The following is a 288,358-nucleotide window of genomic DNA, read 5'->3' as shown; positions in this document are numbered from 1 at the left end:
GGAACCTCTGTGCTGTGATACAAGGAGGGACCAGAGGGGCGTAACTAAGTGCCTACACGGACCGACCCTGGCCACATGGCGGGTGCCTACATGGACCGACCCTGGCCACATGGCGGCTTAGTCGACTCAGTGAACCAAGGAGGGACCGGGAAGGTGAACCAGGTGCCACTCTGGAACCGACCTTGTGTGAGAGCAGACGACTCCCACGGGACTTATGGCTGAAGCCGACAGGCACAGCAGATGAGCACGGCTGGTAGACAGGCAGGTGATGCGGGTAGACAAGCAGGTGGGCACGGCAGATAGACAGGCAGGCGGGCACGGCTAGTAGACAGGCAGGCGGGCACAGCTGGTAGACAGGCTGGCGGGCACGGCTGATAGACAGGCGGGCATGGCTGATAGACGGGCGGGCACGGCTGATAGACAGGCTGGCGGGCACTGGAACCTGAGGGCTGGAAAGAGTGTTAGCACACAAACAACAACTTTGCACAGGCACCTCCATTATGGAGGCGGTGCCTTAAGTAGACACAGTCCTCTGGCCATTGGCCGGGGACTTTTTAGGATGGCGCGCGCGTTCCCTTTAAGAGGAAGGGAGAGCGCACGTGCCCTAAGTACAGAGATCGGGGATCTACGCGTGGTGCGCTCACCTTGGACAGATGCTGCGATGAGGCTGGGGGGAGGAGCGGGGAACGCCGGACCGGAGCCACGGTGGTGAGTAGATCGGCGTCTCTCTCGGGCAGGAGGCAGAGATGCCGATGCTACAGTACCCCCCCCTTTACGCCCCCTCCTCTTCAAGCCCACAAGAAACTTTTTAAGAAGAAGAGGAGCATGTATTTTCTCCCTGGGCTCCCATGACCTCTCCTGAGGACCAAACCCCTTCCAATCTACAAGAAAAAAGGTTTTTCCTCTTACCCTCTTGGTAGCCAGAATGTTCTCTGCCTCAAAAACGTCCTCAGCGCTGACTGGAACTGGAGCGGTACCCGGATCATCAAAGAAAGGATTGAGAACCACAGGCTTGAGGAGTGATACATGGAAGAAGTTGGGGATCCATAATGAGGCAGGAAGTTTCAACTTGTACGCCACCAGATTAATTTGGCTCAGAATCTCGAACGGAACAATGAATCGAGGACCCAACTTGTAAGAAGGCATCTTGAGGCGAATATACTTAGAGGAAAGCCAGACCTTGTCTCCCGGACGGAAAAGAGGTGGATTCAGACGTCTCTTATCAGGGTGTCTCTTCATCCGCTCAGAAGACTGTAGAAGTGCAGATCTAGTGTCTTCCCGAATCACCGAAAAGTCACTGACAAGAGACTCTGCGGCAGGATTGTCCACTGAAGAAGAGACGGGAAACGGAATTCGGGGGTGTTGACCATAAACCACAAAAAACGGAGACTTACCAGAGGACTCACTCACATGGTTGTTATAAGAAAACTCGGTCCAAGGCAGAAGTTCTACCCAATCGCTATGGTGAACGTTGACAAAGTGCCGAAGAAAACTGGTGAGGATCTGATTAATACGTTCCACCTGACCATTGGACTTAGGATGATAGGCCGAAGAAAAGTCCAAAGTGACATCCAGCAGCTTGCACATGGCTCTCCAGAAGCGTGAAGTGAACTGAACTCCTCTGTCCGAGACAATGTGGAGGGGTAAGCCGTGGAGACAAAAGATGTGACGGATGAATTCCTTAGCCAGCACAGGTGCGGACGGAAGACCAGGCAAAGGAATGAAGTGAGCCATCTTGGAGAAGCGGTCAGCGACCACACATATGACGGTAGAACCGGCAGATACCGGAAGATCAGTGATGAAGTCCATAGCAATGTGTTGCCAAGGAGCAGAAGGCACGGGGAGAGGAAGAAGACGACCAGCTGGGAGGTGCCTAGGTATCTTGTTACGGGCACAGGAGGAACAATCCGCGACAAAATCTGCAACATCCTTGCGCAGGGTGGGCCACCAATAATGTCGGGCAGTAAGCAGAAGCGTCTTCCTCTGGCCGGCATGACCAGCCAGTTTGGACGAATGACCCCAGAGTAAGACCCTCTTCCGATCCTGAGCCGCCACAAAGGTCTTACCAGGAGGAAGATGAGACAGGTCAAACGGAGCAACAGTCATTATTCTGGAGGGGTCAATGATGTGTAGAGGCTCCTCCTCTTGGTCGGTAGACAGGAAAGAGCGGGATAGAGTGTCAGCTTTAATATTCTTGTCTGCTGGGCGGTAATGGAGAGTAAAGCTGAAACGAGCAAAGAACAGAGGCCTTCTGGCCTGACGCGGATTTAGCCTTTGGGCGGTCTGCAAGTAAGCGAGGTTTTTATGGTCAGTGTAGATGACCACCGAATTCAGGGTCCCTTCAAGCAAGTAGCACCACTCCTCCAGCACTAATTTGATGGCCAGCAGTTCTCGATCTACTATGGAGTAATTGCGCTCAGACGGAGAAAAGAGTTTGGAGAAGAAGCCACAGGTCACCATTCGCGCGGACGAGGATTTCTGGGTGAGCACTGCTCCGGCCCCGGCGGAAGAGGCATCAACCTCCAAGAAGAACTGCTTATTGCAATCTGGACGATGTAGCCCTGGAGCGGAGGAGAAGGCTTGCTTAAGAGAGACAAAGGCACTTTCCGCCTCGGAAGTCCATTCCCTGGGATTTGCCCCTTTACGACTGAGAGCAGAGATGGGAGCAGTCCGGGAGGAGAAATGAGGAATGAAGAGGCGGTAATAGTTAGCAAATCCCAGAAACCGCTGAATAGCCTTCAACCCCTCAGGTCGGGGCCACTTTAAGACGGCAGACACCTTCTCGGGATCCATTCGCAGTCCAGTCTCAGAGATGATATACCCCAAAAATGGTAGGGAGGTCTGCTCAAAGATGCATTTCTCGTACTTAGCATACAGGTGATTCTTCTGGAGCCTCAGCAGTACCTGACGAACATCCCTCCGATGAGAGGGCAGATCAGGAGAGAACACCAAGATATCGTCCAGGTACACCACCATGCAGGAATACAGGAGATCTCGGAAGATGTCGTTCATTAACTCATGGAAGACGGCTGGAGTATTACAGAGACCGAAGGGCATCACGCGGTACTCATAGTGACCATCCCAAGTGTTGAATGCCGTCTTCCACTCGTCTCTCTGGCGAATCCGGACCAGATTGTACACCCCACGCAAATCGAGCTTAGTGAAGATCTTTGCGCCTTTTAGGCGGTCAAACAGCTCAGAGATGAGAGGCAGTGGGTACTTATTTTTGATGGTAATCTGGTTTAGGCCCCTATAGTTGATACATGGACAAAGAGAGCCGTGGAAAATCCTGCTCCAGCCGGAGAGGTGGATTTCTGGATAAATCCCCTAGCAAGATTATCTTCTATGTACTCAGACATAGCACAGTTCTCTGCCAGTGACAAGGGGTAGATTCGCTCACGAGGAGGTAAAGCACCAGGTATTAGGTCGATGGGGCAATCATACGGCCTATGAGGTGGTAGTGTCTCTGCCTCCTTTTTATCAAAGACGTCCGCATATGACCAGTAGGGTGCAGGCAGGCCAGGTAGGTTAGTAGACGGAGGTCGAGCAGGACAAAAAGGAACCAGACAGGACTTATGACATTCCTGACCCCAGCGGAGCACCTCACCCGAGCTCCAATTCAGGATGGGCTCGTGTCTCTGTAACCAAGGCAGGCCAAGCAAGAGGGGATGAGAGAGACCGGACAGCACGTAGAAGGAGATCTTCTCTGAATGTAGCATTCCCACCTGAAGAGTTACAGGCTCAGTGACAAACAAGATGGTCTCAGAGAGAAGCTTTCCATCCACGGAGGAAACAGCTAAAGGATCAGCCAGACATATGGTAGGAATCTGATATCTATCCACAACGGCCTGTTGAATGAGGTTCCCAGTGGTTCCGGAATCCAGATAGGCAGTCTCGAAGAAGCGGGTCTTGTCACTGGTGACCGAAACGGACAGAGTCAAGGGCGGAGAGGAAGAACTTTTGCCTAGGACGACCTCTCCGAGCAGTCCTAGACACTGGAGTTTCCCGGTCTCACCGGACAGGAACGGATTAGATGCTCTATATTGCCAAAGTAGAAGCAACTCCCCTCGGCGCGGCGGGCCTCCTGGCGAGACTTGACCATCTTAACTTGGTCTATAGACTCCGGAGAAGAAACTGGAGGGGATGTTGGTTTCGAGACTGGCCTTTGGAAGGTTGGTGCGAGTCATAGGGATCTTCTCTCACGGGTCGCCTCCTTAGAACGCTCCTGAAAACGGATGTCGATCCGTGTAGCTAATGACAGCAGGTCGTCCAGAGAGGGAGGTATGTCACGACCGGCTAGCTCATCCTTGATCCGTCCGGAAAGGCCCTCCCAAAAGGTGGACACCACAGCCTCGTTGTTCCAGGCAAGTTCAAATGCGAGGGTGCGGAAACGCACGGCATACTGACCCACAGAGAGACTCCCTTCGCGGAGTCGGAGAAGAGAGGAGGCAGTCGAAGATTTTCATCCGGGCTCATCGAACACCATCCGGAAAGCCGCGAGGAAAGCCTGGAGGTTGGACACCAGAGGATCCCCTCTTTCCCACAGATGGTTAAGCCACGCAAACGCCTCTCCGGTGAGGTGATACATGATGAATACCACCTTAGCCCGGTCGGAGGCGAACTGGTGCGCCAGGAGCTCAAAGTGCAGCGTGCACTGATTAATGAAGCCCCAACATAGGGCAAGATCACCACCAAAACCTGGAGGAGCAGATAGCCGGGGTCCTAAGCCGGGTGCCACAGCTCCACTGGGTTGAGGTGTCGCTGGAGCGAGTGCCGCTTGGTTAGAGACAGACAGTCGGGGTGGACAGCGCGTCCAGTTGACTGCAGATAGGACAGGATAGTATTCTGTTGGGATCTCTGGCAAGAGACCTCTTGGTACAGGCCTGAGAGCGAAGGAGCCTGGGAGCCACCGGATTCCATGACATGTGCAAACTTTTACGTATCCAAGTGGTGGAACCTCTGTGCTGTGATACAAGGAGGGACCAGAGGGGCGTAACTAAGTGCCTACCCGGACCGACCCTAGCCACACGGCGGATTAGTCGACTCCGTGAACCAAGGAGGGACCGGGAAGGTGAACCAGGTGCCACTCTGGGACTGAACTTGTTTGAGAGCAGGCGACTCCCATGGGACTTATGGCCGAAGCCGACAGGCACAGCAGATGAGCACGGCTGGTAGACAGGCAGGTGATGCGGGTAGACAAGTAGGCAGGCCCGGCTGGTAGACAGGCAGGCGGGCACGGCTGATAGACAGGCAGGCGGGCATGGCTGATAGACAGGCAGGTGGGCACGGCTGATAGACAGGCAGGTGGGCATGGCTGATAGACAGGCAGGCGGGGACGGCTGATAGAGAGGCTGGCGGGCAAGGCTGATAGACCGGCTGGCGGGCACTGGAACCTGAGGGCTGGAGAGAGTGTTAGCACACAAACAACAACTTTGCACAGGCACCTCCATTATGGAGGAGGTGTCTTAAGTAGGGGCAGTCCTCTGGCCATTGGCCGGGGACTTTTTAGGATGGCGCGCGCGTCCCCTTTAAAAGGAAGGGAGAGCGTGCGCGTGTGCCCTAAGTACAGAGACTGGGTATCTACGCGAGGTGCGCACACCCCGGACAGATGACACTGCATGAGGCTGGGGGGAGGAGCGGGGAACGCCGGACCAGAGTCGTGGTGGCAAGTAGATCGGCGTCTCTGTCGGGCAGGAGGCAGAGACGCCGACGGTACATGCTCACCCCTCCAGTCCAAATTCTCCATGTGCTCACCCAACCCACCACTCCCAATTCTCCATGTGCTCACCCCCTTCCACACCCAATGCATCATGTGCTCTCCCTTAAGACCATTTAATTAATTCTATTTAAAAAAATAAAGTTTTCATACTTACCTCTCATACGATCCCTGCAGCTGTACTGGCGCTCTCTGCAGGTGCGTACGTGATTAGTCATGGCATATGCGCCTTCACCAGCGCATCACTGAAGTGGAGGAGGGACTCCCTTGGAGTTGCTGCACGGCCGTTCAGTCTTGAAGGCTGTGAGCGCTCCTAGGGTCCCTGCGCCAAGGAGAGGTATGCCGCCGAGTTCTCCTGACTTCTGGTCAGGAGAAGTATGAGGGAGCTGCCAGAGCTGTGCAGCTGCGAAGCTCTGGTAAGGCATTCAGCGACGAGGTGTGCGCAACCGAAGGCGGTGCCCTGGCGCTCGGCAGTTTGTTACAGCATGAGACCATAAGCAGAAGCAGAAGAGGGGGGGCCCCAACTGGCCCGGGCCCCCCCTCTGTACTGCTGCTCACAGGGCCCCATACAGCAGTAAGAGCAGTAATGCCCTGATGGCAGCCCTGCTTAGGGGCTGTGCAAATGTGATATGGTACCCGCTGTCTATTTCAGCCAAATTTGTGTTCCAAAATTTAAATGGTGCTCCGTCTCTTCCGAGCCCTCAACAAGGAAAGAAAAGAATATATGCAGACCACTGTGATCACCTCACAACAAATTTTATTGATAAATATCACATCAAACAGGAAAAAAAAAGCAACAAAAGGAGTACTAAAAACATGTAACCCCTTAAGGACCGAGCCAATTATGTCCTTAATGACCAAGCCAAATTTTACAATTCTGACCAGTGTCACTTTATGAGGTAATTACTCTGGAACGCTTCAACGGATCCCACTGATTCTGAGATTGTTTTTTCGTTATATATTGTACTTCATGATAGTGGTAACATTTCTTCGATGTGCCCTTAAATCAGAGAGATAAGTCAACAAAATAGTTATTAAATAACATTTCTTACATGTCTACTTTACATCAGCTCAATTTTTGCAACAAAATTTTTTTGTGTTAGGAAGTTATAAGGGTTAAAATTTGACCAGCAATTTCTCATTTTTTCAATGAAATTTACAAAACTATTTTTTTAGGTACCACATTTGAAGTGACTTTGAGGAGTCTAAATGACAGAAAATACCCAAAAGTGACACCATTCTAAAAACTGCCCCCCTTAAGGTGCTCAAAACCACATTCAAGAAGCTTGCCGAAACGCGTGTCGGCGTGGACGCTGCCCGGGTTTGGGAACAATCTATTATATTGATTGTAAGTATCCGACACCATTGATATATGCCAACTATGTGATCCAATGATTAAGGAATATTCCTTGTGCACATTGTTGCACTGATCTCCACTTTATCACATATGATCATTTGACTGCTTTTCTGTGGCAATTGGTCACCGCATGGTTTCTCCTCCCCCTCCTCTCCATTACATGAGTGAGAGATATACAATTTTGCAATTTTGCACATGTGTGGAGAGATTAAGGGTGATATATTATACATTATAAATTTTGTAAATTTTTTGGGGGAGAGAGGGAGATATTATATGCATTTGCACTTTATATTATATACTACCTTCTGTGTATTTATTTCTTGAGTGTCGGTTACTTATAGTTATTTATATCTACATTTGTGGTTTATTCATTAGATTTATTCTCTTTTTTGATTCTGTATATAACCGGGACATGCTCCCCTGTTTTTAGATGGTTTTAACTTATCATGTATTTGGTCTGCTATCCATCTGTTGTCACCTGTAACTAATAAATACGTATATATATTTTTTCACCATATTGGATATTTGGGACTATATGGTCGGTTCTTTTTTCTTTTTTCTCATCGTATGTTCTTTCCCGACTGTCCCCTTGGCTTACAATGGTCCGTTATTCTGGTTGGTGTAGTAATATTTTACATATATACTACTAATTTATGAAATTTCCTCTATCCATATTTAGTTATATCACCTCCGGAAATATACTCCCTTCGGTATCCTTGTTTTGTGTTATTAATTTTTATCTAACTACGGGGGGGACAAAGGGGAGTTTGATTTATTATTTTTTTAATTTGATTACTGTGATAGGGTTTATCACAGTGATCAAAAGGAACCAATAGGGAAAATTCCCGGTTGTTGCTGGGTACCGGCTGGCAGATCTCGGCGGGTGCACTGCGCATGTGTAGCACCCCGAGGACTCGGCTGCTACAGGAGTATTGCACCTCAAACCAGAGGTGTGGTATTCCACTCCCGGGTAAGGATGGAGTGTGGGACAGAGCTCAGATAGCTGCATGCACTACACTCACCCCATTTCCGGGGGACAGAACAACGGTACTCCCACCAGATAGATGTGCAGGTACGACAGCGTCTGTCCCTGGCTGGAGTGGGGGGGGGGGAGGAACATCCCAGTAGTGTAGGAGCAGACAGGGGAGGGACTCTGGGCATAGGTAGGAGCCCATTGGGTGCTAGTCACCTGGGCTCGGGTGTCAGAGGGAGTATATAAGGTGGGCACCATCTTAAAGGGGTCTGTTCAGAGAGGAGCTCAGCCAGAGAGGGCTGAGGGGGAGCTGTGGCTCCGTCTGGGCCCAGCTCCAGAGCCAGGCCTGAAGCAGAGAGAGGAAGAAAAAGGAACACAAGGAAAGGCCCAGAGACGCAAGCAGAGGGAACCCTGAGATCCCACGAGTGAACTAAAACGGGTGAGGGGTTGGCAGAGAAGGGTACCGGATCCCAAGCTGGTGGAGGCAAATCATCCTTAGCCAGGAACCGGAGGTCGTGGTCAAGCTTTGGCACGACCCCTCGCCACATCCACCAGGAAGGCACGCCACATAGGGTCAGGAAAACCGGAGAGAGGTTTTGCCCCATAAGGCCCGAGGAAGCCGGACATAGGTGGGTCCCTGGTGAGGACGGCCAGTAGGAAGGAAGAGAGGGGAGCTCAGGACCACGCTCTGGAACTGCCTGGGAGTTGGCCGAGTCCCGCACCTGGTGGACGCAGCACGGCTCGGGTGGTCACTCTTGGCCGAAGTGACCGGAGCAACACCTGTGAGTAAAAGCCTTGAAACTGCACCACACGTCTCTGAGCTTCCTTGCTGCACCATCACTACCACTATCATCCACATCTGCTGCCCTGAGGCCATACCCCTCCCGTTGGGGGTTATACCATCCACGCTGCACATCCGTACCACCGGCCTCAGCGGACTGTCCTGCAGCGGCGGCTTCATAGCCGCATTCAACGGGTGGCGTAGTCGAACACCGTACCATCTTCTGCTAAACTCTGCCGCTCAGTTTGACTCCCTGGGCACGGACCGGGTCGCCGCCACGAGACTACTACCCCCATCTGATCCGGCTCCGGGTAAGCCCCCGTGCGCGCGATACTGCACGACACAGCAGGCCCAGGGGCGCGTCAACTTTGGCGTAGTCGGCAGGATTACGTGCCCGCAACCGACGGGTACTGCGTGCCTGAAGAAAAGTTCACATTTACCGTAAAAAGGAGTCTCCCGCCAATTCCGGAGGGTCCCCGCCATCGGACGCCATCTCGGATCGTTTCCCGCCGTTTGCCCGCCATCTGCAGCCTTTTCCCGCCATCCACGGAGTTTCCCGCCATGGGGAGACGGTTCCCGCCATCTGAGACGATTTCCCGCCCTGGCAGAGCGGGCTCCATTGTGGGCGTGCCGGAGGGTGGCGGGAGGCCGCCTCCCATCGTGGGCCAGGTCCAGGAATGGCGCCAAAAGCGGAAACCGCCCCCACCAGCAGAGACTGCAATGATAGAAGTGTCCATCAGCGTGAGAGGGCTGCCCCTGGAACTGACAATCACTAAGTTGCCACGGGACCACCCTCAATGGGGGCGGATACAGAACAAAACAGAGAAGATGGGTGCGGCCTGGAGGAGTCTGGACAGATCGCACCCGGAGATGGAGGAAGAGTCAATCAGCACCGACCCTGTGGTCCGGAACCTGTTGCAGGCTGCCACCCCAGAAGGCCTGGTGGAGATCCTGGCACAGCTCCCCAGAAATTGGGAGCGTGCACAGACCGCGCTGGAGGCCTTGGCCCGAAAGATGGCCCGAGTGCAGCAAGAAGCACTGGCCGAGTGGAGGAGAGAGATGGTCCAGCAGGCTGGAACCCGCCAGCAGAGGATGCCACCCGCAACGTGGAGCGTGTCTGCCCCTGAGGATGGTGCAGGAGGAACGGAGGCCGGAGACGACGCCGCGGAGGGAGCCGCAGAGATGGAAGCAGGTAATGGGGACGTCATCACCCCGAGCCCCGTAGCCGTAAGCCTGCCCCAGCTCCCCGTCGCAGAGCCCGAAGTTCTACTCACCGCGCCCGTTGCCGCACCGCCGCTGCTTCCAACTAGGCCTCAAGCGGCAGGAGCCGCGGTCGCGCCCTCTGTTACGCCACGCCCCTTGACCCTGAGCGCGGCAAAAGAGGAAGTGCCCTCGGCCTGGTCGCAGGGCCGAGTACCCCAGGGCGCCGCCGTCTCCACAGTACCCTTCACGTTCAGAGTGCCACCGGCCTGGTCGCAAGGCCTGGTGAATCCGGGCGCCGCTGCCCCCACCGCGCCCTCAACCTCCACAGTGCTGCCCCTGGGCGAAGATCTGTTTGCGCAGCATACTAGCCCGGACGGGCTGCCTTTCGTTTGGCCACCGGAGTACGTCAACCCCCGACTCCGGAAGGAATGGCCCCTGTGTGAGCCTCTGATCCCGGCTCCGGCACCCGCCAAAATTGTTCCGCTCCCGCTGGAGGAGGCCCAATTTGTATGGGACCCCACCGGCGAAGACCTCATGGGGTTCACCCAAGAGACCCGGGCGGCCGCAGCCCAACGTGAGGAGTGTTGCCGACAACAACTGGAAGTCTTTCAGAGGGAACGGCGAGAGAGGCGGGTCCGCGAGGAGCGGCTGCAGGTCCAAAGCGCGGAGCAGAAAAGCCGGACCCGACGAAACCGCCGTGCGGCCCACGGTCCCCGCGCCACCGGGACTGTAATAAAGTTTCAAATGGAGCACGGCTGGGGCTTTATCCAGGATCACAGAACCCCCGGCGATGTCTTTGTTACCCGCAGGGATGTTGAGAGCCACCTGCCGGAGGGACACCGAGGACGTGACCTCTACCCGGGTGATGAGGTCACCTTCACCCGGCACCAGTGTGCCAAAGGACCATACGCCCTTCACGTGCACCGGTTGACGGAGGAGGAGTTGCAGTATGAGGAAGATCAAGAGGACCCGGACGGGTCTGAAGACTACCCTCAGGAGGAGACAAGGAGAGGACATCGCTACTAAAGGGGAGTAGCATAAGCAAAGTACTGTAGATAAGTTACCCGTATGGGTATTTGACATGTTGCTAAATGGAGTGTGGTCCCCGTTGGGACTAGTGTGGAGTTATTAAAGGGATTGTTACCTGTGTGCCCCTAATCCCTAACCAGGCTGAGGACTGTGAGCAGCCATTCCCCTATCCCCACTGGCCGAGGACTGAGAGCGGCCATACCCTGTAAATAGTTGCGCTTCCTAAAGCGCCCCCCTTCTGGTTTTATAAAGAACTGTTTTTCTCTTGTGACTGTTGCACTTACCTGGTCACAAGTTGCACGGTGGCCAGGGATCACGGACGTATTAGTCAAGAATGTTTTATATGAAAAGGTTTTATATTATGAAAAAAAGAGTTGATATATTTTACATGTAAGTGCACTTTAAAAAAAAAAATTTTTGTATGTTTTGTTTTATTCTTTTACAGCCCGAGGACGTGCTGTGATTTACCAGGGGGGAATGTAGCACCCCGAGGACTCGGCTGCTACAGGAGTATTGCACCTCAAACCAGAGGTGTGGTATTCCACTCCCGGGTAAGGATGGAGTGTGGGACAGAGCTCAGATAGCTGCATGCACTACACTCACCCCATTTCCGGGGGACAGAACAACGGTACTCCCACCAGATAGATGTGCAGGTATGACAGCGTCTGTCCCTGGCTGGAGTGGGGGGGGGGAGGAACATCCCAGTAGTGTAGGAGCAGACAGGGGAGGGACTCTGGGCATAGGTAGGAGCCCATTGGGTGCTAGTCACCTGGGCTCGGGTGTCAGAGGGAGTATATAAGGTGGGCACCATCTTAGAGGGGTCTGTTCAGAGAGGAGCTCAGCCAGAGAGGGCTGAGGGGGAGCTGTGGCTCCGTCTGGGCCCAGCTCCAGAGCCAGGCCTGAAGCAGAGAGAGGAAGAAAAAGGAACACAAGGAAAGGCCCAGAGACGCAAGCAGAGGGAACCCTGAGATCCCACGAGTGAACTAAAACGGGTGAGGGGTTGGCAGAGAAGGGTACCAGATCCCAAGCTGGTGGAGGCAAATCATCCTTAGCCAGGAACCGGAGGTCGTGGTCAAGCTTTGGCACGACCCCTCGCCACATCCACCAGGAAGGCACGCCACATAGGGTCAGGAAAACCGGAGAGAGGTTTTGCCCCATAAGGCCCGAGGAAGCCGGACATAGGTGGGTCCCTGGTGAGGACGGCCAGTAGGAAGGAAGAGAGGGAAGCTCAGGACCACGCTCTGGAACTGCCTGGGAGTTGGCCGAGTCCCGCACCTGGTGGACGCAGCACGGCTCGGGTGGTCACTCTTGGCCGAAGTGACCGGAGCAACACCTGTGAGTAAAAGCCTTGAAACTGCACCACACGTCTCTGAGCTTCCTTGCTGCACCATCACTACCACTATCATCCACATCTGCTGCCCTGAGGCCATACCCCTCCCGTTGGGGGTTATACCATCCACGCTGCACATCCGTACCACCGGCCTCAGCGGACTGTCCTGCAGCGGCGGCTTCATAGCCGCATTCAACGGGTGGTGTAGTCGAACACCGTACCATCTTCTGCTAAACTCTGCCGCTCAGTTTGACTCCCTGGGCACGGACCGGGTCGCCGCCACGAGACTACTACCCCCATCTGATCCGGCTCCGGCTAAGCCCCCGTGCGCGCGATGCTGCACGACACAGCAGGCCCAGGGGCGCGTCACATGCACCCACCATTTTTTTCTGCAACAAGATGCCGGAGGGCCAGGGGACAATCCGGGGGAGATCAGGAGACGACGGAGGTACCAGGAGGGCTCGGGGGGCTTCATTTCTCTCTCCTCTGACATGTATATCATGTCAGAGGAGAGAGAAATTATTGTAACCGCGGGCACACTTTTTTTTTGTGATCGCCGTTATTCGGTGAATAATGGGGATCACGTGACAGGGGACCATAAATACCGGCCCTGATCATATTCTCCAGGGTCTCAGCTACCCCCAATAGCTGAGACCCCGGATAATTTCCGACTCTGGGGGGCACTACAGCCTTATTCCTCAGAGACGCATGTTCACGGCACTGAGGAATAAGTATCCTTAACTGCCACCATGAAAATGCGTTACGGCGGTCGTTAAGGGGTTAAAAAGCACATAATTAGCTAAATGTACAAAAACAAACACCTGGTCTGAATAGAGGCCAGGTGAAACTAGCCAGTGGTTCTTGATCCAAGATGAGAACTAATACATGATTGGTCAGTTTTATATACTATTACAAGATGTGCCACATGCACCTAGTAAAGTGTTTTGTGCATCCAAAAATACTATATAGTTATCAGCAAAAAGGCATAACAAAAACAATGCTATCAAACAGACAATATGGTCAAACAATATCTGTAACTGCCAAAACAATATACAGGTTTTTGATAAGATTTGTACAATTGAAAGGCACTTAAAATTTGTAATTCATATATTGCAAGAGAAAGAGTAATTCATGCAAAGCATATTGGCATTAGTACATGATTAATCAAATCAATAAACTGCTACACAATGTGTCATGTGCACCAAATAAAGTGCTTTGTGCAACCAAAAATGACATATGCATACAGTAAATGCGCTGTCAAAAGGTCAACCTTAACATATAGTAAAAAGTATAATGGGGCAGTATCTGATGTTACCAGTTAGTCATGCAGGATTGCGCAAGATCTAAACAAATATATAATGCACATAGTTATATCTAGTGCAGGAACAACAATAATATATATATATATATATATATATATATATATATATATATATATATATATATATATATATATAGCATATTCCCCATTAAATCTTTCCACTATAACCAAATAGATTCAAGAGGGATATTATACAAGGACCCCATAAGTGTTACCACTGGCATAGAACTGCGGCTTCATCAGGGGCAGATGTAGCCCAGCCGTGTGTCCAAACAGAGGTTTCGGACCACATGTGGGGTTTCAGCGCGCTCAGAAAGAACTAGGTAATAAATTGTGGGGTCCATTTTCTTGTGCTATTCCTTGTAAAAATGAAACAATTGGGGCTAAAGCAACATTTTTTTTCCATTCAACTTTGCATTAATTCCTCTGTATCACCTGAAGGGTTAAAAAATGTCCTGACAGCAGTTTTGAAGTATTTGAGGGGTGCAGTTTTTAAAATGGTATCACTTTTGGGGAGTTTCCAATATATCGGTCCCGCAAAGTCCATGTAAATCTGAATAAGCAGTGACCCAGGCAAGTTCAGTGCAATGAAAATAAAAAGTCTTTATTTGCTAAAAACACAAATGAAACACTGACCTTTAACGTCCGGGTCGCAGCCAGTAACTTCCCTTTCCAGTTCAGTACCATGAGCGCCTGCACTACCGTAGGAATCTCGAGTGTGACATCGGCTTTACCCTGGTTTCCGGCACCTGCACTACTGTAGGAGTCTCGAGTGCGGTGTCGGCTTTAGGGTTCATACCCATATGTGAGAAAAAAAAACGTTACGATATCTGGACCGAAAAAACGGACGAGTGCCATGCGAGTGTCATATGATTTTCTCACCTAGCTTCCGTATGACATCCGTATGCAATGCGATTTTAACATGGGCTTTTACATAGGGGAATTGTCTATGTCATTTACACATAGTTTTCTATGGCAATATTCTTCACTACATATATAAATATGTGTATATATATATATATATATATAAATATATATATATATATGTATATATACAGATTGATAGATACATACACAAATTCAAATTTATATATACATATATATAAATATGTGAGTGAGATATATCTTGAGATATATATTCTGTGTTTTGCATGTATTGCTTACTGTACATGTCATTTATTGTTAAATGAAAGAATTTATTTAAAAAAATGGCGTGGAGTCTGCCGAAATTTTATTCTCTAGCGGAGGTTAAGCAGACAGCTGGGGCTAGATGTTTGCAGCCATGGAAGGGGGTAATACCCATGTAGCTTCCCAGGCTACTAATATATAGATATATAATAGATTGACGTGGGGTTCCCATATTTTAACAGCTAGCAAAGGCTAGACAGACAGCTGGGGGCTGATATTAATAGCTTAAGAAGGGGCCATGAATATTGCCCCCCCCCCCAGACTACAAACACCAGCCCTCAGCTGCCCCAGAAATGGCACATCCATAGGATGCGCCAATTCTGGCACTTAGCCTCTGCTCTGCCCATTGCCCTGTGGTGGTGGCAAGTGGGGTTATAGGGCAACCTCATCCTCACCTTTCCGACGTGAAAAACTTAATCCATGTGTCCTGTGACGGGTCCAGCTCTGCTACATCTAGATGGCAGGCTGTATAGTAGCTTGATGTGACTATCCAGCCTGCCATCCTGCAGAGACACTAAGTAGCCCATGCTTGCCCTCCTCAGTGACTTGTTGTGACGGCATCAAGTTGAGCGGAGTTCATGTCATATGAGCTCAGTTCACCTCATTGACATCAGCGCGAGCGTGGAAAAATTATGTCAGTGCATGCGCGGTGAGAATTTTCAACCCCATCCCTATGACCCCACTTGCCACCACCACAGGGCAATGAGCAGAGCGGAGACGAAGTGCCAGAATTGACACATCCTATGGATGTGCCATTTCTGGGGCGGCTGAGGGCTGATGTTTGTAGTCTGGGAGGGGCCAATATTCATTAACCCTTCCTAGGCTATTAATATCAGCCCCCAGCTGTCAGCATAGCCTTTGCTATCTGTTAAAATAGGGAGGACCCCACGTTAATTTTTTTGGGATCCCCCATTTTAATAGCCAGTAAAGGCTAAGTATAAAGCTGAGAGCTGATATTAGTAGCATGGGAAGCTCCATGAGTATTACCCCCTTCCCAGGCTTCAAACATCTGTCCCAGCTGTCTGCTTAACCTCTGCTAGAGAATAAAATTACAGGAGACCTCATGCCATTTTTTTTTAATTCTTTAATTTAACCTCTTTGCAACCCTGGGATTTTCCGTTTTTGCATTTGCGTTTTTTGCTCCCCTTGTTCCCAGAGCCATAGCGTTTTTATTTTTTGATCAGTATGGCCATGTGAGGGCTTATTTTTTGCAGGACGAGTTGTACTTTTGAACAACATCACTGGTTTTACCATATCGTGTACGGGAAAACAGGAAAAAAATTCCAAGTGCGGTGAAATTGCAAAAAAAAGTGCAATACCACAGATGTTTTTTTTTTATTTTTTTTACCACGTTCACTGAATGCTAAAACTGACCTGCCATTATTATTCTCCAGGTCATTATGAGTTCGTAGACACCAAACATGTATGGGTTCTTTTTTATTTAAGTGGTGCAAAAAAATTCCAAAGTTTGCTTAAAAAAAAATTAAAATGGCGTCATTTTCCAAGACCCGTAGCGTCTCCATTTTTCGGGATCTGGGGCCGGGTGAGGGCTTATTTTTTGCGCGCCGAGCTGAAGTTTTTATTGGTACCATTTTAGGGTAGATCTGATGTTTTAATAGCCTGTTATTGCATTTTATTGCAATGTTGTGGCGACCAAAAAATGTAATTCTGGCGTTTAGAATTTTTTTCTCGTTACGCCGTTTACCAATTGGATTAATTATTTTTTTATATTGATAGATCGGGCGATTCTGAACGCGGCAATGCCAAATATGTGTATGTAGGTTTTTTTTATTATTATTTTATTTTGAATGGGGCGAAAGGGGGGTGATTTAAACTTTTATATTTTTTTAAATTTTTCAATATTTTTAAAAACATTTTTTTTACATTTTTTGCTTGCTTCAATAGTCTCCATAGGAGACTAGAAGCAGCAATTGCCTGCTCGCCTCTGCTACATAGAGGTGATGAGCAGATCACCTCTTTGTAGCAGAAATGCTCCTGTGCTATGAGTGCCGACCACTAGGTGGCGCTCATAGCAATCTTTTCATGACAACCACTGGGGTCTGCTGGAGACCCAGGGTTGTCATGCCCACGCATCAGTGACCCGCGATCACGTGACGGGGTCACCGATGGGCGGGGTAAGTAACGCGCTTCCGACGCGGCGATGTTAAATGCTGCTGTCAGAGATTGACAGCGGCATTTAACATATTAACAGCCGCGGGTGGATCGCAATTCCACCCGCGGCTGTTGTGGGCACATGTCAGCTGTAATAATCAGTTCCGTATGTCTCCAGACACATCCTGGGGGACACTTAACGACCCTCGTATATGACTCCCATCACTGCCTCACAATCCCTAAAAAAACAGGTTTTGTAAATTTCTTGAAAAACTAAACTTTTAACCCTTCAAACATCCTAACAAAATAAAATGATGTTTGAAAAATGATGCAGATGTAAAGTAGACATATGGGAAATTGTATTTCCTAATTATTTTGTACAGCATGACTAACTGGTTTAAGTATATAAAGATTAAAAGTTTGAAAATTGCAAATTTTTCAAACTTTTTGCCAAAATTCCGATATTTTTACAAATAAACGCAAGTCATATTGACCTAAATTTGTCACTAACATAAAGTACAATATGTCACGAAAAAACAATCTCAGAATCACTGGGATACGTTGAAGCGTTCCAGAGTTATAACCACTGGTCAGATTTCAAAAATTGGCCTAGTCATTATGGTTAAAATATGCTCGGTCACTAAGGGCTTAAGTAAGAAGGAGTAACTCTATTATCCATTCCTGTGCATACCGCTACATTCCTAAGATAAGCTTTTGGTGAGTTTTTGATGTTGCTGATCCTCTGCACCTATTAGGTAAATTAGGCCACTTGCATTTTTTCATTGTGTTTTTGAATGTGTTCTTTTACATATGTTTATATTGCACTTTTGACGCTGCGTTTGGCTTTGACAAAACGTTATTGATATAGTCATGTGCGGATTACATGCGTTTTTTTATTCATTTCCCCAGCCGAAACTCACTAAAAAGTCACTAAACTGACTAAAAAGTCATTTTTTAACTGCGGATTTTCCATCTCTAATGTTTAGGAAAAATCTGTTCATAAAACTCAGTGTACCTGCAAGAGAAATTGACATTTTTTGGATTTGAAATGCCCACCGCAGGTCAGTTTATGCTGAGTAAAATAGAAAGCACAGTAGGTAACAGATTTCTATAAATTCCATCCACTTTGCTGGAACTTTAAGGCCACGTTCACACGTTCAGTATTTGGTCAGTATTTTACCTCAGTATCTGTAAGCCAAAACCAGGAGTGGGTGATAAATACAGAAGTGGTGACGTGTTTCTATTATACTTTTCCTCTGATTGTTCCACTCCTGGTTTTGGCTTACAAATATTGAGGTAAAATACTGACCAAATACTGAATGTGTGAACGTGGCCTTTAGATGTATTTCTTTCCCTATGGCCTCAGTCACACGTCAGTATTCTGCATTAGTGTTCATATGCCAAAATCAGAAGTGGAACTTACAGAGAAAAACTATCATTGACAGATTGACTCCTGTTCTGAGTTTTGGAGACATTCCTGGTTTTAGCATACAAATATTGATCAAAAATACTGATGTGTGAATTAAGTCTAAGGCCACGGCCCCACTATCAGTATTTGGTCAGTGTTTGGTCAGTATTTTTTCTCAGGAGAGGGAGCCAAAACCAGGAGTGGGTGATAAATGCAGAATTGGTGACTTGTTTCTATTATACCTTTTCTCTGATTGTTCTGTGGCGCCCCCGCGGGTTCAGTCGCCACAGGGGTACTGCACCTCAGATAGAGGTGTGGTATCTCCTCTTCCAGGTAAGGATGGAGCATCACGCAGGACCCCACTTCACACTCAACACTACACCACTCCTGTCCTGTAGGGGGCCAAAATGCACCAGGGTGCTGCCCCGGTCCGGGATAGAGGAGATGGGGGGAACCAAAGATAGGGGGAACCAAGTAGTGGGTGAGGGTGGAGGAAACACTTACAGGAAACACTTATAGAATCACATATAATATTTGGTCATCTTAAGTTCTAGGTCCTTTGATTGTGGTCTTATGTCAGGGTCCAGCAAGAGTCTGTAGCTGGCTGAAGATTCACGGTCCTCCCTCTCTGGCCTTGAGACGAGGAGCGGGTCAGAGTTAACAGGTGTCTCTGCCCGGTCAGGGTCCCGTTCTAAGAAGGCCTTGGAGGGGAGCGGAGGAGATAGGCTCCACAGGCGAAAGGATCCCAGGAGGATATGGATGGAGCGGAGTCGCCACCTGTATTCTTCACTCTGGCCTAGCCAGAGGGACTCCTGCCGCAAGAGGGGTGACCGGCCCCCGATATCTGACTGTGTACTTCACGTCACTGTTGGAAATGGCCGGCGGCTTAGTGGATCCCAGGGAGGAACACAAGCGGGAGGAGATAAGATGGAGAGGAACACACCAACGGGGTCTTGACAGGTGCCCCTGATCTACCTGGGAAGTGCTGAACCCCCTTCCTGGTGGCCGCAGTACGCCGTGTGTAGCAGAGAGAAGCTTTGCGGCTGAAAGTGCATCTAAAGTGAGTAAAGACCTGGATGACTTCATGTACCGCCTCCGCTTGTTTATTCCTGCGCGGCACTGCACCCACCATACCTCCACACAGTTCATCAAACACTGCCCTGAGGCCTACTCCACCTGTGCGGAGTAGTACCAACCAAGCTGCCAGAACATCAGCCTCAGAAGACTGTTGCAGCGCTGGTGGCCTTCACCAGAAACCACAGGTGGCGTAGTCGAACATTAACCACTCATCCAAAAAGCCCATTTTTCTTTTTCTTCTTTTATTTTTACTGTGACAGCCCTGGGCACGGAACGGGTCAAGGCCACGACTGTATCCCCACAACATCTGCAAGGCCCGGCTCCGAGTATCCCCCATTTGCTCAGGGAGGGTGTCACAAAACTGGCGTAGTTGGCAGGATGAGTGCCCATAGCAACGGATGAAGTTAATCCCCATTGCCACAGGGTACTGTGCGCCTTTCGCAAAAGACTGTCTTTACACACTCAATGTGGCGCCCACCCAAGAAGAACGGACGCCATTATGTGCAAAAACAACTGCAACCTAAGACCTCCCATCGTGGGCCTGGCTCACCAATGGCGCCAAAAGTGCCGACCACCCCCTCCAGCAGAGACTGTCCGCATAGTAGTGTCCGTCAAGACGGATGGGATGTCCCAAGGAGTGCCCGTCAGCCAGCCGCCCTGGAGTCGCCCCAAAAGGAGGAGGAGAAGAAGACAGCACCCTGCAGCAGAGATGGACTCAGCCAAGGAGATGCCCTCCGTCGCTGGCCCACCAGCTGCCACCTCCCTCACAATGGAGGGAATCCACCTGACCGCAGAGGAGGCCGAGTTCCTCCGCGGTGAAAAGCAGGATCTGACCCGGAGAGTCGAAGAGGCCCAACGACTGGCCGCTGCTGATTGGAGGGAAGAGGTGCTGTGGAATATCGAGGCCTGCCGCTGGAGCTCGTCGCGCCTGACTACTGAGGCCTCAGCCCAGGCGGAGGAAGCCCAGGAGGCCCTGTGCAGCCCAAGAGCAGGTGAGGTTGAAACCCCTATCCCGGGTGCGGGACGCACCGAAGCCCTCCTAAATCTCCTGCCGTCACCCCTGTCCCCGAGCGCCATCGTTTGGGAGCAACTCCTGGCTCCGGAGGCCGAGGCCCAAGCCACCGCCTCTCCCGGAGGCCTGCTATGCCTCCCGACTCCCGATCCAGAAAACCCTGCACTCTCCTGGGCGTACACCTGCCCCAACCTGGACTGGTCCGCACCAATAGAGGGCCCACAACGACCCCTGCTATTGCCGCTGCCCGCACCTCCGGTCGCCTGCCCGGCGGCAGAAGAGTTTGCCTGGGACAACCAGGGGGGCGACCTGATGGGCTTCCCCCGGGAGACCCAGTCCAAAGTGCAGAGGCGGGAGGAGTTCTGCCGTAGGGAGCAAATGCAGCTCGAGAAGGAGCGGCGAGAGAGGAGGATCCGCTGTGAGCGCCTGGAGGTGCGCGCCAAGGCTACTAAATCACAGGCCCGTCAGGCGGAGGCCACCCGTCCAAGCCCCCGGGAAGAAGGCCTTATCGTGTGCTTCAACCAGGAGGCAGGATGGGGCTTCATCCGTAGCCCACAGTTCAACCGGGACGTCTTCGTCAACCGGCGGGACGTCGAGCCGCGGCTGGAGCAGGGCCACCCTGGCCGGAACCTCTACCCGGGTGATCTAGTGTCCTACACCCGCCACCACGGGGAGCGTGGGTGGTATGCCCTGGATGTCTACAGGGTATTTAAAGAAGACATCCACGCACCTAGCCACAGAGGACCGGTCCGGCTACGTCGGCAAGCATGAGTCATTTCCCCGTTGGGGATACCATTGCTGATGCAGCCCCGGAGGCTGAACCTCCCTGTTGTTGAACTTTCATTTGTTTTTCTTTATGGTTACCTACAAACATTTGTCGCTACGGACACTGAGCAGTTGACAGACTAACTTTGTACATAGTTTGCACCTATTTAGGTGCCCCCTATTGGTTTTATGCAAAACCACCTCTACCTCTGACCTCAGAAGCAAAACCTGTCTGGTCGTGGCTCTACTGGAGGTCCAACTCGGGATCTCCATGCCCTGCAGCCACCCCAGGGCCTACATTGAGGGTTTTGTACAGGTCCCTCATGCTGCTGAACTAGCACTTTTCTACAGTATTTTTCTACATGCATAATGTCTCTTTAATGTTTCATATATTTATACCATATATCCTGTAACAATAAAGTATCTGAGCCTCCCATAAAGGGAAGATTGTTTATTGTTTCTTGTTTACAAAAGCATTTAAAAATTTTGAATGTCTGTACCAATACTTTGCTCTATTGCAGCCCGCGGACGTGCTGTTTTTCACCAGGGGTCAATGTGGTGCCCCTGAGGGTTCAGTCGCCACAGGGGTACTGCACCTCAGATAGAGGTGTGGTATCTCCTCTTCCAGGTAAGGATGGAGCATCACGCAGGACCCCACTTCACCACTCAACACTACACCACTCCTGTCCTGTAGGGGGCCTAAATGCACCAGGGTGCTGCCCCGGTCTGGGATAGAGGAGATGGGGGGAACCAAAGATAGGGCGAACCAAGTAGTGGGTGAGGGTGGAGGAAACACTTACAGGAAACACTTATAGAATCATATATAATATTTGGCCATCTTAAGTTCTAGGTCCTTTGATTGTGGTCTTCTTTCAGGGTCCAGCAAGAGTCTGTAGCTGGCTGAAGATTCACGGCCCATTTTTCTTTTTCTTCTTTTATTTTTACTGTGACGACTGTATCCCCACAACATCTGCAAGGCCCGGCTCCGAGTATCCCCCATTTGCTCAGGGAGGGCGTCACAGTTCATCACCTGGTTTTGGCTCCAACTCTTGAGAAAAAATACTGATAGTGGGGCCGTGGCCTAACACTGTATGAGAGAGCACACTCTCTGAATGGGATGCTGCTGAAATTATGGTGTAAGTTGGATATATAGGGACTTTACAGCAATATCTATTTGTTAGAGCTTTTATGATTCCCTGCCATTTGTTCCACCCTGCTACATAAACTGCTGGGACTTTTCTCTATCCAGCAAAAATATTAGAGGACTTTCTAGTCTTATAACATGCTTATAAAATATAAAATATTAAGCCTGTCTTTTACCATAGACCAGGGACGTTACGATAAGAACTATGTGTTTTTTCTTATTTTCTGTTATTTAAAACCTGGGTGCGTCCTGTAGTCAGAAGTATCTTACTGTCTACAAATCCAGTAACTTACAGACTTACATTTATTAGAAGAAAATTCAATACATGCTATATGTACACACATATACTGTACACACATATGTACATGCACTCAATACATGGAAATACACAACTTGGTAAGAATAGCTGTCCAGGGTCATGATCTCTGGACCCCTAATATTGTGCAGTCTTAAACAGGGTAGCACGGTGTAGCACGTGTTTGCCTGGGTTTCCTCACACACTCCAAAGACATACTGATAGGGAATTTAGATTGTGAGCACAAATGGGGACAGTGAACATGATGTCTGCTAAGTGCTGTGGAATTTGATAGCACTATATAAGCAAGCATAATAATTTAGACACTATAATTGGTGCTGCCACTTATGCCCCTATAGTCAAAAAATACCCTAACCTTATGAACCTTTTTTTTTTAGCAAGCTTCTAATCCACTGGTGATGTCTTCTGGCATATTTTCATGACATTCCTCCACATATGTACTTGGACTCCAATGGTGATACACTGCGGTAGGCCATAATATTTGTATGTACCCAAGTGATACTGTGGGTCTCATAATAGCCGGCTTTAGCTATGAGCGACCTGTGCAGTCACACAGGGCACAAGCCACCAGACTATTGTGAGTGGCACTAAACTGGAGAGTAAACATGTCCAATCCTGTTCTCTTTAATATTCAGTGAAGAGATAGCTTAGTTTCTGTATGCTGTCTCCTCAATGAATGAGTAGAATGCCACCGGGCTGCCTAGTGCAGGGGACAAGCAGAGTACTTAGCCTGCAGAGTGACACCTACTTACGGTGTCACATGACTTCATCCTCATTCTATCGTCTCTGTACGCCACTTCTCCCCTGCACTCTACTGGTCTAGACTGGTGCTGCTCCTGTGAGGAATGATGTCACAAGGAGGGCCAGAGTCTCCTACATTACATTGCAGAGCTCAAACCATGAGGCAGAAACAGAGCAGTTATATATAGGTTTGAGGAACGATGTACATCAGGATGGTCTTTTCATAGGGGCTGAGAAGTGATGTACTGCAGGATGGGGTTGAGAGGAGTGATGTGCTTTGGACAGGGGGATGTGTACAGGGGTTTGACAGGAGTGATATTTTGCAGGATGAGCTGTGAATATGGGACTGAGAGGAGAAATGTGCTACAAAATTGCAAAAATTATGGAATCAACGGGCTCGGAGAATGTTCATTCAGTTGTTTAATGTTGTTGAAAAAAAGCAGATCACAGACATGGCACGAAACTAAAGTCATTTCAAATGGCAACTTTAGGGCTTTAAGAAACACTAAAAGAAATCAAGATTAAAAATGTGGTACTCAGTAAGGGTATTTTTTTCAGACCAAGCAGAGGGAAAAAATTATGGACTCACTCAATTCTGAGAAATAAATTATGGAATCACACTGTAAATTTTCATTTCCAAAACTAACACCTGCATCAAATTAGATCTGCTCGTTAGTCTGCATCTAAAAAGGAGTGATCACACCTTGGAGAGCTGTTGCACCAAGTGGACTGACATGAATCATGGCTTCAACAGGAGAGATGTCAATTGAAACAAAGGAGAGGATTATCAAACTCTTAAAAGAAGGTAAATCATTACGGAATGTTGCAAAAGATGTTGGTTGTTCACAGTCAGCTGTGTCTAAAATCTGGACCAAATACAAACAACATTAGAAGGTTGTTAAAGGCAATCATACTGGTAGACCAATGAAGACATCAAAGCATCAAGACCGGAAACTTAAAGCAATATGTCTCCAAGACAGGAAATGCATAACAAAACAAATGAGGAACGAATGGGAGGAAACTGGAGTCAATGTCTGTGACCGAACTGTAAGAAACCGCCTAAAGGAAAAGGGATTTACATACAGAAAAGCTAAACCTAAGCCATCATTAACACCTAAACAGAAAACAACAAGGTTGCAATGGGCTAAGGAAAAGCAATCGTGGAACGTGGATGACTGGATGAAAGTCATATTCAGTGATGAATCGCGAATCTGCATTGGGCAAGGTGATGATGCTGGAACTTTTGTTTGGTGCCGTTCCAATGAGATTTATAAAGATGACTGCATGAAGAGAACATGCAAATTTCCACAGTCATTGATGATATGGGGCTGCATGTCAGGTAATGGCATTGGGGAGATGGCTGTCATTACATCTTCAATACATGCGCAAGTTTACATTGATATTTTGGACAGTTTTCTTATCCCATCAATTGAAAGGATGTTTGGAGATGATGACATCATTTTTCAAGATGATAATGCATCCTGCTATAGAGCAAAAACTGAAAACATTTTTTGAAAGAAGACACATAAGGTCAATGTCATGGCCTGCAAATAGTCCGGATCTCAATCCAATTGAAAATCTTTGGTGGAAGTTGAAGAAAATGGTCCATGACAAGGCTCCAACCTGCAAAGCTGATCTGGCCACAGCAATCAGAGAAAGTTGGAGCCAGATTGATGAAGAGTACTGTTTGTCACTCATTATGTCCCTGCCTCAGAGACTGCAAGCTGTTATTAAAGCCAGAGCTGGTGCAACAAAATACTAGTGATGTATTGGAGTGTTCTTTTGTGTGTTTGATTTTCATGATTCCATAATTTTTTCCTCAGAATTGAGTGATTCCATAATTTTTTCCCTCTGCTTGGTCTGAAAAAATTACCCTTACTGAGTACCACATTTTTATCTTGATTTCTTTTAGTGTTTCTTAAAGCCCTGAAGTTGCCATTTGAAATGACTTTAGTTTTGTGCCATGTCTGTGATCTGCTTTTTTTCAACAACATTAAACAACTGAATGAACATTCTCCGAGCGCGGTGATTCCATAATTTTTGCCAGGGGTTGAAGTAACAGTTTGGTCGTCTCCTGTTGAGCTTGCTGCTGCTGCTGGATCTGTTGCTGCTGTAGCTCCCGGTGTTGCTGTAATTGTTGCAGGCGCTGCTGATGTTGCTGCTGCTGGCTCTGGACTAAATGCTTAATAAGCTCCTCCATGTTGCCGGACATCTCTGGCTGGCTGATGGCCTTCACCCAGGATATCCACTGTTCTCTATGGCAGGTTCACGTGTTCCTGGAATCTTGCCAGCACTCTCACACCAACTGTGGTAAAGCGACTTGCTCGGCTCTCCAGGGGCAGACACAGGACACACGTTCGGGTAAACTTCCTGCGGGTTTATTGTGTGGCATAAACTCCGTCCCATAAAAATAAACAGTCCCTCTCAGGGTTAACAGGAAAACAAAAGATAAAATATAACAAAGTCCTTTAGCCAGGGAGACTTTGTGACTGAGCATTTATGCTTGGTCAGCCACACCCTGAGTGGAGGTAGTGTGAATGGCTTCCCACCCTCTTTGCCATTCACAAAAAAACACACCCTTTAAGTGAGTTAACCCCCAGCATGTAACATGCTGGCAGAAATTTAGTAAGTTTCAGTTCAAACAGGCTAGCAACCTGAGTGACACATACCTCCCCTCGTACAGTACAGACCAAAAGTTTGGACACACCTTCTCATTTAAAGATTTTTCTGTATTTTCATAACTATGAAAATTGTACATTCACACTGAAGGCATCAAAACTATGAATTAACACATGTGGAATTATATACTTAACAAAAAAAGTGTGAAACAACTGAAAATATGTCTTATATTCTAGGTTCTTCAAAGTAGCCACCTTTTGCTTTGATGACTGCTTTGCACACTCTTGGCATTCTCTTGATGAGCTTCAAGAGGTAGTCACCGGAAATGGTTTTCACTTTACAAGTGTGCCCTGTCAGGTTTAATAAGTGGGATTTCTTGCCTTATAAATGGGGTTGGGAACATCAGTTGTGTTGTGCAGGAGTCTGGTGGATACACAGCTGATAGTCCTACTGAATAGACTGTTAGAATTTGTATTATGGCAAGAAAAAGCAGCTAAGTAAAGAAAAACAAGTGGCCATCATTATTTTAAGAAATGAAGGTCAGTCAGTACGAAAAATTGGAAAAACTTTGAAAGTGTCCCCAAGCGCAGTTGCAAAAACCATCAAGCGCTACAAAGAAACTTGCTCACATGAGGACCGCCCCAGAAAGGAAGACCAAGAGTCACCTCTGCTTTTGAGGATAAGTTTATCCGAGTCACCAGCCTCAGAAATCGCAGGTTAACAGCAGCTCAGGTCAATGCCACACCGAGTTCTAGCAGCAGACACATCTCTTCAACAACTGTTAAGAGGAGACTTTGTGCAGCAGGCCTTCATGGTAAAATAGCTGCTGGGAAACCACTGCTAAGGACAGGCAACAAGCAGAAGAGACTTGTTTCGGCTAAAGAAAACAAGGAATGGACATTAGACCAGTGGAAATCTGTGCTTTGGTCTGATGAGTCCAAATTTGAGATCTTTGGTTCCAACCACCGTGTCTTTGTGCAACCCAGAAAAGGTGAACGGATGGACTCTACATGCCTGGTTCCCACCGTGAAGCATGGAGGAGGAGGTGTGATAGTGTGGGGGTGCTTTGCTGGTGACACTGTTGGGGATTTATTCAAAATTGAAGGCATACTGAACCAGCATGGCTACCACAGCATCTTGCAGCGGCATGCTATTCCATCCTGTTTGCATTTAGTTGGATCATCATTTATTTTTCAACAGGACAATGACCCCAAACACACCTCCAGGCTGTGTAAGGGCTATTTGACCAAGAAGGAGAGTGATGGGGTGCTACGCCAGATGACCTGGCCTCCACAGTCACCAGACCTGAACCCAGTCGAGATGGTTTGGGGTGAGCTGAACCGCAGAGTGAAGGCAAAAGGGCCAACAAGTGCTAAGCATCTCTGGGAACTCCTTCAAGATTGTTGGAAGACCATTTTTGACTTTCATTTGTTCATTTTCATAAATTTTTAATTTATTATTACTTATGTCAGATTCAAGTTATTTCTGTGACCATTGTGAGTTTTTCTTTCATTAAACGAGGGGTACCAACAATTTTGACCATGTGTACATGAGAGGAATGATGTACTGCAAGATGCGATGCGGCTGTGTACAGATGAGAGGTGTGCTGTAATGCAGGATGCGGCTGTGTATAGATGAGAGGTGTGCTGTAATACAAGATGCAGCTGTATATAGATGAGAGGTGTGCTGTAATGCAAGATGCGGCTGTGTATAGATGAGAGGTGTGCTGTAATGCAAGATGCGGCTGTGTATAGATGAGAGGTGTGCTGTAATGCAAGATACGGCTGTATGTAGATGAGAGGTGTGCTGTAATGCAAAATGCAGCTGTGTATAGATGAGAGGTGTGCTGTAATGCAGGATGCGACCGTGTATAGATGAGAGATGTGTTGTAATGCAAGATTCGGCTGTGTATAGATGAGAGGTGTGGTGTAATGCAAGATGCAGCTGTATATAGATGAGAGGTGTGCTGTAATGCAAGATGCGGCTGTGTATAGATGAGAGGTGTGCTGTAATGCAAGATGCGGCTGTGTATAGATGAGAGGTGTGCTGTAATGCAAGATGTGGCTGTGTATAAATGAGAGGTATGCTGTAATGCAAGATGCGGCTGTGTATAGATGAGAAGTGTGCTGTAATGCAAAATGCGGCTGTGTATAGATGAGAGGTGTGCTGTAATGCAAGATGCGGCTATGTATAGATGAGAGGTTTGCTGTAATGCAAGATGCGGCTGTGTATAGATGAGAGGTGTGCAGTAATGCAAGATGCGGCTGTATATAGATTTGGCTATCTTAGGAAGAAATCTGTTTGTGCAGGTAAGTATTACTGTGCAGAATTATTAGGCAACTTAATAAAAACCAAATATAATCCCATCTCACTTGTTTATTTTCACCAGGTAAACCAATATAAGTGCACAAAATTTAGAAATAAACATAAACATTTCTGACATGCAAAAACAAAAACCAAATAAATTAGTGATCAATATAGCCACCTTTATTTATGATGACACTCAACAGCCTTCCATTCATAGATTCTGTCAGTTGCTTGATCTGTTTTCGATCAACATTGCGTGCAGCAGCCACCACAGCCTCCTAGGCACTGTTCCGAGAGGTGTACTGTTTTCCCTCCCTGTAGATCTCACATTTTATGATGGACCACAGGTTCTCTATGGGGTTCAAATCAGGGGAACTAGGGGGCCATGTCATTATTTTTTCTTCTTTTAGACCTTTACTGGCCAGCCATGCTGTGGAGTAGTTGGATGCATGTGATGGAGCATTGTCCTACATGAAAATCATGTTTTTCTTGAATGATACCGACTTCTTCCTGTACCACTGCTTGAAGAAGTTGTCTTCCAGAAAATGGCAGTAAGTCTGGGAGTTGAGCTTCACTCCATCCTCAACCCGGAAAGGTCCCACAAGTTCATCTTTGATGATACCAGCCCATACCAGTACCCCACCTCCACCTTGCTGACGTCTGAGTCGGAGTGGAGCTCTCTGCCCTTTACTGATCCAGCCTCTGGCCCATCCATCTGGCCCATCCAGAGTCACTCTCATTTCATCAGTCCATAAAACCTTTGAAAAATCAGTCTTAAGATTTTTCTTGGCCCATTCTTGACTTCTTATCTTATGTTTCTTGTTCAAACGTGGTCGTTTTTCAGCCTTCCTTACCTTGGCCATGTCCCTGAGTATCGCACACCTTGTACTTTTTGATACTCCAGTAACGTTGCAGCTCTGAAATATGGCAAAACTGGTGGCGAATGGCATCTTGGCAGCTTCACGCTCGATTTTCCTCAATTCATAGGCAGTTATTTTGCGCCTTTTTTGGCCAACACGCTTCTTGCGACCCTGTTGGCTATTTGCCATGAAACGCTTGATTGTTCGGTGATCACGCTTCAAAAGTTTCGAAATTTCAAGATTGCTGCATCCCTCTGCAAGACATCTCACAATTTTGGACTTTTCAGAGCCCGTTAAACTTCTCTTCTGACCCATTTTGCCAAAGGAAAGGAAGTTGCCTAATAATTAAGCACACCTTATATAGGGTGTTGATGTCATTAGTCAACACCCCTCCTCATTACAGAGATGCACATCACCAGATTTACTTAATTGGTAGTTGGCTCTCAAGCCTATGCAGCTTGGAGTAGGACAACATGTATAAAAAGTATCATCTGATCAAAATACTCATTTGCCTAATAATTGTGCACACAGTGTAGATGAGAGGTGTGCTGTAATGCAAGATGCGGCTGTATATAGATGAGAGGTGTGCTGTAATGCAAGATGCGGCTGTGTATAAATGAGAGGTGTGCTGTAATGCAAGATGTGGCTGTATATAGATGAGAGGTGTGCTGTAATGCAAGATGCGGCTGTGTATAGATGAGGTGTGCTGTAATGCAAGATGCGGCTGTGTATAAATGAGAGGTGTGCTGTAATGCAAGATGTGGCTGTATATAGATGAGAGGTGTGCTGTAATACAAGATACGGCTGTCTATAGATGAGAGGTGTTCTGTAATACAAGATACGGCTGTCTATAGATGAGAGGTGTGCTGTAATGCAAGATGCGGCTGTGTATAGATGAGAGGTGTGCTGTAATGCAAGATGCGGCTGTGTATAGATGAGGTGTGCTGTAATGCAAGATGCGGCTGTGTATAGATGAGAGATGTGTTGTAATGCAAGATTCGGCTGTGTATATGACGCGCCCCTGGGCCTGTGCTGAGTAGCGTTGCGCACGCGGGGGCCTACCCGGAGCCGGATCTGAGAGGGGTAGTAGTTTCGTGGCGGTGACCCGGTCCGTGCCCAGGGAGTCAAACTGAGCGGCAGTATTTAGCAGTAGATGTTAGAATGTTCGACTACGCCACCCGTTGAATGCGGTCATGAGACCGCCGCTGCAGGGCAGACCGCTGAGGCCGGTGATACGGTTGTGCAGCGGGGATGGTATAACCCCCAACGGGAGGGGTATGGCCTCAGGGCAGTGGACGTGGATGATGAAACACTCAGAGACGGTGCGGTGTAGTTCAGGGTCTTTACTGGTGGCAAAGGTAGACCCTCCCGGAGTACTGGCTAGCGATCGGGGCCTGGTCAGTCCGTGAGCAGATGGAATCTCCCCTGGCCAGGTGGAGTTGTAGGCCTCCCCAACTAATCGTACTCTTCTGGCTACCTTGCTAGAGGCTGATAAAAGTAGCCCACGTCCCTGAGTGTACCGTGTGGTGCTCACCCGTATGGCTGGTGACTCGGGTCCTTCTGGTAGCTTCCGCTCCACGACGGCGGTGCTGGTCCCTTGCATGTGACCGTGCCTTCGGGTTTCTTGGCCAGAGGACCTGAAATCCCCTGCCGGGCGGTTTCTGCTGCTGGGTAAGGATTAGTCCCCACAGCCTCGGACTCCGGGTCCGGTAAGAACTCTTCAATCAGGGCGAGCTCTACAGCTTCCAGCCCCTGATTCCTTTTAGCACTGCTCCCACTGAGCTCCTGATCTTTCTTTCCTATAGCCGCTCCTCTCCAGACTAGACTATGTCTACATCTGGGACTCCTCTTCTTCCTCTTCTCCTCTAACCCTGCCTCAGCCCTAGTTTTATATAGGGGAAGTTCTTCCCCTCCCAGGACTGGGCAGGAGGTGTGGCATGCATAGGATTCCTGACCAGGAGACCTCCCACCTGCTCTCAGACGTAATATTGCTATTACTGTGGAAACCAGACCCCTGGGGTGCCACATTCCCCCCTAGTAAAATTTAGTATTCCGGGACTAAACATATTTTTGTAAACATAACAAGTATAAACAGAAACAGCATAATAAAGAAAAACACATTAGGATGGTCACGGCGTGTCCGCAACCGGGTGCAGTTTTTGAAGAAAACAAGGGTGTCCATTTCACCAAGGAACAGGGAGCCGTAACCAGGTAGGGGTCTGTCCTGCCCCGAGTCCTTAACAGTCTTTTAGTCCATTCCTGGGTTACGCTCCAAACATATGTACAAAGGATTCCGGATAATCCCTAAACGACACCTATAAAATAACTAAAAATACACAATTATTTACAGGCAACAATAAACAGGTAAATACAAATAAAGCAGTCTAAACACTTAGATCCTCCAACGTACGGGCAACTGGCCTCTAGTGGCTCTAGTGGACATACGGAGCTGACTGACTGGTCCTGAGCTACGGGGTGTAGGAGCTGTCAAAGATAAACTGGGCAGCTGTCTACGGGCTCTTTGGCTCACTAGGGGTACGGCAGGCTCACTATAAGCAGAGGGTTGATCCTCCTGGTCTGCTTGTGTGGGGTCTTCTGCCTCCTGGATCGGCTGCTCTTCCAGCTCTACCTGTTTCTCCATAGGCACTTGGGATGCTGGTTGGAGGAAGGTGAGGACGGGTACCACAACAGCGCCATTTACTTGAGTCCAAGACCGAGGGAAGTCTCCGAGTACAGTACTAACCATCTCCTCCCTTTCCTCTGCGGGTCGAGGGTCTTCTTGTTCTTCTTCAGGGTCCCGTAGCTGTTCGGGACACTTCTTCAGGTGATCTCGGGATACAATGGCTGTGGTTTCTCCTCCGTCCTTACTGATTGTGCAGACTTTCGGGTTCTCATGGCTTGAGGGTAGTACGGTGTACGGGTCCTTCTCCCACTGGTCGTCCAACTTGTGGAGCCGTCTCTTCCTCTTCAAGACCTGCTCTCCAGGTACCAGGGGAACAGCGGGAGCATATTGGTTGTAAGTCTTCTCCTGTCTCTCTCTAGCTTGACAGAGACTTCGCTCCACGCTCTCCTGTACTTTCCGGTACTGCTGCTGCCTTTCTGTGTCCCAGTCTGCTTCTGGTGAAGTGTCCTCGGGTGTCAGGACTCCCATCTCCAGATCAACAGGGAGCTTACCAGGTCTTGCTCTCATTAGGTAAGCCGGGGTACAGTTGGTAGAACCTACCGGGATGTGGTTGTATAGGTCCACCAGATCAGGCAGTTTCTCAGGCCACAGATTGCGTTCTTCCAGGGGCAATGTTTTCAGAAGGTCTATCACCACCTGGTTCATTTTCTCACAGAGTCCATTGGTTTGCGGATGATAGGGTGTTGTTCTTATCTTCCGGCAGCCATACAGAGTGCAGAACTCCTGGAAGACTTCCGCTTCAAAGGCAGGTCCTTGGTCCGTCAGCACCTGCTCTGGGTATCCGTGTGGACGGCAGAAGTGCTGCTGGAAGGCTCTAGCTGCTGTTTGAGCCGTTAAGTCCTTGACCGGGACCACCACCAGGAACCGGGAGTAATGATCTACGATTGTGAGGGCGTAGACATACCCAGATCTGCTTGGAGCCAGTTTCACATGGTCCAGGGCTACCAGTTCCAGTGGCTGTCGGGTGATGATGGGCTGCAAGGGAGTCTTCTGGCTGGCACGGTCCTTCCTTCTTAGGTGGCACGGTCCACAGTCTCTGCACCACCTCTCGATGGTTCCCCTCATGCCTACCCAGTGGAACCGCCCACGCAGCAGGAACTCCAGCTTCTTCCACCCGAAGTGCCCAGCTCCGTCGTGGTATGCCTCCAGTACCATAGCCGCGTCTCTTCTTGGCACCACTACTTGCCAGATCAGTTCATGCGTCCGGGAGTTAACCATTCTGCGGCACAACTTCCCCTTGTAAAGGAACAGTCGACTCTTCTCAATCCACAGTTGCTTGGCCTCCTCCGGAGCGTCTGGGTCAAGGCGGGCATCTGGCTGAGTCAGCATCTCCTTCACCAGTCGGACGGCGGGGTCACTGTCTTGCGTTTCCGCCCAGTTGTAATGAGGTAAGGGATTGAACGTAGCGGATTGCTTACTCCTTACACGGTGGGAATACTGGATAGTCCCATGACGGTGGAACGCGGGGAGTTCAACTTCTTCCAATTCCTCTGGATCTTCCCCTACGTCCGGTAGGTTTGGCCTTCTGGACAGGGCATCCGCGTTGGTATTGGAGCGTCCTGCCCGGTATTTGATCGTGAACTCATAGTTGGACAGGCGGGCCATCCATCTCTGCTCCAGGGCACCGAGGACTTCTTCCCCTCCCAGGACTGGGCAGGAGGTGTGGCATGCATAGGATTCCTGACCAGGAGACCTCCTAAATGCTCTCAGACGTAATATTGCTATTACTGTGGAAACCAGACCCCTGGGGTGCCACATATAGATGAGAGGTGTGCTGTAATGCAGGATGCGGCTGTGTATAGATGAGAGGTGTGCTGTAATGCAAGATGTGGCTGTGTATAGATGAGAGGTGTGCTGTAATGCAAGATGCAGCTGTCTATGGATGAGTGGTGTGCTGTAATGCAAGATGCGGCTGTATATAGATGAGAGGTGCGCTGTAATGCAAGATGCGGCTGTGTATAGATGAGAGGAGTGCTGTAATGCAAGATGAGGCTGTGTATAGATGAGAGGTGTGCTGTAATGCAAGATGAGGCTGTGTATAGATGAGAGGTGAGCTGTAATGCAAGATGCGGCTGTGTATAGATGAGAGGAGTGCTGTAATGCAAGATGAGGCTGTGTATATGTGACACCCCAGGGGTCTGGTTGTCACAGTGATAGAGATATTACGTCTGAGAGCAGGTGGGAGGTCCTTTGGTCAGGGATCCTGTGCATGCCACACCTCCTGCCCAGCCTTGGGAGGGGAAGAACTTCCCCTGTATAAAACCCGGGGCTGAGGCAGGGTGAGTGAGTCCAGGAAGAGTAGAGACAAGAGCAGCATAGGAAGCAGCAGAGTCACAAGGAGTCAGGGGCTGGCAGCTAAAGAGCTCGCCCTGACTAAGAAGATTCTTTACCGGACCCGGAGTCCGAGGCTGTGGGGACTAACTTCTACCCAGCAGCAGAATCCGTCAGGCAGGGGATTTCAGGTCCCCTGGCCCAGAAGCCCGAAGGCCCGGTCACACGCGTGGGACCAGCACCGCCATCGTGGAGCGGAAGCCATTAGAAGGCCCCGAGTCACCGGCCATACGGGTGAGCACCACACGGTACACTCAGGGACGTGGGCTACTTACATCAGCTTCTAGCAAGGTAGCCAGAAGAGTACAGTCAGCTTGGGAGGCCTACAACTACGCCTGGCCAGGGGAGATCCCATCTGCTCAAGGACTGACCAGGCCCCGTTCGCTAGCAAGTACTCCGGGAGGGTCTATCGTTGTTACCAGTAAAGACCCTGAACGCTACCATACCGTCTCTGAGTGGTTCCTGCTACCCCCATCATCCACGTCGGCTGCCCTGAGGCCATACCCCTCCCGTTGGGGGTTATACTATCACGCTGCACCATCCTTCCACCGGCCTCAGCGGTCTGCCCTGCAGCAGCAGCCCCCCTGGCTGCATTCAACGGGTGGCGTAGTCATCAACCATTTTCTACCGCTAACAGACTGCCGTCCAGTTTGACTCCCTGGGCACGGACCGGGTCACCGCCACGAGACTACAACCCTAAACAGATCCGGCTCCGGGTAAGCTCCCGCGTGCGCAACGCAGCGCGACACAGGCCCAGGGGCGCGTCAACTTTGGCGTAGTCGGCAGGATCACGTGCCCGCAACCACCGGGTACTGCGTGCCTGAAAAGCAAAGACTGTTCAAACTTACCAGTGGTGAAGATTCCCGCCGTCGGTGAAGATTCCCGCCATCCGGCGCCATCTTCAGCCTTCTTCCCGCCATCGGTGAAGTTTCCCGCCATCCGGCGCCATCTTCAGCCTTCTTCCCGCCATCCGTGGAGTTTTCCCGCCATTGGACGCCATCTTGAGGACGCCGCGCGGGAAGAAGAGGGGCGTGGACTCCGAAAGCGCGCGAGAACTGAAGCCCCGCCTCACGTCTGGACGTTGCGTAAGGTCCTGGAAGGAGCCCAGCAGACGCCGACGTCACAGGAGCGCGACGGAAGGTCCTCAACCCTGACGATCCACTGCGGAGCCGCGGCCTACGGAACAGGATCATCGCAAGGTAGGCCACGGTCCACTAGGGGGGAGGAAGATGTCGGATACGGAGGAGAGCTCCACTGCCTCAACCCCCGCCAGCGCTACCGCTGTTGCAGTTATGCCCTTCACCATGCCCTATATCCCGGGAGCAGCTTGGCTACCCCAGTACTCAGGGGAGTCACATACCCTGCATGACTTTAGAGAAAAGCTGGATAGCCTCTTCCAGGTGTACCCCCTCACAGAAGAGCAAAAAGTGAGCATCCTGGTGGCCCAACTAACTGGGGCAGCCAAAAGGGAAGTAAAATCCTGGCCACCTGGGAGGAAGACTGTCGCAGGGATACTAACCCGGCTGAAGGACACCTTTGATACCCGCACCTCAGCCGAGATTAAACTTAGATTCTACGGGTGCAAGCAGCGAGCGCATGAGAGTATAAGGGACTATGCACTCAACCTACAAGAGGCCCTGAGGGCCATTAAGCAGACCGACCCTAATGGAGTGGGAAACGAGGACAGGCTGTTGACCGAACAATTTATAGAGGGTTTATATTGCAATGCCCACCGCACCCAGTTGCGGGCAATGGCCTTACAGGACCCTCATCTAGAATTTGCACAGTTCAAGGACAGAGCCATCCGGGTGCTCCGAGAACCGGCACCAGGTGGCGTTGTGACCCACAGACGCCCCACTACCACTTACTACCAGGAGGCGGCGCCCTTGTCAGCAGGGCCTGTGGGAGCTGATGCGCAGGCTTTGGACAATGACCCGGCTCCAGACCTACACCATCAGGTCCAAGAGCTAGCTAAAAGCGTTGCTGCGCTAACCCGAACTGTGCAGTCTTTACAGGTTTCCACTCCAGGGAAGATCCAGCTGGCATCCGGACCGGAGGACATCCCGTGGCGTCGACCAAGGAGGACCCCACCGGCCAGAGGAAGACCCAGTGACCGATACAGCGAGGACGGACGACCCATCTGCCGCCGCTGCAATCAACCCGGACATATGGAAAGGTACTGTTCTTTAAACGGGCACAACCTGGGGTAGAGGGCCAACCCCCAGGAAAAAGATCACCAGGCCCATCGAACTGGCGCGACAGATATGTGGGAGGACGTCCAGTCTTGCCTGTGGTACTGGATGGCATTCCCATGAGTGCCCTACTGGACACCGGGTCACAGGTCACCACCATCCCGTACGTGCTCTTCAAGCAGTACTGGAATGACTCGGATATTACCCGCTACCCTGACGACGACTTGAGTATCATCGCCAGCAATGGTCAGCCCGTGCCACAGATCGGATTTAAAGAGGTGACCATCAAAATTGGTAGAGTCGAACTGGCCGCACAGGGACTGATCATTGTAGATATTGACAAACATGAGAGTCACCCAAAAATAACTCTAGGAACTAATGTAATTGAAAATTGTCTTGCAGAGGTGATTTTCCTTTTACAGCAGGTTGCCAAGAATGCCAGCTCCGGCGAGCAGCGGGTGCTCCAGAAAGAGATCCGGGCACTGATGCAACGGCAACAAGTGGAACTCTCCGGCGGTGAGATTGGTAGCGTAAGAATGTGTGACCCTTTTCCTATTGCCATGCCCCCAAAAAGTGAAATGATGATTTGGTGCCGGGCAGCTATTGGTCTGAGAGGTAGAGATTACCAGGCAATGGTAGAACCAGTTTACTCAGACAGTAGGCCCACCATTTTGACAGCACGGGGGGTGGTCAATGTACGCCATGGGAGGGTGCCCGTTCGCATAATAAATATCGGGGAGAGGGAAGTGTACCTGCCCCGGTATGCCACGCTAGCCAAATTATATACCACTAATCAAAATTCTATACAATCTGTGGAACCCTTGCCTCCATCTCACCCGGAGGAAGGTAACGGCTCTAAGAAAGACATGGAGGACTGGTGTCAGCAACTACATCTGGGTACTGACTCCACTCCCTCACACCAGAAACAAGGAGTCTATCGGGTGGTTCAAGAGTATGAGAGAGTGTTTAGTAAACACCCGTTAGACTTCGGGCGAGTCAAGGGGGTAGAACACCGCATCCCCACGGGAGATCATCCTCCCATAAAAGAGAGGTATCGACCCGTACCCCCTGCACATTACCAACACGCCAAGGGGATGCTTAGAGACATGAAGGAGGCTGGGGTAATCCGGGATAGCTGTAGCCCCTGGGCAGCCCCACTAGTTTTAGTCAAAAAGAAAGACAACACCATGAGGATGTGTGTAGATTACCGGAAAATCAACCGTATCACACACAAGGATGCGTACCCCTTACCAAGGATAGAGGAGTCATTGGCTGCTTTAAGATCTGCTAACTTCTTCTCTACCTTGGATCTCACTAGCGGGTACTGGCAGGTTCCTGTAGCAGAGGCGGACCGGGAGAAGACCGCATTCACCACCCCGATGGGACTTAGCGAGTTCACCTGCATGCCGTTCGGACTCTGCAACGCCCCAGGAACCTTCCAACGATTAATGGAGTGCTGTCTGGGCCACAGAAACTTCGAGACGGTCCTGTTGTACCTGGACGATGTCATCGTATACTCCAAAACTTATGAGGACCACCTGAAACACCTGGCGGAGGTGTTCGAAGCTCTGGCGAGTTACGGCCTAAAGGTGAAACCCTCCAAGTGTCACCTCCTGAAACCAAAGGTGCAATACCTGGGACACGTGGTGAGCGCTGACGGAGTGGCTCCCGACCCCGATAAGATCACCGCAATTAAGGGATGGCCAAGCCCCTCCAGCGTAAAAGAAGTGCGGCAGTTCCTAGGGTTGGTAGGCTACTACCGAAGGTTTATTCCCGGTTTCACCAAAAAGGCAGCACCTATGCAGGACCTCCTGATAGGCCAGTCCCGGAAGGCCAAGAACCAGAAGCCGCCCTTCAAATGGGAAAAGCTAGAAGAAGAGTCCTTCCGCCAGCTGAAGATGGCCCTCACGGGGGATGAAATCTTGGCGTACCCGGACTATAGCCAGCCCTTCATCCTCTACACCGACGCCAGTAACATCGGGCTAGGAGCTGTACTGTCCCAGATTCAGCAGGGGAGAGAACGAGTAATCTCCTATGCCAGCCGAAAACTGCGACCCACCGAAAGGAACCCCGAAAATTACAGCTCATTTAAGCTAGAGTTCCTGGCCGTGGTATGGGCAGTCACCGAGCGCTTTAGGCATTACCTCGCTTCTTCCCGGTTCACCGTATACACGGATAACAACCCGTTGACACACCTGGACACGGCAAGACTCGGTGCCCTGGAGCAGAGGTGGATGGCCCGTCTGTCCAACTACGAGTTCACAATTAAATACCGGGCAGGGCGCTCCAATACCAACGCGGACGCCCTGTCCAGGATGCCCAACCTGCCGGACGGAGGAGAAGATCCGGAGGGACTGGAAGAAGTTGAACTCCCTGCGTTCCACCGTCATGGGACTATCCAGTATTCCCACCGGGTAAGGAGTAAGCAGGCTGCTACGTTGAACCCCTTACCTCACTACAACTGGGCGGAAACGCAAGACAGCGACCCTGCCGTCCGACTGGTGAAGGAGATGCTGACTCGCCCGGAGGCTAGCCTGGAATCAGACGCTCCAGAGGAAGCCAAACAACTATGGGCAGAGAAGAGTCGACTGTTCCTTTACAAGGGGAAGTTGTGCCGCAGAATGGTTAACTCCAGGACGCATGAACTACTCTGGCAAGTAGTGGTGCCACGAAGAGACGCAGCCATGGTGATGGAGGCATACCACGACGGAGCTGGACACTTCGGGTGGAAAAAGCTGGAGTTCCTGCTGCGCGAGCGGTTCCACTGGGTAGGCATGAGGGGAACCATCGAGAAGTGGTGCAGAGACTGTGGCCCGTGCAATCTGAGAAGGAAGGACCGGGCCAGCCAGAAGACTCCCCTGCAGTCCATCGTCACCCGGCAACCGTTGGAACTGGTAGCCTTGGATCATGTAAAACTGACCCCCAGCAGAAGTGGCTACGTCTACGCGTTAACCATCGTGGATCATTACTCCCGGTTTCTGGTTGTCGTCCCCGTCAAGGACTTAACGGCTCGAACAGCAGCTAGAGCCTTCCAGCAGCACTTTTGCCGTCCACACGGGTACCCGGACCAAGTGCTGACGGACCAGGGACCTGCCTTTGAAGTGGAGGTCTTCCAGGAATTCTGCAATCTGTATGGCTGCCGGAAGATAAGGACGACACCCTACCATCCGCAAACTAATGGACTTTGTGAGAAAATGAACCAGGTGGTAATGGATCTTCTAAAAACGTTGCCCCTGGAAGAACGCAGTCTGTGGCCTGAGAAGTTGCCCGATCTGGTGGACCTATACAACCACATCCCGGTAGGTTCCACCAACTGTACCCCGGCTTACCTAATGAGGGCAAGACCTGGTAAGTTACCTGTTGACCTGGAAATGGGAGTCCTGACGCCCGAGGACACTTCACCAGAAACAGACTGGGACACAGAGAGGCAGCAGCAGTACCGGAAAGTACAGGAGAGCGTGGAGCGAAGTCTCTGTCAGGCTAGGGAAAGACAAGAGAAGACTTACAACCAGTATGCTCCCGCTGTTCCCCTGGTACCCGGAGAGCAGGTCTTGAAGAGGAAGAGACGGCTCCACAAGTTGGACGACCAGTGGGAGAAGGACCCGTACACCGTACTGCCCTCAAGCCACGAGAACCCGAAGGTCTGTACCATCAGTAAAGACGGAGGGGAAACCACAGCCATTGTATCCCGGGACCACCTGAAGAAGTGCCCCAAACAACTGAGGAACCCTGAGGAGGAACAGGAAGACCATCGACCCGTGGAAGAAAGGGAAGATATGGTTAGTACCGTGCTCGGGGACTTCCCTCGGTCTTGGACTCAAGTCAATGGTGCAGTTGTGGTACCCGTACTCACCTTCCTCCAACCATCATCCCAAGAACCTACGGAGCAACGGGTAGAGCTGGAAGAGCAGCCGGTCCAGGAGGCAGAAGACTCCACCCAAGCGGAACAGGAGAATCCACCCTCTGCTTATAGTGAGCCTGCCGTACCCCTAGTGAGACAAAGAGCCGGTAGACAGCTGCCCAGTTTACCCTTGACAGCTCCTACACCCTGTAGTTCAGGGCCAGACAGTCAGCTCCGTAGGTCCACTAGGGCCACTAGAGGCCAGTTACCCGCACGTTGGAGGATCTAAATGTTTAAGTTGTTTTACAATGTTTACCTGTTTATTGTTGCTTGTGTGTAATTTTGTGTTTCTAGTTGTTTTTAGGAGTCTTCGGTGGATTTACCGGGAATCCTTTGTATATAGTTGGAGCGTAACCCAGGATGGACTAGAGACTGTTAAGGACTTGGGGTAGGACAGACCCCTACCTGGTTACGTCTCCCTGTGTTGGTGAAATGGACACCTTTGCTTTTCTTCAAAGACTGCACCCGGTTGCGGACATCCGTGACCATCTTATTGTGTTTCCTTATTGTATTTTATTGTTCTTTGATATACCTTGTTATATTTTTCTAAAAAGTGTTTAGTCCCGGAGTACTAAATTTCACTAGGGGGGAGTGTGACACCCCAGGGGTCTGGTTGTCACAGTGATAGAGATATTACGTCTGAGAGCAGGTGGGAGGTCCTTTGGTCAGGGATCCTGTGCATGCCACACCTCCTGCCCAGCCTTGGGAGGGGAAGAACTTCCCCTGTATAAAACCCGGGGCTGAGGCAGGGTGAGTGAGTCCAGGAAGAGTAGAGACAAGAGCAGCATAGGAAGCAGCAGAGTCACAAGGAGTCAGGGGCTGGCAGCTAAAGAGCTCGCCCTGACTAAGAAGATTCTTTACCGGACCCGGAGTCCGAGGCTGTGGGGACTAACTTCTACCCAGCAGCAGAATCCGTCAGGCAGGGGATTTCAGGTCCCCTGGCCCAGAAGCCCGAAGGCCCGGTCACACGCGTGGGACCAGCACCGCCATCGTGGAGCGGAAGCCATTAGAAGGCCCCGAGTCACCGGCCATACGGGTGAGCACCACACGGTACACTCAGGGACGTGGGCTACTTACATCAGCTTCTAGCAAGGTAGCCAGAAGAGTACAGTCAGCTTGGGAGGCCTACAACTACGCCTGGCCAGGGGAGATCCCATCTGCTCAAGGACTGACCAGGCCCCGTTCGCTAGCAAGTACTCCGGGAGGGTCTATCGTTGTTACCAGTAAAGACCCTGAACGCTACCATACCGTCTCTGAGTGGTTCCTGCTACCCCCATCATCCACGTCGGCTGCCCTGAGGCCATACCCCTCCCGTTGGGGGTTATACTATCACGCTGCACCATCCTTCCACCGGCCTCAGCGGTCTGCCCTGCAGCAGCAGCCCCCCTGGCTGCATTCAACGGGTGGCGTAGTCATCAACCATTTTCTACCGCTAACAGACTGCCGTCCAGTTTGACTCCCTGGGCACGGACCGGGTCACCGCCACGAGACTACAACCCTAAACAGATCCGGCTCCGGGTAAGCTCCCGCGTGCGCAACGCAGCGCGACACAGGCCCAGGGGCGCGTCATATAGATGAGAGGTGTGCTGTAATGCAAGATGCGGCTGTGTATAGATGAGAGGTGTGCTGTAATGCAAGATGCGGCTGTCTATGGATGAGTGGTGTGCTGTAATGCAAGATGCGGCTGTATATAGATGAGAGGTGTGCTGTAATGCAAGATGCATCTGTGTATAGATGAGAGGAGTGCTGTAATGCAAGATGTGGCTGTGTATAGATGAGAGGTGTGCTGTAATGCAAGATGCGGCTGTGTATAGATGAGAGGAGTGCTGTAATGCAAGATGCGGCTGTATATAGATGAGAGGTGTGCTGTAATGCAAGATGCGGCTGTGTATAGATGAGAGGTGTGCTGTAATGCAAGATGCGGCTGTGTATAGATGAGAGGAGTGCTGTAATGCAAGATGCGGCTGTATGTAGATGAGAGGTGTGCTGTAATGCAAGATGCGGCTGTGTATAGATGAGAGGTGTGCTGTAATGCAAGATGCGGCTGTATGTAGATGAGAGGTGTGCTGTAATGCAAGATGCGGCTGTATATAGATGAGCGGAGTGCTGTAATGCACGATGCGGCTGTGCATCGATGAGAGGTGTGCTGTAATGCAAGATGCGGCTATATATACATGAGAGGAGTGCTGTAATGCAAGATGCAGCTGTGTATAGATGAGAGGTGTGCTGTAATACAAGATGCGACTGTGTATAGATGAGAGGAGTGCTATAATGCAAGATGCGGCTATATATAGATGAGAGGAGTGCTGTAATACAAGATGCGGCTGTGTATGGATGAGAGGTGTGCTCTAATGCAAGATGCGGCTGTGTATAGATGAGAGGTGTGCTGTAATACAAGATGCGGCTGTATATAGATGAGAGGTGTGCTGTAATGCAAGATGCGGCTGTGTATAGATGAGAGGTGTGCTGTAATGCAAGATGCGGCTGTGTATAGATGAGAGGTGTGCTGTAATGCAAGATGCGTCTGTATATAGATGAGAGGTGTGCTCTAATGCAAGATGCGGCTGTGTATAGATGAGAGGTGTGCTGTAATGCAAGATGCGGCTGTGTATAGATGAGAGGAGTGCTGTAATGCAAGATGAGGCTGTGTATAGATGAGAGGTGTGCTGTAATGCAAGATGCGGCTATATATAGATGAGAGGAGTGCTGTAATGCAAGATGCAGCTGTGTATAGATGAGAGGTGTGCTGTAATACAAGATGCGGCTGTATATAGAAGAGAGAAGCGCTGTAATGCAAGATACGGCTGTGTATAGATGAGAGGAGTGCTATAATGCAAGATGCGGCTATATATAGATGAGAGGAGTGCTGTAATACAAGATGCAGCTGTGTATGGATGAGAGGAGTGCTGTAATGCAATATGCGGCTGTGTATAGATGAGAGGTGTGCTCTAATGCAAGATGCGGCTGTGTATAGATGAGAGGTGTGCTGTAATACAAGATGCAGCTGTATATAGATGAGAGGTGTGCTGTAATGCAAGATGCGGCTGTGTATAGATGAGAGGTGTGCTGTAATGCAAGATGCGGCTGTGTATAGATGAGAGGTGTGCTGTAATGCAAGATGCGGCTGTGTATAGATGAGAGGTGTGCTGTAATGCAAGATGCGGCTGCGTATATGGCCCCTGGGCCTGTGTCGCGCTGCGTTGCGCATTCGGGAGCTTACCCGGAGCCGGATCTCTTGAGGGTTGTAGTCTCGTGGCGGTGATCCGGTCCGTGCCCAGGGAGTCAGACTAAGTGGCGCTGTATTAGCGGTAGATGTTGGACGACTACGCCACCCGTTGAGTACAGCTAAGGAGCTGCTGCTGCAGGGCAGACCGCTGAGGCCGGTGGTAGGATTGTGCAGCGTGATAGTATAACCCCCAACGGGAGGAGGGGTATGGCCTCAGGGCAGCCGACGTGGATGATGGGGGGTAGCAGGAACCACTCAGAGACGGTACGGTGTAGTTCAGGGTCTTTACTGGTGACAACGATAGACCCTCCCGGAGTACTGGCTAGCGATTGGGGCCTGGTCAGTCCTTGAGCAGATGGGATCTCCCCTGGCCAGGCGGAGTTGTAGGCCTCCCAAACTAACGATACTCTTCTGGCTAGAAGCGGGTATAAGTAGCCCACGTCCCTGAGTGTACCGTGTGGTGCTCACCCGTATGGCCGGTGACTCGGGGCCTTCTAGTAGCTTCCGCTCCACGACGGCGGTGCTGGTCCCACGCGTGTGACCGTGCCTTCGGGTTTCTGGGCCAGAGGACCTGCAATCCCCTGCCGGTCGGTTTCTGCTGCTGGATAGGAGTTAGTCCCCACAGCCTCGGACTCCGGATCCAGAGATAACTTCTCAGTCAGGGCGAGCTCTGCAGCTGCCAGCCCCTGACTCCTTGTAGTACTGCTCCCACAGAGCTCCTGATGTTCTTTCCTAGATCTGCTTCTCTTCTCTGTCTCTACTTCTTCTCTACTCACTAACCCTGCCTCAGCCCTAGGTTTATATAGGGGAAGTTCTTCCCCTCCCAGGACTGGGCAGGAGGTGTGGCATGCACAGGATCCCTGACCAAGAGACCTCCCACCTGCTCTCAGACATAACATTGCCGTTACTGTGGAAATCAGACCCCTGGGGTGCCACATTCCCCCCTAGTGAAATTTAGTACTCCGGGACTAAACATATTTTTAGAAAAACATAACAAGGTATAAACAATAATAATACAATAAGAAAAACACATAAAGATGGTTACGGCGTGTCCGCAACCGGGTGCAGTCTTTGAAGAAAAGCAAGGTGTCCATTTCACCAAAACAGGGAGACGTAACCAGGTAGGGGTCTGTCCTGCCCCGAGTCCTTAACAGTCTTTAGTCCATTCCTAGGTTACGCTCCAACCATGTACAAGGATTCCCGGTAAATCCACCAAGGACTCCTATAAATAACTAGAAACACATAATTATACACAAGCAACAAGAAAAACAGGTAACCACAAATAAAACAATTTATACACTTCAAATCCTCCAACGTGCGGGTAACTGGCCTCTAGTGGCCCTAGTGGACCTACGGAGCTGACTGTCTAGCCCTGAACTACAGGGTGTAGGAGCTGTCAAGGGTAAACTGGGCAGCTGTCTACCGGCTCTTTGGCTCACTAGGGGTACGGCAGGCTCACTATAAGCAGAGGGTTGATCCTCCTGTTCTGCTTGTGTGGAGTCTTCTGCCTCCTGGACCGGCTGCTCTTCCAGCTCTACCTGTTGCTCCGTAGGCACTTGGGATGCTGGTTGGAGGAACCTGAGGACGGGTACCACAACTGCACCATTGACTTGAGTCCAGGACCGAGGGAAGTCTCCGAGCACAGTACTAACCATATCTTCCCTTTCCTCTACGGGTCGATGGTCTTCCTGTTCCTCTTCAGGGTTCCGTAGCTGTTCAGGACACTTCTTCAGGTGATCCCGGGATACAATGGCTATGGTCTCCCCTCCGTCTTTACTGATGGTACAGACTTTCGGGTTTTCGTGGCTTGAGGGCAGTACGGTGTACGGGTCCTTCTCCCACTGGTCGTCCAACTTGTGGAGCCGTCTTTTCCTCTTCAAGACCTGCTCTCCGGGTACCAGGGGAACAGCGGGAGCATACTGGTTGTAAGTTTTCTCTTGTCTTTCCCTAGCCTGACAGAGACTTCGCTCCACGCTCTCCTGTACTTTCCGGTACTGCTGCTGCCTCTCTGTGTCCCAGTCTGCTTCTGGTGAAGTGTCCTCGGGTGTCAGGACTCCCATTTCCAGGTCAACAGGTAACTTACCATGTCTCGCCCTCATTAGGTAAGCCGGGGTACAGTTGGTGGAACCTACCGGGATGTGGTTGTATAGGTCCACTAGATTGGGCAGCTTCTCAGGCCACAGACTACGTTCTTCCAGGGGCAACGTTTTCAGGAGATCCATTACCACCTGGTTCATTTTCTCACAAAGTCCATTAGTTTGCGGATGATAGGGTGTCCTTATCTTCCGGCAGCCATACAGAGTGCAGAATTCTTGGAAGACCTCCGCTTCAAAGGCAGGTCCCTGATCCGTCAACACTTGGTCCGGGTACCCGTGTGGACGGCAGAAATGCTGCTGGAAGGCTCTAGCTGCTGTTCGAGCTGTTAAGTCCTTGACGGGGACGACAACCAAGAACCGGGAGTAATGATCCACAATGGTTAACGCGTAGACGTAGCCACTTCTGCTTGGGGTCAGTTTTACATGATCCAAGGCTACCAGTTCCAACGGCTGCCGGGTGACGATGGACTGCAGGGGAGTCTTCTGGCTGGCACGGTCCTTCCTTCTTAGGTTGCATGGGCCACAGTCTCTGCACCACCTCTCGATGGTTCCCCTCATGCCTACCCAGTGGAACCGCCCACGCAGCAGGAACTCCAGCTTCTTCCATCCGAAGTGTCCAGCCCCGTCGTGGTATGCTTCCATCACCATGGCTGCGTCTCTCCGTGGCACCACTACTTGCCAGATTAGTTCATGCGTCCGGGAGTTAACCATTCTGCGGCACAACTTCCCCTTGTAAAGGAACAGTCGACTCTTCTCAGCCCACAGTTGCTTGGCTTCCTCCGGAGCGTCTGGGTCAAGGCGAGCCTCTGGCCGAGTCAGCATCTCCTTCACCAGCCGGACGGCAGGGTCACTGTCTTGCGTTTCCTCCCAGTTGTAGTGAGGCAAGGGGTTAAACGTAGCGGCTTGCTTACTCCTTACCCGATGGGAATACTGGATAGTCCCATGACGGTGGAACGCGGGGAGTTCGACTTCTTCCAGTCCCTCTGGATCTTCTCCTACGTCCGGTAGGTTTGGCATCCTGGACAGGGCGTCCGCGTTGGTATTGGAGCGTCCTGCCCGGTATTTGATTGTGAACTCGCAGTTGGACAGACGGGCCATCCATCTCTGCTCTAGGGCACCGAGTCTTGCCGTGTCCAGGTGTGTCAACGGGTTGTTATCCGTGTACACGGTGAACCGGGAGGAAGCGAGGTAGTGCTTAAAGCGTTCGGTGACTGCCCACACCACTGCCAGGAACTCTAGCTTAAATGAGCTGTAATTCTCAGGGTTTCTCTCGGTGGGTCGCAGTTTTCGGCTGGCGTAAGCGATTACTCGTTCTTTCCCCTGCTGGATCTGGGACAGCACTGCTCCTAGCCCGATGTTACTTGCGTCGGTGTAGAGGATAAAGGGCTGGCTGTAATCAGGGTACGCCAGGATTTCATCCCCCGTGAGGGCCATCTTCAGCTGGCGGAAGGACTCTTCTTCTAACTTCTCCCATCTGAAGGGTGGCTTCTGGTTCTTGGCCTTCCGGGACTGGCCTATCAAGAGGTCCTGCATAGGAGCTGCCTTTTTGGTGAAACCGGGGATGAATCTGCGGTAATAGCCTACCAACCCGAGGAACTGCCGCACTTCCTTTACACTGGAGGGACTTGGCCATTCCTTAATCGCGGTGATCTTATCAGGGTCGGGAGCCACTCCATCAGCGCTCACCACGTGTCCCAGGTACTGCACCTTTGGTTTCAGGAGGTGACACTTGGAGGGTTTCACCTTTAGGCTGTAGCTTGCCAGAGCTTCGAACACTTCCGCCAGGTGTTTCAGGTGGTCCTCATATGTCTTGGAATATACGATGACATCGTCCAGGTACAGCAGGACTGTCTCGAAGTTTCTGTGACCCAGACAGCACTCCATTAATCGTTGGAAGGTTCCTGGTGCGTTGCAGAGTCCGAACGGCATGCAGGTAAACTCGCTAAGTCCCATCGGGGTGGTGAATGCGGTCTTCTCCCGGTCCGCCTCTGCTACAGGAACCTGCCAGTACCCACTAGTGAAATCCAAGGTAGAGAAGAAGTTAGCAGATCTTAAAGCAGCCAAAGACTCCTCTATCCTTGGTAAGGGGTACGCATCCTTGTGTGTGATACGGTTGATTTTCCGGTAATCTACACACATCCTCATGGTGTTGTCTTTCTTTTTGACTAAGACTAGTGGAGCTGCCCAGGGGCTACAGCTATCCCTGATCACTCCAGCCTCCTTCATGTCTCTAAGCATCCCCTTGGCGTGTTGGTAGTGTGCAGGGGGTACGGGTCGATACCTCTCTTTTATGGGAGGATGGTCTCCCGTGGGGATGTGGTGTTCTACCCCCTTGACTCGCCCGAAGTCTAACGGGTGTTTACTAAACACTCTCTCGTACTCTTGAACCACCCGATAGACTCTCTGTTTCTGGTGTGAGGGAGTGGAGTCAGTACCCAAATGTAGTTGCTGACACCAGTCCTCCATTGTTTTCTGAGAGCCGTTACCTTCCTCCGGGGAAGATGGAGGCAAGGGTTCTACGGACTGTATGGAATCTTGATTGATGGTATACAATTTGGCTAGCGTGGCATACCGGGGCAGGTACACTTCCCGATATTTATTATGCGAATGGGCACCCTCCCATGGCGTACATTGACCACCCCCCGTGCTGTCAAAATGGTGGGCCTACTGTCTGAGTAAACTGGTTCTACCATTGCCTGGTAATCTCTACCTCTCAGACCAATAGCTGCCCGGCACCAAATCATCATTTCACTTTTCGGGGGCATGGCAATAGGGAAAGGGTCACACATTCGCACGCTACCAATCTCACCACCGGAGAGTTCTAGCTGTTGCCGTCGCATCAGTGCCCGGATCTCTTTCTGGAGCACTCGCTGCTGGCCGGAGCTGGCGTTCTTGGCAACCTGCTGTAAAAGGAAAATCACCTCTGCAAGACAATTTTCAATTACATTAGTTCCTAGAGTTATCTTTGGGTGACTCTCGTGTTTGTCAATGTCTACAATGATCAGTCCCTGTGCTGCCAGTTCGACTCTACCGATTTTAATGGTCACCTCTTTAAATCCAATCTGTGGCACGGGCTGACCATTGCTGGCGATGATACTCAAGTCGTCGTCAGGGTAGCGGGTGATATCCGAGTCATTCCAGTACTGCTTGAAGAGCACGTACGGGATGGTGGTGACCTGTGACCCGGTGTCCAGTAGGGCACTCATAGGAATGCCATCCAGTACCACGGGTAAGACTGGACGTCCTCCCACATATTTGTCGCGCCAGTTCGATGGGCCTGGTGATCTTTTTCCTGGGGGTTGGCCCTCTACCCCAGGTTGTGCCAGTTTAAAGGACAGTACCTTGCCATATGTCCGGGTTGATTGCAACGGCGGCAGATGGGTCGTCCGTCCTCGTTGTATCGGTCGCTGGGTCTTTCTCTGGCCGGTGGGGTCCTCCTTGGTCGACGCCACGGGATGTCCTCCGGTCCGGATGCCAGCTGGATCTTCCCTGGAGTGGAAACCTGTAAAGACTGCACAGTTCGGGTTAGCGCAGCAACGCTTTTAGCTAGCTCTTGGACCTGATGGTGCAGGTCTGGAGCCGGGTCATTGTTCAAAGCCTGCGCATCAGCCCCCACATGCCCTGCCGACAAGGGCGCCGCCTCCTGGTGGTAAGTGGCAGTGGGGCGTCTGGGGGTCACAACGCCACCTGGTGCCGGTTCCCGAAGCACCCGGATGGCTCTGTCCTTGAACTGTGCAAATCCCAGATGAGGGTCCTGTAAGGCCATTGCCCGCAACTGGGTTCGGTGGGCATTGCAATATAAACCCTCTATAAATTGTTCAGTCAACAGCCTGTCCTCGTCTCCCACGCCGTCAGGGTCGGTCTGCTTAATGGCTCTCAGGGCCTCTTGTAGGTTCAGGGCATAGTCCCTTATACTCTCATGTGCCCGCTGTTTGCACCCGTAGAATCTAAGCTTGATCTCGGCTGAGGTGCGGGTATCAAAGGTGTCCCTCAGCCGGGTTAGTATCCCTGCGACAGTCCTCCCCCCAGGTGGCCAGGACTTTACCTCCCTTTGGGCTGCCCCGGTTAATTGGGCCACCAGGATGCTCACTTTTTGCTCCTCTGTGAGGGGGTACACCTGGAAGAGGCTATCCAGCTTTTCTCTAAAGTCATGCAGGGTATGTGACTCCCCTGAGTACTGGGGTAGCCAGGCTGCCCCCGGGATATAGGGCATGGTGAAAGGCATGACCGCAACAGCGGTGGCGCTGGCGGGGGTTGAAGCGGTGAAGCTCTCCTCCGTATCCGACATCCTTCTCCCCCCTAGTGGACCGTGGCCTACCTTGCGATGATCCTCTTCCGTAGGCCGCGGCTCCGCAGTGGATTGTCAGGGTTGAGGACCTTCCGTCGCGCTCCTGTGACGTCGGCGTCTGCTGGGCTCCTTCCAGGACCTTACGCAACGTCCGGACGTGAGGCGGGGCTTCAGTTCTCGCGCACTTTCGGAGTCCACGCCCCTCTTCTTCCCGCGCGGCGTCTTCAAGATGGCGTCCAACGGCGGGAAAACTCCACGGAAGGCGGGAAGAAGGCTGAAAATGGCGCCGGATGGCGGGAATCTTCACCGATGGCGGGAAGAAGGCTGAAGATGGCGCCGGATGGCGGGAATCTTCACCGATGGTAAGTTTAAAAGTCTCTTTTTTTTTTTTTTTTCTCAGGCACGCAGTACCCGGTGGTTGCGGGCACGGAATCCTGCCGACTACGCCAAAAGTTGACGCGCCCCTGGGCCTGTGTCGCACTGCGTTGCGCACGCGGGAGCTTACCCGGAGCCGGATCTCTTGAGGGTTGTAGTCTCGTGGCGGTGATCCGGTCCGTGCCCAGGGAGTCAGACTAAGTGGCGCTGTATTAGCGGTAGATGTTGGACGACTACGCCACCCGTTGAGTACAGCTAAGGAGCTGTTGCTGCAGGGCAGACCGCTGAGGCCGGTGGTAGGATTGTGCAGCGTGATAGTATAACCCCCAACGGGAGGAGGGGTATGGCCTCAGGGCAGCCGACGTGGATGATGGGGGGTAGCAGGAACCACTCAGAGACGGTACGGTGCAGTTCAGGGTCTTTACTGGTGACAACAATAGACCCTCCCGGAGTACTGGCTAGCGATTGGGGCCTGGTCAGTCCTTGAGCAGATGGGATCTCCCCTGGCCAGGCGGAGTTGTAGGCCTCCCAAACTAACGATACTCTTCTGGCTACCTTGCTAGAAGCGGGTAAAAGTAGCCCACGTCCCTGAGTGTACCGTGTGGTGCTCACCCGTATGGCCGGTGACTCGGGGCCTTCTAGTAGCTTCCGCTCCACGACGGCGGTGCTGGTCCCACGCGTGTGACCGTGCCTTCGGGTTTCTGGGCCAGAGGACCTGCAATCCCCTGCCGGTCGGTTTCTGCTGCTGGATAGGAGTTAGTCCCCACAGCCTCGGACTCCGGATCCGGAGATAACTTCTCAGTCAGGGCGAGCTCTGCAGCTGCCAGCCCCTGACTCCTTGTAGTACTGCTCCCACAGAGCTCCTGATATTCTTTCCTAGATCTGCTTCTCTTCTCTGTCTCTATTTCTTCTCTACTCACTAACCCTGCCTCAGCCCTAGGTTTATATAGGGGAAGTTCTTCCCCTCCCAGGACTGGGCAGGAGGTGTGGCATGCACAGGATCCCTGACCAAGAGACCTCCCACCTGCTCTCAGACATAACATTGCCGTTACTGTGGAAACCAGACCCCTGGGGTGCCACATATAGATTAGAGGAGTGCTGTAATGCAAGATGAGGCTGTGTATAGATGAGAGGTGTGCTGTAATGCAAGATTAGGCTGTGTATAGATGAGAGGTGTGCTGTAATGCAAGATGCGGCTGTGTATAGATGAGAGGAGTGCTGTAATGCAAGATGTGGCTGTGTATAGATGAGAGGTGTGCTGTAATGCAAGATGCGGCTGTGTATAGATGAGAGGTGTGCTGTAATGCAAGATGTGGCTGTGTATAGATGAGAGGTGTGCTGTAATGCAAGATGCGGCTGTTTATAGATTAGAGGAGTGCTGTAATGCAAGATGTGGCTGTGTATAGATGAGAGGTGTGCTGTAATGCAAGATGCGGCTGTGTATAGATGAGAGGTGTGCTGTAATGCAAGATGTGGCTGTGTATAGATGAGAGGTGTGCTCTAATGCAAGATGCGACTGTCTATGGATGAGTGGTGTGCTGTAATGCAAGATGCGGCTGTATATAGATGAGAGGTGTGCTGTAATGCAAGATGCATCTGTGTATAGATGAGAGGAGTGCTGTAATGCAAGATGAGGCTGTGTATAGATGAGAGGTGTGCTGTAATGCAAGATGCGGCTGTGTATAGATGAGAGGTGTGGTGTAATGCAAGATGTGGCTGTGTATAGATGAGAGGTGTGCTGTAATGCAAGATTCGGCTGTCTATGGATGAGTGGTGTGCTGTAATGCAAGATGCGGCTGTGTATAGATGAGAGGTGTGCTGTAATGCAGGATGTGGCTGTGTATAGATGAGAGGTGTGCTGTAATGCAAGATGCGGCTGTGTATAGATGAGAGGAGTGCTGTAATGCAAGATGCGGCTGTGTATAGATGAGAGGTGTGCTGTAATGCAAGATGCGGCTGTGTATAGATGAGAGGTGTGCTGTAATGCAAGATGTGGCTGTGTATAGATGAGAGGTGTGCTGTAATGCAAGATGCGGCTGTGTATATGACGCGCCCCTGGGCCTGTGTCGCGCTGCGTTGCGCACGCGGGAGCTTACCCGGAGCCGGATCTCTTGAGGGTTGTAGTCTCGTGGCGGTGACCCGGTCCGTGCCCAGGGAGTCAAACTGAGCGGCGATGTAACAGCGGTAGATGTAGGACGACTACGCCACCCGTTGAATGCAGCTATGGAGCTGCCGCTGCAAGACAGTCCGCTGAGGCCGGTGGATGGATGGTGCAGCGTAGATGGTATAACCCCCAACGGGAGGGGTATGGCCTCAGGGCAGCAGATGTGGATGATGGGGGTAGCAGGAACCACTCAGAGACGGTGCGGTGTAATTCAGGGTCTTTACTGATAGACCCTCCCGGAGTACTTGCTAGTGAACGGGGCCTGGTCAGTCCTTGAGCAGATGGGATCTCCCCTGGCCAGGCGGAGTTGTAGGCCTCCCAAACTGACTGTACTCTTCTGGCTACCTTGCTAGAAGCGGATATAAGTAGCCCACGTCCCTGAGTGTACCGTGTGGTGCTCACCCGTATGGCCGGTGACTCGGGGCCTTCTAATGGCTTCCGCTCCACGATGGCGGTGCTGGTCCCACGCGTGTGACCGTGCCTTCGGGTTTCTGGGCCTGAGGACCTGAAATCCCCTGCCGGTCGGCTTCTGCTGCTGGGTAAGAGTTAGTCCCCACAGCCTCGGACGCCGGGTCCGGTAAGAAAGCTTCTCAGTCAGGGCGAGCTCTGCAGCTGCCAGCCCCTGACTTGTAGCAGTATTGCTCCCACTGAGCTTCTGCTGTTTCTTCCTGTGACTGTTTCTTGTCTCTACTCTCCTTGACTCCAGGCTCAGGCCCCTGGACAGGGCCTGCCTGTGGAGCAGAGCCCATAGAGCAGCTCTGCTCCCTGTCTTCTCCTCTCAGAACTCACTAACCCTGCCTCAGCCCCAGGTCTATATAGGGGAAGTCCTTCCCCTCCCAAGACTGGGCAGGAGGTGTGGCATGCACAGGATCCCTGACCAAAGGACCTCCCACCTGCTCTCAGACATAACATTACATTACTGTGGAAACCAGACCCCTGGGGTGCCACATATAGATGAGAGGAGTGCTGTAATGCAAGATGCAGCTGTATATAGATGAGAGGTGTGCTGTAATGCAAGATGCGGCTGTGTATAGATGAGAGGAGTGCTGTAATGCAAGATGCGGCTGTATGTAGATGAGAGGTGTGCTGTAATGCAAGATGCGGCTGTGTATAGATGAGAGGTGTGCTGTAATGCAAGATGCGGCTGTATGTAGATGAGAGGTGTCCTGTAATGCAAGATGCGGCTGTATATAGATGAGCGGAGTGCTGTAATGCACGATGCGGCTGTGCATCGATGAGAGGTGTGCTGTAATGCAAGATGCGGCTATATATAGATGAGAGGAGTGCTGTAATGCAAGATGCAGCTGTGTATAGATGAGAGGTGTGCTGTAATGCAAGATGCGGCTGTGTATAGATGAGAGGTGTGCTGTAATGCAAGATGCGGCTGTGTATAGATGAGAGGTGTGCTGTAATACAAGATGCGGCTGTATATAGAAGAGAGAAGTGCTGTAATGCAAGATACGGCTGTGTATAGATGAGAGGTGTGCTGTAATACAAGATGCGACTGTGTATAGATGAGAGGAGTGCTATAATGCAAGATGCGGCTATATATAAATGAGAGGAGTGCTGTAATACAAGATGCGGCTGTGTATGGATGAGAGGAGTGCTGTAATGCAATATGCGGCTGTGTATAGATGAGAGGTGTGCTCTAATGCAAGATGCGGCTGTGTATAGATGAGAGGTGTGCTGTAATACAAGATGCGACTGTGTATAGATGAGAGGAGTGCTGTAATGCAAGATGCGGCTATATATAGATGAGAGGAGTGCTGTAATACAAGATGCGGCTGTGTATGATGAGAGGTGTGCTCTAATGCAAGATGCGGCTGTGTATAGATGAGAGGTGTGCTGTAATACAAGATGCGGCTGTATATAGATGAGAGGTGTGCTGTAATGCAAGATGCGGCTGTGTATAGATGAGAGGTGTGCTGTAATGCAAGATGCGGCTGTGTATAGATGACAGGTGTGCTGTAATGCAAGATGCGGCTGTGTATAGATGAGAGGTGTGCTGTAATGCAAGATGCGGCTGTGTATAGATGAGAGGAGTGCTGTAATGCAAGATGAGGCTGTGTATAGATGAGAGGTGTGCTGTAATGCAAGATGCGGCTGTGTATAGATGAGAGGTGTGCTGTAATGCAAGATGCGGCTATATATAGATGAGAGGAGTGCTGTAATGCAAGATGCAGCTGTGTATAGATGAGAGGTGTGCTGTAATACAAGATGCGGCTGTATATAGAAGAGAGAAGCGCTGTAATGCAAGATACGGCTGTGTATAGATGAGAGGTGTGCTGTAATACAAGATGCGACTGTGTATAGATGAGAGGAGTGCTATAATGCAAGATGCGGCTATATATAGATGAGAGGAGTGCTGTAATACAAGATGCGGCTGTGTATGGATGAGAGGAGTGCTGTAATGCAATATGCGGCTGTGTATAGATGAGAGGTGTGGTCTAATGCAAGATGCGGCTGTGTATAGATGAGCGGTGTGCTGTAATACAAGATGTGGCTGTGTATAGATGAGAGGTGTGCTCTAATGCAAGATGCGGCTGTCTATGGATGAGTGGTGTGCTGTAATGCAAGATGCGGCTGTATATAGATGAGAGGTGTGCTGTAATGCAAGATGCATCTGTGTATAGATGAGAGGAGTGCTGTAATGCAAGATGAGGCTGTGTATAGATGAGAGGTGTGCTGTAATGCAAGATGCGGCTGTGTATAGATGAGAGGTGTGCTGTAATGCAAGATGTGGCTGTGTATAGATGAGAGGTGTGCTGTAATGCAAGATGCGGCTGTGTATAGATGAGAGGAGTGCTGTAATGCAAGATGCAGCTGTATATAGATGAGAGGTGTGCTGTAATGCAAGATGCGGCTGTGTATAGATGAGAGGTGTGCTGTAATGCAAGATGCGGCTGTGTATAGATGAGAGGAGTGCTGTAATGCAAGATGCGGCTGTATGTAGATGAGAGGTGTGCTGTAATGCAAGATGCGGCTGTGTATAGATGAGAGGTGTGCTGTAATGCAAGATGCGGCTGTATGTAGATGAGAGGTGTCCTGTAATGCAAGATGCGGCTGTATATAGATGAGCGGAGTGCTGTAATGCACGATGCGGCTGTGCATCGATGAGAGGTGTGCTGTAATGCAAGATGCAGCTATATATAGATGAGAGGAGTGCTGTAATGCAAGATGCAGCTGTGTATAGATGAGAGGTGTGCTGTAATGCAAGATGCGGCTGTATATAGATGAGAGGAGTGCTGTAATGCAAGATGCGGCTGTATATAGATGAGAGGTGTGCTGTAATGCAAGATGCAGCTGTGTATCTGTGGCACCCTGCTGTTCACAGGTACCACAGGACCCAAAAGGGTGCATGGATGGACTACTCCACAAGAGGCCCTCATTACAAACAAACACCTCCACCCTTCCACCTCACACCACCAGAGAGAGCCCATTAGGGATATATATATATGGAGGGTGGAGCCAGGCAGTTCAGTTGAGCAGTGAGTCTCAGTCTGAGAGGGAGTGTGCTGCCACTGAGAGCAGCGAAGACGCAGCACGTCTGCTGCTGTATTGAGGGCCCTGAGTGTGGCCAGGGGCAAAGAGGAGAGGAGAGAGGAGTTGAGGGGGCAGAGGAGCCTCATAGGCTCGCCCCAAGACAGAAACCGGACACCGGGTCCACGCCTACAGGGTCCTTTATACCCAGTAGGGATCACCGGCATACCAGGAGGACTACAAGTCCCTGGTCGACCTGAAGCTAAACCCTTGGCAGGACTAGGAACCCCGAAGGCCCCGGCGTCCAGGGATAGTGGTTGCCAGAAAAAGGTCCTACTACCAAGCGACAGGTGAAGGAACAGCACGACACAGAAGCTAGGCCCACTTGCAGGCTGGCCAGGAGCTTAGAGAGAGGGAGACATGGACCAGGAGGCCTTATACCCTCTCACTGGGGAGAAGTCCTGAAGTGCACCCTTCCTAGCGAGTACCCTGGACCGTACCTGACATCCGCACCAGTAAAGGTACTGAAGTGAATCCCCTGTCTCTGTCAGTTACTCCTGTTGCGCCATCTCTCCTGCACTGCAAGCCCCAGCATCACCACCATTTGCACCTACACTTTCCCGGGGGCCCGCTCCGCCTGTGGGGAGCAGAAACATCCCAGCTGCTATCCCATCACCCCCCCGGAGGTCTGCATCAGTGCCGGTAACCATTACCGGAAACCACAGGTGGCGTCACGAGACAAACTGTACACTAAAAACCCCTTTTTAAAGAGAGACCCAGAGTACGGGCCCGGGAGCTGACTGCCTTGACCTCCTAAACAAAGTAAAAGGCCCGGGTACCGAGTCCCCTATATTCCCCCTGGGTGACACATCTCTCTTTCCTGGCGTCACGAGCAGGATTTCGTGCCCATTGCCACCGGGTACTGTGTGCCGTAATAGAACTGTGTTTAAACTGTGGTGAACATCGCCGCCATTACCGCGCCGCCACGCGGGAAGAAGAGAGGCGTAACTGCGGGAAACGGAGAGGCGTGACTGCTGGAAGCGCGTGAAACTCAAGCCCCGCCTCGCGCTCTGACGCAGCACGAGGAAGCGTCAGGTCCTGGAAGGAGACCGTCGTGTGCGGAGCTGCGGCCTACCCGAAAAAGAAACAGGAGGTAGGCTACGGTTTACTAGGGGGGCGCAACCATGGCCGACGACCAGCAAAACGCCGGAGCACCGGTTAACGCTCCTGATGCTCAACTTGCGCCCGGCGCTGCTCAGGCTGGAGCGGCCGCCCCACCAGCAGGGGTCATGACTCCGTTGATACCCATGGCCCTGCCATATATCCCTGGAGCAAAATGGCTTCCTTAGTATGACGGCAAACTAGACACCCTGTCTGGATTCAAAAGGAAAATATGCGGTGTACTGGACATGTACTCAATGACTGGTAAACAGAGAGCCACTGTTGTGCTGGGACAATTGACTGGTGCCGCAGAGCGGGAAGTTGAAACCTGGCCAGCCGCAGACCAGGAATCAGTATCCATTATCTTCGGATGAGGTTCTATCACTGTACCCAGAAGCCTGAGGACAGTATCCGGGACTACGCCTGGCGCTTACAGGAAGCCCTGCGGGCCCTGAAACCGGTTAGTCCAGCCAGCATACATGGTCAGGACAAAATGCTGACAGAACAGTTCATCCGGGGGTTGAGGTCCCAGGAGGAGAGCAGAACCGTACGGTGGTGGGCCTTAGATCATCCAAATGCCACCTTTGACGCCCTGAAGGACATGGCTTTTAAGGGTCTGCAGCCCCTGGAACCATCAGATACTGCTATCCAGCGTTACCAGGGTGGAGCCATCCCACTGCTCCTTCATTAACGGCTGAAACAAAGATGCAAACAGTGCCCCCTAGTGAGCTGGACAGCCTGCGCTCTGAAGTGCGTCAGCTAAGTAAAACCCTGGCCACTGTCCTGAGCACCCTGCAGCTACAGACGGAGCCTGAGCCGGAAGGAAGGATCCTACTCGCCGACAGTCCTGAGGATGTCCCCTGGATGAGGAGAAGAAGGACAAAGCCACCCCGTAGGAGGACAACGCCACCCCGTGGGAGGAACAGGAGGTTCATAAAGGACTATATCAAAAAGGTAATGTGTCACCCTACCTGGATGCCACAAGTGTAATAAAGCTGTGTCTGAGAGCAAGGGGGAGGTTCTCTGGTCAGGGGAACATTAGCATGCAATGCCTCCTGTCTCAGGCCAGTAGGGGGAGCAGGCTGCCCCTATAAAAGCTGGTACTGGGGACAGGGTTAGAGAGAACTGGATTGCCTGTCTCAGCTTTGAGACGTGTCCCAGAGTGGAGCAGGGACAGAAAGTTGATTGCACCTAAGAGGAAGTGTGGCAGTAGGAGAGAGCCACCAGCCAGAGACAAGAGGCGAAGAGAGCCTGTCTTGGCAGAGAAAGACTTAGCTTTACCAGACTTTGGTGTCTGAGGCTGGAAGGATTCCACATCCCCCAGCAGAGAACCAGTCCGCAAGGGACTATACATTCCTTGGCCTAAGAAGCCTGGAGGCCCTGCCACAACCGAAGGGACCAGTGAAGCCGTACAAGGCTGGGAGCAGAAAGGAACCCACGTCGCAGACCATACAGGCGAGAAAGCACGGAAGCTCGGAAACGTGGGCTGTTACTCTATAAGGAGGGGATAGCCAGAAGGAGCGCAGAAAGCACGGTAGGCCTACACCCTCACCCTGACCAGGGCCAATTTCCCCGTTGCTCTCAGACATCCAGGTCCCCTCCTAGCTGGGACTGTTTATGGGTCAGTTTGCCTGTTTCAGTAAAGACCCTGGACTGCAACCTGTTGTCTGTGTGCTCCTTGCTCCTCCAGCACTATCATCACTGGGACTCTCACTACCATCACTCCCACCATCCACTATACTGCCCTGGGGCCGCACTCTTCCCGTGGGGAGTCACACTACCCTAGCTGCACACCTCATCAGCCCCAGCGGTCTGCAAGCAGCGGCGGTTCCTAATAACCGCAATCCACGGGTGGCGTAGTCGGACATAATCAATATAACGAACTACCATTGGCCTGACCACCCTGAGCCACGGAACCGGGTTGCCACTACTACTCCCATCGCTCCCTATTGCCCGGATCCGAGTGCCCCACGGCCCAGGGGGCGAGTCAGCTTTGGCGTAGTCGGCAGGATTTCGTGCCCGCAACCACCGGGTACTGCGTGCCTGAAAAAGACTTTTGTAACTTACCTGTGGCAAAGTTTCCCGCCGTCCGGAGTCGTTTCCCGCCATCCGGAGCCGATTCCCGCCATCAGACGCCATCTTGGACCTTTTCCCGCCGTCTTCTGCCGTCTTCCCGCCATCTGCAGCTGTTTCCCGCCATCGGACGCCATCTCCAGGACGCCGCGCGGGAAGAAGAGGGGCGTGGACGTCAAAACCGCGCGAGATCCGAAGCTCCGCCCCACGCACCGACGCTGCGCAAGGTCCTGGAAGGGAGAGAGAGCGACGCTGACGTCATCGGAGTGCGACGCCAGGTCCTCGTCCAGAGCAGCAGCGGAGCCGCGGCCTACAGAAGAGGATCGTCGGAAGGTAGGCCACACTTCACTAGGGGGGGAGGAAGATGTCGGACACAGAGGCGCCCACTACCACCAACGCAGTTGCAGCAGCGGTGATGCCCTTTTCCTTGCCCTACATCCCTGGAGCGGCCTGGCTGCCCAAATACTCAGGGGAGCCCCATGCCCTAACTGACTTCAAGGAAAGACTGTATAGTTTGTTCCAAGTTTACCCCCTGACAGAGGAACAGAAGGTCAGCATATTGACAGGGCAGTTAACTGGCGCAGCCCAAAGGGAGGTAAAATCATGGTCCACTGAGGAGAAAAGGACAGTGAAGGGTATTCTGGCCCGGCTGCGGGGTACCTTTGACACACGTACCTCCGCTGAAATTCAAATGAGGTTCTATGGATGTAAGCAGCGGGCACAGGACAGCATCAGAGACTATGCCCTAAATCTGCAGGAAGCCTTGAGGGCTATTCAACAAACTGACCCTGGCAGTGTGCAGGAAACCGATAAGCTGCTAACAGAACAATTCATAGAAGGTCTGCTGTCCAGTGCCCACAGGGCTCAGCTGCGCCTCATGTTCTTTCAGAACCCCGACCTGACCTTTGCCCAATTTAAGGACAGGGCCATAAGGGTGCTCCGTGAATCTGCAACCAGTGGCGCTATAAACCCCCGGCGCCCTGCTATCACCTACCACCAGGAGGCGGCGCCCTCCTCTATGGACTCCGTGGAGGCTGATGCACAGGCCCTGAACCAAGCCCCGTCGAAAGGCCTGCACCACCAAGTCCAGGAGCTAACCAGGAGCGTCGCGGCGTTGACCAGGACCGTCCAGGCGTTGCAAGTGGACCCGTCAAGACCCATCGAGCTGGCTTCAAGTCCGGAGGATGTCCCGTGGCGTCGACAGAGGAGGATCCCGTCGTTCCGAGGGAGGCCCACAGACCGCTACGCAGAGGATGGACAGCCCATTTGCCGTCGATGCAACCAGCCCGGACACATTTCCAGGTACTGTAATTTAAACGGGTCCAACCTGGGGCAGAGGGCCGACCCCCAGGCATAAGATCACCAGGCCCTTATAATTGGCGTGATAAGTATGTTGGGGGGCGCCCGGTTTTACCCGTGGTGCTGGACGGTATCCCCATGAGCGCCTTGCTGGATACTGGGTCGCAAGTAACCACAATCCCTTATGTACTTTTTAAGCAGTATTGGACTGATGCTGATATCACACGGTATCCAGACAGTACCTTGAGCATCATCGCCAGTAATGGCTTACCCGTGCCGCAGATGGGGTTCAAGGAGATGACCATTAAAATTGGTAAAGTTGAACTGCCGGCACAGGGAGTGATTATTGTGGACATTGACCGTCATGAAAGTCACCCTAAAATAACTGTGGGTACTAACATAATTGAAAATTGTCTTTCAGAAGTAATTGTAATTCTGCAACAGGTGGCGGTGAATGCTAGTTCCAGCCAACAGAGAGTCCTCAACAAGGAGATAAAAGCCCTGATGAGACGGCAGCAGGTAGAACTGTCTGGTGGTGAGATCGGTAGCGTAAGACTCAGTGATCCATTCCCCATTTCCATGCCTCCCAAAAGTGAAATGATGATCTGGTGTCGGACTGCAATCGGGTTGAGAGGTAGAGACTACCAAGCCATGGTAGAACCCGTGTACTCAGACAGCAGGCCCACCATTTTGACAGCCCGGGGGGTGGTTGATGTCCGTCATGGGAGGGTGCCCGTCCGCATCCTCAACATTGGGGAGAGGGAAGTACACTTACCCAGGTACGCTACACTCGCCAAACTGTTTGTCGTCGAACACCAAGCTATCAGGGCCGTGGAACCCTTGCCTCCATCTCCACAGGCGGAGGGTAATGGCTCCCAGAAACAAAAGGAGGACTGGTGCCAGAAACTCCACGTGGGTGCTGACTCCACTCCCCTGCACCAAAAACAAGGAGTCTACCGGGTGGTACAGGAGTACGAGAGAGTCTTTAGTAAGCACCCGCTAGACTTCGGCAGAGTAAAAGGGATAGAACACCACATCCCCACAGGGTGCCACCCACCAATAAAAGAGAGGCACAGACCTGTACCCCCTGCACATTATCAGAACGCCAAGGGTATGCTAAGGGAGATGAAAGAAGCTGGGGTCATTAGAGATAGCTGTAGCCCCTGGGCAGCCCCCTTGGTTCTGGTGAAAAAGAAAGACGGCACCATGAGAATGTGCGTGGACTATAGACAAATCAACCGTATCACCCACAAAGACGCATATCCGCTGCCTAGAATAGAAGAGTCTTTAGCCGCACTAAAATCTGCTAACTTCTTTTCTACTTTGGACCTTACTAGCGGGTACTGGCAGGTTCCTGTGGCAGAGGCTGACAAGGAGAAGACCGCCTTCGCCACCCCGATGGGACTGAGTGAGTTCAACTGTATGCCCTTCGGGCTCTGCAACGCACCAGGGACCTTCCAGAGGCTGATGGAATGCTGTCTAGGGCACCGAAACTTCGAGACGGTCCTTCTTTACCTGGACGACGTGATCGTCTATTCGAAGACCTACGAGGACCACCTAAAGCACCTGGCCGAGGTGTTCGAAGCCCTGGCAGGCTATGGCCTGAAGGTGAAACCATCGAAGTGTCACCTGCTGAAACCAAAGGTCCAGTACCTAGGGCACGTGGTAAGCGCGGAAGGAGTGGCCCCCGACCCTGACAAGGTCACGGCAATCAAGAGCTGGCCAAGCCCCTCGAACATCAAAGAGGTGAGACAGTTTCTCGGGTTGGTAGGCTACTACCGAAGGTTCATCCCCAGGTTCACTAAGATGGCAGCTCCTATGCAGGACCTCCTGATCGGACAGTCTAAGTCCCGAAGTCAAAAGCCACCCTTCAAGTGGGATAAACCGGAAGAGGAGTCCTTCCGCCAGCTAAAGATGGCCCTCACGGGGGATGAGATCCTGGCCTACCCTGATTACGGCCAGCCTTTCATTCTCCACACAGACGCCAGTAATGTGGGACTGGGAGCCGTACTGTCCCAAAACCAACAGGGCAGAGAACGGGTGATCGCATACGCCAGCCGGAAGCTGAGGCTTCCGAGAGGAACCCGGAGAATTACAGCTCCTTGAAGCTAGAATTCTTGGCGGTGGTGTGGGCCGTGACGGAACGCTTCAAGCATTACCTGGCCTCCGCAAAGCTCACCGTGTACACGGACAACAACCCGTTGACACACCTGGACAATGCAAGACTGGGTGCCCTGGAGCAGCGGTGGATGGCCCGTCTCTCCAACTATGACTTTGTGATCAAGTACCGGGCAGGCAAAACCAACGCCAACGCGGACGCCCTATCAAGAATGCCTCACTTACCTGAAGGTGACGAAGACCCAGAGGAGCTGGAGGAGGTAGAACTCCCTGCGTTTCACCGGTATGGAGCCGCTCAACACTCTCACCGCGTGAAGGAGGAGGATCTAACAACTGTGATGATGAATCCCCTACCTCACCACAGCTGGGCCGAAACCCAAGATAGTGACCCTGCTGTCCGCCTGGTGAAAGATCTGCTGACCCGGGAAGACGCCCGCCTAGATCCAGATGCCCCAGAGGAAGCCAAGCAGCTATGGAAGAGGAAGAGCAAGCTGTTCCTCTACGAAGGTAAGTTGTGCAGAAGGATTGTCAACCACCGGACGCACGAGCTGACCTGGCAAGTCATGGTCCCAAGGCGAGATGCAGCTATGGTCCTGGAAGCTTACCATGACAGAGCGGGACACTTCGGTTGGAAGAAACTGGAGTTCCTACTAAGAGGATGGTTCTTTTGGGTCGGCATGAGAGGAGCTGTGGAAAAATGGTGCAGAGACTGTGGCCCTTGTCACCTAAGGAGGAAGGACCGTACCAGCCAGAAGACACCCTTGAGGCCCATCGTCACCATGCAGCCTCTTGAGCTGGTAGCTCTGGACCACGTCAAATTGGCTCCAAGCTGGTCTGGATACATCTATGCCCTGACAATCGTGGACCACTATTCCCGTTTTCTAGTGGTGGTCCCGGTAAAGGACTTGACAGCCCAAACAGCGGCCAGAACCTTCCAGCAATACTTCTGCCGTCCACACGGGTATCCGGAACAGGTCCTGACAGACCAGGGTCCAGCGTTTGAAGCTGAAATCTTCCAGGAGTTCTGCAACCTCTATGGCTGTAAGAAGATTCGGACAACGCCTTACCACCCCCAAACCAACGGGATGTGTGAGAAGATGAACAATATAGTCATTGATCTCCTGAAGACGTTGCCCCTGGAGGAACGCAGCCTGTGGCCAGAAAAACTGCCGGACCTGGTAGACATGTACAACAATATCCCGGTGAACGCTACAAACTGCACCCCGGCTTACCTGATGCGAGCCAGACCGGGTAAGCTGCCCGTAGACCTGGAGATGGGAGTCCTAATACCTGAGGACACCTCCCCGGATGCGGACTGGGATACGGAAAGGCAACTGCAGTACAAGAAGGTACAGGAGAGTGTGGAGAAGAGCCTGGCCCAGGTGAGAGAGAAGCAAGAAAGACTCTTCAATCAACACGTATGGACTGCGTTCGGAGCCTAACCCAGGAATGAACTAAGACTGTGAAGGACTTGGGGTAGGACAGACCCCCACCTGGTTAAGGCTCCCGTTGTTTTGGTGATATGGACACCCGGTCACAGGCCACACTGTGACCTAAAGAACTCAATTTGTGCGCCGTCTGTCTATTAATGTTTTATTGTTATGCATATTGTCTTTGTTTACTGTTTAGTCCCGGAGTACTAAATTTCACTAGGGGGGAATGTGTCACCCTACCTGGATGCCACAAGTGTAATAAAGCTGTGTCTGAGAGCAAGGGCGAGGTTCTCTGGTCAGGGGAACATTAGCATGCAATGCCTCCTGTCTCAGGCCAGTAGGGGGAGCAGGCTGCCCCTATAAAAGCTGGTACTGGGGACAGGGTTAGAGAGAACTGGATTGCCTGTCTCAGCTTTGAGACGTGTCCCAGAGTGGAGCAGGGACAGAAAGTTGATTGCACCTAAGAGGAAGTGTGGCAGTAGGAGAGAGCCACCAGCCAGAGACAAGAGGCGAAGAGAGCCTGTCTTGGCAGAGAAAGACTTAGCTTTACCAGACTTTGGTGTCTGAGGCTGGAAGGATTCCACATCCCCCAGCAGAGAACCAGTCCGCAAGGGACTATACATTCCTTGGCCTTAGAAGCCTGGAGGCCCTGCCACAACCGAAGGGACCAGTGAAGCCGTACAAGGCTGGGAGCAGAAAGGAACCCACGTCGCAGGCCATACAGGCGAGAAAGCACAGAAGCTCGGAAACGTGGGCTGTTACTCTACAAGGAGGGGATAGCCAGAAGGAATGCAGAAAGCACGGTAGGCCTACACCCTCACCCTGACCAGGGCCAATTTCCCCGTTGCTCTCAGACATCCAGGTCCCCTCCTAGCTGGGACTGTTTATGGGTCAGTTTGCCTGTTTCAGTAAAGACCCTGGACTGCAACCTGTTGTCTGTGTGCTCCTTGCTCCTCCAGCACTATCATTACTGGGACTCTCACTACCATCACTCCCACCATCCACTATACTGCCCTGGGGCCGCACTCTTCCCGTGGGGAGTCACACTACCCTAGCTGCACACCTCATCAGCCCCAGCGGTCTGCAAGCAACGGCGGTTCCTAATAACCGCAATCCACGGGTGGCGTAGTCGGACATAATCAATATAACGAACTACCATTGGCCTGACCACCCTGAGCCACGGAACCGGGTTGCCACTACTACTCCCATCGCTCCCCATTGCCCGGATCCGAGTGCCCCACGACCCAGGGGGCGAGTCAGTAACACCTCTACAAGATCTCCTGGTAGGACAGTCCAAGAGAGGTAAAAGTCCCCCATTCCAGTGGGCAAAGAGCAGGCTGAATCCTTTGCAGCAATGAAGGAAGTCCTAACCGGTGAAGAAATCCTGGCTTACCCTGACTACAGCCAGCCTTTCCTGTTGTACACCGATGCCAGCAACGAGGGACTGGGAGCAGTGTTGTCCCAGAAGCAAAATGGCAGAGAAAAGGTAATTGCGTATGCCAGTAGGAAGCTTCGCCCTACTGAGAGGAACCCGGAGAATTACAGTTCCTTCAAGCTGGAGTTCCTGGCCTTGGTCTGGGCTATCACTGAAAGATTCAAGCTTTACCTAGCCTCAACTAAATTCACAGCCTTTACAGACAATAATCCCTTGACACACCTGGAGACAGCCAGGTTGGGAGCCATGGAACAGCGTTGGGTGGCCAGGCTGTCAATTATCAGTTCACAATCAAGTACCGGGCAGGTCATAAGAACACCAATGCCGATGCCCTGTCAAGGATGCCCCACCAGTCAGACACCGAGGATGAAGTGTATGACCTAGAAGAAGTTGAATTACCTGCCTTCCACAGAAGCGGAGTGGTCCACGAGCAACGCGCCTCCAGAAGCTGTTTATGGTAGGATGCCAAACCCCCTACCTCATCACAGCTGGAAGGAGACCCAGGACTGTGACCCAGTTGTCAGCCTCATCAAAAGACTGATAACCCAAGAAGGTTCTCACCTGGAGAAGGATGCTCCCCCACAAGCCAAAACCTGTGGAATGAGAGAAGCCGGCTGTTCATCTACAGAGAGAAGCTGTGCAGAAGGTATGTCAACCCCAAGACCCATGAAATGGTGTGGCAGATTGTTGTACCCAGGACAGATATCCAGATGGTGTTAGAGGCTTACCACGATCAAGCAGGTCACTTTGGCTGGAAGAAGCTGGAAACCCTGCTGAAGGACTGGTTCTATTGGGTTGGAATGCGGAGCTCCATAGAAAGGTGGTGCCGAAATTGTGGGCCCCGTAGCCTCAGAAGGAAAGACTACGACAGCCGGAAAGTACCCTTGCAGTCCATCAAAACAACCCAACCCCTGGAGATTGTCGCTCTGGATCATATCAAACTGTCACCCAGCAGATCAGGCTACTCCTATGCCCTGACCATGGTGGATCACTATTCCTGGTTCCTGTTGGTAGCCGCTGTCAAGGACCTGACAGCAGAAACTGCAGCAAGAATGTTCCAAGCCTACTTCTGCAGACCCCATTGATATCCAGAAAAGGTGCTCACCGATCAAGGCCCTGCTTTCGAAGCTGAGCTATTCAAGGAATTCTGCCACCTGTATGGGTGTAAGAAGATCCGAACTACGCCATATCATCCGCAAACCAACGGTATATGCGAGAAAATGAACAACATCGTTATAGACCTGTTGAAAACCCTACCTTTGGAAGAAATGAACCAGTGGCCAGAAAAGCTACCTGACCTAGTGGACCTGTATAACCACATACCCGTGAGTTCTACAAATTGTACCCCAGCGTACCTTATGAGAGCAAGACCTGGAAAATTGCCCATGGACCTGGAGCTCGGAGTGGTAGAACTTGCTGCAGATACGTCCACTGAAGATTGGGACACAAGTCGGCAAGAGCAGTACAGGAAGGTACAGGCCTGTGTTGAAGACAGTCTAAACAAGGTGAGGGAAAGACAGGAAGAGCAGTATAACAAACATGCACCAGCAGAACCCTTGGCACCTGGAGAGATAGTGCTAAAGCGGAAAAGAAGAGGTCACAAGCTCGATGACCAGTGGGAAAGAGAGCCCTACACTGTGCTAAACTCCAGATTTGACAACAGTAAAACCTGCCTGATTAGTAAGGATGGAGGTAAGACAACCGCAACAGTCTCAAGAGACCACTTGAAGGTGTGCCCAGGTCTACTGAAGACAACGGAGGAAGAAGTACCTCCTATAGCACCGGAAGAACCCAAGGAAGATGTGCTTCACACAGTTCTAGGAGATTTCCCTGCCGACTGGCCTCAACTTGATGGAGCAGTGATTATACCAGTAATACACTTCTATCAACCACAAGAAGAACCTGTGAGCGCCCTAGAGGAACCTGCTCAGGAACAGGAAGAGTCGCCACTCAGTGGAGGATTGCCCGTTGAAGCTGAGCCTGAAGGCCCAGTAATCAGTGCACTTGCCAGTCCCATAGAGAGATTGAGGCAGTTTTATAATCTACCAGCACGTACACCTGATTGGTTAGCAGAGAGTGCATGCACAGACACCAGTATCACCGCAGTGCTACGAAGGTACACACGCAGCACACACGGCCAAATCCCTGCCAGGTTTAGGGAATAAGCACAAAGTGCCTACATTATAAATAGTTACCCAGTTGGGTATTGCCTATTGTTTATTGTGTAAACTGAAAATAATATGTGTTCATTTAGTTACCTGTTAGGGTACAGAGACTTGTAGGCTGAGGACTGTGAGCAGCCAAAAACTGTTCTTGTAAATAGTTGCACTCATCAAAAGTGCCCCCTTATTTGACCACTGAACAAAAACCCGTTTGGCGTGGCCGAAGATGTGGTCCAACACCTGGATCACCTATGCCCTGTAGCCACGCTCAGGGCCTGCGTTGAGAGTTTTCAGGTGGGTTCCTCATGTTACTCATTTTGCACTTTCATCGGTGAAATGGACACCTGGTTACGGGACTTACTGTAACCTTATTATTGTTATTATAATTATTATTGTTATTGTTGTAACCTGTTACAAAATGCTTCAGTCCAGGAGTACTGAATTGTACTAGGGGGGAATGTGGCACCCTGCTGTTCACAGGTACCACAGGACCCAAAAGGGTGCATGGATGGACTTCTCCACAAGAGGCCCTCATTACAAACAAACACCTCCACCCTTCCACCTCACACCACCAGATGGAGCCCGTTAGGGATATATATATATATGGAGGGTGGAGCCAGGCAGTTCAGTTGAGCAGTGAGTCTCAGTCTGAGAGAGTGCATGCCAGTAGGGATCACCGGCATACCAGGAGGACTACAAGTCCCTGGTCGACCTGAAGCTAAACCCTTGACAGGACTAGGAACCACGAAGGCCCCGGTGTCCAGGGATAGTGGTTGCCAGAAAAAGGTCCTACTACCAAGCGACAGGTGAAGGAACAGCACGAAACAGAAGCTAGGCCCAGTTGCAGGCTGGCCAGGAGCTTAGAGAGAAGGAGACACGGACCAGGAGGCCTTATACCCGCTCACTGGGGAGAAGTCCTGAAGTGCACCCTTCCTACCGAGTACCCTGGACCGTACCTGACATCCGCACCAGTAAAGGTACTGAAGTGAATCCCCTGTCTCTGTCAGTTACTCCTGTTGCACCATCTCTCCTGCACTGAAAGCCCCAGCATCACCACCATTTGCACCTACACTGCCCCGGGGGACCGCTCCGCCTGTGGGAAGCAGAAACATCCCAGCTGCCATCCCATCACCCCCCACGGAGGTCTGCAGCACAGGTGGTGTCACGAGACAAACTGAACACTAAAAACCCCTTTTTAAAGAGAGACCCAGAGTACGGGCCCGGGAGCCGACTGCCGTGACCTCCTAAACAAGGTAAAAAGCCCGGGTACCGAGTCCCCTATATTCCCCCTGGGTGACACATATCAATGAGAGGTGTGCTGTAATACAAGATGCGACTGTGTATAGATGAGAGGTGTGCTGTAATGCAAGATGCGGCTGTGTATAGATGAGAGGTGTGCTGTAATGCAAGATGCGGCTGTGTATAGATGAGAGGTGTGCTGTAATGCAAGATGCGGCTGTGTATAGATGAGAGGTGTGCTGTAATGCAAGATGCGGCTGTGTATAGATGAGAGGTGTGCTGTAATGCAAGATGCGGCTGTGTATGGATGAGAGGTGTGCTCTAATGCAAGATGCGGCTGTGTATAGATGAGAGGTGTGCTGTTGTGCAAGACGCGGCTGTGTGTAGATGAGAGGAGTGCTGTAATGCAAGATGCGGCTGTATATAGATGAGAGGTGTGCTGTAATGCAAGATGCGGCTGTGTATAGATGAGAGGAGTGCTATAATGCAAGATGCGGCTATATATAGATGAGAGGACTGCTGTAATGCAAGATGTGACTGTATATAGATGAGAGGAGTGCTGTACTGCGGTTCCTATATAGTCCCTAGTCTGATAATGGCAGACAACTCCCAGCATCTCTTTACCTAGGGGTTGTCCAGAACTTAGATATTGATGTGTATCCTCATTCTTTGGATAGGTCATGAATATCAGATTGTATTTGATTCTGACACCTGTCACCCCTATGCTCACCTGTTAGATCCTGCGGCAACTGGATTTGCCACTCTATACACTGCGTAATGGCTTTTCTTATGTACAAATATGTCCGATTGTGTGTTTGGTATCCCCCCACATTTGTTTTACTCAGAATATTTGCACGGAGCACCATTCATCCTAAGGCTGGCCCCGGGTCTGACAATATGCTAAATATAATACTAATGCTGGTGTCAAAATTAGTCCAATTGGCTTTCTTTTTCGTCAGCTCCAATATATGTAATAACATTTGCTGTGGTGATGTCAAGGCCCACCAGGTGAAGTGGATCCTCTAAGCCCCAGGTCCAGGTTGGCACATGGACCTTGGGTGTTAAAGCAGCAAGCTGGAAGGCACATTGGCAACAAGGACTTGGCACACACAGGAATCTAGGAGCAGCAGGGCGGATGATGTGTAACCCAGCAGGAATGGAAGCAATTAAAACACAGTATGCACCGAAGGTGGCGCACATCAAACATAGAGGTCTAGAAACTCAATCCCAAGACACAGGTGTGTGTCAATGGGCCTTAAATATATCTAGGGAGATAATGTCATTGATCCACACCTGGTAACCTGCAAAACCTGACGTGGAGCACAACAGAGGGCAGTGGACTCAGGAGAAGGGAGCACAGCCCGCAATACTCGGGACAAGTGTGTAAAAGGTGACATTACTGGATGTCACCTACCTTACCAAAAGAGAGAATAAAACTCAATAAAAAAGATTTTTACAATGTGACAGCAATACAAAATACTGAGAACAAAATATTTATTTCTTTCATCCATAAAACTATAGTATACAGTTAATTTTGTCTAAATAAATTATCGAATTTGTCATTTACAAGCAATAAACTAGATCACAATATTTCAAAGACAGTATGTACACAACATAAGGCTTAGTTATAAACATCACATATTCTTCAATGTCTCTAGTAAACATATTGAAAACATCTGAACTGAAGCTGATCGTCTGGAAGTATGAGTGAGCAGAAACTGCATGAAATTTTACTGCAACCCAACAAGACAGATCTCAGCCTAGAGTTCAGAAGGAAGAAGAAAAAACTACTTCATTTGCTTTGCATTTATGATCTTTTGCATGGAGTTTTAGAAGGTCAACAGGTCATGTGTCATGCCATCCACAGCAGAAAACATGCAAAGAAAACACCATGTGAATTTTGGGTAATGATCACGCCAACGTCCAAGGTGATTTGCAGCGATGGAAGCAAAAACTTCAATGCTTTGTAAGAGTTCTTCACAGTTCTACGAGCAAAGTGCAACTAATTGTCCTTTCCCATTTTCCCCATTTCACCAGCAAAGAATGTCAGCTCAAGGCAGGAGACCTTGTGTCCTCACGTCTGTCGATAATGTCCTTTTCATATACAACACGCTCAGCAAACGGCGTATTACAGCAAGCTGCCTATCACAAGAAGGATTCCATGCTTCTTTTTACTGTAAATAAAAAAGCAGATTTTGAATATTCAATATGCAAGATAGAATTTACATACAATTAAAGTGTATACACTTTCTGTTAAAATAAGTTTTATAAATGGTTGACCTTCAGATGTTTTAATTTTTTTCAGGATTTAGTTCCATCTCAGCCTTGTATGGCTGAGACAGGAATATTAATGCCCAAGAACTGACCACAGGAGCCCCACTTCTATGGCCATTGTTTACATGCCGATATTTCCATCACAGCCATGAATAGATGAGATGGTCCTGGCAGCAGGGACCCTTATTGATCCTAAGAATGGGGCTTAGTGTTGTGAATAATCCTTTAAGAAACTATTAACCCCATGGTGAGTGATGCCCAATTCTATACAGCTCCAATTGGGAATAAAAACAGAATACCAGGTATAACAGTAAGTGGCAATTTTGGTACATACAAATATAATCATTTTTACAGTGCTTGCAATTGTGCTTGCAATTGTTCATGATTTACATGCACTTTTGCACACTAAATAATTTAAAGGAAATCTTTCAAGTGATTCATGTTGCCCAAATTGCGGGCAGCATGAATCGCAGCCTGACTGAACAATTGCGGCTAGGTATGTTATTTTCTGAAAAGCTTTTAAAGAAAAAAAATACTTTGAAGATACGGACCATAGCCAGAGAGCAGACTAGACTAGCACCGCTCCCATGGTTTGCTATTCCCAGTGCCGCTGCATGTGATTGACAGGTCTCTCCCTCACATATACATAGGGAGAGATGTCAATCACTTCTAGTAGCTCTGGGAGAAGCTAGCCAGGAGCAGAGCTGAACGAGTCTAACCTCTGACTATGGTCCCCAGCTGGATCTTCAAAGTTTATTGGGGGCAATTCATCAAAGCTTTTCCGACAGATTTCTGGCAGAAGAAAGCTTTGAAAAGTCACATTTTTTGCGCATTTGGATTCCATACTTGCCCCAGCTCTCCGACAAAGTGGATGAGGCGGGATGGGGCCTTGGCGACCCCCACTCGTCATGAGTTTGAAGGCGTTTCGTATGCCACAAATCTCACTCCATCAGGGACCAATATATACCAATATTTCTGACTAATTATGAATAATTCATATGATCATTTCTCTAAAAGGAAAGTGAACACCTCAGTAAATGGGAACGAGACTCTATTATTTTGGAGATTTGTGACTGACAAACACCCACAGAAAGCAATCGCTTATTAAATCTATGCGGTAAAAATTTTTCCAGGGCCACTGTGTAACTAGAGTACTAAATAGTTTCTACCATGATGGTTGCTAACCTACAGAAACAGGTAGAACGCCTTTATCAGATTTCAAATAACCTCGTGAGTATCATGCCTCGTGTCCGAACAAGAGACCTGTGTATTGTAGAGGAGCCTCAAATTGCATAAGTCATGCAGACAGCTAAAATAATTTGTTGTTTGTTAAATACTGACCTATCTATCTATCTATTACATATATAGCTGTCTATCTCATATCTATCTTATCTATTTCATATACAGTTATGCCCGAACATTTTGGCACCCATGAAATTGTCCCAGAAAATGAAGTATTTCTCCTAAAAATTTATTGCAATTACACATGTTTTGTTATACACATGTTTATTACCTTTGTGCGTATTGGTACAACACAAAAAAAAAACTGAAAAAAGGCAAATTGGACATTATTTCACACAAAACCCCAAAAATGGGCCGGACAAAATTGTTGGCACCTTTCCAAAATTATCGGTAAACAACTTTGTTTCAAGCATGTGATGTTCATTCAAACTCACCTGTGACAAGCAACAAGTGTAGGCAATATGAAAGTCACACCTGAAACCAGATAAAAAGGGGACTTGACTCAATTTATGCATTGTGGGTCTGTGTGTGCCACACTAAGCATGTAGAACAGAAAGAGAAGAAAACTGTCTGGGGACTTGAGAACCAAAATTGTTGAAAAATATAAACAATCTCAAGGTTACAAGTGCATCTTCAGAGATCTTGATGTTCTTTTGTCCATGGTGCGCAACATAATCAAGAAGTTTACAACTCATGGCACTGTAGCTAATATTCCTGTACGTGGACGCCAGAGAAAAATTGATGAAAAGTTGCAACGCTGGATAGTTCAGATGGTGGATATTCAGCCCCAATCAAGTTTCAAAGAAATTCAAGCTGTCCTGCAGACTCAGGGTGCATCAGTGTTAGCACAAACTATCCGCTGATATTTGAATGAAATGAAACGGTATAGCAGGAGACCCAGGAGGACCCAACTGCTGACACAAACATAAAAAAGCTAGACTGCAGTTTGGCAAAATGTACCAGAGTAAGTCAAAATCCTTCTGGGAAAGCGTCTTGTGGACAGATGAGACCAAGATAGAGCTTTTAGATAAAGCACATCATTCTACTGTTTACCAAAAATGGAATGAGGCCTACAAAGAAAAGAGCACAGTACCTTCAGTCAAATATAGTGGAGATTCAAAGATTTTTGGGGTTGCTTTGCTGTCTCTGGCACTGGGTGCCTTGACTGTGTGCAAGACATCATGAAATCTGAAGATTATCAAAGGATTTTGGGTTGCAATGTAGTGCCCAGTGTCAGAAAGCTGGGTTTGTATCCTAGGTCATGGGTCTTTCAGCAGGACAATGACCCCAAACATACTTCAAGAAGCACCCAGAATTGGATGGAAATAAAGTGCTGGAGAGTTCTGAAGTGGCCAGCAATGAGTCCAAATCTAAATCCCATTGAAGACCAGTGAAGAGATCTTAAAAGTGCTGTTGGTAGAAGGCACCCTTCAAATATTAGAGACCTGAAGCTGTTTTCAAAAGAAGAGTGGTCCAAAATTCCTGTTGAGAGGTGTAAGAAGCTTGTTGATGGTTATAGGAAGCGATTGATTGCAGTTATTTATTTCAAAGGGTGTGCAACCAAATATTAAGTTGAGGGTGCCAACAATTTTGCAAGGCCCATTTTCGGGCTTTTGTGAGAAATTCTGTCCAATTTGCCTTTTCTTCTCTGTTTTTTTTTGTGCTGTTCCAATACACACAAAGGAAATAAACAAGTATACAACAAAACATGTATTGCAATAATATTCAGGGAGAAATGCTTCATTTTCTGGAACAATTTCAAGGGTGCCAACACTTTTGGCCATGACTAACTATCTATCTATCTATCTATCTATCTATCTATCTAAAATATATCCATCTAAAATACATATATCCATGTAATCTGTTGTTGTCGCTTATACAGAAATGGTGTTCTTTGAAGCAGTGATATAAAGGAAAGCAGGTGAACATGCAGTTAAGCACATCAGAGAATAACAGGCACATTACATCAGGAGATCAGGTTACAACTGGTGACGGGGCAGGCATAGCATTAATCTCAAGCATAAATGAATACATCAGAACAGGAAAACATCACACAACCAGAGAGAACAATTAGTACAAGAAAGAAACAATAAGTACACCCTGTCAAGAAGGACAACTAAGAGCTTTGCCATTGTTAGACTTCAAATTATAGTCCTGAGTTTATTAGTTTCTTGCAGACATTGAATCCAATTAAGGCCCTGTTACACTACTGGTCTATAAACCAAAAGTAGGGTTCCATCATACTCAACTGTAGGCCATGCAGTTATATACAGTATGTTGTACACTTTTCAATAAAGTGAAACATTTGTTTTTTGGACAAAGAGATCATTTAGGGCTTTAGCCATTTTAATTGTTCTCTAAAAAGCCACCCGCTGTGCAGGGAAACTGCACAGGAGTGTAACCGGGAACACCGCCGTCACTTTCAGGATAGATGGGGGTTCCAGAGATTAGAGTATCCACCAATTTTAAATTGATAATTTCCTAATAATTAGAGCTGATCTCTCTCTCTCCTCCCTGGACCTCGAACTGTAAAATGGACTTCCAGAAGTCAGTGTTCGTAGTTCAGCACCGAACATTAGGAGTCCGGTACGAACTCTGAATTTCACAGTTTGGGTTTGCTCATCTCTACTAATAATACAATACTATTGTATCAGATTGGAATACCCTCTTTAATGGATTATCCTGATGGTCAACATCAGATCTTTTTCTCCCTTTTTTCTCTGTATTTTAACGATGTATTAGTTATTAAAGGATTCAAAAAAGAATCTCAAATCTCCCGAAACAATCTAGTACAGTGACTCCCATCACAGCCACACGGCATGTATTATTGCGGGTCACCAGACTTGGTTAATAGCAAGCATGAAACGGTTTGCCTTTAGGCCTTTAATCTTCTTCTGTAATTTAAAAAGGCACACACACAAACACATGTTTGTTCCATTTTAGAGACTCCCACCAATACAAGTACGCGCTGAGTTTCAGCTTCAGTGGGTGTTTAATCAGTGACTGCCAAGGGAAAAAGCTCATGTGACGTTGTGTTGAGCACATGCAAAACATATACCAGGGAGAGGAGCACAATTGTGATTTCTTCCTTAAATGCCCCAGAACAAACACACAAAATGTTTCAAAATGGAAATTGTTCATTTCTCTGTTTTTATCCAAATGCATGGCAACAACTAGTTATTAACTGTGAATTCATTTCTTACAATGCAGTTATGTCTGTACAATGACTATGTACTTACACAAATCACAATGCATTGTATGCTCTGCAAATAACATACATAATAGAGCTCGAGTAATTATGTACCTGTTCTGTAATGCAATAGAAAGCATTTTAGGAAGGGAAAGTTTCTCCTTTTTTCCACAGTTTTTTTCTGCACCAAAATCCAGCGTATTGGCAGGAAAAATGCTGCATAAAATCCTCGCATTTTGGCTAAGCTTTTACATACATTTTTGCTCCCATTCATTAGAATGGGTAAAAAAACGCTGAAGGAATTGACATGCTGCGAATTTAAAAAAAACGCCCAGGAGCAGAAAAACTGAAGGCAAAAAGAACAAGCATGTGCTCGAGAATTTTGAAATCTCATTCACTTTGAGGGTACTGTAAATGGCAGTGTTTTGCCTCAGAAAAAAATGAAGAAAAAATGCCACGTGTGAACATACCCGAAGGAAATCAGCATAGGGAGACTTATAGGGCATGCAATACTTCCTAGGAAAGAAAACATGCAAATAGCCTCTTCACAGAGGAAGAGAACAAGGTGACTTGTGCGGGGTGAGCTAGGGAAAACAAAAAAATAGGAAAACTGAACCAATCACCATTTATATTGTTATTGTTTTTTCTAGGTTACATAATTATTGTTTTTAAAGAATCTACAGATAAGATTTACATTTACAAGGTGACTTGTGTCGTATTGGAAGTAGCATTTTATAAGCCATTATGGACCCTTTGAAGAGCCTTACCGCATTACGTAGAATATAAAGTCAAACCAGAATCTCTACTTACATACAGCTGTTTCGGGGATCTTGACCCTTATCAGTGCAATGTAGGAGACTAGGTAGCTGGTCAAGAAGCCTTGGACGGAGATTCTAAAGGGTAAAGTTTCTCCTTTGGGCTCATGCAGACATCCGTGTAAATCGTACTTTCCCAACCCAAACGTCACAGCTTCATAAATGTCTGTGATGTAACCCTCAGGTCGGAAGAGCCGTTGCCAGTCTGTGCATGACATTACGTGATTGGATCGAGATACATGGACATCTTCAGAGCAGGAATGAATGTGTCGCATGGATTTATGTCATTCTACATCAACTAAGGAATGTGCTCCTCAGACCTGAGGGGGCATCACAGCCCCGGACAAGACTTTAATCACAGGATAATAAAACTTTCACACTCCTTATCTATGAACTATTCCAATATTTACAGCCATAACTGTTTATACCTCTCCCATAGTAATAGTTCTGCTTTACGTCACTTGTCTCATCTATTGCAATATTTCTGTGTCTCGCTGTGTATAAATATGTGACTCTTCAGATTTTGTCTTATACTATGCCTGAAAGCTTGCAGTTTGTTACCATCTTTTCAATTAGCCATTAAAAGATATCAACCAATGAGGACTCTCAAATTTAAATATTTTCCTGAAAATAAGCAGATATACACTATTTCATTTTTGGTGCATTCAGTGACAATCACTCTACCAAGATATTGTTGGGGCACATTTATCAAAGGTAAGTGGGACAGTGCTGTTCACTTTTACTACCTGAAATAGCAAATATAAAAGTCTTTATGTGTGTGAGTGTGTGTGAGTATGTGTGTTTGTGGGAATTTTGGGAAGGAGACCATGAACCAAGTTTTTCAAGCATCATAGCAGACCTGGTCTGTTGCTTACAACAATTCCACCAATAGGTGGCATCATTGCTTAACTAGACAGGACAAGACGGCACAATGGTGATAAAACTGAACCATGGAAGAGTGGACATATGAAATAAAGCTGTGCGGCAGCCACAGGGTTTGATAACACTGCAGTGTTACATGACAGGCTGACTCAGCTTCAGATACGCAGTGAATGATCTGCAAAACATGGTCCAGTGCACATAGGCTGCCATTGTTTTCTGCAGCACTGGCCCTGTTTACACAGAACAATGTGCTGTTAAAAACGATGATCTTTTGTGCAGCGTTTTGCTTGTTTGTTGGGGGTGATTGGCAGCCTGTTTAGACCGAACGATTATCGCAAAACGGGAGTTTTTAGGAATGCTTGTTTCACAATAATCATGCAGTATAAATGGACCTATACTCTTCAACAATGACATTGCAACACCAAGAAGGAAAAGTCATATGCTTTTGAAAATCACAGAATGGATAGACATGTTAATGATATGCATTGATGAAAACATGAAAATAAAATTTTCAAAACATCTTTATCTATTCAGTATCGAGACTGAGCGCCACGCGCAGAAATACACACACTTACACAAATGAGGTTATTAAAATTTATCTAAGCAATGTTGTAAGCAGTTAGGCATGCAAATCATCAAGAGCCACTGTTTGCAGCTCTTTTTGCAATTGCCAGCCAATGATGTTCCAGATGTGGTAGGAGACAAGTCCATTTAGCCTGCATGGGCTGCTCACGGTAGCACCAGCAATATGTGGTATTGTCAGGTTGAAAAACGGCTTTTTAGATACTTAGGAAAAATGGCCATACCAATGGTTCCACCACCAAATCAATGTAATGCTTGGCTGAGAGTGTTATGGCTTTTACACTTTTTGATCAAAATAGTGTTAACCAAGTACCCCATGTTATTTACATGTACTAGTACTATCTACTTATTATAGGGTATATGCTCTTATTGTTTTTTTTTTCTTGGGTTTTGTCTGTGAAATGGCTACAGTGTGAAAGTGCTCTTACACATTGCATGTATACCAACTTATGCTCCGGCTCATTTCTTGGGTTTTGCTGTATTTTCTTATACTTTGCACAAACAGGAGCGTGGCCCCCTTTTAGTGCTAGGCATTTCATCTATATAGCTTCCCATGGACAGGTAGCTGCACAGTTGGGAAGATATATGCTTGAGGAATCTAACATATAATTTTAGCCAGTGAAGCATACAAGTCAAAAGTGGAATTCATTGCTGAAGAGGAATGACCTCTATTTCAGCCTCCAATGCTCCAGTCTAGACTACAGTTTCCATCTGGAGACCATGTAGGCAACTGCATGTACAGGCTATTATGATGGAACGCCACACTGGTCCTACTCCCAGGATTATAGCATAAAACACTGGAGCCAGACCCCCTAGTCTTCATTCCAGCTATATGAACAGCTCAGTGTTACATTAATTTGGTGATGGAACCAGTGGTACAGCCAGTTCTTGAATGTGTCCCAGGAGTTGTTTTTGTACAAGACAATGTCATACTACTGTGAGCAGTCTCAGCTTGCATGGTCTGAACGTACTGCCATAGCCTGCAGCATCTCCAGACTTGTCTCCCATTGAGCACATCTGGGACATCATTGGTTGGGAATTTCAAATAGAGCGGCCAGAAGCGGATCTTGATGATTTGCATGCCCAAGTGCATTCGGAATGGCAGAACATTGCAGAAACAATTATTAGTAACTTCATTGATAGCAACCAAGTTATGTAAGTGCGTATATTTGAGTACATGGCAGTCATACTCGACACTGAATATTTCGAGATGTTTTGAAAATATTGTTTACATTTTTTCATAATTTTCATATCATTATCATGTCTATCCACCCTGTGAATTCCATAATTCCATGACTTTTACTTCTTGGTGTTGTAGTTTCAATGTTGAGGAGCTTATGTTGTTATTATTTAAATAGTAATATAATATAGTGTTTATTATAGTAAAATATAATGGAAAGTAATGTATTAAAGCTCGATATTTCAGATAGTAAAGATACTGTATGGTCATAATTGGCAACTTCCCTTCCAGTATTTATAGCTACTTATATCATTTCTTGAGCCACCCTGTGGTACGGCATATTATCCTATAGAATTAGTACTTATTAGAGATAATTCCTCCATAATGGGTCATTCAAAACAGTATGCTTATATATTTTTCTCATAAAATCCATGAGTAAAAACCTCAGCATGCCTATATATAAAATGAGTGACATACTAATGTACAGGTGTAGCAGGATATGGGGAGCATATTATTGACCTATAACATATTGATCTGCAATATACATGAGCCATAAGGCCATGTATAAATGTGGTAGAAATGTTCTGGTGCGGATTTGGCTGCAAATCCACTTCAAAATCAGCATCTGTTTATATTGTACATCTGTTGGTGATGCAATGTGTGCAGATAGAAATTTTGATGTTCTATAGGCATACATTTCACCAGTACTTATTGTTATAGGGAACCTGTCACTTCTGTTAAGGCTATTATCCCACAGATATAGGGTTAATTTGCAGGTTGATAGTGTCCTGAAGGTGCCCGGCCATCGTACTGAAAGTGCGGCACCCGGGAGAAAATGAACTTTATTTCTCCCTGGAGCTGCCAGTTTTCAGTCAAGCAGGCGTTTTCCGGAGCAATTGCAGTCACCACTTAGAGCACTGAGAGCGGCAGTTGTAAGCACTCCCTGGTACTGACTGAAAGCTCGCTCTGAAGTGCATCAGTGCATTTCCTTCTCCTCATTGAGAACATGTGACGCCCCTGCGGGTCCAGTCGCCACAGAGGTACTGCATCTCAGCCAGAGGTGTGGTACCCCACTCTCAGGTAAGGAGGGAACATTACCCGGGACCCAAACACTCACATCCAACACTACACCACTTCATAAGGGAAGGTCCAGATAGCTCCCAAGGGAGAGCACAGGCCTGGTCCCTGTCAGGAGAGTGGAACTAAGTAGAGGAGGTGGGTGGAGGAAGTAGTTTAGGGGAGAACTGACAGTACACTGTGTTCCAAATTATTATGCAAATAATATTTTCTCAGATTTTCCCAAATTACCTATATGAATTGCAGTCATTGTAATTTTCCAGTCAAATAACTATTAGAGTACAACTGAAAGGTTTTTGTACAAACTGCCTATGATAACAGTATATTTTTTAAAAAATAAAAAACTCAAACTGCACTCAAAATGCATGTTCCAAATTATTATGCACAGCAGAGTTTTCAACCTTTTCATTTTAATAAAGAACAAAAAAATGGTCATTTTTGAAATTATAAGAATTAGCAGGTTATTACAAACTGAAATCAAACAGTTTACAACTCAAAACTTTATTCTAGGTGATGTTACATTTGCACATAGGACCCCTTGTTCGAAAGGAGCTTCTGAACTCTCTCGTCCATTGAATTTGTCAGGTTTTGGATGGTTTCTGCTTAAATTGTTTTGCATGAGGACAGAATACCCTCCCAGAGCTGTTGCTTAGATGTGAACTGCCTCCCGCCATCATAGACACTCCTTTTGATGATGCTCCAAAGGTTCTCAATGGGGTGGAGGTCAGGGGAGCATGGCTGCCACACCATAAGTTTGTCCCCTTTTATGCCCATAGCAGCCAGAGATGCAGATGTGTTATGTGCAGCATGAGACGGGGCATTATCATGCATGAAATGATCTCGATGGTCCAGATGGATGGAGTGGAGGATGGCTGGTTGATGGACACCCCATGCAAACACGGCTACGGCGCTAACAAGGAGGAGGTGGAGTAATGTTTTGGGCTGGAATCATGGGGAGAGAGATTGTCGGCCCTTTTAGGATCCCTGAAGGGGTAAAGATGAACTCCATAATGTATGTTGAGTTTCTCAAACAGCACTTCCTTCCATGGTTCAAGAAGAAGAACCGTGCATTCCGCAGCAAAATCATTTTCATGCATGATAATGCCCCGTCTCATGCTGCACATAACACATCTGCATCTCTGGCTGCTATGGGCATAAAAGGGGACAAACTTATGGTGTGGCACCCATGCTCCCCTGACCTCAACCCCATTGAGAACCTCTGGAGCATCATCAAAAGGAGTGTCTATGATGGCGGGAGGCAGTTCACATCTAAGCAACAGCTCTGGGAGGGTATTCTGTCCTCATGCAAAACAATTGAAGCAGAAACCATCCAAAACCTGACAAATTCAATGGATGAGAGAGTTCAGAAGCTCCTTTCGAACAAGCAGTCCTATGTGCAAATGTAACAACACCTAGAATAAAGTTTGAGTTGAAAACTGTTTGATTTCAGTTTGCAATAACCTGCTAATGCTTATAATTTCAAAAATGACCATTTTTTGTTCTTTATTAAAATGAAAAGGTTGAAAACTCTGCTGTGCATAATAATTTGGAACATGCATTTTGAGTGCAGTTTGAGTTTTTTATTTTTTTAAAAATATACTGTTATCATAGGCAGTTTGTACAAAAACCTTTCATTGTACTCTAATAGTTATTTGACTGGAAAATTACAATGACTGCAATTCATATAGGTAATTTGGGAATATCTGAGAAAATATTATTTGCATAATAATTTGGAACACAGTGTAGAGTATAAAAGCAGGGTAGAAACATCTAGAAGGAGTTCTGCTCAGGGGAGCAAGGGAGGATTTGAGAAGAGTTCACTGGAGATTGAGGAGTAGGGCCCAGTTAGAGAGGCCCAGGAGGAGAGTGTGAAGAGAACACCGGAGCAGTGAGAGGGGCTCCAGACATAGAAGGGATCCTAGGGGCACGGCAAGTGCGGGATGCCACCCGTGCGCCCGAATTCAAGCTGACCGTGGAGGGATCAAGGCCGCAGGAGGGGACTGGCCCCAGACTATTGGAGTACTTTAAGGCTCAGCTAGCAAACCGGAGGTTGCGGTATCTTCATGTGCCGTAGCCACAGTCCACACACAATCGCTGAAAAGGTGGTCACATAGGACAAAGGGGACAGACCGGACGTCTCCCAACAAGGCCCGCGGCCACTGGCTTGGGACACTGTGTGTGAGGCGCAGGGCAGGAGGGTGAGAGCCAGTGCAGAGAGAGACGACCTGGAGAGGTACACAAAAAGGGGTCCCGTTCAAGTGCACCTAAGTTATCTGAGAGTTGGCTGGATCACTTCCCCGGAGGACACAGGACGACGTGGGCAGTTATAGTTCGGCGGTTGTAACCTGGAGCATCTTGACAACTGTGAGTAAATACTTGAAGACTGCACCCCACTGTATCCTTGACTTAATTGCTGCTCCACCTGCCTTGCACAACACCAGCAGCATCTACCTCTAAAATCCACTATATACTGCCCTGGAGCTTAGCTCTGCCCGTGGAGAGCTGAACCATCTTTGCTGCGTCACCAACAGCCCCAGTGGATCTGAATAGCAGTGGCGGCCACATATAGCCGCATACCACAGGTGGCGTCACAAACTTTATTCCCCAAATTGACTTTCCCTTTTCTTTATTTGACTGCCCTGGGCCACGGACTGGGTCACTACCACCGTGACTACCCCAATACAGGACTGGCCCGGCTACCGAGTACCCCAAGGCCCAAGGGGGCGCGTCAAACACATGCACACTTAGCTGAGCCAAGTATGCATGTGTATAGGTGGGTCAGGGCAGGGCCGGTTTTAGACAAAGTGGGGCCCTGGGCAAAAGTTTAAAGTGGGGCCCCAAATGCTAACATATTTCACCATCACACAGAAACATTTCGGTTGTATTTACATGTGCTGAGTTCAGGTTGCTAAACGAGCGTGATAGACAATATTGAAGCTGTTTGACTCTTGTTTCCTGGCCTCTTTACACTGGCTGAGGAAGAATGATGGAGACAGAACCATCACTAATAGATCAATCTGTCCTCATACATATCATGTTATCAGCAGCATATCTGCAGTTTTCACAGGGCGATGTGCTGCTGAGAACAATGATTTTTGTTCCAGCATAAACAATCCAATCACTTGATGAATAGACAGCATTTTGCTTGTTTTGTATAATACATAGTCCTCCACATAGTATAATCCACCCCATAGTCCTCCATATAGTATAATGCATCCCATAGTCCTCCATATAGTATAATGCACCCCATAGTCCTCCATATAGTATAATTCACTCCCCATAGTCCTCCATATAGTATAATGCACTCCCCATAGTCCTCCATATAGTATAATGCACTCCTCATAGTCCTCCACATAGTATAATGCATCCCATAGTCCACCATATTGTATAGTGCACACCCCATAGTCTTCCATATAGCATAATGTGCCCCATAGCCCTCCATATAGTATAATGTGCCCAATAGCCCTCCACATAGTATAATGTGCCCCATAGCCCTCCATATAGTATAATACACTTCCCATAGCCCTCCATATAGTATAATGCATCCCCCATAGTCCTCCATATAGTATAATACACTCCCCATAGCCCTCCATATAGTATAATGCATCCCCCATAGTCCTCCATATAGTATAATACACTCCCCATAACCCTCCATGTAGTATAATACACTCCACATAGTCCTCTGTATAGTATAATGCACAACCCATAGTCCTCCATAAAGTATAATGCACCCCATAGTTCTCTATACAGCATAATGTACTCCCCATAGTCCTCCATATAGTATAATGCACAGCCCATATCCTCCCTATAGTATAATGCACTCTCCATAGTCCTTAATATAGTATAATGCATCACATAGTCCTCCCCTCATAGTGCTCCATATAGTATAATGCATTCCCCATAGTCCTCGATACAGTATAATGCAGGTCCTATATAGTACATATAGCATAATGCACTCCCCATAGTCCTTGATAGAGTAAAATGCAGCCCCCATATAGTATAATGCAGACCCCATATAGTACATATAGTATATGCACCCCCCATAGTCCTCGAAAGAGTATAACGCAACCTCCCATAGAATATAATGCAACCCTCCCATGTAGTATAATGCAACTGTGGAGCCCCTGAGGGTTCGGTCGCCACAGAGGTATTGCATCTCACCCAGAGGTGTGGTATCTCACTCTCAGGTAAGGAAGGAGTATGGCTCAGGACCCTAACACTACATCCACTACACCACATTTCCGGGGGACAGGGCGACAATGCTCCTACGGGAGAGCACAACTGACCCTGATCCCTGGCTGGAGTGGGGGGGGACCATCTAGAGAGGGGGAACTAGGTAGTGGATGGGTGGAGGACGTAGATCCTGGGAGCACATGTGTAGGAGGTATAAAAGGAAGGAACCATCTTGGTTCAGCAGTAGAGTGTGAGAAGTGGGTAGAGTCAGACTGAGGTGCTGACAGGGGGCAGAGGCTCTGTACGAGCTCCGCTCCACAGGCGGGCCTAGTCAGCAGGCCTGAGCCTGGGAGAGAGAAAGAGGGAGCAGGAAGGCTCCAGGAACCGAAGGGACCCTAGGGGTACGGGCCGTGCAACCGCCACCCGTACGCCCGCCGCTGCCAGGAGGTAGGGGGGTCAGGCCAGGAGAAGGGAACCGGATCCCTCAACCAGCAGAGACTACAGGGCTCAACTGGGAACCGGAGGCTGCAGCACTTCAAGTACAGCAAGCCGTCCACACCAGCCACTAGAAAGGTAGCCACGTAGGGCCAGGGGACGGAACACACGTCGCCCGCTAAGGCCCGAGGACACTGGACAGAGGTGCCGCTAGGTGTGAGGTACAAGGAGAGAGACCAGAGAGGACACACTGAAGGGGGTCCTGCTAAATGCTCCAGAGATGCCTGAGGGTCGACCGAGCCCCTTACTGCGTGAGCACAGGACGCCGTGGGCTCTTACACTGGCCCTGCAAGTGGAACTGCTTAACCGTGAGTAAAAGCTCTGGGACTGCATCATCTGGACTCTGTGATTCTTCTTGCACCGCGACACCTTGCACCATCACCCCCATCATCCCTACACGCTGCCCTGAAGCTACACTCTTCCTGTGGGGAGTTACACTACCTTGCTGCACATATCACCAGCTTCAGCGGACTGCTCCGCAGCGGCGGTTCTCAATAACCGCATTCCACAGGTGGCGTAGTCGGACTATTTAAACTAGATACACATAGACTACCCTTGGTTTGACCGCCCTGGGTCACGGACCGGGTCACCGCCACGGTGACTACAACCCCCAGCATCTACAAGGCCCGGCTCCGGGTACCCCCACGGCCCAGGGGGCGCGTCAACTTTGGCGTAGTCGGCAGGATCCGTAACCCACCCATTACCATCGGGTATTGTGTGCCTAAAAGACTGTGTTTTCTACTGAATGTGGCATCCACCCCTGAAGAACGGGCGCCATTATGTTCCAGCCAAACAACAACCAAAGGTCACCTCCCATCGTGGGCCAGGTCCCAGAATGGCGCCAAAAGCGGGGCCCGCCCCAACCAGCAGTGATCATGTATGTGGATGTGTCCATCGACGTGGGGGGGCTGCCCTTGGAAGTGACCGACAGCAGACTGCCCTGGAACCGCCCCCGAAAGGGGAGGGGAGGCAAGAAAACTGAGAGACAGGGTGTGGTCTGGACCAGTCGAGGCAGGCCGCACCCGGGAAAGGAGATGGACCGTGGCAGCTCCGGAGACCCTGCCAGCGCCATGCTGCCGGTCGAAGCACCTTATACCCTGGAGGAGCTGGTGGCCAAGCTCCCCCGGGAGGATACCGAGTTCCTCCGCACCGGCATGGAAGATCTGGGCCGGAGGATGGCCAGGGCACAGCGAGACGCCATCGCGGACTGGAAGAAGGAGATGGAACAGAGGATGGCGGCCCGGCAGCCAGCGACGCTGTCCAGCACCGGCAGCGCCCCAGCCTCCGAAGACCAGGATCGAGGTCAGGAGACCGCGTCTGACACAGGAGTGGCTGCAGGAGCAGGTAGGAGAAGTTCTCCTGTGCCAGACGCTGTAAGCGTCGTCCTGCCCCTGGGCCCCCTGGTGAAGTCGCAGATCCTGGGCGTCACCGAAGCGGCCCCACTCCCGTCGCCAGAGCCAGGCCCTTTAAACCAGGACGAGACCGCCACGTGCTCGCTATGCGCGTACCAGGGCGCGCAAGTTCCAAGTGGCCTCCAGACCCCGGAACCAGCTTCAGTCATCAGCGACGCCGGCCCGCTCCTAGGCCCTCTGCAGGAGCCGCCCCTCCAACACCCGAATGGGTGTACGGGCGTTTCCCCTGGGACTGGTCCGCGGAGGTGGAGGACCAGCGGCCTTCACTCCTGCCCGCTCCACAGCCCACCGCCGCCGTCTCCCTGGTACCGGAGGATGAGGCCCAATTTGAGTGGGATCACTCATGGGAGGACTTAATGGGGTTCTCCCAGGAGACCAGGGCAGCCGCAGCTCGTCGCAAGGAGTTTTGCTACCAACAGCTGGTCCAGCTAGAGAAGGAGCGGAAGCTGCGGCGTGAGCGGTGGGAGCAACTCGAGGCCAGGAATATGGAGGAGAAGACCCGGACCCGCCATGACAAGCGAGCGGCTCGTGGTCCCAGAATTACCGGGACCGTGGTGAAATTCAACCTGGACGCGGGATGGGGGTTCATCTGGGACCCGCTGACAGACACGGATCACTTTGTGAATAGGAGAGACGTGGAATCCCGCCTACCAGAGGGACACCCAGATCGGGACCTGTATCCCGGGGACACCGTGTCCTACACCAGGCACCGAGGAGTCAGGGGCTGGTATGCCCTACACGTCCACCGGGTGGAGACAGAGTCCCACCATGCTGAAGACCCGGCTGGGTCAGCCTGTGATAGGCCAGAGCCTCCCCGCAGGGAGCACCCTTACTGAGTACAGTAGGTGGAGCAAAACTTTAAAAATGTAAATAAGTTACCCGTTAGGGTATGCAGAGACACTGCGAGTTCAAGTTTACCCAGTTTCCCGGAAGGGTGCAATCAAAAGTTGAAAAGTTTCCTTGCGTGCACTTAAGTTACCCGGAACGGGTCTAAGAGACTAACCGGCTGAGGACTGGGAGCAGCCACGTCTTGTAAATAGTTGCACTTCTTAAGGTGTCCCTTATTGGTTTTATAAGAACTACAATGAGTACCTCAGAACAAAAACCCGTTGGAGGTGGTCGAAGACGAGGTCCAGCATCTGGATCATCTAAGCCCTGCAGCCACCCCAGGGCCTCCGTTGAGGGTTTGGGACGGGTCCCTCATGTTCTTGTTTGCAAGTTTGCACTTTATTGAAAAATGGACACCTGGTTGCAGGCATCACTGTGACCGGTTGACCAAAAGTTTTACTTGAAAATGTGTTGATATGAAGAATGTTTACCAAGAAAAATGTTTTATATACAACAATGTGCTTATACTAGAGAAAAGTTTTATACGCAAAGGAGATGTTTATAATGTCTGATATATGTGAAGAAATGTTTTATAACATGTGAAGAAAGTGTTTATAATATGTTTGGTAAAGAAAATGTAACCAGCAACGTTGAAAGAAGTATGCCTCCCATAAAGGGAAGAAGTGTTGTTTACAATCTTATATGTGGATGCATCCTAAAAGTTTTTGTATGTCTTTGATAAATATATATCTGTCTTTTGCTCTGTTCCAGCCCGCGGACGTGCTGTGTTTTACCAGGGGGGGGGGGTGTGGCGCCCCTGAGGGTTCAGTCGCCACAGAGGTATTGCATCTCACCCAGAGGTGTGGTATCTCACTCTCAGGTAAGGAAGGAGTATGACTCAGGACCCTAACACTACATCCACTACACCACATTTCCGGGGGACAGGGCGACAATGCTCCTTCGGGAGAGCACAACTGTCCCTGATCCCTGGCTGGAGTGGGGGGGACCACCTAGAGAGGGGGAACTAGGTAGTGGATGGGTGGAGAACGTAGATCCTGGGAGCATATGTGTAGGAGGTATAAAAGGAAGGAACCATCTTGGTTCAGCAGTAGAGTGTGAGAAGTGGGTAGAGTCAGACTGAGGTGCTGACAGGGGGCAGAGGTTCTGTACGAGCTCTGCTCCACAGGCGGGCCTAGTCAGCAGGCCTGAGCCTGGGAGAGAGAAAGAGGGAGCAGGAAGGCTCCAGGAACCGAAGGGACCCTAGGGGTACGGGCCGTGCAACCGCCACCCGTACGCCCGCCGCTGCCAGGAGGTAGGGGGGTCAGGCCAGGAGAAGGGAACCGGATCCCTCAACCAGCAGAGACTACAGGGCTCAACTGGGAACCGGAGGCTGCAGCACTTCAAGTACAGCAAGCCGTCCACACCAGCCACTAGAAAGGTAGCCACGTAGGGCCAGGGGACGGAACACACGTCGCCCGCTAAGGCCCGAGGACACTGGACAGAGGTGCCGCTAGGTGTGAGGTACAAGGAGAGAGACCAGAGAGGACACACTGAAGGGGGTCCTGCTAAATGCTCCAGAGATGCCTGAGGGTCGACCGAGCCCCTTACTGCGTGAGCACAGGACGCCGTGGGCTCTTACACTGGCCCTGCAAGTGGAACTGCTTAACCGTGAGTAAAAGCTCTGGGACTGCATCATCTGGACTCTGTGATTCTTCTTGCACCGCGACACCTTGCACCATCACCCCCATCATCCCTACACGCTGCCCTGAAGCTACACTCTTCCTGTGGGGAGTTACACTACCTTGCTGCACATATCACCAGCTTCAGCGGACTGCTCCGCAGCGGCGGTTCTCAATAACCGCATTCCACAGGTGGCGTAGTCGGACTATTTAAACTAGATACACATAGACTACCCTTGGTTTGACCGCCCTGGGTCACGGACCGGGTCACCGCCACGGTGACTACAACCCCCAGCATCTACAAGGCCCGGCTCCGGGTACCCCCACGGCCCAGGGGGCGCGTCAACTTTGGCGTAGTCGGCAGGATCCGTAACCCACCCATTACCATCGGGTATTGTGTGCCTAAAAGACTGTGTTTTCTACTGAATGTGGCATCCACCCCTGAAGAACGGGCGCCATTATGTTCCAGCCAAACAACAACCAAAGGTCACCTCCCATCGTGGGCCAGGTCCCAGAATGGCGCCAAAAGCGGGGCCCGCCCCAACCAGCAGTGATCATGTATGTGGATGTGTCCATCGACGTGGGGGGGCTGCCCTTGGAAGTGACCGACAGCAGACTGCCCTGGAACCGCCCCCGAAAGGGGAGGGGAGGCAAGAAAACTGAGAGACAGGGTGTGGTCTGGACCAGTCGAGGCAGGCCGCACCCGGGAAAGGAGATGGACCGTGGCAGCTCCGGAGACCCTGCCAGCGCCATGCTGCCGGTCGAAGCACCTTATACCCTGGAGGAGCTGGTGGCCAAGCTCCCCCGGGAGGATACCGAGTTCCTCCGCACCGGCATGGAAGATCTGGGCCGGAGGATGGCCAGGGCACAGCGAGACGCCATCGCGGACTGGAAGAAGGAGATGGAACAGAGGATGGCGGCCCGGCAGCCAGCGACGCTGTCCAGCACCGGCAGCGCCCCAGCCTCCGAAGACCAGGATCGAGGTCAGGAGACCGCGTCTGACACAGGAGTGGCTGCAGGAGCAGGTAGGAGAAGTTCTCCTGTGCCAGACGCTGTAAGCGTCGTCCTGCCCCTGGGCCCCCTGGTGAAGTCGCAGATCCTGGGCGTCACCGAAGCGGCCCCACTCCCGTCGCCAGAGCCAGGCCCTTTAAACCAGGACGAGACCGCCACGTGCTCGCTATGCGCGTACCAGGGCGCGCAAGTTCCAAGTGGCCTCCAGACCCCGGAACCAGCTTCAGTCATCAGCGACGCCGGCCCGCTCCTAGGCCCTCTGCAGGAGCCGCCCCTCCAACACCCGAATGGGTGTACGGGCGTTTCCCCTGGGACTGGTCCGCGGAGGTGGAGGACCAGCGGCCTTCACTCCTGCCCGCTCCACAGCCCACCGCCGCCGTCTCCCTGGTACCGGAGGATGAGGCCCAATTTGAGTGGGATCACTCATGGGAGGACTTAATGGGGTTCTCCCAGGAGACCAGGGCAGCCGCAGCTCGTCGCAAGGAGTTTTGCTACCAACAGCTGGTCCAGCTAGAGAAGGAGCGGAAGCTGCGGCGTGAGCGGTGGGAGCAACTCGAGGCCAGGAATATGGAGGAGAAGACCCGGACCCGCCATGACAAGCGAGCGGCTCGTGGTCCCAGAATTACCGGGACCGTGGTGAAATTCAACCTGGACGCGGGATGGGGGTTCATCTGGGACCCGCTGACAGACACGGATCACTTTGTGAATAGGAGAGACGTGGAATCCCGCCTACCAGAGGGACACCCAGATCGGGACCTGTATCCCGGGGACACCGTGTCCTACACCAGGCACCGAGGAGTCAGGGGCTGGTATGCCCTACACGTCCACCGGGTGGAGACAGAGTCCCACCATGCTGAAGACCCGGCTGGGTCAGCCTGTGATAGGCCAGAGCCTCCCCGCAGGGAGCACCCTTACTGAGTACAGTAGGTGGAGCAAAACTTTAAAAATGTAAATAAGTTACCCGTTAGGGTATGCAGAGACACTGCGAGTTCAAGTTTACCCAGTTTCCCGGAAGGGTGCAATCAAAAGTTGAAAAGTTTCCTTGCGTGCACTTAAGTTACCCGGAACGGGTCTAAGAGACTAACCGGCTGAGGACTGGGAGCAGCCACGTCTTGTAAATAGTTGCACTTCTTAAGGTGTCCCTTATTGGTTTTATAAGAACTACAATGAGTACCTCAGAACAAAAACCCGTTGGAGGTGGTCGAAGACGAGGTCCAGCATCTGGATCATCTAAGCCCTGCAGCCACCCCAGGGCCTCCGTTGAGGGTTTGGGACGGGTCCCTCATGTTCTTGTTTGCAAGTTTGCACTTTATTGAAAAATGGACACCTGGTTGCAGGCATCACTGTGACCGGTTGACCAAAAGTTTTACTTGAAAATGTGTTGATATGAAGAATGTTTACCAAGAAAAATGTTTTATATACAACAATGTGCTTATACTAGAGAAAAGTTTTATACGCAAAGGAGATGTTTATAATGTCTGATATATGTGAAGAAATGTTTTATAACATGTGAAGAAAGTGTTTATAATATGTTTGGTAAAGAAAATGTAACCAGCAACGTTGAAAGAAGTATGCCTCCCATAAAGGGAAGAAGTGTTGTTTACAATCTTATATGTGGATGCATCCTAAAAGTTTTTGTATGTCTTTGATAAATATATATCTGTCTTTTGCTCTGTTCCAGCCCGCGGACGTGCTGTGTTTTACCAGGGGGGGGGGGTGTGGCGCCCCTGAGGGTTCAGTCGCCACAGAGGTATTGCATCTCACCCAGAGGTGTGGTATCTCACTCTCAGGTAAGGAAGGAGTATGACTCAGGACCCTAACACTACATCCACTACACCACATTTCCGGGGGACAGGGCGACAATGCTCCTTCGGGAGAGCACAACTGTCCCTGATCCCTGGCTGGAGTGGGGGGGACCACCTAGAGAGGGGGAACTAGGTAGTGGATGGGTGGAGAACGTAGATCCTGGGAGCATATGTGTAGGAGGTATAAAAGGAAGGAACCATCTTGGTTCAGCAGTAGAGTGTGAGAAGTGGGTAGAGTCAGACTGAGGTGCTGACAGGGGGCAGAGGTTCTGTACGAGCTCTGCTCCACAGGCGGGCCTAGTCAGCAGGCCTGAGCCTGGGAGAGAGAAAGAGGGAGCAGGAAGGCTCCAGGAACCGAAGGGACCCTAGGGGTACGGGCTGTGCAACCGCCACCCGTACGCCCGCCGCTGCCAGGAGGTAGGGGGGTCAGGCCAGGAGAAGGGAACCGGATCCCTCAACCAGCAGAGACTACAGGGCTCAACTGGGAACCGGAGGCTGCAGCACTTCAAGTACAGCAAGCCGTCCACACCAGCCACTAGAAAGGTAGCCACGTAGGGCCAGGGGACGGAACACACGTCGCCCGCTAAGGCCCGAGGACACTGGACAGAGGTGCCGCTAGGTGTGAGGTACAAGGAGAGAGGCCAGAGAGGACACACTGAAGGGGGTCCTGCTAAATGCTCCAGAGATGCCTGAGGGTCAACCGAGCCCCTTACTGCGTGAGCACAGGATGCCGTGGGCTCTTACACTGGCCCTGTAAGTGGAACTGCTTAACCGTGGGTAAAAGCTCTGGGACTGCATCATCTGGACTCTGTGATTCTTCTTGCACCGCGACACCTTGCACCATCACCCCCATCATCCCTACATGCTGCCCTGAAGCTACACTCTTCCTGTGGGGAGTTACACTACCTTGCTGCACATATCAACAGCTTCAGCGGACTGCTCCGCAGCGGCGGTTCTCAATAACCGCATTCCACAGGTGGCGTAGTCGGACTATTTAAACAAGATACACATAGACTACCCTTGGTTTGACCGACCTGGGTCACGGACCGGGTCACCGCCACGGTGACTACAACCCCCAGCATCTACAAGGCCCGGCTCCGGGTACCCCCACGGCCCAGGGGGTGCGTCACAACCCCCAAAGAGTGTAATGCAGCCCCCCATACAGTATAAATAATGAAGATACCTCTCAGAGTATAATGCAGCCACCCCATACAGTATAATGCAGCCCCCCATACAGTATAATTCAGCCCCCATACAGTATAATGCAGACCCCCATACAATAGAATGCAGCCCCCATACAGTATAATGCAGCCACCCTTTGGAGTATAATGCAGCCCCACATACATTATAATACAGCCCCCCCCCCATACTGTATAATACAGCCACCCCATACAGTATAATGCAGCCACCCCTCACAGTATAATGCAGTCACATCATAGAGTATAATGCAGCCCCCATACAGTATAATTCAGCTCCCCATACAGTATAATGCAGCCACTCCATACAGTATAATGCAGCCCTCCATACAGTATAATGCAGCCACCCCTTAGAATATAAGACAGCCATCCCTCAGAGTATAATGCAACCCTCCATACAGTATAATGCAGCCATCCCATACAGTATAATGCAGCCACCCCTTAGAATATAAGACAGCCACCCCTCAGAGTATAATGCAGCCCCCATACAGTATAATGCAGCCACCCCATACAGTATAATGCAGCCACCCCATACAGTATAATGCAGTCACCCTTCAGGATAAAATGCAGCGCCCATACAGTATAATTCAGCCCCCCATACAGTATAATGCAGCCACATGATACAGTATAATGCAGCCCCCCATACAGTATAATGCAACCCCCCATACAGTATAATGCAGCCCCCCATTCAGTATAATGCAGCCACCCCTCACAGTATAATGCAGCCCCCATACAGTATAATGCATCCGTCCCATACAGTATAATGCAGCCACCGCTCAGAGTATAATGCAGCCCCCATACAGTATAATGCAGTCCCCCATACAGTATAATGCAGCCCCCATACAGTATAATGCAGCCACCCTCAGAGTATAATGCAGCCCCCATACAGTATAATGCAGCCCCCCTCAGAGAATAATACAGCCCCACAGTCTTGCAGTATTACGACCACCACGTATAAAGAGCAAAAAAATACAATACTTACCCCTCCTTGTTCCCCCCGCTGTTACGGGCTCTGCAGAGCATCTCAGCAGCTTCACTGCTGGCACAGCATGGCACGATGAAGTGACGTCATTGCGCCTGCTACAGCAGAGGCAGAGGGGGAATGATAGGAGAGGGATCGTCTGCTCCATCATTGCTTTCAACAGTATCGGCATCTATGATGCGGATACAGTTGAATGCGTGACGCTCCCCCAGGGTCCCCATAGCGCCCAGGTGGTGTGCCGCTATTAGCGGCATGCCACTGGCAGGGGGCCCCTAGGGAGCGGAGGCCCTAGGCAAATGCCTAGTCTGCCTGATCCTAACGCCAGCCCTGGAACAGGGGAGGTAGTTGTCAACCAAATGAGCGTTTGACCAATAATCATCTAAGATGTGTAAGTATCCTTATAGATGAGGACCCTGAACTCAGAATTTCTTGATAGGGACCAAGCTTGGCCAACTTTACACTGTGTTCCAAATTATTATGCAAATAATATTTTCTCAGATTTTCACAAATTACCTATATGAGTTGCAGTGATTGTAATTTTCCAGTCAAATAACTATTAGAGTACAATTGAAAGGTTTTTGTACAAACTGCCTATGATAACAGTATATTTTTAAAAAAAATAAAAAACTCAAACTGCACTCAAAATGCATGTTCCAAATTATTATGCACAGCAGAGTTTTCAACCTTTTCATTTTAATAAAGAACAAAAAAATGGTCATTTTTGAAATTATAAGAATTAGCAGGTTATTACAAACTGAAATCAAACAGTTTTCAACTCAAAACTTTATTCTAGGTGTTGTTACATTTGCACATAGGACCTCTTGTTCGAAAGGAGCTTCTGAACTCTCTCGTCCATTGAATTTGTCAGGTTTTGGATGGTTTCTGCTTCAATTGTTTTGCATGAGGACAGAATACCCTCCCAGAGCTGTTGCTTAGATGTGAAATGCATGAGACGGGGCATTATCATGCATGAAAATGATCTTGCTGCGGAATGCACGGTTCTTCTTCTTGAACCATGGAAGGAAGTGCTGTTTGAGAAACTCAACATACATTATGGAGTTCATCTTTACCCCTTCAGGGATCCTAAAAGGGCCGACAATCTCTCTCCCCATGATTCCAGCCCAAAACATTACTCCACCTCCTCCTTGTTAGCGCTGTAGCCGTGTTTGCATGGGGTGTCCATCAACCAGCCATCCTCCACTCCATCCATCTGGACCATCGAGATCATTTCATGCATGATAATGCCCCGTCTCATGCTGCACATAACACATCTGCATCTCTGGCTGCTATGGGCATAAAAGGGGACAAACTTATGGTGTGGCACCCATGCTCCCCTGACCTCAACCCCATTGAGAACCTCTGGAGCATCATCAAAAGGAGTGTCTATGATGGCGGGAGGCAGTTCACATCTAAGCAACAGCTCTGGGAGGGTATTCTGTCCTCATGCAAAACAATTAAAGCAGAAAGCATCCAAAACCTGACAAATTCAATGGACGAGAGAGTTCAGAAGCTCCTTTCGAACAAGGGGTCCTATGTGCAAATGTAACATCACCTAGAATAAAGTTTTGAGTTGAAAACTGTTTGATTTCAGTTTGTAATAACCTGCTAATGCTTATAATTTCAAAAATGACCATTTTTTGTTCATCATTAATGAAAAGGTTGAAAACTCTGCTGTACATAATAATTTGGAACATGCATTTTGAGTGCACTTTGAGTTTTTTATTTTTTTAAAAATATACTGTAATCATAGGCAGTTTGTACAAAAACCTTTCAATTGTACTCTAATAGTTATTTGACTGGAAAATTACAATGACTGCAATTCATATAGGTAATTTGGGAAAATCTGAGAAAATATTATTTGCATAATAATTTGGAACACAGTGTATACAAGTGCACTTTTCACAAAAGAGCTGCAAATGTCATTCAAAATGTATTTAAATAATTCTACAGATTCTCAGAACTGGAGATATAGGGGGGAATCAAGCAACAAATGTAAGGCACACAGTCAGGTTCTCCTCTTTCTGAAATATCTGATGTTAACCCAGGAAATTGACATAAGAAAAACATTTAGGCCCCGATTCATCATTTGCATGTTTTTTTCCATTCAGTTTTCCTTTTTTATCTAGTGTTATTTGTTGCTCTTTTTGGCCTTAAATTCTTCAAAATGACACACGTGGTTCATGAATTTTGCGCAAAAAAAAAAATCTTTATGTTTGTCTTTAACTTTTTCTGTGACTTAACACAAAACATCACACATTTTGGAAAATTGAGTATAAGATGTGCAAAAAATAAAAACAAATTCTGGTGTACGTGAGAATTTGCGTACGTCCCCCCTCTAGGGGGGACTGGAGTACGTCTTTGACAAACACTGTGACTTTTCAAAAAAGTTGCAAATGATGAATCAGGTGAAAACATCTGGAAACCTGAAACTCTGTGTCACAATGATGTTGTCTGACAACCTGGGACCAGTGGCTCCTACCCTGTTTCTACACTAGGGAAGCCCTATCTATCCCTGTTCCCCAGGTTACTTCAGATGGCGAAGATTCTGGGGTCACATACCTTTCTGTTCTCCTGAATGAGCCCTTATCTCTCTCCTCCCCAACCCAGGGAAGTGGGGAGGAATAGTGTATGTATATACAAAAAAGATGCACTCACAGACAACAGCAGGAAACAACAAAGGTATTAGGAAGGTAAACAAAAAAAGAAAAGGATGGGACTATGCACACAACCAAAAGTCTGAGGAACAGTCGCAGAAAAACACCTCCACTCCACTCCTCTCCAAGCTGCACAAGACATAACACTGGCAATCCCAGATTGCCAGAGCAGAGAGGCTGATGCTGCACAGATGAGAACTTTCAAATATAAGAGACTCAAAGCTGAGCAGATTAACTCCTGCAGTGCTGAAAGAAACTAGCAACATTTAATACGAGGGATAAGTGCTTCTATTCAATGCAGGAGTATGTGCACTCAGACGCTGCGGTCTTCCGCCTACTGTCTGTCGCGGTAACAGTGATACTCTGCCCATACACTAAAAAAAACAGGTGGACACATATAAAATAGACTTCAGAAAAGATGCAAGAGAAAAGAATATGGTGCAAATTAAAAAAGGGGGTAAAACACTAAAAGTTCGACTATAAAATGCTGCACAAGCCATAATTAATAGGGCTCTTAGTTTTTCCATCTGAAGGAGAGAGCTGATGAAGCAAAGCACAACATTGTGGAACCTGCACTGTTTTAATAATGTTTTTCCAGTATCCCACCCACAGACACATATATTTGCTCATTGTACAAAAATATTATCACAAATAAAAAGCAATAAAATCTGAAGTTTATGATCTCTCTTCCAGGAGGTACATGGTTATTTTGGAGCAGAATACTGCCGTATGTTAACAAATGAAGTCATTTGGATGTGACGGGGATCGTACAGTATTTGACTAATGCTTTTTTCTGGCCTCTCTTTATTTGTTATTCAAACTTGCTTTTATGCTAGTGAAAATAAGGAAGGAACTTGACTGCCAACACCCAGTATATCCTGGAACGCACGTAGACAGAGCGCCCCAGCAGATTAACAGCAGGGCTGTGGTTAACACTCTCTGTGGCATCTCGCTGTATTATCTCTCTGCTCCAACTGTAGCACAGCATGGGCATGACAGACAAAGCGAACATACAGGAAGGGCACACAATCGAGAAGATAAGTGCCAGCTAGTGCAATGCTGCATCAATAGTCTACCTAACACAGCATTTTAGATGTGAAAAAGCTAGGTCAGGACGAAAAGCGGGTGGTGCGCACAGCACTTTATGAAGGCTCTATTTTGTTATATAGGTCACTGATCAGAGTCCTTTTAGCTTTTTGGATTAACTGCCTCAACAAACTGTTGTTCCATCATTCAGGATCCGTGACAAAGCAGTGAATGCAGAAGAAGTTAGACATTTCATTTTGATGTCACCTTTATAACAAACATCACAGCAATACCTCTCGTATCACAAATATAGATGCACTAAGTGTAGCCTCTTCCCTGATGTCCGGGAGAGTGAATTTAATACTATGGCTACTGTACTTCCCTCTCAGCCTTATCTCGCTCATATGTGAAAACAATATTTTTGGGTGATTGCTATATATTAGGGGAATTGAGAAAGCAATTCTCTCACATATGACTAAAGATAGGGTTTGTCTGTGTTTGGTGTAAGAATTGATTTGTAATACATTTTGGAGATTGTGGGTCTGGCTTCTGAAAAGCTGAGTAAACTGCTGTAGTCACTTGCTATCCACATGTCCCCTGAAATGTCTTAAGCCCCCATACACATTAGACTAACGTCAGCTGAACCCACAGATAGACAGGTCCTTTGTTCTCTATGAGAGAGCCGCTGCTAGACATTTTTGGTGGCAGCTTACCTCAGGAAAAACGAAAGGATCGACAGTCTAAAATGTGACGTGATGGATTCTTATCTCCCCCCGACAATCGTCCGTCAGGGTCCCCCTTACAAATTAGACTGTAGAGCGAACCTGTCGATATCAATGGTTTGCCCATCGTTAGTCGAAGATTCAGATGACTGTATTTCATCGTCTGTATATGACCACCATGCCCATACTGACTATGGGTTTCTTAACCCAATCTTGCAACTTAATATATACCTATAAGGCTGAATGTTCGGGTGGTAAGTGGAGTCATTGCGGTCTGTATATGGACCATGAAACACAGCTACCTGAACTTGGTCTTAGGCAGCATTCACATCATGTTCTGTTCATGAGGAGCACTCTGTAAGGGTTTCGGTTTGAATAGCTGAAAAACAGTATTTAGATGCTTTCTGGTCTTAGCCATTCACTTGAATTAGGTAAAGTCTAAAATATTAAACTGTGGACTATGTTTGATCCCCATTCCAGTGGTCACCATGCTATTGCACAAGTTAAAAGATGGACAATGCTGATAAGTTCAAAGTTTCATATTTTAGATACCATTTACTTTACTCAAGGAATGTCTACATCAGGATATGTCTAGATACCACTTTATTGCTATTCAGTCAGAAGTCTTAGACAAAGTGCTGAGCGGGAGCAGAAGGTAATGTGAATGTTTATAGAGGGAGGTCCTAAGTTGGCGCATCTTATACATGTGGCATCATAACCAATGCTCTAACACTCTAGCTTCCCATTGTAAGTGTCGATTTTGCTTCATTATGGCTAGTTTAAAAATGGAAACCATGATGCCAATGTGAACAAAGTGTTTAATCCTTTATTCACAAGCCTTATGGTATAAGATAATAAAGAATGAAGAAAATGGAAGGATTTAAATAGTTTCAAAGGTGCCTATACACAAACAATGATGGCTGACCGCTCTCATTACATAGCTATTTTCATAGAATCATAGAATGTTAGAGTTGGAGGGGACCTCCAGGGTCACCGTGTCCAACCCCCTGCTCAATGCAGGATTCACTAAACCATCTCAGACTGATGTCTGTCCAGCCTCTGATTGAAGACTTCCACTGAAGGAGAACTCACCACCTCTCGTGGCCGCCTGCTTCACTCATTGATCACCCTCACTGTCAAAAAGTTTTTTCTAATATCTAATCTGAAAATTTTTTTTTCTATTACCAGCATAAGACAATAATAGAACAACTTCATGGAGGATTGGATATTGCTGTTTATTCTAAAGTATATATAGATATGGGCTGTGAGACATGACTTACTAAGTAGACATCAAAGGCATCATTGTCATTGTCCATTTCTATTGTGCTCTGCTCCGATGTTTGGTATGCGCTGTCTTCTAGTGTGAATGTAGAACTTGACGGTAGTCCTCTCCTATAAGCAGAAAATAAGCCATAAATTAGAAAATAGTTAACCCGACAAACTGCTACATTGGTTATATCTAATTTATTGGGTATTGATATGATTGAGTAATTATGTGGAAAGGAATCTACATTCACAACCTATGAGATTGAAATGTGCCCCATTGACTCTCCCGAGCGCTGAGCGTATTGTATAATGACAGTGTTGTGGACTCATCATCTGATCTATGTAATGGTGCACTAACAAGTGATTATTATGTGTCGGTTTCTCCCCAAGCAGGCTCCATTTGTACCAATGTTTATATGATTTATAAATGATGGGTGCAGCCGGTGGGTGGTTAGATGTGTGAGTGGGTGGATCAGGGATGAGGCTGGGTGGATCAAAAGAAATAATATAGACTGTAAGGTATGAACCACATGTCATCATAAGCACATTATATATGTTATAGACTAATAGACCAGAAAGGTGTAGAGTTTACAATGCTGTTAGTAAGGTTTCATGGTCATTAATGTAAATGCAGACCCATACCATCTATAGTGCTATACCTCAACAAAGGGGCAGACCAAGGTTGCCAACCGTCCAGACATTCCAGAACAGTTTGTAGAATAGGGCACTCTTTTGCTCTGTCCATAAAAAAATTTGAGGCTTTTTGGATTTTTTTGAAGCTGAAGAAACTTATACAGATTTTTTTTACTGTAATTTTCATCATTTTACAGCTCATAGTGAATGCAGCTGATGTCTTCATATCAGAATTATGGGCTGTTTCACTTATAATTATAATGATTTATGATGGTTTTCCAATATATCCGTAAAAATATTGTCTGTCGATGATTTTTTGATTAGCTGTCCTGAAAAATTAAAAAGTCAAGTTGGCAACCCTGGGGCGAACATAGCATTGGTCTAACCTGTGCAAAGGAGCCCAAGAAGCGACGTGGCCAACTTCTACCTCCAGATCAGCAAGCAACTTATTGGACTGCAAAGGGCCCATATTCTGTCTGCGTCCGCCCCTGCCTCAACACTATAGATTTCTGTTCTTTGTTGTCTTTATTTCTCAAGAATGTATACAATTCCCACTGACACTGCACACTTCTGAAGGCTGCTGTCTATAATGGCTGCTAAAAACATGAACAATGAAATCAGTCTACACAATAACACCGCTCAGTTACTTACTGCTCCATTTACTGCCAGGAGGCAACACAGGAGCCGCTATGTATTGGATGAACACCCAGAGTAAATATCTCACAACAGCTTTAGCACCAACTGAGGCCGATAACTGATTCCCCAGCAGGAATGAATCGATAATCTCCTCCAGTTCCTCTCACTGACGAATTGTTCCAAAAGCGACCTGGTTTTGTATTGCTTCACAGGTGCGATGGTTGGGATGTGAAACAACACAGGTCGTCATAACCAGAACTTGTGCTTTATGACCCATTTATTATCATCATATTCACAATATCACTGCTGTAAGTGGGCAACGATCGTTATATACGGGCTATGAAAATGGTGTCTTCCCCCTTCAGTTTCTCTTTATGTAAGAAAAACGGTATATTTATAATCATGGTTTATTCATATGCAGCAGATTTATTGCAAAAAAAGAATAAAAATCCATTCCATATATGTGACTGGGATTGTTTTCTGCAGCATGTGTACATGCAAACCCCATTCAGATGAACAGGACAGTCACAGCCATTTCTGCAACAAATCGGCATTTCTGAATACATTCCTATATGTACAGATGAATGGAGGTGAATACAGTATTGCTGTCTATAGCATAGTGATTATTAAAAATGGTTTTCTAGTCTTATGTAAAAAAAAAATAACCTTCTACCATTGTAGAATTAAGTTCTGCAACGTTCTAAAATTCTTTTTATTTCGGCTCCATTCCATTCTTAAGATGTCAGCCCTCTTGTTTCTATTTTGAGGTTGAAAAACCTGTGTTCATAGTACTGTTCACCCAGCTGAACATAGCATGAAAGTTCATGGATTCTGATTGTTTCCAAGGCCACGTTCACATGTTCAGTATTTGGTGAGTTTTTTACCTCAGTATCTGTAAGCCAAAACCAGGAGTGGGTGATAACTACAGAAGTAGTCACGTGTTTCTATTATACTTTTCCTCTGATTGTCCCACTCCTGGTTTTGGCTTACACATACTGAGGTAAAAATCTCATCATATACTCAACGTGTGCACATGGCCTTACCTACAAAAGACGTGACCTGTCTGTACGGGTTAATAAAGTCATTTGTCTTTTCGGGCAGAAATTGTACAGTAGGTAGGTAGGGTGTTCCAAATGAACAAAAATGGCAGACAGTGGTAAGTGACAAATAATGCCCTTCACTAAACTGGTAAGAAAGAGTGATCGACCGTCTTTAAAGCTGTCAGCCCTTCACTGAAACATGCATGAGTTGGGAGCCATATCTATACACATGGCCCATTTTCAAGCTCCATAGCGAATCCAAAAGGCTGTCTGTGTCCCAATGTATGTAGGAAAGAAAATAACTCTTTATTATACAATGATGAACATTTACTTACTTAAGGTCAGAAAACCCATTTATAGACTATGATAATGTATTTTCATGATTTTTGTGGTATTTTAAACATTTGTTAAGAGGGAAATGACTTTGAATAATCGAAACCCATAAAAATGTATAAGAGGTCATCTTCGGGCCTTGTATCCTATGACATAACTACAGTGGGTGCAGGGGTTGCAAACGCACCCGGGCTCTATAGCTTAGAGGGGGCCATAAGGTCACTTTAGCTCATATAAGAAGACCAACTGATAGTTGGGGGACTTGTTGGAGAACTTACATATCAGCCCAATGGACTTTTCGGTATGCCGCTACGCCACTGCTTGTATCCCACTGGTCACTTTTACTGCCAGAAGTTTACAGATATACTTCTAGATAAATATTATGATTTGCGTGAGTTCTACTGAATTCTACCGAGTGAGTCATTTCTTATTAAAGATGAAACAATCCACACTGAAAGTCCATAGACCATTCTCATCGTGTACTTAAATGTCACTTAGTCAGCTTCCTTATATAGTTCCAAAAGCAATGGGTGAAATAAAGACAGTTCAACCTACTGTATATATGTATAAACATACAAGGTGTATTACGTACGGTCAATTGTTCGGCCGATCGCTATCTTATGTGTAGGAGGACATCTAGAGTCTGGATTATGATATTTTCCACCACTTTTTCAATTTAGTCCTTTAATCTTACCAAGTTTACACATGTATTCCATGCTAGATGACACTGGACTTGTTTATGAATGTGGCCACATTGGAAAAAATGAAATGGTGAATTTTGACTAGTCATTATGGCAAAGTAGTCACTGTGTGTAGACCCTTGGTGGCATCCTTCTTTCATGATCCAATTAATTTTGTAAAACAGAGGGCACCATAATCCCATTTTTCTGCAGTAGGTACAAAGAAGCAAAGAGATGCTTCTCTGATCTTCAGGTTAGGGTTTTATAAAGTGGTCCCAAGTTTAACCCTTATATAGGGCTCTGTTCAAAGTGTCCCTGTCTCATGATAGGTGCATCTTAATAGGGCACATGTGAATGAGTTTGTTTCAGCAACTTGTGCAATACAGCAAGAATCAACATTGCAATTAAGTGTGGAACTCTAAGTGCAGGAAAAAGGGGATTGTGTTCATTCACTTTGGAGGTTATTGAGTCGTCTAGTGACGTAACTACTGTATTAGCTCTGAAGAAATTCCCAGCTGGTAGAATGTTTCCGCAAGGCAAAGGTCTATATTTATGGGCTATTTTCTGACCCTCCCTTAGTAAACAGAACATAATAGTTCAACATGAACTGAAACTGCTGTATTCAGAGGAGATTGTCATCTCGTGCCACTCAATACTGGGAATGTTTTCTGTTATAGGGGATTTCTCATACATTTTATGTATCTAAACATACATGTAACAATTCCACCCCTCAGTGTTGAGCTGTCTGTGCAGTGATTGACAGCTCAGTTGTCTAGTGTGGTGCAGAAGCGTGCTGAGCTGTCTGTGCAGTGATTGACAGCTCAGTTGTCCAGTCTGGTGCAGGGGTGTGCTGAGCTGTCTGTGCAGTTATTGACAGCTCAGTTGTCCAGTCTGGTGTAGGGGGTGTGCTGAGCTGTCTGTGCAGTGATTGACAGCTCAGTTGTCCAGTCTGGTGTAGGGGTGTGCTGAGCTGTCTGTGCAGTGATTGATAGCTCAGTTGTCCAGTCTGGTGCAGGGTTGTGCTGAGCTGTCTGTGCATTGATTGACAGCTCAGTTTTCCAGTCTGGTGCAGGGGTGTGCTGAGCTGTCTGTGCAGTGATTGACAGCTCAGTTGTCCAGTCTGGTGTAGGGGTGTGCTGAGCTGCCTGTGCAGTGATTGATAGCTCAGTTGTCCAGTCTGGTGCAGGGTTGTGCTGAGCCGTCTGTGCATTGATTGACAGCTCAGTTTTCCAGTCTAGTGCAGGGGTGTGCTGAGCTGTCTGTGCAATGATTGACAGCTCAGTTGTCCAGTCTGGTGCAGGGTTGTGCTGAGCTGTCTGTGCATTGATTGACAGCTCAGTTGTCCAGTCTGGTGTAGGGGGTGTGCTGAGCTGTCTGTGCAGTGATTGACAGCTCAGTTGTCCAGTCTGGTGTATGGGTGTGCTGAGCTGTCTGTGCAGTGATTGACAGCTCAGTTGTCCAGTCTGGTGCTGGGTTGTGCTGAGCTGTCTGTGCATTGATTGACAGCTCAGTTTTCCAGTCTGGGGTAGGGGTGTGCTGAGCTGTCTGTGCAGTGATTGACAGCTCAGTTGTCCAGTCTGGTGCAGGGGTGTGCTGAGCTGTCTTTGCAGTGATTGACAGCTCAGTTGTCGAGTCTGGTGCAGGGGTGTGCTGAGCTGTCTGTGCACTGATTGACAGCTTAGTTGTCCAGTCTGGTGCAGGGGTGTACTGAACTGTTTCTGCAGTGATTGGCAGCTCAGTTTTCCAGTCTTGTGCAGGGACATGCTGAGCTGTCTGTGTTTTGAATGACAGGTCAGCCATCCAATCTGAGACTGAGAGGTGCTTAGCTCTCGTCAGATGCTCTAACTTCCCATTATTGCTCTGCTATTTAACTTAGCTGGCAGTCCTAGATAGCTGTCAGCTATTGCTTCAGCTAAGTGTGGTTGGTTTACTCTGTGCCTTATATTTTGCTTATTGATTTATCGCTACCTGACCTTGGACCTTGTTCTGACCATCCGTCTGTTTATCCTCTTTGCTCTGATCGCTGTCCTCCTGGTATTTTGACCTTGGACCGTTACCTGACTACGACTTTGTCTCTTCCCTCTGTTTATGACGTTGCCTCCTGGCTATTGACCTCGGACTCCTTGATTATCCCACCTCACGGCTTGTCCATGAGAAGTGACTCAGCGTCACAATACAAACATCTAATACAATACAACCTAAATAGCCCATACATAAAGTATGGTAATAATGATGTTACATGTACAATCCACTCAAAAGACAAGGGGGCTCATCCTCTGTCTGGAGAAATAAGGTTCAATCTCCAGAGGAGACAGACCTTCTTTACCATAAGAATTATTAATCTGTGGAGTAGTCTACCTCAAGAGCTTTTCACAACAGGAACAGTTGATGGTTTAACAAAAAGGCTTAGAAGAAAATAACATAAATAATTATACAAATGTAAATGTTTGGACCAGTATATGGACAATTGGGAAAGATTTGGGGTGGACTAGATCATGCCTGTGCATGTGACCCTTCCCTATGTCCTTTCCCATCCCTCGGTTGAACTTTATAGACATTTGTCTATTTTCAACAGTATAAAATATGTAACAATTTTTATAACAATTCATATTTGTATTATTATTCTTTTCAAACTACACATTTAGATGAAGTTCATGTTTTTAAAGGATTTCTGTGTAAATCTATTTATATATTTATCTGTCTATGAGAAAGTACTTTCTTCACCAACTTATAAATATCTTGATTCACTTTATCTTGGCATGTCTTATGGTTTTGTACATATTTACTATTAAAAATGGGTTGGAATAAGGCAATTATTACACATCCTTTACGCAGTATATGACATTTCTTGGCATAAACTGAGCTCCAAAAACTTCCAGAGAGTTGCAAACTACTTGGTCAACAACTTTTAGACAGTTTTATTAAACCTAAAGCCAAAATTAATGGTGTAAATTTTGGTGCAAATCTATGTCCGCTCACTGGAGGTGTAGATTTAATTTTCTGATTTTAGGACAGTCCGTAAATTAATTTGTTAATCATCTTTTAATATTTTTGAGGCAATTTATTCCAATGATCTCTTTTTAGAAGTGTAAAACACCAGTGTTAATAAATCTGGCCCACTGTTTGCACCTTACTCAACACATAGATGTGACCTGAAGAAAATTGTATTACTTCATGGGAAAAAGAATGTGGCTTAAAGGGAATCTCTCAACAGGTTTTTGCTACCTCATCTGAGAGCAGCATAATGTAGGAAAAGAGTCCCTGATTCCAACGATGCATCACTTAGTTTACTGGGTACAGCAGTTGTGACACAATCAGAGTTTTTAGATGTAGCATGAAGCAGAGCTCAGAAAGCTAACCTCACCCACACCAGGTTCTCTATGTACATTGTCTACTGACAGCTGCTTATCAGAGGAGGGGTGTGGTCAGACCAAGACTCATGTGAGCTGTAGTCTAGGCACTGATAATCTTCTGGTGATAAAACATTCATTGTATTGAAACAACAGCACAAAGCCTAATAAGTGACATATTCCTGAAATCAGTGTCTCAGCCCCTACCTCATACTGTCCTCACATTACATAACAAAAACCTGCTGACAGATTCCCTTTAAAATCGGCTTCTTTGATTTCCATGATTAATAAAGCATCCAGTAATTATAAGCAGATCCCCCTATAAATGGCAGTCTTGATTGAACTACATTTTTGAGTGTTCTAATCCTTGGACAGTGACATTGAAGTTAACTAATATTATTAAAAAGGGTGAGTTCCCTTTAAGTGCCATCTTAAAGTCCCCCTTCTAGGTCTGTGCACATTCCTGAGTAAGTGACTCTCGTCACTAGGAGTGTTGTTCTGCCAGCAAATACAGAAGTCTGTGCGGTCATATATTGACAGACAAGTATGACAGTGATCCTTATTCCTACCCTAAATTGTTTTGTGGCATAGCTTTTCTGGCAGATTCTCGCTATATGGTTTCCATGCCAACTGCTGAGGTTTCTGCAAACAGGAGAACATTTTGTTTCAGAAGTCTTTTCTTTCCTGAAGGATTAGGTCTGCGAAGTTAATTTCGTTTGGATAATAAGCAGCATCCCTTGGAGAGCTGCTGTCAGGTAGTCTCTATCTCAGGAGTGTTTCTAAGACAGTCAGTCCTTTTTTGGAAATGTATCATGATTAATCCCTCGCACTTCATTGATCTCTTGGTATGAGCCATCTGGAGTGGGATTTTAAATATTTAAAGGGAATCTGTTATCAGATTTTTGCTATCCCATCTGAGAGTAGAATGATGTAGGGGCATAGACCCTGATTCCAGTAACGTATCACTTACTGGGTAGCTTGCTGCAGTTTTGATAAAATCATTGTTTTATCTGCTGTAGACCTAGCAGTTCTCTGAATGCTGAGCTCTGTATAACCCCGCCCACACCACTGATTGCCAGCTCTAGTGATATTCTCCTGCTGACAAAACAGTGATTTTATCAAAACTACAGCAAGCAGCCCAGTAAGAGATACATCACTGAAAACAGGATCTCTGTCTCTACATTATGTTGTTCTCAGAATAGGTAGCAAAAACCTGGTGAGACATTCCCTTTAATGTACCATCCAGCATATTAGCCATTTTCAAACCTCTCTTATGCAGTCAGGTATTATTTGCACAAAACATAACACGTTTTACCTGACTGTTAGCGTTGTCCTGGAGTGTTTGCCTAACATGACAGTAAAATGTATGTTATCATCATCCTTTGTCTACTCTTTACAATTATTAATCAGAAATGCTTCTGAAATAGCATCATAGTACCAATTAGCAAGATTGCCATTTACAATTTAAAAGGAAATGTTTAGAAAATATCCTACAAATGGTTAAAAAAAAAGACAAATCTTTCGTAAATCTGACAGAAAGTCCCAGCATTCTAAGAACGTGGCCATGCTACATTATTACATATTACAGTAAGTGTACAGCAAAGATTTTCATTCCTTTTTCTAAAGGTTCTTGTGGTTTTTGAAGTCTGACTTCATGCGAGTTGAAATGCGTGGAAGTTATAAAAATGACTAAGGGGTAAGCATCTGGACATGTACTGTATGATCAGTAGGGGTCTGATCAGCAGAATGGGGCACTTTATTACTGTTACAAAACGGAGTGGCACATTGGATGTCCGACCTGCACTCCACTGATTCTCTATGGGGCTTCCGGAAAAGCCAAGGGAATAAATGGAACTGCAGTCAAGCAAGTGCACTGTCACTCCACTCTAAGGGGGATAGAAATTAATCGTTCTACTGAACACTGGGGGTACCATCAGTTTGGATCGCCTCTCAGGCCCCTGTGCAGCTGTACAAGTTGCACCAATGACATGTCCGTCCCTGGTTTGAATGGTTTTCTTATTCATGTAGAACATACATGTCAAGTTCTGGCCCATGGGCCAAATCTCGCCCACAGGGTAGTTTTATCTGGCCCCGATACCAGAACCACCCCCAATATATTGGGCCATAATACTGTATGGAGGACTATGTGGGGCCCATTATTCTGTATGGAGGACTATGTGGGGCTCATTATTCTGTATGGAGGACTATGTGGGGCCATTATTCTGTATAAAGGACTATGTGGGGCCTTAATACTGTATGGAGGACTATGTTGGGTCATTATTCTGTATGGAGGACTATGTGGGGTCATTATTCTGTATGGAGGACTATGTGGAGCCGTTATACTGTATGGAGGACTATGTGGGGTCATTATACTGTATGGAGGACTATGTGGGGCTCATTATACTGTATGGAGGACTATGTGGGGTCCATCATACTGTATGGAGGACTATGTGGGGCCATTATTCTGTATGGAGGACTATGTGGGCCTATTATACTGTATGGAGGACTATGTGGGGTCCATTATACTGTATGGAGGACTATGTGGGACCATTATTCTGTATGGAGGACTATGTAGGGTCCATTATACTGTATGTAGAACTATGTGAAGCCCGTTATTCGGTATGGAAGATTTTGTCTCGCCCATTATACTGTATACTGGTTGGCCCGCAACTTTGCCAAAGTTTTTGGCCCTCTGTGTGTTTCATATCCCTGATGTAGATGAACTAGATGTAACTTAGATACAGATGAATCAAATAATTGTATTTTCAGAAGAGCACAACTATGTTTTCCGTTGGGGTCGAGGGGCTCACACAAAACACAAATGTAATAGATCTAAAAAAGTAATAAACAGGGCATAGAACTTAATAAAGTATTTATTTAACGTGAGGATCTTCTGCTTTAGAGGTTCCATGTGCTTCGGTTCTTAAGTTGGAGTCTGATGGAAAAAAATAATTTTCATAATGAGGTGTGACTCATCCTGTGCAAGTTATTCACTCCTCATCCCAAGGACAATGTATTAACGAATGGTCCCTTACCTGCTAGAATAGCGAATTGTGTCTTCATGGTGATACTGATCATCAACAAACAATGAGGAAGCTGATATTGTTGTTGCTAAAGAAGCAGCTTCAAATAAGAATGGCGTGCTTGGCACAAGGTCAGGCCGTTGCCTTGAATTTAACGCTGTAGAGATAAAGAAAGACAGTTTCCTATATGGTATGTTTTTTAGGGCTCTCAAAAGGGGTTATCCCAGTCTGAAAAAACACAAATAAAAATAGCAAACACTATAAAATAAACACTACTCACATTTCCTATCCTCCTCTGATCCACCAGCTGTCCCCCTCTTCTTTATTAACAAGCGGCCAGCACCTGACCGCTGCAGCCACTCAGTGATCTTAGCGGTTACATGCTGTACTTCAGGTATCACTACTCAGGACTGAGCCATGATGCCTATAAGTATAAGATGTGACTCTTGGAGCCATTAATTGGCTGTAGCGGGCATGTTCTGGTGCTTGTAAGAAAAGACTGGCAAGACTGCAGGAGTATCTGTGCTGCATTAGTGGAGGGTTAAAGGGTCAAGTAGTGTTTTTTTAATATAGAATTTCTTATATAAATAGTTATCACTTTTCTCTTGAAAATCTTAGTATTTCACTGTAGAATTTGCAATAAAGATATTTTCTGGTCAAAAGTACTTTTCCACAAAACTACTACATGCCGAATACAAAGCCTGAGGGGGAGATTGAACTCGCTTTGGCGTCATTTAAATCCCCGTGTCATGCACGACTCTGCTTTAGGCATAACGCCGAGCAGCAGCTTTGTGTGGAATGTCCACTTTAAAGAAAATGAAGTCATGCAAGTCATTGGAATCTACTGAGAACTAGAGCTTGAATATGTGGGCAAACCGCGAGATAGCTACTCGAGTGTAAGTACAATGTACATATTAATGATTAAAGTATGTTAAAATGATTGAAGGGGTTTTCAGGCTTCAGAAAATCCCTGGCCTTGGTGCAGTTCATTTAAAAAACCCCAAAACTTGCTTTATTCCCCATCCACAAGTCCAGCGCTTAGTCTCCGCAATTGCACCCATTGTCTGTAGCACTGATGTCACGCCACACAGTGATCTCAGTGGCTCTGCCCGAGTTGACTGCAAGAGCTGCTGTGCTCACTGATTGGCTACAGCACTGTTGTTCTGACTTCAGTGCTGGGGAAAATACAGGCACCAGGGCAAGTGATAGAGACTAAGCGCTGGAGCCGAGGAGGGTGAGTAAAGCAAAGTTTATTTTTTTTAAATCATATTGCAGCTGAGGACAAGGGTTTTCCAAAACTGGAAAGCCCCTTTAAGGTATGTTAAAATTCTACAGAACCCTGCGGTTTTCTAGAACCTGGTCAAGGTCTCATTAGAACAGAGTAGCAGGGCTGCCACTTTGACAGTAAGGCCACGGTCTCACGATCAGTATTTGGTCAGTATTTTACATCAGTATTTGTAGGCCAAAACCAGGAGTGCAACAATCAGTATAATAGAAACACATCACCACTTCTTTATTTATCACCCACTCCTGGTTTTGGCTTACAAATACTGATGTAAAATACTGACCAAATACTGATAGTGGGGTCGGAGCCTTAAGATATTAAACTAACTTCATCCTGCCAAAGATGCTCGGAATGGGGGCAAGCAACACTATCAACAAATCTCAACCGGAGTCAGTTAGAAATATGAGTAGGGGTAACTTGGGAGTCGAAGAAAGTAATAAAGTGGAAATCTCTGTCCTAGCTAATAACGTGATTATTGGCTTTATTGGAATTAGTATCTTACCCTCTTCATCCAGACTGGTAAAACTCTGACCTTCAGCCATTTTTTTCTCTTTCTCATCCTTTGGTTCCTGTGTGTTTGCAGACAGTATATCCTGTTGTGATGAGGACTTCAAAGCTGGGATAGAATTGCACCGCCGCTTCGAGGGTGACGACTTCACAGCTGAAAAATGAGATTTCCATATTACAAACTTTTTCTTGTGGTGTTATGTATCAGAGATTATTTACTATTATTTTATGTCTTTGCATTTAATTATGTTAAAATGATTTTATATAACATTGTGCTATGTAGCAAGTTGAAAAAATGTAATGTAGTGAGACTCAGTTGTAAAACTGACTGGCCAAATAGGTCAGGTGCTAACCGTAAAGTTGGCATAGGCAGTAATGAGGAACATGTGCTTATCTAGTTTGCTTACAATTCATTTGACTAATGATCTATAATGAACATATTTTCCTATCACACCAGCAGGTAGTGCACTTAACAAATATCATCTACTCTGAACTAGTGTCAGCGAGACTTGTAATATGTCACAAGTGAAGAAACTGTGTAAAAAAAAGCCTAGTATTAGAAATGTGAAAAGGTACCAGTATCTAGAATGATATATCAACAGGCTAAAATAAGGTAAAAATGTTCAGTAAGATTAGACAAAAATTACCTACTATAAAATAATCCGATGGCTCAAAATATATCTACAATTTATTGAGGTCTAAGGGGTAACGTTTCTCCTTGTGGAGAGTGACACACCAGCTCTGGCACGTCAAGGTAAGGAGGCTTATTCGCCGTGCAATGCTCCTCTGGGAAATTTAATATGCAAACTACCTCTTCAGAGAAAAAGAGGACTTGTACTCTATAGCGCCACATATTGGAAGCAGCAATCCTACAAGTCACAATCAACCCTTTAACAAATCATGCAATATCCTAATTTAATATCCATAATTTCTCCATAAATTCTCTGAAGAGGCAGTTTTCATATACAATTTATTGCAAATCCTGAACTCGGACGCCACTACCTGTCTTCTCTAATAGTGGCATCATCTTACGTGGTAGTGGGTCGTTTAACCCCCTCCAACACCTGTCACTAGGGCCCAAGTATTATAAATATGTCTGGACTTTTTCCCAATTATTGCACATATTTGTTGGAACTCCACAAAATTGGACCACAATTTTTTGTTTACGGCCAACAAAAGGGATATTTCCTTCTTGTACATTTATGGCATATCCATGTCTAAAATATTTCCTTGATAGCCTGATGTATTTTTCATACAGTTATCGATGTATTTTTAGAATCCAAATACAATAGCTTTGGTGAGAAAACAAGGACAAAAAGTAAGTTTAGTCTGTTTTTATCTCCCTTAACCTGATCCTTGAATATGGGTGTAACTTGAAAACTCTTGGCCCCTATGCAAAATCTTGAAGAGAGCCACCCACCAAGCATATGTTTATAAGGCTACGTTCACACGTTCAGTGTTTGATCAGTATTTTTCCTCAGTATTTGTAAGCCAAAACCAGGAGAAGAACAATCGGTGGAAAAGTATAATACACTGTGTTCCAAATTATTATGCAAATAATATTTTCTCAGATTTTCCCAAATTACCTATATGAATTGCAGTCATTGTAATTTTCCAGTCAAATAACTATTAGAGTACAATTGAAAGGTTTTTGTACAAACTGCCTATGATAACAGTATATTTTTAAAAAAATAAAACACTCAAACTGCACTCAAAATGCATGTTCCAAATTATTATGCACAGCAGAGTTTTCAACCTTTTCATTTTAATAAAGAACAAAAAAATGGTCATTTTTGAAATTATAAGCATTAGTAGGTTATTACAAACTGAAATCAAACAGTTTTCAACTCAAAACTTTATTCTAGGTGATGCTACATTTGCACATAGGACCCCTTGTTCGAAAGGAGCTTCTGAACTCTCTCGTCCATTGAATTTGTCAGGTTTTGGATGGTTTCTGCTTTAATTGTATTGCATTTGGACATAATACCCTCCCAGAGCTGTTGCTTAGATGTGAACTGCCTCCCGCCATCATAGACACTCCTTTTGATGATTCTCCAGAGGTTCTCAATGGGGTTATGTGCAGCATGAGACGGGGCATTATCATGCATGAAAATGATCTTGCTGCGGAATGCACGGTTCTTCTTCTTGAACCATGGCAGAAAGTGCTGTTTGAGAAACTCAACATACATTATGGAGTTCATCTTTACCCCTTCAGGGATCCTAAAAGGGCCAACAATCTCTCTCCCATGATTCCAGCCCAAAACATTACTCCACCTCCTCCTTGTTGGCGCCGTAGCCGTGTTTGCATGGGGTGTCCATCAACCAGCCATCCTCCACTCCATCCATCTGGACCATCGAGATCATTTCATGCATGATAATGCCCCGTCTCATGCTGCACATAACACATCTGCATCTCTGGCTGCTGTGGGCATAAAAGGGGACAAACTTATGGTGTGGCCCCCATGCTCCCCTGACCTCAACCCCATTGAGAACCTTTGGAGCATCATCAAAAGGAGTGTCTATGATGGTGGGAGGCAGTTCACATCTAAGCAACAGCTCTGGGAGGGTATTCTGTCCTCATGCAAAACAATTGAAGCAGAAACCATCCAAAACCTGACAAATTCAATGGACGAGAGAGTTCAGAAGCTCCTTTGAACAAGGGGTCCTATGTGCAAATGTTACATCACCTAGAATAAAGTTTTGAGTTGAAAACTGTTTGATTTCAGTTTGTAATAACCTGCTAATGCTTATAATTTCAAAAATGACCATTTTTTTTGTTCTTTATTAAAATGAAAAGGTTGAAAACTCTGCTGTGCATAATAATTTGGAACATGCATTTTGAGTGCAGTTTGAGTTTTTTATTTTTTTAAAAATATACTGTTATCATAGGCAGTTTGTACAAAAACCTTTCAATTGTACTCTAATAGTTATTTGACTGGAAAATTACAATGACTGCAATTCATATAGGTAATTTGGGAAAATCTGAGAAAATATTATTTGCATAATAATTTGGAACACAGTGTAGAAACACGTCACCACTTCTGTATTTATCACCCACTCCTGGTTTTGGCTTACAAATACTGAGGTAAAATACTGATAGTGTGAACGTGGCCTAACACTGGTGTCCTCTTAGATGGCAGAGAGGCCTTGGAGTATCTTCAGGAGCAGGGCTAATGTGTGACTCCTATCTCTGCACCCCCTATTGCCACACTTGTATATGGTTACAATTCAGCTCTGTTCTCTGTCATGCTATAAAATAACATTTATCAAATCCGCTATGCATAGCAATTGCTTTCTGAAGCTAAATTCATGTGTTAGGGCTTGTGCACACATTGTGTTTTTGCTGCGTTTTTACAGCAGAAAAAAATGTAGCTTTTTACAAAACCAGCAAAATGAACGAGGTTTCTGAAATCTCATGCATATGCTGCATTTTTCCTTGCAGATTTGAACCATCACAATTTTTTTGAACCATCAATTATTTTCAAATTTGCAGCATGTGAATTATTTCAGCGTTTTTGCAGCATTTTTCACCCATTCTAATGAATGGGCAAAAAACCTAAAGTAACAATGCATCAAAAACGTATGTATTTTACGCAGCGTGTTTCCTGTTTTTTATTCAGCAGGAAGCACTGCTGCAAGTGCTCAACATGTGCACGTACCCTTACAAGTAAAAAATATGAAATGCATGCATTATTGCGTAGGACAATTTTGGCATTATTTAATTTAGATCTCCCTTAGCTTTTATCTGATGCGTTTCAGAATTTACAAAGCAATGGCTGTAGTCTCTTACCTTGGACTTTCTTGAAAACTCTGGAATTCATAAACTTTAAAAACCTATCTGCATAAAAACTTGGCCTATGGACTGACACCGTGTCCTAGAAAAAAAAACAAGGAGCATTCATGTTATAAAACAGTAAATCCTGCTAATGCAAATTCCTCTGATAAGCCCATGGGAACAGTTTCCCCCCAATGAAATTCTTATGAGAGCAAATCCTGTTATACAAGATTTTCACTCAACTCCCTGAAGGATTTTTATAAAGTAAATCCAGTGTACTGATTTAACAGGGAATAAAGTCCATCTGCCTGGCAAGATGTAGAAAGTCTTAGATTGGTTTGCACAACTGTGCCCTCTTCTGACCCATGAAGAAACATTTCAATTATTATTAATTATTATTTAAATATGTCTTAATGTTAAGTGTGACCATCATAGAATGGTCAAAGCAGAATGCAAACTGCATTGTGAGCTTTATATTGAGATGAAAACCCTTCCATGAAGAACCTCTCCTAGCAACTCAAGGGAATGTTATCATACAAGGTGTGCATGGAGGACAAATGTTTGCCCAAGTCATCCATATAACTGAATGTTCAGGGCTATTATGCCTTCAAGTGTCAATATTACAATACCCAGTGCTTAGGTCTAAACCTCCAAGCCTACTGGCGGACACAGACAGAATAGGGCCCCTGTGCAAGAACAGTATATGGGCCCTTTGCAGTCCAAAAACTCATCATAATGCACAATTACACCTGCTTTAGAAGTGGAAATGGGCCCCCTTATATCTCGGGTTCCTGTGAGGCTGCCCAGGTTGCACCAATGTTATGTCCGCCCCTGTCCAAGCCTATAATAAAAGTTCCTATCTTAGAAATGATAGAAAGCACTTTTTAAGATATTCTTGGAAGTAGATAATATGAGAAGGGAAACATTTTGTTTGTGTCCATCTCAGCTTCCTAATAGCTAGAGATGTACTTACTGTACATTCATGATACACAACACTATTACTTCCTAACCTTTCATATATTGAAGAGCTCCCAATGAAGTAAACCTCTTTTTAAAAAGAATGCATTAATCAGCTGATGGATGCCAATTCTGCTTCTCTATTCATCGGAGGTTGGCTAGCTGTTATATCAAGCGAAGCCACATCAGGCTACACAATTCCCCTGCACCGACTGCTGCAGTGGAAATGTAATAACACATACAAGCCATACACCATAATACATGAAGGGGATGGGTTCCCCAGTGCAGTGGTTATTCTCACAGTGGCTCACATAGGCAGGGATCCTGAGCAGGGGGATCCATGTCTATGATGTCCATATGGGGTGAGAATGCATGGGAACAGGAGGTTTTCTAAGACTACCAAATTCAATTTTGATAAGTATGTCGCAGAGAAAATTAAAGATTAACTGTCATTTTAATTTCTATTTCATAAATCCATAGTACACATGGAAATAAGCAACTTTGTAATATATCTTATCAGAAAAATCAGCTTTTTTCTCCTCCTGGACTGATCTTTCACTCTCAATTCATGGGTAAAATTTGTACAATCTGCATTTGGTGAAGACAGATTTCCCCTTTCCTGAGATAGGAGATGACAGGTAGTGCTCATAAAGTTCTATGGAGGGGAAGAGATGAGCTACAGGCAGACACAGACATACTGCTGCGCGTATTCTTAAAACGACAGTTACAGTTCTTCATAGAACTTTATGAGCACCAACTGTCATCTCCTATCTCAGTAATTGGAAAGTCTGTTTTTACTATATACAGATTTTAACTGTGAATTGAGAATTTTTAAAATGAAAGGAGGAGAAAACAGCAGATACTTGTGATGAGATATATTACAAAGTTTCTTATTTTTATGTGTATTATTGATATAGGAAATAAAAAATGAAAACAACATTTTCTCCTTAATGACGATCAACAATCTAAATGTTTTTTTGTTTTTTTTTAACGTTGTGATAACTTACTCCATCGTAAACTAATGCTTTCCATGAATGTTCCAATTTCTTTATTAACCTAAAAACAAAACAGTAAATGATTCTAATGTTATTAAATATTGCAGACCAAGAAAAATAGCACATCATTCAGCTACTATATACGCACCACCTTAAAATCAGAAATCTGACAGACAAGTGTATGATTTACCTGTAAGACTGGAGAATATCGATAATACCCATAAAAAGCAGCATTCTCTCTCCCTTGTGGCTCTTTGCAGGGATACCACCCATCCTATTTAAGAAATGAGAACATTAGGCTCCCAAATGGTCATAATATAATTACAGCCTTAAAGGGGTGATCCAAGTTTTACAATAACTGTGCATGAAGGTGCCTAAAAATAGTCGGATGCTAATAGTTTAAAGGGTTGATTACTTTTTATCTCTTTCTTTAGTTTTTCAAATGTATTGGAGATATGATTCTGTAGCACTTACTAATATATGTTACAAACCTATAACTCTGCCCTTCACCTCGCCAAACATTTTTACTTCACCACCCTGATCTCCTCACTATCCAATAACCCTCAAAAAACTCTGACACCTTTCACTCCCTCCTCAGTCCTAAAGCTCAGGCACCTATCACGGACATTTGTGCTGAGGACTTGGCCTCCTACTTCACAGAGAAAATAGAGAACATCCGTCAGGAAATCAGCTCCCAGCCACCAAGTGCCGTGACTCCCATTCCTCCCCACATCTCTTCTGGATCACTCTCCATATTTGACCCAGTCACAGAAGAAGAAGTCTCCAGGCTCCTCTCTTATTTTCATCCCACTATATGCACCACTGACCCCATTCCCTCACATCTACTCCAGTCTCTCTCTTCAGTCGTCACTACTCACCTAACTAAAATCTTCAACCTCTCCCTCTCCTCTGGTATCTTCCCCTCCTCCTTCAAACACTCCATCATTACTCCATTATTAAAAAAGCCCTCTCTTTACCCTTCCTACACAAGCAACTACAGACCAGTCTCCAATCTCCCCTTCATCTCTAAACTCTTGGAGCGCCTGGTCTACTCCCATCTTACCTATTACCTCTCCATTCACTCTCTTCTAGACCCATCACAGTCCGGCTTCCGCCCCCAACATTCCACAGAAACTGCACTCATCAAAGTAACCAATGACCTTCTGACAGCAAAACGTAATGGTGACTACTCTCTGCTCATTCTTCTTGACCTCTCTGCAGCTTTCGACACCGTTGACCACCACCTCCTACCCTCTATGCTCCACTCAGTTGGCATAAAGGACTCTGCTCTCTCCTGGTTCTCTTCCTACCTATCTGACCACTCTTTCAGTGTATCGTTCCCTGGCTCCACTTCTTTCCCCCTTCCTCTGACTATTGGGGTTCCTCAGGGTTCAGTCCTTGGCTCTCTTCTCTCTCTACACGGCCCCAATTGGACAGACCATCAGCAAATTTGGCTTTCAGTACCATCTTCATGCTGATGACACACAACTATACACCTCATCCCCTGACCTTACCTCCACTATACTACAGAACACCAGTGACTGTCTGGCTGCAGTTTCCAACATCATGTCCTCTCTCTATCTGAAACTCAACCTTTCCAAAACTGAACTTCTTCTGCTCCCACCGTCTACTTACCTCCCTAAATCTGACATCTCCCTCTCCGTGTGTGGCACTACAATAACACCGAGCCAGCCGGTGCGCTGTCTGGGCGTTGTGTTTGACACCAATCTTTCCTTCACCTCCCATATACAATCTCTTGCCTGCTCTTGTCGCTTTCACCTGAAGAACATCTCTAGAATCCGCCCCTTTCTCACCTTGGAAACAACAAAAACCCTCACTGTTGCCCTGATTCACTCCCGCCTTGATTACTGTAACTCTCTATTAATTGGCCTCCCCCTCACTCAACTTTCCCCTCTCCAGTCAATCCTTAATGCTGCAGTCAAAGTCATCTATCTGGCTAATCGTTACTCAGATGCTTCCGCTCTATGCCAGTCATTGAACTGGCTGCCCATACATTATAGGATCCAATTTAAATTGCTTGCTCTCAGCCACAAAGCTCTCCACAGTGGGGCATCTATATCTCCTCCCTCATTTCTGTTTATCGGCCTACCCGTTCTCTACGCTGCGCCAGCGACTTACGACTAACATCCGCACTAATTTGTACCTCCCACTGTCGGCTCCAAGACTTCTCCCAAGCTGCACCTATTCTTTGAAATGCTCTACTCCAAGAAATTAGGACGAACCACAACTTACACAGTTTTAGGCGCTCCCTAAAAACACACCTGTTTAGGGTGGCCTTTCACGTTCCCTAATCAAAGTCCTTTTATATTTTTATAGCCCATTCATTATTTCTCCAAACATAAGTCTCCACCAAACTCCACCGCACCCAAAGGTACTACAAATACTGGCTGGTGACGAGCTCATGCAGCCTTTATCTATCCTTCATCCCCTCAAGATGGCTGGACCATCATTGTAAATAAGCCTCTGTACTTTGTGTCACCCCCACCTCATTGTAGATTGTAAGCTCTTACGAGCAGGGTCGTCATTATTTTTGCTTTAATTGTTGTATTATCTTTAGCTATGTTACTTATGACTGTTGTACAGTATATGAACCTCTGAATTGTAAAGCGCTGTGGAATATGTTGGCGCTAAATAAATAAAGATTATTATTATTAATATATAAGTGTTACAGGTTCTCCTCCTTCCTCACAGTCTATGTCTACTGATGGAGGAGCATGTGACCAGACCTGTCCATCAACCTCCTCCTAATCATAACCATCTTTCCCATGTGAAGTGTTTTCAATTAGAGAAGGCTGGTGAACAGGTCTGGTCGCATGTTCCTCCATCAAAAGTGTGAGCAGTTAGTGATGAAGTCTGCACTAACAATTACAGGAGGAGAACCACAAAATCATATCCCCAGCACATTTGTAAAAATAATGATAGTGGCCAACCCCTTTAAGTCCAAACCGACAATGCAGTTCCCCCCTACAGTGACTTGTTGGACAAGGAGGCTAATCTACAGGTACAGCAGTGACATCAGTGTGGAACGGGACATCACTGATCAGGCCAGTGCCAGTGAGAGACGGGATATCTTTTTTGTGCGATCATTCTACACCAAATTTTTACAAGACCCGAGAGGCAAGCATGGCAATGCAATTGTGATTGGGGATTTAAATTAAATTGTCGTCGTGCTTTTGTCATCCTCTGGCAAATCTAGCTTATAACTAGGTCATTATAAAAACCTAGAAAAACGTAAGTACTCGAGTCTTGACTGTTAAACATCCAACTAAACAAAAGCTTATAAAGAGTTAATTAGAACACACAACAAGAAAGGGTACACTTTAAAAGTGTATAGGAACCTATCATTTACACGCTGTTTATATGTGATCCCCTTTTCAATGTGCTATAGATCTGTGTGGGTCCGGGTCCTGGAAAACCCACTATGAGCACAGCCAGGAGGTGCGCTTATCTCCTGCATTACAGACACCACAGATTGGGGCATGGGTCCTTAGATAGTTAATGGGTCTATATACAATATACCGCACTGTGCGGCGAACCTTCATTTAGGAACTGGCACCCTACAGGACGTTGAAGGGGGTATCTAATATAAAGAAAAACAATGTAAATGATGGGTAAACTTGCAGATAAGTTTAAGACATGTTCCTGTGTACAGTCAAACTGAAAAGGGATCCCATTGCTAGGAAAAGCTATGTTGCGGTAGTTTTATATATATATATATATATATATATATATATATATATATATATATATATATATATATATACAGTACAGACAAAAAGTTTGGACACACCTTCTCATTTAAAGATTTTTCTGTATTTTCATGACTATGAAAATTGTACATTCACACTGAAGGCATCAAAACTATGAATTAACACATGTGGAATTATATACTTAACAAAAAAGTGTGTAACAACTGAAAATATGTCTTATATTCTAGGTTCTTCAAAGTAGCCACCTTTTACTTTGATGACTGCTTTGCACACTCTTGGCATTCTCTTGATGAGCTTCAAGAGGTAGTCACCAGAAATGGTCTTCCAACAATCTTGAGGGAGTTCCCAGAGATGCTTAGCACTTGTTGGCCCTTTTGCCTTCACTCTGCGGTCCAGCTCACCCCAAACCATCTCGATTGGGTTCAGGTCTGGTGACTGTGGAGGCCAGGTCATCTGGCGTAGCACTCCATCACTCTCCTTCTTGGTGAAATAGCCCTTACACAGCCTGGAGGTGTGTTTGGGGTCATTGTCCTTTTGAAAAATAAATGATGGTCCAACTAAACGCAAACCGGATGGAATAGCATGCCGCTGCAAGATGCTGTGGTAGCCATGCTGGTTCAGTATGCCTTCAATTTTGAATAAATCCCCAACAGTGTCACCAGCAAAGCACCCCCACACCATCACACCTCCTCCTCCATGCTTCACGGTGGGAACCAGGCATATAGAGTCCATCCGTTCACCTTTTCTGTGTCGCACACAGACACGGTGGTAGGAACCAAAGATCTCAAATTTGGACTCATCAGACCAAAGCACAGATTTCCACTGGTCTAATGTCCATTCCTTGTGTTCTTTAGCCCAAACAAGTCTCTTCTGCTTGTTGCCTGTCCTTAGCAGTGGTTTCCTAGCAGCTATTTTACCATGAAGGCCTGCTGCACAAAGTCTCCTCTTAACAGTTGTTGAAGAGATGTGTCTGCTGCTAGAACTCTGTGTGGCATTGACCTGGTCTCTAATCTGAGCTGCTGTCAACCTGCGATTTCTGAGGCTGATGACTCGGATAAACTTATCCTCAGAAGCAGAGGTGACTCTTGGTCTTCCTTTCCTGGGGCGATCCTCATACGAGCCAGTTTCTTTGTAGTGCTTGATGGTTTTTGCAACTGCACTTGGGGACACTTTCAAAGTTTTCCCAATGTTTCAGACTGACTGACCTTCATTTCTTAAAGCAATGATGGCCACTCGTTTTTCTTTACTTCGCTGCTTTTTTCTTGCCATAATACAAATTCTAACAGTCTATTCAGTAGGACTATCAGCTGTGTATCCACCAGACTTCTGCACAACACAACTGATGGTCCCAACCCCATTTATAAGGCAAGAAATCCCACTTATTAAACCTGACAGGGCACACCAGTGAAGTGAAAACCATTTCCGATGACTACCTCTTGAAGCTCATCAAGAGAATGCCAAGAGTGTGCAAAGCAGTCATCAAAGCAAAAGGTGGCTACTTTGATGAACCTAGAATATAAGACATATTTTCAGTTGTTTCACACCTTTTTGTTAAGTATATAATTCCACATGTGTTAATTCATAGTTTTGATACCTTCAGTGTGAATGTACAATTTTCATAGTCATGAAAATACAGAAAAATCTTTAAATGAGAAGGCGTGTCCAAAATTTTGGTCTGTACTGTATATATATATATATATATATATATATATATATATACGGTATATATGTTTTGGATGTCTTTAGCTCCACAACTAATACTTTTTATTTCTATAAAGCCCAATTGTCAACCATCTATAAATTCACAGTCGATAAAACTAGGGGACATTTGAATGGTTGTCAGTAGTCCAAAAGTGGATGTTCTCCAGCACCAATGGGAAGTAGTTAAAACTTAGCCTTTAATCATATGGGAGAAAAAAATGGGAGAAGGTGCACATATTAAAAAAGAAAACCCATAATGCTTACGCGTTTCGGGTAGAAAAACTCTTAATCATAGCTGTGAAGTTTCCTGGGATACTTATCTCAAACACATAAGTCATGACCTGAATTGACACTTTTTCTGGTTTTTGACATATGATAAAAAATAGAGGAGATTTTAGTTTTTATTATCGCTGGAAGAGCATGTGCAGGTTAATGTTATTGTAAATCTTGTGTCATAGTGAACATTGTTAATGTGTCCAAATTTTGTATAAGCTATAAACATTTCTTACTTTGTTTCATCATCATCATTCATTTTTGGTTTTACAATATATCCCTAATCTTGACTGCCCATCAGTGTCAGCCATTGAGCCCTAGTGTCCTCCTTCTTATAAGTTTATTTGTGGTTTCCTCAAAACATAGCCTGAATTAATCTCGTCCTCTAATGTACGTTTCCTCATATAAAGTGCTGACTGCAGAATGGTTGCAAGAAGTAAGAAAGCCTTACGTGTTCTCCTTTGTGATAGCATCAACAGCCTTCCCAGGAACCTGTATAGACTCCAAGGCAGTGGAGTAGAGAACTTTCTGTACTGATGGACGTTTATTGTCTATAGAGTAATGAGAAGTCTCTCCTTCTTTTTCTTTGGATGGACGGTCAAGTACATGAACTCCAAGCAGCAGACTGTAATCCATAATCTTAAAGCTTTCTAACACCTGTTGAAATAGACATTATTTTCATTAATTGGTGCAAATTGCAAGTAAATGGCTCAGGAATTTGTTAAAGTGGTTGTCGGACAGCCCCTTCTCAATCCTCATGGTTTCCCCTTTTAAAATAATAAAACTTATACTCACCTCCGGTGCTGGTGCTGTTCCATTAACATTGTTATGTCAAGCGATCCCTTGCTGCCAGTCAGTGCTGACTTCACTCTGCCTGCCATTGGACGTATTACACACATCTGAAGGGAATGAGAGAGCAGCAGCTGATGTGTGAGATTTGTCTGAAGGAGGGGAGAGTGAAGCCAGCGCTGACTGGTCACAGGGATTGCGTGACATAAAAATGACATGCCATCTGCGGGAGAGCCAGTGCCAACACATATAGAATGGTGTCAGCACTGGAGGTGAGCATACCGTAAGCATTTTTTTTGTAAAGTGGGAAACATGAGGAATGAGAAAGGATTTTCTGAGTAATGGACAACCCCTTTAATGATCAATTTATAGAAGAATGTTTTACAATTGTTTTATGGCGAAAACATGTAAAAAAATGGAGATTTGCCTTCTTTGGCTAGTAGACTTTTCCATCAAAAATGACCCCTTCACTATTTTATTCTCTTTATGTACTGGACATTCTGTAAGTCTAAGTGACAAAACAAGAACATACAAAAAGTAAACTAAAAGCAATGTTCTAAGAGGGATCAATATGGCATGGGCACTTTGTTCTTCCACTGCAGAAATATGCCAGATAGTGGTAAACAAGGGTGTAAAAAGAAAAGAATTGGTATATTACAAATAATGATGTACACAGTTGTTAACAAATTGATCGACTTCATGATAATTTACTAGGGGAAATGTATCAGAAACGGTGAGTAAAGGAGGGGTAGAAGGCATCACAGAAGAAAATTCAATATTGTACATATCTTAAAGGGAGTCTGTCAGCACAAGATAACTGTTCAACCTAAGAACAGGTGGTCGGTACTCCCTTAGTGTGGCTAAACAGTTCAGTGCACCATCCCAATTACTTTTCCATCTAAGTGCATTGTCTTCTGGCTCCTATAAAGCCAGAGCTGTCAATGAAGGAACAAGGTGGCAGAGAGAGATGGAAAACAAGTAGGTTGGTAGGGGCACTGACCTCTTGTGCTTGGTTTGACCAGTCATTTTGTGCTGATAGACTCTCCTTTATATAATCAAAAGGTCAACATCAGCACATAATAATAATTTAATAATAATTTTTATTTTTATAGCGCCAACATATTCCGCAGCACTTTACAATTTTAGGGGGGGGGGCTTCAACAGACAAAAATACATTACCAAATAAGCATAACTCAGATATTAAAAGGAGTGAGGGCCCTGCTCGCAAGCTTACAGTCTATGAGGAAATAGGGGGGGACACAAAAGGTAAAATGTACAAATATTGTACAATACAGCCATAATATGCTAAATAGGGTAAGTACATAGCACTACAAGAACTGGTCACCTGCCAGTATGTGTACAGTACAGACAGAGGCTATTCAGTGCATGGATGGTATGAGCAAGATTTTGAAGAAAATTTTGATATGGGCCAAACTGGGACAGTTAGACAAGTGTGTTAAGTCCAGTCTAAAGAAATTAGTTTTTAGGGCATGCTTAAAGCTGTGGGTATTGGAAATTTATCAAATTGTCCTGGGTAGTGCATTCCAAAGAATTGGCGCAGCACGTGATAAATCTTGGAGACGGGAGTGGGAGGTTCGGATTATGGAGGATTTTAGTTTGAAGTCATTAGCAGAAAGGAGGGCACGGGAAGGGTGGTAGACTGAGATGAGGGAGGAGATGTAGAGTGGTGCTGAATCCTGGAGAGCTTTGTGGGTAAGAGTGATAAGTTTATATTGAACTCTGTATTGGATAGGCAACCAGTGCAATGACTGGCACAAGGGAGGACATAGTGTTAGAGACAGTGGAAAGACAATCACTGGTATTTTGTAATAATGCAGGGGTGATGTCTGGAGAAGAGGTGTATAATTGGGTGTCATCTGTATAGAGATGGTACTGAAAACTGAATCTGCTGATTGTTTGTCCAATAGGAACGGTGTATAAGGAGAAAAGAAGGGGGCCTAGGACTGATCCTTGAGGGACCCCGATAATAAGGGGAAGGGGAGAGGAAGAGGAGCCGGCAAAAGACATAGTGAAGGAGCGGTCAGAGAGGTAGGAGGAGAACCAGGATAGAACAGTGGTATATCTATCCAAATGCAGGTGCTCTGCAATCCACTGGGAATGCCATGTGTATTTAAGAAAATCTGATGTGCACTGCTCTGTGCCACAGTAAAAACAGTCATCTTAGACGGTAGTCACAGCATTAGATTTCACCAGCAAAGAAATCTAAACTGGTGCTATTGCTGCCTCCCCATTATGTCACATTGCTCTACAGATATTTCCATAGTCAGATCTACCCCAGATGCAAAGCTTGGCTGCAGTTTATAGTAGTGGTAACCCTGCGGTTTCGTTCAATCTGATCAGGGGTTTCCCGGAACATAGCAGCAAGACCTGTCACTTGTACAGCAGAGATGATATCAAACTGATTTGAACCAGCATATAGAGAAGGGAAAGGATTATTAAATGCTTCACTGACTCTTTCTCACTGAGCTTATAGTTTCATAGTTTTTAAAGAAGCAGTCACATCAAAATTTGTATCCTCTTAATATATTTCAGTAATGATATTATATGGCACTGTGTGCTTACAATTGCTCATTTTGCCTTTCTACCCTAACTCTTCTCTTTTCCATTAGGTCTATGACATCATGTGATTAATAACTGACTAGCTGAATCCATCTAAGCTCTATGTAGAAAAGGGAGGTCAATTTTCACTGTATGGCTCTTTAGTCACTGCAAAAGTCAATGGCAGGGAGGAGGGAGCAGCTGGGTCAGGAGTTAAAGAGGGGAATGATTTCTGCAGGGACAAGAGACTTCCTGTTTCTACATAGAGCAGAGAAAAGAAAAGAATGAACTGGGTAGAAAGGCAAAATGAGCAATTGTTAAGTACACAGTGCCATATAATATGCTGACTGCAATATATTAAGAGGATAAAAATGTTGATGGGAAGAGTGCTTCTTTAAGGTTGAAGGTAGACATAAGTCCATCAAGTTCAACCTTTCAACTTATAGCCTAATATGTTTATCTAGAGGACGGCAAAGAACCCAAGAGCCAGATGCTAATTTCATTAATCATATTAGGGGAAAATGTCTTCCTTCTTTAAGATAGAAATGGACAGAGGGGTTCCTAATAATTGAAGAATGATTAATGGGTTTCCTTCAAATATTAAGGTTAAGAATTATTGGGTCTAGCAGATTGGGTTAGGTAGCAGGCTCAATGTGACTGTCATTCAAAGGCACACAAGTCTTCATAACTACTACAAGGGTAAAACAACACAGCAGTAGCTAAGCAATCAAAGTGACAGTTACATCTGACCTCTGTAGCAGTGTGATATAATGGGTGTGCGCACATTTATTCTAGGAACGTTTATGTCTTATCATACACCAGACGAACACACATGATAGTGTTTTCCTGTTATCATTCCTTTCAAGGAAAAAAGACTACATGGAACACAGAAAAAATGAGCAATGAAGTGGTTAAGTAAGAGCATGCAAGTCTGTAATGCTCTCATTTCTTCTTTACAATTTATACCACTCCAACTGTTTATTTTTCGAGTTATTTAAGCTGACCACATACATTGCCAATTACAGTGGCATCAATAAGTAGACTGTAGAGACGCATGCAGCGTGCGGTGCCTTCCAATAAATATAGGGGGTGGCGACCGCATAGAACTCCCTTTTGTTTGTATTTATGGGTCCATTTTGAAAAGAACTGATAACATGGTCTTGATTTAACCTATTATGGCATGTTCATGGGGTCAATAACCCCATAAAACCATATAGCATACCAATGTGTCGCAACCATCAAGCTGTGCATATAATACCTTCAAAGGTAATCTGTCACCGAGTCGATGCTGCCCTATTTAAAGGCACCATAAAGTAGTGACAGAGACCCTGATTCCACCTCTGGATCACTTACTTTTTTTTCTAGCAATACTTTTCATTAAATTACTGTTTATTAGCTGCAGTACTGGAGCCCCATTACTGCTGATGAGTCCTGCGGGCTAACCCCATCTACACGTGCTGACTGGCAGTTTTCTCCTTATGCACAGTATAGAGAGAACGCTGTCAATCAGATCTGTCTATCTAGACGCATTCCACTGACTGAGCCCATTTAGTCATATTGAAATGGGTAGAGTTGGTGTGTCTATTTATTCAAGTCAAGAACTGTAGGCTGACATGGTGCTTTGTGGGCATGCCTGGTATTATCTACACGACTGTTAATAAGCTCTGTAAACACAGGCGTTAGTGTTCCAGCTACAATAATGATTGCCAGTCTGAAAAGTAATGTTTACAAAAGTGCAAAGGCTCCAAAAAAGAGTAAATGTCTTCTCTATGCAGTACCTACATGGAGCGCCTTCTCCCGCACCTAGGGAACCAGGCCACGCAACGAGGTGCACTGCACCTGAGGGGCCCACTCTGCAATTTGCGACATCTGTCCTTCATGTATGACGAATGAGCGCACTGCATGTATGGAGCAGACTCAGGATCTGATCTTGCTCCATGCAGTGTGAATACTGGCTGTGTTATACAGCCGGCATTAAAGTCAAACTGCTGTGATTAAAGCTATCTCCAATCGCAGCAGTTTAACTTTCTATATGCCGCTGTTAATCACAACAGCTGCATTTAAAAGATTGGAAATCGGGGAAGGTTACCCTTTAGACCCCCATCCCTCACCCTGGCAACATGATCATGGGGTGCCAATAACATTTCCATGGCAGCTGGGGCTCCTTCCAAAGTTTTCAGTGTTTGTCATGGGTGTATACCTGTGAAGCCCAACATGAGGGCAGGTGTAACTATCTAGACTAATAAAATATCATAATATGTATGCCGTATAGTGAACATTGAAAGGAAAAAAAATTGAAATGTCTGGAATCACAGTTTTTTGGGTCACTTTGGCTCCATAAAAAATGAAAAAAAAAAGCGATCAAATGTCGTATGTACTCTAAAATGATGATGATTAAAACAAGCCCTCATATACTCTATTAAAAAAAAAAAAAAGTTATAGCTCTTGGAAGTCAGGGAGCAAAAATAAAAAAACGACTGTGTTGCCTAAGGGCCCGCATACACCAGGAGTCGGCGCTGCCTGCATACATGTGACTGTTCTGCGCACATGGAACCAGAATGCTGTCTGTAGAAGAGTATGTGTAATATATTCCTCTGCCAAATGTTTGTTATTCAAACTAGTAACCATTCAAATATGGATATGGCCGCATTTGCATCAAATTTTCATAAAGCAACATGGGACACGTCTTTACATCATAACAGGCTGATCATTATGAGTGAGTCATAATAACTGCATTATTATGTTTATCAGAAAATGGAAAAACTGAGAAAAATAATGTTTTCCTCCAAGGTACTCAAGCCGATTGCGTACAGAATGGGAAGGACACAAGACGCTTTTCCTTTAGTTTATTCTATACTGCTGGAACCTATGGTTACTCTTACTATTTGTGTGTCTTTGCTGCCCACAATGCATGTTAAAAATATATTGCCATCAAAGAGAATGCAATAGTAGAGAAAGAAGTCATTGAAATAAGAACCATAAGGGTCAATGACCACTGACAAAGAGCCAGCTTGGCAATACTTCATGGAAAAATACCTCCATACATTTGGAGTCCATTGGAGCATGCTACAATTTTCTTTTGATGCTAGGGCTATATCGCGCGACAAGACGCAGACAAGTTGCACAGATGTTTCTGAGAATTGCTTTCACGCAACAAAAATAGCTGTGTAACTTGACTGCGACTCCCTGTCGCGCAACTATTTTAAAGCTCTGATTTTGCTGTAAAATGAAATAGCCAAGTTGCGACAATTCTCAAGCGACATTGCAGTCTAAGGCAAATTAGTTGCTTGCAACAGAAAATGCAATTCATTTGGAAACAATTGCGACTATGTATCGCAGGATGTCGCAATGCAATACCATAGGGAATCATTACATGCGATGTCACAATGCGACACTGCAATTTCAGTGTTGCGTGACAAATGTCACTGTGTAGACCTAGCCTTATATTGGACTTGTGAAAGTACAGTAAAGGCCGTGTAAAATGAGTTAGTGAAATTAGACTGAAACCCCATTGAATACAAGGGATTTTTGGAAATGATGACAATATATAGCACTGCAAGTAGTGTTGGTGCTATGGTCCTCTATGGGAGGCAAGTCCGTAGAAACTGCAAATCATGGTAGCACTTTGGGCATGCAGCATGGCATTGACATGTTCAAAATCAGCTCCTGGGACACTTTGGAGAAATGTCCGTACTACTGGTTCCACGACCAAATCAATGCCAGGCTGTTAGGGTACACGGAATGAAGACAAGAGGGATCCCACTACTGCACTTTACGCCACCCCACACCATAATCCTGGGAATAGGACCAGTGTGACGTTCCCTCGTGAAGGTGTTCCAATGAACTCAAGTCTTTCATGGTGCAGAGGAATATGGCATTGGAGGCTGGAATGTAGGTCTACCTCTTCTGTGATGGGACCCACTTTTTGTTTAGGATGAAATAATATTAGCCAGAGATTGGTCTGGAGACCATGTGGGAAATGCCATGAAAAGGCCTTCACAATGAAATATCACACCAGCCCTACTCCTGTTATTTTAGTGAGGGGTGGCATATTGTGTGGAGTTGCAAATATTTCTCAATGTTTGGTGTGCCAATGATGTCCTTTCTATGGCATCATCCTGCAGACAGAATACCGCAATGATCATGGTCCAGGAGGACCAAAAATTGATGGAGTAGTCAAATATTTAGTCAATATGCATCTATAATGATAAATTGGATAGAAGTTAATTAATTAAGGATCTACTAATAATGAAATATGATGCGCATTACAAGTGCCGTGGTTTACTATTGAAGGACAAGAGATAAAAATGCCATCATCTGCTGTGGCTTCCTTACAAGCATCTTGTTGCTCATGTTTGACTTTGGTTGACTTTGAACTAAAAAGGCTTGCATACATCAGATGGAGATGAAAGTATTATTTCTATGCTTGGTTAATTTTAACAGCCAAGATCTCATACACTAACTGACAATGATTCATGCATATGGTGTGATAGTGTATCTCTCCTATGTCAAAATTCATTATAAACTCTCACTCTATGCAATTACAATAGAAGATTACACTATTACAACTCAATATTACAAGTCTTCTAGCTATAAACAAAAATACCAGAAACTATGGTACATAGACTACTCAGACAGATGGAACATAGTGAGCAATCTAGAAGGACACAGGTGATTTACTGGCTGAGGGACAGAAGAACAATCAGATCTGGGAATGAAAAGTCTTCTCGTGCTGTGTAGTCTATCTCTACTCCATGTCCAAACTGATCTATTTGGATACAATACAATCAGCTATGTCTTCATTGATTCACTTTACTGTACAGAGTCAATAGTTACCAATCATTGCGGATTAAGGGCTCTGAAGAACAAGCATCATTTCTATGTTATAGGTAATGTTTCTCGCTAAAATGAAGACCAGTCTAGCAGAACAAGCTCCCGACTGTTGATATTTGTTTCCAAATGGTTAGGTCTGCTGATAAATCAATAATACACATGCACTAATGCCATACTACTGCCAAGGAACAGAAGCACCTAATTTATAATCTATTTTATCTGTCTGAGCGGATTATCTACGACACATGGTCCAGTATGTATAGCACACATATATTCTATCAAAATGTGATAGTCCCTAAATCAGGATTTTGTAGCATAAATATCTATTTTTTAATTATTGTTGCAGTATTTTATTTCTATTTATTTTGTCACCATCCAGATGAAAATAAATCCTGCTATATCCAGCTCTCTTGTCAGCATTGCTGTGCAGACTGGGGCAGAATGAGCATGAGCATAAGATTATTTGAGAGCAGAGGATTTAAAAGGAATGTGTCATTAGAAAACTACCTAGTGTTTAAATCAGTGTTTTTAAACAATTTTGATGTTTTGTATTTTTTCATTCTTTAAATCACTGTGTATATATAAAATCACAAATCTGCCCACTAAGCTGAATATTAGACTCATACTTTGTGTTATTTAGAAGTGTTTTTTTCAGGATGTGTCATTCACAATATGTCACAGTTCCCGTGGTCCCCTTTCCTACACATTGACCTTTAGTTAGATCACAGCATGCCTAGAAAATACTCCTATAAAATGAGTCAGAGCCAGTCTATTGGTGATCACGTCCATGTAGCCGCTGAAAAGAACAGGAGGTATGAGTCTAATATTAGGCCTAGTAGTCAATGGGAAAATTGGAAGACTCTTTTTTTTTCATATAGATGAAAAATAATAAATACAAAATCAACATTCTTTTTAAATACATTTAACACACGCATATTTCAAACTCTGGACCACGGGCCAAATCTTTGGCGCGTGACGCCAGACGGGTTCCCTGAGTATATTTGGCCAGCGAGGCCCCCGCCCGGCATCGCACTTCTGTCCGACATCGCACTTTCAACTATTCGGTGAAGACACCATGAAGAGACCGGAGCAGCGGGGGAACAGGCAGAGGTGAGTATTTTTATTTTTTTTAATGTAGAGCCTATCATACTGTATGGAGCACTATGTGGTGCCGTTATACTGTATGGAGCACTATATGGGGCCGTTATACTGTATAGAGCACTATGTGGGTCTCATTATACTGTATGGATCACTATGTGGGGCCGTTATACTGTATAGAGCACTATGCGGGGCCATTAAACTGTATGTAGTACTATGTGGGACCATTATACTGTATAAGGCACTATGTGAGGCCATTATACTGTATCGAGGACTAGTTGGGGCCCATTATTATTAGGGTAGCACGGTGGCTCGGTGGTTAGCACTGCAGGCTTGCAGTGCTCCGGTCTTGGGTTCAAATCCCACCAAGGACAACATCTGCAAGGAGTTTGTATGTTCTCCCCTTGTTTGTGTGGGTTTCCTCCGGGTTCTCCGGTTTCCTTCCATACTCCCAAAGACATACTGATAGGGAATGTAGATTGTGAGCCCCAAAGGGGACAGTGGCAATAATGTCCGTAAATTGTCTGAATTGTAAAACGCTGCAGAATATGTTGGTGCTATATAAATAAAAAGATTATTATTATACTGTATGGAGTGCTGTGTGGGGATTGCAGTTGGAGAATCATACTGTGATGGGGTCACCGTTCTTTGTTGGGGGAATTGAGGGAGGTAGGTACAGTAGAGTTATCATACCGTGCGTGTGGAGAGTACTGTGGGGGTATCATACTGTATTTGAGGGCACTTTTGTTTGCATCATACTTTATCTGTATTATCCAACTTTTTTATCCTTTGATATTACATATATAAATTAGGCTATTGGGCCAGATGCTTTTTACTGCTCTTACGTAACATATTATATTATTCTAATATTTTTTTCTAAAATCTATTAATTAAAATGTACTTTGTTTGTGGGACAACCCCTTTATGTTATTAGGTTCATTGTTATATTTGATGATAAGGAAAAGCTTACATAATTGTAGACATTTTTTAAATAAATATCAATGTTGGCCCGCGACTTTGTCCAAGGTTTTCATTTTGGCCCTCTGTGTACTTGAGTTTGATGTCTCTGATCTAACATAAAAGCCTTATATAAACAACACTTACTCTATTGTTCTGACAGCGATCTTAAAAGAAAGTAGGGTCTCAACACTATATACAAGGATATGGCTCAGTATGCCCCCCCTGAACATGCACATTACTTATCTTTTACTTATAAAAACCTAAAAATTAATATATAGCTTTATAGGCTATGTCTGCCTTTGAAATATATTTTACAGCTTTGTACAAATATGTAAAAAAAATAATAAGATATTGTAAAGATTAAATATCTCCTAGTCACAGACTAAAGACAAAAGTTACATAGTCTGACCCTGAAGGTTTCTTTATGAAATCAATACCTTTAATCCATATTTTATGAAATATCAGGTAGAATATACAAGAATGAAAGTCATAAGTGGGTGCCCAGTACAATGCTTCACATTGTCATTCTGTATCATGAACAGGATATCTGGTCAGTAGGCTTTGTTTCCTTTACTCCGACACCACTGAAATATTTGCTCTTTTACAAAATACTTAATGCATGGATGTATTCTACAAGAATTCAACTATAAAGACGTTTTTCCAGGTATCTACATTTAATATATTATTTACAATTAAGAAAATCCTTGATATCATGCACACAATAATTCCCGATATCTGCAATTCAATTTATGATCTTGATTTAAACTATGTAAATTTCTTTATAAAGCTCCCGAGGGAAGTAATGGGAAGTGGCTTTATTTGTATATTACCAGAATAATGACAGAGGGACTAGATGTTATCGCAACAGCGTACACAGCTGGACATGAGATCACTGCTAGTACATATTCACATGAGACGCATCAGATACCCGCTCTCTGCCAAGGGCAACTTCTCAAACAATGGCAAGCATTTTTATTGATGGACAATAAAGCTATGCACACAAGTAAATTGCCTCAATGACCTATTCTGTTTTTCATGCATGTATATTAGTGAAGAGCGAACGTGCTCGCCACTACTCGGTACTCGCCCGAGCATCATGGTGTTGGAGAAGCTCGGCGCTCGGCAAGTATTTCTGGGTTGATCGGGCGGGAACTCGGGTCCTCTCCCTGCATGTTTGGCGCTCTTGAGAGAGCCAATGAACATGCAAGGATTGCCTGCCATGCACTGTAATGCCTCAGCCATGTTGGTTGTGGCATTACAGTGATTGGCTGGCCGCACAGCGTCATCAGGTCTATATAAGACCTGGCGCCGCCATGCTCGTCACAGTCACTCCACATGAAACAGTGTAGGGAGAGCTGCTGCTGTGTCAGGGAGAGATTTGATCGTGTATTAGGTAGTGTAGGGAGAAAAACCGTACATTACACATATCCATCTTAACAAACAGTCCTTCTGAGGACTAATCCATCTGCAGAGATATCAGGCAGGCAGGGTGTATAGGCAGGTGGTGTATATAGCAGACTGCAGTGCACATAGCACAAGAGGCTCCATTCTAGTTCTGTAGGCTGCTGCTGTTAGATATTTTTGGAAATAGGCCCAGGTCTCAGGGGCCAGGAATAATTTTTTTTGCATCTTAATCCTCATTATTTGCTTAAAAAGCAATCCAGAGAATACGTTTTTTTCTGCGCCATTTGCTTGTTGGCACTGCAGAATGCAGCCAGGTCCTTTCCATATTACAGCGCTAAAAATCCATCTATTTAAAACTGTGTTTTCTCCGTCACACGGCTCACATATACATTGTCAGAAAATACTGCCATTTCTGGCCTCCATTAAAAATTTCTTTCAGTGTGTCATTGAAGCAATTCACTGCAGTTTGCTGGTCAAACTACTTACCTACAGGCCAGGTATTTAAAACTTTGTTTTCTCCGTCACACGGATCACATATAAATTCGCTCCAAACTCAGTCATTTGTAGTGAGTGTGGAAGATACTGTCCTCCATTTAAAATGGGCAAGGCACGTGGCAAGGGACGGGGAACTGGACGTGATGGTAATGGTGCATGCAGAGGCAGAGGACAAGGCCGTGGTCAAGCCAAAATTGTGCCACAACAAACACTCACATCTTCTCGCCTGACCTTCCTGTCCCAATTTCTAGGGGACCGCAGCACACCACTATTCAACCCAGAGCAGTGTCAAAAGGTTGTTGGTTGGATAGCGGATAATGCTTCCAGTCACTTAGCCACCACCACCACCACCCTGTCTTCCACACGGTCAAGTCTCAGTAGCCGTGAGTCTGGATCACATATTCCTCACCCTGATCCTCCTTCCTACCACCATGCCGAGTACCCAGAGACAACTGATCCCACACTTGGACACTCTGAAGAGCTGTTCACTTTTCCATTTATAGATTCGGGCCTCTCGCCCGGTCCACTTGAAGCGGGGCAAGAGGAGATCGCGTGTAGCGATGCCCAAATATTTGAGCAGCCACGGTCACACGAAGGCGACGGTGGGAAAGTGTCACAAGAGGTGGACGATGATGAGACACAATTGCCAGAAAGTCAGGAGGAGGACCAGGGTGCGGAAGTGGAAGACGAGGTGGTGGATGATATAGTAACTGACCCAACCTGGCAGGAGGACATTCAGAGCGAGGACAGCAGCACACAGGGGGAGGGAGTAAGAGTACCCCAACAGGCAGGAAGAAACAGTGTGGTGGCCGCAGACAGAAGGCAGGCAACCGTTCCCCGTAACACCAACACGAAGGAAGTTGCCAGTACAACTGTTAGGTCTTCCCAAGACTGGTTGTTTTTTAAAGACTCTGCCGATAACCCCAAAAAGGCCATTTGCAACAACTGCCAGGCCAGCAACAGCAGGGGTGGCAAAACGACCAGCATGATGAGGCACATGGCAGCAAAGCACCCGACTTTGTGGGCCGAACCCCGGGGTCCAGGAACAGTGTCTGCGTGTGGCACCATTGCTTCTTCCGCTGTTGTGGATGCAAGCCAATCCCCTGTCCATGGTGCATGCGAAGATGCCTCCTGCCCTGCACCTGTCGCTGCACACTCTCAAGTAGCAGCATCAGGAAGCACGTCCATGTCCTAGTCTCAGCGCAGCATTCAGTTGACCATACCCCAGTCCTTGGAACGCAAGCGCAAATATGCAGCCAACGCCCCACAGGCCACACTACTAAATGCTCACATTTCACGACTGCTTGCGCTCGAAATGTTGCCTTTTAGGCTCGTGGAGACGGAAGCATTCCACAACCTGATGGCGGCAGCCATCCCTTGGAACTCAGTCCCCAGCCGCCACTATTTCTCCCGGTGTGCCGTCCCCGCATTACACAAGCACATGTCCCAAAACATTAGCCGTGCTCTCAACAACGCAGTTACCGGTAAAGTCCACCTAACCACGGACACGTGGACAAGTGCTTGTGGGCAGGAACGGTACATCTCGCTGATGGCACACTGGGTTTACATAGTGGAAGCCGGTACCCAGTCGAACCTTGGGACGGAACACGTCCTCCCGACACCAAGGATTGCGGGCCCTAGGTCATTCAGGGTTGCCCCCATGGTCTACAGCTCCTGCCCCTCATCCTCCTCAGCCTCCTCTTCAGCCTCCATCTCTGAAATGACCACATCAGTCACAAGCTGGAAGCACTGCAGCACTGCCTCGGCCAAGCGGCAACAGGCTGTGCTGAAGCTAATATGCTTAGGTGAAAAACCGCACAATGCTGAAGAGTTGTGGACAGCTCTGAAAGAGCAGGCAGATCTGTGGCTCACACCGCTGAACCTACAGCCAGGCATGGCCGGAACCTGGTGGCGGCGCTGAGGCGAGGCGAGCTCACACACGTACCATGCCTGGCCCATGTGCTTAACCTCGTGGTTCAGCGGTTTCTCAAATCCTACCCGGAGCTTGTTAAAGTACGCCGCCTGTGTGCCCATTTTAGAAAGTCAGCTACAGCTTCCGCCGCCCTTGCCGTGTTTCAGCAGCGTTTGCAGCTTCCGGCTCACAGACTGGTGTGTGATGTCCCCACGCGTTGGAACTCTACACTGCAGATGTTGGGAAGGATTTGTGAGCAGAAGAGGGCAGTTGCTGAGTACCAGCATCAACAAGGCCGTCGGTATTCAGTTCAGACTCCACACATAAGACCTCAGGAGTGGACATGGATGTCAGACATATGTACCATCCTCCAAAACTTTGAGGACTCCACGAAGATGGTGAGCGGCGATGATGCCATAATTAGCGTCACCATCCCGCTTCTCTGTCTTCTGAAACGCTCTCTGCTCACAATCAAAGAGGATGCATTAGAGGCGGAGCACGATGAGATGGAGCAAGGAACCATACAGGGTGATTACACACAGCCAAGCCTCATCTCATCCCAAAGTGGATTGAGTGACAATGAGGAAGAGGAGGAGGAGGAGGAGGATGAAGGACAGGAGCTAGTTTCATGCACTATAGACGGTACTACCTGCACAGCTGTCATAACGTCTGTTCAGCGTGGATGGTAAGAGGACAGAGAGGAGGAGGAGAGCATGGTCAGTCATCCTCTTGGTGAGGACACGGAAGTCTTGCCTCTTAGTAGTCTGGCACGCATGGCCGAGTTTATGTTACGCTGCCTTTCCCATGACCCTCGCGTTCTCAAAATTTTGGGTGATAGTCATTACTGGTTGGTGACACTTCTAGACCCACGCTACAAGGAGAACTTTATATCTCTTATTCCTGAGGCGGACAGGTCTACAGAAATGGGGCAGTACCAGAAGGCCCTTATTGCGGAACTATTAAAAAAATTCCCATCTGAAAACGCTGGCAGCAGAGGGCACACTTCGTTGGACAACCAAGGAGTACAGGCGAGAGAGACACAACTTCAATCCAGCAGAGGCAGGGGAACACTGTCAAAGTTCTGGGAGAGTTTTCTCAGACCCTCTCATCGGACAGGTCCTGAGGCGCGGGATACTCTCACAAGGAGTGCAAAGTTTGGGAAGATGCTGAGGGAGTACCTTTCCGACCGTACTAACGTCCTCCGTGACTCCGCTGTGCCTTATAATTATTGGGTATCCAAGCTGGATACGTGGAATGAACTGGCTCTCTATGCCTTGGAGGTCCTGACCTGCCCTGCAAGCAGCGTTTTATCAGAGCGGGTTTTTAGTGACGCTGGTGGAATTATAACTGATAAGCGCATCCGCCTGTCAACTGAAAATGCTAACAGGCTGACTCTTATAAAAATGAACAAGGGCTGGATTGGGCCAGACTTCTCAACACCACCGAATGATAGCAGCGTAACATAAACTCCAATCCAGTGTCTTTTCTTGGGAGGTGTATTCCCATGCACCTTTTCACACCCACACATGGGTATACGCTTCCTGATTTTGGCTATTTGCTCTAGTCCTCCTCCTTCTCCTCATCCTCCACCACCATATCACCAGGGTGACCGTGGTCCGTGATGCAACCTCATTTTTTCAAAGGGTGTTTATGATGCCAGTAAAAAAAATTTTTTATACAGTATGTTCATGTATACCCCCAAGGGGTAAATGTTTGTCGGCCCATACACTTAGTGCATGGGCATTACAAGTATAGGAGGCCAGCTCCTTTCTAATGGGAACATTTTTGGTCAGCCGTTGGACTCACTGCATACCCTATAACTGTATAGCAGACTCTCTCCTTTCTAATGGGAACATGTCGTACTTGTTACTGTGGCCCTGCTCCATTTGTCTTTAAAATTCTTAGTGGGGTTTTTCCTAAAATTGGCAGCCGTTGGACTCACTGCATACCCTATAACTGTATAGCAGACCCTCTCCTTTCTAATGGGAACATGTCATACCTTGTTACTGTGGCCCTACTCTATGTGTTTTTAAATTCTTAGTGGGGTTTTTCCAAAATGTTGGCAGCCCTTGCAGTCACAGCATGGGCATTACCACTATAGGAGACCTGCTCCTTTATAATGGGAACATTTTTTTTAGTGAGACCCTCCTCTATGTCTCTTCAAAGGGGTATTGGGTTGCGTCCAAATTTTTGGCAGCCTTTGCAGTCACTGGATACGCAATAACACTATAGAAGATCCACTTGTTAATAATGGGAACAACAAAGCATAGCCCGCTGATGGCTCTCTAACAATAGCTAGGGCCGACTGCTGGCCTTTTAAGAATAGTAAGGGCCGTCTGATGTCCCTATTAAAATAGGCTTTATGACTTTCAGACTCCCTTCATCATAAATAAAACAGGATGTGTCTGATGATGTGTCACACACCACATTGCCAGATAAGGTTGTAAAATGTTAAAATGACATTTCCCGGTAAATGCATTTGTCTTAAAAAAAAACGTAAAAAACCCAAAACAATAGGATCTTTCTTTAGTATAAAAAACAGCGTCACCAATTTAACAACAATGTAATCACATTGTTCAGCTCATGCACCTCCTCCTCCATCTCCGAAATGACCACATCAGTCACAAGCAGACAGCACTGCAGCACTGCCTTGGCCAAGCGGCAACAGGCTGTGCTGAAGATAACATGCTTAATGCTTAATTGACAAACCGCCCAGCGCTGCAGAGTTGTTGAAAGCTGTAACACAGCAGCCTGATCTGTGGCTCTCACCGCTGAACATACAGCCAGGCATGGTCGTGTGTGACAATGGGCGGAACCTGGTGACGGAGAAATGACAGCCGGGGTAGATACGGTTTCCCTCTATGCCAGACCTTTCGCCAAGCTAAAGAATATGGCTGTGGTGAAATACAACTTCCACTGAGAAGCTGTTTCAGATTGAAAAACATTGTGCCCACCAGAGGATTTGATTCTGAGGGCTAACCTTTCTCCCCCCGCTCAAGAGCCCCATAGCAGCTGCAAAGTGAGCGCTATCATGAACTCTCCTGAGGTAGAAGCCAAGGCACACCAGAGGATTCTCTGGTGGGACCGTCCAACCCTGCCAAGAAGCAAACCTGGCTAAGAAAAATGTGTGGAAAGGTTTCCAGACACTCTATGGCTGCTTTTTTACTGAGGAGGAAACACACGCAAACACGAGGAGAACATACAAAGTCCTTGCAGATGTTGTCCTTGCTGGGATTTGAACCCAGGATCCCAGGGCTGCAAGTCTTCAGTGCTAACCACTGATCCAATGTGCTGCCGTTCACCCTCTAATATCTAACAGGCTGGAGAAACTTGCACCTACTGCCACTCTATCTTCAGCTCCTTTATGAGAAAATGTATTTGGGCAGCCACTCAGTCTACCAAATAAAATTCCTGAGAAGGAAATTGGGGATGGCTTCGCTACTGGTACTGGGGTCAGTGCTAATAACATGGCGTCGTACCATAGTTTGCTGGAAATATTCCAGGCTGGTAGGAGGCAAGCAAATTCCCACAGAAAAGTACCAGCAGTAATCTTCAGGGACCCGCGCTTGTAGAAGACGGAGACAACACAGGGAGAAATAGTGACGGCTGGGGACCGAGTATGGACACGAGGCATGAGGCATGTGGTTGTGAAAAGCTTCCGCCTCCACGAGCGGAGGCTACATTTCAAATGAAAGCAGCTTTACAGGACTTCCTGTGAGAAATAGAAAAAAGAGGGGTCGCTCACTGGTCTATTCGGGTGCTCTGAAGAAAAAAGTAATCTAAATTGCAAAGAGAACTTCGGCACTCCATACATGAATATATAAGAAATATTATATCTAGACTGATGTCACTTTACAAAATGAAGGTTTTTTGCGCATAATTTGGCCAATTTATGTGTGCCCATCAACCACGACAAGGTCACCTTCGTATGATGGTTAACTACGCTACGCTACCACTGGATATGCCACTCTTGGCTTATTTTGGCCTACAGAGTCATGTGAGGGCTTGTTTTTTGCGGGACGAGTTGACATTCTTATTGGTACCATTTTCAGACCATTGAAATTTTCTGATCGCCTTCTATTCTGATTTTTGGGAGGCAGAATAAACAAAAACCAACAATTCAGGAATTGTTTTTTTTTTGTTTTCTTTTATGTTGTTCTGCGTGTGGTAAAATTGATCAGGCAGCTTTATTCTTTGGGTCAGTACGTTTACAGTGATACTACATTTATATATTTTTTTAAGTTTTGGCGCTTTTATGCAATAAAAACGATTTTATAGAAAAAATAATATTTGTATCGCTTTATTCTTAGAGCTATAACTTTTTTAGTTTTCGTCTGATGGAGCTGTATGGCAGCTTGTTTTTTTCGGGACAGGATGACATTTTCAGCGGTACCATTTATATTTATATTCATCTTTTTAATAGCATTTTATTCCACTTTTTGTTCGGCAGTATGATGATAAAGCATCATTTTTTGCCTCGTTTTTTATTTATTATTTTTACAGTGTTCACTAAAGGGGTTAACTAGTGGGACAGTTTTATAGGTCGGGTAATTCCTGACGCGGACATACCAAATATGTGTACTTTTTTTTGTTTATATATATTTTTTTCATACAAATATTTATATATATATATATATATATATATATATATATATATATACACAGTATATAATTTTTTGATCATTTTTTACAATTTTTTTTCACTTTTCTTCACTTTCTTTCACTTTTTTACTTTGGGACTTTCATTTTTTGCAGGCTGATCACTTGTATAGCATAGGGATGCAGGAGTGCTGCACTGAAAGCAAGCATGTTAGATCATGCGCTGTGCATGATCTAACTAACTTGATGGTGCCTGGTGACCCGGATGTCGTCATGACGACATCGGATCACCATGGCAACGATCGGGACCTCGCAATGGTAAGAGGGTCTTTCTTTCCTCTGCCTGCTCCCGAAATGCTGCAATCGACTTTGATCGCAGCATTTCGGGGGTTAATGTGAAGGGAGCGATGCAGGACCGCTCCTGGCACCGAGTGCCGTGTGTCAGAATCAGCTGACACCTGGCGGCAATCAAGCGCACAGACCCTCTGAGAGCAAAATCGCCGGGATGTATCTATACTTCCCTGATCAATAAGTACCAGGGCACAGGGTCGCATGGATACGTCCCATGTCAGAAAGAGGTTAAAGGGGTATTCCCATCTCCAAGATCCTATCCCAATATGTAGTTAGTGTAATAATAATACTGTTAGAAAATAGTTCTAACTAGAAATGTAGTATAGTTTTTCTGATTCACTATGTCTCTTTCCTAATGTGCAGGCATTGCAGGACCTTAGGTATCCATGGTTACGATCATTAGCAACTAGCTAACTAACTGTCACTCTATCAATGGTCGTAACCATGGACACCTAAGGTCCTGCAATGCCTGTACATGATGAAAGAGACATAGCGAATCAGAAGAACTATACTACATTTCTAAATGGAAGTATTTGCTAATATTATTATTATTACACCTACTACATATTGGTATAGGATCTTGGAGATTGGAATACCCCTTTAACTATACTAAAGTTCAACACGGTGAATTAAATCTCATGTGATGGTAAAGTGTGCAACTATTATGCCCCTTATAAAAGCTACAGCATTTGTAGGAAAGTGGTTGTCTCAGGAAAGACATTGGTGGCATATAACTCCAATATCTGATTGTGCAAGCTGGGTTTGTGGCTGCTGTTCTGAGGTACACCTCCACTGGAAGGCTAAGTCTTGATGTGAACTAAGTCTAAGGTGTATAAAAAGTACAAATAAATCAATGTAAAATGCTAGCTATGGACACCTTTGACATGGAAATATTTATTTTAACATGTTAGTGGTTACCTTAAAATTAATATAATCAGACTAAGTTTAGTCTGCAATCTTCATTCTTTCATTTTCAAATCCACTGATACACAGTTTACAGCTTGATACAAGTTTCAGATTTCTCTCTTGTGGGAGTGTCCCTACCTGTGGTACATGCTGGATGTGAGACATGTCTGTGTCCAGTGTGCTGCCGTCTTCACTTGCTTTCCTGTGTCATCACAACTTCAGAATTACACTTATTTCCTCTCCATGTGGCCAAATCATATCAATTCATAAAACAGTTTTCAGCAGAATTGTGACATAAAACTGTTTGTAATGTCACAACATTTTTGCACAACTTTTTGCATTTTTATGCTAGTTCTTAAGAGCTCCATCAACTTTTTGAAAAGTGGACAGAGATTCGCCAGAAGGAGGTATGGCCAAGCATGGCACTCAAATTCATAATAATTTACACCATAAAAGTGACGTAAATTATTACATTTAGTACATTTCTTGCAGTGGTGCATGGCAGCTGGAAGATGCACCAAATTCTGCCCCCTGTTCATCAAAACTGGTGTGTAAAATGCCAGTCTTGATGAATCAGGGCCTAATTACTTTCCTCCTTGCTGCGAAGCTGTTTTCTCTGCTATACGTAAAACATTACTTTCCCCTCTCTTTACTGCAAATCTATGTACAACGCCTCCACCCTCCATTCTGTTACAGTGGGTACGGAAAGTATTCAGACCCCTTTAAATTTTTCACTCTTTGTTTCATTGCAGCCATTTGCTAAATTCTAAAAAGTTCATTTTTTTCTCATTAAAGCACACTCTGCACCCCATCTTGACTGAAAAAAAAAACAGAAATGTAGAAATTTTTGCAAATTTATTAAAAAAGAAAAACTGAAATATCACATGGTCATAAGTATTCAGACCCTTTGCTCAGTATTGAGTAGAAGCACCATTTTGAGCTAGTACAGCCATGAGTCTTCTTGGGAATGATGCAACAAGTTTTTCACACCTGGATTTGGGGATCCTCTGCCATTCTTCCTTGCAGATCCTCTCCAGTTCCGTCAGGTTGGATGGTGAACGTTGGTGGACAGCCATTTTCAGGTCTCTCCAGAGATGCTCAATTGGGTTTAGGTCAGGGCTCTGGCTGGGCCAGTCAAGAATGGTCACAGAGTTGTTCTGAAGCCACTCTTTTGTTATTTTAGCTGTGTGCTTAGGGTCATTGTCTTGTTGGAAGGTGAAACTTCGGCCAAGTCGAAGGTCCAGAGCACTCTGGAAGAGGTTTTCATCCAGGATATCTCTGTGCTTTTGAGCAAACTCTATGCGGCTTTCATATGTCTTGCACTGAGGAGAGGCTTGCGTCGGGCCACTCTGCCATAAAGACCCGACTGGTGGAGGGCTGCAGTGATAGTTGACTTTGTGGAACTTTCTCCCATCTCCCTACTGCATCTCCGAAGCTCAGCCACAGTGATCTTGGGGTTCTTCTTTACCTCTCTCACCAAGGCTCTTCTCCCACAATTGCTCAGTTTGGCTGGACAGCCAGGTCTAGAAAGACTTCTGGTGGTCCCAAACTTCTTCCATTTAAGGATTATGGAGGCCACTGTGCTCTTAGGAACCTTGAGTAATGCAGAAATTCTTTTGTAACCTTGGCCAGATCTGTGCCTTGCCACAATTCTGTCTCTGAGCTCCTTGGGCAGTTCCTTTGAGATCATGATTCTCATTTGGTCTGACATGCACTGTGAGCTGTGAGGTCTTATATAGACAGGTGTGTGCCTTTCCAAATCAAGTCCTATCAGTTAAATTAAACACAACTGGACTCCAATGAAGGAGTAGAACCATCTCAAGGAGGATCACAAGGAAATGGACAACATGTGACTTAAATATGAGTGTCTGAGCAAAGGGTCTGAATACATATGACCATGTGATACTTAAGTTTTTCTTTTTTGATAAATTTGCAAAAATTTCTACATTTCTGATTTTTTCAGTCAAGATGGGGTGGAGAGTGTACTTTAATGAGAAAAAAAATGAACTTTTTAGAATTTACCAAATGGCTGCAATGAAACAAAGAGTGGAAAATTTAAAGGGGTCTGAATACTTTCCGTACCCACTGTATCTCAAACACCGAGAGAAGGGAGAGGGAACAGAACAGTCAGAAGCAGGAGCTATTAAGGATGTGTATCTTTTTTTGTAGATCACTGAGCTAGATAAAGGACTTCTCTACAAATACATATTTAGAAAGTTGCTTAACTTTGAATATAAGAATTAATTGTACAATTAATAAAATCAGTGCGAAGGTATGCACTATTTCTCAATTGCCTAAGAGATATTCCTAGACATTTTCCCCATTTAATCCCTGTTGTTATGATTTTTTGGCCAGTATTTACATAGCTATATGAAAGTAAAGTGACAACCAGCTCAATGGGGATTTTGTTAATGTTAAACATTCCCTTCTGGAGAATATCCTACTTCAATCTATAACATATCTAAAATACAAACTGTATGTTACACCTTCCCCCATATGTGCGTGTCAAGAAGACTTTGTCTTTACAGTTACTATTTACACTGTGGTGATATTTAGTCCGGTATTTGCAGACAGATTAGTTTACTTAACTACTTGCATTTACTTACTTGACTTCAGTATGGACAAATGCTAAGCGTAGCTGCTTAGTCTATGGCATCCTCCTGGACAAATGTAATCATAAAATGCTACTAACCTAAAAGTTAATAGCAACCAACTACTCTAGGCAACAAGATAAGCAATAATTTCAGAAAGGGACAGATGTAAAAACATTGCTGTCCTTGGAGCACAAGGTTTTATGACTGAAAAATAGTCTGGGAAAAGTAACCTTGGATATGTTATTAGAAAAGAGCCTGATTATTTTGAGTGGGTGGTATAGATAATAAACCAATCTAATATATATAATCGTCTTATCCCGTCTGTCTGTCTGTCCTTCTGTCCAGGAAATCCCGCGTCGCTGATTGGTCCAGCCGCGGCCAATCAGCGATGCGGGATTTCAGAAAAAGATGGCGGCCGTTAGCAGATTATCTGCCGCACGGAGGTCAGCGGTGATGCAGCTGGGAGATGACCGGCGCTGATGTGGGGTCCTATGCTGGAAAATGTTGCAGACACAGCAGTGCTGGGCAAAATTAGCTTGTTTATTTTCAACCTTTGTCTCCTTAATGTAGAAATGCCAGGATTAAAAGTTTCTCAAAACCCAGCAATAGTCTTTGAATGTAACAGAAGTAGCATTTCTTTTACACTGAAGAATGATCCCCAAACCAACGTGTGGCCTTTTAAGCTCCAACATTGTCTTAAAGTGGAAATCATCATTTAAAGTACCGTATATTGCTTGAATCCTAGTTGGTGAGAAATATAGTTATGAACTTATATTAGGCTTAGTTGAAATGCCTCTAGCAATGTTAAGGCCCCTCATACACATTAGATAGCTGTTGACCGAATGAGCAATCAGCTGACAGCTACTATACCTCTCACAACTCCCCCATATACAGGAATGCTTGTCTCGGCTGAGTGTTCCTGCATTCTCTATGAGAGAACCCACTGTCTGACTCCTCTGGCAGTAACTCATCTCTTAGCCGAACCAAAGGATTGTTTGTTGAAATTGAAACGGCCAGATGCATCTCTCTCGTGTCATCTGTTGGTGGAGATTTGGGAGGTCACCATACATATTAGATGGTTCTCTGCCGAAATAGTTTGGATGGCCTTTATCTAATGTGTAGACCATTAGCTCTGGCTCAATAGAGCAGTGTCTTTTTCTCCCCTGTAAAGGTCATGACACTCTGGTCTTCTCATTGTAACTACTAAGCTTTTGACTTCCATAGACCCTCCACATTTCATATGCACTTGCTCATCAATTTCTAGCTTTGTATTTTTTTGAGAAACGTGCACATAATATAGCATATTTGTTATACAGTATATATATATATATATATATATATATATATATATATATACATATATACAGTACAGACCAAAAGTTTGGACACACCTTCTCATTTAAAGATTTTTCTGTATTTTCATGACTATGAAAATTGTACATTCACACTGAAGGCATCAAAACTATGAATTAACACAAGTGGAATTATATAGTTAACAAAAAAGTGTGAAACAACTGAAAATATGTCTTATATTCTAGGATCTTCAAAGTAGCCACCTTTTGCTTTGATGACTGCTTTGCACACTCTTGGCATTCTCTTGATGAGCTTCAAGAGGTTGTCACAGGAAATGGTCTTCCAACAACCTTGAAGGAGTTCCCAGAGAAGCTTAGCACTTGTTGGCCCTTTTGCCTTCACTCTGCGGTCCAGCTCACCCCAAATCATCTCGATTGGGTTCAGGTCTGGTGACTGTGGAGGCCAGGTCATCTGGCGTAGCACCCCTTAACTCTACATCTTGGTCAAATAGCCCTTACACAGCCTGGAGGTGTGTTTGTGGTCATTGTCCTATTGAAAAATAAATGATGGTCCAACTAAACGCAAACCGGATGGAATAGCATGTTGCTGCAAGATGCTGTGGTAGCCATGCTGGTTCAGTATGCCTTCGATTTTGAATAAATCCCCAACAGTGTCACCAGCAAAGCACCCCCACACCATCACACCTCCTCCTCCATGCTTCACGGTGGGGAACCAGGCATGTAGAGTCCATCCGTTCACCTTTTCTGCGTCGCACAAAGACACAGTGGTTGGAACCAAAGATCTCAAATTTGGACTCATCAGACCAAAGCACCAATTTCCACTGGTCTAATGTCCATTCCTTGTGTTCTTTAGCCCAAACAAGTCTCTTCTGCTTGTTGCCTGTCCTTAGCAGTGGTTTCCTAGCAGCTATTTTACCATGAAGGCCTGCTGCACAAAGTCTCTGCTTAACAGTTGTTGAAGAGATGTGTCTGCTGCTAGAACTCTGTGTGGCATTGACCTGGTCTCTAATCTGAGCTGCTGTTAACCTGCGATTTCTGAGGCTGGTGACTCGGATAAACTTATCCTCAGAAGCAGAGGTGACTCTTGGTCTTCCTTTCCTAGGGCGGTCCTCATGTGAGCCAGTTTCTTTGTAGCGCTTGATCGTTTTTGCAACTGTACTTGGGGACACTTTCAAAGTTTTCCCAATTTTTCACACTGACTGACCTTCATTTCTTAAAGTAATGATGGCCACTCGTTTTTCTTTACTTAGCGTCTTTTTTCTTGCCATAATACAAATTCAGCTGTGTATCCACCTGACTTCTGCACAACTCAAGTGATGGTCCCAACCCCATTTATAAGGCAAGAAATCCCACTTATTAAGCCTGACAGGGCACACCTGTGAAGTGAAAACCATTTCCGGTGACTACCTGTTGAAGCTCATCAAGAGAATGCCAAGAGTGTGCAAAGTAGTCATCAAAGCAAAAGGTGGCTACTTTGAAGAACCTAGAATATAAGACATATTTTCAGTTGTTTCACACTTTTTTGTTAAGTATATAATTCCACATGTGTTAATTCATAGTTTTGATGCCTTCAGTTTGAATGTACAATTTTCAAAATCATGAAAATACAGAAAAATCTTTAAATGAGAAGGTGTGTCCAAACTTTTGGTCTGTACTGTATACATAAATATATATATATATATATATATATATATATATATATATATATATATATATCTCAAGTGATGGATATTTCAGCCAGTGGCTTAAAGACAACTGTAAATTGTTACTTGGAAAAAATGGCAGAGCAAGCCAGTGGCAATGAAGATTGACGGTTCTAATTGTCTACCATGTGGAGGAACCACTTTATTGAAGGACACTTGTCACTTCGGATATTCTGCAGGTAAATAGCGTTTCAATGCTGCCCAGCCGTCTTACTGAAAGTATGGGTATTGGGAGAAAATTAACTTATCTCCTCCCGGGAACAGCCATGGGGACATACAAGGTGCAGCTACAGTCACCGCTCACAGCACTGCTCTCTATACTCTGACAGGCAGCTATAAGCACTCCCTGGTACTTTGAATGCCACCATCACTCTGCACAAATGTACTGCAGAGTCAGCTGTCAATCAAAGTGTCGGGGCGTGCTTATAGCCTCACAGTATAGAAAGCAGTGCTGTGAGCAGTGACTGTAGCCGCTCCATGCATTTCCCCATGACTGAGAGCAGACGGCTCCCGGGAGAAAATAAATTAATTTTCTCACTGTAGCAGCTCATTCCATGAACTGGCTAAGCAGCATTGGAATACTATTTACCCACAGATTCACTCAATATTTCCAGGTAAATAGTGTTTTCAGAGGTTACAGGTTCGTATAAACACATTCATGGTATTCCCAGCCCACCAACTTCATTGATACAACTAATCGGCAAGACTAAATGTTTGAATAGAAATATCTTTTTTGTCTGTATTATACTTACACGACAATCCCTCTGTAGTGTTTTCATTAAAGCACTGTAGGTGTCAGGATCAAAATACAATCCTTCATGCATATCTTGCAGGAAATCCAGATCTTTAAATGTGGGACTGGATTTTTCTCTCTCTTTTCGAGATGCTCTCCGTTTATATGTTGATCCTTTGAGATCATACTTGAAATGCATCTTCAGCGAACGTGGCAAGACATTGTTCATGACCACAAGTCGAATGTTTATACCTCCAGACTGAAGACAATAAAGTCCATAAAACTTGGGCAATAGTGTCCGGGGATTCTGATTCAAATTCTACATAAAAAAAGAAGTATTGATGTAAAGGACGGCAATGATGAAGAAAAGCAGATACAACATCACTGTACAAAAGATGAAGTATGTCAAGTAATGCAAAGTTTTATGCTCTTTAGGAACTACACATTTTAGAGATTTAGATTTTAACAATGGCATCTATGATTATACAAACTGATGCTGACTGCTCATACAAAAATGAGCTACCGAGTTTGTACCAAGTTTGTCTACGCAGCCATAGTCCAATCTAAGAATAAACTGTCTCCATTCTGTAAAGTGCCCAGTACACAGGACTCCCATCCCTAGAACCTGTGCAGGACTCCCCTTTTGATTGTTATTAAGTAAAAGGCGGGAAATAGTCCCAAGCGTCATGTTGCCTGGAGGAGAAAACTAACACCATCACTTCTGTCTTGAGTGTCAAAACCCTGTAATATAATGGGGGACCCATCGTGATCTTTGCTTTGGGGAGCTGGCAATAGTACTGCTGTTTTCTTGCCACGTCGTAGATCAGGAGTTGGCGATCAATTGCTACCTCTGTAACTGCATATACATCTAATGCCGACATGGCTATAAAGAGGCATTTCCAGATCACTTGGTACATCAGTGGTTTCATTACAGAAACAAAGTGCTGACATATGGTATAGGATTCAAATGGATCTCCTCATTGGGGCAATAGCATCAGGAGTGTTGCATTAGCCATGGATTTTAGGATTAGAGGTAGCTATACATGTATAGTCACTCCCTCCATAAAAATGATTGATGGGTCCTTTTAATTCTAGAACCAAATAGGGCAACTGTACACAGAATCTGACATACGACATATAATGGGACATTCTACTAACATATTATAATCTCTTCTTACTCACCATATAATAACCGGGAAGTAGCTTTTGAAGAAACTCCGCTTCTTTGTGCTGAACTGTTTTGATGATAAATTCATCGTCACTGGTTACAAAGAAGATGGAGCCACTTGCACCAGGATTAGACAATTCTATCAAAGGTTCACCGCAAATTGAGTACTAAACCAAAAGGTGACAACACACCCATTAGTTTGGATAACCAAAAAGATACACAAAATAAAACACATTTTGGCCATGTCATACATGCTTATAGTGTGTCGGATAGGTTGTGTTTATTGATATCAATCATTCCATAGATATGGCTAGATTAGAATTCTAAAATGAGCATTTGCCCAGTAAGACAGTGCTGGCAACAATGATTATCACATGAGTCTTTATAATTTCACCTTTTTTATGAGATCAACACTTGATTGGGATAATTTGTCTTCAACTTTCAGTACAAAAATTGTTTCCAGATCAAGGTTACAGGACTCACTCACATATGAGATATTGCTATTAATGAACTGTATAAACATGACAATTAACTCATAAGCGATCCCAATTAGAATGCAATCAGCAATATTCTTATGGGTATATAAAACTAATTAGATCATTGTGAGAAAAAATTACTATAATCAATGGCTACAAAAATAACAATTATAATAAGATGACAGGTTCATCAAATGCTTAATTAGCTCTTAACCCATTTTTGTTAAACTACAATGCCTGGCAAAGTCCATCATGTAGCTAACTGAAAAAAAGGAGATTACAATTTTAACTTTCTTTAACTTCAATTTGACAGTATAAAATATAAATGTATTGGCAATTATATAGCAAATTGTTATCACTATCAAAATATTTCCAAACTTCAGTAAAGTTGATGCAACATTTAGATTAACAGATAACAATAAGCAAGTGTTTCCTAAGAGAAGTTATTTGACTATCTATGTAAACATATCCTAGCCACAGTAGCCACCGGAATGCACACAGTAGACTGACATTTCCTGTTCTCTACAGCTCAAATTTTAAGCTCAATTAAGTTTAGATGACTTTTTAATAGATGACATATTGGAAGGAAATGAGTGGGCAGATTGAATTTAAATGCCCATTCCTTTTGTTTTCCCTTGAGGTAAGCCACTTCCCATGAAAGAGGTGTTTTATCCCCTACTTTTAAACAGAGGTGTCTGCCTTCACTGTCCCATAGCCAGGGAGTGCTTGATCCCCAACTTTTAAACAGAGGTGTCTGCGTTAAACTTTCCATAGCCAGAGAGGTGCTTAATCCACAACTTTTAAGCAGAGGTGTCTGCCTTCACCTTCCTATAGCCAGAGAGGTGCCTAATCCCCAACTTTTAAGCAGAGGTGTCTGCCTTCACCTTCCTACAGCCAGAGAGGTGCTTGATCCCCAACTTTTAAGCAGAGGTGTCTGCCTTCACCTTCCTATAGCCAGAGAGGTGCGTGATCCCCAACTTTTAAGCAGAGGTGTCTGCCTTTACCTGCCCATAGCCAGAAAGGTGCTTAATCCCCAATTTTTAACCAAAGGTGTCTGCTTTCACCTTCCCATAGCCAGAGAGGTGCTTAATCCCAAACTTTTAAGCAAAGGTGTCTGCCTTCACCTTCCTATAGCCAGATAGGTGCCTGATTCCCAACTTTTAAGAAGAGGTGTCTGCCTTCACCTTCCTATAGCCATAGAGGTGCTTAATCCCCAACTTTTAAGCAGAGGTGTCTGCCTTCACCTTCCCATAGCAGAGAGGTGCCTAATCCCCAACTTTTAACCAGAGGTGTCTGCCTTCACCTTCCTATAGCCAGAGAGGTGCTTAATCCCCAACTTTTAAGCAGAGGTGTCTGCCTTCACCTACCCACAGCAGAGAGGTGCCTAATCCCCAACTTTTAACCAGAGGTGTCCGCCTTCACCTTCCCATAGCCAGAGAGGTGCTTAATCCCCAACTTTTAAGCAGAGGTGTCTGCCTTCACCTACCCACAGCAGAGAGGTGCCTAATCCCCAACTTTTAACCAGAGGTGTCTGCCTTCACCTTCCTATAGCCAGATAGGTGCCTGATTCCCAACTTTTAAGAAGAGGTGTCTGCCTTCACCTTCCTATAGCCATAGAGGTGCTTAATCCCCAACTTTTAAGCAGAGGTGTCTGCCTTCACCTTCCCATAGCAGAGAGGTGCCTAATCCCCAACTTTTAACCAGAGGTGTCTGCCTTCACCTTCCTATAGCCAGAGAGGTGCTTAATCCCCAACTTTTAAGCAGAGGTGTCTGCCTTCACCTACCCACAGCAGAGAGGTGCCTAATCCCCAACTTTTAACCAGAGGTGTCCGCCTTCACCTTCCCATAGCCAGAGAGGTGCTTAATCCCCAACTTTTAAGCAGAGGTGTCTGCCTTCACCTACCCACAGCAGAGAGGTGCCTAATCCCCAACTTTTAAGCAGAGGTGTCTGCCTTCACCTTCCTATAGCCAGAGAGGTCCTTAATCCCCAACTTTTAACCAGAGGTGTCCGCCTTCACCTTCCCATAGCCAGAGAGGTGCTTTATCCCCAACTTTTAACCAGAGATGTCTGTCACCCCCTCATAGCCAGAGAGGTGCTTGATCCCCACTTTTAACCAGAAGTTTCTGTTAGCAGTTTCATTTCATCATTTATTTGTATGGTGTGGAAAAGTTTATTGCTCCAAGTCAATAGGCAATAATCAAAACTATAAATTAATTTTCTATTTGGCATTGAAATAGAAAATTATAATCGATTTTGAATGGTTGACAGAAAAGCATTAGAAATAAAAAAAGTAAATAACATAAAAATCCTCCTTTATTATCTTTTGTGGTCTTCCTGTACTTCTAGGCTCTCGAATAACCATGGTAACACATATACTTGTATCGGTGTCTATTACATGAGAAATATGCCCAAAAAGATAAAAATTGTCTCCTGCTGGACAGACGCCTCCCATCCCTGTATTTCTCCACCAGCTGCTCACTCTGATGTTTCCTCCAGGACTCCATTGTTGTAGGGCACAAGTCTCCAAACAGTAACTCTCCAGTTGTTGCAAAGCTACAACTACCAGCATGGCTATAAGAGCCACAGGTTCAAGGCCACTGCTATAAGCCAGCATCACTTGCCATTATGAAAAGTATGATATGCATTTATTGCATGTATGATAAGTAGGAGATAAAGTAGCATGAGAAGTAATTGAAATAGAAATAGAAATATTAAGAAGTTAGGGCAGTTGTTCTGTACTATATTACATTTTAGGTTTATTTTGTATGCTTCTGCCATATAGAAATATTTTTGATTAGGGATTAGTATACACTTTTATATAATAAACATGATTCAGGTTAAATAACGTTGTTTCACATATTCGGTACATAAGGTGCAATAATTTAACAAACTATCTAAAAATGAGAATATGCATAATTCTTACCAAGTAATCATCTGGTTTGATGCCAAAAAGCTCTCGGAAGTAGCGGAACGCTAATGGAGCATAGGTTTTGAATCTGAAGTCTGGGTAATGATGCGCTGGGGTTAAATTGCTCCCTTCACTAAGATGTGGAGATAAAAATGAGTCATTTTAATAAACAACTCTACTAATGTATATGACATGACTTATCACTCATTCATATTTCAAAAGCAAAAAAATATATAGAAAATTCTAACCACCATACCAAGGCAATGTATATGAACAGGGGTGTACATACAGGTGAAGCGTAAAAATGGCACTGGTTAACAATACCAGTTGTTAAAGTGGACGTCAATGCAGAAAAAGTTGCAGTAGTTTTGCAAAAAATTTGCTATATTTCAAACTGATTCATGGAAGAATTCCAAACCAAACTGATGAATCGCCCCCATTGTTTCTTAGGGGTTAAGGAGATTTGTACATATCTTTTCCCTATTTAGTTGTATTTTAAGTGGGTCCTACTTAGTTCATTATTTTGAGTATTTTCCTACCCTAATTTGCTCTTGTGATGATTTGGAATATTTATTACCTTTTAAATACTGTATTTGGCAATGCAGGACAAACAGCAAATGTAAGAGAATAGACTAGGTACAGGTGAGTCTGAACTTAGAATGGACAGGCCATAGTTTGTCCATCCTAAATTCAGATTCACATGTTCTATAACAAGTGGAATAAGATTGATTCTTTCTGCCTCTGTCATGGTCTATATTAAAATGATGGAAATAAACACCCGAGGTTTAATAGCATGTTATGTTATTACTAATATTTATTTTTGTTATATGAGTCACCTTGCTTCTGGCATGCCTCACTACAATTTTCCATTTGACAGTATGTGGTACTAAAAGGTACATTTTACCAGCATAACTGCTTCTTTGGACTATGTGTCAACACCACGTAGACAGTACAGAGATTGCTGTGACTTTTCTAATCAACTCTTCTGTCTATGGTCACTGGGTGTACAATCCTGACAATAGGTGTCAATAACTAATATACAACATTGTAAAAACTATGAATCGTTACAGACAACAATGAGAATACGTTCCAGGAAGACAAGCTACAAAAAGTTACCTAAAGGTAGGTATAAACACAACATAATACAAATATAATATGTCTGTACCAATAACCTATCCATCTTTTAAAAAACAACAATGATAATGACCACCATTCCTAATTATTTAATTACAAAGATTCTTTTTCCATTTTCCACTCAGCCTTGACTAAAAATATAACTAGCCCATCATTTGTATATACAGCTTATATGCTGAACCAGTTATATCCATGGTTACAGACTACAAACAAATGTTTTGTTGTCAGACCCTACAGTTATCTCTTACTCCTCTCTGCTCGCTGCAACTTACTAATGTACAGTACAAACAGTAGAACAAGGGACAGATCCGAAGAGATCACACATCAATTTAGAATGAGAAAACACCAGATTGATTTGTAGTTTGCTAACACAGAGGTACATTGTCAGGACTGTCAGAGACTCAAAAAAGGCTACCTCGGACAGACTTGGCACAAGCCATTCCGTCTGGCAGATTCCAGAGGAACCCTGGCCTTCACCCTTTAACCCCTGTACAGGGATCTGATTTTACAACGGGATCTAGTGAATTGTTTCCATGGAGAGGCTGTCGTTCAGAGGAGCAAACAAGTGGCAGGATGGATTGCCAAGCAGGGTCAGAGCCAAGAAGTCACGTCAGGAACAGAATCGTAAAACATGAGGATGGTCAAAATTTACGTTGAGGTTAGAAAACAGGAGGAAACAGGAAATCACCACAAGCAAGGACAAAAGCACCAGTCAAGTAGCAAAAACTAACTGACTGGCCGTGGAAGTCAGAGACCCAGGGGTTTAAATAGCAGGCAGCCCCAGCCAAGGCTCTCATAAAGGAGAAATCAAAAAACAAACAATTAACCCAATAGCTCTCTGATCTAGCAACACCAAAAGTCCCAGGAATTAAACAAGACTGATGTTGTCATGCATCACCCGCAACAAAGGCATGGCGCTGCCTAGTGGCCAAAGCAGGAACAAGATGGACAGGAACTGGCACAGATGTTACACCCATAGGTCTATATACAGTGGTGGCCAAAAGTATTGGCATCCCTGCAATTCTGTCAGATAATACTCAGTTTCTTCCTGAAAATGATTGCAATCACAAATTCTTTGGTATTATTATCTTCATTTAATTTGCTTGCAAGGAAAAAACACAAAAGAGAATGAAGCAAAAATCAAATCATTGATCATTTCACACAAAACTCCAAAAATGGGCCAGACAAAAGTATTGGCACCCTCAGCCTAATACTTGGTTGCACAACCTTTAGCCAAAATAACTGCGAACAACCGCTTCCGGTAACCATCAATGAGTTTCTTACAATGCTCTGCTGGAATTGTAGACCATTCTTCTTTGGCAAACTGCTCAAGGTCCCTGATATTTTAAGGGTGCCTTCTCCAAACTGCCATTTTGAGATCTCTCCACGGGTGTTCTATGGGATTCAGGCCTGGACTCATTGCTGGCCACCTTAGAAGTCTCCAGTGCTTTCTCTCAAACCATTTTATAGTGCTTTTGGAAGTGTGTTTTGGGTCATTATCCTGCTGGAAGACCCATGACCTCTGAGGGAGACCCAGCTTTCTCACACTGGGCCATACATTATGCTGCAAAATTTGTTGTCTTCATAATGCCATGCACACGGTCAAGCAGTCCAGTGCCAGAGGCAGCAAAGCAACCCCAAAACATCAGGGAACCTCCACCATGTTTGACTGTAGGGACCGTGTTCTTTTCTTTGAATGCCTCTTTTTTTTTCCTGTACACTCTATGTTGATGCTTTTTCCCAAAAAGCTCTACTTTTGTCTCATCCGACCAGAGAACATTCTTCCAAAACGTTTTAGGCTTTCTCAGGTAAGTTTTGGCAAACTCCAGCCTGGCTTTTTTATGTCTCGGGGTAAGAAGTGGGGTCTTCCTGGGTATCCTACCATACAGTCCCTTTTCATTCAGACGCCGACGGATAGTACGGGTTGACACTGTTGTACCCTTGGACTGCAGGGCAGCTTGAACTTGTTTGGATGTTAGTCGAGGTTCTTTATCCACCATCCGCACAATCTTGCGTTGAAATCTCTCTTCAATTTTTCTTTTCCGTCCACATCTAGGGAAGTTAGCCACAGTGCCATGGGCTTTAAACTTCTTGATGACACTGCGCACGGAAGATACAGGAACATTCAGGTCTTTGGAGATGGACTTGTAGCCTTGAGATTGCTCATGCTTCCTCACAATTTGGTTTCTCAAGTCCTCAGACAGTTCTTTGGTCTTCTTTCTTTTCTCCATGCTCAATGTGGTACACACAAGGACACAGGACAGAGGTTGAGTCAACTTTAATCCATGTTAACTGGCTGCAAGTGTGATTTAGTTATTGCCAACACCTGTTAGGTGCCACAGGTAAGTTACAGGTGCTGTTAATTACACGAATTAGAGAAGCATCACATGATTTTTCAAACAGTGCCAATACTTTTGTCCACCCCCTTTTTTAGGTTTGGTGTGAAATTGTATCCAATTTGGCTTTAGGACAATTCTTTTTTGTGTTTTTTCATTGAAGACAAATTAAATGGAGATAATAATACCAAAGAATTTGTGATTGCAATCATTTTCAGGAAGAAACTGAGTATTATCTGACAGAATTGCAAGGGTGCCAATACTTTTGGCCACCACTGTGGTAGCTGTATATACAAAACTTTATTGGATGCTATTAAGAAAGTTTCTAATTCTTTATTTTAGATACACAGACTAATACAAACATTATACACTTGCATAATGATTGTACCCTACTGTACTTACAATATAGTCAATAATTTCCAAGAAATTAGAAAAAATGGTGTACAGCCAAACCTTGCAAAATGTCCTTTCTATTGACCACCTGTATAAATAAGCTAATCAGAATTATTGTATCATTAACAGAATAGGGTTTTACAGGCTAACATCGCTACACTTGTCCATGGGCTGGAATTGTAACTGGAAAAGCAAGGTTTTTCTAATTCTGAACAATTCTTTTTACTTTGCCACCCCTTGTTCCTTTAATTCAAAATACAGTTCTTCACATGTTCATGCCCGAATGGTACATATACTTCAGTAGTTGGCCAATCCTGACAAAATTGTAAGTTTTGGACAACTTTTATCTATTGTGTACGACCACCTGAAGATTTAGATGATGACATTTTAAAAATATAACACAATGCACCAGCATCTTGTCATATGCCAGTCATGCCTCTGTGGTTAGCTGCTGTTCATTTGTCTTTGTTGTTGGGAAACATAAATTAGTATGTGACCTCAAGAAGCAGTGAACTTTGAAAGTTCCTTTTACAACATGGCTGCTAGGCTTTACAGTAATAACAAAGCAAAGCAATAAAACTAGAATTTATGTGAAAGAATATGATTACATAAACTCTACACTGTTGTGTTCAAAGACGATCTACAGTGCTATTATTATTAATTTATTAACCCCTAAAGAACAAGATATATTTTGGTTTTCAGAACAACTTACCATCAGTGGAATAACGTGTGTTGGGGGGGATGGTGCACAAGGGCGTTTACCCCACTTATCACATTCTATAATTTCACCTGACTCCCCCACTGATGCTTCTTATTAGAGCACATGAGCGCAGTCAGTACCTGCCTGGGGGCCAGTCAACTAGGTGAATAAAGAAGCCAGAGGATTGCTTGACATCTAGGTCAGTGCCACAAGTTCAGAAGCAGAATGCAGCAGTCAAGATTACTGTAGTTTGTCATCAGCTGCTGCACTCTGTAAAGGCAGCGAACGAGATAATAAAGCTCTCAGTATGATGAGTATGATAAGCTCGACAAGTAAGGGTCGCCAAGCCTCCTTCCTGCCCCAGCTGCGCCCACGTTGGCGGAGCAGGGAATAAAATGGTTTGAAAACTAGAAAAGTCGCTAAAATTAGCAACTTTTCAAAGTTTTGTAGGCCAGAATTATGGCGTAAAAGCTTTGATGAATCAGGGCCTAAGTTTTTACATACTTTTTCTAACCCCAACTTGGGTTCAGACTTGGGTTAGGACTAGGGTTAAGGATAGTGATAGCGTTAGGGATAGGATTAGGTTTAGGATAGGATAAAAACAAATTAATGAAAAAAAGGAAAAAACATAACAATGTATAACTTTATTATTAAAATTTTATGTCTAACGGTTTACAGGTGAGGGGGCACAAAAAAACTTGCCTTTTCAAGGGCACTGGCAGCCCAAGATACGCCATTGCATACCGTATATTAGCCTCTTCTTTTATCAAACGAATTTAATGCCAAAATGAGCATTGACTCAGTCACACATATAAAGTTTAATTAAATCCTAGTCTATGTCAACTTGCTGTTTAGATTAGTTAGGAAACAAGTTATCCATGACCTTTGGTGGAATCTATTTTTTTCTTATTCCCAGATAGCCATGTCCCAATTGGACTATAATTGTTCCATGACAATTTGGCTTAATGCAGCTTAAGCTATTTTTTCAGTCTTTTTATGGGCACTTTAATGACTATATTAATAAGTCCAAATGACCTTTCTATTATGGTACAGTAATGACGGCTGAAATTATATGGGTTTATTTTGGAGCAACATTCCATTTAAACAGAATTTCAAGTAATTTTGAAACTGAGATTTTGAATCACTAATCCCCTTGACTTATATATATATATATAAAAATATATATATAAAGCTACTTATATTATAAAATAGTGACTATCCTGCCATGCTAGATTTCTTTCCACCTTTTGCACTGCAGTACATAAAACCTTACGTATTGTTATGACTTCTTACATATGTATAAATATTATCTAAATTGTATTAATATTTAGACTAAGCTTTAAGGATTTAGTCTTGGAGCCTGTTCACGCCACAGAATTATGTCTACGGTAGGAAAATGTTTTAAATATAGATCTGTTCTCATTGTAAAATACATTTCACAGTAATTGGCTTTTATTTCTTATGTTCTGTCTACAGTATTATCTCCACTGCTCTATTACACTCAGTGCTTAAAACACTTTCACCGCAATTTACTGTTGCTTTGGATTCTTGTAAAATAGCATCAACTTGCAAAAGAGTTTACAGTGATTAATAATGACTTAAATGAGAAAATCGTTAGATCAATAAATAGATAGATATAGATAGACAGAAAGACAGAAGGCTAGATAGATAGACTGATAGATAGATAGATAGATATGGATAGATAGATACTGTAGATAGATAGATAGATAGATAGATAGATAGATATGGATATATAGATAGACAGATAGATAGATAGATAGATAGATAGATATGGATATATAGATAGATAGATAGATATGGATAGATAGATAACTAGATAGATAGATAGATAGATAGATAGATAGATAGATAGATAGATAGATAGATAGATAGATAGATAGATATGGGAGATCGATATGGGAGATAGATAGATAGATAGATATGGATAGATAGATAGATAGATATGGGAGATAGATAGATAGATAGATAGATAGATAGATAGATATGGATAGATAGATACTGTAGATAACAATGACGTAAATGAGACAATCGCTTGTATTCACAGCAGTTCCTCATAGCAGGCTTGCCACATTGGTTTTGATGTCCTTTCAGTTCTTACCTTGGTAGGAAGACGCTCTCCACTACATAGAAGTCTTGCATAAGCACATCTCTGTCAGGTTTGGATGTAAGGTTACCAACAGTGTAGCCTATTCCTAACTGAATAGTCCCTTTTATGGCTGACGATGCTGTCTGTAAAGAGAATACACGCAGAGATTAATGAATTTTCTCCAACAATGTGTTTTATCACAAGTCTTCTGAATTATAACAGTTTCATAGTAGGTTGGTATATACTGCCATCAGCAGTACATGAATCACAGGAATAAAAGAGAATGAGTATGCCATTCGGAGTGTTGTATGCACCCATAAAAATGTCATTTTCTGGGGCCCAAATTTCATAGGCCATGTATCTCACACCCTCCATAAGGAAAGCATCTTCTTACAGCTTCATGTACTGCTCTGTCTGTCCCACAGGGATTGACAACATTTCCATAGTGTGGGGCAGATACATGGATAGCAATATTCCTGTGATATAAAGAGAAGTGCCATTTCATGCTCACGTAAGGGTCCCACACTCAGTTCCGAGCCTACTTGTTAGCTCACCCAGCAATTCCTCTAGAGAGAGGAGTCTTTTAAGCCCCAAAAGCAAAGGGAATGGGATCAAAGAAGACTAGGTTGCCTCTCTAGGTATGTTGCATATTTGCAGTGGATTTTTTTTGCAATTTCTGCAACCGTCCCATTCATCTGAAACAACTCCATTCAGATGAAAAGAAACTTATTTTCAGTCGTCTTTCTGTAATCAAATCTGCAACGTGGGATGGGTTCCACCATCCAGACCCGTAACATACAGTATGTCATTGCAGGCTTTTTTTTCTGTAAAAATATCATTATTGTACTGTAAGGCATCTTTTACACGGCAGTATGTAGACAGTATGTATTTTTTTAAACCAGAATAAGTAGTAGTAGTAGTATTCTGTGTCTAGGATCTTATGCTGTTTTTGGATTAAACATAGAAAATAATAATAGAAGAGTTTACAAAGTTATACTCTTCTTTTACTTGAATTCGTGTATAATTTTGGCTTAAAAATAGATCTTAAATATTCATGTTTAATGAATCTTTCAACTTTTGGGCTCTTTTAACTTTTGCTTGCAATGTGATTCTGAAGTTGTGTTTTACATGGTTAATCACACCTGCTAAATGCTGTTATTCTTGTCTACCACTTTTAAATATCTTCTTAATATGCCCAGTCTGAAGAGAAAGAGAAAAAAAAAAGTGGAATACTTAACTACCACAGCAGCACCTCCCCTAGATACTTGATGTTCATTGGGGGTGGTGTCACTTCACTGCTGCAGCCAATCAGCATTTATTGATTAGCAGCAGCCTTCACAATCTGTTCGAGCAGAAGAAGCCAGGTCAGACAGAAGGCTCCAACCAATCAACAGCCACTAATTGGCTTGATACCCCCACCACCCTCCATTGCCAGATACTGATCTGATTTTAACCAATGTTTTAATCAATAGATCTTGGAATAATAATAATAATAATTTCCACAATTGGATGTGTTAAATAAAATGTTCCTGTGCTGAGATAATCTTATAAATGTTCCCCTGCTGTGTACTGTGTAATGGCTGTGTCTGACCGTACAGGAACATGGTCTGATCATACCACAGCTCCTGGGCAGAGGAGGAAGCAAAAAAGTATACAGACATTACAGCAGGGGAACACATATGATTCTTTCTTTGCGGTAAAACATTGCATAAGAACAGGCAGGGAAATGTTTTGCCTCACAGAAAGAATCAGCTGTGATCCCCTGCTGTAATGTCTGTATATTCTCTTTTGCTTCCTCCCCTGCCCAGGAGATGAGGTATGATCAGACCATGTTCCTGCACAGTCATAGACACAGCTACTACACAGTATATACCAGGGGCACATTTATGAGATTATCTAAGCACCTGAACATTTTTTTAACACATTCAATTGTGGAACTTATTATTATTCCAAGATCTGTTATTAAAATGTAATTTGTTCAAGGGAAAACCCCTTTAAGGCCCATTGACACACACACACACCTGTGTCTTGGGATTAAACCTAGAAATTAATGAAAAAAAGTAAATAGGAGATCATTTTTCCCCCACTGTTTGTTATTTTTCATGAATTTTGTCATGAAATCAAACTACCCTGTAGAAATCCTACAATGAACAAAGTGGTTAATGTCCTGCTGTATTCTTCAATTTTTGGCTGGCTAAAGATTAAGGGGATGTGACTTAGTCAAGAAGTGAGGTTTATCAGAGGGAGGAAGCTCCATCTATGGGCGGATGTCCTACAGCTTTACACAGGATAGTGAGGAGGACTAGAAGAGGGAGACATGGATCATTGTTTGAGACATTGACTATTTGTGGGGTTTTTTCAAGTAATGTATTTTTTTTGTCTTGTGCTATGCGTTGACATTTTTTGCACAAAATTGTTCAAAAAGGTGTACTCGTTTCATGAATTTAGCTCAAAATTAAAAAAATGCTTGTTATTTTTTTCTTTAACCTGTTTTGTTTCTTTTTAGTCCAAAATGTTTCCCTAAATGGTGCAAAACTTTGTACTAAAATAGCTCATGTAGATAAAATCACTTATAGGGGGAGACTGGAGTACATTTGTGACAAAGTTTGTGACTTTTTAAAAAGTCTCAGTTGATGAATTAGTCTAAAATATTTGGAAATCCCAAACTTCACCCACTATGGTAAACATAAAAATACAACAGGAACACATATAAAACAGACATTAAAAGAATTAGGCACAAATGAAATACAGGCAAAAAACACTAGACAAAAAAAAATCTCATATAATGAACTGGGCCTATAAAGTAGACTTCTTTATATATCTGTCAGTTGATATTGTAAGATCAGATGAAATAGAATAAAAAAATGAAAAAAGTTTCCGGGGGGGAATCCTAGGATATGTTTTCTTATTTTCCATTAACTACACTGCTCAAAAAAATAAAGGGAACACTCAAATAACACATCCTAGATCTGAATGAATGAAATATTCTCATTGAATACTTTGTTCTGTACAAAGTTGAATGTGCTGACAACAAAATCACACAAAAATCATCAATTGAAATCAAATTTATTAACCAATGGAGGCCTGGATTTGGAGTCACCGCCAAAATTAAAGTGGAAACACACACTACAGACTGATCCAACTTTGATGTAATGTCCTTAACAAGTCAAAATGATGCTCAGTATTGTGTGTGGCCTCCACGTGCCTGTATGACCTCCCTACAACGCCTGGGCATGCTCCTGATGAGGTTGCGGATGGTCTCCTGTGGGATCTCCTCCCAGACCTGGACTAAAGCATCCGCCAACTCCTGGACAGTCTGTGGTGCAACGTGACGTTGGTGGATGGAGCAAGACATGATGTCCCAGATGTGCTCAATCGGATTCAGGTCTGGGGAACGGGCGGGCCAGTCTATAGCTTCAATGCCTTCATCTTGCAGGAACTGCTGACACACTCCAGCCACATGAGGTCTGGCATTGTCCTGCATTAGGAGGAACCCACGGCCAACCTCACCAGCATATGGTCTCACAAGGGGTCTGAGGATCTCATCTCGGTACCTAATGGCAGTCAGGCTACTTCTGGCGAGCTCATGGAGGGCTGTGCGGCCCTGCAAAGAAATGCCACCCCACACCATTACTGACCCACTGCCAAACCGGTCATGCTGAAGGATGTTGCAGGCAGCAGATCGCTCTCCACGGCGTCTCCAGACTCTGTCACGTCTGTCACATGTGCTCAGTGTGAACCTGCTTTCATCTGTGAAGAGCACAGGGTGCCAGTGGTGACTTTGCCAATCCTGGTGTTCTGTGTCAAATGCCAAGAGTCCTGCATGGTGTTGGGCTGTGAGCACAACCCCCATCTGTGGACGTCGGGCCCTCATACCATCCTCATGGAGTCGGTTTCTAACTGTTTATGCAGACACATGCACATTTGTGGCCTGCTGGAGGTCATTTTGCAGGGATCGGGCAGTGCTCCTCCTGTTCCTTCTTGCACAAAGGCGGAGGTAGCGGTCCTACTGCTGGGTTGTTGCCCGCCTACAGCCCCCTCGTGTACTGGCCTCTCTCATGGTAGCACCTCCAGCCTCTGGACACTATGCTGACAGACACAGCAAACCTTCTTGCCACAGCTCGCATTGATGTGCCATCCTGGATGAGCTGCACTACCTGAGCAACTTCTGTGGGTTGTAGAGTCCGTCTCATGTTACCACGAGTGTGAAAGCACAACCAACATTCAAAAGTGACCAAAACATCAGCCAGAAAGCATTGGTACTGAGATGTGATCTATGGTCCCCACCTGCAGAACCACTACTTTATTGAGGGTGTCTTGATAATTGCCAATAATTTCCATCTATTGTCTATTCCATTTGCACAACAGCATGTGAAATTGATTGTCAATCAGTGTTGCTTCCTAAGTGGACAGTTTGATTTCACAGAAGTTTGATTTACTTGGAGTTATATCCTGTTGTTTAAGTGTTCCCTTTATTTTTTGAGCAGTGTATAATGGTTATAAGTCTGGTAATTAATCTTGTGCTGTTGAGAAGAATTTCAAAGAATTATTTGACTAGATGGCCAGTTTCAGATTCAATAATAGAGAAATTCACCTTCAACATAGGATCTTTGTAAGTGTTAAGATAATAGGTGCCAATAACGCCTTTTATGCAGGTCCACAAGCCTATATAGGTTGTTTGTAAATGCTTTTGTCTTATGTCTCAAGGATTGACTTCATCGACTTTCTGGAAGGAGATAGGAAGGATAGGTGGACAGGCCTAATGTAAAGTCGATTGTGGCTCCAGTAAAAGTGAATTAAACATTGAGAGGATTATTGTACTAATCCTTCAAGTCTCATTTTAAAATTAAGACATCCACGATCCACTCTATTGCTTCCTTCCTAAGGAAGTGTAATTTCAATAAATGAACAAACTAATGAAGAACAAACAAGGTAAATATCACACACCGTACATTGTCATTACTATGGGATAAAGCTAATCTTAGGACCTGCACACACTGTAATACCGTAGTCTGATATATCAGTGAAAGCTTCTTAATTTTTGCAGAACAAACTTATAAATCAATCAACATAATTCACTTTATGAATCAATATTCATAAAAATCTGTTTTAATTTAGTAGCTCCAAAAACACTGGCATATTAGTAACTTGATGAGTGCTAGATACGTGACTTTATTCCAATATCATTCTCTGGTACAGGGCTTAAAGGGATTTTCCTGGCTCAAAAAAAAAGACAGAAAAAAACAATCTGGCTTTCTCTACAATGAGTCCCCCAAAGCTCTTACTAACTTTTTTCCCCCTAGTTTTTAGCTCTTCTGCAGCTGTCCTTGTAGTCAATTGTTATTCTTGCCAGCTGTCCGGCCTCTAGGAGGCAGTGTGCTGTGGCTTCTCTGCCAGAGCTCAATCCATTCCACAGCTTACACACTCACACTCTCAGTGCCCACCTACTCTAACTACAAAGCACCATCTAGAGACTTTTTTACAGTCCAATGATAGATAAATCCATTTCTCCCAACTAGCATTCATTCTATTTCACCTAGTATGCACTGCACCTTTCCTGCAGTCTATAATGCTTCTTTAAGGCAAAAAATGTTAGGACCCACTACGAGGTTTGCCGTGACGTGGCAGTGGGCTTCATACAGTCTGATCAAAATGTTATACCAAGAACCTCATGTTCAGTTTTATATATTTTAGCAGAGAGGCATTAGATCAACGTATGTTTTTGGAGGTGCTGTCCATTCTTGTTTTTTTCAGCGTATTGCATGATCTGTCCTTTTTTTTCGGATGTGCACTTCTCCCATTTGGCACAGGTGATTCTAATTAACAGGAGACTGCAAAGAGGGTCTAACCAATTTTTGCTCTGACTTGAGAGCTTGAGGAAGGTGAGTTACAATGCTCCCTTCATTTAGTGTTGGTGCTGTGTGGCGGCCATTTTGCTGTGGTTTTGTGCTTGTGGGACGGCGTGGTCTGGAGTCATGGGGACTTAGTCTTGCAGCATGGGTGTTGTGAGGCACCAGGCCGCCTGCCTGCTGATGCACTGTCACTGTGACTGTGATTAGCGCACAACGCCGCTAAAAAAGATAGGACTCACTGAGAGGTTTGCCGTGACGTGGCAGTGGGCTTCATACAGTATGATCAGAATGTTAAACTAAACACTTCATGTTCAGTTATATATATATTTTCCGAGAGGCATTAGATCAATGTTTGTTTTTGGAGGTGCTGTCCATTCTCTTTTTTCAGCATATAATGTTCCAAGTGCTGACACTGGCACCCAAGAGCGGACACAGATAGTAGAGGACCCCAGTTCAAGAACAATATAGGGGCCTTTCGCAGTCCAATAGCATATCATTATGCAAAATTTCACCTGCTTTGGAGGTAGAAATGGGCCTCCTTACCTCTACGCCCCCTGTGCGGCTGCACATGCTTTCCCAAGTCCGCCCCTGTTGGCACCGCAAAGGTTCAGTGTACTCTTGGGGAGCAATTAAGCATATCTTGTGTTCATTTATTCTAATGTAATCCAGCACTCTGGGACACCCAGCACACCCCTTCTGGCCAAAGTCACTAGATGATAAGCTTACTATTCTTTCTGTGGAGCCTGAATTGCCTCTATGCTTTCCGTGCTCTCCCTCTCTGTACACATCTGTGGCACCCCTGCTGGGGATTACCACAGGATCCATAGGTGCAGGGAGAGATGTACACTTGGGCACACACAACAAATTCCACCCCAGGTTTGAGGAGAGGAGTCAGTTTCCAGGTAGACCGCAAAAGCGGCAGTTAGTCTTGAGAGGGGTGAAGGAGGAGAGAGACAGAGAGAGCTGTTGGCTGAGGACCAGTTAAGCCCTGAACTAGGAAACTGGCCTGTATTGTGAAGCGCCCTAGAGAGAGGGACGGAGGCTAGAAGGAGAAAGAAAGAGATAAAACTATTATCCCTTTAGCTCACCCGGACACCGGAGTCCGAGATTGCTATTAATTCAGGAATAGCATAGAAAACCCGGACAGATCAGGAGGATCTACTCCCCCTGAAGAAGAAGGGGAAGGAGTTGCCAAACTTGACCAAGTATAGGACCTGGGACCCAGAAAGAGAATTGGTAGCCCCAAGGAAAGGTCCTCATTGTCAGTTGTGGAGGAGGACCCCAAAGAAAGTAAAGGTGGCAGGTTCAGCTTAAGGCAGGACTGATCCCAAACAACGCACAGTGTTAGAGGAGGCCTCACAAATCTCCAGGGTGAATATCTCTACCTGCACCGAAAACCTGGTTACCCTCCTGAACTGTACTTGTTACTGGACATCAGTAAAAGAAAGGTACTGAAACAAAGACTTAATGTGTGTGTGTGCCTACTTTGACATTACTGCCTATAGCGTTCGTACAAGCCAAATGCTGATCACCTCAGCAACCATACACAGCGCTGGTAACCGATTTTACCAGTTACCACAGGAGGCGTCAGGACACAATACTCATGTAATGAAAAAATAAGGGGCAGACCTAGCACCACACTAAATTTATGTTGTATATTTGTGCCAATGTCCCCATAAATGCAAAAGAGCTTGAAAAGAAATAGAGGAAGATTGGGACAACTCAAGGGCACCAAATATAATAAATAACATAGGACACAAAAAAAAAAGGAAAAAATCGCCCAAAAGGAGAAAAAATTGTGAATGGATATATCAATAATATATTATAAATCTGTGCAAAATGGGTACATGTCAATAATGATGGTACATAATTCCAAATATCACTAGAGCATATATGGCATGATACGAATAAATAAGTTAATCAAGGAGCATAGCAAAATTATGTAAACTCCACTATCTAAGCCCATAAATGAATCAAGTATACGATAGTAATAATATAGGAATAAAGAAAGTACCAAATAAATAATAGAGATGCACAGAGAAAAGGAAAGAAAAGTATAAATAACCTACGCGTTACGCCAAATACTTATGGCTTCATCAGGGGTGTAGAGTTAATGTCCCAGATATTGGAGGTATATATACTGCAAAAAGGTCACATATCCCAAATGGTCAGAGTAGAGAGATAGAAGAGAAAGTATGGATTGGATTGCGGAGGGTTAAAATCATCCCAAGGTAGGCACATCCAATAGTGATGAAAAGGATCCCAAATAATAGTTCCACATCCACAGATTTCATACTCCCCATTTAGTTCATTTGTGCACAGGCTATGTCTCGCTGGTCACGCTACACCTGGCTGGGGAGGGATGGCGTGCGGTTCACAGTGGAACGCACCGCTGCACACAGGCCAGGAAGTGCCTGAGCTGAAAAGGAATTCCCCACAGCGCACGTGCAAGTGCGATACACGTGGCCGGGGGAATCCCGGAAATGACGAAACTAAGGGGCGGGGACAGGAAGTAACTATCCGCAGCCATGCTTTCCACGTTGGAACGCACTGACAAGCGAAGGGAGACGGAGGTACGGGTCAATCAATGCAGAGGCCAAGTGCTCACCCACAGAAATGTAAATCAACACAACCCACAGTGCTGAAGGTAAGAAAGACTAGGGGATAGAGAAAGCGCCAAGCCTAGGAAAAGACAGGTCTGATTACAACAGTTATATAAAGGACATATATATTTATATATAGCAGGACTTTGGCAAACCAATTGAGCACACATAGAGTATAGAACATTTAAAGCACTAGTCAGATGTCCAAATAGTGGTACCATGTAGTTGATTATAAAGTGGTTTACATTTGCATATTAATAGAGGATTTTAAGTGAAGCAGGCAATAAGAAGTGGCTCAGACATCAAAGGAGATGTCCCTGCCAAAATAGAACCAGTACTGGTTTTACAACTAACCCTATCGTTTATGAAAGCCTGTGAATAAAAGATCCTCATTAATTCCCTTAGGGGACACACAGTTCATTCTATAGATCCATCTCGATTCAAGACGTAATAGAGCTGGTGTCATGTCACCTCCTCGGATATTGTGAGGAAGTCGGTCAAGACCGCAGATAGTAGTTCCAGCGGTCTTGCTGCAATGATGTTGTAGGTAATGCATGGCCACAGACGAAATTTGCTTCTGCGCTTTAAGATGGGTCTCCGCCAACGCTATATTTGACAAGTGTTGTTGTATACGTTTACGTAACTCTTGTGATGTCTGGCCAACGTATACAAGAGGACATGGACAGACCAAAGCATAAATGACGTTCTTGGTCCGACAATTGATGAAAGACTTTAAATGAAAGTCCTGTTTGTCCGTTGAATTGGAAAAGATATACGTAGACGGCATGAAGGGACATATATTACAACTCCTGCAGGCATGAGATCCTTGAGGTATAATACCCCTATTCAACTTTGTTGTTGGCCGTTTAAAATGACTGATTACCAAGTTGTCCTTAAGATTTCTGGCTTTCTTTGTAGTTAGTAACGGTCTAGTAGAAATCAGATGATGCAATTTTGGTTCCGATAATAGGATAGACCAATTTTTATGTAGAATAGAGTAGAGATCCCTCCACTGATTGTTATAATCGGTAATCAGACGGATTGTAGAGTCCTCTTTTTTAGGTCTGGGTCGTAAAAGGTCAGTTCTTTCCAGTGTATTAACTTTAGTTCTTGCAATATTAAGGATTTTCTTTGGATAGCCTCTGGCTTTCAAACGACAAGTGAGATCATTAGCCTTTGAGACAAAGTCAGCAGAGTTACTACAATTACGCTTAGTTCTTATCAATTGGCTACATGGAATCCCACGTTTGAGATGCATAGGGTGGAAACTACTAAAATGCAAAATATTGTTCGTTGATGTACTCTTACGAAATAAGTTAGATCGGATACCCTGATTTTCTAATGTAAGTTGTACATCAAGGAAATCAATGCTAACCGCGGAAATTTTGTAAGTGAGATGAATATTGAGCAAATTGCTGTTTAGAGAGGTAATGAAATCAATACAGCCTTGTTCTGAGCCAGTCTAAAGCATAAGCACATCGTCAATATACCTGAACCACCTAAAGACATGGCCCCGGAATTCGGTTAGCATTGATTAGCTTTTGTGGAACCATGAATATGGGTCACCTGCCAGAGAGTGATTAATTGAGAGATCATACAAGGCCTTAATCTTGTGTCACTGAGCAGATGATGAGATAGCAGAGTAACAGCTGCATCTGGACATGAAGAAGGTGGGCCTACAAATGTTCTGTGCAGGCCGCTGCTAAAGCAATATAGGCTGAATGCATTGTCAGCCTGAGAAATTAGATCTGTAGAGTCTGCTGGTGCTGTAGAATTAAGAGGATAATTAGCGTGCACTCTGTCTGTAAGGTAGAGGTGCTGACGAAGTGGGCATGTAGTGCCCAGTAGGTACAAGAAATTAGTTCATCGCACATTGCTTTCCTCAACCCCACAACCCCCCCCCACCACAGACCTTTCCTCATCCACCACCATTCCTTACAAATGGATATACTACTTGTTACCATTGTCTTCCTCTTATTTGTATATTCTAACGTCCTACCTCTCTTTTACAGTAGCGACCTAATGAATATGGCCTGGTTAAGGCCGAAACGTCTACTGTCGCCATTACAATAAATTGGTTTGATGTTATGCCTGTAAATAAATGAACACTGCAATTGAATCTATGAGTGTGCGATGAACTAATTTCTTGTTGCTGTAGAATTAGGCAGACCAGTGATGGAAACCGTGGAAATTTGCTGTTATGTGGTCCAGTTGGAGCATTGATGGAGATTACTACTTATCCTGGTAGGTAGCTAAGCTGAGGCCTGGCTGCCGTGTAGACCATAAGAGTAGCTTGGTAGCAAAGTTCTGAATTAGACTTGTATGGGCGTAGTACATTATGGGAGAGGTAGCATAATGGGAAACCTTGAGAATCAAAGCAAAGGTTGAAAGGCTGCCTCATTGTCAATGGGAATAATTGTAGAGTGGGCCTGAGGTGTAGCTTAATTGTTCAGTTGTGAGATATTACAGGATGATATCTTTAGACTGAACATATCTGTTGAGTCCTTGAAAATTGGGGATTGGTTCAGAGAAGCAAAGTCCTTGAGAGCTTGTTATGGGTCAAAAGGCAGAGCCCTATAGAGAAGGATGTGTGAGGACGATAGATAAATCGTCACTAGTTACCCAGCAGATAATGAGATATTGGTGGAGTCTACGTGAAGAAACACAGTGCTGGGGTGCTCCATGAGAAGGGAACAAAGATTTGAGCAACATGATTTTCCAAATTGTTCTGCATTTCATTGATTTGCTTTTCATCTTGCAACATTTAAGCAATGTCCCACATGTAAGTGAAGGAACCAGTAAATATATTGTAGTAACCAAGTTGTGTTGTGTACCACTGTATCTGCAGTTGTATTCAGTAAACTTGAACTAAAAGGGAATTGCTTGTGAATACTCAATATTACATAGTAGCTTCAAAAGGCATCTTTTGCAATGAATGATGCTTATTATCCAGCGATTAATTTAACAGGAAAGGAATGTCCAAAGTATGCACCCTTTAATCGAAAAAGTACTGCTTATTCTTATTATACAGGTTTTTTACAGGAGAAATGAGTGAATCCCATACAAACAAATAAACTGGCACACACTTTTCAGAGAAAAGTAGAATACAATCTTTCTCACCTTAAAACACTGAGAGGTTTACATTCAGTTTCCTGCTTGTAAACCAAATCTTGTTACTTTTGGTATGAGGTTAAAAGCAAAATGTCTTGCAAATATAAATATAGACTTTCCCACACTCTTGGTAATTTTAGTTTTGCTTTGATAAACATCTTGCTATACTCGTACGTGCAAAATATACGGTAACTGTTTCAGTCATGTAGGTCATTATAAGATTGTATTTCTTCAATGTTGTTTTGCATGTGATGTTACAAAACATCATAACACTATATGCACAAGTTTAGTAAACAGTTAATTAAGTTTTAAATGAAATGTTATTCATCACCAATGCAAGTCTATGGGTCCGAATTTCACGGACCGACAGAATGGCGAAGGTGGAGATTCTTTATTTTTCTTTTCACGTCTGAGAAAAACCAACCCCACTCTGATCAAACCCTGATCAAAATAATCGGACCATTTTTCTCGAATGTGGAGAAAATGGTTGTGTGACCCTACCGTTAGTTTCACAGAATCATAGTTTTTAAGGTTGAAAGTAGACACAAGTTCGTCAAGTTTAACCTATAGCCTAACATCTAAATTCTTAACATTCTCTGACATCTTTAAAACCTCTTTTCACTAAGGCTTTGGTGTTTCTATTAGGAGACTTAAAACTCAAGCACACTAATTATTGAAACTTATCTACAAGACAGCTAGAATTTTTATTGCTTCATGATGGACATTTGCTACATTGTTGACTACACTGGTGGACAGTGTCTCTATAATTAAGCTATGTGAAAAATAAGCAGTCACTAAACAGTGTACGAAGTTGTACTGTTCCACACTTTTTCTTTTTGGTTACCATCAGAGCTGGTAATAGCTGAATGGTGGGGCTGCCGGGATCTTACTTTGATGCTTACCCTTAGGATAAGCCATCAATATCATTTTAGTGGATAACCATGCTGTTCTGCTCCATACACTATTTATATTTGGTGGCTCCCAATCTGGTAACAGTACCATGACCCATTGGACTCATGTGCATACAACCAACCAATGGGAATTCCAATAAATAAAATACAAATTATGTTGAATCTTTTCCAACAAACTTTTATATCATTCTGCTCAGCTTCTCCTTCTCTATACCAAGCTTCCACAGATCGGTCTGCTTGTACAATATGATAGGTTCCCTTGAAGATCAGTCCTTGTGACAAGATTTGCTGAGCCCTGAGCACATGGGCTTGTATAGGTAAAGTTTTGGGTAGTGTACCATCAGATTCCAATATGGCTATGTTTGTACTGTACTAATATGTACTAATAGCATCTACTATGTATAGTTTACGCAGTGCTTGTAATGCTTACTGTATATATGTAATACACTACTAAACAGGGGGACTATAAAGACTTACACTTGCCAAAAATACCTTGATGACCCTAAAAACTTTGGAGATAGTATTTTGCACACTCGAATGTCTGAAGTAGGCATTTTTGTAAGATACAGGCCATGTCACATTTTGCATAAGGCCGGGGTCAGACAAGTGTGGCGCCCCTGCGGGTTCAGTCGCCACAGAGGTACTGCATCTCGCCCAGAGGTGTCTCAGGTAAGGAGGGAGTACTGTCCGGGACCCACCCACCTGCATCCAACACTACACCATTCCAGACCAGCAGGCGGGGCAAGATGCACTGGCTTATGCTGAGCCCTGTCCCTGGTTGGAAGTGGGGGGAACCGAGTGAGGGGGAACCAAGTAGTGGGTGTGGGTAGAGGAAGAACAGGGGAGCACTTCAGTAGGAGTATAAGAAGAAGGGGAACCATCTAGAAGGGGTTCAGTTCAGAGGGGGCAGTCTGAGGAGAAGTAGTGGGAGCAGGAGCTCTGTAGGAGCTCTGCTCAGAGGAGAGGGCCTAGATTGAGAGGCCCAGGAGGACTGGCTGGAGGAGGAAGGGAGCAGAGGGAAGGCTCCAGAAGCGAGGGGATCCCAGGGGCACGGCGAGTGCAGAAGCCACCCATGCGCCCGAATCTACCAGAGCGTGGAGGGTTTAGGCCGCAAAGGGGACTGGCCCCTAACTAGTGGAGAACTACAAGGCTCAGCTAGAAACCGGAGGCTTCTGTACTTTCAGGGTGCAGTGGCTCACAACCGCAACTAAATCGCTAAAAAGGTAGCCGCATAGGATTCAGGGGACTACACGTTGCCCGCCAAGATCCGAGGCTACAGGCTTGGGACACTGGTTGCGAGGAGCAGGGCAGGAGGGTGAGAGCCAGAGCAGGAAGACGACCGAGGAAGGCACACAGAATGGGGTCCGTTATGTACTCCTGAAACACCTGGGAGTTTGCTGAACCCCTGCCTTGGTAAACACAGGACGGCGTGGGAGGTTACCCTGGCGCTGGGAACCTGGAGTCTGACAACTGTGAGTAAACCTTGAAGACTGCACCCCACTGTGTCCTAGAATTATTATCTGCACCATCCCCTGCACCACACAGCACAGCAACATCTACCTCATCAAATCATCCCTGCATTGCCCTGGAGCTTAGCTCTGCCTGTGGAGAGCTGTCCCAACTCTGCTGCATCCCCATCAGCTCCAGAGGATCTGCACCGCAGCGGCGGCTCCATATGGCCACATACCACAGGTGGCGTCACGAACTATAAAAACTCTAATCCCCTTTTATTGACCGCCCTGGGTTACGGACCGGGTCACTGCCACTGTGACATCCCCAGTACCGACCGGCCCGGCTACCAAGTACCCCGCGGCCCATTGGGCGCGTCACAAGCGTAAGAAAATTTTTCTGCGTTTCATCCAGAAAATTTGTCTAATTTTCATCCATAATGATTTCTTTGTGTCATCCATCCGTGACAGCCCTGTCATCTCTGTATTTATACACCAACATTTTAAAATGTACATGAACAAATAGAGTTTCTTAGGTTAATCCGCTACAGGGATGATCCAAAATGGATCCAATTTTTTGTGCACTTATACACTTGAGTGACCAAGTCTCATCTGAGACCAGGAGTAGAATAGTGCATGGTGTGGTTTTTGTTATCTGAACAGCCCTGCCAAATAACATTAGTCAATGTGCTGTCTGATTTTTACTCGCTCAGCACACCATAAAGCACGGTTGTCTAAACGAGCCCTAAAGCTAACATAGCATTCAACAAAAAAATATACTATCAATCAAAAATGGAGATGGTAGTATGACGGTGTGTGGAAGCTTTGTGGCTTCATAGCTTGGATAATTGACAATTGGTAAAGCTATGAATCTTTCTCTCTAGCAGTCCATGATCTGAAGCTCATGTGTAATTGGCTTATAGGTTAGCAAATCTAACTTGAATGACTTAAAAAAAATATATGATTTTGGAGTTGTTTAAGTAAAGACAGGAATCTCATTGACAGGCGGTGGTAGAACCTTAATTGAGCTCATGCTCAAAGCTTTCCAATGTGGCTAAATGAAAGCAATTCTGCAAAAAAAGAGAAGGCCAAAATTTCTCAAAGAAGACTAGAAGGACTAATCTCCAGCTATGCAAATGATATGTTATTATAGTTATTATGTTTAGTAAGCAATTATATTTTTACAGTTTATCATTATAGTTGATATTGATGCAAGAACTTTTTTTATTTTTTCCAGAAATATTTTGTCAGTATTTGGTCAGTATTTTGCATTAGTATTTCTAAGTCAAAATCAGGTAAGATGTACATATTTAAAGGCATTCACTGAAAAACACATCAAATCCAATGTCTGGTGCTGAACTCAGAACATGGACGTCTCTCAAAAGTCCGTTTTAGTGTTCGAAGTTCTGGGAGAACTGTTACAGAGGGAGAGAGAAAGAGAGAGAGAAAGGGGCTCGGGTTCAAGTTCAGGTAGAGATCTGGTAACCGAACCGAACTTTGGCCAAAAGTTTGGTTGAACCCGATGAATCCAAACATCCACGGGTCTGCTCATCCCTACTCATTACCAATACCTGGTCATATAACCAATATACTGCTGTAGCACAGGTACCAAATATAGATGAACAACCACTCACACATCTACCATCCATGAGGTGGGAGGTGGTTGCCTAATATGAGAGATAAACACAAACAAGGCTTGTATACGGTGTCAGACGTTCAGATACGTGTAGTGCACCACACCAGCTCATTGGTCACGCAATACTATTAGATCAGGCTGGCTGTCCCTGTAATGTTGGTGGGGTGAAGTTGGGTGTCTGTCCTTGTGGGGTGCACTTATATAGTGCTGGGCAGTCTGTCTGATCTTATAATAACGGCATGACCTATAAGCTGTAAGCTGGCATGGTGCACTACACGTATCTGTGTGATTGGCGCCCTATACAAGCCTTATCCCTTATCCATGTAAATTTATAATACTAAGCAGCGATTCACCAATATAGATGGTGGCTGTTCATCAGTATATCGCACCTGTGCTGCCTCTTTTATCATGGGGCTGCTGCATGCTGTAATACATTAGTTTTGTGACCTGGTATTGGTAAGAATTGCCTCTTTTTCTGAGTTTTCTTGTAAGATGTACATATTGCCGTGTATGGATCCGCATGAGGTTCCCATGGTAACAGTACAGCTGACATATTAGTACATTAGTACTGCCTCAGGCTTCGGGCCTGTAACTCCAATAATGTCCTTCCAGGCTGTTTGAGCTTTACTTCAAGCAAGCATAGATACATATTATACACGTTGGAACATATTGAGCAGCATGCTGGCAATGATTAGCTGCTCAAAGGAATTGAAAAGGTGCCATTCTGTTTTTTTTGTCAGGTTGCATAAAAACACAATGTGACAATTTCCATCTACTCGTGTAATTTCCTGCTGACTATCTTTATTACTGTACTTTAACAAAAAGCTCAATAGCTGCTTAAAAATCCCATTAGCTAAATGTGAATAGCTGGAACAGACAGTTGTTCCCCTGACAAATATTTCTTGATGGCGTAATTACAGGACAAGAATGCCTCTATGTAAATGCTGCATAAGCCTCTCCTTGTAATGCATCACACAACAAACAGGTTTTAGGTCATACTTGTACCTACCAGGTAACTTTGCACTGAGACATATGTTATGTAAAACCAAGCTTTTTAATTTTACGCAACATATTTTTAATTCTCGGCACAATTGCAACACATTGTTGTCTCTTGAGGGTATGTGCACAAGGTCGGTATTGGCAGTATATTTTATGCTGCGTCCAAAGCGCTGCACGCAGGTGAATCCGCATGTGTCCATTGAACCATGTAGATTCACCGCATCCTATACATTGCACTGATATCATTTCTCTTGCGGAGACTAGTGACTCCTCAAGAAAAATTGCCATGCTGCGATCTGATCGTGTGCATGTACCCTAATAAAATAGTCTGGGTGAAATGGTGGATGAGGATGAGGAAAAAGCCAATATGCTAAATGATTTTATTTCAACCGTATTTACACAAGAAAATCACATGACAGAAAACATGATCAGTGATGACAAAAATTCTCCATTAAATGTCACTTGCTTAACCCAGCAGGAAGTACGGCGGCGTCTAAAAATCACTAAAGTTGACAAATCCCCGGGCCCGGATGGGATACACCCGCGAGTACTGCAGGAATTAAGTAATGTCATAGATAGACCATTATTTTTAATCTTTAAAGATTCCATAATAACAGGGTCTGTACCACAGGACTGGCGTATAGCAAATGTGGTGCCAATATTCAAAAAGGGGACAAAAATCGAACTTGGAAATTATAGGCCAGTAAGCTTAACCTCTACTGTGGGTAAAATCCTGGAGGGTTTCCTAAGAGATGCTATAATAGAGTATCTGAAGAAGAATAACCTCATGACCCAATATCAACATGGGTTTACGAGTGACCGTTCCTGTCAAACTAATCTGATCAGCTTTTATGAGGAGGCAAGTTCCGGACTGGACCAAGGAAATGCAGTGGATGTTGTGTATATGGACTTTTCAAAAGCTTTTGATACGGTTCCACACAAAAGGTTGATACATAAAACGAGAACAATGATGATAGGGGAAAATATATGCAAGTGGGTTAAGAACTGGCTCAGTGATAGGAAACAAAGGGTGGTTATTAATGGAACACACTCAGACTGGGTCACAGTTAACAGTGGGGTACCACAGGGGTCAGTATTGGGCCCGCTTCTTTTTAACATTTTTATTAATGACCTTGTAAGGGGCATACAGAGTAGTATTTCAATATTTGCAGATGACACTAATCTGCAATACAGAGGAGGACAATTTTATATTACAGGAGGATCTATGTAAACTAGAAGCTTGGGCTGATAAATGGCAAATGAGCTTTAATGGAGATGAATGTAAGGTAATGCACTTGGGCAGAGGAAATAAAATGTATAATTATATGCTTAATTGTAAAACACTGGGCAAAACTATCACTGAAAAAGACCTGGGTGTATTGGTGGACGACAAGCTCACATTTGGTGACCATTCTACTGATCTTTTTACTCTGAGGCCTGAGACGGGGGCATCTTCTATGTCTGGAGGAAAGAAGGTTCAATCATGATCACAGACGCGGATTCTTTACTGTAAGAGCAGTGAGACTATGGAACTCTCTGCCGCATGATGTTGTAATGAGTGATTCACTGTTAAAATTTAAGAAGGGCATGGATGCCTTTCTTGAAAAGTATAATATTACAGGTTATATACACTAGATTCCTTGATAGGGCGTTGATCCAGGGAACTAGTCGGATTGTTGTATGGAGTCAGGAAGGAATTTTTTTCCCTAATATGGAGCTTAGTGTTGCCACATGTTTTTTTTTGCCTTCCTCTGGATCAATCAACATGTTAGGCTATGGGTTGAACTAGATGGACTTAGTCTTCCTTCAACCTTAAAAACTATGTTACTATGTAATACATTTACACACAGTGAAGGTGATTTGCTACTAGCTAAGTGGAACACCTGGCTCTTTACCAGTTTGCTGCACTTGTTTTATTTATTTATTTTACTCACTTACCGTATTTTTCGGACCATAAGACGCACCGGAACATAAGAAACCACCCCAAATTTTAAGGATGAAAATAGGGAAAACAATTTAATGCGCCAAATGAGGGTCCGTCTTACAGTCCAAAATCATGTGACCGGCGGAGGAGAACTGCGGTGGTGGTGGTGGTGGAGCGGGGTCACAGGAGGTGCGATGCTGCGGGGTGATGCTTCCAGGCCCAGACCGGTGCATGATGCTGCAGGCTGGTAGAAGGATAGAAGGAGGTGTCCGGCGGTACTTGGCAGTGCGGGGGCTCCGCCATCATTTTGTGAAAGCCCGGAGCCCCCGCACTTACATGGTTTCAATGCGGTTGTCTCTGAGTACCACCGAACACCCCCTTCTACCAGCCTGGGATGGGAGTCGCAGCATCGAGCTCGGCTGAGAACCAGCCTGGGACTCGCAACATCGCCCCACAGAGTCACACCTCCGAATACGCCCTTCTCCCAGCCCAGGGCCCGCAGCATCGCCCGACTCCTGCCGCCGTCTTCCCTTCAACCCGGTAAGCTACATTGGGTCTATAAGATGCACCCCCATTTTCCCCCCAAATTTGGGGGGGGGGAGTGCATCTTATAGTCCCAAAAATACGGTATATAGCGCCATTAATTCCACAGCACTTTTGAGACATTATCATTACTGTCCCCATTGGGGCTAACAATATAGATGTTATGTTCTGCTACCAGAGCTAAGGAAAGAGAGGAGATCTGTCCCTACGATAGAACTCAGCTGAATCCCTACGATGTAACAGGGAACCTGATCCTGCGATCAGACCTGCTAAAGTCCTAAGCTAGTCTGTACGGAGACCTATAGATGTGGGGAAGGAATCCCTACAAGTACTAAGGACTGGGAGGAAAATGGGACACCTCCTAACAGAAATAGTAGCAGACAGACGAACAAACAAAATATATAGAACATAGAGGTCCGTAGACCAAGCAAACTAACAGAGTTAGATACAGAGCACAGGCTAGCTAGAAAGTAGTTATACAATGAAGTCCAGCAAAGCCAGAAGGGCGGAGCAGGATTAAATAGGCCAACAAGGTCATGTGACCAGCAAAGGAAAAAACCTAAGAGCAAGGTTCTAACAGTACCCCCCCTTCTAAGAGGATCCTCCGGATCCCCTAGGACCAGGCTTATCAGGAAATCTCCTGTGAAACGCTCTGATAAGTCTGGACGCGGAAACATCATCTGACCTCACCCAAGAGTTATCCTCGGGTCCGAAACCTTTCCAGGCCACAAGATACTGCAAACTACCTCTATACCGTCTAGAGTTAAGGATGCGAGAAATTTCATATTCCCCGTCCTCCACCACCGGAGGAACAGAGGCAGAGGCGTCACCATCCGACACAACAGCTTTTTTTAATAGAGAGACATGAAATACCGGATTAATTCTCCAGGAGGTAGGAACCTCCAACCTAACAGCAGATTGGTTGACAACCTGAAGCACCTTAAAGGGCCCTACAAACTTGGGACCCAATTTCTTAGAAGGAATCCTCAACCGCAGATTCCTAGAGGACAACCAAACCATGTCACCAACAGCGAACAAAACCTCCTGTCGTTTCCTATCAAAGTAGTCTTTAGATTTTCTGTTGGCCTCCTGAAGATTACCACGCACATCCGTCCAAACTCTCTCCAAATCACCGGAAAAATTCTCCTCCTCAGGCACGGCAGATCCCAACTTGGAGAACGACCCAAACGACGGATGTCTCCCAGAACAACAAAAAAAAGGCGAACAACCAGCAGAAGAAGATGTATGATTGTTCAGAGCAAATTCAGCAAGTGGCAGAAACTCAGACCACCCCTCTTGATTGTCTGCCACAAAACAACGCAAGAACTGCTCAACATCCTGGTTTTTCCTTTCTGTCTGGCCATTAGATTCAGGATGATATCCGGACGAGAACGACAAATGAACTCCCAACCTGTCACAAAAGGCACGCCAAAAACGAGCCACGAACTGAGGACCCCTATCAGAAACAATGTCAGTAGGAACGCCATGAAGTCTGACAATTTCCTTGACAAAGGCCTAAGCGAGAGTTTTAGCGCAGGGCAGTTTGACGAAGGGAACCAAGTGACACATCTTGCTAAAACGGTCCACGACCACCCAGATGACAGTAAAACCCTCAGAGGGGGGAAGGTCAGTTATAAAGTCCATAGCCAAATGTGTCCAAGGAGCACTGGGAACCTCCAAAGGACAAAGCAACCCCGCAGCAGGAGTATGTGAGGACTTAGATCTAGCACATATAGTACATTGACGCACCCACTTAATGACTTCCTTCTGCCATCCAGGCCACCAAAAACTGCGACCCACCAGTCTCTTGGTCTCAGAGATTCCGGGATGACCTGCCAACCGAGATTCGTGACACTCAACAAACAAATCTCTCCTAAAGGTCCCAGGCACAAACAACCTCCCATGAGGAGTGTTAGATGGGGCATTCTCCTGTGCTTTAAGAATCTCATCTTCCAAAACGGAGTCCAAAGCAGCTATCATAACACCTTCTTGTAAAATGTTCTCCTCTTTCTCAGCACCAACTATGGGAGAAAAACTGCGAGACAAGGCATCCGCCTTAACATTCTTAGTACCAGGGATGTAAGTAACGGAGAAATTAAACCGCGAGAAAAACAGTGCCCACCTAGCCTGACGGGCATTCAGGCGCTTGGCAGCATCAAGATATATCAGATTTTTATGATCCGTAAGAACCTGAACGGGAAATTCCGCACCTTCCAAGAAGTGGCGCAGTGTTCAAATGCGAGTTTAATAGCCAATAATTCCCGATTACCAATATCGTAATTCAGTTCAGTCTCCGAAAATTTTTTGAAAAAAAGGCACAGGGATGTAATCCATCCCCGTTATCCTGAGACAATACTGCGCCAACCCCCACAGAGGAAGCATCAACCTCAACCAAAAACGGCTTAGTCACATCAGGCTGCATAAGGATGGGAGCAGAGGTGAACCTCTCCTTGAGATACACAAAAGCTTCAATGGCCTCAGAAGACCACTGAACCGCATCAGCACCTTTCCTGGTGAGATCGGTCAGAGGTTTGACAATACTAGAAATTTTTTTTATGAATTTTCTGTAATAATTGGCGAAACCTAAAAACCTCTGTATCGATTTCAAACCAATAGGCCTAGGCCATTCCTGTACAGCTTGAACTTTAACCGGGTCCATCTCAAAACCTTCGCTGGAGATAATGTAACCCAAAAAACTAATTCTCTGTACAGCGAACTCACATTTCTCCAGCTTAGCAAAAAGCGAATTGTCCATTAATAACTGTAATACCTCACGTACGCTCCGCCAATGAGACTCCAGATCCGGCGAATAAATCAAAATGTCATCCAAATACACAACCACATTTTTGCCGATCAAAGGTCTAAGGATGTCATTAATAAGATTCTGAAAGAATGCAGGAGCATTAGTAAGACCAAAAGGCATAACCAGATTCTCAAAATGACCCACAGGAGTGTTAAAAGCAGTCTTCCATTCGTCACCCTCCTTCATGCGCAACAGATTGTATGCCCCCTTAAGGTCAATTTTAGAGAACCACTTGGCCCCCATTAACTGGTTAAACAGATCAGGAATCAATGGCAGTGGGTAAGGATTGCGTACAGTAATTTTGTTAATCTCACGAAAATCCAGACAAGGACGTAAACCGCCGTCCTTTTTTTTTACAAAAAAAAGTCCAACCGCCACAGGAGACTTAGAGGGCCTAATGTGACCGGCGGCCAAACTTGACTGTATGTATTCCTCCAAAGCCTTCCTCTCAGGAATAGTAAGGTTAAATAAACGACTTTTAGGAAGAGTCGCTCCAGGGACAAATTCAATAGAACAATCATAGTCTCTATGGGGAGGCAAAACCTGCGATTCCTTCTCAGAAAAAACTCTCCAAAAATCCTGAATAGGAACAGGCAATTCTCCCCTATCCAAAGCTGCAATACGCCCGTTACAACACTTGTCATAACATTTATGGCTCCAGGATTTAATTTCACTGGTAGACCAATCCAGTACAGGATTGTGAAATTTTAACCAGGGCAATCCCAATATTACTGGAGAAGGCAAGTTATTCAAAACTACCAAATCCAATTTCTCATGGTGAACACCATTAATAGTGAGAGGAAATTCACAGACCTTGAGAGTAATATTCTTCAAAGGGGAACCATCCACAGAAACCACAGCAATGGGGGATGATAAAGGTTCGGGTTTTAAATTGAGTCTTTCCAAGAATCCCCCATCAATTACATTCAGAGTAGACCCACAATCAACAAACACCCGAAATTCCATTAATTTTTCCTGAGCAATCGTGGAAGCAGCTAAAAATACACCCTTGGAATTTAAACAGGCAATACGGGCATCACTGACCATTTTTTTTTCTTTCTTCATACGAAGCTCACAGCTTTTAATCAAATGACCAGATTTTCCGCAATAGAAACACAAGCCTTCAGAAAATCTACGGTCTTTTTCTTGAAAGCGAGGTGCCACCGATCCAATCTCCATCGGTTCACCACTGTTAGTACACACATTCTCATAACCAGAAACTGACATAGCAGAGGATTTGCTCTCATTAACCCTTGCACGCAGTCTCCTATCCACCCGTATAGCTAATTGCATAGCCTGTTGCAAATCTTCAGGTGTAGGATAAGCAATTAGCAGGTCTTTAACCCTTTCATTGAGCCCAGCAAGAAATAGACTTTTCAGAGCAGAATCGTTCCACCCTGTTTGAGTAGACCAACGACGGAAATGAGTACAATATTTTTCCACATTACCTGATCCCTGTTTCAAACGTCTCAACTCAGTCTCACCTGATGCGACACGGTCAGGATCATCATATAATAGTCCCAAAGCAGAAAAAAAACTATCCACTGATCTGAAGAATGTATCACTAGGTTGCAAAGAAAAGGCCCACTCCTGAGGCTCTTTGCGCAAAAGTGACATTATGAACCCTATGCGCTGGGATTCATCCCCAGAGGACTTGGGTCTCAAACGAAAATACAATAAGCAAGCATTTTTAAATGAAAAAAATTCTCGGTGTTCACCAAAAAATAAATCCGGCAAACATACCTTAGGCTCCAAGAAATGTGCTCCAGGACAGTTACGTGCTGACGGAGCTCGGCCACCTCCAGAGAGAGTCCCTGCAGGCGATGAGCCAAATCCTGAACCGACACCATGATGGAACAGAAAAATCTTTCCTTAGAGAATTTGCAGGCTGGACTTACTGTTATGTTCTGCTACCAGAGCTAAGGAAAGAGAGGAGATCTGTCCCTACGATAGAACTCAGCTTAATCCCTACGATGTAACAGGGAACCTGATCCTGCGATCAGACCTGCTAAAGTCCTAAGCTAGTCTGTACGGAGACCTATAGATGTGGGGAAGGAATCCCTACAAGTACTAAGGACTGGGAGGAAAATGGGACACCTCCTAACAGAAATAGTAGCAGACAGACGAACAAACAAAATATATAGAACATAGAGGTCCGTAGACCAAGCAAACTAACAGAGTTAGATACAGAGCACAGGCTAGCTAGAAAGTAGTTATACAATGAAGTCCAGCAAAGCCAGAAGGGCGGAGCAGGATTAAATAGGCCAACAAGGTCATGTGACCAGCAAAGGAAAAAACCTAAGAGCAAGGTTCTAACAATAGATTCCCTATCCATATGTCATGGGAGTGTGGGAGGAAACAGGAGGAAACCCATGCAAACGCAAAGAGAACATACAAACTCCTTGAAGATGTATTTGGTCTGATATGAACCCAAGACCCCAGAGCTGCAATGTTAACCACTGAGCCACTGTGCTGCCCACTTCTCAAAATACTAGTTTTTCATTGGGGTACTCTGGAGAGATTAAAGTATATGTACATCAAAATAACATCAAAAACTATAAAAGCTCATATCCATATTACTGTTTTTAATTGTGACTTTATTTGCTACTGAGAACTACTCGCTGTAAGCTGATGTTGCTCCTGAGTGCACCCTCTCCCTGCTGGGACACTACGTGTGGCTAGCTTCTGGTTCCTCATGCAAGCCAACCCTGTGGCTACCTTTTAATCTCTGTGGAGTACCCCTTAAACATTTTTCTGACCAGACGATTTATCATTTTTGGGCTTTCGTTTTTTTCCACGCAATAACTTTTTATTTTTCAGTCAATATAGCCGTGTAAGGGCTTGTTTATTCGCAGAACAAGTTCTACTTTTGAATGACAATATACATTTCATCATGTGATGTATTGGAAGGCAGGAAAGAAGCTTTCAAATGCAGAAAAATAGCGTAAAAAAATGCAAATCTGCAAGTTTTGTTTGTTTTTATTATTTATAGTGTTCATTATACGGTAAAATCGATAAGCCAATATGATTCCCTGGGACAGTACACAGTAATACGAAAAATGCATAGCTTTTTTTATTTGTGGTGAAAAAAAATTTGAAAATTGAAAATAAAAAAAAAATCTCTTGTGCTGCCATTTTCCAAGAGCTGTAACATTTTTAATTTTCAGTCGATGTGGCTGTGTGAGGGCTTATTTTTTGTACACTGAGCAATTGTTTTTATTGGTACAATGTTGGTAGATTCAATGTTTTGGTCAACTCTTATTGCATTTTCCTTGCTCTGGATCGGCGGCCGAAAAAAACGCAATTCTGGTGTTTTGATTCCTTTTCTCGCTATATAGCTTAAAAATCGGGTTAATTAATTAAATATTTTGGTAGATCGGACTATTACGAATTTGGAGATACCACATTTGTGTATTTTTTTTTTATTTCCTAATTTTTAATAGGGGAAAATGGGGGCGATTCAAATTTATATGTATCAGAATTTTTACAACTTTTTTTTTCACTGTATTTGTTAGTCCCCTTAGGGGATTTGAACCCGCGGTCATCCAATCACTTGTGCTATATACACCAATGCGACAGTATTACCGTATATATAACAAAAATCACAGTCTCCTATGAATAGTAGCTATGGGCTAGCTTTCTCAGGAATACCATCATGACAGCCACAAGGATCTTGAGCAGATCTCTGGCTGTCATGGCAACATATTAGCAACCCATGTCGGAGGCGCACTGATGGGTGGTTGTAAAAGCACACCCCCAGGACCTCAGCTCCAAATATGGCTATTAGAGGCTGATGATGGCTGAATAATACAGCCATTACCTGCCAGCAAAGATACGGGCTCAGTTTCTGCACCCGCATCAAAGTCAAGGAGCCGGCATACGACATACCAATACATCATCCGTCATCAAGGGGTTAATCATTGAAAGGTCTTAAAGATTTCCTAATAGAGTTACTATACAACCCTGCTGCTTGTTAAGCAATTGCAGAATGTTTAAGTCGGTCATCCAGGATTAGAAAATCCATACCTGCTTTCTGCTCAAAACAACGCCACTCCTCTCCACTGGTTGTGGGTGGTATTGCAGCAACAGCTCCGATTACTTCAATAGAGCTGAAATACCAGATGCAACTGATACACAGGTCTGGTGCTTCAAGGAGTGAGGAGCAAGCAACCACGGTTTTTCTAGCACTAAACAGTCTAGTGGGATGCCGATAACACATCCCAGTTTTTAGGCTTTTATGCAGAAGGGGATTTTGCCCATACTGATCCATATAGTGCTGGCAGAACATATTGATACATGCGTACAGCAACTTCAGTAAAGGAAGAAGATGACCTCTACCCGAATCCCCCAGTGGAATGCAATAATAATGTAATGGTATATTGTATATAAAACATACTGTTCTCCCTTTCTGTCTCTTCTAGGGTTCTTCAATATTCTAGTTAGTAATATATTTAATTGGACTAATAATAGTGACAAACAGCTGTTAAAGGTAGCCTTCTTCCATGGTGACATAAGCATTGTTAATCACTCTTTCACAGTTAAAGACATTTGCAGAAAAGTAGGGTATGTACTTTTCACGACAATTGAGTTTTATATACCATTCTGTATCTTAATAGGCAGTGTAATGACAGTGATTAATGACTGTAAACTTAGAACAGAATAGGAGCATTAGGTAAGAAACAAACTTCTTTGTATTTTTTCAGGACCTATATGTGACTATGAACCCGTAAACAAGCTTGTAATATTTAGTGAAACAAGTGGTAGTAATATAGACCCTAAGAAGAGAAGACGATGTCTATGGTCATTTAGAATGACATCAATTGTTGGACATGGGAAACAATAAATTATGTTGCTATTACATAAATAATACACTTTGGCCACAATCGTGCTCAGTGGCTGCAGAGCGCAGAATTGTAGGTTATCATGGAGCTCAGGCAATCAGCAGGTTTCTCTTTAATACATTGTTGTGTTTCTCCTCTCTAGTATTAAGCATTCCGAAACTATTACTTGTAAATTCCCTAATAGGACTGATGAGAAAAGGTAAGGGGTTGTCCATTTTTTTTCATTTACATGTAATAGGGGCTAATACATATATTTAATTAAATTTTTTTTACTTTTTTTCATTTTTGTTTTTTCCTCCCCTTATTCTGAGAGCCATAACTTTTTTATTTTTCTGCCAATACAGCCATATGAGGGCGGCTTGTTTTTTGAAGGACAAGTTGTACTTTTAATGACACAATTAATTTTACCACATAGTGTACTGGAAATGGTGCAAAGTACAATAATTTTTATTTTTTATTTACAATGTTCACTTTTTGTCAAAACTAACCTGGCAATATGATTCCCCATGTCTCTCCGAGTACGTAGATACCAAACAGGTTTAGTTTTTTTTTTATTTAGGTGTTGAAAAAAAATTGGAAATTTGTAAAAAAAAAGAATTTTGTTTATAAAATAAATTGTCATCATAGGTGGAAAATCCTTTAAGGTGCCAGTTGTTAACATACAACTAAGGCTCTGTTCACATCATGTTATGAGAATGTTTTTGTTAGGAAATTTCCCAACACATAGACCAATTGTTTCCATAGACCCCTATTCCTTGTGGCCTCCATTGGGATGCAGACGTGACTTTCCATGCAGAGGTTAAAAAAGATGCCATTCAGATTTCATTTATTTTTTTTTATATTGCAGTGTATGAGCAATGTGTGCCATGGTACGCCTACACAGTGCCATTTATTGGAGTCTTCTGTTGAACTTTCGAAGAAAATCCTTCCAATGTATAATAACACAATCTCAACAGAGCCTAAGGGTCCATTTCCACAGACCAACCGGTGGCACTAAACGACTGCGGACTGGTAGACCTTTATCGATCGGCAGTCGTGTAATAGCCTGTTTACACAGGCAAACCACAGTAAATGATGTGCACTGAGCATCAGTAATAGATCGCTCCATGCGAATAGACTTCCATTGTTATTGGAAGTGAAATGTGCCGCCGAGAACAATGATCTTTTGTGCTTCAAAAAACATCATTTCACCCAATGAATGAGCATTTTGCTCTTTAATTGGGTGATCGGCAGCCTGAACTGAAGGAATATTTCAGTTCCTTCACGATAATTTTTCAGTGTAATTGCAGCCTAAGTAGCTCTGTCTTTAATGCCATAGATTTGTTTTTCATTTTTTTCAATTTTATAACTAACGGGTGTGATCCATGGCTTCTCCATACTACATCTCAGGATTCATGTATTATATATCGATCTGTTTGATAATGCATGTATTAGTAAAAAGATTTCAGTTACTGTCTGAGAATCTTGCATCCATTATATACTACTGCAATTAAAGCTGGCAATTAAAGCGTACTAAACCAAAATAAATCATTCTGCACATAGCTAGTGGAAAATAAGCACTCATCTATATTACGACTGTCTGGGGATACTACTTATTTTGGAATAATTTATGCTTAGAGATCTCTTTTTGATAATTAAGATAAGGGTATTCCTATGCCTTAGATATATTATTCATGAGATATGTATGCATTAGAATGCTAGCCAGTTATTAAATTATTGACTGCATCGATTAAACCAGTAGCTCCCTGCAAAATAAGCATGCGTTCAATACATTTACCAGTGATAGTTTATGGCTGTAAGTTTAGGGTTTTTCAGAAATACAGACTTCACATATTATCATAACGACAAATATCTCCCAGTATACAGCCATATTCACATGTGCAGGAATTGTTGCATATTTTGGTGCATAATGTGTTTTATCGATGCATGAGAAAAGTACAAAGTAACATGTGTTCAATAGGTTCCTTCTTCATATCCTCACAGCATTTCTTATTCTGTTGGTTAAGGTGGAACTTAAATAAACATTTATTTTTCCAATGCAAACCAAAAGCTTGTGCCAGTGGCGAAAAATATTATTGCATCCGGTGACAACACTACTCATGACATGTCATGTTCATGCCCATAGCAAATTCAATACAGAGTGTACAGCTACTTAAATGGAAGAATAAACAGATGACGAAGGTTACAATACACACTGCATCTTCCCAAACTCAACACTGCGTCCTCAAGACTGATAATGAAAACCACTAAAAAAAAAAGGATCAGATCTGTCTAGATGGATGTAGGATTTAACAAAAATTCCTGTGGCTGCCCATCCCCTCTGACAACAGACATTACAATTGTAATAACAGTCTGTCGTAAGCTAAGAAAACAACTCAATTAACCAAATATTATCATAATTTAGCCACTTTGTAATACAGTTATAGGTAATAAAGATATAAAAAACAAGAAAACAATGTAAAACTTCATTCATAGTGCAGCAGGCTAATAAATACGGAGTGGATACATTAAAAATATATAGTTCTAACCTTTCTAGCATGCCAGGTAAATTTAGTGGGGTCAATATATCACCAATATCTATTTTATTTAAAGGGTAGCTCCACCTTTTACTAAAAAACTCATTTAGTTGCAGTGTATGTTTAAATAATAATAATTATAATAATTTTATTTATATGGCACCAACATATTCTGAAGCACATTACAATTCAGAGTGTACAGACGTTATCAGACATTACTTAAAGGGAACCTGTCATGTCAAAAACGCTATTAACCTGCAGATATGGAATTAAATAAGGTTCATTTCCTCTCGGCAGCCAGGCTTCAAGTTCAGCAGCCGTGCACGACTTTAGAACACTATTAACCTGTAGATTAACCCCATATGTGCTGGTTAATAGCGTTTCGAGACATGACAGGTTCCCTTTAATAACTTATAATTCAACAATTTTCTCAAGTTTACAACCTTTAAGGAATAAGGGGAGACAAAGAAGGTAAAAAAAGTGATTGTAGTGTATTAGGTCCAGTTATCATTATAATGATTAAGGGTATACAGTAAAGCTGCATGAAGTGGTCCCCAGTCAGTATTTGTATACATCCAGATACAAAGTGCTACTGAGTGAATGAAGGGTGTGGAAACAGATGATGGGAAGTGAGCACAGATAATAATAAGTGAGGTAATTGGCCTGTCTAAAGAAATGTGTTTTTAGGTTAGAACTGTGGATACTAGGAATTAACTGGATTGTCCAGGGTAGTGTATTCCAGAAAACTAGAGCAGCATGAGAGAAGTTTGGAAACAGGATCTTTTGGTTCAGATTATAGAGAATGTTAATCTTAGATCATTAGCATAATGGCGAGCATGAATAGGGTGCTAGATAATGCTGTTAACTCACAGCATACTGTTTTTAAAGATGCTATCTAAAATACTTGCATTATAAAGGGGGTTTCTTGCTCTGGATGTCCCTTAATGCACCAGAAGAAACCTGGTAGCCCTAGGGGATGATGAAGGTTAGTGAAGATAGACTCCCTTAAAACAATCAGCTTTGTCTGGTCTTGTATGGGTGCTAGATCATATACTATTTGTGGGTACGATTACCACTAAACCACTGCGGGATATATAGCAGCAAGCCTTTATACACCAGTTGAGTTGCAATAATTTGCCTTTTTCGGGAAACAATGTTGCTACAAAGCTTTTATGGATGACCTACGAATTAAGAAGTTAAGAAATGACATTTCAATCCAACGTTAAACCACCTTGTAATGAAAAAAAAAAGCAAAGCAGTGGATTTCATAACTCACATGTCTGACTATAAATGGCCAGCCACAAGCTGTTATGCTCCAGTGGAAAATATGATTATCAGATCAAATATTAAAAGTCACATTAGACTAACTTTTCATAGTTATGGTTGCCTGCGTGACAAATGGAAAGGTCAGCAGTGTGCAGTACATGTAAATATAATTCACTTTCCACAGACATCCCCTACAATGTTCAGCACATGGAGCCTTTGTGCCAAAATAAGGGATCCATTATATAATATATGAATAATGTGCTACCCGGGGCCTGATGCAGATTGTAATGCTGTTCTGTGTCATGTATAGTGGACTGTGCAGATTCTGTATTCTTGACTGGTAAACGATAAAGGAGAAAAAAAAAATCACAAACGGGGATAATTGGTTGGCTTCTACATTGACTACATACACTGACAGTGGTGGACAGGCTGCTGTTGCTTTCACTTGTCCCATGCGGAAAGCGCATGTCTCAGTGCTGCGATGAAATGCGTTTCATAATGCTAGATGAAGCAATGTATGGGCTGTGATTGAAGATGAGCAGATCATTTCGCCCTACCCCGATCCATGGTCCAGGTCAGTAGTTTCTGGTCGTGGACAGAAACTACACAAATTTTCTTTCTATCCGCGATCCTAGGCTCAGCTTATGATTAGCCAGGCTGTCAAGACGTCATCTGTGCACTGCACGCCGCACAGAGGACATCTTGTCAGACCCCTGAATCAAACACCGCACTGGGGAACATGGAAACTCAGGAAATTAGTGCAGCTCCTGTCCATGGCCAGCAACTTCTAACCTGAACCATGAACCAGCGTTGCGTGAAGTGATCTACCCAGCTCTAGCTGTGATGTTTCTGTATTACAGTGCACAGTACTTAAAGGGGTTGTCCGCTACAAGGACAAGCCCTTCTTGAACTAAATGTCCTCCAATGCTGGCGGTGTCAGCACTCGCGGTCCCGGAGCTCTGGTACGGTGGAATGACACGTGGTGCCTGGCGCCCAATCAGCGCCGGTGTCACTGTCCCCACCTTCATACAGATTGAACATGAAGAGGAAGTGAGAGATCAGCTGCAGTCCGGGCTTCCTCTTCATGTTCAATCTGTACGAAGGGGGGGACAATAACGCCAGCGCTGATTGGGTGCTGGCGTCGCGTAATATAACAACCGCACAAGAGCCCCGGGACCGCGAGTGCCGACACTGCTGGAACGGCACCAGCAGCATGAGAGGTGAGTATAGGCTCTTTTATTTATCGGGGCCAAACATTTAGTTCAAGAAGGGATTTTCCTGGTAGTGGACAACCCCTTTAAGTGGTCGCTTGTAGGTTTTCCAAATTGACATTATGCCCTGACAAAAAAGAACGTTGAAAATAACTTTAATTTAATCTCTATCTGAGGACATGTCACATGCTGCATTATAAAATGCTGTGTGAAATGAGAGATATATTATCTTTTTACTCAATATGCTTGCCATTCGTAGGCATAAACATCTCTGAATAACATTTGTATATGTGTGAAAATTTGCCTCTTCTACATGTCACATATACAAATCCTATTTTTCAGATTTAGCACAATTGTGGCAAAAATATGCATCCATATTTTAACCTTCATTGTTTCATATAGAGAAATACGACTTTGGAATAAGACATTCATCCATCACCAAAGCAAGTTTTCACATCTCTACTTTTGTAACATCTCCAATACCAATGTATTTAGACAGAGACCTAATAAAGAATTGAAAAGAAAAAGCTACTGAAGAGACTTGATAAATCATAGATTGCTGGAGATAACAGTGCTGTCTCCAGACAGAGCCCAGTTCTCAGGAGCGTTGGGAGCCAGTGACTATCAATTACCACCTATCTTGGGGGTAGGTGATTACTTGTTAAAATGAGAATTACCCTTTCGGCTGGCCTTACGTACACACCAGATAGCTGTATGACGAATGCCTCTTTGGCTGACAGCTATTTTTCCCCGCCCCTATATACCACCCCCAGTGTCGGACTGGGGAGCCAAGGGCCCACCGGTGACAAACTCCAGGGCCCCACTTTTCAGATACATGCAAATGTGACATTAGCCTCAATCACAAGTTTATATAACAATGAACTGGGCAGATTGTTAAATGATTAAGATGCTGCCTTTGTCTGTACATAGTGATACAAGTATATTGTGCCACGTACTGCTCATATAAGAGGGTGATGACCCACTCTTGCACAGGGGCCCACCGGAGGATTCTCCTGTTCTCTTGTGGGCCAGTCCAAGCCTGCCTCTATACCAGCTTATTTTCTACTATCCTTCTTATGGAAAGGTACAACAATAACTATTTTCCAATCGTCAACTAAAAAGTCAGAAATTATACCAATTGGACTAATTGTCTTAATTAGCTTTAAAAATATAAGTTCGCCTAAAACATAAACCTTCAATAACATTGGAACTGTACTCTTATTTTACAACTACAAGTAATGCAATGATCTAACGTACATGTACAGTACATATATAAAGAAATATAAATATTCAAAGGATGAACCAACACAATTGAGCACATCTATGAGTTGGCACACATGAAAAATAACAGTGAAACCTGGCAGTCAGATCTTGCTCTATCTTTATTAACCTACTAGCAATCACCATGTGTCGACATACTGTAAGTATCACTACTACTGGTTTCTGCCATAATAACATCATACATGTACGACAGTCTAAACACAACATAAACATTCACAAACTAATGAGATGCCTCATAACGTGTTCCATATGTTACAGATTCAGGAGGATCACTAGATAGATAATATAAAAATATGATCACCGTGTTTTACCTCCAAACGTTTAGAAAACGTACTGAAAATTCGCCATGAACATTTTTTTGTGCACTAAAAGGTTAGCCGAGATTTTTTCAATCACTTGCACTTACCTTTTTGTACGTTTTTTCCCCCTTTGTTCTTTCACTTGTTGAACTTCCATTCTCTGTGACGGTGGTAGACATCTAGACAGAAGAAAAACTTCCAGTTACCTAACGGAACAATGAGCAGGACAGTTTTCTCACCTATCTAGATGCTCACTGCACCCTGCGTTATTACCTTTCCAGCTCCATCAGCTCCTCAGTGCTGGGAGGGGGTTAGATTATTACAGAACATCTTTTCTTACAATGTACAAGATCTACTTTCTGCTGCTTTGAGATTTCAGAACAATTAAACTGCTTAGAATGTAACCTAAAATCTCCTCTGTTCCCGGGCGTCTGGCTCAATTTGAAAACGGAGGAAACCAATGGGGATTACAATGAGGCCAGTGCCTACTGTAATGCTACGCTAATGCTCCTCTTGGCTGCGAGTCATGCTGTAACACCAGCTAAAATGATAGACATTAGAAAACCTCGGCTTATATTGAGACTGGATGTGCTCAATTTACACAGAAAGCGACAGCTCGGCAAAAAAACAACTCGAAATCCGATTCTAATGCCCACATGTAGTATGTCCTGCTACTTTGTGTACAAGGAACAAAAAGAACTACCTTTCTTCAGTTGTAAGGGTGAATGAGTCCACTGTTCATTTATGCAGCTCGTTCCATCACCCTAGGAAAGAAGAAAACAAGACATCAAATATGAAATGTAGCATACATAATACATATCAAGGTTGGGCAGATTTTGTGTGAAAATGTGATATATCCAACGTAAAATCGAAGTGTTGCGTTGTGAAATCACATTAAAGGGAATCTGTCAGCAGAATTTCACACCTGAAAGAGTGTGACAAATCCAAGTCCAGCAATCCCTTTACATGGCCAGTTTGTTCCTCTACTACTGAAAAAACAGCGTTTGAATTTAGATGCAAATGAGGCTGAAAATCTGAAGCCTCTGTCACTCCAGCTCTATTTCCCATGCATCTGTGTCTCCTCCTGCTTGACTAACGACTTCTTTGCCTGAAGTCATACAGCATATAGGATGTCAGTCAAGGAGGAGGCGTTGCTGGGTGGTGAATACAGCTGGAGTGGCAGGGGCATCTATAACTAGCTCTTGAGCCTTATTTTCATATCAATTCAAAAGCTGTTTTTTTTAGTAGTGTAGGAACAGACTGGCCATGTAAAGGTATTACTGGATGTGTCTTTGAAACATATAAATAGTTTGGGGGTGAAATCCTTCTGACAGATTGCCTTTAAATGATTGTCAATAGGTTCACGCTGTGACCCATAATTATCTAACCAGTTTGCAATTTGGCTGTTTATTTGCATTGAAATAACATCTCTGAACTAATAGCATGACAGCAAGTCATAGACATGTTACGCTTATGTTTGGTCATACAATTAGATTGAGATTTGCTGTTGCATGACCAGTCACTGTGCAGTCCTGGACTTATTGTATATCTCATCTATTAGTTCAACCTATGTCCATCTAGTTCACCTCATAGATGAACAAAGAGCTCATCTAGAAGAACATATAGTTTATTTAGTTCACCTTATGACACATGTGACATTTACTAGTACAGAACATGCCTTTGGGCTCATTTACACATAGTTGAAACTCCTGCTTCAATTTCATCACAAACTCGCATAAAAATTACAGCAAACATAAATGTTTTATTTTTAAAGTAGAACTATTATGCAATATTCCTATTGTGTAAAAGCATCTGTCATCCTGCATTAAATCCTACTGTTTTCTACAATGACCTCATGGGGAAAAATGTCACAAAATCCAAATACAAAAAGCACTTGCTGCAAAAAAGCAAAAAAAGTTGAAATAAAAGTGATAAAGCGGTACACCTTGTAAGCATGGCAAGTCTGGGAAAACTATACTTTATTTTTCACTCACAGATACTATTTTTAACGTGAATAAATGTTTTGGAAAATAAATATAGCAAACACACATGAAATTGGCCCTGTGTCTTTGTTATGTGCATGTGTAGCACCCTGAGGATTCGGCTGCTACAGGGGTATTGCACCTCACTCCAGAGGTGTGGTATTCCACTCCCGGGTAAGGATGGAGTGTGGGACTGAGCTTAGTAGGCTGCATGCACTACATACATCCCATTTCCGGGGGACAGAACAACGGTACTCCCACCAGTATATGTGCAGGTACGACAGCGTCTGTCCCTGGCTGGAGTGGGAGGGGGGTGGAACATCCCAGTAGTGTAGGGGCAGATAGGGGGAGTAGTCTGGGTAAAGCTAGGAGCCCATTGGGTGCTAGTCACCTGGGCTCACACATAGAGGGAGTATATATGGTGGGCACCATCTTAGATCAGGGTTCAGTTCAGAGAGGAGGAGAAGCAGAGCAGAGGAGCTCAGCCAGGAGGGCTGACAGGGAGCTGTGGCTCCGGCTGGGCCCAGCTCCAGGGCCAAGCCTGCATTGAAGAGAGAGAGGAGTAAGAAGGACCCAGAGAGAAAGACAGAGGGAACCCCAAGAACCCAGAAACAGACCAGAAAGGGTGAAGGGTTGGCGGACACGGGTACCGGAACCCGAACTGGTGGAGGCCACTTATCCTCAGCCAGGAACCGGAGGTCGTGGTCAAGATTTGCCACGACCCTCACCAAATCCACCAGAAAGGCACACCAAGCATAGGGTCAGGGAACCCAGAGGAGGTTTGACCACTAAGAGACCCGAGGGAGCCGGCCAAAGGTGGATCCCTGGTGGGAACGGCCAGAGACAGAGAGAGAGAAGGGAAGCTCAGGACCACGCTCCAGAACTGCCTGGGGGTTAGCCGAGTCCCGCACCTGGTGAACGCAGTACGGCTCGGGTGGTCACCCAAGGCCAGAGTGACTGAGAGAACAACCGTGAGTAAAAACCCTGAAACTGCACCTCAAGTCTCTGACTCTCCTTTCTACAACATAACTACACCCATCATCCACACCTGCTGCCCTGAGGCCATACCCCTCCCGTTGGGGGTTATACCATCACTGCTGCACATATACCACCGGCCTCAGCGGACTGCTCTGCAGCGGCGGCTTCAAAGCCGCACTCAACGGGTGGCGTAGTCGATCAAATTAACATCTACTGCCATAGACTGCCACTTAGTTTGACACTCTGGGCACGGACCGGGTCACCGCCACAAGGACTACTACCCCCATCGAGATCTGGCTCCGGGTATCCCTTGCACATGGCCCAGGGGGTGCGTCAACTTTGGCGTAGTCGGCAGGATAACGTGCCCGCAACCACCGGGTACTGCGTGCCTGAAGAAAAGTTTATCTGTACCGTAAAAAGAAGTCTCCCGCCAATTCAGGAGGGTCCCCGCCATCAGACGCCATCACGGGTCGTTTCCCGCCGGTTGCCCGCCATCTGCAGCTTTTTCCCGCCATCCACGGAGTTTCCCGCCACTGGGAGACGATTCCCGCCATCTGAGAAGATTTCCCGCCCTGGCAGAGCGGACGCCATTATGGGCGTGCCAGAGGGTGGTAAGAGACGACCTCCCATCGTGGGCCAGGACCAAGAATGGCGCCAAAAACGAAGACCGCCCCCACCAGCAGAGGCTGCGATGCTAGCGATGTCCATCAGCGTGGGGGGTCTGCCCCTGGAACTGACAATCACCAAGTTGCCCCAGGACCGCCCTGAGTGTGGGCGGATACAGAACAAAAGAGCGAAGATGGGTGCAGCCTGGAGGAGTCTGGAGGAGCCGTACCCGGAGATGGAGGGAGAGTCAGGCAGCACAGACCCTGTGGTCAGGAGCCTGTTGCAAGCTACCACTCCACAAGACCTGGTGGAGATCCTGGCACAACTCCCCCGAGACCGGGAGCGTGCACAGACCGCGCTGGAGGGCCTCGCACGGAGGATGGCCCAGGTGCAGCGAGAAACGCTGATGGAGTGGAGCAGGGAGATGGCCCAGCAGGCTGGAACCCGCCAGCGGAGCACACCACCCGCAACGAGGAGCACGCCTGCCCCTGAAGAGGATGCAGAAGGGACGGAGGCCGGAGACGACGCCGCAGAGGGAGCTGAAGAGACGGAGGCAAGTAAAGGGGACGTTACTACCCCGAGCCCAGCCACCGTAAGCCTACCCCCGCTCCCCGTCGCAGAGCCCGAAGTCCCACTGATCGTGCCCGTTGCCGCACCGCTACCGCTCCAGACTAGGCCCCAAGCAGGAGCCGCGACCACGCCCCCTGTGACGTCACGCGCCTCAACCCTGAGCGCGACCAAGCAGGAGACGCCACCGGCCTGGTCGCAAGGCCGAGTGCCCCCGGGCGCCGCCGTCTTCACGGTGCCCTTTACCTTCAGGGTACCCCAAGCCTGGTCGCAAGGCCTAGTGATCCCGGGCGCCGCTGCCACCACCGCGCCCTCAACTTCCACTGTGCTGCACCTGGGTGAAGACTTGTTTGCCCAGCACACTAGCCCGGATGGGCAGCCTTTTGAGTGGCCACCGGAGTACTACCATCCCCGACTCCGGAAGGAAAGGCCCCTGGATGAGCCCCTGATCCCGGCTCCGGCGCCCGCCAAGATCACCCCACTCTCGCTGGAGGAAGCATCAGGAGGACGCCGCTACTAAAGTACGGTAAATGGAACTGTAAAATAGTTACCCGTTAGGGTACAGGAACTGTTACCATTATAGTCCCCGTTGGGACCAGCAAATTAAACTGTTACCCGTATGTCCCTTAATCCCACTGGCCGAGGACTGAGAGCGGTCATTCTTCCCTAATCCCACTGGCCGAGGACTGAGAGCGGCCACCTCCCCTTGTATATAGTTGCGCTTCCTAAGGCGCCCCCTACTGGTTTTAGAAGGAACTGTGTTTTTTCCAGAAGAGACTGTTGCACTTTACCCGGTCACAAGTTGCACCGTGGCCGGAGGAACAAGAATGTTTATAATGAAAAGTTTTATATGAAGAGTATTATGCTGCTGATATATATATAGTGTTTTATATGTTTATGATGTTTTGAAAAAAATTGTATGTTTTTGGATATTTTATTCTTTTACAGCCCGAGGACGTGCTGTGGTTTACCAGGGGGGAATGTAGCACCCTGAGGATTCGGCTGCTACAGGGGTATTGCACCTCACTCCAGAGGTGTGGTATTCCACTCCCGGGTAAGGATGGAGTGTGGGACTGAGCTTAGTAGGCTGCATGCACTACATACATCCCATTTCCAGGGGACAGAACAACGGTACTCCCACCAGTATATGTGCAGGTACGACAGCGTCTGTCCCTGGCTGGAGTGGGAGGGGGGTGGAACATCCCAGTAGTGTAGGGGCAGATAGGGGGAGTAGTCTGGGTAAAGCTAGGAGCCCATTGGGTGCTAGTCACCTGGGCTCACACATAGAGGGAGTATATATGGTGGGCACCATCTTAGATCAGGGTTCAGTTCAGAGAGGAGGAGAAGCAGAGCAGAGGAGCTCAGCCAGGAGGGCTGACAGGGAGCTGTGGCTCCGGCTGGGCCCAGCTCCAGGGCCAAGCCTGCATTGAAGAGAGAGAGGAGTAAGAAGGACCCAGAGAGAAAGACAGAGGGAACCCCAAGAACCCAGAAACAGACCAGAAAGGGTGAAGGGTTGGCGGACACGGGTACCGGAACCCGAACTGGTGGAGGCCACTTATCCTCAGCCAGGAACCGGAGGTCGTGGTCAAGATTTGCCACGACCCTCACCAAATCCACCAGAAAGGCACACCAAGCATAGGGTCAGGGAACCCAGAGGAGGTTTGACCACTAAGAGACCCGAGGGAGCCGGCCAAAGGTGGATCCCTGGTGGGAACGGCCAGAGACAGAGAGAGAGAAGGGAAGCTCAGGACCACGCTCCAGAACTGCCTGGGGGTTAGCCGAGTCCCGCACCTGGTGAACGCAGTACGGCTCAGGTGGTCACCCAAGGCCAGAGTGACTGAGAGAACAACCGTGAGTAAAAACCCTGAAACTGCACCTCAAGTCTCTGACTCTCCTTTCTACAACATAACTACACCCATCATCCACACCTGCTGCCCTGAGGCCATACCCCTCCCGTTGGGGGTTATACCATCACTGCTGCACATATACCACCGGCCTCAGCGGACTGCTCTGCAGCGGCGGCTTCAAAGCCGCACTCAACGGGTGGCGTAGTCGATCAAATTAACATCTACTGCCATAGACTGCCACTTAGTTTGACACTCTGGGCACGGACCGGGTCACCGCCACAAGGACTACTACCCCCATCGAGATCCGGCTCCGGGTATCCCTTGCACATGGCCCAGGGGGTGCGTCACATGCAGCCTGTACAGTGGGATAGGGATTCCCTACAACCCGAAAACTCCATGTCTCACCATTTGTCACCATATTAGGGGTATATTCTCCACTAAAAGCACTACTTTAGTATAAATCCAACACAAAAAGTGAGTTTAGAAAGTGGTACAGCATGGCCTAAATGTTATAGTTACTACCTGACAAGTGTAGAATGTCACCTACCACTAAGGGCTCATTCAGATAGTGATTTTTCTTGCACGCATAAAACGGCCATGTTTCATCTGTGTTTTTGATCAGATTTTCATCAGAGTTTGGTCAGTGTCAGTTTTTACAATCAATGTTATCAGTTTTACTTGCATGAAAAAAGCCCGATGGATGTTTCTCAAGCTTCTCCTATCAAACAGACTGCAAAAAACAGATTGCGTCCAAGTGCTGTCTGATTTTTTTACACAACCACAGACTTGCACTTACGATTTTGATCAGAGAATCAAATCTTGGTTGGATGATTTCGTGCAAACCACTAGGTAAGTATATGGACTTGTGAACAGCCCATAGACTATTTTTATTTATTTATTTTACTCACTTATATAGCGCCATTAATTCCACAGCGCTTTACAGACATTATCGGCTAGAATACTATTCATACACTATGAAAACTACGGATAGAACTTAAATAAAAAACTGAAGTCTAAATAAGCCCTAAGATGGGTTAAAAAGAATGCCTTGACTTAAAATGTTAGCACAACCATTTGGATACTGTGAGCAAGCTGCAGGTAATGCCATAGGTGCCAGAGTCTGAAAAACAGTTCCTTTTCGAGGAAGTCACCATGGGTAGTGATGAGTGGACCCGTGGAAGTTCGGTTCGGGTACCAGAACTGTACCCGAACTTGAACCAGAACCCGAACCCCATTGAAAACAATGGAGACCCGAAATTTGGATCATGAAAAATTCTCTCTCTCCCCAACGGACTTCCGGAAGACAGATAAACTAGACAGATATTGTCCATGATTTTGGTTTATATATCTTAGCATTTTGCTGTATGCTTTATTGGACTTCCGGTAGAGGTCTGACGTTTAGCTCTGGACACTAACTGTCCGGTACGAACTTTTAAGTTTGGGTTCGCTCATCTGTAACCATGGGGCAATTTAAAGGAAACCTGTGAGGAACATATTAATTCTGTAACTAGTGGTATGGCTGTATACGTCCTAGAACAACAATAAAAATGATACCTGTCTTACAGCAAACGGATATGCAAGCTTTGAATCTATATGTTGATTAGCCTGGAAGTGCATTGTCGGCGTGATCATTTTTACTTTTTAAACTAGTGATATGACTGTATAGGTACCAGAACAACAATAGCAAATGATTCATGTGTAGGCAATGAGAAATCAATCTTTGAAGCTTTTAGCAAGTGTCCTAGCAAGTTATCTTTGATTAAAGGGAATCTGTCAGCAGGTTTTTCTACCTCAACTTAATGAAATCTAAGCAAACTCGCTGTAAAGAAAATTAAATGTATACCTTTGTTATATAAAAGCGATTTCTTGTTTTTAAGAAATCCCTTGGACAATTTTTATGCTAATGAGCTGCAAGTGCGGCTCGCCTTGCAGTTACAGCTCTCCTGGTCTGTCTTCCTCTTTCTCCGCCCACCGTTGGCATCTAGTCATTGACTGACAGGGCACTCTTGTCTAAGTGACCTGCCTTCCCCGCCCGAGATCTTACATAGGCACCATCATCCCTTGGGGTGGCGCATGTCCATATCAATAGTCCGACTCTCATAACATCATAATCATGATCTTACTGTACAAGCACTACCCTAAGGGATGATGGCACATGCGTGAGATCTCGGGTGGAGGATGGCGGTCACTCAGACAAGAGTTGACCTGTCTGGAGGGTGGGCGGAGAAAGAGGAAGAGAGAACAGAAAGATGTAAATGCAGTGTCAACCCCACTGTACAGGCGGCTTATTAGCATAAAAATTGTGCAAGGGGTTTTGAAAAGATGGGAAATCTCTTTTGTACAATAAAGGTATGAATTTAATCTTCTTTACAGCAACTTTGCTTAGATGCCATTAGTTTGGAGTAGAAAAACCTGCTGACAGGTTCCCTTTAATGCTTGTCCATTTTCCAGCTATCACGCTAAACATCAGAGACAGAGGGGATGTGGCACATTTCTGAATCCATGCCTTGGGCACCAGCAAAGCTTGTTCTACCCCTAGGTACCATAGTACTCAAAGATTGTATGAAGCTCTTATCTGGTGGATTCACTCTTGAGAGTTTAGTTTTATAAGCTATAAGCTATCAGCTAGTTGAAATTATAAAATATACCATCCAAACATGACTTCACGTCACAAAAATACACTGCTCAGTTCCACTTGGGGAACTTAGAGAAAATTTACATTTGAGGAATCCAAGATAATAGCGTGTGAAGAAAGTGAATAATAAACTTAGTTCACATGTCAGTCATATGAGGTAGTGTCAATATAAAGCAGCAGGTAAACCTTGTGACAGCATGTAAACATATACTGTAGGTGCGTTCTTAATGGCTCACAAGTTGGTTAGATAAGCAGCTTGCCAACGTTTATTGTATTCCCTAGCATGAACTACTGGATGAACTACAGTCAATTTGTGTTAAAATTTTCTAGAAAGTGATTGAATCTATTTTCAGGTCCTTTGAATTAATTTTGTGACCAACCGTGAAGAACTAACCTAATTCAAGAAATGAAAAAAATAGGTGAAGTTAATTTCAGAAACATCTCACAGAGATCCCTTAAGAGCCATACAAGTTTCTATTTTGTAGAAAATAAAGTCACATTTAGGCTGATTGATTTTTCTGTAATTCTTCCATGTCCCAATACATACAGCCTCCAGTACTTCTTGTTGTATATATAAGTAATTCTAGAGGAAAATATGTATTACACATAGTAACAAAGGTCAGAAGAATCACAATTTATAGGCCACAAGTAATCACAGAGGTTATTCTCCTTTCTAAATGTTTTAACATAATTTATAGGGGCATTCTTGTCTCATATTATATTGATAGGGTATGCTATCACTAGAGATGAGCAAATCAATTTGAGGAGGATCGAGTTCAAGTTGAATTACTGAAATTTGCGGTTTCACACAAATTCAAACATTCTGAGATTCAATTAGCGGTTCACAAAAAAAAAAAAATTAACGGACACAATTTCCCACGTTACTGAAGCATCAGCGAGTAAGTTTCTCAAATAATTTGGGGATTCATGGCAGCTCTGGGTATGCTGTAATTTAAATATAGTTTTTTCCTTTTGGTCCAGCAAGGATTAATCTTAGTCTCTTGCTGGCCGCCTTTTTAGGACGGTCAGCTGATATTAGTTGGTGCCACTCCCACCTCCCTTTAAATAGACACATGATCCATCAGCTGACCGGCGGTTATAGTTCATTCTATGCTGACCTCTTTGAAGGAGCCAGTCTCTGGAGAAGCTGTGGTGTTCGTTGCTATTGCAGCGGTGAAGTTTCCTGTTGGAAAGCTAAGTGTATTTTATGTTGTCATCTTCCCATTGTTTGTTTTACCTTCCTTGTGCTGTTCTATTGTAGTGGTGAGACTAGTGTCTCGCTGACCTGCACACTAGCCAGGTTAACTCCAGGGCCAGCAAGGGCTTAGGCACGTGATCGCGCCCTTGGGATAGATCCGTCTAGGGACAATAGGGGAACTTAGGGACAGACACAGGTTAGTGTCAGGAGGTGTCCCTTCCCTCGTTCCCTTCCACTAGGACCCGCATTCCCTCTCTATCATTCCGTTGCATCTGTGTTTTGTGCCGAACATTCCCTTGTCGTTCCGTGACAGTAAGCTAATGTCATTTTGCGTTCTTGCATGGGCCCCCATAATGCCTTGCAGCTATGACATCTTACGGATATCTTGTACAACGGTGGTCAACCTTGGCCATCACAGATCAGTGGTTCCCAGTGAAACAAGGTTCTCTCTCTCCCCTGTAGAATGTAAGCTCTTAAGGTCAGCAGGGTCCTCTCTCTCCTAAAAGCGTAAGCTCTTATGGTCCGTGGGGTTCTCTAGTTCTCCTTTCCCTTTGTGCAAATTTTAAAAAGCAAATTTTGAGGGAAAATGTGGCAAAGTAGTTTGGTTCCAACCTCTGTAAGTCCCACTGATCCTGAGAATGAAGAGTGCCAATTCAACATTGCGTTTCCATCACTGTTTTACAAGCACAGAGGCGTATCGGGCCAATATGACTGTTCTGGGGACTGCAATCCGCTCCATTGTCTTGAATAGAATTGTACCGTGTGCTATGCAAGCAGGTGGCGCACTTGGTTTTGCAGACCCACTGTGCCTCGGGGCCAGCTTTACCTAGGAGGGGCATACCTAAGCGGCCACCAGGTGTTCACTGGAGCTCCTGATGGTAGAATCAGCCTTGGCTGCAGGTAGACGCCAGGTGCCACTCCTAGGCAGTCCCCGGTACTGCAGCTGCTGACCCCCAGAGGTCAGGTACACAGTCATGGATAGGACTAGGGCTTCATTCAGACTATTAAGTTCAGGATCCTCTGCAGAACGGTTACTGACATGAAGTCTCAGACAGGGCTGATTCGGAGACTAGTTGTAGCAGTCCGGATATAGGCACACGTTCAGACACACAGGTCTTGGATACTGATTCAGGGGCTCGCCGCACACGTACCAGGGACTTAGGGTTCAGGACTGACCGTACAAAGACCAGGGACTTTGGGTTCAGGATTAGACGCACAAAGACCAGGGACTTCTGGTTCAGGATTGGCCGCATAAGGACCATGGACTTCGGGTTCAGGACTGGCTGCACAAGTAACGGACTTTGGGTTCAGGACTGGCCGCACAATTGTAAGGGAGAAGACCGGGGTGTAAGTGCTTTCAGAGCAAGGGATCCGGAACTGCCGGGGCCGTACCTCTTGTTGCAGGGGGAAGACAGACTGCAAGCACACGAGTCATGTGACAGGGAAGCAGGGGGTGTGTCGAGAGAGAGAGCTGGGAGGTCAGGTGACAGAAAGACTCCTGGTGTGACGAGAGAGAGGAAGAGACGAGGACGTTTGCGCGGGAAAGCGGAGCTTGGTCCTGCGGAGCAGAGCAGTGTGAGAGGGTCCAGGCTCCTGGCTACAGTACTGGGAGCAAGAGCTGAGTGCAGTGGACCGGAGGAGTCAAGCCGACTAGAGGAAGAAGAGACGCAGGGTCCGTGGAGCCGAGCACGTGAGGTGCACTGTTATGGACTAGGGGCTCAGCGGGTAAAACCGGAGACCGCCCGCTGCCGCCAGAAGACAGAGCATTGTTTGGGCGGGGACGCCTGAAAACAGCGTCACCAGCACCAGCTGCCATCTGCCTTGTGGAGGATACAAGTCAGCTAAGTGAAAAAAACTGTCATTTGTTACCGCTTTGACTCTGCTACATCTAGTTAAACTGTCAGTTACAGACTAATACCTGCTATTTCCCCATATTTTCCCCTGTTACTCCCTGAGTGGAGATTCATCTTGTTATCATAAACTTTCCCTGTTTATTAACCCTGTATTGGCTGCTCTGTGCTTCTGTGTCACTGCATCTAAAGTACCTGTGTTACACAATTACCAGGGACTTTGGGTTCAGGACTGGCCAGACAAGGACCAGGGACTTTGGGTTCAGGACTGGCCACACAAGAACCAGGGACTTTGGGTTCAGGACTGGCCGCACAAGGACCACAGACTTTGGGTTCAGGACACGCCGCACAAGGACCAGGGACTACAGGTTTAGGACACTGGCCACACCGGCACTAGGGGACCTCACAACTCACTAGGAGACCACCTCACTCACTAATGATTCACTGTGTTGCTTGGCCACTGCCTATTGGGAAGGGTGCCGCACATTAACCCCCGCAATTGCGGTGGCTAAAGGGAGATGATCGGGATACTCACGTCCTCTTCCGGCCTCCAGTGCTGTCTGCGGCTCTGTCGTCATGACAACATCCGGGTCACCAGACAGCAGTAAGATCGTTAGGTCATGCGCAGTACATGACCAAACGATCTTCATACTGTGCAGCGCTGACTGCATGGCACAGGGATGGTGCTCCATTCCTGTGCTGTGCAGGCGATCAGAATAAAAAAAGTGAAAGTCCCATAGTGGGACAAAGTAAACAAATAAAAAAACTCTCAGAAAGTGAAAAAAAAAAAAAAAATTGTAAAAATATTAAAAAATAAATAAAAAAAATAATCCACCAAAAATAAAAATATAATGTACCCATCAATAAATATTATTATGAAAAAAAACAACAATAAAAGTACACATATTTGGTATCACCGCGTCCGGAACGACCTGTCCTATAAAACTATCCCACTAGTTAACCCCTTCAGTGAACACGGTAAAAAAAATAAATAAAAATGAAGCAAAAAACAATGCTTTATCATCATACCGCCAGACAAAAAATGGAATAACACGCGACAAAAAAAACGGATGTAAATAAGAATGGTACCGCTGAAAACGTCATCTTGTCCCGCAAAAAACAAGCCGCAATACAGCTCCATGAGCAGAAAAATAAAAAAGTTATAGCTCTCAGAATAAAGAGATGCAAAAAAATATTTTTTTCTATAAAATAGCTTTTATTGTGTAAAAGCGCCAAAACATAGAAAAACAATATAAATGTGGTGCCGCTGTAAACGTACTGACCCGAAGAATAAAGCTACCTTATCAATTTTACCACACGCAGAGCAGAATAAAAAAAAAACAAAAAACAATTCTTGAATTGTTGGTTTTTGTTTATTCCGCCTCCCAAAAATCGGAATAGAAAGCGATCAAAAAATGTCACGTGACTGAAAATGGTACCAATAAAAACATCAACTTGTCCCGCAAAAAACAAGCCATCACATGACTCTGTCAGCCAAAATATGGAAAAATTATAGCTTTCAAAATATGGCGATGCAAAAACTAGATTTTACAAAATATGTGTCTTTTAGTGTGTGACAGCTGTCAATCATAAAAACCCCATATGATTCTGGTATCGCTGTAATCGCACCGACCCGAAGAATAAAGTAGTCTAATCACTTATACTGCACTAGGAACGGCGTAAAAAATAAACGCTAGGGCTGGGATTGGTGTTAGGGTTGGGGTTGGAGTTGTTTTTTTTTTTTTTCAAAAGTAAAAAAGAAAAAGATGACGATATGGCGACTAGTGTTGAGAGCAATTGCTCGCTACTTGAGTTTGCATCGGGTGCTCGGGTATGCACTGAGTATCGCCTTCAAAAAGTCACACAGTGCTCCTTCCCTTCTGAACTCTGCCGTGCACCCAATCACTGTATTTTCCCCACATATGGGGTATTGGCGTACTCAGGAGAAATTGCACAAAAGTTTTTGGGGTCCATTTTCTCCTCTTACCATTGTGAAAATAAAAAATTGGGGCTAAAACATCATTTTTGTGGAAAAAGTTAGATTTTTTTATTTTCACGGCTCCATGTTATAAACTTCTGTAAAGGACTTGGGGGTTCAAGGTGCTCACCACACATCTAGATACGTTCCCTGAGGGGTCTAGTTTCCAAAATGGTGTCACTTGTGGGGGGTTTCTACTGTTTAGGTACATCAGGGGCACATCCGCTAATTATTCAAGCAAATTTTACAATCAAAAAGTCAAATGGCGCTCCTTCCCTTCCAAACCCTGCTGTGCGCCAAAACAGTGGTTTTCCCCCACATATGGGGTATCTACTAACTCAGGAGAAATTGTACAACAAACTGCATGGTGCAATTTCTCCTATTATCCTTATGAAAATGCAAAAGTGGGGGCTGAAAAACATTTTTGTGGAAAAAATGTGAAAATTTTATTTTTATGGCTCAATGTTATAAACTTCTGTGAAGCACCTGGGGGTTCAAGGTGCTCACCACACATCTAGATAAGTTCCCTGAGGGGTCTAGTTTTCAAAATGGTGTCACTTGTGGGGGATTTCCACTGTTTAGGCACATCAGGGGCTCCCCAAATGCAACATGGCGTCCGCTAATTATTCAAGCAAATTTTACATTCAAAAAGTCAAATGGCGCTCCTTCCCTTCCGAACCCTGCCGTGCGCCCAAACAGTGGTTTTTCCACACATATGGGGTATCTGCGTGCCGAGGGGAAATTGCACAACAAATTTTGGGGTCCATTTTTTCCTGTTACCCTGCGAAAATAAAAAAAATTGGGTCTAAAGTAACATTTTTGTGAAAAAAGTTAAATGTTAATTTTTTTCTTCCAGATTCCAAAAATTCCTGTGAAGCACCTGAAGGGTTAATAAAGTTCTTGAATGTGGTTTTGAGCACCTTGAGGGGTGCAGTTTTTAGAATGGTGTCACTTTTGTGTATTTTCTGTCATAAAGACCCCTCAAAGTGACTTCAAATATGATGTGGTCCCTAAAAAAATGGTTTTGTAAATTTTGTTGGAAAAAATGAGAAATCGCTGGTCAACTTTTAACCCTTATAGTTCCCTAATAAAAAAAAATGTTGGTTCCAAAATTGTGCTGATGTAAAGTAGACATGTGGGAAATGTTATTTCTTAACTATTTTGTGTGACATATCTCTCTGATTTAAGGGCATAAAAATTAAAATTTTGAAAATTGCAAAATTTTCTAAATTTTCGCCAAATTTCCGTTTTTTTCCCAAATAAACGCAAGTGATATCGAAGAAATTTTACCACAATCATGAAGTACAATATGTCACGAAAAAAACGGTCTCAAAATCAGGGGGATCCGTTGAAGCGTTCCAGAGTAATTACCTCATAAAGTGACAGTGGTCAGAATTGTAAAAATTGGCCTGGTCATTAACGTGCAAACCACCTTGGGTTGTAAAGGGGTTAAACAAGATGCCTCCCAGCTTTTGGCTTCAAGCCATCTTCCAGGTGTACTCTTATACTAAATGCCTCCCAGCCATTGGCTGTGGGCATTTAACTATGTGTGCACTCTACCCCTTTAAGAGCAAGGGAGCAAAAGTGCACTAGGCATGCCACCGGGAACTGCAGCGCACACATTACCAGGAAGCAGGGAGCACACTGGAAACCACGCTGCACACCCGGGGTGGTGAATATGCCGACGTCCCTGTATGGAGGAGGAAGGGGAACCATGCAGGGACACGGGCAATAGCGTTACACTGTGATTCCTTACAGATCAATATTTTGAGGAGCCACAAACGTAAATCATTACTGTGGCCCCTACAGTCTCAGGAATGGTTGGGTTCTCACAGTTCAAACCCACAGCTATCATAAAAGGGATGGCATATCCTAGCAATATTCCACCACTTTATGAGCTATGGATACCTTAAAACAGATAACATTTGGGTGCTGCATACTAGCTCCATCCACATGATATTTTAAGCAAATATTTACTTTCCATTTTGCAGAATGAATGATTTAATGGTTCAAAGAGCACAAGTACACACTCCTATTCTTAGAAAAAAGTATCCTGACAATCCTTAAAATGAAGTTCAAGATATAGATTGTTCAAAAGCCTTAAAGCCATCATACACTTTAGATGAAAGTCCGCAAAAGTTCAGTGGTACCAGCTAACCATCTGATATGTATTGAGGCCACCTGACTCTTCCCCAACACAAGATGTCAGGGCCGAGAAGTATGGGGCAGTTGGAATTTTAGTGTTCAATACTTTTGTTTTCGGGGGAAATAAGCCTCTCCCCATTCTATACACATGATATAATATAATATAATATGATATAATATAATATATCCAACCACTATCTCATGTGTATGGCTTAATTGTTAGGGTGAGCTGAATTGCCCAATGGATGCAAAAGGCAATAGGAGCTGAAACTGCCCAACTGCTGATTCAATCGTTGGTGCCCTTGTATTGTAAGGAGCAAGTAGGTCTCAGTGCCTGCACTATCTCCAATATACACTGACATGCCTTTATGATAAATTACAGTGACCTTAATGTTGCAAATGAATGGAAATCAAGGCTAAAAAAGAGAACTATGTAGTTTGTATGATGTTACCTTCAAAGTGAAACCTTCCTAGGCAATGAATGTGTTATTCTGTTTGGAAATGTTCTAGTTTTGGAAGGAACTAACTAAATATCAATTGATAGAATTATATTCAAGGACCACCGGTAGTGCATTCCATTGTAGCAGAACTTTCCAAAAAATGTCATACACTTATACATGATGAAAACAACAAAGATATGAGTCTATCCAGTTCCACAATTACTTTTTTCAGTTCTCCAGGGTAAAGGTCGAGAAAAGTGTTCTGACGTTTAGATACCACTTGCTGTACATAGATGCCACACCTGCATGGAAATGTCAGGGTGTGTGCAGTTCCGGGAGCTTTTTCAGGCTTACAAGTATAGCAGTTCAGCTTGTCTTATCTTTTTTTATCTGGCTGGGTGATCAGTTCTTCTGTAGTCATTGTAATGGAGGATTTCTAATTGGTGATCAATTAAATGCATTCTCATTACAAAGTATTCAATCTTCTCTGCTGTTAATTGTATTGAGTCTTCGCTGATACATTTAATGGTAAAAATGCAGAAAACGTGAACAGTGATATCTACAGAATCTCTCCATAGGTCATCTGCACCCTGTCGTAATAGTTTCTGACAGTGATCAAACTACTGTAAAGCTTTTACTTTACAGGGAGATCTCAACTAGACAAACCCTTTGGAGAAGTAAGCAGCTCAGACAGTCCGTTGATCGCCTTAAAAGAGTTGTCCACTACTTTCACTTTCATGCCCTATCCATAGAATAGGGCACCAATGTATGATTGGCCGGGGTCCCGCATGCTTCACCCCCGCCGATCAGCTGTTATCGGTGCCAGCGGCGGAAGTCCTTACCTGCAGTGCTTGGTTGTAGTGGCTGCAGCGGGATACTGCACATCCGCCTCCCATTCAATTGAATAGCAGACGGATGTGCAGTAACAACCGCAGGCCACTGCAACTTGACAGCCAAGCACCGCAGGTGAGCACTTCCTGCCGGCAGCCCCGCCTCTGGCACAGATAACAGCTGATCGGCATGGGTGCCGGGTGCGGGACCCCGGCCGATCATATATTGATGCCCTATCCTACTTATAGGGCATCAATGTGAAAGTAGTGGACAACTTCTTTAAGCCCTCCATACACATTAGACTAATGTCAGTTGCATCCACCAATATTGACAGGTTCGGCCGACACTGTAATGTGTATGGAGGCACCGGTCAACTGATTGTCGGGGAAGATGTTGATCGGGCATGTCTAATTTCGGACTGATCATCACTTTGTTTTCCCAGAGATAAACCACTAGCACAGATGTCTGTCGGCAGCTTTCTCATAGAAAACATAGGAGCAGGGCCGGCGCCAGCACCCGGAGCACCCAGGCAAGTGCTGGGGCCCTGAGCAGGCGGGGGGCCCACTTGCCATTGGGCACCCCGCCGCATTATGGGACCCATGAGCGGAGGAGAGCGGTGTCAGCGCCCGCTCCCCCCAGCTTGCTCAGGGCCCCGGCAGCCAGCGAAACAATACTTAACTCTCCCCATGCCTCCGCAGCAGCTCCGGTCTCTTCTGCATCCTCTGACTGTGACATCTCAGGTCAGAGAGCGCGGTGACATCTTTCCACCGCGCTCTCTCCTGAGCCGTCACAGCGCAGAGCGTGAAGACGCCGGCAATGCTGAGAAGTCCGGAGCAGCCGCAGCAGGTGAGAAGTGAGGTGAGTATTTGATTTTTTTTCTTTTTTTTTAATGTATGGGGCATTATAAGGGAGGGGGGGAGTAACATACTGCATGGGGCATTATATGGGAGGGGGGGGAGTGACATACTGCATGGGGCATTATAAGGGAGGGGGTTGAAATCCTGCATGGGGCATTATAAGGGAGGGGGGTGAAATCCTTCATGGGGCATTATAAGGGAGGGGGTGAAATCCTTCATGGGGCATTATAAGGGGGGGAGTGACATACTGCATGGGGCATTATAAGGGAGGGGGGGTGTGACATCCTGCATGGGGCATTATAAGGGAGGGGGGGAGTGACATCCTGCATGGGGCATTATAAAGGAGGGGGGTGATATCCTGCATGGGGCATTAAAAGGGGGGTGACATCCTGCATGGGGCATTAAAAGGGGGGTGACATCCTGCATGGGGCATTAAAAGGGGGGGAGTGACATCCTGCATGGCGCATTATAAGGGGGGGGAGTGACATCCTGCATGGGGCATCATAAGGGAGGGGGGGGAGAGTGACATACTGCATGAGGCATTATAAGGGGGGGTGACATCCTGCATGTGGCATTAAAAGGGGGGGTGACATCCTGCATGGGGCATTATAAGGGAGGGGGGTTACATCCTGCATTATAAGGGGGGTAGTGACATCCTGCATGGGGCATTATAAGGAAGGGGTGGAGAGGTGACATCCTGCATGGGGCATTAAAAGGGGGGGGGTGACATCCTGCATGGGGCATTATATGGGGTGGAGAAGTGACATCCTGCATGGGGTATTATAAGGGGGGTGACATAATGCATGGGGCATTATATGGGGGAACAGCCTGCGTGGGGCATTATAAGGGGGGAACAGCCTGCATGAGGCATTATGTGGGGGCACAGCCTGCATGTAGCATTATATGGGGGGGCAGTATCCTGTATGGAGCGTTATAAGGGGGCCAGTACCCTGTATGGAGCGTTATATGGGGACCAGTATCCTGTATGGAGCATTATATGGGGGCCAGTATCCTGTATGGAGTGTTATATGGGGGCCAGTATCCTGTATGGAGCGTTATATAGGGGCCAGTATTCTGTATGGAGTGTTATATGGGGGCCAGTATCCTGTATGGAGCGTTATATGGGGGCCAGTATCCTGTATGGGGCGTTATATGGGGGCCAGTATTCCGTATGGGGCCTTATATGGGGGCCAGTATTCTGTATGGGGCCTTATATGGGGGCCAGTATTCTGTATGGAGCCATTCGCCAGTTTCTGAGCTATTGTGGAATTTACAATAGATATCACTCATGTAATGTAAGAAGTGAAATCTTCGACATTGTACTATATATATTTCTCTGCGGTATCTGTGCATCAAGAATCGTGGTATGTGTTAAAGGGGCCCACTGAGACTCTTTCGCCCGGGGCCCACAAAAACCTGGAGCCGGCCCCGCATAGGAGCGCTGTGATGATCACGCACCCCTATTTATGGGAGAGACTGCTGAGATGGCTCTGGGCCGTATGATCGGCCAAAGCATTGTTCGGTCAACAGCCATCTAATGCATATGGGGGCCGTTTAGTGTGGCTGCTCGATCCTCAGCAATTAGCTGCTTTTGGTGTAAGAAGAATGAATCTTGTGAGATTTTTGTGAGAAATTTAAGTCTCAATACATATGACATCATTCTTTAAAGTCTTTGTCATATGCCAATTTATTTCTGTGAATTAAACTCAATAAAGCAGAAATAAAACCGTATAGGCATAGGATACAAAGATTGTAAAAAATTATATCCCTGTAATTTTATGCATCTGACTAAATAGTTTTTATACAAATATAACTAGAAAAATCAAGTTCCAAAGATAGAAATGCATGCTTTTTATCGTATAGAAGATTCCTAACTACACAGTCTATACTGTAATGACATTTTTTCTTAACGTTGCCATTAGACTACAGATAATATCATACACTATATTTCACCATCATGTACTTTTACCATGAATAGTCTACAATATTAAAGTTGAACTGAAAGCTGTAACCATATTGTGCCCTAGAGCAATAACTAGGAAGGAACTGAAAAAGCCATCTGCAGTAAACCATGACACTGAAAGATTTAACCCTTTCATTTTTTTGGGTCACTTTTGCACCATTGGTACTGTAGCTGGGACAATGTTCACACTTTTGAAGTGTACACATAAAACCTAAATTACTAAATAATTAATTGCCATTAATCCTCAATATCTATGTATCTTTTGAAAGTAGACACCTGGCATATTGTCAAAATGCCACTTCATAAAGGCACCTTCATGCATTTTTGAGTTAAAATGTTTAATAAATAAATAATTGATATTAGTGGTTAATTTATTTACGACCCAAAGAGATAATTAGATTCACCACACCTTTTATAAAATAAAAGTTTAATATCCTGGGGTCTGCAAGGAGTTTGTATGTTCTCCCTGTGTTTGTGTGGGTTTCCTCCGAGTTCTCTGGCTTTCTCCCACACTCCAAAGACATACTGATAGGGAATGTAGATTGTGAGCCCCGATGGGGACAGTGCTGATAATGTCTGTAAAGCGCTGTGGAATATGATGTTGCTATTTAAAATAACATAATAAACAGCAGTCATCAAAAGTGCAAAGACCAAAAATATTGTTTGATGCTGTAAAATTCAAAGCTGGCAAGTGTCATTACGGTGGTTCAGAGATTATAGGGAAGGTTAAATTGAAATTATCATAAAACAGAAATCCAGGTTTTTTTTTTTTTATGTTTACTACGTGGGATAAATAGAGTATATGTATATCCATCTATATATATATCTATATATATAGATATATATATATGTATATTTTTCTTATATTTTATCACAATATCCCATTAAAAATGTATTTGTCTTGACATATTCTAAGGGCCATAACTTAAATTTAATTTTTTTTTTTATAATAATGTGTATTAGAGTTTGTTTTTTTCAGGCACAAACTATAATTTTAATAGGTATAATTTTTGGCAATGAGACTTTTTGATTGCTTTTTATTCAACTTTTTGGCGGTAAAGTGACTGAAAACTAGAAATTCTGACTTTTTTATTTTACTGCGGACAGTTCAGTAACCAGCAAGTTTTATAGTTCCGGTTGTTACAGCAATGATGCCAAATGTGTATTTTTTTCTTTTCAATAAGAAAAGAATTAATAGAAAAAAAAACTATGTATTTACATGATTTATTTTTTTAAACATTTTTTTTTAACTTTGCAGGTGTTATACACAAAATCTAGTGTTATATAGGGACAGGATGAGATCACAAATCACCTCACTCCTATCCCTGTGTCCCTATCCCCCCAATGCTCCACCTTCCTCATTTACACTCTGGTTAAAGTCAGGGAAGGGGGCAAGTCCCATTTTAAGGGCTCATGCAGACGACCATATTTTATGTTACAGTGCGATCCAACAAAACATCGGATCGCACTTGGACCAATGTTATTTTATGGGGCTGTGCACAGGTTTGGTCTCAGCATGCGCAAGTTTCATGCAATTATCGGTTCGCACTTGGCCACTCATGTCTATGGGTCCGTGTAAAAAAATCTATTTTCACGGACTCACAGAATGGAGAAGATGGAGATATTTTTTTTCCATCTTCTCAACAGAGAATCTCTTGGATGAAAGAAAATATAGTCTTGTGACAGTCAAAATGTGACTCTAGCCTAAAGCTGAGATTCGGTATTCAAGATCCAACCCGCAACATCATGGCAGAAAGTGGGAGTCAGGAGTGCAAAATGCCACACTCTCACTTTAACCCATGATTTCTCAAGGGGATGTTGCTACAGGGTAATCATGCAGAGCAGCCTAAAGATACGCCCCAGAGAATCCTATGAATAGTGCCCCTGTGGTAAAGATCATAAAAGTTAGCTTACTGGACAAATATAGAAATTGATATCTGTGGTACTGTGTGATAGATTTTATTTTTAAATTCAATACTTAAGGAAGCTTTGAGAATTAAAAAAAACCCAAAAGCTGGCTACTTTTGACCTGGTGATAGGTCTTTAAAGATTGTGTGTCTGACTCACCTAGCCCTGCTACTTCATTGAGATAAGGGAGATAAGATGTTCAATATGTCTGGTGTAAAGCTAGCCATACACATAAGATACCTGATGGCCGGCCATCAGTCATCCATCCCAACTCCCCATTACACATGATTGTTCAGCTAGCCTGGGCATTCATGTGCTTTCATAGGGAAAGTTGGAGAAAGTCATCACCAAGTGTCTCTGGTTGCAGCTTATATTTGGAAAACAAAAGGGTCCGGAGTTAAAATTCATCTCTACAGACAACATTTATCGAGGAAAGTTGCAAGTCCCCATACATATTAGCCTAGCAATCACTCCCACCGACATTGGAGGGTTGGACCTACTTTAGTCTAAAGCCCCCTCCCTACACATTAGACTAATGTTGATCAATCTGTTGATATCATCGGGTTTGGACAACAGTTTTATATCCATGAGAGTACCGGACAATTTATTGTCAGGGGAAATGTTGACCTGGCATGTCTGGTTTCGGCCTGCCAATCATTTGGTTCTCCCAGAGATAAGCTGCCACCATACATGTCTAGTGAAGGATTTCTCATCGATAGCACAGGAAGGCTCGGCCAAATCAGCACTCCTGTGTGTGGGAGAGCCAACAGAAATAATTGACGGCCCAAGGATCAGCTGAAGCTATTTAATGTGTATGGCGGGTTTATGTGTGTGGTTTCTTTAACTTGTCACAGGAAAACATAGGATTAGAAGGTGAAAATTCAATCTTTAGGATCCCCGTTTATCCCTATAACCTTACTTTTTGCAGACATGTGAATGTAAAAATTGGGTCTATCTTGTCAGCTGTAGACAATGAGCTACTTCTGTAAGATTAATTTTACACAGAATGGTAAATGTGCAGCTATGAGGGAGGTCCTTAAAGGGGTTTTCCCACGAACAAAAGTTCATTTTAATCAATAGATCTTGGAATGATAATAAGTTCCACAATTGAATATATTTAAATAAAATGTTCCTGTGCTGAGATAATCTTATAAATGTGCCCCTGCTGTGTAATGGCTGTGTCTGACCGTACAGGAACATGGTCTGATCATACCACATCTCCTGGGCAGGGGAGGAAGGAAGATAGTATATAGACATTACAGCACGGGATCACAGCTGATTATTTTTTTGAACCTCACAGAAAGAATCAGCTGTGATCCCCTGCTGTAATATCTGTATATTCTTTTGCTTTCTCCCCTGCCCAGGAGATGTGGTATGATCAGACCGTGTTCCGTACAGGGTCAGACACAAACAGACATTACACAGGGGAACATTAATAAGATTATCTCAGCACAGTAACATTTTATTTAAACACATCCAATTGTGGAAGTTATTATTATTCCAAGATCTATTGATTAAAATGAACTTTCGTTCATGGGAAAACCCCTTTAAATTATTTGGATGTCAGTCTGCATTCTTCATGGACATACAGTAATTTTTTCTGGGATGGAAACAGGAAAGAATGGAAATAGGAAAATGTATTCAAACTGTAGAAAATAAAAATTGTTATTCCTAAGTATCAGGAACTCCCCCCGATTACTGCTTATGCAATGCTGCGATAGCGATGATGGAAATTTTATACAGTTCAGATAATAATCAGTTCCAATCATTATTACCATTCAGACACAAATATTATTGGTACAATCTCACATTTATAAATGGATTGGAACCTATGATAAAACGAAAAAATTCCCAGCAATTCCATGACTTTCGTTCTCCATAGTAACTGTCTAACACGTAATAAAATGTAACCACACTTATTTATACATATATTTCCATTATTCATATATTAAGTCACTTATATAGCCTGTAGGTTAAATTATAATTGCATGTTAATATGTAACTGAACTAATTATACACTCTACAATATGCAATGTTATCAGAACTTTATTATTCACGGTGAGGTCCACTATATCGCAAAGGTGTTGTGAAACTTTCTGGAACAATTTACCAGAAAGCAACGCTGCATTTTTCTTCTAAAGATGTCACGTTATAATTCAGAACTAGGGTATCGGTCACATCCTGCCATGGAGTAAGAACATTACAAATGAGCTGTTGCTGTTATTACAAAATGATTTCTAGATAAAATGGGCATTACATAATTTCATACAAATATTTAAAATTAATTAAAGGGAATTTGTCAGCGGGTTTTGGTATGTTATCCAAGAGCAGCATGATGTAGAGTCTGAAAGCCTGATTCCAATGATGTGTCACTTATTAGTCTGTGTTTTGCTGTTTCAATAAAATCAGTGTTTTATCATCAGATTATCACTACAGGACTAGGTGTCTTGTACCTCCTAGTCAACTGTTCTGTGTAACCCCGCCCCCACCACTTGATTAGCAGCTTCCTGTCAATGTACAGTGTACACAGTATACACAGAAAGCTGCCAATCAGTGGTGTGGGCGGAGTTATACAGAGCTCAGCATTCAGAGATCTTTAATCTGTAGCAGTAAAAACAGTGATTGTATCAAAATGAGAGCATGTAGACCTGCAAGTGGCACATCGCTGGAATCAGGATCTCAGCCCCTATATCCTGCTGCACTCAGATTATATAGCAAAAACCTTAAAAAAAAACATATTTTTAAAGAATTTGTCTTATTACAAACAACCTCTCTAATAAGAAACCCATGACAACAACTGATTGTCACATGTACTGCTCCCAAGGCCAAATAGCGTATTTTCCTATGTTCAGTGGCCCCATTGGAGCTTATTTCCAACTCCCTCGCAAAATGGGATTCAGGCATATTATCGCTTGCTGTCCGCCTCCAATAGGCGTATATGGCCGAAAATTATGCACGACAGATAAATGGCCCCGTCAGCACATATGCCCGACTTCCATTTTATGGAGGGTGGGGAGGTCGGACCCAAGCCCCAATGTGACCTCTGAACACAGGGAAAAATGGTAGGAGCAAAAATTAAAGATGTGTCTGACAGGATATCAAGACTCTTCAGACCTACAGATCACTACCCATTCCTGCTAATACATGTGGGGACAAATAACACCGCAAGAAAGGACCTGGAAACCATCTGCAGTGACTTTGAAGACTTAGGCAAGAAAGTGAAAGAATTGGGAGCGCAGGTGGTCTTCTCATCCATCTTCTCAATGGATGGCCATGGAACAATGAGGTGGAATAAGATTCTACAGGTGAACAACTGGCTACGTCGATGGTGCCGTCAACAAGGATTTGGATTTCTGGATCACGGAATGAATTACCTATACGATGGACTACTTGCTAGAGATGGGGTGCACCTTACGAAGACTGGAAAACATGTATTTGGAAGTCGCCTTGCTACACTCATCAGGAGAGCTTTAAACTAGAACAATGTGGGAAGGGAAGCAAAAGGCCAGAAAAAGCCATACAGCTGACAAATACTATTGAGATCTCTGCTACTGGAAGTGGAAAGAAAGAACAAAGACAAAAAAATCTAAATAAAAATATGGGAGGACGAGAAACCAATCACAAACTAAAATGTTTTTATACAAATGCACAAAGCATGGGCAACAAACAAGGAGAATTGGAACTACTAATGCAGGAAAAGAAATATGATGTCATTGGAATCACTGAAACTTGGTGGGACGATACACATGCTTGGAATAAAAGGCTAAAAGGATACAACTTATTTGCAAGAAACAGACTTGATAAACGAGGAGGAGGTGTCGCATTGTATGTTAGAAAAGCGTATATCTGCACAGAGATTGAAGCTTCAGAGACTGGGAGTTCTGTGGAAACTGTTTGGGTAAGAATACAAGGAGAGAACAACGGAAAGGACACCATTGTAGGCATTCACTACAGGCCACCTGGGCAAGCTGAAGATATGGATGAACTCTTTATGTATCAAATGACCAAGTTCTCCAAAAAATATGACGTAGTGGTCATGGGAGATTTCAACTATCCAGACATTTGTTGGGAATCTCTCTCAAGTAAAACTAACAGGTCAAGCAAATTCTTATCCTCTCTTGCTGACAACTTTATCTTCCAAAAGGTAGGGGAGAAAACAAGGGGATCTGCTACTTTGGATCTAATCCTTATAAACAGGGAGGAAATGGTTGAGGAGGTAAAGGTGGCTGGGACCCTAGGAGGCAGCGATCATGCTATTATAGAATTTTGGATAACTAGAGGAGGAAGACATGTGAAGACTCAAACTTCAAGGTTAGATTTTAGAAAGGCAGATTTTAAGAGACTCAGAAAGAGAATAGGAGGGATCCAATGGCTGGATGTCCTTAAGGACAAAAATGTCCAGGAAGGATGGGAAATTTTTAAAAATGAGATTCTCAAAGCACAATCGTTAACAATCCCGAAAAGTAGGAAGAATGGGAAGCATTTAAGGAAACCAGGATGGATGAACACAGAACTTAAACACATGCTAAAAAGAAAGAAAGAAATGTTTATTAAATGGAAAGAGGGAGGCATATCTAAAGAAGATTATAATGCTGTCTGCAGATCCTGCAGGGCACGTATCAGGTTAGCTAAAGCTGACAATGAATTAAGGCTTGCAAGAGATGTCAAAAGCAATAAAAAAGGATTTTGGGGGTATGTCAAAAGTAAAAGAAAAGTCAAAGATGCTATAGGATTTTTACAGGATGAAAATGGAGAAATGGTAAGAGAGGATGTTGAGAAGGCCGAACTTTTTAATTCCTATTTTGAATCTGTTTTCTCTCAGAAAGAAAATGTAACATCAACTGATCTTCACTGTCCTTTTAAAGGAATAGAAGAATCCAAGTTATCTGTAAACAGAAAGATTGTGAGGGAATATTTAGCTAACATAAATGAGTTCAAGTCTCCAGGTCCAGATGAATTACACCCCAGAGTACTGAAGGAGATCGTAGAAGAAATTTTAGAACCACTCTCCATAATCTTTGAAAATTCTTGGAGAACAGGAGAAGTCCCAGAAGACTGGAGAAGAGCAAATGTTGTTCCTATCTTCAAAAAGGGGAAGAAGGTGGACCCAGGGAACTATAGGCCGGTGAGTCTGACTTCTATACCAGGAAAGATCTTTGAACAAATTATTAAACAACATGTATGTAAGTACATGGATAAGAATGAAGTGATTAACCAGAGTCAGCATGGGTTTGTAACTAACAAGTCATGTCAGACTAACTTAATTTCCTTCTATGACAGAATCACTGACTGGGTGGATCAGGGAAATGCTGTAGATATAGTATATCTTGACTTCAGCAAAGCATTTGACAAAGTATCTCACACCATCCTTATTGAAAAAATGACCAAGTATGCAATGGACCAGGCAACTGTTAGGTGGATTCATAACTGGCTTAGTGATCGGACTCAAAGGGTGGTTGTAAATGGCTTCACATCCAGCTGGATGAATGTCTCAAGTGGGGTACCACAGGGCTCTGTCCTGGGACCTGTATTGTTCAACATCTTCATCAATGATTTAGATGAAGGAATTGAGGGTAAACTGATTAAATTTGCTGATGACACAAAGCTAGGAGGGATAGCTAATACTAGAGAAGAGAGAGAGAGGATTCAAAAAGACCTAAATAAACTGGAGCAGTGGGCTGCAACCAACAGAATGTTTTTTAACAGGGAAAAATGCAAAGTACTATATCTGGGCAATAAAAATGAAAAAGCATATACAGAATGGGAGGAATAGAGTTAAGGAACAGTACATATGAAAAAGACTTAGGTATACTAATAGATCATAGACTGAACATGAGTCAACAGTGTGATGCAGCAGCAAAAAAGGCAAATACAATTCTGGGATGTATTAACAGAAGCATACAGTCTAGATCACATGAAGTCATTATCGGTCTTTACTCCTCTTTGGTCAGACCTCATCTGGAATACTGTGTACAGTTTTGGGCACCACATTTTAAAAAAGACATAGACAAACTGGAACAAGTTCAGAGAAGAGCGACCAGAATGGTGACTGGTCTGCAAACCATGTCCTATGAGGAACGGTTGCAGGATTTGGGAATGTTTAGCTTGCAAAAAAGAAGACTGAGAGGAGACTTAATAGCTGTCTACAAATATGTCAAGGGCTGTCACATTGTAGAAGGATCATCTTTATTCTCATTTGCACAAGGAAAGACTAGAAGCAATGGGATGAAACTAAATGGGAGGAGACACAGATTAGATATTGGAAAAAACTTTTTGACAGTTAGGGTGATCAATGAGTGGAACAGGCTGCCACGAGAGGTGGTGAGTTCCCCTTCAATGGACGTCTTCAAACAGAGGCTGGACAGACATCTGTCTGAGATGATTTAGGGAATCCTGCTTTGAGCAGGGGGTTGGACCAGATGACCCAGGAGGTCCCTTCCAACTCTACCATTCTATGATTCTATGATTCTATGAACACCCCCTTAGACACGTCAGGCAGGCATGTGTACAATGAAAAGTAGATTATAGAAGAAAAATTGTAAAACAATTCCAACTAGCATTGAAATACACACCTTCACATTTAATAAATGAAATAAGTTAACTATTTCTGTACATTTCATTATATACACATATATTTATTTTACTCACTTATATAGCGCCATTAATTCCACAGCGCTTTACAGACATTATTGGCACTGTCCCAATTGGGGCTCACAATCCACATTCCCTATCAGTATGTCTTTGGAGTGTGGGAGGAAACCCATGCAAACACAGGGAGAACATACAAACTCCTTGCAGATGTTGTCCTTGGGGGGAGTTGAACCCAGGACCCCAGCACTGCACGGCTACAGTGCTAACCACTGAGCCACCGTGCTGTCCATGTATAAAACTAAATATTGAAAATTACATATAACCCCCCCCCCTTAAAAGAGAGGGGATATTTGTGGCAAGAACAGAGGTCTCAAGAACAGTTCACAGTAAATACATGCATTAATGCCTGATAAATAATCTAATAATATAGGCGAGAATCAATAATTAGCAGTATCCAGGGCCGGCGTCAGCACCCGGCGCACCCGGGCAAATGCCGGGGCCCTGAGCAGGCAGAGGGGCCCACTGGCGGTCGCGCACCCCGCTGGGCTATGGGCGGAGGAGAGCGGTGTCAGCGCCCGCCCTTCTCCGCCGCTTGCTCAGGGCCCCGGCAGCCCGATACTTACCTCTCCCCGTGCCTCCGCAGATCAGCTGCCTTCCTGCTCTGCGCTCCCTGTGACGTCTCAGGTCAGAGGGTGCGGTGACGTCTTTACACCGCGCCCTCCCCTGAGCCGTCACAGGGAGCGCTGAGCGGGACAAAGCCGACAACGCTGGAGTTCGGACCCGAGCAGCGGGCAGCAGGTAGCAGGTGAGGAGAAGGGAGGTGAGTATTTGATTTTTTTTTTTAATGTATGGAGGCATGGGGCAGTATAAAGAGGGGGGGGCATCCTCCGTGGAGCATTATAAAGAGAGGGGGGGGGCATCCTGCATGGGGCATTATAAAGAGGGGGGGTGACATCCTGCATGGGGCATTATAAAGAGAGGGGGGGACATCCTGCATGGGGCATTATAAAGAGGGGGGGGGCATCCTGCATGGGGCATTATAAAGAGAGGGGGGGACATCCTGCATGGGGCATTATAAGGTGGGGGACAGCCTGCATGGGGCATTATAAAGGGGGGGCAGCCTGCATAGTGAATTATGTGGGGGGGGACAACCTGCATGGAGCATTAAAAGGGGGGGGGCCTGTATGGGGCATTATGTGGGGGGTAACAGCCTGCATGGAGCATTATAAGGGGGGACAGCCTGTATGGGGCATTATGTGGGGGGTAACAGCCTGCTTGCAGCATTATATGTGGGCCAGTATCCTGTATGGAGCGTTATAAGGGGACCGATATCCTGTATGGAGCGTTATAAGGGGACCGGTATCCTGTATGGAGCGTTATATGGGGGCCAGTATCCTGTATGGAGTTTTATAAGGGGACCAGTATCCTGTATGGAGCGTTATATGGGGGCCAGTATCCTGTATGGAGCCTTATATGGGGGCCAGTATTCCGTATGGAGCCTTATATGGAGGCCAGTATTCCGTATGGAGCCTTATATGGAGGCCAGTATTCCGTATGGAGCCTTATATGGGGGCCAGTATTCCGTATGGAGCCTTATATGGGGGCCAGTATTCCGTATGGAGCCTTATATGGGGGCCAGTATTCTGTGTGGAGCGATTCACCGGTTTCTGAGCTATTGTGGAATTTACAATAGATATCACTCATGTAATGTAAGAAGTGAAATCTTTGCATTGTACTATATATATATATATATATATATATATATATATTTCTCCGCCGTATCTCTGCATCATGAATCGTGGTATGTGTTAAAGGGGCCCACTGAGACTCTTTCGCCCGGGGCCCAGAAAAACCTGGAGCCGGCCCTGGCAGTATCTCAAGGAAAAAAACACTTTAATAAACTTTGAGAAGCATTCCCTAAATTCTGCATATATGGCATTTAACAAGAAGACAGCTGGTAGAAAGCCAGTCTTGGTGAAAACTCATGCCTCCCCGCGTTGTTTATGCTATTTTGTGCATATTACCTCACACTTAGTGGCATCCTGATCTGAACAATAATGTTCTGACTGTGAGCAGTTTACTACCATGTGTTAGACAAAAAAATTAAAGGGATAAATCCAATAGTTCTGTTAAATACACTAAAACCTTACAGGAGTTTTCCATTATTAGAAGAAATGGTGTTTCTTCTCTGTCAGAAATATCACCACTCTGGTCCATGAGCTGTGTCCAGCATTGCAGTAACCATACTCACCCTTTAAGGCATGATGCTGTCTTTCTCCCTATTTCCTGAATCACAGGTCTTTGGTACAGTTTTTTTCAACCAAACCCATATTGGATTCAGAAGAAAAGGGAAATATACAGTAAGGTCTCATTTTTGCTGAATATATTTTAGATTTTTTCATAAAAACACCAATGAACATCATCTAGTATCCTTTGACATTTACCTCTATTACCATTTCAGCAGATGTAAATGTCTAAGCAATGTTGGTGCTGCAAGCCCTTGGTTATGACTCCATATTCTAATGAATGCTGTGAAGACCCTGGGTCTTCTGTGGGCGTAATACTACTCAGACAACACAAGGTGAGGGTAAAAACAGTGTGGCAACACTTTATTGAACCACAAAATAGGACAATAAACACACAGGGCAGTCCAAGCAAATACCCAAGATGGTACGACATTACACAGTCTCACCCTTCCGCTCCGCCCACTTGGGACAGAACAGCTGCGATTTTGGAACTGCCAGAGCCAACTACCTCAACCAGTGGCCCCCCCGCTTCTAGTGGGCCCCCACAGAGAAAAGGTAGCGGCAAGCTTAGGAAGCTAGCAGTCCATCAAGGAACAAGGCCAGGAAACCAGCGGGTCCCGCCCTGGCCTCTCCGAGAGTTTCCATGGGGCCAGATGACCGGCTGGTCCCAATCTGGCTTCTCCAAATGTTTCCATGGGTTCCAGGCGACTGAGCAGTCCCACCTGGCAACCCCAAACATATCCATGGGGCCAGGTGACTTCATCGTCCCAACCTGGTCTCCCCAAATGTATCCATGGTCTCTCTGATGGTCAATGGAGCAGATCCATATCTTTCCAGTCAGGGCTATATACCCTTAGACTACAATCATGAAGAATCCAAATCTTTGTCTCTTTGGTTAAATTCATGCTTCCAAGCTGATGGTCTCAGAGAGTCTGTGTCCTCTTGCTTCTCCTTGATACTCTGTTTTAAGTCTTCCTTGCTACAGGAGCACATGTCCTTTTTAAGTATACATCCACAGGTTGGGGGGAAAGGACAGTCTCATGTCTCATTGTTTGAGCATTTAATGAATTTGCTTAGTTTGTCCTCCTGTCTTGTGAGTCAATAAGGCACAAAGGTCCACAAAGGTTAATCAACATAATTAGCAAACATTCATTGTTCCAGAATCAAAGAGGAGACAACAATCAGGGTTATACAAATACTGGTCTGTTCTTGACCAGGCACATAAATACACATACAGTGGTGGCCAAAAGTATTGACACCCCTGCAATTCTGTCAGATAATACTCAGTTTCTTCCTGAAAATGATTGCAATCACAAATTCTTTGGTATTATTATCTTCATTTAATTTGCTTTCAAGGAAAAAACACAAAAGAGAATGAAGCAAAAATCAAATCATTGATCATTTCACACAAAACTCCAAAAATGGGCCAGACAAAAGTATTGGCACCCTCAGCCTAATACTTGGTTGCACAACCTTTAGCCAAAATAACTGCGAACAACCGCTTCCGCATCAATGAGTTTCTTACAATGCTCTGCTGGAATTGTAGACTATTCTTCTTTGGCAAACTGCTCCAGGTCCCTGATATTTGAAGGGTGCCTTCTCCAAACTGCCATTTTGAGATCTCTCCACGGGTGTTCTATGGGATTCAGGTCTGGACTCATTGCTGGCCACCTTAGAAGTCTCCAGTGCTTTCTCTAAAACCATTTTATAGTGCTTTTGGAACTGTGTTTTGGGTCATTGTCCTGCTGGAAGACCCATGACCTCTGAGGGAGACCCAGCTTTCTCACACTGGGCCATACATTATGCTGCAAAAATTTGTTGGTAGTCTTCAGACTTCATAATGCCATGCACACGGTCAAGCAGTCCAGTGCCAGAGGCAGCAAAGCAATCCCAAAACATCAGGGAACCTCCGCCATGTTTGACTGTAGGGACCGTGTTCTTTTCTTTGAATGCCTCTTTTTTTTCCTGTACACTCTATGTTGATGCTTTTTCCCAAAAAGCTCTACTTTTGTCTCATCTGACCAGAGAACATTCTTCCAAAACGTTTTAGGCTTTCTCAGGTAAGTTTTGGCAAACTCCAGCCTGGCTTTTTTATGTCTCGGGGTAAGAAGTGGGGTCTTCCTGGGTATCCTACCATACAGTCCCTTTTCATTCAGATGCCGACGGATAGTACGGGTTGACACTGTTGTACCCTCAGACTGCAGGGCAGCTTGAACTTGTTTGGATGTTAGTCGAGGTTCTTTATCCACCATCCGCACAATCTTGCTTTGAAATCTCTCGTCAATTTTTCTTTTCCGTCCACATCTAGGGAGGTTAGCCACAGTGCCATGGGCTTTAAACTTCTTGATGACACTGCGCACGGAAGACACAGGAACATTCAGGTCTTTGGAGATGGACTTGTAGCCTTAAGATTGCTCATGCTTCCTCACAATTTGGTTTCTCAAGTCCTCAGACAGTTCTTTGGTCTTCTTTCTTTTCTCCATGCTCAATGTGGTACACACAAGGACACAGGACAGAGGTTGAGTCAACTTTAATCCATGTTAACTGGCTGCAAGTGTGATTTAGTTACAGGTGCTGTTAATTACACGAATTAGAGAAGCATCACATGATTTTTCAAACAGTGCCAATACTTTTGTCCACCCCCTTTTTTAGGTTTGGTGTGAAATTGTATCCAATTTGGCTTTAGGACAATTCTTTTTGTGTTTTTTCATTGAAGACAAATTAAATGAAGATAATAATACCAAAGAATTTGTGATTGCAATCATTTTCAGGAAGAAACTGAGTATTATCTGCCAGAATTGCAGGGGTGCCAATACTTTTGGCCACCGCTGTACATTTACAAGTCAACACAAAGATAATAGTTTATTTCTCTTGGATTAACAAATCTACATGTCTGGCATATTAAGATTATAGGCTGTATCGTCACAGATGCCCTTGTCATTACTGAGATGCTGCTTTTGGGAAAGCATTCAACAGCCATTACTTAAAGGGATCTCATTTTCTTCTGCAGGATGCACCGCTCCGCTGTCTCCAAGCTTCCTGCTGGCCGGGGATGGTGCGCTCCTGCTTGATTGACAACTTGACCCAGCTAATGAAACAAAAAATTAGGACGCTCCATAGCTCAGATAATCCTTATGAAATGGGTGGGAAAGGCAAAACCAACAAAGGCTAGGTAGTATACCTTTCTTATAAGGATATGCTACTACCAGGCACAATTCTCTTTCAAGGCCAAAGTATGATAAGTCAGTTAAAGCTCATCACAGAATTACAGTTAGTTGTCACAATTGCCCATTGGACAATAAATAGTTCAAAATTGTTAACAAATTTAAATATTTATGTATTGATTTATTTTTCCAGTGTTGTCGTGAACTTTGACCCAACCTTATGATATCATTTCCTTTTCCTGTTTTATCATGTATACAAATCCCTGCTGTTTGTTCCTTTAATTTGGCCTGAGGAAGGCACTGGTCTAGTGCCGAAACGCGTGGCCTGTTTCATCCTGGATAAACCTGTTATTTCTATTCAGACTAACTTCATAAATGAGCAGAAGCATTGGTTACCCTTTTTCTTGTTTAGCTTACATTTTTATCCATTTAAATTTGAAACAATGGCATGGTTGCAACGTATGTCCCGAACTGTGTACTCTGATGCTGCAAACAGAACCACTCTGCCTCTGCATCATTGGAGGAGCTCTAAAGTTGGTGGGATTGGGAGCTGACAGTATGCTGACCAGCTTCAGAGCAGTGCTTACAAGATATATTGGAAAGAGTTTGTAATCATTGCACATGTTTAGCCACCACTGATAGAATTCAGTGGTGGCTGGTCTCTTTGGCAGAAAACAATAAAATTAAGAATCAATCCTTTCTTGAGAACAGAGTACAGTTTTAATAACAAGTAAGTTGCAAAGTTGCTTATTTTACAAGCACTTTGTAATTTGACCCATAAAAAAACAAGACACAATCTGAGTTCACAAATTATGTAGCAAAACTGCAGGGTTTGTACTATGATTTTATAAAATCGTGGCAAAAATGCATCGTGTTTGCAACATGAGATCCCAGTCTAAGGTTAAGTTCAGACAAGTGCTGAGCTCTGAGGACCACTAGAAATGACCAGCTCTGTGTGCAGCTCCATGTGCTCGTCTACGTAGAGACAGATACAGGAGCTGCATACTATATACACACATATGTGTGGTTTGTGAATAGGACTTGACTAGTGCATACTGTAATTTTTTCCAAGTGGATCTGAGGTCTATGTGGAAAATGTCTCTTGTGCATTTGCACGTGGGCTACAATTGGCCCGTGTGCCGTCTGTTGCTCACATGGACAAAAATACGTGTAACACCGGCATCCATGCATGCTTCCCCTCCCGCCTCCCAGCAGGGACACCATTATGCTTACCGCCCCGGTCGCCCAGTCGCGTCCTCTGCTCCGGCTCCCGTGTCCCAGGGCCTGCGCATGCCACTCAGGTCTCCTGGCAGCGTGCTTATAGAGACAGCGCGCGCGCACCTAATGTGTCCCCAGCCGATACCTGGGAGGCACTTAGTACTTAAGACACCTTCACCTGTTGGACGGTGCCTGAGCAACTTTAGTACATTGTCAGTTTGTACTTGTTCCTTGTTGTTAGGTCTCTGAGTCTGAACAATCTGAACCTGTACCAATGGCCATCCTGTCTTCTATCCAGAAGCAGCACAGTCTGAACCAGTACCAGTGGCTGTCCTGTCTTGTATCCAGAAGCCGCACTGTCTGCAGCTGCACCAGTACCCGGTCCTGCCTGGGACTCTGAACCTGAACCAGCATCCCTGACCCTTGGGGTCAGCTGCTATAATTACGGACACAGCCCTGGAGTGGTACCTGACGACTACCTGAAGCTCAAGCCTGACCTCCTCATCAGAGGCTCCAGTGGACACCAGGTAACCGCATAGTTGCACCCCTCCAGGGTAAGCCCCCCCATTGCGCAGTGGGTCCATGAGCCACCAACGTGACAATACGTTTACAGTATGTGAACATGCCTTAATAGAGATCTATGCAGTGTATCTGAAAAGAAGTCAGGCCGTTGTTTCCAACCATCTTTAAAAACGAGCTTGAGCACTGCTGTTTACTCATCCCAAGTGATATAATGCATTTAGTTATCCTCCATTAGTATATGTGCTCCAGGCTGAAGGCTGATTATAGCATCTTCGTTTTCCTGTTAGATGGAAAAAGAGACAACTGCTCTGTATAAAGGGCTAGCTCATAAAAACAACCAGGGCAGTGCTTCAGTTTAATTCATTCAGAACTATGGTTTGATATTGCCCAACTAGCCTGAATGATGAATGTGGATGTCTAGCTTATGACAACTAACCAAATAATGTTGCATTAGGCTATGTGCCCACGATGCAGATATGAAGCAGAAATTTTCCGCTTCATTTCTGCATCTCCTTGCCCGGAAAAACGCGTTTGGAATTTGACACTCGTTTTTCGCGCGTTTTGCACATGCGGAATTGCCATGCGTTTTTTAATGCATTGTAGATAGCAATTCCGCATGCGTAAACGCACAAATAATGGACATGCTGTGGATTTTTGAGCGCATCAAAGATGCTGCGGAAAAATCCGCAGCATGGGCATTGGAAGTGCGGAATTTCATTGGCGACCATGGGGGAAGGATTACCAAGCGTTTCCCAAGCGTTTCCGCTGCAAAAATTCCGCAGCATAAACGCTTGAAAAACGCATCGTGGGCACGGACCTATAGCTTAGGATCTGCCAACTGACCCTGCATAAGGGATTTCTGAAAAAATCCTCTAAATGTTCTCATGTTATTTTAAAATGTGTTAGTAGGCCACAACCAATGTCATAACTGTGCAACAGTCCGAATTCATTGATATCCAGATGGTTGGTCACCTCTGTATTGAAATTAGCAGTAGTTGGTGTGTCATGAGAACTTTCTTACTTGTAAGGCCACGTGTACATGTTGAGTGTTCGGTCAGTATTTTACCTCAGTATTTGTAAGTTGTAAGCCAAAACCAGGAGTGGGTGATAAATACAGAAGTGGTGACGTGTTTCTATTATACTTTTCCTCAGATTGTCCCACTCCTGGTTTTGGCTTACAAATACTGATGTAAAATACTGACCAAATACTGAAGGTGTGAACATGGCTTAAGTGTCCATAGCTCTTATTGACTTCTATTGAGATGAAGCCATGCAGATGCAGTTATCTCTGTGACTGCTCTCACCCATAGATTTCTGCACTACATATTGATTTTCAAGGGAGAGGTGGAAGACAAAGAACAAACTGTACAGAGTTGGAAAAAAATGATAGACTCCTAGAGAGGACATAAAACTTGCGAATATAAAATTGCAGTCTTAGGCCTCATTCAGACTTTAGTCATTTTTCTCGTATGTTAAAAAACCAGTCCAATTTTCATCATTGTTTTGGGTCCTATTCTATCAGTGTTTGGTCAGAGTTTTAGTTTTTACCATCAGTGTTTCATCAGTGATTTTCTCATATGAAAAAATACATAAATAAATTGCATGGCTTCCACTAATCAATGCAATGTTAAAAATGGACAACACACAGATGACAATGTGTGCTGTCACAGACCCAGAGACTTATATGAGTAATTTTGATCCGTGACTCAGATCAAAAACGGATATTTCTCCATGATTATTGTGGACACACGATTATCAAAAAAACATGTGAAAAGCTTCCATAGATTATGAAAATTTTTAATGAAACCCAAGTGTAAAAATGATTTTTAGCCCCAATTACATGCATTTAAGTAAGAAAAAAATTGTCCCCATAGGTGGACGACCCCTTTAAAGTCTGTTTCTGATTTAGCAATAAAGAATTTAGAAAGCAGCTTGACCATGAACTGCCCTTAATACGGGCTAATTAACTTCCCTGTTCATATGATTGTTGTCAATGAAATTCACAATGACCTTCACAATCTGCAAAGATTAGAAGACGCTCATATCTTGAAAGTGAATCCACATAAAAAGGAAATACATATTAGAAGCTCATTGACAAAGTTGAGTAAACAAGGAAAGTGAAAACTGCCCAAATCCAGATCTGCACGACGTGGAAAAGAACAAATGTCACCATTTTCATTGTAGGTAACTCTCGAAGCTTCCATAGAAATAAATGTGGAGAGAGGCACACATGTGCGGTCACCTCTCCATTACTGAGCATTCAGGGGCCCTATTCATGAGCTATATGCAGCTCCCAGCTGGGACGGAGTGTGCATCTATCGGACATGTATCTTATTGTTATGCCATAATTGTACTATATTGGAATAACATTTGCCGACCTGCCGACATATGTCATGGTTGGTGTTCACTGCACATCATATATTAAAAATTGACAGCTAGAAAACTTTCACATACAAGGAAAGCAATCAATGCTTTTAGTATACTTCTTGCTGCAAATAAACCCCCCAAAATATTATTTTGGTGTTTTCGGTGAAATGTTGTTGAATTAGAAATAAAGACCCTGATAGTGCAGGGTTATGGATTCTGACCACATCTTTTTCAAATTTATATAAAAAAAGGCCCCGACCTCATTTACCAAGTCGAGTTCAATCTAGAATTAATTCATTCAACCAAATATCTTATTGCATCTATGTTAGATTCTAGGAAGCATAGAAAGAAATTTGCCAACATTTAGTACCCTAGGAGCTGCTTCTTGATCTCTTAAAGCAATCCTTCACCTCACATTAAAAATTTCACTATATAGCCATATAGGATTGTGGTCATACCTGATGCCCTCAATTTTTCCCCTTTCCTTTTTTTTGGAGTGAGCTTAGCTCAGTTTAGAAGAACAGGATGTCCATGTGATATGGTCAAGACAAGAAAGAGTTGAGCAAAAAGATTTGAAGGACCCTGGTCCAGAGGCCACTTCAGTAGTCCATAGGTGCTAGACAAGAGCTTTGTGAACCTCCTATGACACTTCTTCTGATTAGTAGTCTCAACAACATCATTACATTGTGGCATGATGCGTACATGACGTCGTTCCAGGTCTACTAATCAGAAGATGCATCGGAGATGCTGGCAGGTAGTAGGAGGTTCACAAGGCTCTGATCTGGAGGCCACGTACTACTGACAAGGCTGCTGGACCACAGTCCTGCAAATTATTAGCTCAAATCTAGTTGTGACCCTAAAATCGGCACATGTATCTAACCAAATCAGGATCATACTCTGAATGCTATAATGTGAACATAACATTTCTGCACATAAGGAGCAACAGATATTTGTCAAAAATCTCCATTTTGTTTAAGTGTACTGGTCCAATTTAAAATTGAGTGTTTTATTCTACAACAGGAACACTTATTGAATATCTGTCCTGTGCTATAACTCGCACTTCTATGTGAAGTATAAAAAAAATTGGGTTTGTGATTCATTAAACAGCGAATCACAGTAAATCATCACAATGTGTAATTCAGTATATTAATGTATATGTGTATATTCATCGCTAGTCAATCAGATATGCTTTGAATGCTGCAAATGAATCCACACAAAGGAAATGTTAATCACCTTCAATCCCATGTTTGCGCTGAGCGTTATACCTTCAGGGTAATGAGGCTAGTGCCAGTACGTAATGTACTTTTCTACTTCAAACGATTACAGCTGAACAGCTATCACAGAATAACCCAGTCCCCGTGTTTACACAATCTGTATCTGTACCATACTCGGGAGAAATCAAATATCCACTGCCAACCTTGCTGCTAGCACTATATGATGCTGCCAAATATTTTAATTAGCTTCCAGCCTCATACGGTCAAGCATTAGCAACATAAACCTTGGTGTGCTCAGACTTCTATTAATCACTATTCAACATGACCTCAGTGGAAATTGTGGTCAATAATTATACCCGTGCTAAACAATCATTCTGCTTTACAGTAAGGTGGGCATAAAAGTGGTCCAGTTATCTGTTATCAGCCCAGATCATCTAATTACCCTGCTTTGTTTCCGCTTAATGTCTATGGTATTTTCCATGGAGAATAGAAGGAGAACGTCCGTCTGTACACATGAGTTAAAGGGGCTGTCCAGAACCAAACTGAATTTACTATTAATCTCTATTTATTGTAAAAAAAAACTACCGTAAGTACTTTTCTAATATACATTAATTAAAAAATCCTTACTCTTCTCTCTCTACTATACTTCTTACTTCATTTGAGTCTCCCAGCATGCACTGGGCATTCTCAAATGGATCATCATCAGGGGCTGGGGCTGTGGTCACTGCCAAAGCTGATATCCCCACTCTGAGATGTATCATGGTCAGGTCTGTGCTATATTGAGCATGTGACAGTTGTCAATGCCAATGCTGTCCCTGCTCGTTGCTGTGTTTTTTCATTGCGCACTGACAGTGTGCTCACTTGCCAGCTGTAAAGAGATTAGGCATTAGAGTAGAAAGGAAAGGCTAGGGATTTTTTAATTGAAGTATATTAGAAAAGTGCTTAGTTTTTTTTTTTTACTTTTAATAGTTAGATATTAATATTACATTCAGTTAGGTTTCAGGCAACCCCTTTAACTTACTTATACACTAAGTTAATTGGCACTAAAAATGCTCAGGAAACAATTATCTCAATCTTTCCATTCACTCCAAATGTGGATGCTAATTTTTTTAGTAGGAGGTGAAGGGCAACCACATGGGTTTTTACCTGTAATTCCACGGCCCCACTATCAGTATTTGGTCAGTATTCGGTCAGTATTTTTTCTCAGGAGTGGGAGCTAAAACCAGGTGAGGAACAATCAGAGAAAAGGTCTAATAGAAACAAGTCACCAATTCTGCATTTATCACCCACTCCTGGTTTTGGCTCCCACTCCTAAGAAAAAATACTGACTGAATACTGACCAAATACTGATGGTGGGGCCGTGGCCTAATGCTGACAATCTCAAGAAACCAAAAAATATAAAGGATACCAAATTATGTGAAGAAGGTAACAAAATGGAAATCATCACTAATTACTAAATATTTTGCCAACAAGTTTGTAAAGTAGCAAATAGTTTGGGCGGTCTCCATACCTACACATACCATGTTATGTATTCTAAGGAACCGTATGTAGGTAAAGCCAGCAGATAATGTAACTGAAACTTCTATAAAGAGCTGCTACTTTTGTTTATAGGTGATAAATACAGGTCACAGCTTTTGTAGAATCTCAGGCTTGGAGGTATGGTAGTGATCATAGGGACAAATATTTTTCTGGACTTCCTGTCACTAAACCAAATGATCTTATCAAAAAAGCTCCAGTCAGCTGCTCCCTAGCCTGAAATGGCCATTGCCAGGCACCAAGAGACAACATTCACCTACAAGGTAAACAAAGGTAAGAGACTGAATATTACCGTGGCTGTAGACTATGGCTAATGTTTGCCTAATGCAGAGATGCACAACTTTTTCTTCTTTGAGGCTCAATTGTGGAACCAGTCCTAAAGAGCCGCAAAATAACTTAAGTTCCCATTACTTGGACCAACCGGTAGCACGATACAACTGCCGATTGGTAAACTTCATTCACAATTGTTTTGCAGTGTATATGTCCCTTTATGTATCATGGGTGTCAGATCCATTTCTTGAATACCAACCTATTGGAAGAAAGTAGGTCCCTTCCTCCTCCTCATTACCGAAATGCCACACGGGAACCAGTACACCCACATTTTGCCAATATATGGGGATCTCAGAGATGGTCACATAGTGGACCATTAGTCCTTACCTATCCCTGCTCTGGCCCAGATGCCCCTCTTCTCTCTCGACATAAGAAATATATGTGAGCTACCACCAGACCCCGAAAAGCATATCCGTGACTCAATGGTTGGCGGCTGCAATAAATGGAATCATGGCTGCAGGATTTCCATGCCTGGTATCAAGCCACCTGATATGATCGCTTCAGGAATAGTCATATTTTCATCATATCTAATGAAACAACACTGCATTTTTGTGGCTCATCACTGCTGGTAAGGGGCTTTATTATTTCCCAGGCAAGCTAGGGGTCCATTTACACTGCAACCTTATTATGAATGAGCATTCCTAGGAACACTCTTTTCATGATAATCTTGCAATTTAAACAGTCTGCCAATCACCCGACAGATGAGCAAAATGCTCGTTCGTTGGGTGAAATGATCTTTTGTGCTGCACAAACGATTATTGTTCTCGGTAGCACATTCTCTAGTGTAAACAGTGTAAACAAGACTCATGCTGCCGAGAACAATGGCAGCCTATTACACATCGTTCAGCGTGCATCGTTTAGCGAGGTCTGCCTGTGTAACCAAGCTATTAAACGATCGCTGATTGGGAAATATTTACCGAACAGCGGTTGTTTAATGCTGCAAATTAGGACATGTAAACCCACTTTAAGGAATGAGTGTTCTGCAAGCAGCTGGTGATGTTTCCTTCCCAGTGTCTTACAACTCTTTAAGGAACTGGATAAGATAAGCAATGACTCTATTTATTTTTTGGCCTTATTTTTTCCTGACGACAACACAGTAAAAAGTAACAGACCCATAAAACAATAGGCTTTTGTGTTTATTCCATCATTTATCATTCTGCTTCTCATTGTCACTGTTCCTTTAATTAGTCAAGCCAACTACTCGAAAAACAATTTTATCTAATCATTTCCTTGCAGTTTAACAGGAATCTAAAAACAAAGAGCTGATCCCAGCCAAATATTTATTGCCAGCAATATCTCTGACGATTGGCTTGTGTAAGCTGTGGTTTTATCAGTGGTGTAACTGACGGTAAACAGGAGAAGAGAATATTTTCTTATTAGTTCTTCCCGCCTTATCCTCTTCTCAGTGAAACTGCCAACTGTACACTTGGGGAAAAGGGTCATTTAATAAGTGATTGAATATTAGCGGGATTGTCTATTTCACTGAGCTGAAATACCAGGCACAGCCCATGGATGGATACAGAAATGCTTCTGAAAAAAAAAGCCAATCCTGTTTACTAACCCAGGAAAAAGTTTTATGACTATCACATTTCTTTTCATTTTTTTTCATGTGGCATTTTATAACGTTTTTTGCTCCAAATTCGTCATAATGGTACATGTGATTCATGTATTTTGTGCAACAAAAATGGTCTTTATTTTTAACCTTTTTTGCTACCTTTTAGAGAAAAGTCGCCCTTTTTGCAAAATTGCGTCAAAATATCTGTCATATAGTAAATCACTCCAGAGGTGGGGTTGGACTTTTCAAAAAGTCACAAATAATAAATCAGGCAAAAACATCTGGAAACTCCAAAATCGTCCCACAATGATGAACATAAAAAAAATAAAACAGGTGAACACATAAAATAGATTTAAAAAAAGAAACAAATGGAAAGATGAATATGGCGCAAACAAAAAAAAAAAGGCGCAAAGCACTAAAAACTCAACATCAAAAGAGCGCATATGCCATAATGATTCGAGCCCAGTATCTTTTAAGGATAACCCTATATTGTGGCCAGATGTTAGTTTTAAGTCTATAGGAAATATGTCACTAGTTTTGTTGCGTTTTTTTGTTAATTTATACTTATTTCGCATTTTTTTTCAAAACACAGCATGCTTTAGGTATGCCATTTTTCTGACATTTTCCCATAGGCCTCTGTGTTAGATTACAAGAAGAGTCATAGAAATACGCAAGTGTCAGAAAAAAAATGCATGAATGCATGGATTTTTTACACATCAGAAACACAAGTTGAAAACTGTAGAGAAGCAATTCTACATTAATCCTATTTTTGTATTTGGTTATGGGAAGGGATTTTGAACCCTTGTAATATTAGTGTGAATTAGGCTATAGGGCAGTAGTGTTTGTCATGGTAAGTTTGACATTATACACTGCTCAAAAAAATAAAGGGAACACTTAAACAACAGAATATAACTCCAAGTAAATCAAACTTCTGTGAACTCAAACTGTCCACTTAGGAAGCAACACTGATTGACAATCAATTTCACATACTGTTGTGCAAATGGAATAGACAATAGATGAAAATTATTGGCAATTATCAAGACACCCTCAATAAAGGAGTGGTTCTCTAGGTGGAGACCACAGACCACATCTCAGTACCAGTGCTTTCTGGCTGATGTTTTGGTCACTTTTGAATGTTGGTTGTGCTTTCACACTTGTGGCAGCATGAGACGGACTCTACAACCCACAGATGTTGCTCAGGTAGTGCAGCTCATCCAGGATGGCACATCAATGCGAGCTGTGGCAAGAAGGTTTGCTGTGTCTGTCAGCGTAGTGTCCAGAGGCTGGAGGCGCTACCAGGAGACAGGCCAGTACACCAGGAGACGTGGAGGGGGCCGTAGGAGGGCAACAACCCAGCAGCAGGACCGCTACCTCTGCCTTTGTGCAAGGAGAAACAGGAGGAGCACTGCCAGAGCCCTGCAAAATGACCTCCAGCAGGCCACAAATGTGCATGTGTCTGCACAAACGGTTAGAAACCGACTCCATGAGGGTGGTATGAGGGCCCGATGTCCACAGATGGGGGTTGTGCTCACAGCCCAACACCATGCAGGACACTTGGCATTTGCCACAGAACACCAGGATTGGCAAAGTCGCTACTGGCGCCCTGTGCTCTTCACAGATGAAAGCAGGTTCACACTGAGCACATGTGACAGACGTGACAGAGTCTGGAGACGCCGTGGAGAGTGATCTGCTGCCTGCAATATCCTTTAGCATGACCAGTTTGGAAGTGGGTCAGTAATGGTGTGGGGTGGCATTTCTTTGGAGGGCTGTACAGCCCTCCATATGCTTGCCAGAGGTAGCCTGACTGCCATTAGGTACCAAGATGAGATCCTCAGATCTTTGTGAGACCATATGCTGGTGCGGTTGGCCGTGGGTTCCTCCTAATGCAGGACAATGCCAGACCTCATGTGGCTGGAGTGTGTCAGCAGTTCCTGCAAGATGAAGGCATTGAAGCTATGGACTGGCCCGCCCGTTCCCCAGACCAGAATCCGATTGAGCACATCTGGGACATCATGTCTCGCTCCATCCACCAACGTCACGTTGCACCACAGACTGTCCAGGAGTTGGCAGATGCTTTAGTCCAGGTCTGGGAGGAGATCTCACAGGAGACCATCCGCAACCTCATCAGGAGCATGCCCAGGCGTTGTAGGGAGGTCATACAGGCTCGTGGAGGCCACACACAATACTGAGCCTCATTTTGACTTGTTTTAAGGACATTACATCAAAGTTGGATCAGCCTGTAGTGTGTTTTTCCACTTTAATTTTGGGGGTGACTCCAAATCCAGGCCTCCATTGGTTAATAATTTTGATTTCCATTGATGATTTTTGTGTGATTTTGTTGTCAGCACATTCAGCTTTGTACAGAACAAAGTATTCAATGAGAATATTTCATTCATTCAGATCTAGGATGTGTTATTTGAGTGTTCCCTTTATTTTTTTGAGCAGTGTATGTTACATATTGGTTACAGCAAATAATCTTTATGTGTGCATGTATATAAATCCAAATTTTAAGACCACAGCCTTACCTCGCAGTTATTGAGAATAGCCACACAACGGCATTTTTCATAGTTTCAATGCCTTCTGTACTATAGGATAGATCTATTGCTCAGAAACCTAGAAAATTATTTTTTCTCTTTGTTAACATGAGTAGTTCACATTAACAACCATGAGCTTCCATGTCGGGGATGCCAAGTAAAGCGGGCTTGCCCACTCTGTAGAATCAACTGTCCCTAATGAAGAGATCGTTTTTTAAAATGAAGAAACATTTTTCTCTTTTTTTTTTCTTTTAAGCAAAAACTATGGCAAAACGCTTTTGATGTTTCCTATTGACTTTCCAATTGTAAGTACAGAGCATCGTTCGAGCGGAAAAAGTCAGGACAATGGTCAGGTCACTTCTTTCAAGTGCTTGGCATTTTTAGAAAACGGTTAAAAGACATTCAAAAGCCTGAACATATGCACAGCAAGTCATTTTTTTCACACAAATGAATATGTTCATTGTTTTCAGCGTTTTTTCAGGCTGTTTCTGCAGCTGAATCCGCCTGAAAAAGACGTTGTGTGCACATACCCTAATATTGGAACAATGTATTACCCAGTGCTCACTAGAAAGATTTTCCAATCCCATTCAAATATACAGTACAGACCAAAAGTTTGGACACACCTTCTTATTTAAAGATTTTTCTGTATTTTCATGACTATGAAAATTGTACATTCACACTGAAGGCATCAAAACTATGAATTAACACATGTGGAATTATATACTTAACAAAAAAGTGTGAAACAACTGAGAATATGTCTTATATTCTAGGTTCTTCAAAGTAGCCACCTTTTGCTTTGATGACTGCTTTGCACACTCTTGGCATTCTCTTGATGAGCTTCAAGAGGTAGTCACCGGAAATGGTCTTCCAACAATCTTGAAGGAGTTCCCAGAGATGCTTAGCACTTGTTCGCCCTTTTGCCTTCACTCTGCGGTCCAGCTCACCCCAAACCATCTTGATTGGGTTCAGGTCTGGTGACTGTGGAGGTCAGGTCATCTGGCGTAGCATCCCATTACTCTCCTTCTTGGTCAAATAGCCCTTACACAGCCTGGAGGTGTGTTTGGGGTCATTGTCCTGTTGAAAAATAAATGATGGTACAACTAAACGCAAACCGGATGGAATAGCATGCCGCTGCAAGATGCTGTGTCACCAGCAAAGCTCCCCCACACCATCACACCTCCTCCTCCATGCTTCACGGTAGGAACCAGGCATGTAGAGTCCATCCGTTCACCTTTTCTGCGTCGCACAAAGACACGGTGGTTGGAACCAAAGATCTCAAATTTGGACTCATCAGACAAAAGCACAGATTTCCACTGGTCTAATGTCCATTCCTTGTGTTCTTTAGCCCAAACAAGTCTCTTCTGCTTGTTGCCTGTCCTTAGCAGTGGTTTCCTAGCAGCTATTTTACAATGAAGGCCTGCTGCACAAAGTCTCCTCTTAACAGTTGTTGAAGAGATGTGTCTGCTGCTAGAACTCTGTGTGGCATTGACCTGGTCTCTAATCTGAGCTGCTGTTAACCTGCTATTTCTGAGGCTGGTGACTCGGATAAACTCATCCTCAGAAGCAGAGGTGACTCTTGGTCTTCCTTTCCTGGGGCGGTCCTCATGTGAGCCAGTTTCTTTGTAGCGCTTGATGGTTTTTGCGACTGCACTTGGGGACACTTTCAAAGTTTTCCCAATTTTTTGCACTGACTGACCTTCATTTCTTAAAGTAATGATGGCCACTCTTTTTTCTTTACTTAGCTGCTTTTTTCTTGCCATGATACAAATTCTAACAATCTATTCAGTAGGACTATCAGCTGTGTATCCACCAGACTTCTGAACAACACAACTGATGGTCCCAACCCCATTTATAAGGCAAGAAATCCCACTTAATAAACCTGACAGGGCACACCTGTGAAGTGAAACCATTTCCGGTGACTACCTCTTGAAGCTCATCAAGAGAATGCCAAGAGTGTGCAAAGCAGTCATCAAAGCAAAAGGTGGCTTCTTTGAAGAACCTAGAATATAAGACATATTTTCAGTTGTTTCACACTTTTTTGCTAAGTGTATAATTCCACATGTGTTAATTCATAGTTTTGATGCCTTCAGTGTGAATGTACAATGTTCATAGTCATGAAAATACAGAAAAATCTTTAAATGAGAAGGTGTGTACAAACGTTTGGTCTGTACTGTATATCTCGCTATGTTAATACTTTTCAGGTCCTAACCAAAGATCGCTGACTAAATCCTTGGCCAGATACTCCAATTTTCTATAAACAAACCTGAACATACTTCCTTTAAACCCTTACCCTATTTCTCCGTGTCACGTTTATAATGTCCACAAAGTTCACATATAGGGAAATGTTTGGCAGGGTACTTATGCTGTAAGCTTTGTAGTCACTTGACACTCTTAATTATCTTTTTTTGGAGGAATATGAAGTAAAAAAATAATTATATTGACTCTTCAGAATTACCCATCTTTTTCATTATGGAAAGAACAGATAGGTAACCAAAAAACAATTAATGGAACCATGTATGACATGTTGGAAATCACATTGAAGGATTAAGGGGTTCTATGGTTTTGGACAATCACTTTTGTTAAAGAGATCCCACCAAAAATTAGCTAATCATCACACAATGTCTCAGTGCTGGTAGCCTAGATTAGCTGTAATCTAGGGGTATGTATTTGCAAAGTTTTAATTCCGATGGCAGATGTCATGTCCCACAACTTGGGAATCATACAGTATTGTATTGTATTGTATTGTTGCAATTGCGTTGCTGTGCAATAAGGATTGCCTTTTAGATGTTCGTCCTCCCTCTCTCCTTGTCTGCCTCCCTAGCTGTGACGTCAGTAATACCTTCAATCTTCCTCATCCTGCGTATGTCAGCCATGTTATGAAGCTCATGTCTTTGCATCTCTGGTTCAGAATAGTCTTTTTTACCTACTATAATTGTGCAGAAATACAAGAATTCAGCTTGAAAATAAACCTCTCCAGTCGAGTCAAGCTATCTGATGAAATCTCTTCATGTGAGTACTAGTACATAGAGACATCCATAGAAAAGGTGTTTCAAGAGCCCCACAATTGAAGCCTTGTTATAGAGTCAGAATAGCAGAGCTGATAAGGTTTTTTGCTGGTTGCCTTTTTCCTGAAGTGGCTTTGGTGTTGGTTATGCCGTTGTTTTTTGCAGTTGCTCCATCGCCAGTCTTTTCCCTATCTTTCAAAGGCCGTGTGCCTTCCGAACAAAGCTGACTGAAGATGAACATGCTATTTATTTTTATCTCTTCACGGTTTATGAACCCTGAAGTGGTTAATAAAGGTAAAACAAATCTGCACATTTACACAGCTATGTCATTTACATTGCTGTACATTATTTTCATTTTTTGTAGTGATTTTGTGGTGTTTTTTCAGGGGGATTCCAAGCGAAACTGGCTGAAAAAGACGTTGTGTGCACATACCCTTAGTGGGAAACTGGTAGCCAGTGATCTGCAGGCACTACCACAGTGGAAATTAAGCATTATATAGTCCTCATTGCCTTTAATTGGCTGCCAGAGTATAATGAATGGGCCCGCTTAGAAATTAAGCATTATATAGTGCTCATTGCCTTTAATTGGCTGCCAGAGTAAAATGAATGGGCCCGCTTAGTTCTCCAGAGAGAAAAAGAGAGAGATGATGTTTATAATTTTTCTTCTCTCCAGTTAATTGATGAATGTCCCAATTGAGAGACTCCTCACTTCTCATTAGAGCCCGCGAGGGAGCGCACTGTCACTGTGCACTGAGAATAATAGTGCACAGTAAAAAGGGAGCTAATGGTGAGCATATGTCAGAATTGACAAGCAACACATGCTCAGTAGAGCAGGGACTAGCCCAGCCATCTGAAAGGGATGTCACTAATGACGCTTTGTTTCAGAGTTGGTCACTGTCACAGCCTCTGCCCCCCCCCCCCCCCCAATGACGTTTCTTTTGAGTATCCCAGAATGCACTGGGGATTCTCAAACGAAGTGTCATCAGAATGGAAATAGGTAAAAACAAAGCAGATTAGAGAAGGGAGGGTAGAGACTCTATAATTAAACCATAGTAGAAAAACTATTATTTTATTACAATAAATAAAGAGACATTTGGGATGAAAATCAATATTAGTTTCGGACCACCCCTCTAAAATTCAGTTCAAGGGCCCTGGCTGTTTATGTGGCGCCCCTGAGGGTTCAGTCACCACAGAGGTACTGCACCTCACCTCGAGGTATGGTGCCTCCCTTCTCTCAGGTAAGATGGGAGTGCTGCATGGAATCCCAAATACCTACATCCAACACCACACTGCTTCAGGCCAGCAGGAGGGGCAAGAAGCAATGTAGTTTTCTGCTGAGCCCTGACCCTGGCTGGAGTAGGGGGGAACCCAAAGGTAAGGGGAACCAATAGTGGGTGTGGGTGGAGGAAGCAGATACAGGAAGCACTTATACAGAAAGTATATAATAGGAAGCCATATTAGGGCGACAGATCAGAAGTGAGGGCTGTTCAGAGGAACAGTCCGGGAGCAGAGGCTCAGTCAGAGCTCTGCTCCACAAGTTAGGGCCCAGGATAGAGGGGAGCAGGGAGTAGGCTCCGTTCTACAAAAGGATCCCAGGGGGTACGGCGCGTGCAGGACGGCACCCATACGCCCCGCTCCTGCCAGGTGTCAGGAAGGATCGGTTGCTTCATTCTAATCTCCAGGGGGTCAGGTTGGTCCCGGATCCGACGTACAGGAAGGACTTCAGCATACCCGAGCGGGATTGAGAGTGGGCAGCGTAGGGCAACGGTGAGAAGGATCAAGTGTGAAGAAGGTCAAATTAGGTACATATGAAAGTGGAGTTCTGCCAGGCATTCCTAAGCTGCTTGAAGAAGGACTGAACCCCTGCCCGGTGAACGCAGCGCGACGAGGGAGGCCTTCACCTGTAAAGCGCACTTGTGAATTGCCTAAGAACTGTAAGTAAAACCTTGGACGACTGCATGGAGTTGCCTCTGTCTGTTTCTTCACCAGCGCCAATATTCCTCTCCGCACTACAACGCCCAGCGCACCCACCATCCATCTACCTACACTGCCCTGAGGCCCGCACCGCCTGTGGGGAGCTGTACCATCTTTAGCTGCCTTGTCACCTGCCTCGGAGGACTGCTGCAGCGCTGGTGACCTTCACCAGACACCACAGGTGGCGTCACGAATTCTCTGAACTTTTACTAATAATTGATACCCATTTGTGCACTGACCGCCCTGGGCCAGCCACCGTGATATACCCCAAACAGTAAAGCCCCGGGGGCGAGTCATTTACAATGACAATATATTGAATGTTGTTAAAATAGACAATTTATGACTTTCATTAATGGCAGCAATTGAAGGACTATAATAATGACAACAATGTGGAGTTTAAAAGGGTTTTATGGGACTAACATATTTATCACCTCTTCAAAGGAAAGGTCATCAATAAAAGATCATTGGAGGTTAGACACCCATCAGCCCCACCGTTCAGCTGATATCTGCTCTGGCAGCGGTTGGATGTTAGCAATGTATTGAACAGAACACCGCAGCAGCCTCTACTGAGTACTGGACTTCGTCTCCCTTTAAATGGGAGTCAATGGGAATAAATGGGAGTAAAGCTGCATTGCTCAGCAGTGGCCACTAAACTATCTACTGATCTGCGGTATTTCGCAAGTACTGTATATTACTAACATCAGACAACTGCCAGAAGATACTTCAGCTGATGCTGGTGGTACCGGATGTCCGACCCCTCCGATCTCATTTTGATGGCTTACCATACGGATAAGTAATCAATATATTAGTTTTGGACAACCTCTCTAATCTGTAGTTTATACAAAGTATCAATCTGGACGTATTCTAATATTTTTGTCCAAACGTAATGATTTCTGTAAGTATCACACACAAATTGATGAATTTTTTCCTTGGAAAATGGTTAAAAATTACTTACCAGTTGCTCAATATAAAAATGCCTTGAATAGGTGTGGGTTATAGATAATGAAACTTAAGAAAGATTCCACTCTTGGGTAACAATCACCTCTCACGTCTGCTATTGATTTACATAAGCACAGTAACTGGCTTTACTACTGGCAATTTCATTTTTATATGTGACAGTGCATCAATTACATTAGCATTGGCTTCATCTGTAAAGGCAATCTGTCAGCAAGATTTTGTTCTTTAATCTGAGAGCAACAGAATGTAAGGTAAGGCCTGAGAGCCTGATTCCAGTAATTTTTCACTTACTAGACTGTGTGTTGCTGTTTCAATAAAAACAGTGTTTTATCAGCAGGAGATTATCACTAGGTATCTTGGACCTCCTAATCAATTGCTCTGTGTGAACCCTCTCCAACACTGAATAGCAGCTTTTTGTCAATTTACAGGGTATGCAGAACGTTTTCCAATCAGTGGTGTAGGTTATACAGGGACTCGGCATTCAGAGCCCTGCTAAATCTACAGCAGAGAAAACAGTGATTGTATCAAAATGACAAAAGGAGCCCAGTAAGTGATACATTGCTGAAATCAGGGTATCAGCCACTACAGGATGCTGTTTTCAGATTACAAAGCAAAAACCTGGTGGCAGAGTCCCTTTAAATAACAATACTTTTGTACTAACAGTGACGCAAGTAGAAGAAAGCAGGGCCAGAGCTATGGTCAATCTAGGCCTCTTATCATTATGGAGCAAGGTTTTGGCACTCAGGACATGACATGGTATTTGTCCCTTATCAACTTTAAATGATACTTAGCCCATTTGATTACCCTCACGTTTGCTTATGGAGTAATTGCTTTAAAGGCTGGAATCTTTAATAGATCAATAAGGTTGGGCCCTATCTCATATTATAGCTACCTACTTTTAATTTTTAAATCCTTAGAGTACTTGTTCATTTTAACTTTATTTTGTTGGAAACATGAGTTTTTGGTACCATATATTATATATATAATATATAAATATTACAAGTTCTCCTTTTTTGTGAAGTATTGCCCGCTGATAAACTTCATAGCTCTCCTCTTTATTAAAATAGTTGCTGGTGGAGGAGCATGCGATCAAACCCGTCCATCACCTCCTCCAACTAAAAGATACTTCACACAGGAAAGCTGTTTTCAGTTGGAGGAGGCTGATGGACAGGTCTGGTTACATACTCCTCCATTAGAGAACATTTTGAGAAGAGGAGAACTGTGCAGTCTATGAGGAAGGCTACAGCAACAACCACAGGAGGTGAACCTGTAACATTAATAAGTGTCACAAAATCGTGTCCCCAACACTTTAATTGCAATAAAGATAAAGTGGACAACCCCTTTGAGCCCGTACCTAGCAGTAGTAATTTTACAGCAATATACGTGGGTCTTCATTATCACAGTCTAACCAGTCAGATATTTTAATGGAAGAATATCCAAGGAGAGGGAATTATTAAAAAAAAACATTTTGGAAAAACAGAAGTAAAAAAAAAAAAACAACTAAGTAAAAACAGACAGTTTTACTTTTATACTTTTTCCAAACATAAGAGATAGTAATAGGGCACTAAATACACTTTCTTGTATGCCACAGTAAATGAGAAAGCACTAATCAGAAAGCTGCTAATAAATTCGGTAATTGAACATTACTACCGTGCTTAACATTGCTTACAGTATTTGAACTCAGATTCTTTTGGTATAAAGAAACTTTTATGAAGCTGCAAACCTATAAAAAAGAAAAGAGATAGCTGTTACCCTAGAAAAATAACTAGGCCAGTGCTACCGAGTTCATGATGGTTGTTTTATAAGTGTAGCACCCTGAGGATTCGGCTGCTACAGGGGTATTGCACCTCAACCCAGAGGTGTGATATTCCACTCCCGGGTAAGGATGGAGTGTGGAACTGAGCTAGTAGGCTGCATGCACTACACACATCCCATTTCCGGGGAACAGACCGATGGTACTCCCACTAGAGAAATGTGCAGGTACGACAGTGTCTGTTCCTGGCTGGAGTGGGAGGGGGGTGGAACATCCCAGTAGTGTAGGGGCAGATAGGGGGAGCAGCCTGGGTAAAGCTAGGAGCTCATTGGGTGCTGGTCACCTGAGCTCACACATAGAGGGAGTATATAAGGTGGGCACCATCTTAGATCAGGGTCAGTCAGTCAGTCAGTCTGTCAGAGTGTAACCTGAGAAGCAGAGCAGAGGAGAAGAGAGAGAGACCCAGAGGCGCAGAGGGGACCCCAAGAGCCCATAAGAGAGCTAATAGGGTGAAGGGTCGGCAACAGGGTACCGGATCCCAAGCTGGCAGAGGCTACAGCACACCTTAGCCAGGAACCGGAGGTCGTGGGCAGGATCTGCCACGACCACCCACTAAATCCACCCGGAAGGCAGACCAAGAATAGGGTCAGGGAGCCCAGAGGAGGCTTGACCAACAAGAGGCCCGAGGGAGCCGGACTTAGGTGGATCCCTGGTGGGAACGGCCAGAAGAAGGGAGAGACAGAAAGGAGCTCAGGACCACACTCCGGAGTTGCCTGGGAGTTGACCGAGTCCAGGACCTGGTGGACGCAGCACGGCTTGGGTGGTCACTGCTGTACACAGTGACCTGAGCAACACCAGTAAGTAAAACCCTGGAACTGCATTTTATGTCTCTGAGTCTCCTTGCTGCACCTTCACAACCACCATCCTCCACGGCTGACCCCCTGAGGCTATACCCCTCCCGTTGGGGGTTATACTACCTAAGCTGCACTCACATCATCAGCCTCAGTGGACCCTGCTGCAGCGGCGGCCGTATTGACCGCAAATCAACGGGTGGCGTAGTCGACACAAAAGAACATCTAGTAACATCATAAGGACTGCCACACACTGAGTTTGACACCCTGGGCACGGACCGGGTCACAGCCACTCGGAGACTACAACCCCCATCTGATCCGGCTCCGGGTATCCCTAACAGCACTGGCCCAGGGGGCGCGTCAACTTTGGCGTAGTCGGCAGGATAACGTGCCCGCAACAACCGGGTACTGCGTGCCTGAAGAAAAGTTCACCGTTACCTTAAAAAGAAGTCTCCCGCCGGTTCCGGAGGGTCCCCGCCAACGGACCCCATCACAGGTCGTTTCCCGCCGGTTGTCCGCCATTTGCAGCTTTTTCCCGCCATCCATGGAGTTTCCCGCCACTGGGAGACGATTCCCGTCATTTCCAAGGATTTCCCGCCTTGGAAGAGCGGACGCCATTATGGGCGTGCCAGAGGGTGGCAAGAGGCCACCTCCCATCGTGGGCCAGGTCGAAGAATGGCGCCAAAAGCGGAAACCGCGCCCACCAACAGAGACTGTGATTCTGGAAGTGTCCATCAGCGTAAGAGAACTGCCCCTGGAACTGACAATCACAAAGTTGCCCCGGGACCACCTTCAATGTGGGCGGAGACAGAACAAGAGAACAAAGATGGGTGTCGCCTGGAGCAGTCTGGAGAGAGCGCACCCGGAGACAAGACGTCTGGAAGAGAGTCCAGAGAGAGCCTACCCGGAGATGGAGGGAGAGTCAGGCAGCACCGACCCAGTGGTCAGGAGCCTGTTGCAGGTCGCCACTCCAGAAGGCCTGCTGGAGATCCTAGCACAGCTCCCCCGAGACCGGGAGTGTGCACAGACCGCGCTGGAGGGCCTCGCACGGAAGATGGCCCGGGTACAGCGAGAGACGTTGGCGGAGTGGAGCCGAGAGATGGCCCAGCAGACCGAAACCCGTCAGCGGAGCACGCCGCCCGAGACGAGGAGACAGACCGCCTCTGAGGATGGCGCAGGAGGAATGAAGGCAGGAGACGGCGCCGAGAAGGGAGCTGAACGGACGGAGGCAGGTAAAGGGGACGTCTCTACCCCGAGCCGGGAAACCGCGTGCCTGCCCCAGCTCCCCGTCGCAGAGCCCGAAATTCCCCCTGCCGTGCCAGTCGCTGCATCGTCACCGCCGCCGACTAGGCCTCAACCGGAAACCGCGGCCGCGACCCCTGTGACGTCACACGCCTCGACCTCGAGCGTGGCCAAGCAGGAAATACCACCGGCCTGGTCGCAAGGCCTAGTACCTCCGGGCGCCGCAATACCAACAGCGCCCCCTACCTCCGCGGAGCCACCGGCCTGGCCGCAGGGCCGAGTAACCACGGGCGCCGCCGTTCTTACGGTGCCCTTTGCCTTTAGGGTGCCCCAAGCCTGGTCGCAAGGCCTGGTCGACCCGGGCGCCACTACCATCAACGCGCCCTCAACATCTAGAGTGCCGCACCTGGGTGAAAATCTATTTGCCCAGCATACGTGCCCGGATGGGCAGCCCTTTATATGGCCACCGGAGTTTCACCATCCCCGACTCCGGAAAGAGAGACCCCTAGACGAGCCCCTGATTCCGGCTCCGAAGCCTGTAAAGAGGACCTCGCCCCCGCTGGAGGAGGCACAGTTCGAGTGGGACCCCACCGGAGAAGACCTCATGGGGTTCACTCAGGAGACTCGGGCGGCCGCAGCGGAGCGTGCAGAGTGCTGCCGCCAGCAGCTCGAGGTCTTCGAGAGGGAGCGGAGAGAGAGGCGGGTCCGGGAACAGCAAGCGCAGATAAGGAGCGCGGAGCAGAAGAGCCGGACCAGGAGGAATCCCCGTGCAGCACATGGTCCCCCTTCCACCGGGACTGTGATAAAATTCAACATGCAGCACGGATGGGGCTTCATTAGAGACCATCAGACCCCCGGCGACGTCTTTGTAACCCGCAGAGACGTAGAAAGCCATCTGCCGGAGGGACACAGAGGTCGTGACCTGTATGTAGGGGACGAGGTCACCTTCACCCGGCACAAGTGTGCCAAAGGACCCTACGCCCTTCATGTGCATCGCCTGACGGAGGAGGAGCTGCGGTGTGAGGAGGAGCAAGAGGACCCGGACGGGTCTGAATCTAAAGAAGGAGCAGGAGGACGCCGTCGTTGAAGTACGGTAGAGAGAGACTGTATAAAGTTACCCGTCAGGGTATAAGAACTGTTCTAGTTAAAATATAGTCCCCGTTGGGACCAGCCAATTGAACTGATGCCCGTGTGTCCCTAGTTCCTAATACCTGGCCGAGGACTGAGAGCGGCCATATCCACTTGTATATAGTTGCGCTTCCTAAAGCGCCCCCTACCGGTTTTATAGGAAACTGTTTTCTTCAAGAGACTGTCGCACTTTACCCGGTCACAAGTTGCACCGTGACCGGAGGAACCAGAAACAAGAATGTTATATATGAAAAGTTTATTGCTGCTGATGATGTATATGATGTTTTATATGTTTTATATGTTTATGTTTATGAAAAAAAAAAAAATGTATGTTTTGGATGTTTATATTTTACAGTCCGAGGACGTGCTGTGATTTACCAGGGGGGAATGTAGCACCCTGAGGATTCGGCTGCTACAGGGGTATTGCACCTCAACCCAGAGGTGTGATATTCCACTCCCGGGTAAGGATGGAGTGTGGAACTGAGCTAGTAGGCTGCATGCACTACACACATCCCATTTCCGGGGAACAGACCGATGGTACTCCCACTAGAGAAATGTGCAGGTACGACAGTGTCTGTTCCTGGCTGGAGTGGGAGGGGGGTGGAACATCCCAGTAGTGTAGGGGCAGATAGGGGGAGCAGCCTGGGTAAAGCTAGGAGCTCATTGGGTGCTGGTCACCTGAGCTCACACATAGAGGGAGTATATAAGGTGGGCACCATCTTAGATCAGGGTCAGTCAGTCAGTCAGTCTGTCAGAGTGTAACCTGAGAAGCAGAGCAGAGGAGAAGAGAGAGAGACCCAGAGGCGCAGAGGGGACCCCAAGAGCCCATAAGAGAGCTAATAGGGTGAAGGGTCGGCAACAGGGTACCGGATCCCAAGCTGGCAGAGGCTACAGCACACCTTAGCCAGGAACCGGAGGTTGTGGGCAGGATCTGCCACGACCACCCACTAAATCCACCCGGAAGGCAGACCAAGAATAGGGTCAGGGAGCCCAGAGGAGGCTTGACCAACAAGAGGCTCGAGGGAGCCGGACTTAGGTGGATCCCTGGTGGGAACGGCCAGAAGAAGGGAGAGACAGAAAGGAGCTCAGGACCACACTCCGGAGTTGCCTGGGAGTTGACCGAGTCCAGGACCTGGTGGACGCAGCACGGCTTGGGTGGTCACTGCTGTACACAGTGACCCGAGCAACACCAGTAAGTAAAACCCTGGAACTGCATTTTATGTCTCTGAGTCTCCTTGCTGCACCTTCACAACCACCATCCTCCACGGCTGACCCCCTGAGGCTATACCCCTCCCGTTGGGGGTTATACTACCTAAGCTGCACTCACATCATCAGCCTCAGTGGACCCTGCTGCAGCGGCGGCCGTATTGACCGCAAATCAACGGGTGGCGTAGTCGACACAAAAGAACATCTAGTAACATCATAAGGACTGCCACACACTGAGTTTGACACCCTGGGCACGGACCGGGTCACAGCCACTCGGAGACTACAACCCCCATCTGATCCGGCTCCGGGTATCCCTAACAGCACTGGCCCAGGGGGCGCGTCATAAGCAGTCTATAAAATAGCAATAGTTCCCATGAGAAGTGCTTTCTTTTTCTCCTACTACAGATGACAGGGTGCCACATTAACCCACAACGTAAAGGTCACATAGTATCATCTAATGGATTGCAATGGACTACGTGAACTCTAATATCGTGTCTCTAATAACCTCTTGACTCGTCTGTAATTAAAGCACAGCATCTGACATTCAGTTCCAGCGCTGAACAATGCTGACAAATTTCCTATGTCCTATTACAACACACTGACCAATACAAATGATCAGTTTCTAGAATACTAAAGCTTGAAGACATACAGTATATTCCTGATCTGGCTCTGGAAAATAAGTAGATCAATTTGAAATATTATTTGCAAAAGTAAGTTTTGTCCTTGCACTTTTGTATTATGCGTTGACATAGAAACCCATGATTAACAGTACCCTAGAAACATGTCAGAAGTTTTGTTTGGTCAGGATCATGGTGCCTGAGACCCCCACTGATCACTAAAAGGGGCACAAGTGATCAGTCACGTACTAAAGACGGCCTCATTAGGAAATCTATGTTTCCGATTCATTTGCAATTTCTTGAAGTCAAGCTTCTTTTTTTTTTAAATCTTTTATTCACTGACAATTTTTATCATCAAATTCTTCAAAATGGTGCACCCAGTTCAAAATAAATAATACCTTTATTTTTATCTTTAACTAGATTTTGGGACTTTTCAGCGAATAAAGTTACAAAAAGTCGCATGTTCGTCTAAAAATTGAAAATTGAAAAATCCCGTAGAAACCTTACTCAAAGCTGTGAAAAAATTGGTAAAAGTTGCATTTCATAAATCTGGATAAGCAAAGTTGTAGGGGAAAAAAAGAAAAGTCACTTTCCTTTTTTGTCTTGTGGTATTAGTTGCTGTTTTTGACACCAAATACATAAAAATGGTACATGCGATTCATGAATTTGGCGTAAAGTCAAAAATAGTACTCTTAACCTCTTCACCCCCAGTTTGTTTTCACCTTCCTGACCAGGTCAAATTTTACAATTCTGACCAAATTTCGCAATTTTCAAACTTTTAATTTTTATGCCCTTAAACCAGATAGCTATACCACACAAAATAAATAATACATATCATTTACCACATGTCTACTTGACATCAGCATCATTTTTGAAACAATTTTTTTTTGTTAGGAAGTTAGAAAGATTAAAAGTTGATCAGCAATTTCTTGTTTTTCCAACAAAATTTACAAAACCAATTTTTTTTAGGGACCACATCCCATTTCAAGTGGCTTTGATGGCCTATGTGACAGAAAATACCCAAAAGTGATACCAATTTAAAAACTGCACCCGTCAAGGTGCTCTAAACAACATGAAATCAGTATAATAACCTTTCAGGTGCTTCACAGGAATTAAAGCAATTTGGAAGGAAAAAATTAACATTTTACTTTTTCTCATAAAATTGTTGCTTTAGGCAAGAATTTTGCATTTTCAGAAGGGTAACAGGAGAACAACTTGTTGTGCAGTTTCTCCTGAGTACACCAATATCCAATATGTGGTGGAAAACTACTGTTAGTTTACACAGCAGGGCTCGGAAGAGAAGGAGCGCCATTTGGCTTTCTAAATGCAAAATTGGCTGGAATATATAGCGAACGCCATGTCGTGTTTGGAGAACCTGATGTGCCTAAACAGTGGAAACTCCCCACATGTGACATTATTTTGGAAACTAGACCGGTCGAAAAATTTATCTACATGTGTGGTAAGCACCTTGAACCCCCAGGTGCTTCACATAATTTTATAACATTGAGCAATGAAAATAAAAAAAATCACATTTCTCACACAAAAATGTTTCTTTAGCCCCAATTTTTTTATTTTCACAATGGTACCTGGGATAAATGGACCCCAATCTTTGTTGAACCATTTCTCCTGAGCATGCTGATACCCCATATGTGGTGGAAAACTCCTGTTTGGGAGGATGGAGGGGCTCTGAAGGGAAGGAGCATCATTTGAATTTTGGAGTTCAAAATTAGCTGGAAATAGATAGCGGATGTCATGTTGCGCTTGCAGAACCCCTGATGTGCCTAAACAGTGGAAACCCCCCACAAGTTACCCCATTTTGGAAACTACACCTCTCGAGAAATTCACCCTCTTTCTCCTATCCTCCTAAATTTTGCAATCAATATCAATCACAGCATTTAGGGAGTTAATTGGCCATGACAGCGGGAGCTCAGCTATAACTTATTTCGAGCTCCTGGCACAGCTCATACCCGCACGATCACCATGTCGTAAGTTTACATCATAGGTCGTGAACCCTTTCCCGACCATGATCTAAACTTACGTCAAAGGCTGTGAAAAGGTTAGACACACTAGGGGGAACTGGAGTGAAATTTTGCCAAGTTTTGATACTTTTTAAAAAGTCACAATTGATGAATCAACCGAAAACATCTTGCATAGCTAGACTACGCCCACAAAGCAGAACCCCCCCCCCAAAAAAAACACATTTAAAAAAGACGTAAAAAAGGGCACAAATAGAATAATGAATTGAATGAAAACAAATAAAGGCATCAAACACACAAAACTAAGCAAACTAAGCAAAAAGCAATGATGAATCAGGACCCATGTGTTTTGATGTGAACAGAGCATTGATACAGTGCGTTTGTTGCAGATATGCTTAGAAGAATGTGTCTTAGTTTCAGACTATAGCTTTGATTCATCAAAGAGTTTTTGCCAGAATACTGGAGTAAAACTTCTTGAACTGTTTCCAAATTTTTGCGCAACTCAAAGTTGCTCAAAATTTGTGTGACTTTTGGAGTTTTTACATCAGTCTTGGCCAGCTGTAGCATATTGTATAAAAAGCTGGACGAATTCTCCCTAATGTACGCCACAAAAGTGGCGTAAATTAAATAATAATTGTATGATAAAAAATCTTGCGATATCTAGAAAGTACATGCTTATATTCAAGCCAAATAATGATCATATCTACAATTTATTCTTTTGCATTCCACACCTCATTACAAGTTATGCAGTTATTATGGCAAGGAAAACAATGTGACTATGCGTGTTTTGTGTCACGTCAGCTATATTAGTAACAATACTGTACCACAATCTGTTGTGGGAGGGGTAGCAATAAAACAATTGTTAAACTAGAGTAAAAATTAGCAAAAATAATATTATAATTAATTATACATCGACTAATAAGAAACTTTTTTACCCTCAAAATGTTACATTACTTTATGTTTTTCACCGCATTACTTTTTTTAGGCTTTTCAATCACAGTGGTGCTTAAAAGTTTGTGAACCCTTCAGAATTTTCCATATTTTTTGCATAAATTTTACCTAAAACTACATAACATTTTCACACAGGTCCTAAAGGTAGATAAAGAGAAATCAAACAAATGAGTAAAAAATATTAAACATTTTTAAATGAGGAAAATAATCCAACATCACAAGACTGTGAGTAGCAAAAGTATGTGAACCTTTAAGATTAGCAGACAATTTTCAGGGAAAAATAGAGTCAGATGTTTTAAATCAATAAAATGACAATCCGATGTGAGTGGGCAACCTGTTTCTATCAAAATCTAATCATCACAACACCTGTTTATGGAAGTATATCATGGCATGAACAAAGGTGATTTCTGAGGACCTCAGAAGAAGAGTCGTTGATGCTCATTAGACTAGAAAATGTTACAAAAACAATCTCTAAAGAATTTGAACTCTACCAATCCACAGTCAGACAGATTGTGTACAAATGGAGGAAATCAAATTCCATGTTTCCCAAGAGAAATCAACCATCAAATATCACTCCAAGAGCAATGCACATAATAGTCTTCGAGGTCACAAAGAAACCCAAATGTTCCTTATTAGCAACTAAAGGCCTTGCTCTCATTAGCTGTTGCTAATGTCTATGAGTCCATCATCATGAAGACACTGAACAACAATGGTGTGCATGGAAGGACTGCAAGGAGAAAGCCACTGCTCTCCAAAAAGAACATTGCTGCCTGTCTGCTAAAGTTCACCTGGACAAGGAAGAAGGATATTGGAACATTGTTTTGTGGATGGATGAGACCAAAATAGAGCTTTTTGCTTTAAATGAGAAGCGATATGTTTGGAGAGAAAAAAAACAATGGATTAAGAGAAAGAAAAGGTTCACATTAGTGATGAGCGAACATGCTCGGATAATGTTCGGATGTTATCCGAGTATCTTCGGCGTGCTCGTATATTAAGTTCGAGTCCCTGCGTCTGCATGATTTGTGACTTTTAGACAACCTCAACACATATGAGAATTCCCTAACAAACAGGTAATCCCTGCATGTGTTGAGGCTGTCTAACAGTAACAAATCATGCAGATGCAAGAACTCGAACATAATATACGAGCACGCCGAAGTACTCCATGCTCGGTTAACCCCTTATCTGAGCACGTTCGCTCATCACTAGTTCACATACATTTGCCACTCACAGACATGTGATCTTAATATTTTTGACTCATTTGTTTTATCTGGTTCTCTTTATCCACTTTTGGCACTTTTGTGAAAATTAGATCTAGTTTTAAGACAGATTTATACAGAAATATGGAAAATTCAGAAAAATAGTGGGATATATGGTACTGAAAATCACCTACGGGAAGAGAGGATCATGAATTTTTATATCCAACGTGCCATACCCATTCTCCCCCAGCATGTAGCATTGTTTCCCCCGTAATCTTTCCTCTTTAGAGATCTTTCAAAATTGGTACTTGGAAAATTGGTAATGTATATTAATTAAAAATGAAGTAGTCAACTATAATAGTCAGATTGGAGCTTTTAGGGGGCTATAAAATGAGACCTGGGAGCTAATCGATTGCTGTGGACATCCCCTTTGAACTTTCCTTTGCACCAGTAGATTGACCTACAGTCCTATTTAAAACCATAGATAACACTGCTATGTATGTGGATTTGTATTTTATCTATGAAAGGGATCTGAGTAGGGAAAAGTAGGGAATGTTATTAAATAAAGAAGTAAGCATTACTTATCCCCTAAATCCCCTGCCGCTTTAGTGCCACCATTTTGGTGGCCCCACCAATAACAGTAGTGATGATGAGCCATCCGGTATTCAGTGACCACTACAGGATGATCAAAGACTATCAGAGCAGTAAGAGGGGGAATTCAAGGGGTCAGTAATGCTTATTTCTTTATTTTAGTCTCCAAATCAGTGGGCCACGGAAACTAAGAAACCTACGGTCATAAGCAGAATTTCCCGAAGAGGCAATAGCTTTCAGAGTTTATAAGTAAATAGGAAAACTCTGTGAAACGTAATATTGATTCAGTATAGTTTTCTTGAGCAAGGCTTTTAGCAGAAGCAGTCAAACTAAGCACGAGCTCTGTTAAATGCTGATGTTTAAAGCCATGTGTGCACTGACAGAGCAGTATATCAAGACTTTCAATGCCTTGAGCAAAATACAAGTTGACAGTGCTTTTATGGTTGCCTTCACTGTGGAATTTCTGCAGCTAGATTATGTGAGCTGGAACAGATTGTGCCTTGGAAAAAAAAAATAACAATTCATTTTACCTAAAGCATAAAAGATCCAAATAAATATATGGAATAATATTTAGCTGCAATGCTATGGACCTGCAAATAAAGCAAGGCTTAATGGGAAATGAACTTCTGTGCAGGCAAGACGCTTCTCTGCATCAGCAAATCAGAATGTTGCGGGTTTTCCAAAATGACAGGCAGTAAAGTAAGTGCAAAGAAGCAGGTTCCTTGACCTGTGACACTGAGCTGTGGCAGGAGGGAAGCCAAGAAATGATATTTGTAATGCGTGTTTAACTCTGTCATACTAGGACAGATTATAGTACATGGGCAATTAGGATGCTAAGCAGTGACCGACAACAGAGACATATGAGACTACAGTTACGCATCACACAATGCTCTGGGTGTGTTACTAACTTTCATTATAAATAATGGCATGGAACAAGGAAATGTATCACTAGTTTATGAATCTAATAATATTCTATATTGAACGTTCCCATGGGATATTTCTGATGTTGGTTTCTGCAGCCAAAAATTTGCAGAAAAATCTGCAGCCACAAAAAAGGTTTCAGGATTCTTCACCTGTTTTTGATTCGTGCTTTACTCTTCTTTTAATGTACACCTTTTTTAAAGTCTATACCCCTTTTTTTATATAATATACTGTATGTATATATATATGTGTATACAGTGCCTACAAGTAGTATTCAACCCCCTGCAGATTTAGCTGGTTGACACATGCGGAATTAACTTGGCATTGTGACATTTGTACTGTAGATCAGCCTGGAAGTGGGAAATGCACTGCAGCAAATTTTTTTTTTTTTAAAACGTTAAAAGTTAATTCAGAGTGTCATTTATTATTCAACCCCTCAAACCACAAGAATTCTGTTTGGTCCCCCAAAAGTATTAAGAAGTAGTTCAGGCACCAAGAATAATGAGCTTCACATGTGTGGATTAAAGATCTCTTTTGCCAGCCTTTTCTGACTATTTAAGACCCTCCCCAAACTTGTGAACAGCACTCAGACATGGTCAACATGGGAAAGACAAAGGAGCATTCCAAGGCCATCAGAGACAAGATTGTGGAGGGTCACAAGGCTGGCAAGGGGTACAAAACCCTTTCCAAGGAGTTGGGCCTACCTGTCTCCACTGTTGGGAGCATCATCCGTAAGTGGAAGGCTTATGGAACTACTGTTAGCCTTCCACGGCCTGGACAGCCTTTGAAAGTGTCCTCCCGTGCCGAGGCCAGGCTTGTCCGAAGAGTCAAGGCTAACCCAAGGACAACAAGGAAGGAGCTCCGGGAAGATCTCATGGCAGTGGGGACATTGGTTTCAGTCAATACCATAAGTAACGTACTCCACCGCAATGGTCTCCGTTCCAGACGAGCCCGTAAGGTACCTTTACTTTCAAAGCGTCATGTCAAGGCTCGTCTACAGTTTGCTCATGATCACTTGGAGGACTCTGAGACAGACTGGTTCAAGGTTCTATGGTCTGATGAGACCAAGATTGAGATCTTTGGTGCCAACCACACACGTGACGTTTGGAGACTGGGTGGCACTGCATACGACCCCAAGAATACCATCCCTACAGTCAAGCATGGTGGTGGCAGCATCATGCTGTGGGGCTGTTTCTCTGCCAAGGGGCCTGGCCATCTGGTCCGCATCCATGGGAAGATGGATAGCACGGCCTACCTGGAGATTTTGGCCAAGAACCTCCGCTCCTCCATCAAGGATCTTAAGATGGGTCGTAATTTCATCTTCCAACAAGACAATGACCCAAAGCACACAGCCAAGAAAACCAAGGCCTGGTTCAAGAGGGAAAAAGTCAAGGTGTTGGAGTGGCCTAGTCAGTCTCCTGACCTTAACCCAATTGAAAACTTGTGGAAGGAGCTCAAGAATAAAGTCCACATGAGACACCCAAAGAACCTAGATAACTTGGAGAAGATCTGCATGGAGGAGTGGGCCAAGATAACTCCACAGACCTGTGCCGGCCTGATCAGGTCTTATAAAAGACGATTATTAGCTGTAATTGCAAACAAGGGTTATTCCACAAAATATTAAACATAGGGGTTGTATAATAATTGACCCACACTTTTATGTTTAAAATTTAATAAAATTCAACTGAGCAACATAACTTTTTGGTTTGTAAGATTTATGCTTCTGTTCATAAAAACTACTCTCGTTTGCAGTTTGAAGGCTCTAACTTATTTGCATCTTATCAAACCAGCTAAATCTGCAGGGGGTTGAATACTACTTGTAGTCACAGTATATAAACATATACGTATATAACTATATATCTATACATAAGTCTGATATTATGGCCAGCTTTTGGGGTTTCCAGATATGTGTGGCCGATTCATCAATTTAAACTTTTTGAAGAGTGACAACATTTTGACGGAAAAGTAACTCCGTGGAGTGATTTTGTATGTATGCCTGAAATCCCTACTCCACGCTCAATACATTTTGTAACATTTTAGTGGAATATGAGACTTTCTGCACTAAGAAGTCACACCACACGTTAAAAACCTAATTATAGAGCATTTTTTATTTTGTGGAAAAATTCCTGAATCCGTGCGCTATTTGAAAGAATAGAGCAACAATGAATAGCACAAGACAAAAAAGAAAAATGACAAATAAAATTGCAAATGATGAATCTGGCCCAATGTACAGTATCTTGACTGACTAGTCTGATGTGGGTCAGTTTCTCCCCGCTCACCATGACTGACAGGTCTCCTCCTATGTAAACACGTAAGAATACACATATAGAAACATTTCTCTTTTCTGTCTACCATTTTTGTGCAGAACTGATAGACAGAAAAACACAACTACAATATCTGCTGCTATCTGCTTTGAGACAGTGCATTTTACTCTTGACAAGGTGGTGGTGGGGACTTTCTAACTTTGCTATGGAGACCTAAGAATACTAGTTAGTTACATCCCTGAGTAGCACTCAACCAAGTGTAAATATAATATCAGATACTGTAAATCACTCTCTATGGATAATAATAATAGTAGCTGTTGATACCTAATGACTGAGACACTAAAGATTGTTTGTGTTGATACAAAAAAAAATTCCGACTTGTATTTAATAAGATGTGATAAGGAGTCAGAATGGATTTAGACTGAGACGGAAAATCTCTTCCTGGAGTAATGGTCTACTGGATCAACATAATTAGTCTCAGTGCCAAGGAACCAGTCCCCTTAATCCTTGCCAGTCTGAAAGGGATTGTTCTTTCTACCTTATAGGGGTATTTTTTACGTGATAAAACGATACACAGCATAATATTAATGAAAATAGCATAATTGAGTATTCCATTTATCCATTCAAAGAAGTATGCTATATGGAGGGATGGGACATGCTTTATTCTAACTCTATCAGTACTGAAACTGTGCATAGATAGACATGAGCGAACCCAAACTTAAAAGTTCGTCGTTCGTACAGGACAGTGTCTGGTGCTAAATGGCAAACACAGACTTTCCAAAGGAAGTCTGTTGCAATGTTCGGAGTTCCAAAGAAAGTGAGAGAGAGATATTTTTTTTTGTACACAGACCCAAAGTTCGGGTCTCCATTGTTTTCAATGGGGTTTGGGTTTTGGTTCACGTTCGGGTACAGTTCTGGTACCAGAAACGAACTTTGGAATAAAGTTTGGGTCGGGTACCAGAGCCCGATCTTACATGGGTCTGCTGATCCCTATGTATAGATTGTCTACATCTTAATGGGCGTGTCAAGCCCTTGACATTTTTTAGCAAAAACTAGTAATATTCACCTTACTGATCCTCAGCCGCTCCTGTGTAGTTGTTTCCTGAGTCCCCCCACCAGCCTTTGTATTCTGGCCTCCAGAGATAACATATCGACACAAAAATGTGACCATTGCAGCCGATCACTGGCTCCGCTATTTATGTCAGTGGTGTCAGCTGTAGCCAGTTATTGGCTCATGTCAGCATTGAAACATAATGGCTGTACGCCCGAATAAGAGACTGGTGGGGTACCAGGACATGGTGGCACAGGATAGCAAGGGGGTAGTAAGGTATTACTTGGTTTGTTGTTTTATGCCTGAAACTTATAAGTTTATTCCAAGCTTTTTGCAAACATATGAAAACTTTAATCCGTAATAATATAAAGTAACCGTAAACTGCACATTTTAGAGTAAAACATCTATCTTGAATGGTAAGATTATGCTTAAATCATTCAGTAGATGCCCACTGTACACTTCAACAATGTCACACCAGTTATTCCAGTGCTGTTTCAATTATCCAGACAGGAGGTCATCGCAGTTTATTTTATATCTATACATACTATTTGTCTACCAAGAAATGTCACCATATCTTGCTATACAGGTTTAGTTGGGCAGCTCTATGTAACAAACAAAATATACTCTATAGTTATGGCCCAAAGTTTTGAGACTGACACAAATTTTGTTTTTTCACACAATTTGCTGCGTCAGTGTTTTTAGATCTTTTAGTTAGATGTTTCTATGGTTAATAAAGTACAATCATAAGAATTTCATACATTTTTACACTTTTATTGAAAAATATATCAAGTTTATGTACAGAAATTGTGATAAACTGATTAGACAAGAATGTGTTGTCACCAGTCAGGATTTGGCCCAGAAGCCGATATCCAGTATGCAGAGGCGAATTGTAGAAGCCTTGAAAAATAAGGGTTAACACTGTAAATATTGAGTTGTAACATAAACTTGATGTCTTTGTCAATAAAAGTATAAAAATGTATGAAAAACGTATAAGGCTATGTGCCCACGATGCAGAAATGCTCCGGATTTTTTCTGAGCGTTTCTGCATCTCCCTGGCAGAAAAAACGCATGCGGATTGTACATGCGGATTGTACATACGTTTTTCCTGCCAGGGACATGCAACCGGCATGGATTTATATAGTGTCACCGTAAAGAATGGTTAAAAATAAAAAATAAATATTATACTTAGCTTCTGATGGCCCCCGGTGTCCCTGTCTTGGCTTGCCGGCAGCTCGCGGTAGATTAAAGGACCTGCCGACGTCAGCGGTCGCGTGACCCGTCACATGACTAAATTACGTCACCGCAGGTCCTTGAGTCCACCACGAGCTGCCGGCAAGCCAAGACTAAGACCATCAGAAGGTAAGTATAATATTTATTTTTTATTTTATTCTTTTTTTACAGGTTCTATGGTACCCGGGTCCCTAGGAGAGTCTCCTCTTCTCCAGACCCAGGTACCATCCGCACATTGAAACGCATGGAATGCGCAGGTACAGATGAAGTGATGCGGATTCATGCGTTCCAATGCAAGTCAATGGCGGCGAAAACGCCACGCTTCCGCAAAATAATTGGTAGTGCTGCGGATTTTTCCGCAATGATAATCCGCAGCGGAAATTTCCCCAGCATGTGCACAGCACATGCGGATTGTCATTGGGGAACATGGCAGACCTTCTACCATGCGTTTTTTAAGCGTTTCTGCAGCGGAATTGCCGCTGCGGAAAGCTTAAAAAACGCATAGTGGGCACACAGCCTAACTGTACTTCAGTAACCATAGAAAATCTGACTAAAGAATCTAAAGACTCAGAAACAGCAACATTTGTAAAAAAATAAATAAAATCTGTGTCAATCTCAAAACTTTTGGCCATGTCTGTATTTCTCAGTTAGCAATAAGGGACAAACATACCTCTTATAACAGGTGAATTCATTCATTATACTTTAAATATTGCTTTGAAGCAAGGATGCCTGCTGCCTGCCAAGTGACTTTTTAATGTGATGTATAGCATTTATCAGTAGAAGCCTAATAAATGGAATTCTCAGGCTTAATTGATAGGTAAAGAATCTGTTTAGTACTAATTAAACACTATCCCTTTTATAAAGACAGATGCCTTCGAGATCATCTGTGTCCAGCTCCTGGAACACTTATCCTACAGCAGCCATCTCAGAAGAATGCTGCCATAATCTTCCTTTATCTCAATTAAGGTCTCTGTACAGATTATATAAAAATTGGACAAACCAGTTAATTTTGCAGAACCAGTTGATCCTGTGGTGTGTATGTAGACCTCTTGAGCCTCCCCTGACATGATCTGGGGGGTGAAAATAATTGGTCAATGAAATTTAATCTCTCAATCTTTTATTTTGTCAAGGAAGATAAGCAGCTGCCATACATATTCTGGCAGGGGCTTCTATTCCTCTCCCCATTTAATACAGAAGAACACTCAGCAAAGGGTTCATGTGTATGGGGGAGTTGGAAGATAGCTGATAGCTATCTTACGCGTTTGGTGCCGTTTCATAAATGGTAAACGATAAAGCTGGATATACATATGAGATAATTTTCTGCAGGCCATTGGCAGATTCAGCTAAATTCAGAGGGCACTGCTGGAATTTCTGTGGTGGTCATTCACATAAGAATTGCAACAGATACTACTAATATGTGCTGGATGTAGTGATGAGCTAATTAATTCTCAGGACCCTAGACCAGTGGCCTGATAAGTATATGACCAATGGACGGAAATCCTGTGAACAGTCTCCTGCTTCTCAGTGTTCATGGCCCATCTTGATTAGCCAGCCTGGCACAAAGTCTTGTGTGCATCATATCGCAACAATGACATTGTGCCAGGGCAGCTAATCAAAAGAGGAGCTGGAGATGCCGGCAGTTAGGAGGTAGTACATGGTTCCAGTCCAGCTGTCATGGAATACTGATCTGGCCGCTTCACCAAAGTCCGGAGAATCGATTTGCATTCTCTAGTTCAGTGTTTCCCAAACTCCAGTCCTCACGGACCCCCACAGGTCATGTTTTCAGGATTTCCATAGTATTGCACAGGTGATGGAAGTATCATCAAGGCATCAGGAATTCTTTCATCTGTGCAATACTATGGAAATCCTGAAAACATGACCTGTGGGGTCTGTGAGGACTGGAGTTTGGGAAACACTGGTCTAGCTGGATCTGCCAATGATCTGCAGATAAATATCCTATGTGAATGGTCAGTTGTTTTTACATGTGAATATGGGTGAGTATTCAGCATAAAAAAAACAGACCACAAAAAGATTCCTTTTGCTACGATTGGGACATCTGCGTTGACGTTCATATGATGGTGGAATCCTTCTGTTGTCACATTGAAACTGAGGCAGTAAGTGACTTGTCACTTATAAAAGCAGTTTCAATGTGAATTCCACCCTCAGACAGAGTAAGCCTCCTGTAGAAATCCAAGTTTCCAACTTAAAAAACCTCTGTGTGAGCTTACCCTAAGAGCTGTAGCATGGAAACAAACAAATACAACCATAAGGTGGACATCATACAGATGAAATTTTAACTACCGTACATTACTGCTCTATAGACTGTACTTAAAAAAACAGATACTTAGTACAAAGTTTGGCCAAATTGTGGGTGTCCATCTGCCAATGGCAAGGCAATCTTTGTAGGTGGGAACCCATGCTTTCAGACTTACCTTACAAATTAAAGGGCAGGTAGCATTCAGCTCTAATCAAAAACAGCCTGGGATGAGTGCTCAGACAATATGGAGGCAATTATCCCCAAATATATACTATAGCAAGAAATTACAACTGTACTCTGAGCATGCTACGCAGTGTCGGACTGGGGAGCCAAGGACCCACCAGTAACCAACTCCAGGGCCCCACTTTTCAGCTACATGCAAATGTGACATTATCCTTAATCACAAGTTTATATAACAATGAACTGGGTAGATTGATAAATGAATAAGATGCTGCCTTTTCTGTACATAGTGATTCAAGTATATAGTGCCAAGTACTGCTCATATAAGAAGGTGGTGGCCCACTCTTACACAGGGGCCCACTGGAGGATTCTCCTGTTCTCCTGTGGGCCAGTTCAAGAATGGTGCTATGTTATATGTGAACAATGAATACGTGAATTTTGAACTACAGTAAAACTATATACTGTAGTTTATGAAATTGAAATACTTAGTGCACAGTTTGACATATTGGATTTATAGGTTTGACATATTGAAGGAAAGTTTTTAACTTACACTTCTCATGTATGCATCTTCTTAACTGTATTTTCAAGGCTTGCACCGTTCAGCGTCAGGTGAACAGACATAATAACCTTGCTAGCAACCTTTATCCCAGAAGAAGGCTGCAAATCAGTCAACATACTTAATGTTCTACAGTAAAACTCTGGGTTTCGTAATCTACAATAGCCTAGAAAGTTAAAAACAAGAAGGGCTGTTCCTCCATTGCTAATGTGTATGGCTATGAAGTGACATATGTGTTCCTTTAAGCATAAATATCTCAAAATCTGTAAAAACTTATTCTAAATGTATTGATAAAAATTCCAAACCTTGAAATAAAGACATTATATTAGCTTGTGAGCTACATATCATTATCTTTATATAGCACTAACATATTCTGCAGTGCTTTACATACATTATTGTCACTGTCCCCATCGGGGCTCACAATCTAGTTTCCCTTTCAGTATGTCTTTGGAATGTGGGAGGAAACCCATGCAAACACAGGGAGAACATACAAACTCCTTGCAGATGTTGTCCTTGGTGGGATTTGAACCCAGGACCCTGGCGCTGCAAGGCTGCAGTACTAACCACTGCGCCACCGTGCCGCCCATTAATATCATGGGTTTACATATCATTGGTGCAACATGTGCAGCCGAGCAGGAGCCCAAGTAGTAAAAAGGCCCACTTATACCTCTAGAGCAGGTGGAATTGTGCATTATGATGAGCTCTTGGACTGCAAAGGGCCCATATAATGTTCTTGCACAGGGGCCCTCCTCTGTCTGAGTCTGCACTGGGTACATAGGCATCTGAAAAACCTTGACTATTCTGTATCTACAATGTGCTGTATTATTAGCCTTTATTTTACCATTTCAGAGCAAGCATGGGTAAATGAACTTATTGGCAAGTAGGTAAGGGAGCTATTGCATACCCACACAGGAGGGATATACAAAAGTACAAGCGTGCTTCCTAGCCTTGAGGCCCACACAAACCACTGAGGTGCATCATTGAGGTTTATTATAGAAATCAATGTAATTTTTTCACATACTGTAGGCCATTTACAGAAAATATGATGCTGTCATGCCTACATTACAATTCCACTATTATAAGGCCAGATTTTATGACAAAAAATTTCCAATTCAGTTGTAAGTGCAAGTCTCACTATAAATCCTTCATTCCAAACAATGCGCTAAGAGTCGGTGTCTATCGTGTGAAATAAACAAGATTCGGTGTCTGACATCCAGACATTTTCTGCAGATTTAGATGCTGCTCACATAGTACTGTGGCATATATATTAGAGCCGGGTGGAAGTCCGCACACCCGTAGAGTAAAAGTCGATTCAGCCACACAACCTACGAAATAACACCTTCTGCACAGTAGAAACTGTCAAAGTCCAAGCACAATATACAGTAATTGTTAGAGCAAGGACAAACATCTTGTGCCCAGTACACAGTGTGACAAGGTAGACAGGCAAAGGAGGTGGAACTGGAAAGGGGGGTGACGGAGGAGAAGAGAAGAGAAGACCACTGTGGGGTTTTTAAGAGATGAGAAGGTAAACAGGAAAGAGAAATTCAGCATTCATATGTCAAGGCTACACCAATGTAAAACATGACATACTTCCATATGTCCATATATTTTCTCAATTTGACACCACTAAGAAATGTGACCTGCCGTCTTCTAGATTAAGGACTAAATGAGTAACGCACTGAAATATAAACTTACATATGAAGTTAGGGCGCACAGAGACTTATTTGTCCACAGCTAAAGTAATGTATATCTATATATATAATATATGGTAAATATTTTATCGTTATTATTCATTTTAAGCTCTATTAATTCCAGGGTGCTGTGCTTATGAAAAAGATGCAAACAGGGTTTACAGCACGTAACATACGTGTAACAACATACAACATAGGGTAGCAAACAAGTCCAATAAACAAGACAAATTGTGTCAGATTGGTAGCGATGAAGGTTATAATGATAATCAGCACAACTACAAATACTATGAGAGGTGATTGTATGTTCATAGGGAAAATGACAGAATGTAAAGGGGGAGAAGAAGCCCACTATTAGCATATCATATGTGCCAAACTTGGCGCTCACCTGATTGATGCTATGGTCCGCTAAGTGCCGGGATTCTGTCAACATGTCAAATCCATGATCTGTCCTTTCTTCTGTCAAATAAACCCAAAATGCGACAGTTTTCTGTTTGCATATAAGAGGCAGTCTCCGAGGCGCACAGGTCCTGCGTGCAATGTGTTGTTCACTACATAATATGCCTACATTCACTGTGACACTGAGCCGCCCCCGCCTGTCTGATGGCTTTCACACACACATACACACATAAAGAATTGCTCTGCTACTACACAGGCTCCTCCTAACCGGCCCAGATCCCCCTCCCTGCCTCACTTGCTTCCTTCTACTAAGCATTGCATTCTCATACAGAACGCCAGTGTACTGCAGACATACAGAGCCCATATTATACATTGTGTGCAGCTCACAAGGCCACAGGCAGATCCGCCAGCAATGACTCACAGCTGCAAGCACTGCTGCATGGGAAAAGAAAGACCTTTAATGTCTATGGAGGGAACACCGCCTAATCTGTGTGCTTGCATGGGTTAATCCTATAGCCCCATCCACAGGACTGGATGTTACTGAAACGTGGCCGATAATTGATAATTAACAAATGGCATCCACTTAAATATACCCTTTGCAGGTTGATTTTCTACCTACAATGAAAAAAGGCATCAAGTTCAGAGATAAAAGGCTACAAGGAGGGAACATACAGTAATTGCAATTTAACACTTTACCCTATAGAAATGTTGTGGACGGACCAGTTCATGGAAGAAAACCCACCAACATAAGAGTTGATGCTGTTTTGTATGGAGAAATTGGTTAAAATTCCTGAAATCCGACGTGCACTCTAAACAATAATTAACGGAAACTTTTAGATGCAGTTATAGGTGCACAGGAGGGATCATACCAGATACAGAAAGCAAAGGATCACATACTTTTGACGCTCACAGACATGTGATATCAGATTATTTTTCTAAAAATAAATTCCTAAAAATAATGACAAAAGCTAATAGTTTTGGTTTGGTTCTCTTTTTCTACTTTTAGGACATTTTAGTTTAAATTTATGTAGAAATATGAAAAATTCTGAAGAGTTCACAAACTTTCAAGCACCGCTGTATGTTTTGGTATAGCTGAGTGGCACATTAACACTGACTGATGTGTCCTCTGCCCTGTGCAGTGCCTGGAATGTGAGCAGCCTCTAGCTGTTATGTGAGCTGTTAGACTAAGCTTTATTGTATTCTCCATACTACCTTACAGGGTTTTTTTTTTGCCTGAGTCTAGCTCCCCCTAGTGGATATTTTTGATCGCACAACCAGTGGATTGTTACAGAGGTAGCAGAGCTACATTTATTTGTTGCTGTTTTTCATCTGTCAGTTTTATAACCAAAAAACGCAAATATAACTCAGATAGGCTTTGGTAAATGAAAAAAAGGTGGTAAAAAGACAAGCGAAATCAACATGAGAGAACTTGACAACTACTGATGGATAAGCAATAAAGTGAATATTGGAATAAGGCTATCTCCAGCTTACAAATAGGGGACCCCCCTTAAAAGCACTTTCGTGCTTTGGTCCTCCTGCCATATCCATGCCTCTTATATGAATCAGGTTATACGCACCCCTGAGATTAAGTTTGGTGAACTCATAAGCTCCCAGCAGCTGGTTATAGAGATCAGGGATGAGTGGCAGAGGATACTGATTCTTCATAGTAATTTTGTTAAGTTCCCCATAGTCAATACATGGTCTTTGGTCACCATCTTTTTTATCAACAAATAAGAAACCTACCCCCACTGGAGACGTGGATGGTCTGATGAACCCTTTTTGCAGACCATCTTTTTTATAATCTTTTTTATAATCTTTCATGGCCTGACGTTCTAGACCAGAAAGATTATATATTTTACCCTTGGGGGGATGTGAGTTGGGTACCAGATCAATGGGGCAATCATAATCTCTGTTTGGTGGTAATTTTTCAGCTTTGGATACAGAAAATACATCAGCATATTTTCTGAATACATGAGGCAAACGAATGGGTTTGGCCAGTGGTGTACCGCCAGTGGCGGTAGGCCACTCCCTCTCCCATCATTCCCTCTCTGCGTCTGACGCAGCGGCGCGATGACGGTGCTTCATCGTGACTCGCCCCCTGGGCCGTGGGGCACTCGGATCCGGGCAACAGGGCAATAATGGGGGTAGTAGTGGCAACCTGGTCCGTGGCTCAGGGTGGTCAGACCAGTGGCAGTCTTCTATATGTTTTGGAATGTCCGACTACGCCACCCGTGGATTGCGGTCAGGGCTAACCGCCGCTGCAGTGCAGACCGCTGGGGCAGATGTAAATTTGCAGCACTGAATAGTACAACTCCCCACGGGATGAGTATGGCCCCAGGGCAGTATATAATGGATGATGGAGGGGATGATTCCGACAGCAATAGCCAGGAAACGGAGGCCTCTTAAACAGTTCAGGGTCTTTATTAGAACAGGTGAAACGACCCAAAAACAGGCCCGGCTAGGAGGGGGCCTGGATGTCTGAGAACAAGTGGGAAGCTGGCCCTGATCAGGGTGAGGGTGTAGGCCTACTGTGCTCTCTGCGCTCTCTCTGGCTATTTCCCTCCTCGTGGTGTAATAGCCCACGTTCCTGAGCTCACCGTGTCTTCTCGCCCGTATGGCTGGCGACTTGGGTCCCTTTTTACTCTTGGCCTGGTGTGGCTTCACCGGTCCCTTCTGCTGTGGCGGAACCTCCGGGCTTCTTAGGCCAGGGGACATACAGTCCCCTGCGGACTGATTATTTGCTGTAGGACTTGGAATCCTAACAGCCTCAGACACCAAAGTCCGGTAGATTAACTTCTCTATCTTCCAGGACAGGCTCGCTTCGCCTCTTGTCCCTGGCTCGTGGCTCTCCTACTGGCACACGGCTTCTTAGGCTGCAACACAACTGTCTGTCCCTGCTCTGGGACACCTCTCAATCCAGAGACAGGTTGTCCAGTTCTCTATAACCCTGCCCCCAGCTCCAGCTATTATAGGGGCAGCCTGCTCCCCCTACTGGCCTGGGACAGGAGGTATTGCATGCTCATGGTCCTTGACCAGAGAACCTCCCCCTTGCTCTTAGACACAGCTTTATTATACATTTGTGGCATGCAGGCCAGGGTGACACATTCCCCCCTAGTAAAATTTAGTACTCCGGGACTAAACAAGAAACAAGAATAATATGCATGACAATGAAACATTATTAGACAAACGACGCACAGGTTGAGTTCTTAAGGTCACAGTGTGGTCTGTGACTGGGTGTCCATCTCACCAACACAACGGGGAGCCTTAACCAGATGGGGGGTCTGTCCTAGCCCCAAGTCCTTTACAGTCTTAGTTCATTCCTTGGTTAGGCTCCGAACGCAGTCCATACAAAGTCCCGGTTATTAAAAGTTCATAACCTTTGAGTCCGTACGGCAACTATAAGAAACTGAAATACACAATTACTAATCATGCATGTAACTTTGCAAACATTTCAACACTTGGCAACAGGGTTATTTACAGTTTTAGTGCACCCTATATTCTCCAGCGAGCGGGTATCTGCCCCTTTGTGCTCCTGGTTGACCTGCATAACCCACTGTCTGGTGGTGGTCTAACCTGGTTTTCTTCACTACCATTTAGGGTGCAGTCACTGGCTAGACTTACATGCAAGGCAGGCAGCTGTCTGCGGGTCCTCTGGCTTACCGCAGGCATGGCAGGCTCACTGTCAGCAGAGGGTTGATTCTCCTGGGCTGCTGGTACAGGCTCTTCTGCCTCTGGAACTGCTTGTTCTTCTTCACTTTCCCACCCTGGTGTAGGTTGTTGCTGAGTTGGTTGCAGGAAATGCAGGACGGGTACCACTATGGCATCGTTTATTCGAGTCCAGGACTGAGGGAACTCTCCGAGAACGGTGCTGATCATTTCTTCCTTGTCCTCTGCGGGTTCAAGGTCACTTTGATCCTCTTCTGCATTCCGTAGTTGCTCGGGGCACCTTTTAGGTGGTCTCTGGAGACAGTACTAGTGGTTTCTCCTCCATCCTTAGTGACCACGCACACCTTCGGGTTGTCGTGATCAGACTGCAGTACGGTGTAGGGTTCCCTTTCCCACTGGTCGTCCAGCTTGTGTAGCCTTCTCTTTCGCTTCAGGACCTGCTCACCAGGTTCTAGGGGACCAGCAGGGGAGTGTTGGTTGAAGAGTCTTTCTTGCCTTTCTCTCACCTGGGCCAGGCTCTTCTCCACACTCTCCTGTACCTTCTTGTACTGCAGTCGCCTTCCCATATCCCAGTCCGCATCTGGGGAGGTGTCCTCGGGTGTCAGGACCCCCATCTCCAGGTCTATGGGCAGCTTACCTGGTCTGGCTCGCATCAGGTAAGCCGGGGTGCAGTTTGTAGCATTCACCGGGATATGGTTGTATAAGTCTATCAGGTCCGGTAGTTTTTCTGGCCACAGGCTGCGTTCCTCCAGGGGCAACGTTTTCAGGAGATCAATGACTATATTGTTCATTTTCTCACACATCCCGTTGGTTTGTGGGTGGTAAGGCGTTGTCCGAATCTTTTTACAGCCATAGAGATTGCAGAACTCTTGGAAGATTTCGGCCTCGAACGCTGGGCCCTGGTCTGTCAGGACTTGTTCCGGATACCCGTGTGGACGGCAGAAGTATTGCTGGAAGGCTCTGGCCGCCGTTTGAGCTGTCAAGTCTTTTACGGGGACCACCACTAAAAATCGGGAATAGTGGTCCACGATTGTCAGGGCATAAACGTATCCTGACCGGCTTGGAGCCAATTTGACATGGTCCAGAGCTACCAGCTCAAGAGGCTGCGTGGTGACGATGGGTCTCAAGGGTGTCTTCTGGCTGGTGCGGTCCTTCCTCCTTAGGTTACAAGGGCCACAGTCTCTGCACCACTTTTCTACAGCCCCTCTCATGCCAACCCAAAAGAACCGTCCTCTTAGCAGGAACTCCAGTTTCTTCCAGCCGAAGTGCCCCGCTCTGTCGTGGTAAGCCCCCAGGACCATAGCTGCATCCCGCCTTGGGACCACGACTTGCCAGGTCAGCTCGTGTGTCCGGTGGTTGACAAGTCTTCTGCACAGCTTGCCTTCATAGAGGAACAGCTTGCTCTTCTCTTTCCATAGCTGCTTGGCTTCCTCTGGAGCATCCGGATCTAAGCGGGCGTCTTCCTTGGTCAGCAGATCTTTCACCATGCGGATTGCAGGGTCACTATCTTGGGTCTCGGCCCAGCTGTGGTGAGGTAGGGGATTGATCATAATGGTTGTTAAATCTTCCTCCTTCACGCGGTGGGAGTATTGAGCGGCTCCATACCGGTGAAACGTGGGGAGTTCTACCTCCTCCAGCTCTTCTGGGTCTTCGTCACCTTCAGGTAAGTGAGGCATTCTCGATAGGGCATCAGCGTTGGCATTGGTTTTGCCTGCCCTGTACTTGATCACGAAGTCATAATTCGAGAGTCGCGCCATCCACCGCTGTTCTAGGGCACCCAGTCTTGCATTGTCCAGGTGTGTCAACGGGTTGTTGTCCGTGTACACGGTGAACTTTGCGGAGGCAAGGTAATGCTTAAACCGTTCCGTGATGGCCCACACCACTGCCAAGAATTCTAGCTTGAAGGAGCTGTAATTCTCCGGGTTCCTTTCAGTGGGCCTCAGCTTCCGGCTGGCATACGCGATCACCCTTTCTTTGCCCTGTTGGTTTTGCGACAGTACGGCTCCCAGCCCCACATTACTGGCGTCTGTGTGGAGAATAAAAGGCTGGCCATAATCGGGGTAGGCCAGGATCTCATCCCCTGTGTGTTAGAACCTTGCTGTTAGGTTTTTTTTCCTTTGCTGGTCACATGACCTTGTTGGCCTATTTAATCCTGCTCCGCCCTTCTGGCTTTGCTGGACTTCATTGTATATCTACTTTCTAGCTAGCCTGTGCTCTGTGTCTTGCTCTGTTAGTTTGCTTGGTCTACTGACCTCTATGTTCTATATATTTTGTTTGTTCGTCTGTCTGCTACTATTTCTGTTAGGAGGTGTCCCATATTCCTCCCAGTCCTTAGTACTTGTAGGGATTCCTCCCCCACATCTATAGGTCTTCGTACAGACTAGCTTAGGACTTTAGCAGGTCTGATCGCAGGATCAGGTTCCCTGTTACATCGTAGGGATTCAGCTGAGTTCTATCGTAGGGACAGATCTCCTCTCTTTCCTTAGCTCTGGTAGCAGAACATAACAGTAAGTCCAGCCAGCAAATTCTCTAAGGAAAGATTTTTTTTGTTCCATCATGGTGTCGGTTCAGGATTTGGCTAAACACCTGCAGGGACTCTCTCTGGAAGTGGCCGAGCTCCGTCAGCACGTGAGTAACTGTCCTGGAGCATATTTCTTGGAGCCTAAGGTATGTTTGCCGGATTTATTTTTTGGTGAACATCGAGAATTTTTTTCATTTAAAAATGCTTGCTTATTGTATTTTCGTTTGAGACCCAAGTCCTCTGGGGATGAATCCCAGCGCGTAGGGTTCATAATGTCACTTTTGCGCAAAGAGCCTCAGGAGTGGGCCTTTTCTTTGCAACCTAGTGATACATGCTTCAGATCAGTGGATAGTTTTTTTTCTGCTTTAGGACTATTATATGATGATCCTGACCGTGTCGCATCAGCTGAGACTGAGTTGAGACGTTTAAAACAAGGATCAGGTAATGTCGAAAAATATTGTACTCATTTTCGTCGTTGGTCCACTCAAACAGGGTGGAACGATTCTGCTCTGAAAAGTCTATTTCTTGCTGGGCTCAGTGAAAGGGTTAAAGACCTGCTAATTGCTTATCCTACACCTGAGGATTTGCAACAGGCTATGCAATTAGCTATACGGGTGGATAGAAGACTGCGTGCTAGGGTTAATGAGAGCAAATCCTCTGCTATGTCAGTTTCTGGTTATGATAATGTGTGTACTAACAGTGGTGAACCGATAGAGATTGGATCGGTGGCACCTCGCTCTCAAGAAAAAGACCGTCGTTTTTCGAAAGGCTTGTGTTTCTATTGCGGAAAATCTGGTCATTTGATTAAAGGCTGTGAGCTTCGTATGAAGAAAGAAAAAAAAATGGTCAGTCATGCCCGTATTGCCTGTTTAAATTCCAAGGGTATATTTTTAGCTGCTTCCACGATTGCTCAGGAAAAATTAATGGAATTTCGGGTGTTTGTTGATTGCGGGTCTACACTGAATGTAATTGATGGGGGATTCGTGGAAAAACTCAATTTAAAACCTGAACCTTTATCATCCCCCATTGCTGTGGTTTCTGTGGATGGTTCCCCTTTGAAGAATATTACTCTCAAGGTCTGTGAATTTCCTCTCACTATTAATGGTGTTCACCATGAGAAATTGGATTTGGTAGTGTTGAATAACTTGCCTTCTCCAGTAATATTGGGATTGCCCTGGTTAAAATTTCACAATCCTGTACTGGATTGGTCTACCAGTGAAATTAAATCCTGGAGCCATAAATGTTATGACAAGTGTTGTAACGGGCGTATTGCAGCTTTGGATAGGGGAGAATTGCCTGTTCCTATTCAGGATTTTTGGAGAGTTTTTTCTGAGAAAGAATCGCAGGTTTTGCCTCCCCATAGAGACTATGATTGTTCTATTGAATTTGTCCCTGGAGCGACTCTTCCTAAAAGTCGTTTATTTAACCTTACTATTCCCGAGAGGAAGGCTTTGGAGGAATACATACAGACAAGTTTGGCCGCCGGTCACATTAGGCCCTCTAAGTCTCCTGTGGCGGTTGGATTTTTTTTTGTAAAAAAAAAAGGACGGCGGTTTACGTCCTTGTCTGGATTTTCGTGAGATTAACAAAATTACGGTACGCAATCCTTACCCACTGCCATTGATTCCTGATCTGTTTAACCAGTTATTGGGGGCCAAGTGGTTCTCTAAAATTGACCTTAAGGGGGCATACAATCTGTTGCGCATGAAGGAGGGTGATGAATGGAAGACTGCTTTTAACACTCCTGTGGGTCATTTTGAGAATCTGGTTATGCCTTTTGGTCTTACTAATGCTCCTGCATTTTTTCAGAATCTGATTAATGACATCCTTAGACCTTTGATCGGTAAAAATGTGGTTGTGTATTTGGATGACATTTTGATTTATTCGCCAGATCTGGAGTCTCATTGGCGGAGCGTGCGTGAGGTATTACAGTTATTAATGGACAATTCGCTTTTTGCTAAGCTGGAGAAATGTGAGTTCGCTGTACAGAGAATTAGTTTTTTGGGCTACATTATCTCCAGCAAAGGTTTTGAGATGGATCCGGTTAAGGTTCAGGCTGTGCAGGAATGGCCTAGGCCTATTGGTTTGAAATCGATACAGAGGTTTTTGGGTTTCGCCAATTACTATAGAAAATTCATAAAAAATTTTTCTAGTATTGTCAAACCTCTGACTGATCTCACCAGGAAAGGTGCTGATGCGGTTCAGTGGTCTTCTGAGGCCATTGAAGCTTTTGTGTATCTCAAGGAGAGGTTCACCTCTGCTCCCATCCTTATGCAGCCTGATGTTACTAGGCCGTTTTTGGTTGAGGTTGATGCTTCCTCTGTGGGGGTTGGCGCAGTATTGTCTCAGGATAACGGGGATGGATTACATCCCTGTGCCTTTTTTTCAAAAAAATTTTCGGAGACTGAATTGAATTACGATATTGGTAATCGGGAATTATTGGCTATTAAACTCGCATTTGAACACTGGCGCCACTTCTTGGAAGGTGCGGAATTTCCCGTTCAGGTTCTTACGGATCATAAAAATCTGATATATCTTGACGCTGCCAAGCGCCTGAATGCCCGTCAGGCTAGGTGGGCACTGTTTTTCTCGCGGTTTAATTTCTCCGTTACTTACATCCCTGGTACTAAGAATGTTAAGGCGGATGCCTTGTCTCGCAGTTTTTCTCCCATAGTCGGTGCTGAGAAAGAGGAAAACATTTTACAAGAAGGTGTTGTGATAGCTGCTTTAGACTCCGTTTTGGAAGATGAGATTCTTAAAGCTCAGGAGAATGCCCCATCTAACACTCCTCATGGGAGGTTGTTTGTGCCTGGGACCTTTAGGAGAGATTTGTTTGTTGAGTGTCACGAATCTCGGTTGGCAGGTCATCCCGGAATCTCTGAGACCAAGAGACTGGTGGGTCGCAGTTTTTGGTGGCCTGGATGGCAGAAGGAAGTCATTAAGTGGGTACGCCAATGTACTGTATGTGCTAGATCTAAGTCCTCACATACTCCTGCTGCGGGGTTGCTTTGTCCTTTGGAGGTCCCCAGTGCTCCTTGGACACATTTGGCTATGGACTTTATAACTGACCTTCCCCCCTCTGAGGGTTTTACTGTCATCTGGGTGGTCGTGGACCGTTTTAGCAAGATGTGTCACTTGGTTCCCTTCGTCAAACTGCCCTGCGCTAAAACTCTCGCTAAGGCCTTTGTCAAGGAAATTGTCAGACTTCATGGCGTTCCTACTGACATTGTTTCTGATAGGGGTCCTCAGTTCGTGGCTCGTTTTTGGCGTGCCTTTTGTGACAGGTTGGGAATTCATTTGTCGTTTTCGTCCGGATATCATCCTGAATCTAATGGCCAGACAGAAAGGAAAAACCAGGATGTTGAGCAGTTCTTGCGTTGTTTTGTGGCAGACAATCAAGAGGGGTGGTCTGAGTTTCTGCCACTTGCCGAATTTGCTCTGAACAATCATACATCTTCTTCTGCTGGTTGTTCGCCTTTTTTTTGTTGTTCTGGGAGACATCCGTCGTTTGGGTCGTTCTCCAAGTTGGGATCTGCCGTGCCTGAGGAGGAGAATTTTTCCGGTGATTTGGAAAGAGTTTGGACGGATGTGCGTGGTAATCTTCAGGAGGCCAACAGAAAATCTAAAGACTACTTTGATAGGAAACGACAGGAGGTTTTGTTCGCTGTTGGTGACATGGTTTGGTTGTCCTCTAGGAATCTGCGGTTGAGGATTCCTTCTAAGAAATTGGGTCCCAAGTTTGTAGGGCCCTTTAAGGTGCTTCAGGTTGTCAACCAATCTGCTGTTAGGTTGGAGGTTCCTACCTCCTGGAGAATTAATCCGGTCTTTCATGTCTCTCTGTTAAAAAAAGCTGTTGTGTCGGATGGTGACGCCTCTGCCTCTGTTCCTCCGGTGGTGGAGGACGGGGAATATGAAATTTCTCGCATCCTTGACTCTAGACGGTATAGAGGTAGTTTGCAGTATCTTGTGGCCTGGAAAGGTTTTGGACCCGAGGATAACTCTTGGGTGAGGTCAGATGATGTTTCCGCGTCCAGACTTATCAGAGCGTTTCACAGGAGATTTCCTGATAAGCCTGGTCCTAGGGGATCCGGAGGATCCTCTTAGAAGGGGGGGTACTGTTAGAACCTTGCTGTTAGGTTTTTTTTCCTTTGCTGGTCACATGACCTTGTTGGCCTATTTAATCCTGCTCCGCCCTTCTGGCTTTGCTGGACTTCATTGTATATCTACTTTCTAGCTAGCCTGTGCTCTGTGTCTTGCTCTGTTAGTTTGCTTGGTCTACTGACCTCTATGTTCTATATATTTTGTTTGTTCGTCTGTCTGCTACTATTTCTGTTAGGAGGTGTCCCATATTCCTCCCAGTCCTTAGTACTTGTAGGGATTCCTCCCCCACATCTATAGGTCTTCGTACAGACTAGCTTAGGACTTTAGCAGGTCTGATCGCAGGATCAGGTTCCCTGTTACATCGTAGGGATTCAGCTGAGTTCTATCGTAGGGACAGATCTCCTCTCTTTCCTTAGCTCTGGTAGCAGAACATAACACTGTGAGGGCCATCTTCAACTGGCGGAAGGACTCCTCTTCCGGCTTGTCCCACTTGAAGGGTGGCTTTTGGCTTCTGGACTTAGACTGTCCTATCAGGAGGTCCTGCATAGGGGCTGCCATCTTAGTGAACCCGGGGATGAACCTTCGGTAGTAGCCTACCAACCCGAGAAATTGCCTCACTTCTTTGATGTTAGAGGGGCTTGGCCAGCTCTTGATTACTGTGATCTTGTCAGGGTCGGGGGCTACTCCTTCTGCACTTACCACGTGCCCTAGGTACTGGACCTTTGGTTTCAACAGGTGACACTTTGATGGTTTCACCTACAGGCCATAGCCTGCCAGGCTTCGAACACCTCTGCCAAGTGTTTTAGATGGTCCTCGTAGGTCTTCGAATAGACGATCACGTCGTCCAGGTAAAGTAGGACCGTCTTGATGTTTCGGTGCCCTAGACAGCATTCCATCAGCCTCTGGAAGGTCCCTGGTGCGTTGCAGAGCCCGAAGGGCATACAGTTGAACTCGCTCAGTCCCATCGGGGTGGTGAAGGCGGTCTTCTCCTTGTCAGCCTCTGCCACAGGAACCTGCCAGTACCCGCTAGTAAGGTCCAAAGTAGAAAAGAAGTTAGCTGATTTTAGTGCGGCTAAAGACTCCTCTATTCTAGGCAGCGGATATGCGTCTTTGTGGGTGATACGGTTGATTTGTCTATAGTCCACGCATATTCTCATGGTGCCGTCTTTCTTTTTTACCAGAACCAAGCGGGCTGCCCAGGGGCTACAGCTATCTCTAATGACCCCGGCTTCTTTCATTTCCCTCAGCATGCCCTTTGCGTTCTGATAGTGTGCAGGGGGTACAGGTCTGTGCTTCTCCTTTATTGGTGGGTGGCTCCCCATGGGGATGTGGTGTTCCACTCCCTTTACTCGGCCGAAGTCTAGCGGGTGCTTACTAAAAATTCTCTCGTACTCCTGAACCACCTGGTAGACTCCTTGTTTTTGGTGCAGGGGAGTGGAGTCAGCACCCACATGGGGTTTCTGGCACCAGTCCTCCTTTTGTTTCTGGGAGCCATTACCCTCCGCCTGTGGAGATGGATTCAAAGGCTCCACGGCCCTGATAGCTTTGTGTTCGACAGCAAACAGTTTGGCAAGTGTAGCGTACCTGGGTAAGTGTACCTCCCTCTCCCCAATGTTGAGAATGCGAACGGGCACCCTCCCATGAGGGACATCAACCACCCCCTGGCCTGTCAAAATGGTGGGCCTGCTGTCTGAGTACACGGGTTCTACCATGGCTTGGTAGTCTCTACCTCTCAACCCGATTGCAGTCCGACACCAGATCATCATTTCACTTTTGGGAGGCATGGAAATGGGGAATGGGTCACTCATTCTTACGCTACCGATCTCACCACCAGACAGTTCTACCTGCTGCCGTCTCATCAGGGCTTTTATCTCTTTGTTGAGGACTCACTGTTGGCTGGAACTAGCATTCACCGCCACCTGTTGTAGAATTACAATTACCTCTGAAAGACAATTTTCTATCACGTTAGTACCCACAGTTATTTTAGGGTGACTTTCACGACGGTCAATGTCCACAATAATCACTCCCTGTGCCGTCAGTTCAACTTTACCAATCTTAATGGTCATCTCCTTGAACCCCATCTGCGGCACGGGCAAGCCATTACTGGCAATGATGCTCAAGTTACTGTCTGGATACCGTGTTATATCAGCATCAGTCCAATACTGCTTAAAAAGTACATAAGGGATAGTAGTTACTTGCGACCCGGTATCCAGCAAGGCGCTCATGGGGATACCGTTCAGCACCACGGGTAAAACCGGGCGCCCCCCAATGTACTTATTACGCCAATTGTAAGGGCCTGGTGATCTTATGCCTGGGGGTTGGCCCTCTGCCCCAGGTTGAACCCGTTTAAATTACAGTACCTAGAAATGTGTCCGGGCTGGTTGCATCGACGGCAAATGGGCTGTCCATCCTCTGAGTAGCGGTCTGTGGGCCTCCCTCGGAACGACGGGGTCCTCCTCTGTCGACGCCACGGGACATCCTCCGGACTTGAAGCCAACTCGATGGGTCTTGACGGGTCCACTTGTAATGCCTGGACGGTCCTGGTAAACGCCGCGACGCTCCTGGTCAGCTCCTGGACTTGGTGGTGCAGATCTTTCGACGGGGCTTGGTTCAGGGCCTGTGCATCGGCCCCCACAGAGTCCATAGAGGAGGGCGCCGCCTCCTGGTGGTAGGTGAGAGCAGGGCACCGGGGGTTTATAGCGCCACTGGTTGCGGGTTCACGGAGCACCCTTATGGCCCTGTCCTTGAATTGGGCAAAGGTCAGATCAGGGTTTTGAAAGAACATGAGGCGCAGCTGGGTCCTGTGGGCGCTAGACAGCAGACCTTCTATGAACTGTTCTGTTAGTAGCTTATCCGTATCCTGCACGCTGCCAGGGTCAGCTTGTTTGATGGCCCTCAAGGCTTCCTGCAAATTTAGGGCATAGTCTCTGATGCTGTCCTGTGCCCGCTGCTTACATCCGTAGAACCGCATTTTAATTTCAACGAAGGTACGTGTATCAATGGTACCCCGCAGCCGGGCCAGAATGTCCTTTACAGTTCTTTTCTCCTCAGCGGGCCATGACTTTATCTCCCGCTGGGCTGCGCCAGTTAACTGCCCTGTCAGTATGCTGATCTTCTGTTCCTCTGTCAGGGGGTAAACTTGGAATAAACTGTACAGCCTTTCCTTAAAGTCAGTTAGTGCATGGGGCTCCCCTGAATACTTGGGCAGCCAGGCCGCTCCAGGGATGTAAGGCAGGGAGAATGGCATCACCGCTGCTGCAGCTGCGCTGGTGGTAGTGGGCGCCTCCGTGTCCGACATCTTCCTCCCCCCTAATTAAGGGTGGCCTACCTTCCGACGATCCTCTTCTATAGGCCGCGGCTCCGCTGGTGCTGCTCCGGACGAGGACCTTGCGTCGCGTCCTGGTGACGTCAGCGTCGCTCTCTCTCCCTTCCAGGACCTTGCGCAGCGTCGGTGCGTAGGGCGGAGCTTCGGGTCTCGCGCGGTTTGGACGTCCACGCCCCTCTTCTTCCCGCGCGGCATCCTGCAGATGGCGTCCGATGGCGGGAAAACGGCTGAAGATGGCGGGAAGCTGCTGAAGATGGCGGGAGATGGCTGAAAATGGCGGGAAACGGCTCCGGATAACGGGAAACCTCTTTTTAAGGTACATGTACAGTCTTTTTCAGGCGCGCAATACCCGTTTGTGGCGGGTTGGTCACAATCCTGCCGACTGCGCCAAAGCTGACTCGCCCCCTGGGCCGTGGGGCACTCGGATCCGGGCAACAGGGCAATAATGGGGGTAGTAGTGGCAACCCGGTCCATGGCTCAGGGTGGTCAGACCAGTGGCAGTCTTCTATATGTTTTGCAATGTCCGACTACGCCACCCGTTGATTGCGGTCAGGGCTAACCGCCGCTGCAGTGCAGACCATTGGGGCAGATGTAAATTTGCAGCACTGAATAGTACAACTCCCCACGGGAGGAGTATGGCCCCAGGGCAGTATATAATGGATGATGGAGGGGATGATTCCGACAGCAATAGCCAGGAAACGGAGGCCTCTTAAACAGTTCAGGGTCTTTATTAGAACAGGTGAAACGACTCAAAAACAGGCCCGGATAGGAGGGGGCCTGGATGTCTGAGAACAAGTGGGAAGCTGGCCCTGATCAGGGTGAGGGTGTAGGCCTACCGTGCTCTCTGCGCTCTCTCTGGCTATTTCCCTCCTCGTGGTGTAATAGCCCACGTTCCTGAGCTCACCGTGTCTTCTCACCCGTATGGCTGGCGACTTGGGTCCCTTTTTACTCTTGGCCTGGTGTGGCTTCACCGGTCCCTTCTGCTGTGGCAGAACCTCCGGGCTTCTTAGGCCAGGGAACATACAGTCCCCTGCGGACTGGTTATTTGCTGTAGGACTTGGAATCCTAACAGCCTCGGACACCAAAGTCCCGTAGATTAGCTTCTCTATCTGCCAGGACAGGCTCGCTTCGCCTCTTGTCCCTGGCTCGTGGCTCTCCTACTGCCACACGGCCTCTTAGGCTGCAACACAACTGTCTGTCCCTGCTCTGGGACACCTCTCAATCCAGAGACAGGTTGTCCAGTTCTCTCTAACCCTGCCCCCAGCTCCAGCTTTTATAGGGGCAGCCTGCTCCCCCTACTGGCCTGGGACAGGAGGTATTGCATGCTCATGGTCCTTGACCAGAGAATCTCCCCCTTGCTCTCAGACACAGTTTTATTATACATTTGTGGCATCCAGGCCAGGGTGACACAATCGCGCTATGCTGGGTCAGGCTGTGGAGCTGATGAGACACGCTGCAGAGACCATAGCAGCGGGGGAACGAGGAGCAGTAAGTGTGCATTTATTTATGTTTATGTGGCATCTATATTACTGGAAGACTGTGGCTGCACTATGCCATATGGGGGCCGCACTTTGCCCTATGGGAGCCGGACTATACTGTATGGAGGACCATGGGGGCCGCACTATATTGTGTGGAGGACCATGGGGGTGCATTATATTGTGTGGAGGACCATGGTGGGGTGCATTATATTATGTGGAGGACCATGGTGAGGTGCATTATATTATGTGGAGGACCATGGTAGGGTGCATTATATTGTGTGGAGCACCATGGGGGGTGCATTATACTATATGGAAGGCTATGTGGTACCATTATAACATTTGGAAGGTTATGTGGGGCCATTATATTGTGTGCAAGCAATTATAATGTGCGAAGGTTTGTGTGGGGTCCTTCATACTGTGTGGGGTCCATCTTACTGTTTGGATGGCTAGTGCGGGCTATTATACTGTATGTAGGCTAAATATACTGCATGGAGGGCTGTGTGGGGGTCACAGTTGGGGGATCATACTGTGTTGGGGTCACTATACTTTGCGTCGGGAGTTGAGGTGGGTTACAGTAGGGTCATTATACTGTGTATGTGAAGGAATTCACCATGGGGGTATCATATTGTGTTTGGGGGCACTTTTGTTTGCATCATACTTTATGGGTGACAATGAAAGAGGAATCTAGGAATTCAGCAGGAGGAAAATTACTATGTAAAGACTGGAAAGTTGTGAGATGTGCTCTTCTGTGACCCCCGACAATTATTTAATTTTTGTTTTTTCTTTTTTTCTTGTTTTTTTTTTTTTGGGGTGGGCAATTAGAACTTCTGCTATGGGGTCCCATGATTTCTATGTACACCCCTGTTTTTGGCTTTAGACAGATTCACAGATAAGAACATCCATTTATCCTGACAGTCAGCATACAATATCACCCTGGTGTCAGTCAATGACCGGGTTATGTTTAAGTAACCATGAAATTCCAAAGACCACAGCCGTGGAAAGGTTTTCAAATGCAAAAAATTACACTGATTCAAAATGTAATGCTCCAACAAGCAGGGACACCTCTTTAGTGTCGTATTTCACCACGTCCTTGGTGAAAGGCGTATCATAAATAGCAGTGACTTTCATAAGAAAACATAATTTTAGCAAGGGTTAGTCGAGATCCTTTGCCACCTTGGCATCAACAAAATTTGCTGCAGAACTACAATCAATAAAGGCCTGAAGCCTCACAGTTTTTTTTACGGTAAGATAAAAAAAACAGCAATAATTTTGCAGAATCATAAGGAAATACCTGTACAATTAGGAGGGCATCCTCTGGCCCACCAAGGCGCTGATGTTTCTCTGGTGGCGGTTGACTTGAGCAGTAATACATTTGATGTCACTCCAATCTGCATGGCTTTACTAGTAAGGGCAATAGGTACACAAGTCTTAGGAGCAGGTGCAGCATCAGAAGGGCATTCTTGTCTGCGTTCACGCAAACGACTATCTTGACAGATTGCCAGGGCCATGGCAGTATCAAGAAAGTCAGGAGAAGGGAACTGAACTAACATGTCCTTGACTTGGTCAGAGAGTCCAGACCAAAACTGATGTCGAATGGCCTGGTCATTCCACCGTGAGTCTGTCCTCAGCAGGATGTCGCTCCTGACAAAGAACAGTCAATTTACTTTCAATGAAAGCTCTTCGGTCAGGGTCGTCTGGAGGTAGGGATAAGGTCTAAGCCAGGGAGTCACCCTGTTACAATACTGGCGTAGCACTGCTGGAAACCAGTGGTCGAAGAAGCACGAGCAGGAACAGCAAGTGGTAGTAGAAGTTCTTGGAGTTTAGCAAAGGAGTTGTAGGAAACAATCTGTAGATAGGTGAGAACAGTCTGGGTAAGAATGTTCAGGAGCTGGAGACTGAAACTAGGCTAACAGCTAGACACAATACTCAAGCAATTAGCGAGAGATCCATGCAGCTTTAAGTAGGCCCAACAGGAAACAAGGTGGATCCCACAGGTTCAGAATCTGACATCTTAGTAAAGGGCAATTGCAGAACACAACAGCAGCCTCCAGTGGTAAGGAGTGGGATTTCAGAACAATTGTTAAGGTGAACAATAGCAGTCACTAGTGGTCAAACTGTAGAAGGACAACAGGAATTCTGACATTACTCCTTCCTTTCAACAGCAGTGTCACAGGGTTACTGCGACAGAGAGGTTCCAGAGAACTGCAACGTTCTGGTCATAGTTCACACACACTGGGCTGAAGCTCCTCTCTAGTTTATTAGCTTACTGCTTTTTGCCAGCAGTGCAGGAGTTAATCTTGGTTGCTGGCTGTTACGAGACAGACCCAATTCTTCTGCATCCACCATATGTATATCTTCTAGCAAGTCTTTGTTATGGATCACCCCCAGGAAGTTGGACTCGGGCAGAATAGTTGTTGATGGTGCTTCTGTAGAAGGATCTTTTGAGAAGATCCTAGATAAAGCATCAGCCTTACCGTTATGGGAGCCAGGTCTGTAAGAGATAACAAAGTTGAATCGGTTAAGAAAGATACTCCATCGAGCTTGGCAGGGGGGACAAACATTTGGCAGTCCTGATAAATTCAATGTTACGATGGTCAGTTAGAACAACCATTTGTTGAGCTGCTCCTTCTAGATGATGTCTCCATTCCTTGAAAGCAGCAATGATAGCTAAGAGCTCTTTGTTCCCCACATCATAATTCTTCTGACACGGTCAAACTTCTGGAGAAATAAGCACAAGGATGTAGCAAATCTTTTGTTCCTGTTACTTGTGATAAAATGGACCCTACTGCACCGTCTGAAGCATCCACTTCTACAATAAAGGCATGTTCAGGATTGGGATGAATTAGTATAGGGGCTGTGGTGAACTTCATTTTCAGGCAAGAAAAAGCATCTTGTGCTTGAGGAGACCAAACAAACGATATGCCTTTCTTTGTTAATTCGGTGATTGGTGCAGTTATACCTGAAACATTTTTAATGAAACATCTGTAAAAATTGGCAAAGCCCACAAACCATTGGACTTCTTTCATGTTTTTTTGGCGTTGGCCACTTAGTGATAGCTTTAATTTTGCTAGAGTCCATTTGCAATCCTTGAGTAGAGATTATATAGCCCAAGTACTGGATCTCTGTTTGATGGAACTCACATTTTTTCCAGCTTAATATAAAGATGGTAGGTTCTTAGATGCTCTAGCACAGTTTTCACATGATTCTGATGCTATTCTGCAGAAATAGAAAAGATTAGTATATCAACTAGATAAATGACTACAAATTGATCAAGCAAGTCTCTGAAAATGTCATTAACAAACTGCTGAAAAGTTGCAGGAGCATTGCACAGTCCAAACGACATGACTAAGTACTCATTGTGTCCATAATGTAATCTGAATGCCGTTTTCCATTCATCACCTGGTCTAACACGAAACAAGTTGTATGCCCCTCGAAGATCAAGTTTGTGAACAACTTTTCATGACGAACTCTGTCCAGCAATTCAGGGATCAAAGCTTGAGAGCAATGATTCTTTACAGTAATTTTATTCAGTTCTCTGTAATCAACGCAGGGTCTTAAAGGAGTTGTCCAGTACTTTTTTCAATTGCCCCAATGTATTTAGTATGTGCCCATAAGTGTTTTTGTAATTACCATTAGTTGTATGTATTGCCTGTGAGCGGCGCTATAGATGGCCGCTCACAGGCATCACGTGACCCCTGGCTGCAGCCAGCTCTGACATCCGCTGATGTCATGTCAAGTTCCGGCTACAGCCGAGCGTGACTCAGTGCTGTGTTCCACGGTGAGTGATGGACTGTGGGCGGGGTTAGACCACGCGTCACACCCAGCATCCACCGCACGCTTTCCCTCTCTTCATTCACTGTGAAAGCCCGCTGTGTATACTGGGTGTGAAGCGTGGGGTAACCCTGCCCACAACTCAGCATCTACCGCGGGGACCGCATCACTGATGTCTCCCCTTACTTTACGTGACATCAGCGGAAGAAAAAGCCGGCTGCCGCCGGGGGTCTTGTGATGCCTGTGAGCGGCCAGCTATAGTGCCGCTCACAAGCAATACATACAACTAAATGAAATGACAAAAACACTTATGGGCACATGCTAAATACATTGGGGCAATTGAAAAAAGTCCTGGACAACTTCTTTAAGGAACAGTCTTTCTTTTTAACAAAAAATATAGGAGAACCTGCTGGTGATGAAGATGGATGAACAAACACTTTAGCTAAGTTTTCATCGATGTATTCCTTGAGTGTTTTTAATTCCTGCTCTGCCAGTGGGTAAATTATTCCAAATGGTATTGCTGCTCCAGGCAATAGATCATTTGGACAATCATATGGCCGATGAGGAGAGAGTTTGTCAGCGTTTTTCTTGTCACTTACATCATCAAATTCATTATACAACCCCTGGCAAAAATTATGGCTCGGAGGATGTTCATTCAGTTGTTTAATGTTGTTGAAAAAAAGCAGATCACAGACATGGCACAAAACTAAAGTCATTTCAAATGGCAACTTTAGGGCTTTAAGAAACACTAAAAGAAATCAAGATTAAAAATGTGGTACTCAGTAAGGGTAATTTTTTTCAGACCAAGCAGAGGGAAAAAATTATGGAATCACTCAATTCTGAGGAAAAAATTATGGAATCACCCTGTAAATTTTCATTTCCAAAACTAACACCTGAATCAAATTAGATCTGCTCTTTAGTCTGCATCTAAAAAGGAGTGATCACACATTGGAGAGCTGTTGCACCAAGTGGACAGACATAAATCATGGCTTCAACACAAGAGATGTCAATTGAAACAAATGAGAGGATTATCAAACTCTTAAAAGAAGGTAAATCATCACGCAATGTTGCAAAAGATGTTGGTTGTTCAAAGTCAGCTGTGTCTAAAATATGGACCAAATACAAACAACATGGGAAGATTGTTAAAGGCAAACATACTAGTAGACCAAGGAAGACATCAAAGCGTCAAGACCGGAAACTTAAAGCAATATGTCTGCAAAACAGGAAATGCAGAACAAAACAAATGAGGAACGAATGGGAGGAAACTGGAGTCAATGTCTGTGACCGAACTGTAACAAACCACCTACAGGAAATGGGATTTACATACAGAAAAGCTAAACATAAGCCATCATTAACACCTAAACAGAAAAAAACAAGGTTACAATGGGCTAAGGAAAAGCAATCGTGGACTGTGGATGACTGGATGAAAGTCATATTCAGTAATGAATCGCAAATCTGCATTGGGCAAGGTGATGATGCTGGAACTTATGTTTGGTGCTTTTCCAATGAGATTTATAAAGATGGCTGCATGAAGAGAACATGCAAATTTCCACAGTCATTGATGATATGGGGCTGCATGTCAGGTAAAGGCACTGGGGAGATGGCTGTCATTACATCTTCAATAAATGCCCAAGTTTACATTGATCTTTTGGACAGTTTTCTTATCCCATCAATTGAAAGGATGTTTGGGGATGATTACATCATTTTTCAAGATGATAATGCATCCTGCCATAGAGCAAAAACGGTGAAAACATTCCTTGAAAGAATACACATAAGGTCAACGTCATGGCCTGCAAATAGTTTGTGTAGTGCCGGCGTCCCTGCCCTCTGCTAGGCAGGGACGCTGCTCCCCTCACCGCTCTGCCCCGTGCCCGGCGTCCCTCTCCCGCTCTGCTGTCAGCGCGCGCTCCTTCCCGGCGTCCTCCTCCCGCTCTGCTCTCAGCGCGCGCTCTTTCCCGGCCCCTGTGCTTAGGGCGCGCGCGCGCGCGCTCCCCTCCTCTTAAAGGGGCCGCGTGCGCCGTCCTAAGGAGTCCCCGGCCAATGGCCGGAGGACTTCATCATATATAAGGCACCTCCTCCAAAATGGAGGTGCCCGAGCAATGTTGTTTGCACCTGTGTCTCACCTGTGCTTCAGCCCTCAGGTCCCGTTGCCAGTTACCTGCCAGTTACCTGTCAGATTCCTGCCTGATTACTTGCTACCTGTCTGCTAGTCTGAGGTCCGACGGTCTGCCTTACTACTCCTGTCAGTCTGTCTAAGGACCAGCCTGCCCGCTCACCTGGGAGCGCACCTCAGCTACCTGCCTGCTTGCCTGAGGTCCGACGGTCTGCCTTACAACTCCGGTCAGTCTGTCTATGGACCAGCTTGCCCGCTCACCTGGGAGCGCTTCTCCGTTACCTGCCTGCTTGCCAGCCCGGAGGCTCCGCTGTCACGTGCTGTGACCACCAGCTACTCCAGACTCTTGCCCGCTCACCTGGGAGCACTTCTCCGCTACCTGCCTGCTTACCTGCCCAGAGGCTCCGCTGTCACGTGCTGTGACCACCAGCTACTCCAGACTCTTGCCCGCTCACCTGGGAGCGCTTCTCCGCTACCTGCCTGCTTGCCTGCCCGGAGGCTCCGCTGTCACGTGCTGTGACCACCAGCTATTCCTGAGACTCTTGCCCGCTCACCTGGGAGCGCTTCTCCGTTACCTGCCTGCTTGCCTACCTGGAGGCTCCGCCGTCACGTGCTGTGACCACCTGCTATTCCAGAGACTCTCGCTTGCTCACCTGGGAGCACACATTCTCCATCTGCCTTGCTAGCCTACCTGGAGGTTCAGCCATCACAGGTCGTACCTACCCTTTATCCAGAGACTGCCCCGATCACTTGCCGTGTCCTCCTGCCCGTACACCCAGAGACTGTCCTGGTCACCTCCTGTGACTACCTGCCTGGTCGCCACCCGCTCCCTTACAAGGACCGCCCCCTTGTATTGTAGCCCAGAGGTTCCGCCTCCCAGACCCGTTACAGTTTGCTCGGGCCATGGAACCCGGTGGCACCAAAGCTCCCTCGCTCTCGGACCTCTGTCTTGAACTGTCCCGTCAGAGGTCCCAACAGGAGTCCATCCTGGGTCACCTGCGGAATGTCAATACTCGCCTGAACACTCTGTCTGATCCACCAACAACCTCCGCCAGTGCCATATCTTGCAATCCGGCAGCTCCGCTGCCCACTAATACCATGGTATCCTACCCCGGACCCCGGCTTTCTGCACCTCCTCGCTTCGGAGGCGACTCCGTCCAGGCTCGGGGCTTCTTAAATCAGTGCACCCTGCACTTTGAACTTTTGTCCCACCAGTTTAACTCCGACCGGGCCAAAATTGCCTTCATCATGTCCCATCTCACCGGGGATGCCCTGGCCTGGCTAAAT

The 288,358-nt window shown here is 45.0% G+C and overlaps 1 protein-coding gene across 2 annotated transcripts; it reads right to left on the bottom strand.

Moving 5' to 3' along the window:
• Positions 1-70,392: 70,392 nt before the first annotated feature.
• PIP5K1B (phosphatidylinositol-4-phosphate 5-kinase type 1 beta) lies at positions 70,393-266,433 on the bottom strand. 2 transcript variants are annotated; one of them, XM_073669731.1, is made up of 15 exons: positions 266,086-266,424; positions 193,745-193,805; positions 193,149-193,220; positions 159,810-159,940; positions 153,143-153,260; positions 149,757-149,909; positions 148,594-148,893; positions 122,777-122,982; positions 116,811-116,894; positions 116,633-116,681; positions 114,684-114,768; positions 110,889-111,047; positions 109,114-109,258; positions 99,421-99,532; positions 70,393-71,089 (listed from the first exon to the last, which is right to left on the bottom strand). In XM_073669731.1, exons 3-15 carry the CDS (start codon positions 193,218-193,220, stop codon positions 71,087-71,089), a joined length of 1,617 nt encoding a protein of 538 aa, XP_073525832.1. In that variant the 5' UTR covers positions 193,745-193,805; positions 266,086-266,424; the 3' UTR covers positions 70,393-71,086. The 2 variants fall into 2 exon arrangements, with proteins under 2 accessions (XP_073525832.1, XP_073525868.1); XM_073669767.1 differs by lacking the exon at positions 70,393-71,089 and adding an exon at positions 108,961-109,013 and having other exon boundaries at positions 99,445-99,532; positions 266,086-266,433.
• Positions 266,434-288,358: the final 21,925 nt, after the last annotated feature.

The sequence above is a fragment of the Phyllobates terribilis genome, unplaced genomic scaffold (assembly GCF_046119375.1).
Source record: "Phyllobates terribilis strain yellow unplaced genomic scaffold, ASM4611937v1 Scaffold_1__5_contigs__length_1240528914, whole genome shotgun sequence".
Lineage (NCBI taxonomy): Eukaryota > Metazoa > Chordata > Amphibia > Anura > Dendrobatidae > Phyllobates > Phyllobates terribilis.
This window is presented reverse-complemented; position numbering and strand designations above follow the sequence as displayed.

What these genes read in the sequence shown, in the direction of transcription:
- PIP5K1B (XM_073669731.1), bottom strand. Translation starts at nt 193,220, where the DNA reads ATGTCTACCACCGTCACAGAGAATGGAAGTTCAACAAGTGAAAGAACA. An exon ending in GAGAGCGTCTTCCTACCAAG is followed by an intron (nt 153,261 to 159,809) that starts GTAAGAACTGAA and finishes TCCACATCTTAG; the next exon opens with TGAAGGGAGCAATTTAACCC. An exon ending in GCTATCACAAAGGAGAACAC is followed by an intron (nt 116,895 to 122,776) that starts GTAAGGCTTTCT and finishes TTTCTTAAATAG; the next exon opens with GATGGGTGGTATCCCTGCAA.